This window comes from Pangasianodon hypophthalmus, chromosome 5 (genome assembly GCF_027358585.1).
Source record: "Pangasianodon hypophthalmus isolate fPanHyp1 chromosome 5, fPanHyp1.pri, whole genome shotgun sequence".
NCBI lineage: Eukaryota > Metazoa > Chordata > Actinopteri > Siluriformes > Pangasiidae > Pangasianodon > Pangasianodon hypophthalmus.
Window position 1 is genome coordinate 19,074,730 of NC_069714.1, and position 275,000 is coordinate 19,349,729.

Here is a 275,000-nt window from a genome sequence, read left to right on the forward strand (position 1 = left end):
TGTGTGTCAGTTTCAAAATGGCATAGGATAATAAAAGTGCAGTATGAGTACATTGGAAAAATGGCCCATTAATTAATAATCTAGAAAGTAGCTTTGACATTTTGTAAAGGTCATGAAAGATATCAGTATTGCATAGGGGTTCTGCTGAAAGTAATGCAACCTTCAGCTGAAGCTCACATGGTTTTTCCATATTAAACACGATCTCACCTCACTTATGCCACTTACACACCTATCATTAGTGAATAACCTACATTTAAGGATTGAAGTTCAGGATAATAAAACCCCACACATTTTCTTTGTTCACCTTGTTTTTTGGTTTTTTTTTTTTGTGGTGTTTTATTGGTGAAGTAAGCATGTACTTCACATAGATAGTTGTGAAGTCTATAGGTAACAGGTTCAGATTGCATTATTGCTGTAGATAAACACACTTAATTCCTGCCACTTTTCTTTCTGCCCCTCATATTCTTCTTTAATTTTCACCTTGTAATATACACTTAATTTGATGGGAGGGTGAACAGATCCTGAGAATATCACAGTAATGGCTTCTATCTTTTATAAAAGCGCTCGGTGGATCCTCTAAGGGTGAATTTAATTTTCTCGAGACTGAGGAGGAGTGGAAGAGGGGGGTGGAAAATTTCCAGACTAAAAGACATCTTCACCTAGCAAAGAGCACACCAACATGGATAGAGTCAAACTCGTACGGTTTACAGGAAGCAGGATCTGTAGACAGTCTGAAAAAGGACTGCTAACAGTAGACAAGTCTTCAGCTTAATATTAAGGAGTGTGGACAGTGTATTAAAAATGGATGCCAAATGCTTATCAGGCTTAATACAAAAGCCAAACCAAAACATGTGACAGATCTGCTGGTGTGAACAGTGGATATCTGACAGATATCTGCTGTCCTGGCCTTGCCCAGGTAAACCCTGTCAACTAATTAAAGATGCATTAAGATAAGACGGGAGCAACAGGAGGAAGCATTTGCTCTTTCCAGCACACTTGCCCGCCTGTCCTCCTCTAAACATTCCCCCAGCTCAGTTCCCTTTCTGTCTTGACTTTTTCAACCGCACGATGGTTCAATGAGGGTTTGGGTTGAATCCATAGCCTGGATATACATCATTAATCATACATGTTGGCAAATATACAGTATGTAGAGTCTGGTCAGCTTAAATAAGACATCATAAAAACCTTGCTTGGGCCAGCAGAGGGCGATAAATAGCCAACGTTGGAAAGTGCAAGGTCTGTTAACACAGCTTCTCCCAGTGCTAGAATTATTATTATTATTATTATTATTATTATTATTATTATTATTTTAAACTATTCTTATTTCTTATCTGATCTCTGCTCTAGCATACCTGATTAATCTCATGAAGAGTTTGCTAAGACTGAGTTTCATTAGTGACCACTGGTAAATAGTCAAATAATAAAATAATGATCATTACAAAAACAAACAAACAAACAAACAAACCGAAAAAAAAAGCATGCAAGATAGGAAAGCATGCATGGATGCTTGATTTGATCAGTGTATAGGTGGTAAAGGGTCGTGTCTGACATGTGCATCTGTCAAGTGCACTGTGCCCAGGAGGTCCAGCAGGTGATGCCATTTACTAGGTACTAAATACACGTGGCTCATTATGGACATGCGTTTGTTCTTAAGAGCAGCTCTATCATTATCCCAATAAAGTCTATGATATTAGGTATTGTCATTTCTGTTGTTCTTCTTATTAATATATGGCGTCTTGGTTTATACTATATAGCCGTGGTCATGCCAATAAAAAGGAACACAGAGAGAGAGAGAGAGAGAGAGAGAGAGAGAGAGAGAGAGAGAGAGTGACACAAGAATCCACCAATCAGCGATGGCTAAGTGAACCGCAGACTAGGCTGTAGCCTAAATAGCTCCGCACCTCCTACATAGGCGCACTCTCCTGTGTACACAATAATGGCTTGTACGCTCTACATAGTGCCCTAAAAGTGCAGCAGGAAGCAATTTGGATTTCGACTTGACTTTACTGTGGAACAAAACCCAAGCCTGCTTCATCGTCCTGACCTGCACACATCAGTGAAGAGAGAGCTGTGACCATCCATTCCACTTCAGTGCACAAGAAGAAGAAGAAGAAGGGGGGAAAAAAGGACCAAGATAGGTGATCAAGGGGTCATGGCTGGGTTTCTGGTGTGGTTTTGGAACGAGAGGTTTTGGCTGCCTCATAATGTGACCTGGGCCGACTTAAAAAACACTGAGGAGTCCACGTTCCCCCAGGCGGAGGATCTGTATGTGGCGTGTCCACTGGCCTTCTTCATCTTCATCATCCGACTCGTGTTTGAGAGGTACGAGCACAACATCCTCAGCAGAATACTGCCAAGATGTTAGACTGAAGGTCTCCTGGCCGCCCAGTGTTTCAGAGTAGTGAGCAGTGTGTGTGTGTGTGTGTGTGTGTGTGTGTGAGAGCAGTGAGCAGAATGGGACAGGTTCCTCTGTATTAGAAGACACAGTGGCACATGCAGACAATGACAGCAGTGAGATAAGACCTGGCCTGTTATCTCACATCTTCACAAGGTGTCTGAGAAAGAGCAGTTATCTCTGTATGAGAGGAAATTCTCTACACATTTAATGTGTGCACTCTCACAAATAAACCTACCAGACTCTACCTTCCAGGTTGCTATCCTGGTACCATCAAGGTGCATCTCTTGTATCTTAGGGATGTATTTTTTTTTTATACTTTTAAAGATGTATCTTTAAAGCTTTACTCTGAAATCTAATTAAAGGTGCACTACATGCATCCTTCCAGGGAAAAGATCTACACAGAAAGGTACAAAAGATGTCCCCTTGAACAGGCTTTCTCCAACTTTTTGCACCCAGGGACCCAATAACTGTAAAATTAATACCACAAACCCGTACCCTCTCCAACTATACAAAGATTAGGCTCATTATTCAAATGTGTACAGTAATATTCTGGCTATTTATTCAAGCCGTAGAACTTTCCACTAACAGGACACATTAGATTCAAGTTGACATTATTTATAGCTTGACTTGATTTTGAGTTATTGAGGCTTGGATGAAAGCTACTCCATTCAGATTGTTGTTGTTCTTCTTTCGGCTGCTCCCGTTAGGGGTCACTACAGCAGATCATTGGTCTAGATATTTGATTTGGCACAGATTTTATGCCGGATGCCCTTCCTGACACAACACTCCCAAAAAATTTTATCCAGGCTTGGGACAGGCACTGGGAGTGCGCTGTAGTGTGCAGTCCCAGTAGCTGGGGTCGGTTCCCTGGCCGGGAATCGAACCCGGGCCATGGCGATGAGAGCACGTGGCCTAACCACTAGTCCTCAAGAGTCCCAAACCCATTCCATTCAAGTAACCGGTACTAACTATATCAATTTGATAATGATAGGTGGTTATTTAGGCCTACACCACTGTAACTAAATAATAACAGACCCCCAGGCTGAGGGTTCCCGGACCCTACTTTAAGAACCACTGCCCTTAATGGGACTGCCCCAGTGACAAGGAAATGTACCGTTTTTTACAGCTTCATTTAGCTGGTCTTAGTGAAATTAGTATGTACTGCTTTCTGTGCTTTGTTGTGTTTTTCTTTTTCTACCAACCTTCAGCGTTGTCAGCGTTATTAGTCGGTTTTTTTTGTCTACAGGACGAGGAGCCTTAAGCCTTCCAGCAATATTTCTTTTACCATATCTGTGTTTACTCTGTAGCAGAGCATCAAAGTCGCCTCTGAGCGGCTGATTAAAGCTATACTTTATCTACAACTAAAGGGCGTGCACAAATGAAGATATTTATTTTCGATACTGGTTCATAAAGCAGTAGACCTTGCACTGACATCATCAAATAGCAATGAATATCTTTGTGTATAAATAATAGGTGTTCTATGGGACAGGTATGCGATGTGATGTATCACATTCTGTATTCTCTCTGATCGATCATTTGCTATAAAGTCTCCATGCTCTGACATGAATAACCTTATGCATCCTTCACCGTCAGCATGAAAGATACACACTGGGAGTTCCTTATCCACATACTTTTATTTGGATAGTAGCAAAATTAGCTTGTAGGGAAAAAGTATTAGATGAGTATCAGTATATCTCTCATGCATTTGTCCATACATCAGTTTTCACTGTGCAATGAAATTTCTCACTCATTGAGTTCTTGGTACAGACACATACTTTATGGTCATGCTTTGTTCGAGGCATCATCGTTTGGCCGCCCCCCATTCGCTGAGTCTCAGATCTCTCTATTTAAGCAGAGCACTAATATCACAATCCAGATTTTGCTTACCTACAAAACAGGACTTTCTTGTGAAATGAATGAACTTACATTAATTGAGGGAGAAGAAGTCCCAAGTTGATGTAATTCTTTCTGTAGACTTTTTTATACTGCAGCTCAGGCTTCAAGGTCTCAAAGGACCAGTTGATCAGGGAACTTCTGCTTAAGTCAGGGGTTCTTATACTTTTTTTTCTTTTTTCTTTTTCTTTTTTTTTTTTTAAAAAAGGAACCTCTTAAACTGTAAAATAAACTCCATTAACCCCCTTCGGTATAGATATATTTTATAACATAACTCACTATTCAGACATTGAGTTCATTATTTAAATGATATCAAACAATGATATTTAATAATATTCTGTCTATTTATTAGAAAAAAAAACCTTTTTATTCCTGAACTCTTTACCAGCAATGCACATTAGGCAGATAATTTAACATTATTTATAGACCTCCTTATTCCTAAGTTAAAGCCATTCAATTCAAGTGACCAGTTGAACAGGTTAATAATTATAAGAGCTGAATAATAAATAGGGCTCCACTGTGACAAAATAAAAACAAAAAATCACGGACGACCTGGCTGTGCTTCATAGACCCCCTTCCCTGGGCTCCACTCTAAGAACCACTGGCTTATTTCTCAGGGTTTGATTCAACTTGTTAAAAGTCTTTTATAGTCCAAATACACGACTGTGGAAAAAGTACTAGGTGTGGGTAGGTTCTGTTATTCTTATCCATCCCTCCCACTCTTCTCTCTCAAATTTTCTCTGATCTCACATGTGGCCACCTGCAGCTCAAATATCCTCACATTTTTTCCTGAACGGGTAAGTTGGAGTGACGAAACAGACGCGTGTGTATTCCCAGTGCAGACTCATACACTGTGCAGTTGTGCGGCATTATAAATAACACCACCCACTGATTTCCAAACACAGATTAATCGTAGCGCAAGTATAAAAAGATCTTTAATGGCACATGTCCACATTACAGTATGTTTGTGTTCTGCATTGTGTGCTTTTTTTTTTTTTTTTCACTCAAACTGTTTAAAATACTTTTCTGAATTAATTTTATGAGTCTGTGTAGACATATAAGTATGATTTATAGCATATACTTCTGTATTGAATGGTTTGTGAGATTGTTAGCAGCTACTTCCTCAATGTCTGGTTTCTGAAGTGCTTCATACTGCCATACTTGGTTACGTTCTTTCTCTTTACAAGGAGGAAAATTTTTTCCATTGTATTTGTGAGACGTAAGTAGGACCAGATATTCCCTCACTGTGAATGGAAAAATGTCATCCTCCTTGCAAAGATAGCGGGGCCTTTAAATTCACTGCAGGTAGTTTGCAGTAATGTTGAGTTTAATATTGGGGCAATTCCTGCTGTTTGTAAATAAAGAATTTCACACCAGGAACAATACTAACACAGATCTTCCTCCGAAATGACCAGACGTCTGTTGCTATGTAATAAAAATGCTTTAAAAAAGCTCCCCAAAAGCATAACAATATTGTCTTTTTGTTGTCAGGTTCATTGCGAGACCATGTGCTCTGGGACTGAAAATCCAAGCGAATGGACCTCGGAAGGCTCAAGCAAATGCCATTTTGGAGAAGGTCTTCACTGCTATCACCATGGTACGCAGAGTTTCTCTTTCACCATAGCCAGTGTCATTGCATTTTAGGGTCGTCCTTCTGTCTCTTGAAAAAGGCAACAAAAGTTATCCCCTTAATCATCCATGTTAGTATGTAGTTATTCGTTATGAAGCATATAACAATACATTGTGCCTCATATATCAATTGTGTGTGTAATAATTCCCAGCAGAGTTACAAAAGTTTCTGTATCGCTGATTTTCTTCGTAGTCACATGCATATGTTGATGAATTTCAATCAATCATAAATTACCAAGCGCATTTGCTGGGTAATCGACCATAAATTACCAAGCACAGCTGATTTACGTTCAGTGATGCCCACAAAACTCCATAAAAGGCAACACTCACAGAGCTGAAAATATCTAAATGAAGAGTAAACGGCAAAACAGCACCTCCTGAGTGCGCCATGTTCACTAAATCTTCCAGTAATGCAGCTCAGCCATTGCAGACAAACCCTGCTTTCTTTAATAGGGGGCCATTTCATTTGTCCTAATTGAACGGTGGGTCTTATTTCATCTATGTGTTCATTTGTGTTCATTTATGGATTTCTTTTGGATCGCTTTCTTTCAAGTCATTAATCTGAAAGTTCCACAAAACTTTGTGTGTGCAGTTGAAATAAATAAGCTATTTAATCCTGACAGTGTAATCCATATACACATTTGTAATAACTCATGCTTATTATATGATTTCAAGCCTATCAGTGAAACTTCGTTACAGAGTCTTCTTATATGTAAATTTAGGATACAGACTTTTTCATTAATTTTTCATAAATACCTGCAGAAATGATATACGAATAAATTTGTTTATATTCTGCTTGATAAATGAGGCCCATTGTTTAAGTACAAACAAGACATTCTTTATTAAAAGGAATGACTTCACATTCGTGTGGGGTTTATTAAGAAGTCCCATGTTGACATAATTCTTTCTGTAGCTTTTTTATACTCCAATCCAGGGTTCAAAGTCTCAAAGGACCAGCTGATCACCGAACTGTTGCATAATGGATTTTATTATTCTTTTTCAGGGATTGCTTTGAGCTAACTCTTGTTAAAATGCAAGTCTTTTGGTGCTATAAATAAACATCTGTTTGACTAGTGAAAAAAGTGCTAGGGTTTGTTAATCTTCGATCCATCCTTCCCCATCGTTCTGAACTTGTTATCTCTTTAAAAACAATGCTACTAGTGTGTTGTTGAGCACAAGATTAACCCCTTAAACACCCACTTCACTGAATTATTCACTAACTACAGTGAAACGGATAGGAAAAGTATGTAGTTATAGAGTACAAGTTTGAGGGAAAGTAACCTTGTATCAGACACACACTACACACTGTAAATAAAAACCTGATGAGTGATGCATACATAAGATGTAGATGATATCCCCAGTTTGTACTCAGGTAATCTTACTATGAGATGAATGAAAACTTGATATCAGCCAAAAAAAATTCTGCAGAATGACTTAGTATAAAAATATAGGCCTGAGTATGAATTTGTAAGACGAGGGCTGATTCCAGTGCAGCGACTCACTACCTCAGCCGAGTGTCTATTTCTAGGTGACTGTTTTGTCTGGAAATTGAGGCCAGGTTAATGTTCACTGTTTTATGCCCCATTTTGGCTGCACACAATACACATTCACTCGGAGCCTTGACTGTTGATGGAGGAAGAAACACGCGTGAACTTTGATAAATCACTTTAGCGTTTTTATTCTTATGATCTTATAAGCATCTCCATTTACCGTTCCTGCATTTGATTAGGTCAGTAGTGAGTATTATCCTTCCACAAATCCAGAGTGAAGGTAGAAGGGAGTGAGCGTGACATGCCCAGGTCTATCAGTGCCAGCTTCTGCTGATGTCTGAGCACTATTTTTGGCATACCAATGAAAAAAGGTTTCTTGACAAATGTTCAGCTTAATGAGCATAGACTTGGCCAGCATTAGCAGAGATCAGACAATCAGACAGCTCGTCACTGTAGGAGCAGAGGAAATGTAGAACAGCCTCAGGGCTGCTCATTCTAACAGATTAGCTATTTGCTAATTGAATATATGAACGGGGTGTAATGGCAGTCTAGACTTGTACTGTAATGTGCAGGGGTGGAAAGAGTACAAAACACTTGAGTACTCTGAGTGCTGAAGCGTGTGTCACGTAAATAACGCCTATCCTCTGTTGCATCGCTCACTACAAAGTTCCAAACTGCCTCAGGAAGCAATATCAGCACAAGAACTGTGCATCAGGAGCTTCATGAAATGGGTTTCCATGGCCGAGCAGCTGCACAAAAGCCTAAGATCACTATGTGTAATGCCAAGCGTCAGCTGGAGTGGTGGAAAGCACATTGCCACTGGACTCTGAAGCAGTGGAAACATGTTCTCTGGAGTGATGAAACGCACTTCATTAACTGGCAGTCTGATGGATGAATCTGAGTTTGGAGGATGCCAGGAGAACACTACCTACCAGAACGCATGGTGCCAGCTGTAAAGTTTGCAGGAGGAGGGATGATGATCTGCGGCTGTTTTTCAGGGTTCAGGTCCCTTAGTTCCATCTAATGTTAATGTAATGTTAATGTTAATGCTACAGCATACAAAGACATTTTAGACTATTGTATGCGTTGTGTCAGCATTTTAGACAATTGTACGCTTTGTGGCAACAGTTTAGGGAAGGCCATTTCCTGTTCCTGTTCCAGCATGACAATGCCCTTGTGTATAAAGTGAGGTCCATAAAGACATTGTTTGTTGAGGTTTGTATAGAGGAACTCTAGTGACCTGCCCAGAGCCCTGACCTCAGCCTCACTAAACACCTTTGGGATGAATTGGAACATTGATTGCTAGCCAGGCCTTCTCTTCGAACATCAGTGCCTAACCTCACAAATGCTCTTTTCCCTGAATGGACACAAATTCCCACAGACACACTCCAAAATCTTGTAGAAAGCCTGCCCAGAAGAGTGGAGACTGTTATACTGGCAAAGGGGGGCAACTCCAGATTAATGCCCATGGTTCTGGAATGCGATGTCCAACAAGCTCATATAGGTGTGATGGTCAGGTGTCCAGATACTTTTGACCATATAGTGTATGTCCGAATAATGTTTTATAAATTCAAGGCCTTAATAAGTATTAAATGTGTTAAAGTTGAATTAAATTTGAGGATTTTTAGGTTGTTATCCTGAGTTTATTATAGCAAGCAACCATGTGACAGCTTTTCTTGTGTCATTTTGCCACACAAAGCCTTAATTCTGATGATGAGCAATGTTAAAATTGAGATTTATGTCAGTGTTATGTAATTATGACTCAGTGAAATGTCAACATCGACTGGCTCCAGTAAACTCCTCAGACCAATCCTAAATAGCAGGATGTCTGATGCTTTGCAATTCTGCACTCTCATGGGGTCATTCGCATAAGACCAGCATTTGCCACCAGCTGTCAAGTTAACAAACACCGAGACATGTCAGTATGGGGAAATTCACCAAAAATGGCAGGAGAACAGAGTGTGTCAGTGACTCAGAAGCCTACTGCATACTCTGCTGTGAACCTTTTTTTAAAAACACACCTTGATGGTGTGACTTCTGCAGGAGATGGTGTGATTTTTTTTTTCTTGCTGTACAATAAACACAAGCAGACAATTTTCTTAGGTTTTTCTGCATTTGTATTGTATTTAGTGTGTTTGGTGTTGGTACATCGCTACAGCAGATTTGGTCAAATGTTTAAATTACATTTCAGGTGACACTAAAACAGTTTGGGTTTTTATAAGTATTAAATTTATAGATACCTGCAGACACCCACTCAGATACCTGTGTGATATTTACTGTACTTTTAAAATGAAAATGCATCATTTAAAACAATATTATGGACTTCATAATAAGTTGTGCCTTAGTTAATTAGTCCATTGCTAACATTGGCTTTGTTTTGTGTGTGTGCGTGTGTGTGTATGTGTGTGTGTATGTGGTGTGTGTGTGTGTGTGTGTATATGTGTATATATATATATATATATATATATATATATATATATATATATATATATATATATATTACACACACACACATACACACACACACATATATATACAGTACTGTGCAAAAGTCTTAGGCACATGCAAAGAAATGCTGTAGAGCAAAGATGCCTTCAAAAATAATGAAATTAAATGTTTCTACATTTAAAAAAATACTATAAAGAGCAGTAAACAGTAATAAATGAAACATTTAGTGAACATGAAGTCAATACTTGGTGTGATGATCCTTCGCTAAAAATAGTAGTCTCAGATAAAGTTTGTGCAGTTTTATAAGGAAATGAGCTGTAAGTGTTACTGAGCATCTTGCAGAAGCAGCCTCAGTTCTTCTGGAGACTTTGACTGTCACACTTGCTTCTTATTTTTGCAGCAAAACCCAGCAGCCTTCATTATGTTTTTTTGGCTGAAAAGTGTCTCTTATGTAATATGCTGCTTTCTTTACTGACATACAACCATTTTTCAGTAACATTTAATTTTGTGCTGGAAAACTAATGTTTGGAAATCTAAAAAGTTTTTGTACTCAATCAATAATGTAGAAGTCATAAAATAAAAATCTCTAAGAAAGTTTGTACTAAAAAAAAATAGGGTGCCTAAGACTTTTGCACAGTACTGTGTGTGTGTGTGTGTATGTGTATATATATATATATATATATATATCACACACACACGCATATACATATATATACACACGCATACAGACTGTGTCATTGTTAATGTGTCAGGTTATGAGGTTTAATCAAAACTAAGCCCAGCCGGTTGAGGCTAGTACACAGCATTGTTCTGAATGGTTCTGTTGTGCTGCTCAGTGTCTGACGTGTATTGTTTTGTCTCTCAGCATCCTGATGAGAAGAGGTTAGAGGGCTTATCAAAGCAGCTGGACTGGGACGTGAGGACAATCCAGCGCTGGTTTCGACAGAGACGCAATCAAGAGAAACCGAGCACTCTGACCCGCTTCTGTGAGAGCATGTAAGACTCGTCACAGCATTTTTTTTGAACCTGTGTAAATAGAAATGTAGCCAGCTGAGTCACTACCAGCATGTTTTTTTTTTTTTTAAACTGAAGCTGATTTGCTGTACTGTAATCCAAATGTTTTTATATGTATTTTTTGTTAAGACAAACTACACTGACTGTGTATGGCTCAGTAGGAAGAGAGAAAAGTGTATTAAACCTCACAGCTGCTTGTTTAACTCTCTCTAGGAGTGCTAGGAAAACAAGACAAGGTTTACACTCTGATGACTTTGCTTTGCCTTCACAGTAATGAAGCAGTGGGACATTGTGTTGTTTCTCTTGATATCTTTTAGTTATGTTGCAAAATGCAATTCTTTGTGTTCCCCTTCCCCGTCACGTGTATATTGCTCTTCCCAAATCATAAAACACTTGGGGGTGTGCTGCTATGGAAAAATAATCAACAGCAGTGTGGTGTGATGCGGTCTAATTACTGTTACCATTCTGAAGTTGCTTATTTTCCTATAGCAGTACATCCTGAGGTGTTTTAATCCTCTTACACTAAAACAATTTGTCAACAATTACAATTTTTTCATTCATTTGTTAAAGAACTTATCCACTTGCTGTTATGTTTAATGTTGTGTAGCATCCATGAAAAAAGTTAGTTCCTGTTATCACTTATGTTCTAGCAGCTGTAAACAGTCATCCACTCATCAGCCTCTTTTCTCTCTTGAAGTTAAGACAAAAAAAAACACAAAAAACACTTATCATTTTTTATTGAGAAATACAAAATCCTACGGAGACTCCTTCCATAAATATTATATAAATGTCTCTTTTCAGAAAGCTTCAACATATCAGCGTTTTTTCGTTTTTCTTTGTTAAATAACAGCGCTTTTTAATTTGTTACCAGTTTTAGATTCTGTAAAGCATCCACCATCAACATCCCTGTGAATTAACTGTAACTGAAACAAATAAGCAGATGAATATAAACCTGTGATTTGAATTACAGCTAGCACTACTCTCAGAGCTGTGCTGTTATAGAAAACTAATCATCTTCTGATCAGTCGGATTAGAGAATTAAACAGCGCTGTGCATATCACGTTTGCTGTTTTTGCAACTGAAACAGCTGCTGTCCCTGCAGATGCTGCTGAAATGTCAGCAGTGTTACTACCTTGCACGCTGCCTGACTGGACTTTAAAACCAGCATACTGAAAAGTACTCTTAGGTCTGACTTGCTCATACTTCTCAAACAGCGTATATGGCTGTATTGAAAACAGTTAAGGCATCAGGCTTGGACATAATTTCCATGTAATTATTTCTTTGTCTGCTGGATGTTTGTGTGGTAAGTTGCCAAATTGCTTTCTACTGCATTTCCTCTTTTTATAACAGTAACCGAGGCAAAGTGATGGACACATTGAGGCCAGAGACAGTTGATTAGGCAAACAGGGCATACAGTTCTTCATTATCCTGCCTGCTGCATTCTCTGTCTATGGTGAATTCTCTCTCCGTCCGTAGCACTCTTCCATTCTGCCTCTGTGCTTTAGCTACTTTTTCAGATAAATACTGTCAAATAAAGAGATTTTTTAAAATGCATAGAACAGTTTCTTAATTGTGAGAAAACAGGACTGCTTTTGAATGTAATTTTTAGGAAAATTACGTCTTAAAATTTCACTCGGCAGGAAATTGGAGGTCTTAAGAGCTATCCTTATAATCTTCAGTATGAGCTCTTAATTCACTCAGCACAAGTCTTCACTTGTTCTTCGCTGAGGTGATTGTGAAACAGCTAAATTGCTGCACGTAACTACATGTTCACTGCCTCCATAATTCAGCCATTTTGTATACGTCAAAATACAATAACACCAAGTTTATTGTACCAAGTTAGGTGCAGCTACTGTACAGGTGCTATCAATACTGGCATTGATAAATGGTGTGCTTTTACCACAGTGGAGCTGAATACTCTGATTCAAGGATGTTAATGTTGTTTTAATTTTATATAACAACATGGAAAGTTGTTCCAGCTCCAAAAATTTATATTCATGCACTTGCTCTAATGTTATCGGTTCTATACTAAAAACTTTCACAGGGACTTGCATAGCAGATGCTTCATATAAGTGGACTAAAAAACATGACTGTTGATATGAAATGATAGCATTCTGTGGAGAGATGTTTATTTAGCACCTTTGCAAGGAGTCTCCAGTATGAGTGCTTTGTAACAGTCAGCGTTAAAGCTGTAACATTCAGCGTTAAAGCTTTCTCTTTCTGAGAATGTCTTCAGCACAGAAGGCTTTGTAGTTTCTCAGTAAGGCGTCAAGTTGCATTTTTTTTTTCTCATTAACTTCAAGAGAGGAAAAAAGACAGAGGCTGGTGTAGGAACAATTGCTTATAGCGGCTATAATGTAAGCGACAAGAACTAACTTGTGTTGCTCATGTTCCACAACATGTAACGTAACTATAAAAAAGATAAAGCCTGTCATTTTTTTAATAAATATATATTTTTTTGCCTTTTTTGAGGTATAAAAGGAGTAAAACTCTTACCAATAACAGCATGCCCCAAACTCCACCTGGGAACATCACCCCACCCCACTGATTATTTTCCTGAAACAGAACACCCAGTCATGCGTTATTCCTTTCATAGCAACAGATTGGCTACACCTAGAAAATGCACCTGTATGGTAGATATACCTGGAAAAAAAATGACCAATGAGAATAGATATGAGGTAGGTGTACCTAATAAACTGGCAACTCAGTGTGTATGTACTCATAAGAATTGCCGTGTCCCCCCTCACTATGATTCTCACACCTTCTTGTACGACAGAGTGAGTGCTGAAGTGAGATTGGATTTCTCAACGCCTACAGAGCACAAGGAATAATCGAAGTCGTCATAGAAACACCATATGACTTTAGCATTCCACAGTGTGCGTGGTCAGTGTCAGATTTTTGACAGAGTGGAGAAGAACAGCCATAAATCTTATTTCTACTCATATTTGCATTTTCCATTCAAATAATGTGCCGGTGAGACTAGCAGAGGTGTTTACATATCTGCATCCATGTTGGCGTTACTGTTTATTTTACTTCTAGTCATGTTTTAAGCACAGAGTGTTTCAGCTCCGTAACCAGTAATCATATATTAATAGCCCTGATTGGACAGCACTTCAAACCCTCTCTCTCTCTCTCTCTCTTTTTCTCTCTCTCTCTCTCTCTCTCTCTCTCTCACTCTCACTTTCCCTCATACTGTTTGACTAACCTGTTGCCAAGCAACTGCCTTGACCTATCATTAAGTAAATGCTCATTTGTTTTTACAGTTAATCAAGATTGAGCTTCAAATAGAAGCATTTTAACCGACTTTTTCTTTTTTTTTTAAAGGAACAGCTGCCCTTTTCATGTTGAAATGCCAGGATTGATTTTTCCTTTTTCTTGACAAGAGCAGACTGAACTTAAAACCCATTACACATGGCCTTTCTCACTGGTGAATCCTCATTGCTTCAGTAAAAAGGCTTAACCTGCTATGTACTGGGAGGCCATGTGAAGCAGTAGAGCACAGATAGCATCTTAAATAAGAATGGGAGATTTCTGGGCGACAGTACCAGTCATGCAGTAACACCATGTGAGCTCTTGCAGTTCCTCAGCAGGAGACAGGACGTCCTCTAGCATGGCCCGAATCTGTGAATTAGATTCACGGCTGCATCCTCATTTTCTCTGCTTCTATCACATCATACAAGGTCCAACTTGAATCAGATGGTTTGAATCTGAAGGCTCTGCTTTCCTACATGCTAAAGCATGCTAATTCAAGGACAAGATATAGTTTTGCTCTTTTCGTGCTTGGTATTCTGTTTCTAGGAATCAGACAGGTAATTGCAGGGCACCTGAACCTTTTCGTCACTGCTAAGCAGTGAAGAGTCATACTGATTCACTTTATTATGGCCATCCGTTTATTATGAGGATAGAAAATTATGCCTTTTTACTGTATTGTTCACATAGTAGCTGTGTATTTCAAGGCTACCATTATTTGCATTGCTGTGTAATGCATGAAAAAGATGGTAAAACAATAAAAATATCATAAAACGGCACACTTTATTACTTTTTTCTATGAATTATATACATACTCTATCATAGGGGTGGGCGATATTACAAATATATCATCAAAGGCACTTCTAATATACACAATATGTATCACGATATATATATATAGACTTGCTCACAAACTACAGGCAATACAGTAGAGTTGCAGTTAAAAAAAATCCTGTTCAGTGATATATAATGCTTAAGCATGGATTTTAGTTTTTATATTTAAATATTTTTATTTATAAAAAATAATAAGTAAACACTGAAAAAGAGAAAAATAATAAAAGTTGTGTCAACAAAAAATCTATTATAATTTATTATAATTTTTATAATTTAAAAAAATCTAAAAACATACAATAGTATCAGGGATATCTCTGAAAAATATTGTGACATAATTTATCACAATATTATATCATCATATTGCCCTGCTCTACTATATCATGAAAATCTAGGAAGCAGTTTAACAATATACAGTATATATCAGCAGTCAGTTCTCGAAGTTGATGTTTGCAAGCAGGAAATGGGCAAGCGTGAAGATCTGAGCAACTTTGACAAGGGCCAAATTGTGATGGCTAGGTGACTGGGTCAGAGCATCTCCAAAATGGCAGGTCTTGTGGGGTGTTGACGGCACATTGATGCGCATGTGAAGGCTATCTGGTCCGATCCTACAGAAGAGCTTCTGTAGCACAAACTGCTGAAAAAGCTAATGCTGGCTATGACAGAAAGCTGTCAGAACACACAGTGCATCACATCTTGCTGTGTATGGGGCTGCGTAGCTGCAGACCGGTCAGAGTGCCCATGCTGACCCCTGTTCACCACCGAAAGCGCCTACAATGGGCACGTGAGCATAAGAACTGGGCACGTGAGCATCAGAACTGGACCATGGAGCACTGGAGGAAGGTGGCCTGGTCTGATGAATCACGTTTTCTTTTACATCATGTGGGTGGTCCAGTGCACGTGTGTCGCTTACCTGGGGAAGAGATGGCACCAGGATGCACTATGGGAAGAAGACAATCCGGTGGAGGCAGTGAGATGCTCTGGGCAATGTTCTGCTGGGAAACTTTGGGTCCTGGCATTCATGTGGATGTTACTTTGACACGTACCACCTACCTAAACATTCTTGCAGACCAAGTACCCCTTCATGGCAACGGTATTCCCTAATGGCAGTGGCATCTTTCAGCAGGATAATGCTCCCTGCCACACTGCAAAAACTGTCCAAGAATGGTTTGAGGAACATGACAAAGCGTTCAAGATGTTGACCTGGCCTCCAAATTCTCCAGATCTCAATCCGATCAAGCATCTGTGGGATGTGGAATGTTATGGCTGATATTATGGCCGTAGTCACATTCCTTGCTGTTATGTTCAGGAAAAAAGGAGTCAGGTTATTACTAACATCAAACATGAATGCTGTGCATCATGTTTAAAACCACAGCGGATGATTACAGAGCATAATTTAGCTCCAGGGAGCACTTCAGTCTGTCCTGCGGGCCTGATTGGCTGCAGGGCTGATGGGCTTTGATTGTGACGTCTCCTCCGTAGCAGAGTGTAGTCAGAGAGATGACTGATCACAGGGGAAAAGGGATCCAGTTTGAGTTGTATGTAGAGTAAAGAGGAACCAAAGGAAACGGTTTATACAGAATGTGAAGGAATCATACAATAGCGTCCTGTCATTTTACAATTTAGTAAAGATTAGGCACTTAATGCTGAATGTAATCTGCTTTATTTTGATGTGTTGCACAATCCTATCCCAGAACTTCAGATTTACTGTGCCTGTTCTGAGGTGAAATTGTGCAATCATGCAAAATAAACATTAAAAAGCAATCACATTGATAATACCGGCATTCCTGCTTATGATTAATGCTTGTTTGGTATGTCTTTCACAGGTGGAGGTTCACCTTTTACCTGTACATATTTACCTATGGGGTGCGGTATCTTAAAAAGGTAAGAGAGCTAGTAAACTCAAAAAGAAAAGAATGGCAAAGTAGACATGTCTCCTTCTTATGTGTACAGTGGTGAATCTAAAGGACACACACATTTCTGTTAATCATGCTGTAAGCCAGTGTGTATGGTGTGGTTAGGGATTCTTCACATGTCTCAGCTTCCTGGGAATTTTCCAGTAATGGTTAACACTGGGAGTTTAAACAGATTGACCTGAAATTTCTTCATCTTTAGTTCAGTGTTTTGTGGGGCAGTGACAAAAATAATGGGCAACAAAAACAAAAATTGTGCTTGCATTTTAGCTGATTAAATTATGGCATAATTAAAAAAAAACTGCAGGTACCTAACATGCTAGTGCAGGCATGTAAAAGTGAAGATGGGAGCAATACAGCACAAAGGGAAAAAATACAACAGTTTATATTAAGCCTGAACAATACGTGCTTGCATGTGGACTATGTACCTCTAAAGTCATTCCTTTTACAGTCAATTAACATTTATAAGCAACAGATTTTTGGCACTGCTGTTTTACTTAAAGGTTAAATAACTGTAGTTCACTTGAATTGTGAACAGATGTGCTGTGTCTCCATTGCCCTCTTTCATGATTTATCTCTTCTGACAACATGGCATGGCTATTTAGATTTACAGTCCCCTCTGAAAGTATTGGAACGGCAAGGCCAGTTCTATTTTTTTTTCTTCTTTCTATAGTTTTGCTATACCCTGAAGACATTTGGGTTTGAGATCAAAAGATGTATTTGAGATGACAGATCAGAATTTCAGCTTTCATTTCCTGATATATACATCTAGATGCGTTAAACAACTTGGCACCTTTTGTCCGAGACCACCCAATTTTTATATGAGCAAAAGTATTGGAACAGATAGTCGTAAAGTAAATAACACTTACTGTTTGGTTGAGTGTCACTTGCTTGCAGTGACTGCATCAAGCCAGCAACCCACCAACATCACCAAACTGTTGCATTCTTCTTTTGTTGGTTTTTGTTGTTAGTTTTGAGGCTTTCTCCCTTCAGTTTCTCCCTTCAGTCTCCTCTTCAGGAGGTGATTGACTTGGCCATTCTAAAGCCTTCCACTTTTCCCCTTGATGAAGTCCTTTGTTGTGTTGGCAGTGTGTTTGGCTCATTGTCTTAATGCATGATGAAGTTTCTCCTAAATAGATTGGATGCATTTCTCTGTAAATTGGCAGACAGAATGTTTCTGCAAACTTCTGAAACTCATTGTGTTACTACCATCATGAGTTACATCATCAGTAAAGATTAATGAGCCCATTCCAGAAGCAGCCATGCAAGCCCAAGCCATGTCACTACCTCCACCATGCTTGACACACAAGCTCGTATATTCCGGATCATGAGCAGATCCTTTCTTTCTCCACACTTTGGCCTTTCGATCACTTTGGTAGATCTTAGTTTCAGAGCTTTTGTGGCTCATCTCTGTATTTCTTTGTGAATTGCAATCTGGCCTTCCAATTCTTAGTTCTTACTGATGAGTGGTTTGCTATATTTCTGCTTCTTTCAAGTCTTCTTCAAACGGTGGCTTGTGACACCTTCATTCCTGCCCTGTGAAGGTTGTTGGTGATGTCACTGACTGTTGTTTCTAGGTTTTTCTTAACAACTCTCATGTTTGTCAGCAACTGCTGTTTTTCTTGGCCAACATGTTCAATGTCTGGTTGTTAGTACACCAGTGTTTTCTTTCTTTTTCAGGATATTCCAAATTGTTGTATTGGCTATGCCCAATGCTTGTGGAATGGCTCTGATAGATTTTCCCTCTTTTCTCAGCTTCAAAATGATTTGCTTTTCTCCCATAGACAGCTCTCTGGTCTTCATGTTGGTTTATCCTTTTAACAACAAATGCAGTCTTCACAGGCGAAACCCAGGGCTCAAACCAAGAGTAGAAATACAGTGCTATTAATTGTTTAAACAATAAATCAAACAGAGCACGCCTGGGCAACAAGAAACTCTTGTCAGTCACGTATTTCAATATTTTTGATTACTTGAACAAATGGGTGGGTTCAAACAAAAGGTGCCATGTTCTGAGTTGTTTAACACATCTAGATGTAAATATCAAGAAATGTAAGCTGAAATTCTGATCTATCATCTCATTTTTATCTTTTGATCTCAAACCCAAATTTCTTCCGTGTATAGCAAAAAAAAAAAAAAAAAAGAATTGGCCTAGATGTTCCAATACTTTTGACGAGGACTGTAGATTTTGTGCATGTGAACATATGTGAATACATATATGCAAACAAATAAATATGTAAGGAATAAAACACAAAAATAATCAGTGAAGAGGTAGTGTATTTCAAAGCCAAGTTGCACTCTGAAGTTTTTCTATCACAAGTATTTTATTCCTTTTATACCACAGCAATTTTCCAAGGCTAAGAACTTTTTATTTTATTAAGAATGACACATCTTACTTTTGATCCATCTATACTTACATTTAATGTTATGGAACATCTGCGAAAGTTAGTTCCTGTTATCAATGCCGTTATAACAGCTATAAACAGTCAGTCACTCACCTCTCTTTTTATTCCTCTCTTCAAGTTGAAGTTAATACAAAAAAAAAAATCTAGCTTGTCATGTTATCGCAAAACACAAAGTACTCTATCCTGAAGACATTCTTGTGGTGGAAAACTTAAAAGAAAAGCTTTACCTGTGTTACAAAGTACTGAAACTGGAGAGTCTTTCAATAAATGTCTCCAAGCTTCACCATATCAATGATTACACGTTTTTATATGTGTGAAATAGCATGTAATGCGAGTGCCCACCCTACAAGTCCCTGTGAATTAGTTTAGTGTAGAAACAATAACATATTAGAAGGATTAATATAATCCTGTCATTTTCATTACAGCCTACACTATTGTCAGAGCTGCTGTTACAGAAAATTACCACCTTCACACCAATCGCCTTCTCACCAATCAGATTGGAGATTTCAACAGTGTTGTGGTATGAATAATGTTAAAACAGGGAGGAATGAATCTGAATGTTGTTTGTATCATACATAAAAATTACAGGAAGATTAAAAGTCTGCCCTACCTGTTTTTTTTTTTTTGTTTTTTTTTTTAACCTTGGGTTTTTCTACACTCAACACATATTAACCAAGCTGGACCGTAATACACTATATGGCCAAAGGTTTATGGACACATGACTGTCACACCCATGCATGAGTCTTCCCCAAACTTTTGCCACAAAGTTGGAAGCACACAATTGTCTAGAATGTCTTGATATTTCCCTTCACTGCAACTAAGAGCAAAAATGTATATATGTGTAAATAAAGACATGGTTTTTATGTCTTTAGTGGCATACACAGATTCATGACCTCAACCCCACCGAACATCTTTGGGATGACCTGGAATGCTGATTGTGCCCCAGGCCTTCTTGCCTGACGTCAGTGCCCAGTCTCACTAATGCTCTTGTGGCTGAATGAGCACAAATCCCCACAGCCACGTTCCAAAATCTAGTGGAAAGTCTTCCCAGAAGAGTGGAGGTTATTATAGGAACAGCGAGGAGACCAGCTCCATATTAATGCCCCTGGTTTTTGAATGGGATTTTCAAAAACACATATGTATGTGATGGTCAGGTGTCAACATCCTTTTGGCCATATAATGTAGTTTAAACAGGGAGACGTACCTAATAACAGTCTGCTTAGTTTACTATTTACGTTGAATGTTTTCTTAAATATATTAATATATCTAAAATATGAGAAAACATCTGTCTTTTGGTCATTTAAGAGACTAACATAGGAGAATACCAGGTCACTTGACTTCTGAGTAAAGAGTGCTGTGAAATGGGTGCATTTGGCACTCAGAAATAAAAGCCTTTTAATTTCAAATGCTCATTAAGTGTGTATATATGGTATAACTGAAAGTGGTGGTGAGTTTCAGTGAAATGCATTTAATATTGGTCGTTTGTTTGTCTTACTAAAATTATTAGGCTTGACTAACATTTGACTAAAGGTTGTGACTTGTCTAAAAGCTATGAACGTCATGGAGAAAGAAATTTACAAACATAAGAAGTGATGAGAGAGCAGTTGGAGATTTTATTCGAGTTTGGATCGAGCTGTGAAACAGCTGTCATAAACTCTCTCCAACAAGACTTGCTCTCTGAAAGCTACTATGTATTATTCAACACTGTATCCATAATGCAGGGATTTTCTCTGTAAGCAAATACATAGCACAGAACCTTCACAGCTGTCATTGTTTAGCTAGGGCTGACTTTTACACATAATGAATTGAAGAAGATTTTATAACGCTAGAATCATGCCTGTTAATTAGGTCATGAGTATTGACGGATGTGCTAAAAATTAAGCATGAAATGGGAACAGTGTTTTGCGTAATTGAATTTGCTGGCAGTGACTGGACGGTTTTCTGACTGATAAGTGTGTGTAATCATTTTTTTACTGGCATGATGAAAAACTAGATGGAATGAAGTTGTTCACGTTGGCTGGCCAGCAGCTCTCCCATCGGAGTTATTAATAGTAGCATGGGGTGAAATAGAACAGACATACACTCAATAGCGCACTTGGGAGTGTGTGTAACTCAGCAGTCAGCAGCCGGCCCATAGTGCTTCATCACAGCGGGAAGTGCGGGATACAAGATGCTTCTGGAAGGCAGCAGCCTGCAAAATATTGACCAAAATAGCATATTGTTGGTCACATTATTGCATTGCAATCTCTTAAAAACACCTGGCAAAACTATTTTTGTCAACGAATGCGTATAATTTATTGCTTTTTTGCATCATATTAATGCTACAACCTATCAGAAAAAAACAGAGGAGCCTCTATGATCGGTCACGATACTCACACAACGTGACAAAAGACATTTGTTGTTAGAGGCTTATTTGCATTTTGCAGGCTTCTGTGCTCTCACTATTGCAAAGCCTAATATTGGGACAAAGATGAATAGGTGATGTATGGTGCAGCCCTGTAGGACAGTGCAGAAAATGATTATTAGTGTTACTATAAGTGTTGTTTTATCACCAAATTTAGCAGGGACACTTGCCAAGCTTCAGCTGAACACAACTTTTGCTTACTTTTTTTCCCCCCCAGAATTTCTTTCCTAAGGAGCAAGTTACAGTTACACAGTGTCAAAAACCTACACCATTAGCCAGCAGTTAACATTCTTCACACAAGTGTTCATGACATTTGTTCATTTCATTAGGCTATGCGTCAGTAAAGATCTGTGTCAAGTATACATCACTAATACTTGTGCTCAATTATGTTGCACTAGCAGCATTTCTTCTTGACTGTCTAGTTATTTATATTTTGATTATATGCAGTCATATTTTAAAAGATCATATTATCATCATCACAGTTCCTGTGCATTTGTTTTTAGACTCCCTGGCTGTGGAACACTAGAGAATGCTGGTACAACTACCCATATCAGGTACTCTGTTTTCATGACTGAATTTTCACACTACTTACACTGTTTTACATGTGTTTGCTTTTTGCCTTTGCATTGTCATAACATTGCAATTCACGGTGGGTTTTCTTTAATAGATTTTGTGGTACTAATGCCACAGTTTGGAAAGCATAGTTTTGAATAAACACTGTGTGTTTTATTCAGTTGCTTTAAATAAGGAATAAAACATGTCAGGATATGTTGTTATAGGAAAATAATTAATGACGGTAGTGTTTTGGTGTGTTATCATGCCAAAGTTGATTGTTTTCCAACAACAGCCCATCCCAAATTATTTTATTCCTTTAATACCACTACAATTTGCCACCATTCGCAATTTCTTATTGATTAAAGAATGATGTACTTTTTATCAGTTTGTAGTTGCATTTAATGTTGTGGAACATATTTGAAACATATTCCTGTTATTGCTTATGTTTAAACAGCGATAACAGTCGTTATCTCACCAACCTTCATTTTTTTTTATCTCTACTAAAGTTAATAAGATACAGATACATTTATTAAGATATGCAAAAAAAACTTACGCTGGAGACTCCTTCCAAAAACGCTAAATAAATGTTCACAGAAAACTTCATTATCAAGAGTTGCACACATTTTTAATCTGATTATGTATAACATCTGCTGTACAGGTACCTGTCTAAGCTGTTGCTAGAGAAACAATAATGTATTAGAGCACACATTAATATAAACCTCTAATTTGCCTTGCAGCCTGAAATACTTTCCGAGCTGCTGTTGTAGAAAATGATGCAGTGTAGAATTCAGCAGCACTGTGGTATAAAGAGTATTAGCATATCATTTGAGTTTGGTCTCTCTTGTCGCTGGATTAACTTCAGGGATAATGCTAGTTCAGTGGTTCAATAACCAGATGGTGATGATTTTTTAACCCTAAGGACTTTTGGCTTTATAACCCACAAATGCTCATATTCTTCTCACTTTTTTTTTTCATGTTAGATGAATAAAAACGTTTACCTTATTTCCACAGGCTCTAACAGTGGATCTGCATTATTACTACATTTTGGAGTTGTCGTTCTACCTATCTCTGCTCTTCTCCCAGTTCACAGACATCAGGAGGAAGGTATGAAGCTGGATCTTCCCCTCTTAAATCTCCTGAATACACCCGCAAGTGTCACAGCTACACACCATTCCTGGCTTCACTGTAGTTATGGAATAATTCATATTAGTTACCAAATAATATGACTTAAGGGATTAAAGAGGCTAGGGTGAAATAAAAGCAAAAGTGTCAGTGTATAAGCTAGCAGCTGTCTCGTTTGGACTAGTCATGTGGATTTATGTGGTTGTACTTTTTTGTTTGGAACTATCTGATATGATAGGTCAGTGTCTCACTATTTCTTCTTCATAGTTTTGAATGGCTGTCTGATCTTTGGTTCAGTTCCTCTCCTCCACTGACTCATGCTGTCATGTAAAAGTCATCAGAACAAAAGCATTATTAATGAGCACAGACTTGGCTCTCTTTTTAGCACTTCTGTAATAAATGAGTGCTACATTTTCTCTCGGGTTGGTCAAAATGATTGTGCCTGTGGGTATGACATACTACTTATTGTATGGCTTTAATTCATGCTGAGTGCTTAGGGAGACAGATAAGAAATAATGTGTGTGTGTGTGTGTGTGTGTGTGTGTTGGGTGGGTGGGGGAGCTAATCCTAGATCCCTGTTTTGTGTGGTGATATTACTAGTATAATGAAACACTGTGTAACTGTCAAAAGAGTTTGTTTAGCATGTTTGGTATTTGGAGGAAACAGTACCAGTACTTCATAACAGACTTGAACTTTGAAATCACAAATGCAGCTTCCTGTCTTTACTTGTGTGTATACTATATGGCCAAAAGTATATGCTTGTTGAACATCCCTTTGCAAAACCATGGACATACAGAGTTAGTTCACCCTTCTCTGCTGTAACAGCCTCCACTTTTCTGGGAAGGCTTTCCACTAGATTTTGGAGCATTACTCTAGGAACTTCTGATCATTCAGCCACAAGAGCATTAGTAAGGTCATCCCAAAGGTGTTCAATGGGGTTAACATCAGGGCTCTGTGCAGGCCACTCATTTTCTTCCACATCAATGTTGACTAACCATGTCTTTATGGAGCTCGCTTTGTGCACAGAGGAGTTGTCATGCTAGAATGTTTGGGCCCCTTAGTTCCAATCACGGGACATCTTAAAGCTACAGTACACAAAGACATTCCAGACAATTGTGTGCTTATAAACGTTTTGGCAACATTTTGTGGGAGGCTCATGTATGGGTGTGATGGTCAAGTGTCTGCATATTTCTAGCCATATAGTGTATATATAACAGTTTGCCCCACATCATTCTTATAATGTCATTGATGGGACATTGTGATATACATACATATATATATATATGTGTGTATGTGTGTGTGTGTGTGTGTGTGTGTGTGTATATATATATATATATATATATATATATATATATATATATATATATATATATATATATATATATGCATTGTTCAACCCTAATAGTTTCATTGTCAGGCTATGGATGGATATTAGATTTTAGCGCCCTGTCTTTTATCAAAACCAGCCGTCTCTCTCTCTCTCTCTCTCTCTCTCTCTCTCTGTCACCAGTCCTTGTCTATCACTAGTGCCTTTTAAGCAGACTAATGTAGAATCAGGCCTACACCTGTTCTTATATAGACACCTAATTTGACCAGCTGTCACCTGATCATGTTCCAATTAATGCACGTTACTTTCTCATGTGTTAAATGTGTTCATAACTGAGAACACGCATAGCAGAGGGGTACATGATACATGCTATGGATGCACACAACAGTAACATTTTCCTTTTCTTGATGTATCGGTTATACTAGCTGCTCTAACTGGTTCCCCATGATTATGTCTGTAGTGGGTTAACAGGCCTTCAGTTGACTAAAAATACATCATAAATCCAGGGTTTATTTTTAAACAGGCATAAAAGTTGTTCTCTATCATGAGATTTCAAGGCACTCACAGTGTACTTGTGAAAGTTTTTAATCCGATGTTTCTGGATAAAGATACAGATGAGGTGCACTCCCTGAAGAAATTATTATTATTATTTTATTTAACCTTGATTTAAACAGGTAAAATCTCGTCAATGATGCAATACAGTTAGCTTTACATCCTAAAAGTAGTGGAGGAAAACAGTTATATACAGCGGCATTTACCAATGAAGCCAGCTTCCATATCTTTTAAAACTGATTTAGATTCTCCCAGTGAAACCAATTCAGCTAGATTAAGGTCCTTCTGTACACATAGCAGAGGAGCTTATACAGCTGTGCTAACTGATTATAATGTATTACACGTGCCCAAAGGCTCTATTTATACAAAACATGTACATTTCTAAAAGAAATTAAATATTGATATAAACACATTTTGGCAGTTTAATGCCGAACAGTGGTGATAGTTCCAGCATGCTTATTATTAATATTATTCAGAAGATTTTGTGTTATCTAAACACTGCCGAAGGAAGAAACCATTTTGCTTGCCTTTTATTTAGCTTAAAGTAGTAACATGTTTTAAACCAATGAATTGTTTTTTCTTGTTTTTTTGTTTTCATGCCAAAAATCTACTGGGTCCTTTACTTTACAAATCTAGTTATTGACTTTAGGGCTGCACAGTCTACATGGGCTAGTAGGATATTTGCATTTGCTTATTTGGCTCATGCTTTTATCCAAAGCACCTGAGACAGGTTACAACTGAGCAAACAGGTCCCTGCAAATATCATTCCCATTTTTTCTGTTAATACAAGCTCAAATACACCTGCTTCAAATGGCATTGTTGAGCTAGATAATTTCATTTTTTTAAATAAACAATTTCTGGTGCAAATCATGCGGACTTTGAGACACATGACCTAAGGGTTGTGTGCTAAGGAATAAAGTGATTGTGGTTGTACATTGTTCAGCTACACTGTGAACATTGTGTTCATTTTTATAGACTGCAGTAACTCATACACATCAGCAAATATTTCTGACAGTACTCGATGTAGTTTGAGGTATATAGTTATGATGTGGACCTATATTTACTGAAAAAAATAAAGTTAAATTATTCTGGATAAATTTAACAAAGCAAATGTCACACAACAAAATTTCTAATTTCTTATCTGCTCAGCTACATTTGGAGAAAAAAAAAAAATAAAATGTAAAGCTTTCACTAAACTATGCATGCTGCTGAATCAGTAAGACTTATTATATTACTACTGGCCTGCATGCTGGTCTCAGGCAGTCTGTTAAGTAATTGGACAGTTACAATTTGTGTTGCTTTCATTCTGTATTCTTATATATTGGATATCAAAATGAGACAACGTCTGTAAAGCGACCAGGAGTCTACATCACGGCCAACAGTGGGACGTAAATACCCACAAATTAAACTGTCATTCAACACTTGAATCTCATTGTTTCATTTCAAATCCAATCTGCTGGAATAATGAGACAAAAATTGTAACACTACGAAGTAATTGCTTATAGACTGCACTGTATTTAACCCCTCGATCTCTTTATCCCATTCTTATCTCCCTCGCTTTCTGCTCTACAGTGCCATCCTGTTCCTCACCCTTTTCCTCATATCTCAAATCTCTTTGTTGATCATTGGCATGTTGTCTGTATCTTTTTTTTGTTGTTTTTCTTTCTCCTTTCAGTATTTTTCTTGCACAAACTCCATCGTGCGCTGAAGAGCTGCTGTGCCCCCCTGCCTACTCCAGTATGTTCCCTCCTGTCTGTATGCCATGCTTCCATTCTGTTTCACACCACTGCTCTTCTTCATCACCTTCATCTTCATCCGACTCCTGTTCAGCTGGCTGTTGTCCTGCTGAGCCACTGCAGTCCTATGAGTCACCAGGAGAGCATGCAGTACATCACCTCTGAGCAGCTTTCAGGAATAGGATTGCTGTTCTGAACTTAGCCAAAGCATTGGCCTAGTGTCGTAAAGCCGCTGGTAGTTTCTTAGCAGTTCCTTAGCAGAAAAATGTGTTGGTGGACAAATTGCGGAGATGAGGATTGAACATTATTACTCTCAGCAGTAAAAATTCACAGTGGGGTAAGTTATATGTAACAGCCAGTGTAGTATTTAACCTCTTTTTTTCTTTTTTTTTTTTTTTTTTTCCATCTTCTAGTTATTGACTTTTGGGCTGCACATTACTACCTCATTTAATTGGATTTGATTTGAGCAACAAAAGAAACTTAGAGAAATTGTTCAGCAAAAAAAAAAAATCCATTTGACACAATATTCCCCTTAACTAAATTTCAGTGTGGACCTTTATCAAATGAATAATGAGTTTTCCAATTATTCCAGTACTAACCATAGAAATTTGTATATTTCTATTTCTATATTTATATAGTATGCTTTTAGATTTAGTAACACTGCCTGGTGTTACACTTTTTTTTATGAGTAATATTCAGTTTGATTTTTAGTGATCCCTAAACCCAAAACAAAGCTATGCAGAAGATATTTAGAGAGGAAAGAGACAGAACTGTCTACAGTGCCTATAATGAGCATCTCTGGGAAGAATTAGATTGAAAGGTTTGAGAAGGGAAAGTGTCCAGCCAGCTCCAAGAACTTTTTTTTAAATCCTGCAAGGGTCATTGCTGAGCATCTCTGAGGAATTACTGGAAAAACTGACTGTTTATTTGAAGAAAGTGTATGCAGCAGTTGCAGTCGCTAAGGGAGCTTTACTTATTTAGTCATTAATATCTTAGTTATAGAAAAACAACCATGAAAAGCTCAGTGTCTCAACACTTTTTATGGGCAGTTTATGTTGTATTAGATCAGTGTTTAAAAGCATCTTCAGTGTGATGTAGATATGTGTTGATAAATGGTATAATTGTGAGTTTCACTGATTCATTGAGTTTATTTTCGCAGGACTGTCTGCTCATGTTTATGCACCATGTTGCCACCGTCTCTCTGATCATGTTATCTTATGTGAATAACATGGCTCGGGTGGGCACGCTCGTCCTGTGCCTCCACGATGCTTCAGATGTGCTGCTGGAGGTAAGAATGTGTAATGTTTACTAATGCTATCCTGAGGTCAGTTTCAGGGTTTTATAATGCTGTCTATTACCATAACCGATAACTGTGTCCTTCTTAAAGCCTAAAGGCAGGTCCAGGACCTGTTTCAGGAAATTATAATAAAATGTGTACACTTGAAAGTTTATTCAATGTATGCATTTTATAAGTGCTATCATTAGCCATTTTATTTATACATATACAATTACTGACTGTAGCCCATCTGTTGCTATTTCCTGTTTATCGTTGGAAACTGACCATCGCAGGACCACCTCTGACTAGGTATTATTTGTCTCAGCCCAGCAGTGACACTGACATGGTAGTGGCATTGTGGTTTGCGTGGTCTGATATACTTGTATCAGCACCACACAAGTTACTAGCCTACAGTTACTATTTCTGTGTCTGTGATAATTATCTTATAGCACTTCGCCAATGTTCAGCTTCTGAACCCCAACGCTGTTACTTTTGGTTTTTGGTTGGTAGACTGCTCTCACAGTTGTGCATAGCAACAGATGGTCAATGTTCAATAATTGTACACCTCCAAAGTGCATCTACATGACGGCTGAGCCTGATAAAATGTCCAATGTAAATACAAGTTGGTGTACCTAATAATTGCCCCAGTACAACTCTTTGTATATAGTTGTTGTAAAAGTTGCTGAGAAACAGGATGCATTGAATGACACTACTACAAAGCGCTTCAGAAGCTTTAGGATATATGAAAGGTTTATATGATGTAATAAATTGTGCATAAATATCATACACATATTTTGTTTGTTTGTTTGTTTTCAGGCTGCCAAAATGGCTAACTATGCCAAGTATCAGAGGCTTTGCAATGTCCTGTTCATCATGTTTGCACTGGTGTTCATCAGCTCCAGACTGGGCTTATATCCCGTCTGGTAAGAAAATTTGTTCCATCCATCTCTCTCTCACCCACCTCTGTGTGAGCTTTGATTTAAAATAAAAGTTAAAATAAAATAGCCAAAAGGTTTCCTTTGGCTTATCATGGTTAGGGTTAGGTTTAGGCATAGCATTAATTAACTGCATTAGTAACTATGTCAGTGGAAGATCTTCACAAGGACAGTAAAATAAAGTGTGTGTGTGTGTGTGTGTATATTAAGATGGCTACTGAATGACAGCGTATTGTCTGACAGCAGATGAAGTGTTTTGACAGTAGACTAGTTGATAATCCACATGGTAGTGTCTACCCACTTCTCCATTCAAATAAAAGATTCAGCAGCAACAGAGCAACAGATGTGCAAGTTACAGCTGACCTGTTGAATACAGATTTCTACACACCGTTCTAGATACTTTATCATCTGTGCAGTTTTCCAGCAATATATTAATTACATGTAGACGCAATATATTAATTACATTATATTAAACATACACTAGCAGCTGTGCGAGGTGGTCTCTCATCACATGTGTGCCTCTTGGCCCTGTTTGTAACAATACCTATGTATGTTTTTAGGACCTTGGTGAAGGAACAATTTGAGAAGACATTATTTTGTAATACTGCTTTGTTAAAATGTAATTTATGAAGTTACTCTAAGTCAAAGGTAGCCATGATACTGAACTTTAGAAGCAGTTTTAGCATTGGGTTTGTGTTTGCCTGTATGCCTGGAAACCCTAATCTTAGAACTACTTCTATTAGTTTAAACTCAGAGTTAGAACTCTTGTATAATTAATCTTTCCTCCTGTAATGTGTTCTGCTTGTTGTCATGTGGCATCACTTCCTGTTCTCCCTGGTCTGATTTCAGATTGGTCAGATAGCTGAGTGTTGCACATGATCTCCAGCCTCATTGTGCCAGATTACCTATTACATTTCTCACTGGCTGCTGCGCTTAGCCACTTACATTAGTTGATTTATTAATTTTTTAGAAACGCGCAGTCACTCTTGGCTGCCTTCAAGGGGACATTTTTTGGGTCGGTGAGCGCCATCTGTTGGGAGTATGTCTTTGACCAAGAAGTCTGAATGACGCGTTACTTTCTACTTTTTCCCTTAGGATTTAGGCACATCTGAATTGTTGCCAAGTGACAGTTACTATGGCTACAGCATAGATCTTTATCAAAGGAAAATGTAAGAGAGAGAGAGAGGTTATTAGGAGCATTGCTCATGTTTTTCTTTGTAGTAGCGGCAATGTACCGCTGTTCTTGCATGCTTAAAAATGGTCTGAAAGCAACAATGCAGGACCTTGACTTGCTTGACTTAAACATGGGTATGTGACTGGAATGCTTATGTAGAACAGTCAGCCTTTATTTACTGTGTGTGAACTATGTGTCAGATGTTCATGCAAAATATGACAGTTTATCATCCATGCCAGTTGATAAAATGTGAAGATACTGAAGCATATTGTAATATATTGCTTTAATTGAAGCTAATATTTTGATTCTTCTTGCAAATGGTACATATCTGGATCTGCACTGATCCAATTTATTCCTAGGCCTTTAAGTGGACTAGGAGAATGAAACCTTGTTACCCTGAACCCAACACTGTTGAGTTGGCCAGTTTCTGAGAAATCAGAAAATATTCTTTTGTGTTCTGTTGTCATGGCTTTTCTTTCTGGAAGCCTGTTTAACTGTGCTGAGACGTCACTGTCTCTGATCTGTCAAACATCCAACTGCCGACTTATTCAGACATTAAACACAGTCAATGTCTTTTGGGTGCTGTTACTTCAGTCCTGTTGACACTGAAGGCTTCTCCAGCTCAAGGAATGGCACTTTTTTATGAGTCCAGTCTCAGTGATTTACCAGATTTACCACAGAGCAACATCTCATTTCTCATGGATTGTGTTAGAGAAGGATGGCACACTGGAAAGAGTGCAAGGTATTTGAAAGTTTACAGAATTGCCTTATAGTGTAGATTCCCTTTATGGCTTTTGCAGGGTGTAGGCTACTGCATACAAATCTATTATTTATTCATATTTCTTCGTTCTGTTTTTGATTTCAGTGCTACTCAGGATTGTGCTTTTGTTTCATTAATGTGGCTTGTATTACTAATGTTTTGTTAGGATGTCTGGTATATTGACAGTGTTGGCTTTAGTGTGAATGGCAGTGGATCATGTCTGCATTATTTAGGATCCTTGTCTGAGTTCAGGTTCCCAAATGCAGCATCATGTTAAAGATCATCTTAGTATCAGAGAAGGTTTAATGGGATATTCAAAGTACTGTCAGACTTTCTGTTTGTGTATTAAGGATTTAGTGAATTCACCTTCTTTGAAAGCCAAAAGAACATCTCAGGCATCAGAGTTTCAATGCACATGTGTGAGTATTGAGTTATGAAACAGTGATTATGTAAGCAGGAGGCGCAGTAGTGTTGGTGCCTCACTGCTTCAGGGTCCGGTGTTCGATCCTGAGCTTGCTTACATTCCTGGGCAAAAAAAAAACAGCCGAAATGTTAAGGTTTTAATAGTTTTAACAACAAATTATTGGTCAGAAAATGAGCGAGAATTAAACAAATGCGCTCCTGAGAGCTCCTGTGCCACCATTTGCTCGTTTTGCTGCAGTGAACTGTTTGAGGAAAAGCTAGAAACAGGGAAATTCACTTATATAGTCTTCTTGTACATGATAATGACCAAAATGTTCGATGTAAAATTCGAACTAACACGTCTGGGTGTACAAAACTTTCCAAAAATATCTACACCTTTTTTTTTTTCTTTAAAAGATTAGACATTATTTGGTTATCTGCCACACCTGATGCAGCCCATCAAGAGCTACAAGGCTTAAACATTTAAAGAAATCAGAGGGAAAAACTCTCCCATTATAACTTCCTTTATCTATGTGTTTAATTCTTGCTCACTTCCTGACCAATGATTTGTTGTTAAGACCATATAAAAAAAAAAAACTTCATATTTTGCCATTTTGGGCTTGGCCCATTTTGTTTGCCCAGGAGTGTACTGTGTGTGAAGTTTCTCATGTTCTCTCCTGGATTTCCTCCTATCTGCCAGAAATATGCTGGTAGGTGTACTGACTGCTGTAGGTGTAAATGAGTGTGTGTCAGTGGACTGACGTCCTATCCAAGGTGAATCCATGCCTTACCCAGTGTTTCTGGGATCCTGATCCAACAGTGACCATGAGCAGAATAAAGTAGTTACTGAATATGGATAGATGAATAAATGAATGAATGTAACTGTGATGATGTGAATGTTATTCAGTGTTTTTTTTCTCTTTTTGTGTCTACCTGAACACAGGATTTTGAACACCACTCTGTTTGAGAGCTGGGAGATTGTGGGGCCGTACCCATCTTGGTGGGTATTTAACGGGCTGCTGGTGCTGCTGCAGGGTTTACACATTTTCTGGTCCTATCTCATAGTGAAAATAGCCTGCAAAGCCATCTCCAAAGGCAAGGTAAGAGAAGTCAGCCTACACACATTAACATCACTCATGATTTGTTCTGCATGCCCAAACAATACCTGCTCTCATTGTATCTAATATCTAATTTCTTGCTGGTTATCACATCTATGCTTCATTGATTTATTTACTGGGAAAAATCAGTTAATCAGAATCAGTTACAAACAAAACATGGCTTATATGATAAAGAAATCTTCTACACATGCATGTTTAACCTCTGCTAAGTTCATCTGCTCTTGCTTTTCACGGCTTCTCTTTAAGTGTCATGTCTCTGTTCTCTTTGCTAATCCTGCATTGCCTCAGGTGGGAAAGTGGAATCCTTTACATGTAAGTATGTGCAGAAATGGTACATCAAATCAAACGTATTGCTGTGATATAATAAACAGCTTTCATCATTTAATTCGTCCAAATTATCTATCAGATCCATTTTATTTACTAGTTCATTTATATTTGATATTTGCCTCACATGACGTGGTGTTTATCAGCACCTTTTGTGATATCATGTCAATCAAGTAACTTGTAATCACGGAAATTTTATTCATAAGATCCACTATGTTGACTTTTAATCTGACCAGTTAATATGCAGCATGGTTGTATACTAAGGCCAGGCTTGTTCATATGAAGCTCTACAGGTTTTAAATTCATGGAAGATACATTATATGTCCAAAACTGTCCAGACACTATTGTATACTCACTGGCCCCTTTATTGGGAACACCTGTAAATTTGCTTATTCACGCAAATATTCATGCAGTGCACAATAGTCTCCCACAGAATGGTGTGAAAAACAAAAAACATCCAGGAAGTGGCAGTTCTGTGGGCAGAAACACCTTGTTGATGAGAGAAATCAGAGGAGAATGGCCAGACTTGTTCGGACTGACAGGAAGCACTCTTTACAACCGTGGTGAGCAGAAAAGAACACACAACATATCGAATGTTGAGGTGGATGGGTTACAACAGCAGAAGACCACATCAGCTTCCACTCCTGTCATCCATGAAGAGGAATCTGAGGCTACACTGGGGTCAGGTTCATTAAAAAACAGTTGAAGGTTGAAAGCTTTTCCAACTCCAGGCGATGGGTCACTGGATGTTTTTTATTTTTTGCACCATTCTGTGTAAACTGTAGAGACTGTTGTGTGAAAATCCCAGAGAATAGCTGTTTATGAAATATTCAAACCAGCCCATCTGGCACCAACAACCAAGTCACTCAGATCACATTTTTCCACACTCTGATGTTTGAACATCAACATTAACTGATGCTCTTGACCTGTATCTGCGTGATTTTATGCAATGTGATGCTGCCACGTGATTGGATAATTGGATAATTAAATGAATGTGCGGATGTAGAGATGTCCCTAATAAAGTGGTTGGTGAGTGTATAATCACAACACATTTACAAAATGTAACCTATCTCTCTATAAGGCTTCTAGCAGCTTAACCATCTTAGATAGCATTTTAGGATAGCGAATAGGAAATGTTCTTTTTTCCCCCACTAGATTCTATCTGAAAGCAGTGTGTTTGATGCCACTTCTCTTTCCTAGGTGTCAAAGGATGACCGCAGTGACATCGAGTCAAGTTCTGACGAAGAGGAAGTGGCGCCATCTGCTCACAAACACCACACTAACGGAACCAATGGGTCTCATGGCACTAATGGTTTCCTGTCATCTGCGTGTCATGATGAACACTAAGCGTTGAGCATCATTTCTGCCCGCTGCAGCCTGCTTGTTAGTCTGTACAGTACTCATGCGTGTCAAACCAACAACGTCACCCATCTGGACCTGGAAGATCTTAATGCAGAAGAACGTGAATGCAGTTGCATTTCACTATGATTCAGTACAATGATTTTGTTCCTGTTCCTTGTACCTGTTTTACTTTTCTTATCTCAGATCATTTATAGGCACTTGGTCGAATATCAAATCACTGCTCCTTCTTCTATCTCTAGCTCACTCTTCTTTTGAATGAATGAAAGCATCTCTCGTATCATGCTAGCATGCTGCTGTGGTCATGTAGTTTGGTGTCAGTGGGAGCGGCTGTTTTCTTGAGGTAACATCGACGTATTTATTTATTTTTTATATCTATATATAGATTGCAAAATTGTGGTTGAGACTTTATTTTCTATTTCTTATAGTAATTTACTGTCAGTGTTTGGAGATGGCACACTATTTAAAGTTCAGTCACCGTTTCAGGTTTCAGCAAGGCAACAGCTTTTACATACAAGGTGTTTCGCTTTAAATCATTTATCGCAATCTCTGATGAGGTAACTGCTGTCCGATACGCTCACCTATAAAATGGATGACGTGCATTATACAACTGAGCGACACCACTTGCTATATTTGCACTAGTGAACTGTAAAATGGGAATTCTCTAACTGTATTATGTGCTCATGTGTTTTGTTAGAAATTCTGCCATATTGTCCTTCACCTTAAATCAAGTATGGACCTGTACTTAAAACAGTGGACATCTTATAATAGACTTTCTTTGTGTGATTTCTACATTGTGTCAAAGAATTGTAGAACAACTCTGAATGCATTATTTAATTGACTTTCAAGGACCTGAATCATATTGCCCTTTGTCCTTGATTATAATGTGATTCTCCAGCTGGGTTTACATGAACCGTGTAATGTGTTATACTGTAGGTAGTAGCCACAGTTGCATGACAGTTTCCACAGTATTAATATCAAATTCCATGAATCAGAATATATTTATCATTAGGCAAATTATGTCCCCTTTAAATGACCCTATTTTAACAACAACAACAACAACAACAACAAAAGCTCCGTTACAATTACGTTATATAGTGAATCAAGTTAAGACACTGGTACACCATCACACACACCTTTCGCACGTCTCCAAAAGCCTGAACAACACACAGTGATATTATGTTTCTGCTTCTTCGGCTTTGAATGATATCTTCTCATTGTCCCATTGTCCTGTTCTTGGTATGATGTAACACTTATTCTTTACTGAGCTAAGTGGATGACTCATTAAAATGCCTTTGAAATCAGGGTAAAACTCTCGCTTTTCTTCCGTGAGCAAGCTGTGGAGAAGAGAGGAAGCTAATTATCTCTTGCTAAGCTAATTGTCTCTATGCTGATGCTGAATTCTGGGCTTTAAACTAAATGTCAGGGGTAAAAAAAAAAAAATAAAAAAATTTTAAAGCTTCTGCTCTCTGCCTTTGAAACAGAGCTAATGAAACAAGTTTTCAGGCATTTAGAATAAACACAGCAGCCAAAATTATTTAGTTATTATATTTTTATTTTGTCTTTCCAGATTGATATTGTATAAAGTTATATAGAGTTTTTTTCTATTTCAAGTTGCACATTTTATTAGATATTTTTTCGTCTTCTGTTACATATGTTTATTTGGCTCCTTTGCTTATGTGTATCTGTGATTAACTCTGTGTGTTAACATTTGTAAGCATCTTTGGGTGATTGAAAACGTGTTATGAAAAAAATGTATTTATTATTATTATTATTTTATGTACACTATATGCCCAAAAGTTTGTGAACACTACCATCACACCCATATGTACTTTTGTGAACATCCCATTCCCCCTTTGCTATTACAATAACCTCCACTCTTTTAGGAAGGCTTTCCACTAGATTTTGAATCATGGCTGTGAGAATTTGTGCTCATTCAGCCACAACAGCATTAGTGAGGTCAGGCACTGATGTCAGGTGAGAAGGCCTGGGGCACAATCAGCATTCCAGTTCATCCCAAAAGTGTTCAGTGAGGTTAAGGTCAGGTTTCTGTGCAGGCCAGTCGAGTTCTCCCACTTCAGCATTGACAAACCATGTCTTTATGGACCTGAGTTTGTGCACAGGGGCATTATCATGCCGGAACAGGTTTGTGCCCCTTAGTTCCAGTGAAGGGAAATTGTAATGCTACAGCATACAGAGACATCCTGTACAATTGTGTGATTCCAACATTGTGGCAACAGTTTGGGGAAGAACCACATATGAGTTTGATGGTCAGGTGTCAACAAACTTTTGGCCATAAAGTGTATATGTATGCATTGTGGCATATGAGCAGTATATGATAAGAAAATTCATATAGTGTTACCATTATCCTGAAAAGGTTAATACAGTACTCGTGAAGCTTATTTAAATTACACCTGGAGGAGCACAGCGGTGCAGTGGGAAGTGTTGCCACCTCGTTTCTCCAGCATCCCACTTCAATCCCAAGCTCAGGTTACTGTGCATACGCATGTTCTCCTTGTGTCCTTGTAGGTTTCCTCTGGGTTCACAGATTGGCTATGCTAAATTTCCCCATAGGTGTGAATGAGTGTGTAAATGTGTGTGTGCATGCATGAGGTGACCCGCTGTAGACTGGTGTCCCATTCTGGGTGAATTCTCCCACCTCACACCCAGGGTTCTCGGGATAGACTCCGGATTCACCACGACCCTTACAAGGATAATACTGAAAATATATAAGTGAATAAATTACAAGTGATAGATTATGAGATCTAATAACTTATTATTAAGAGTATTACTCTAGTGACAAGCATAATGTAGTTTTTTTCTAAGAATGTATAGTCATAAAATAAGGAAAAATTATTTTCAGATTATTTCAACATATTTGAAAGATACAAGTTTTTAAAATCAGACGGCTTACTGTTTTAAAGAGCAAACATACAGGGAAAAGGAGTGACGCTTGAACGGTTATTGTACAGTTCCATATCTAGTGTATGCATACTGTATGTGAAAGACTGAATGAAACCTCGGTGGCGTAGTAGTTTTGTATTAAGTAAGGCCACCCAGGTAATTTCCTCACACGTGCTTTAAGAGAGGAAAATGGTCAAAGTGCAAACCTAACAGCCAGCCAGTGTGAAGATGAAGGAGCCGCTGAGCACCTGCACCGTGAGTGTTCTTAGCTATTTTCAATTACACACAACATAGAAAAAAAAAAAAACACAAAACTATTGGACTTGTTTTGATTGCTGTTTGAAATCATACCCATTTGAACACTTTGAGTATATAAAGTGCTTTTTCGATTTCCTTTGTTAGTAGTTCATGTTATCACTAAATCACGTGTTACAGTACAACCTGCTCTACCAGGACCTCAAGAGATTCTCAAAAAATGGAGAACATTTCTGCAAAGAACTTATAACAGTATTCCAGCAAAGGTAATAGTCTATTTAGGCACTTTGACTCCCTTGGGTGATTTCTTTATTTCTTTATATTTGCAATAAAAGCCTGAACTTTTGATGCATTTGGTCATAAAGTGCAAAGTGAAGTGAAAATCGCCTCTCCCTTAAGAGACAGTCTTGCACTTTGAAGTCAGTGCTCGTGGGTTGAATTTTAATTATAGCTGCAGTTATTCTTTTACCCATTGCCTGAGTTGATGTCCTTGGAGAGGAGCTTTTGTATCTCAAGATCTTTTAGTGTTTAGCTGTTTAAACTGGTGTAGGCCCATCCTGGAGGGTCAAATGAGTGTAATTAAAAACTTAATGATGGAGGAAAGACATTGTTAGTGTTGTATAGCTATTTAATAACCTGGTTCAACATGTAAGAGACATGTTGCTACAGTATATCACATTGCCCTGAGACATGCAGAACAGAGACAGGGTATCAGTATCACCTTGCGACTGCTCTGTATGCTTTCAGGGGTCACCTACTAACTGTGTAGTTATGATAAATATTTGCTTTATGCTGCAAGTTATGTGTCTACAGATAAGTGTGCTTCTATAAATACAGATCTGAGCTGGAAATCAGCTATGCTAAAAGGCTGCAGAAACTCGCTGGAAAACTCATCAGTGTGTCCAAAACGATGACTAGCAAGTGAGTGTGTTCTTATTCTTCACAAGCCTGCATTATGGTGCTCAAGAAAAGCTAATCCTCAGGGAATTTTGTCATTTTTAGATTTAGAGTATGTCATGTTCTTTAAAAAAAATCTTACTTTCTCTAAAGCTCAACGTATAATGCATGGTCCCTTGTATCAAACGAGATGTTCTCAACAGCAGATGCACACAGGTAAAATATAACAGCAGTAAATGTCTGTAATTAAATGGTTTGGAGTTTATACACATGTAATGCTAGACTAAGTTTATTTTCAGAGCACTAGGGCAAGGTCTTCAACAAGATGCTGTTGTGGAAATTCATCAAATGCTGGATGAACACACCAAGAGGAAGAGACCAGTGTGTGACACCCACACACCCACACACACACATTGCTAAGCCTACCCTTATAGAAAAATTGCATATGTTTAACGTTTTTCATGTGTTTATTTGAGCAATATGTGATTATAGGTGAAAAATAAGAATACGTAAAAAACATAATCATGCAAAAAAAATTATATGTGGGGGAAAATTAGAAAAGACCCCACATGCACTACATATGAAATGTCTACATGGGAAAATGTGTAAAATTCACACATGAGGCTTGTAAAGTTTTTCTACAAGGGCACCCCTATTTATTAAACTCCTTACATTATTTAATGACATGTTACCACAAGATCAAGCAATACACTGTGTCAGAAACAAGTGATCTCAGTAACATAATGTCTATTTGAGTGCAGCTGGAAAATGCAATTGAAAAATCAAGGAAACTTGTTGTGACCAACTGGAATGAACAGCTAAAGGTAAGATCGTATATAAAGATTACTTTTTTTTTTAAAACTAAAAATTTTTTTTCTAAAAACAGCTAATCTGAGACCTAAAATTGGGCACAACGCTTTATGTGCTGCAAAGCTTGAAATAAAAGCAGCATTATTGACACTGCAGTACAAGTAATGTAATCATTTTTTAATAAACCTTGGGTTGTTTGGCAACAGTGCATGCGTGATATACTGTAATAGACTGCACTTGGGAAGAAAAGCTGTTACTGGATATAGAACATTCTGGCTTCACAGCATTTCATTTTCACAGTTTCATAAAACATTTGATTAATGAGAATGACTGAGCAACCTTTTAAAAACTTCATCCAGTTTTATAAGAGATATATGTTTTCTTGACAACCAGGTGCTCGTTTGCTTTCAGCGGCAGAACATATGCTTCTTCCCACAGGCAAAGAAAAAGCTGACTGGTTTAACCAAAGAGCATGAGGCACTCTTTAGCTTTGTGGAAAAGAACAAACACATCTGCACAGAGAAAGAGAAACAGAAGGTACAGTGCTGGAATTCTTACATTGCCATTTCAGACACTATTTATATGGAAATACTGAACAACAAACAAAGTTTATTTATGTTGATAACAAACTTACAATCCGTTATACCACAGCAGTGTTGAATTCTCAAATCTGATTGGTCAGCAAGTCAATTTAAGTTCATTCTTGTTCTAACAGGTTTTCATTTCTGTAGTAACAACTCACACAGAAACTTGTATGACGAACACTCCACATAAGAAGAAACTTATGAGAACAAAACTGATTTAAAAACATGCAATTATTGATAGGGTGAAATTTTCTGTATAGAGACATTTGTTTAGTATTTTTGGAAGGAGTCTCCAGTGTCAGCACTCTGTTACAGATAGAGGTAAAGCTGTTTCTTCAAAATGGAGGCCTTTGTACTTTCTTGTTAACAGACAAACTGCTTTTTTTGTCTTATTTCTAACTTCAAAACAAAACGAAAATGAGAGGCTGGTGAGGGAACAGCTGTTTATAACTGCTATACCGTAATCATTAACAGGAGCTAACCTGTTTTACAGATGTTCCACATAATTAAATGTTGAAAAAACTATAAACGATTACGAAGTAATAAATAAAAAATGCTAGTATTGACAAATTACTGAGAAGAGAAATAAAACATTTCAGGATGTGCTGCTGTTGGAAATTAATCAATGCTGTTGTGCTAACAGTAACTCTGCTTCATGTCAAGGCACATCATACCACCTATAGTGGTAGCATAGTCTTTGATTATTTTCCTATTACAGTATGCCTCTTCATGTTTTAATTCTTACTTAAGAACTAGTTATCATCATTACATGAATTCTGAGTGAATATATCCCTGGAGAGCATAATCTAGGCATTCTAAGGCCATATTTCTACAAAAATAAGATATCTGTAATCTTCTAAAAATATGACGTAATCATGGTTTCACAATGTTCTTAGTGCCCTGCCCCAAAACAATTACACAGACAGAAAAATTGCATTGATGTTCCTATATATATATATATACTTTTATATAAATTCATATATATATATATTATACTTTTTTTTAAAATTGTGGGAACATTAACACAAATGTTTCCGTAATATTAATTTTGCAAGTTTGTAAATGTTAAGAAAAATGTGGAGGATTTGACAGATGAACATTTTAGAAACCCATTAACTGGATCATTACTACATATTTGTTCTTATTTAAACTGGGAGTGTGTTACTTTTATTTGCTTGTGTTCAGATGCTTAACAGATTGAGTAAATCAGCAGAGCTTCAAGTCAAAGTTGATGAGGACTACTTCAGTATGAACATGGACAGCGGTCAGATTAGACTGAAGTGGGAGAACACACTTAAAAGCTGCTACCAGGTCATCACTTATTAATCAGTTATATTGAGAAGACTGTTTAATGGCTGCTGCAGATTATTTGACTGAGCAAGTCATTTATTTCAGATTGTCCAGGAAATTGAGAAGCAAAGAATAGAGACTCTGAGCAACGCTGTGAATAAATACAATCTCCACATGTGCAGCTACAGCCAAGCCCTTCTTCACGTGAGTCAGGGTTATAAGACATACCTTATTTCTGATTAATAATTACACAAGTGTAATATCTCACCCTTTCTAGCACCCTTCCCTTGCTAATGCAACCATAAAGATAAAGACCCCAGGACTCCTATTCACAATATGCTCATTGTGAACATTCTTTCAACACACTTAATATTTGTTTAACTTTATAGTATATAGTTGTAGAAGTGTAATGATTTATAATGTCACTTTCCAGTTTCATGCAGAATTGGATGAGTTCGCTTTTGTGTCTGGTTTCTCTCAAGGTTTCTTCCTAGCCACTGTCACCTCTGGCTTGCTCATTAATGATCGTAATCTACATCTAGTTTCTATAAAGTTGCTTTGTGACCATGTCTATTGTTAAAATGCTATACAATTACTATAAACCTAATTGAATTTGATGTCATTAAAGTTAAGTGTAAAGGTTTAATAAAATGCACTTATCTGTGTACCTGATTTGCATGACCGAACTTATAGAAACATTTAGTAAATACACTATGTGGCCAAAAGTTTGCAGACACCTGACCATAACATTCATACAGCATGTGCTTGTTGAACATCCCATTCCAGATTTAGTCCCAATTTGCTTTTATCCTCCACTCCTCTGGGAAGGCTTTCCACTACATTTTGGAGCATGGCTGTGGGGATTTACCCATTGAGCCACAAGAGCATTAGTGAGGTCAGGTACTGATGTTGGGTGAGGAGGCCTGGGAGGCAGCCACCGTTCCAGTTCATGCCAAAGGTGTTCAGTGAGGTTGAGGTACAGGGCTCTGTGCAGGCCACTCGAGTTCTACCAGTCCAACCTTGGAAAAACATGACTTGTTGCACAGGGGCATTGTCATGGTGGAACAGGTTTGTGCCCCTTAGTTCCAGTGAAGGGAAATTGTAATATTATAGCCTCCAAAGACATTCTATACAATTGTGTGCTTCCAAATTTGTGGCACCAGTTTGGGGAAGAACCACATATAGGTGTGATGGTCAGGTGTCCGCAAACTTTTGGCTATATAGATCATAAAGCTAGTACTGGGATGTTAATTAATGAAAAAAGGATTGCTTTATGGTTTTATGGAAGAAAAAATCAATAAATTGTGGTGCTCTCTAGAGTCAGGAGCAGATTGAGGAGGCCATCAGGAGACTGGATGTGGAGAAAGACATTCAAACTTATGTGGAAAACACCTGTGTTACAGCAGATGATAACAAGGCTGAATTCCTCATCGCTGATTACTTTGTAAGAAATTTCACTACAAATATGCATATCATTCCTGTACAGAATACTGTAATACATAATTGCATATTGGAATATCAGGGTTGTAACTGTGAGTGGAGTTGGACATAAACCCTGAAGTGAATGTTATTCCTGTATATGAAATAATGATTATGGTCTTTTATTCAATAATACATTGTGGACTATGTGTATCTGCATCGCAGGAGGAAGATGGAAAGACAGTAATGGAAAAAGAAAGACGAAGAGATACACTGAAGGCGAAACTCCAGCGACTACAGGAATGCATTCTTAAAACCAGGAAAGAGAAAGAAGGTGCTTTTTTAATTTTAGGCTTAAACATTCTAGGTTTACTTAGGAAATAAAGATTAAACAAAGTTGAAATGGGAATCTTCCTACTAGCATATGTTTTACATATTTTCCATCTCAAATCTCAAATATTAGCTTTAAGTAATGCTTCACTAAGTGGCCATCTGTTTAAAACTTATTTTAAAAATGTTTCACCATTAAATTTCAGGGCTGGAGAATATGGTGGGACTAGACATTGAAAATATCTCACACACGAGTAAAAAAAACCTGGAGGAACAAGAGCAGCTGCTTGAAGAGGTATTATTAGAATAATACTCCACATTTTACGTTCATGTTAAACAATATAACAGCAATTATCACTGGGTTTGTGATTGTTTGTAGTCCATTTTAAAACTGGACCTTTTGGAGGCCACGTACTGTAAACTGAACCAATCCATGATGGACTTAGAGGGGAAACCGAAACCATCCCATCGTTTCAATGACAGCATCACAAAATTTAAAGAAAAGGTAGAGTGTACACAAATCTATATACTTTGATGTCTCAAATGTCTCATCTATAAGGATTAGTATTTAATATGTATTTACATTCATTTTATTCAATCAGGAAGTTGAACACAGCATAGCTAAACTGCCTCGTCCAGTTCGGATCAAAAAGACGCCATTCAGATCACGTCAGTCTTTTAGGTCTTCAGTCATTTTTAAAGCTCCTGTGAAAAATGGTGTAGACCGTCAGGACTCTGTTCCCTCTATAGAGGCCAGCGATGGATCAGCAAAACACACACACAAGCACAAGTCTGGGATTAATGGAGCATCATCAAGGTCTCAGGAGGAAACCAGGGAATGTAAGGATCCCCTTAAGTGATCTCCTACTTTGTAATAGTTTCCATGGTTTAAATGATGTTTTTATGTATATTTGGATCCCATTTAGCTTTAAGAAGATTTTTTTTCTATTTTTCACCAACTGTTATACCAAATGTAGCACTAGATACAAGACGTAATTCAGTGTAGTTGCATTTTTACTGCGTTTTGATAGTATTTAGAAGTAGAATCTTTATTTCCTCTTACTATTATAAAAATTCTTTTCTTTACATTTTGGTGCATATTGTCAGTAAAGAATATAAACTAGTAATATCTACACTATGTCAAAGATCAAGTTAATGTGCAAGGCTTACATGGTGATTCCCTCCTCCAGGTGCTGAGTTGTGCAGTGTAGGTAAATGTAAAGCTTTATATGACTTCTCCTCAAAGAAAAAGGACGAGTTAAACATGAAAGAAGGTAAATTTACAGCTACTAAAGACACCTGCTTCATTATAGACTGGGTGTTTATGTGCATACTGTACTAAATTATTATTATTATTTTTTTCAATATTCTATAAGGAGATCTTCTCGACATCCTTCGAAAGGACAACAGTGGATGGTGGTATGGAGAACTGAACGGAAAGAGAGGTCACTTTCCCTATAATTATGTTGAAGAGTTGCCTGTTTTGAAAATGGCAAAGTCTTCTGATGCTTAAATCATGAGAATATGAGGTTTCATTATTTACCAGAGAACTTGATGGTAGTGTACGATACTGTAATGAGTAGTGTTTTAGGTAGAAGCATCAAGTTCCTTTAGATTATTTATTACTTTTTAAATGTGATGTAGGGAACATTTGTTGACTATTGAGACTTTTGATAATTGGTACCAGCACAATGCATAAAATCATGCAGATACAGGTCAAGAGCTTCAGTTAATGTTCACATCAAACATCAGAATGTGGAAAATAAGATCTCAGTGACTGCTGCATGGTTGTTAGTGCCAGGCTGGTATCTGTATTTCAGAAACTGCTGATTTCCTGGAATTTTACACAGTTTGGTGTGAAAAACAACTGAGCAGCAGTTCTGCAGGTGAAAACACCTTGTTGATGAGAGGAGAATGGGCAGACTGGTTTCAGTTGACAGGAAGTCTACACTAACTCAAATACTCCAACCAGCTTGTCTGGCACTAACAACCACGCCACAGTCACTGAGATCAGCTTTTTCCTCATTCTGATGTTTGATGTGAACGTTAACTGAAGCTCTTGACTTGTATCCGTGTGATTTTGTCCACTGCTCTGCTTCCACATGATCGACTGATTGGATAATTGCATGAATGTGCAGGGGTGTGTGGCGGTCTGGGAAAACCCACTGGATGTAGTTGTGGCTGAATTCTGAGAAACAGCCAAAAATGTTTTGACCAAAATATTGTTTTTGATGTTGACATCTCTATTTTAAGAAAACATAAATATTACCAAAACAACATAATTTCAATACTACACTCATCACATTGGTTACTGACATTAAGGATTATGCTGTCCAAATCAACAGCAATAATAATAATAGTAATAAAAATAAAAACATCTTTCAGTCATACACTATCAGAAGAAAAAGTCTACATAGGTACAGGTACCATTAAAAGCACAAAATTGGACCTTAAAATCCAATTATATACATTAAATGCATTTTAACGATGCACTACATACCATTTACACCATACGTACAGGTATGAGACACTACTGAGGATCTTTTTTGTCCTGAGATTGTCTGGGAACAGCTTACTGAATAATATTTCATTTATAATTTGCAAACAATGTTTGATTTCATTGGGATTGCTAAATGATTATAATAACTTTTCATCTAGCTCATTTATATCAATTCTATATTGTTTATTAGCTGCATACTTTGTGACTGTGTGAAAATGAATTACTCTTGGTGCTTGCAAAAATTAGTGACAAGCAGCTTTTGCTCTGTGTAATTCACTCACCACTTTTTTACCTGTGCATAATGAATAAAACAGTCCATTATGACCCGACATTTTTTTTGTATTTTATTATGTACAATAGTTCAAAAAGAAATTATATACAAGGATAACAATAAGAATGTTAAAGTACAATACTAATAAAAGAAGCACACAGTCATTACTGGCTACTGATGAGTTTTGCCAGTAAAAGCCCAACTGTATTGTAGCTTCTTAACAGTTAAAAATGTACAGGACTGAGCTTATCATTAATATCTGTATGAAGTCAGGCAGTCTTTGGAGGATTGTGTAGTGCCACAAACTCTTTCCTGACATTAGCCAGAAAGGCAGAGAGGTTGTTGGTCTCCTGCAGTCGACGCTCCAGATGATCCATCTGAGCCAGGGGAGGATCACAGGAGACGACTGAAAGAGAAAAATCATATATTTGATAAATCCTGTTTTGCTTTGCATACAGTCGTCATGTTTTATTCTGGGTTACAACCATTTTGTTATTTCAAATGACCAAACTTTTTTTTTTTTTTTTAATGGCATTTGGCAGACACCCTTATCCAGAGCGACTTACAATAATCTCATTTATACAACTGAGCAGTTGAGGGTTAAGGGCCTTACTCAAGGGCCCAGCAGTGGCATCTTGGTGGTGCTGGGATTTGAACTCTCAACCTTCCGATCAGAAGTCCAACGTCTTAACCACTGACTAACTGAATGTGGATACATCATTACTTTTAACTAACATTTCTCAAACCTGTCTTCAGGTGCCCCAAGATGGTCCATATTTATGCTCTCTCCTGGCTCCTAAAAGACCTGAACTAGTTATTCAGTGTTTTGCACTGGTGTGATTAGTATCACAAGCTGTGAGCAGGTTTGGGAAACGTTGCATTGACAAAAGCCACATGTGTAATGTTCTAAACTGTAACTTGTGAGTCACTGTGGTCTGTTCATTTATTCCCTGTTCCCCATGTTCCTTTATTATTCTACAGGGCTGCAAAAACTAATCAACAAAATTTCAATAATAAAAATACTTGGCAAAGAATTTCATTATTCATTATCAGTTATTTGCTTTGTGTTATCAAGCCTGCATCACTTCACACAACAAGTAACAAAGCTACTGGAATGAATTAGCTTAAAAGTAGCTAAATTACTTTTATTAACATATACAGTATATAATTTTAATATGTGTTGTGTTTCAAGTCATCAAGTAATATTGTTTTGAACTTAAATGTAACTAACCTTAGTTAAGAGTTTTGTAGTAGTATTAGTTGATTTAAACACTGCAAAGAAATACTTTAAATACTTTTTTGTATTTAGTATATTAATTATTATATTTAAAAAAAAAAAAAAGGATAATCAACTGTCAGAATATTCAGTAATTGCAGCTCAATCCATGTCTATGTCCATCTGCTTTTTTTTTTTTTTAATGTTGGTCTTTACAGATGGATAACTAGTCTAACCTGTCAATTTATTTGCTTAGCTTTACTAAAAAGTGCTCTTATTATTCATAAAAACATATCTGTATCATCTTTCAGTTGTGAACAGTAACAATCCTTCAAGTGACTGGCACCTGATCTCCAGGTGGATAAACTATTATTTCTGCTTATGCACACAAGCCTCAGTGTTATTCCAAATACACACATAAAGCACAATGGCAGAGTGATGAATCTTCACCCAGGAGCAGAAATATACCACAGTTCTGCACACTGACACATTGACAGCCCTGCGTGGAACTATAAAATGCTCAGGGGGTAAAATAGTGGGCATCAGCTTTTCATGCACCTCAGGCGTTTCAGATTAAGCTTTTGTGCATGCTAGTAAAGTAACTGCATTGACTTACTTTGGTACACGCCATCCACATTAATCCTTAAAAGAAAAGTGTAGGCACTTTGTGGATTCTTGTGGTTGATGTTTCTGAAGATGAATTGCAGCTTCTCACCTTCACACACACACATATTCATACTAATTATATTTTGCCACTTTTGTACAATCAGTTATCAGTAATAATAAATGATATCATCCAGGTAAAAGATTTTCATAACCATTAAATATGTAGAAACTGAAAAGGTTTACCTTGGATTTTTCTGATCTCGAGGCTTAGCCGTTCCTGGAAGATCTCTTTAATTTTGTTCAAGTTCTTTAGCCGGTCCTTGTTGGCTTTGTTTTGTGAGTGAATCACTTAATTTTTTTTTTTAAGTGGAAAACATGAAAGCAAAAACATTACTTGAGTAATGACTGTTGAACACTGACCAGAGAGTGTAACATTCAGAAATGTTTGTGTGTGTGTGTGTGTGTGTGTGTGTGTGTGTGTGTACAAGCAGATTTCATACATTCTCTGTTCTTGGCCTGTTCCTGCTTCAGCTTCTCAATCTTCTGAATAAGGAGTTCTTTATGGCTTTCTTTGTCCTGGATCGATCCCAAGATTTCCGGTCGTTCTCCATTTCTCTCCCTCATGATGGAATTCTGACGTTTCAGCTCTTAAAATGGAAAATAACATTTCCACAGATTGGTACCTTCCACTTAACAAAACAGATTCCACATCAGATTGAAACGCAAGTGCTAAAGTGAGCACGCACCTTCTGTATAAGCCTGTATGGTCTCAAACATGGTCTCGTCTTCCCGGCACTTTTTCGAGCATGTATCTATAGAACAAAAGATTCATGTCAGTGTGATTTAATGTCACAATAACCTCTAGTTTGTACAATTACAGTGTTGCAGGCTGAAAGTCTTGCTGTCTCTTTATGGACACTTCAGCTAATTCAGAACTCAGCAGCCTGCAGTATTACAAGGAAAAGAAAGGCAGAGCATATCACTCCAGGCTTATTAAAGCTACAATTACTGCCTATTAAGTTATGCATTGAATACAATGTCCTGCTTGAAACGTTTAAAGCTTTAAATCATTTCACTCCGAGGTATCGTGCAGATCTGAGAGCACTTCACTCAGCTCAGCTGATAGTAGATCATTTTCATCACTCCTGAATTTGGGAATAATGTCCCAGAGAACAAAATCTCGCTATAGCATTTTTTTTCCATACGATCTATTATCTTGTTAGGCACACTTTTCATGATTTGTAGTCATTCTGTAGCTTCATATTGAAATATAATCACTAATTAGGTTGCGAATGTTTTAGCATAAATATTTAAACTTTTAATCTTTTACTCATTTTGTACTCAAATTAAAAGACAAACAACATAAAGTGTGTTAGTAAGGTGTTGTGCCACGAAAAGCCCCCAGAAGAGCTTCAATGCACATTGGGAGAGATTCTACAAGTCTCTAGACCTGCACTGGAAGAATGAACACAAATCTTTCCTCAGTTAGTGTTTTGATGATGGTGGTGGAGAGCGCTGTCTAACACCTCGCTTCCAAATCTCCAACAGGTTCACTTGGGTTGAGATCTGGTGACTGTGAAGGCCATAGATTATGATTTACACCTTTTTCATACTCATCAAAGCAATCAGTGAGCCCTCATGCCTTGTGGATGGGGACACTGTCATGCTGGAAGAGACCACTCCCACCAGGACAGAAGCAGGAAAGGAGGAGGAAAGAAACAAAAGTGATCAGTCAGAAGAACTCTATTGATCTGTAGTGAAGTGGACCCAAACCATGCAGAGAAATGCCCCCACAGCATAACAGAGGTTTTTGTGTGAATGCATGTAAGAGGTCAGACCCAGTGTCTTACCCAGAACAGACTTCATGTACTGTTTGTGCGCCTGGCAGAACTCCACTGTAGCCTCGTTCAGCATTTCACCCATTGCCTGGGACAACAGTTTAGTCCTGATTTCCTCCAGCTTGCTGCTGAACTTTTCCCCGACGTCAAGATCTTTGATGGATGCCATTTACACCTTGAAAGAATCGAAATTTAACAGTTGTATTAGCTACAAGAGTTCTTCAGTTACCCTATCAAAAGTGTTGTCTTTTCCTCGCACTCAAATTCGGACAAGTCCCGCCCCCCTGTGCCAGGATTGGTTTGTTGTTCATACAAAAAAAGCAATACGACGAATGGATAGTCTGAGCATGAAACAGTAGCCAATCCGAGCGCAGAGGCGGGATGCTATTAGCCAATCAGAGCGTGACTTTGTAGCAAACACAGATGGGAGAGAAAAAAACTTCTAACGGAAAAGCTAGATGGCTAACTTAGCTAGATAACGAACTCCAAGATCACACAGTGCAGCTCTAACTTTTTTTTCAGCTGACATCGTTGCACAGATTGTAGCTGTCAAACGATTTGAAGTCCAGCACACAGGACTGAAGGATGTAACAGTTCATACCTGTTTACAATCCGAACCGATATTACCGCGTCCTATTTCAAAAAGAGGCGCCCGGAAGTCAACGCAATCAGGAAGTGACGTTATGTCACGTATGGGAAGAAATAAAATTGAAAAACTTATATTATATTATTTATTAAATTTAAGAAATATAATAATCATTAACAAATTTAATCATTATATATAATAATTATTTAGTGTTATAAATATTATAATTTTAATTATAATTAAATCTGTGTGTGAGTGAGAGAGAGAGAGAGAGAGAGAGTGAGTGTGTGTGAGAGAGAGAGAGAGAGAGAGTGAGTGTGTGAGAGTGTGAGGGTGAGTGTGATATTTAGCCAATTTGTCAACAACTTTCTTCTCGTTTTTTCGAAGTTAAATAGATTTTTTGTGTTGTGAACATTCAGTTAGAAAGGTCGAGAAGTAAAATACACCTCGTTTTACTTCGTAAAAACGTTTTGGTATTCATTTTTCTACCATAACAAACTCTCAGTGATATGCCCATGATAGCACACAGATACAGTGTGTGTTTTACACAGTTATGTATATGTTGTGTTGATATTTATTGGTATACGTTATAAACGTAGCTGTAATGGCAGGCTGAGCCCCAGCGGCTCCTACACGCTGCTGCCACCTAGAGGAGTTACTCCGCCATGACACGCCATTAAAAAAGCACCATTTCAATGAGGTGTGTGTGTATGTATTGTATGCCCTGCACTGCATAGTCTTGCCTACAGCTTCTCATTTTTAAATTGAATTGCACAAAATTGCATATTACGTATAAAAATAGCATGCAGGAAAGCAGTATAACTTACCCTGAAACCCCTGTAGTACACACACCCTGTGCCTCTTCGCCATGCTAGGACTGATTTTAGCATTACAGTGTACTTATGTACTTTATTTAAATGACTACATAATTGTATGTGAGGTTATTTTTAGTGCTCTGAATGCAATCATATTCAGCAGAACAGAATTAAACTTATATTAAAGTTCGGATTTTCTATCTCTGTGCATATCTTGAGGATATGCCTCTGGAGGCACACACAGCAGAGGGGACGGTGTCAGATCACTTCAGCCTCTTGGATGCCTCTGTAGTAATTAGGGGTTAAGGGCCTTGATCAAGGCTCCAAGGATAGTAGGCCAGAGCATCGGCTCCGGGATATTTCCCGTAAAACCCCAGCCGGCCTTGGGACATGAACTCATGGGTGGAAGATCTTAACCACTGAGCTATAATTTCTGTGTCTTATACATATTTGGTCAAATCACCACTTTTTAATTAACCAGTTATTTGCTATTTGCTTTGAAATATCACTGTTCTCTAACTGTGAATGTACTAAAAAGTTTGTTTTATTAAATTAATTCAGTATAAAGTTTATTCTTGTAAATGTATTATCCCACTAATAGTTTAAGTCTCTATTTATGCACTCGTCATTGCTGCAACATCAGCATCAGTTGCTCATTGCTGCAATACCAGGTCTGGAGCTTTATGGATAAAAAAAAATGGATGGAAATGTGCAGAAAATTATTAATCAGTTTTCTAGAGAGCAGTAAAACAAGTTTCCATCAATCCTTTAGATAACTGAATTCCAAACTGTGATCTTAACAAGCATAAGAAATTTAGGCTTAAAAGTAGATGTGAATATAGAAGCTACATTTGAAGATGTAAAGATCTCAGCATTGACGTTTGATACACTTGACAAAATTACTGTAAAATCTATCAGTGTTGCAGAGCTTTATTCACCTTATTTACATTTATTTATCATATTAGGTGAAAGTTGTTGTTTTTTTTTTTTCAAGAAATGAACATTGTGCTGAAAATGGAAAATCGCTTCCAAGTGTAATATACAGATACTGAGAAAAAAAATCTGAATATCTTTCATTATGTGGAGGTTTGAGCAGAATTTAGCAGGTAAATAATGTTTCCTGCTATTTTCCAGACACTAAAAACTAAAATTAAATCTCTTTTTTTTTTTTTAAATCTGAGAGTAGTTTAGGATGTTTCGGTTAGTAAATATGAAAATAAACTCATGACTGAAGTTTATCATTAGCAATGAGCCTATGACAGCGATTTCATAAATTCAGATAGATGAGATGTGAGTGCGTGTAACATACCTCATAGCATAGCTCATATTTTGCTACACTGAATAAGTATTGGCAGATGCTTCTAGTTTACCATCGGTTGCATATTTTACACATTTTGCATCTTCATTCTGCTCTGCTGACAAAAGTCAGAAAACAGAAATTTATGCTCACACAATTACCTGTGTGTTTTTATTGTAATTTATTGTCTTTTTGGTATTTATTGTCTGTTTTTGCAAATCTGTAATTTTTTTTTGTATCATTTATTGTTGATTTGCACACACACACACACACACACACACACACACACACACACACAGCTGCACTGAAACCAAATTCCACCAACATGCTTGCATGGCAGTAAAGAATCTTAAATTATAGACAGCAGAGTCACTACTGTTTTGACTGAGTATTCATGGATACACTGGTCAAAGGCCAGAAAGGTTCTGAGGTCAATGGCATCCCATTGCATGATGGGTAGTGATTCACTGGAATGTTGTGAGTTACAGCAGGTTACATTTTAAGCTTACATAGCACCGAACTGCACCTGAACAGCTGTTGGTGGCCCTAGACTTAACTACACACTTTTATAACTTTCCTATTGGTTTCATTGTAGTTACTGAATAATACTGAGAAGTTACACAATAATATGTATTGATGAATAACTTCATAATAAGCCGTAGGTTTATGGGGTTAATTCTTTTCTTGGTGTGATCTTAGAAATCTAATAAGTACATCTCTGTTTTCATAGAGGTTTAAAATATATATATATATATATATATATATGTATATATATATATATATATATATATATATATATATATATATATATATATATATATATATTTGTGAGACCATATATTTACAGGGTATTTATAGGTGGGTGTTTGTTTTTTGTGATATTTTTTGCAATTTTTGCCTTTCAAGCATTATTCTATCAGTAAATGTCCAGATCTGATAACATACTTAAGCAGTTCATTTAAATTCATTTATCCATTCATTCATCTTAAGTAGGTGCTTTATCCTTGTCAAGGTCGTTGTGGATCTATGGGCTATATTGAGAACACTGGGTGCGATGCAGGACTAGGAAAGGAAACCCATGCTTACAGAGAGAACAATGTGAAACTCCACATAGACAGTTGGACTGATCCAGGGTCTCTGTTGCTTGGAGGCAGTAACACTCATTTCAGTTCATTTAAAAAAAAAAATAAAATATAGAGTCAATAAAGACAAACATATCTCAAACACTACTCTAGAATGCAACAGTCACTGACTTTTAAAAAAGTATAAGCGTTGTCAACTTCTTTCCAATGAATACTGTAGCTAAAAAAAGAACAGTGACAGTAATAAAGTGTTCAGAGGATCAGTGGCGTGTGTGTTTGAACAGTAATTGTGCTAAAACTGTAAACACAACATTTACAGAAAGTCCCTTCATCAAAAGCTCACTGTTTGACACATCAAACATGCACAAATCTCTGCGATGTTCTGTGTGTTTGGCACTCATTAAACAAAGTATGTTTAATAGAAGCACTGGTGTGGAAGTTCACTCACAAACTTGTCATCCACCAGCTGCAGATCATCACCGCTCTAATGGACAGCTATAATAAACATATTTAAATACCGTGATGGCAGACACACATGGGTGGCCACCATTAGGCCTGTCAGTGCTTTACAACTGGAAACTTTTAACAGGTGTGTGAGAGTGTATGTGTGGTCAGCCATAGAATTGATTACGCTGAAGGATTATCACAAAGACACTTAACACTTTGTGCTAAATCCTCAGCAAGGAGACATGAACAGCTTCCATCTGTTTATCAGCTGCATTGCTGCAGGTGTGTGTTAAATGATAAGTCATCCTAACTGGTTGTCCAGCTTTGAAAAAGAGTGGGCAGAGGAACAGCAATCACAGCAAAACTACTGCCAATAAACCAGGAAACATATCAAAAATTCACATGTAATGAGTTACTAAATATCTCATCGTTAAGAAATTTTGATACAATAATTACAAGTATTACAGGGCAAATTGTGTTTTATTTAGATGCTGCAGTCAGACACTGCTTCTTCCTGTTTACCATCAAATCACTCATCACCAGTTTAATTTCAACTGATTTCAAAATGTTTTTACTAGTTTTAAAGCTGAGACACTGTTCCAAATTGAAATGAACATTAAAAAAGAAAGGAAAAACACAAATAAAGTGGAGAAGCAGCCGTTTGTTTTTATGCTTCTAAAATCAAGATACTATTTCTTTATATTAGACAGGCCCATCAAAACCCTTTTTTAAATTAATATATATTTTACAGTATATTTTAAAAAATTTACAGCAATGCTATTAGGTTAATTGATTATTTTATTTTAATATTTTTACTGTCCTTATTTTCCATGTACTTGTTTTTACTTTTGTATTCAGTCCAAAAGTCTTTTATTCATGTTTCACTGATTTATTTAATGTCGTATTCTTTAAATTTCTAATTGTTCTTCCCATTTTTCATGTTTTTACTCATACCACACAACATGCATTTAAAAAAAATAAAAAGTTATCATGCTATACTGATATAGTATATACTCTCAAATTATTTGACACAAAATCACTTACATTGTAAATATAATAAAGCTTAAAGTTTAAATCCTAACAAAAGTAAAACAGTCATGTCTTTATATGTAAACATTTCCATCCATCCATTTAAAAATACTGCTTATCCTACCCAGGGTCGCAGGGAAACCTGGAGCCTATCCCAGGAACTCAGGGCACACCCTGGACAGGGTGCCAATCCATCGCAGAGCACAATCGCACACAATTTGGAAATGCCAATCAGCCTACAACACATGTCTTTGGATTGGGGAGGAAACCAGAGTACCCAGAGGAAACCCCTGAAGCACGGGGAGAACATGCAAACACTGCATACACAGGGTGGAGGTGAGAAACAAACCCCCAGCTCCAGAAATGCAAGGCAAACATGCTAACCACTAAACCACCATGCCCCCGTAAACATGTCCAGTTTCAAAAAAAATAATTTTCAAACCCAATTCCAACCTGTTACACAATCTGATATGTTTTATTTGATATCCCATCCACCAGTGTTGCTGGTATTGGCCAGATGCTGATACTGGGTATCAGATCGATACACTGTACACTGTAGGTAAAAGATATATACTAAATGTACAAAAGGTACAAAAGCTTGAGAGTCCCATCCTGTACAATATATTTTCTGAGAATGTGAATAAAATGTATTTTATTCTAACTGTAATGAACTTTTTCATCCTTATGGTGGCAGTGTTGGCATTACTACTTTACCTCTCTCTCTCTCTCTCTCTCTCTCTCTCTCTCTCACACACACACACACACACACACACACTGACACACACACGCCACAATTAAAGCATGTTCAGTTCACTTTGATTTGTTCTTACTACATCTCCTTGCTGCAGACATGTGCAGGACATCTGCTGTTAGGCTCTGGTTCTATACTCAAGTCTGTAATTAAGCACACCACATCAGTCACAGTCCCTCTGCAGGATCCCAGCCCTGAGCACTGAGCTCACTCCATAACTGCAAAGGTCAAACTACATTAAAGGCTTCATGCACTCAGTACCTCTAGTCATGACCTCATTAACATCTTCTAGAAATCCCCTGTACAAATGCCTTCTCCTGAGGTGACGAGGCCAAGTGCCTCAATTACTTTAATAAGAACAAGGCTCTGTAGTGTTCAGTGCTTCCCATTGTTTTTCTGTGTATCACAGACAAAGCACTGATTATAACCTTTGTAAATATGAGCTGGAAATGAAGCTCTATTCTATCTCTTTTTTCTCTTATTCATCCTCACATGCTGATCATACAGAATCACAATGAATTTAATTTGAAAAAAGGCACCACCGTTCCCGGTGACGTCATGCGGCTGGCGGGGAGTGGGAGGAGCCACGCGTGTTCACTTCTAGGACTGTTCGATTCCAAAAAAAAGCTGGAGTCGACTCCCATTCTAACGCCAGGTGTTGGGAATCGAGGGAGTCGATTCAAAGAGTCGAATCCACATATCATTTTCTCATTTTAAAAAGTAAAACACAGGACAGTAAATTAAATAAACAGTGCCATACTACTTAAGTACATAATATATTATTTTCTCTAATAGTTAGAGTGACAAGAGATTGACACATTTACTACAATTTTTTGCGGCATAACGAACAACTGCCATTTTAAGGCGTTTGAAAGCTAGTCAAGCTAATCTACCTAGACTCCTTCACTAGCATTACTGTAGCAAACACAATTCCCGAGCTATCGTTTGGTTCCCCTTCGGTAATTTTGGGAACATTTCATAATTGTGGTTTTATTTTGGTTAATAAAGTCAGCACTGTACACAAACACAAAACGCTCTAGTAACTTTAAACCACAACGTTCATACTGACAAGGAACATTTACCAAAGGTTGCCTTCAGGTGCTATTTTAAACTAAAAAATAACCTTCTGGGAACATTCCAGTAACGTTCTCTAATGGGCTCACAGCAGGAGGTCCTCCAGATAGGTATTATTTTTTTATTGCTGATTGTAAAGTTCTCTTATAGCCTCGGGAAGTTCGCCAAAGGTTGTTTTTATGTTTTTTATTTTAAATTTTTTTGTAACTACAAACTAACGTTTCAAGAACCAAAAACAAACGTTTCCAGAACGTTCTGAGAACCCATAACTGTTAGCTGAGTTATGGGTGAGTGGTGACCGGTTGCTGTGGATAAATGCTAATGTACTAATTTTACATTTTACTGTATTTTCCGAAGTAAAACACTAACAAACAGCTGCTGTTTGTGGTGTGAGGGATGTGCTAGTCTAACTGACAGAAAGCGGAATTTCGTACATGCTCATCTTTTCATGTTAAACGCGAATCAATTTGAATCAATTTGACCGCGTGGAATCGACTCCAACTCGTTTGTGTTGACTCTTTTCATTTTCCAGCGCTGAAGTTGGGAGAGTCGACTCTTAGAGGGACTGACTCCCAGCCCTGAGAATTAACGCGGAGAGGTAGCGCGCTTGGGAAACTTTTTCTCTGCCGGATAATTCATACACAAAACAGGTATTTATTAAAGTTATAAACGTCTAGAATATATTTACCAACGAGTTGCTGTGAGTGTTTTGGACTTCAGGAATAAGTTGTGTAGTTTGGATAAAACGCTGTGCTAATGTAGTTGTTGATTTTATGATGCGAAAATGTAACTAGCTTGCTAACTTAGTTAGGACAGCAGGAATGTGCCGGGACTTGTCTCTTAACAGGGAAGTGTGTGTTCACTGTGGGAAGTGTGTGTGTGTTTAAATTAGCCATGATGTGTGGTTTCCAACGGTTTACTTAGTGTATGTCAAAACTTTACAGTGATTAACTTATTAGCCACAGAGAACTCTTTTTGACAGGTTAAAGTTCATCAGGGTTTTTTTTAAACCTCCACTGGACACAATCCAGCCACTTTCTGTCTTAAGTCTTAAATAAAAAGTCAGGTTTGTGTGCTTAGTTTTTTAGTTTTCATGAATTTCTACCTCCACTTTCTCTACCAGTGAGACGCTGAGCTTGATTTTAGTGGCGTCTCTGGATACCTGGGTAGCTTTGGATGTAAATAAACATTTTGGATGTTTGTTTACGAGGTTAAATGTAAACCTAACCTTTAAAGAGTCTCTATGTTGTTCAAAACATTCGTCTCTTATTTCTAGCAGCATTTGTCTCTTATTTCTAGCAGCATAGAAACTATTCCCTTAACCTGACAAGTATCACAAACCAGGTAGCAGGAACTGTGTGGATTTAAAGAAAAAAAAAAAATGAAAAAGCTGAAACTGTGTATGAAGTTGAGATGTGTAAGTGTGCAGTGTGTAGTTTACAGTACACTCCTGGGCAAAAAAAGAAACGAAAAAAAGGGCCAAGCCCAAAATGGCAAAATATTAAGATTTTTTTAAATGGTCTTAACAACAAAATTGGTCAGGAAATGAGGAAGAATTAAACACGTAGATAAAGGAAGTTATTATGGGAGAGCTTTTCCCTCTGCATCAGATGTGGCAGATAACCAAATAATGACTAATCTTTTAAGAAAAAAAAAAGATAGAAGATATTTTTGGAAATTTTTGTACACCCAGACATGTTAGTTTGAATTTTACATCAAACATTTTAGTCATTATCATGATTTTACCTTTGTGTACAAGAAGGCTATATAAGTGAGTTTCCCTGTTTCTGGTTTTTCCCCAAACAAACAGTTCACTGCAGCAAAAGTAAACCAGCAAATGGTGGCACAGAAGCTCTCAGGAGTGCATTTGTTTAATTCTTCCTAATTTTCTGACCAATGATTTGTTGTTAAGGCCATTAAAAGGTCTATATTTGCCATTTTGGGCATTTTTTTTGCCCAGGAGTGTACACTGCTGAGCTTCGTTATGGAGGAGGGAACGGAGCGGTCACCATGAGACAAGTTGGATGGCTTTAACAGGAGCTCTGGTAGTTTGAAAAGTTTGAAAGCTCACCAGCCCACTGAATCTTTTCCACATGGATCTGAGTGATTAGGGCTGTGTGTGTGTGTGTGTGTGTGTGTGTGTGTGGTGTTGACTTAAGGCACTCCTCTTCACTGTGCAATGCAACTTATCATTACAGAACGGACCTGATTTAGTAGAGTTTCTTGTGTTAGTCAGATTTAGTAGGCTTGAGCACTATGAGCTCACACCCATGGGGGTCCACAAATAGCTTAAAATCTATTTTTGCATCAATCGGTTCATTTTCCTTCATTGTCTTTATTAAATGCACTTTTGCTGTTCAATAAACATAGATTTTTATATTTTATATTATCTTGTATCAACTGTTTTGGAGCTTTGCTAACAAAACTTAAGCTTACTTAATATCATTGAATGACGCTGGACACTACACATAAACAGATTAAACGTGTGTAATTGGCAATATAGTGACATTTTCTGTGAGAAGACGTTTATTTAACATTTTAGTCTCAAGTATCAGCACTTTGTAACTGTCAGAGATAAAGCTGTAACTAATTTTCAGACACTGGAAGGTTTTCAGAAGTGTTATTAATTCAAGAGAGAGAGGGAGAAAAAAGTTAGACTGATGGTGAAATGACTGTTTATAGCCGTTATATCCCAAGTGATGACAGGAACTTGTTTGGTGGATGTTCTGCAATGTTGAACATAACTGTAAGGGATGTTGTGTCTTTCTTTAAATAATAAAAAATGCTAGGGTTGGCAAATTGTTGTGATATACGAGGAATACTTTGTGACATGCTGTTATTGGAAAACGGTCAGCCTTGGGGTGACTCATCACACAACTATATTGTGTTTTGTTCCTCACTTATCACACATCCCTACTCACATAACTCTGTTTGTGGAGTTTTTTCGGTTATGCATATGGTTGAGTTTATTTAATACTTAGTGCTGTTATTACTCCTGGTACAGTTGTTTTGAAAATTATTTCATATCCATGACATTACACATTTGAGGACACTACATAATGATGGGTCTTTAAACCTTGCTGTTACACACGAAAAATTCATTTTTGTCCCATAGAGTCATTGAGTCTGAGCTATTTTCTTCAACTTAAGTGGTTCCCATGGCCAGTTGGCAAATAACAGGTGCTGGCATTGAGCACATGTTGTTGATTTTGAAGGAAGAGAACAGGGGCACTGACCTGACAGTTAGAGCCACTACAGTATGTCCATTGTGTGGCAGATGAGTCCGTTTTTAAATCCGGATAAGACAGCCTTCATGGTTGAGTGATAATTTGTTGAGAATGACAGTAATACCATTTGAAATATATGAAGTTTTGAAAGCACTGCATGATGGATTTTAGAGCTGATATCTTCATCCTGCTTATTTTTTTTAGATGACTCTAGCCATTACTGACAGACTTATACTAGCGCCGTATGATAATTAGATTGAAACAAATACAGCACAATTGCTATGCCCAGGTAGAGCCACTTTGCCTAAAGCAGCCCAAATGGCCATAAGAATGAAACGTAATGACTGAGTTCTTTGGCTCATTCACTAGCACAAATAAAATGGGGTTTGTGTTTGTCAATGGACTCATAGATCACAAGCAGGGCATTTTTATGATGCCTTGGTTGTCCTGGTGACTCTGGTGGCCTGTAGAGAACAGCAGGATTAATAACACAGCCTGTGGTTGGAACTGGTGAGTGTGCTGTTTTCAAAAGCCATGCTGTGTGAGGTTCGGTAATAATATAAGGGTGCATCCAGAATTCAGTGCCACAACATTTATCACTGCTAAACCCTGTAGTTAGGCCTGGATCTGTGACTCCAGTTGACATGATCTGTAAACTATTTGCATTGCGTTGTCTTAACCATTCCTTAATGAATAAAGAATAACATTCAGTGATTTGGTGTTGTGTGCATGGACAAGGAAATTTCAGATTCTGATAGAAGACATCATTGATAGTATTGTAATGGATAGTAACTGGACCATCATGGATGATGTATGAAATGCCAAATCTGACCTGATAGCTCATATTCAAAATTTAGTTTTCCTAATGTTTATAATGGATGGCATTAGATAGTTATTGATACCAGTCATGGTCCAGATCTGAAGGTTTGTGTTCATTTTGAAAGGTCACTCAGCTGCTCATTGACACTGTGATATCTGCAGATCTTGACCTGTGAGCCTGTTCCCAAGCAGGGTTATCTAATGCCTGTCTATATCGGGTTTTGGTTATCAGGTGAGATCAGCACTTTGAGTTCATTCCTTTTCACCGCATGTCATTGGAACAAGCATGAGTCAGGAAAGTTTGGCATTTCTGGCTAAACTTTACTCATTTGACTTGAGGTTAAATGAAAGTACTGAACGGAGTAATGGAGTGTACAGTATAATAAGTGAGAGCTAGAAGGATTTCTGCTCAGTCAGTTAATGTTTAACTGTAATCAAATAGCAGGAAGCTCCCGTGTTTGGAGGTCTAGTTTTCTTTACATTCTCCGTGTTTAGTGTTTTATTTCTTTCTTTTGCAGGTCCAAGCATGTGGTGTACTTGTTTTTGTTACAGTGTTTTTTTCTTCTTAATGCTAAAGTGCCACAGGGAGCAAAGATTGTAAGGTACCAAATTTGACAGAAAGGTGCAGTACTGCCTCTCCTACTCAGGCAAGCAGGGACACCCTCAGATGTTCCTTTCATTATTTTATTTTCTTTTTCAATCACTGCCAATAAGTTCACTCTGCCACACCCTGTTGAGTGCAATGTAGGACAGTTTATGATTATTTTCAAACACTTTCTCTTTGCCCTGATTGGCAAATTTATTGATCTACATTACACAGATGTCGAAGCTGATATCTGCTTTGTTTGGCAATGGATAGTTAACTTTTTGTGATAGCTGTACCAGAAAAAAAGTGAGGCTTCACATCGCCTGCTGCGGTTTGTATGTTGGAGTTTGACTGTACTGTCATGTCAAGTTGACCCTGTTTCCACAGCCTTAGGTCTAACGGCAAATCACGAGAAAACGTGTCTCAACTCAGACTCGCTACCTCACTGAGATAACGAAAATGACACTCCCTTCAACAGACCTGTTCCTTTTGCTCCTTCTCATATCTTCTGTTTGACTTTGTTGTAATGAAACCTCTCCCAAAATCATGTTATAAATGAATGACTTCATTATCTGCTCTGAACATCTAATGGGTGAAATTATAGTTTAGGTGAGTACAAATCAGTGTTTGTGACTCAGATCTTTCTCTTTGATGATTAACGCAGCTACCAAATCTGGCATTGGGATAATTGAGTAACAATTTTGGACATTTATTTTTAAACACGTCCCACTGATGGCTCAAATCTGTGTAATTGTTTTAGGTTAGCTTCTGTAATATGCAGTTTCATTTACGCCTGTTTTATTCTGTGAGATTTCAGCAGATTATTACTTGTTACACTGTACAAGATGATCCAGAAACATCTTGGTCAAATTCTATAACAAACTGTGCACTAACGTGTTCTCCATGTCAGATTATACGATGAGGATTTTCTAATGACAGACTTGCGATTAAACAAAGATATTTTGTTCTGCTTACATAATCAACCATGTAATGCGGACTTGACAGATTGCATAAACAATCCCTTGGTGTAGTAGTAACAATGTTGTATCTAGAGAGTTTAGAGCAGTTCGTAAAAGAGGACAACATGGAACGATCATTCTTCAGAGTGAGCTTGGGGATATTTTTTTGTCCATTAGGATGCATGACATCTTTGTAGAGGGAACAGGCATCCTGACTTGTAACATTATATAAATTGTTAAAGATTGTTTGCGCTATCATAAATATAGCTGTCCCTTGAGATGTCCCTCCCCCAATTTTCCTCAATTTGGTCATCTGTCACTTCCAAACCACCAGCCAACCTCTTCCACATACATGAGTTCACAGACACCCAAGATTGGCTCGTGTTGCTGTGATTGACAGGGGAAGGACAGAGTATGCCATCTTTCCCACCCAGAGTGCACAGCCAATTTTGCTCTCTTGGCTCCTGGCCATGAACGGATGTAACATTGTAGGGAACTAAGCTCGCGATCTCCCGATGAGAGGGCGAACGCTTTCTCTTGTGTCACTCGCAAGCTTTGTTGCTGGTTTTTAGATGAGTATGATAGCGGTCACTCAGCTGCCATGACACTCATCTGTCAGAAATCTTTTAATAAATGATTAATGTTGTTGAGTCACAACCAAAGAATTCTTTTACGACATGCAATATTTGTCTGCCGAATATAAACCCAGGCTTTAATCATAGTGTAATCTTTTCAGATGGGTGTTGGATATCATCCACATTAAAAAGATAATGTGCATAATCAGAAGGAAAAAAAAAAAAAAAAGGTTTGGCTGGTAAATTAGACATGAGCACTCAGGACATAGCAGTCAGGACATAGCCTGTGCTGAGGACATCTAATTAACATCAGTTGAAAACACACGAGATTGCTCAGATCCAGACCAATGCTTTGTGGATACATTTTCCTTTCCAGCTAAATTAGACACAGCCCTTAACACACCACAGACAACTCAGCAATCTATTAAAACTGCCTGACTGTAAAATACACTGTTTGACTAATCACTTGTCTCTCCAGGGAACATAATGATGTCATTCTACTGAGTTCAGTCTAACATGACTCAAAGGGTGTTCTTCTGATCTCTTTCTCTGAGTAGAAAACAAAACACTCACCATATTACTTGGTCATCTACAGGGTGTCCCAAAAGCCTCCATACATAGGGGACTATGTGTGCCAGCACCTCGGTTGTGCCTTCATCAGTGGATGTTCGTGGATGTCCACGTCTTGGTTGGTCCGCAACACTTCCAGTCTTTTTGAATTTGTTAATAAGTTTGGCAACAGTGTCGTGTGTGATGAGAATAATTTCAGTATGTTCTTCTTTTGTCAAAGGCATTCTTGAAGGCTCTCTGAAAAAACAATATAATGTAAACTAAGTATGAAAAATTTTGCAAGACATTTTGCTAAAAAACGTTAATTTCCGATTTGTATGGAGACTTTTGGGACACTCTATATTTAACTGAACCGAAAATTTAAAAGGTAACATTAATCACATAAAACAACAAAAACACAGTAATTCATGCAGTTTCTGTTAACATTGCTGGGCCACAAAACGGAATAATGTATACAAGTTAAATAAATGAAAATAAAATCTTTGATTTTAATATCTATAAGACTCATCCTTAAAAATGAGCACACATTTGGGAAAAGAGTACAATCTTATTTAACAACGTTACTTAATGTTACTCTGTTTTTGGTTCAGCAAAGTTGGCCGAAACATGAAATACAAACAAAAGAAACAGTACATTAATTTCATTTCACATGATTTTAAACATCCTCACCATTTCTTGCTTTTGTTTCTGAGCACTGTGACTCTCGCAAAGTTTTACTTGTACATATTAATAAAGCATAGCACTGCTTTGATAACTTTAAGTAATTCTGAAATTGTGTTAACGTTAAATTCAAATTTGTTTTTATTGCAGCTTGCATGAAGGTTTCATATTCTCGCTGAATGCCTCTGAAAGCCAGCCAGTGTGTGGCATCCATTTCTATGGTAATAGTCAATGACTTGAGTCAACGTACATAAATCTAGAGAGATTTGACACCCGAGAACTTCAGCCGAGCTCATGATGAATGTGCAATGTGATTGACATATGATTCTGATCGGCATGTTCAGACATACAGACAGTGTTGCATTTCAATACCTCAAGTGAAAGTGACCTAAATCACGATTGAAAATTCAGTGTGACTTGTTCACACTGTCATTAAACAGACAGATCTGTTTCACATATAAGCAGAAAGACTGGCCTGCAGCGTGAATGTAGCCTTAGTTTGTGTCAGCACAGAAGAATGCGAGGCTAGATTTACAGGATGGAGAGCCCAATAGAAGAGCACTGCTGATATATTCTGATGTGTGTAAGCTTGATTTTGTAGCCTGATGATGATAAGAGTGGGTATGATTTAACTAAGCATTGTGGTGCTCAAGTTTTCTTTTTCCTTGTTCAAACATACTAACTGGCCACTTGAATAGTACTATCTATACGCCTGGAATTGGAAAAAAACTTTTTTTTTTTTTTTTTTTTTCTCCCCGCCCCCAATCATCAACTGCCCAGTTTTAGTGTGCCTGTGCCCTCTGTAGCCTCAGATACATGTTCTTGGCTGACAGGAGTGGAACTTGATGTGGTCTTCTGCCGTTGTAGCCCATACACCTTGAATTTCAGTGTGCTGTGCTTTCTGAGATGCTTTTCTGCTCACTACGGTTGTAAAGAGTGGTTATTTGGTTTAACTTAGCCTTTCTGTCAGCTCGAGCCAGTCTGGCTGTCCCAACAGATCAGCAGTTTCTGAAATGCTTAAACCATACCATCTAGCACCAACAAACATGCCACTGTCAACGTCACCAAAATCACATTTTTTTCTCCATTCTGATGTGTAATGTTCACACTACACATCTTTCCTTTCATATCAGTGGAAACTGTGAAACACCACCCTTTCAGTCCATTGTTCTGTAGTTGCTCATTTCCCGTTTCAAGGTGAAGAATTCATGCTCTCCTGCATTCACCTATTATTTAGAAAGACATTTATAATGGAATAAAAATTAGCGATGTCCATTAACTTGCCCTTATTTATTTGGCAAATATTCCGAATTAATTCATTAAAGGTCAACAGCCTGTTTAGTTTTTGTCACCGTTGTTTAAACATGTTCTACTTTCAGTGCAGAAAAGGGTCACAGATCTTTGTGTTTGGTTTTGTGGTTGTCATGACAACTTCTCCCGATCCTTAAGAATCATTCATGTAGAATAGGTCTGATGAAAAGAAGCAGTGGTTAAGCGAGGGAGAGAGCAAATAAGGAAAGCTAAACTGGAGAAGCCAAGCTGAGGTTTGCTTCGTTTCCTATTGTTCAAGTTCTGAACACACACACACACACAGAATGTGTGAGTGGTACAAATACCGGAGGCTATCGACTAAACAATGCCACGTCCGCTTAATCGGCACTTCCCTGCTTCTCAGATGCTACACATGTCTGCGTTTAACGCTTTAAGCTGAGCTCTTAAGCTTATGGACAAGCGAGTAACTCTGCATGGAATCTGAATCTAGAATCTGAATTTGATAAGACATTTTTAAACTTGACAGACATGTTGTTATGCAAGATTATTGCAGATTGTGATACATTGCATGTGTGTTTGCTGCTCTGTTTCTGTGATCTACCCACTCCATCTGCATATGGAGATGGACTCCATCTGATGGTGCTTTCTCTGTGCCATGCTGCTTCTGAAGAAATAAAACATTTTCAAAGACACAGCATTCCCAGGGATGCTCTTTCAGTTAGATAATACACACAGCTCAAATGGCAATAGAGGCTTTGAGGCAGCATGTCTGCTATCAGCACACAAGGGATAAACTTCCTCTGTTGCGCTCAGACTATCTGCTTTGAGATTCTGTTTGTTTTCTGTTGAAGTTCTCTGTTTCTTTTCTCCATTTTGTGTCTTCTTCTTTTTTTTTTTTTTTGATGCTGGTCTCTGTACAGCGTCTTTGTTGACACAGATACACATGTTGTTTTAATTAAGTTTCAGGGTCACATACGGTGGCAGTGAGAGTTAAGAAGGGATTAATTCTTCTTGCTCTCACTCTCTGTAGTTGAATCTGAGTCTGTTCACCTTGTGACTTTATATACTTTGCTTTAGTATGCACACTATTCTTCCAATCCTTTTTTTCTGTCTGTGTCCTCACATGGATGGACTGCATACTGCATGGTCCACAAAAAAATCTGTAGTTCTTTTATTTCTGGATGAAAACACACATGAAGTTTGGTTTGTATGCATTTTAGACAAAGTGACCAGCTCCTCATTCGTGTGCTTATATTCTTTAAGCAGGATTACACAAGCATAGTTGACCACACACCATTTATTATCTACCTGTCAACAGATTTAGGATCTCCGATGCGAAGTTAATGCAGAGAAAAATATCTATTCTATTGCAAGTTGTTTTGCTGTGCTGAAACGTGAGTTCGCTTTGTAAAGTCTGTATGAAGTCTGTAAAGTGAGAACATTACTCCCCTTGACCCATGTTAAATCCTTTACAGTGGGGAGAGAGAGAGTGAGAGCGTTAACAGTATGTTAAGCAGAAAAGCTCCAACAGTTTCTACTTCTAATTTTCTTTTTTTTTTTTTTTTTTATAATTGTGCCTGCTGGCTGAGAGATCTGAAAATCATTCATTACAACAGAACAAGAAGCTACAGTAACCTAATTAAAGAAATACATTTACAAGCAATTTGCTAATGATGGACATGTGAAAGTAGAGAAGAGTTTAGAATTGTAAATATGACTCATGGTTATAATCAGTTTCACATCAAACTGACCATGCTGTTCTATTTTTGTAGCAAGGAAAATGCACACTTACCGTCAACTCATTTAGTTGTTTGTTTAGGAGATTTATCCATGGGAACTGCTGTGAGTTCTTCAATACTGTATGAATGCTTGGCATTTCCTGTTCTTTTCTTGGGCTAAATGCTGTTCTGACAGTGTTCTGATGGAGAGGATAAAAGACTGGAAACTTGCCAACGCACTCAACCCTAGGCTTGTGTGTAACTGTTCATGTTATTGGCAGTCTACTTAAAATGTTCAGAAAGAAAACCTATAAAGTGTTTGCAGTGTTATCTAGGATACCTCCGCCAAAGGTTTAAGGAAAGGGTCAAGTAGTCTAGTGCTTTTTTCTCAACTCCAACACAGTACACCTTCATGACTACATGGAACAGAATGAGGAGAAGTAGGCTCATGTAACCTTCCAAAAACTGAACAGTCCTTCACATTATAGAGACTTTACCACAGAGCAGGTGAATTCTCTGATTGGTCAGATGATGTTGATTAATTTTCTGCAACAACATGATTTGCACAGTAGCTCTAGCTGCAAGCTTTATATTAATGCACACATTCTAATCTTATTGTTTCTATAGTCACAGCTTACATATTGAAATGTGTTGCAAACCTTGCAACTAAATGGCTTTAAAAACGTGTGCAATCTTTGATATGGCGAAGGTTTCGGTGGGAAGATGTTTAGATGTTTATTTTTGGAAGTCTGCAGTGTCAGTGATTTGAGAGGTGAAGCTGTAAGTGTAAGGTGAGTGTAAAGCGAAAGTCTTTAGGGCTTTCAGGTTTATCAGTAACACGACAAACTGCATTTTTTTTTGTTTTATTAACTTCTAGAGAGAGAAAAAGGTGCCGTTCTAGGACAAGAATCAGCAGTAACTCTGCTTCGCATTACACAGCAGCATGTCCTGCCATTTTTTTTATTCCTTACTTATAAAGTAATATTGTGTAACTGTAGAGAGTATAAAATATGTAGATATGTACATAACTGACTGTAAGGATGTGAGTGCAGACCAGAAGATGATAACTTTTCTATGCAGTGCAGCTGAAAATACTGATTTTGGCCTATTTGCTGGGTGGAAGTGCACGAAAGGGTCTTGCATAATGCTAGTTTATGTAATTTATTTTTTTAAGATGCAGTGTTTATGGTGTGTGTTCTTGATGCGAGAGAAACTTTCTCATTTGTTTTCACTATTCAAAGCGTTGTCTGCTGTGTTGCAGTTTAGAATGTGATGCAACTGCTCAGGGTGGGGTTATAGATAGCGAGGATGGATGGGGAGGTTTGCTCAGTTTCTGTAAAACGTTGAGATTGTGTTGTCTTTTTGGCTAGGCGGACAGTGCTGAAGGTCTGGGAAAGGTACTCTGTTACGCACACCTGACTTGTTTGTGATGAAGCCGACCACTGATGTTTCACCAGCAAACCTGATGTCACTGAAGCTGTGCTTTGCAGCAATTTGTGGACGAATATTGCATTCCACATAACTCTGGAGTGGGCCTGTATATATGAGTGATCTTTAAACTTCATGATATATTTACCTTTTCCAAACAGTGTGCTGTATGATGATTTTTTTTTTTTTTTAGTCAGTAGTCAAAAATTGTGAATTCCACTCTTGAGTTAAACGCAGCATAAGGACAAAGCCCATGGGGACCCTGCTGGTCACTGGTGTGGTGGTACTAGAAATGGTGTCACTAATCCTGACTGACCGACGGGTTGACTCATACCTGCTGGTGTTCTTCCTTGTAGCGTTCTGTGCTTCAAACCCATGACTTAAAGTTGAGATGTGAGATGAAGGTATTGGGGTGGTAACAGCTACGTACTCACTGGTGTAAGCAGCTGAGGATGTTGTATACGCCTCCATGCTGGTGGAGAGACCATTGGCAGCAGCCTCTGTGCTAGGGCTGGGTGATATTACAGTATATCAGTACTAAGGTAAATCGTGACAGTATGCTTTTCTGAGATACCATGATATCTTTTCAAACATGTTTAAGAGGATTTTTTAAAAATAACTTTAATTACAAAGTGACTGGTAGCAGCTGATGTGGTGTTAAAATGTTGTACTTAATCACTAAAGCTGTAAAATAATTTAAAATTGTAAATAAATTTTATGGATCTTTTTTCTCTTTTAAGTGTTAAATATTTATTTGTTTGTTTATAAAAAAAATTATTTATATTTTTGTAGATATTAAATAAAGTATCTTTTTTAAATTGTAAATGCAACAGTACTGTTTTGCTGAGAGTTATTTAGCAAACCTAAATATCATATTATTTTGTCATATCGCTCAGACCTACTCCATGCCCAAATTCTTGTCACTGCTCAAAACAGTCCTGAAGTGCTGAGATGGCCTCCTCATGTCAGGTTCTTGTCTGAACAGTGGTGTCTATGCTAGAATAAACTGAAATCTGAATGTAGTCCAAGTAGCTGTGATGTGGTAGGTGCACTGTAAGACATTTCAACCTGAGTAAACTCAACTGGAAGATAACCTTTGTTTCAACTCAAAGTCAAGTCAAGACAATGACTCAGTCAAGACAATGGATTACTTTAATTTTTGAAACCTTATAAACTTGAGTTCGATATCCAAAACCTGTCATGACAATTGGAGTTAAAGAGAAGAAATAAGTTCACATGACCTAATGGGGCTATCTTGTTTTACGGTGTGCAGCCTTGTGTTCGCTGTGGATGTTGGTGTAAACAAGATCCACTGCACGATTTTAAAATGACATGTTGATAGAATTTCTCAGTTGACATGTGATTTGCATGGATCAAATCAGCAACAAAAAAAAAATGGTCCAGGTACGTGGTTTGAAAGTTTGCTCATGGCCATGTGCAGTATATCTAGTATTAATTGTTAGCAGTGTGAGGAGTGAACAGAGTGACACAGAGCATGGCAGTAGGTACTGTAGGTAGTATGACTGAGTCCACACACACACACACACACACACACACACACACATTGCTCTTATCATATCTTATCTGAGAGCATCATTTAACTGAATGATATTTTACAATATATGATTGCCCTAGGATTGGGAAATGCTGCTTTAATCAGTTTCCAACTTTAAAGTCATTTGTTTCTGAGCACCATTAACGGAGGTTTATTATCTGAGTAATTCAGTAAATCGTAGACTTCCTGCAGTGTGCTGGTTAGTTCCTGATGTGTTTGGGACACGGGTGTGAAAAAGTGTTGCTTGGTCTTTCCACATCCTAATACAGAAGGTCTATTGTGTTCATCAGTTGGACTGTTGTTACGCTGGGTATTTTAAATAACTACCATAAACATATTCCTTTACTGGTAATTTTAAAGTGAATATAAAACATTTTTACACTGCTCTCTAAATCATTAATTACTGGCAGTCATTGATGTGGTGAATAAAATTGAAATAGTGCAAAGGAATTAATGGCTGAAACATCTTACCATGTTTATGGCATCTGAATTGGGATATTTTAGAGCAGTTCATGATTTTTTTTTTTTATCCATGGGACTGTCCAGAGTATTTTTTTTTTTTTTTCACATATACATTAAGCTTTTCAGCATGAGGTTTTTGCAGGTAATAATATTAGGTCAAACTGTACACCTACTGTAATATTCTCTTTCTTTTTCTGTGGATGTTTTTCCATTATTCCTGATTTGAATCTACATACTTTTAGCCATATAGTGTATGTAGACACCTGACTATCACAATCATATGTGCTTTTTGAACATCTGATTCTGGTGTTAGTCCCTCTTTGCTGTTATAATAACCTTCACTTTTCTGGGAGGACTTTCTACTAGGTTTTGGAGCATGACTATGGGGATTTGTTCCCATTCTGCCACAAGAGCATTAGTGAAGTCAGGCACAGATGTTGGGCAAGGAGGCTTAGGACGCAGTCAGTGTTCTGATTCATCCCAAAGGTGTTTAATTGAGGTCAAGGTATGCAGGCGTATTCCAGTTCTTCCACACCAACTTTAGCAAATCTTTCTGAAGCTTGCTTTGTGCACAGGGGCATTGTCATGCTGCAAAATGCTTGGGGCTCTTCCAGTGAAGGGAAATCTTAATGTTACAACATACAAAGACATTCTATACAATTGTGTGATTCCAACTTTGTGGCAATGGTTTGGGAAAGGCCCACGTGTGGGTGTGATGATCAGGTGTCCACATACTTTTGGCTGTATAGTGTAATTTTGATCCATGCAGATCTTCTCAAATTAAGGAGCGAATTTTGCATCCTTGGTGTTAAAAGATTATGACGGAATACTCAAAAACAAAGGAAACCTATAGAAAACTTTGAAACTGGAATAAAAAAATAAATAAATAACAGCCTTGAGTTCAGAAACCATGGCCACAAAAGGGTACTTATAAAACAGACATTTGAACCTCCCAGTGTTACCTGCCTTCTAAAATTACACAACGCAGATTTTCAGGGTTGTCTCACTAGCGTGACGAGGTTGTTTGTGTCAGATAGACCAGCATAAAGATGTGTTTTAACAGTGTGAGAATGAAAAAAGCCCATGACCGTGCCTGATGTCACGGTGCAGCGTCTCCATCTAACCCCCAGCCTTTTTGTAAAATATGTCAGGAATGGAACATTACTTTTGTCCAAAGTCAGAAATGATCACTGTTTGATTGCAATACATTGTCTTTTATTTGTGTGTAATTATGTGACCCACTATCACTAGTAGGAGACCTGTGTGGGATTTTGAGTGACTGTAACCATACACTTCAGTCCACTCCCTACCTTGATGTCCCCAAACAGACCTGTTGCCCAGATGGAGCTCAACCTGTTAGACAGGCTTACTTAATTAATGCACATTTTATAATGGGTTTGCTCCCATGAATGAATCTTTTGAGCTCTTTCTAAGAAAGAGCAGGCATATTGTGCAGAAATGTTAATATAATCATGACAAAGCTCAGGTTCATGCACACAGCATCAGTTTGATGTGGAATGCTGAGAATCTGACAGCTTGTTTTCCGGCATAACAGAAAAGCGGCATGGAGCGGTCCAATCTAAATATTGGAGCATTCTTTCCTGGATTCTGAGTGTCTGTAGGAAATATCCCAGAAATGTATCCTATGAGGAATAATCTGAAAGCACTGCATGAATGTCATCATCATTATGAGTCCTATGTAGATGATATTGTTGAAGTGAATCCTGAACTCATAATTGTTTTGTTTTGTTCACAGGGTCACAGTATGTTTAAGGCAGTGCTAAAAATGAACAGAGACGGAGGGAAGGGGAGCAAAAAGGAGACAGGTATGTCCAGTGAATGTAAAATAGATGGTGGGTTTCGGGCATCTGTCATGTACTTTCTTGATATCTCCTTTTTCTGTGACATTTGGTGTGGGGTTGTTTGAAGTTTAAGGTGTTATTCGGAAACATTCACATGAACAAAAAAAATCTGAGCAATTTCTGTTTTGCCTCAACCTGAGGCTAATTTTCTGAGCTTAGATATACTTAATTCAGGAGTCAATATTTGTCTGGCAATCTGACCAATAAGGCCAGTCTTATGTGCATGAATAAAACCTAGTGTTGGGCTAAATAGTAATGCCAGTAGTAATGCTGCATTCCGCTTACCTCGGAAGTAGGAGTTCGGAATTATTTTGTGCGTTTGAACTACAAAGTGGGGAAAAAACATGGATGCATCCATGCATCCAAATAGGAATTCCGAGTTTAGATGTCACTTCCTTTGGTTTTTCCTAGTCGGAGTTACAGCCTTTAGTCGAATGCAGCATAATCTTGTAATTTTAGTCCAAGCTTAGTAGTAAAGGATTGAGAGCCGGACTGTTTGCTGGCCATGTCATTGAGCTGATATCTCTTTCCTGAAGAAAAGCTTTAACACACTTTGTTCTGTGGCAAGATGCATTATCATCCTGAAAAATGACTTCATCACTGAACCCATTTTCTGTTGATGGAATGAGCCAAGTGTCCAAAATTTCAATGTACACCTTTGCATTGACTGAGGTAATGATTGCCGTCTACACTCATCCTTTACCTGACATGCAACCACATATCATAAGTGAGTGGAGAATTTGTTCTCTGCAGGCAGTCGTCTTAATAAATTTTATTAGAGTGGCACCAGACAAAAGTTCAAGCATCATCTTTGGCCAATGCAGTTTCGTGATTCATCACTGAATATCACTTTCATCCAATCATCCACACTCCATTATTGCTAACCTTGTTTTATTCTGTTTAGGTGTTAGTGCTGGTTTTCGTTTGACTTTTCTATATGTAAATCCAATTTCATTCAGCTGTTTTCTTACAGCTGACTCCTGTTTCTGCCCGTTTGTTTTTCATTTGTTTTGTTGTGCATTTTCTGTTTTCAAGGCATATTGCTTTGAGTTTTCTATCCCAACGCTTTGACGTCTTCCTTGGTCTACCCGTATGTTTTCCTTTTATAACCTACACGTTTTGTTTATACTTGCACCAACTTTGAGACATAGCTGACTGGGAACAACCATCTTTTGACACACTCCATGTTAATTCCCTTCCTATCAGGAACTATAAGGAGTTTTATAATCCTTTTTGTTTTTTCAATTGACAGCTCTCTTGTTGGGACCATGTTTCCTTTCAATCAGCCAAGTCCATCAGCTTGTTAACGTCTGTAAGCACTCTCTTTTAACTGCCGCCTAATTTGCGTTTTTAGACTTGTTCCAGTATTTGTTTTAGAAATGCAAATCACAGAGTGATTCCATAGTTTTTTTCCTCTACTTGATCCGGAAAAATATGCCATTAATTAAAGTAATTTAATTTAATTTGTTTCACAAAGGCAGAATGTTCAGCTAGTAAACAAAATTTGTGTTGTCATGTCTGTGATTGGTTTATTTGCTACGAAGTAAAAAACCTGGGTGAACATCCTCTGAATGTGGTGAGTCCATAATTTTTCCCAGGGGTTGTATTAGAATAAAAATATACTTAATTGTAAACATCGGTGTGAATGTCACAGTTACGGGGTACCAAGTAAAACAGTAAAACGTTTGCTCCTTTGTAATCTCAAAGCATGCTGTTATGTATGCAGGTGCCTATCTACATCACAGGTGGCTCTGTGCATCTTAGAGTACAATAAATCCAGCTCACAGACTCTAAAATACAGCACAGAGAATATACCTATCACATCTCATAGCTTCTAATGTGTGCATTTTAATTACCTGATCTTTGTTTTCCATGTATTTTATTATCTAATCTGTGTATTTTGTGGATGACATACTCTGGCCATGTAGAACTGAGTTTCGTATATAAAAATATAGAGAAACAATCACTCAGCTCCTGTTATTCACTAGCCAGCTATCATGAGTCCTCTAGCTAAACATCACAACTGTGTAATGAAATTCTAAAACAAGGATAAATTAGCTGGCTGCTACATTCTTGCTCATTCTTTTCTTGCACAGTGTCGGACTTATTTCGTGCCTGAAGTTGGTGTGTGATGACATTTGTTATATCTGAGGTATAATAACCTTCTAAGTAATATTCTTATAAAACACCATTATCTTTGTGATAATTTTCAAAACACTGCAATCCAAAATGTATTCTGGAGTCTTTACAATTCTACCATGTTCCTTCTTGCCAAGGATATAAAAGTAACAGGGCCGATACGTATAGACCTTAATCTGTAGCTGGTTTGAGGAAACACCTCACTTGGATGTATTACTGGAGTGTGAAGCCTGCACTGTTATAGAGAAAAACCTGTGTTCAGGTGCGCATGGGTGGAAAGGCTTGTTACTGTATTTGATCTGTCACTGAAATCACTGAAAGGGTTTGAAACTTCATTTAATTCTCATACTAAAAGTGATGAGTGGCATGTAGGTGTAACATGTTTTTCTTCTTATTCACTTTATAACTGACATTGTACTTCAGATCTGATCAGTATTAAACAGTGAAAGAGACATGAGACTAGTCAGGCAAAGAAATCAAATTTTTGTTGATCCCCGATGTGGTTGTTTGGTTTGAAAATGCAATAATGAATGCAAAATGTCTGAATGAAGCTGTAGAGCTGGATAGGTGAAATTTTAGTCGGGTTTACTTTAAAGACATTCATTTAAAAACATTGGGTCACATTTAGCAGGTTTATTTAATAGTAAACTTTAAGAGGCTGGTTTGAGCAATAAGATATTTGTATGAAAAACCTCACTGAGTATAACGTTACTATTGTAGTGCTTTCAGTAGTGCTTCTCTCAGCCAGAATATTTCAAGCTTTAACATGTCAGCAGTGAACTCATCGCTAATAAGAACAAGGTTTGTCTGGTCTTCCCAGACAGCCTCTAGTTCCAGTGCCTGTTAATACTCATATAACCTTTTTTTTTGTGGTACAGCATGTGTATGACTAAAACAGAAACCAGACCTAGAGTTGTACATCTCTGTTCTGACCTGACTGACTCAGCATTCTCCAAGACTGGCTGAATATTTGCTTAAGCTGGTTTCAGCATAATGCTAATTATAGAACTGTAAAAGTCTGTAATTTTACGCCTCTGTTTTGTTCTCTGACTAGTCATAACAAACCGGCGTCCATGTCTGAAATCCCAGTGAAGAAACTGCCTGAAGATGGACAGGTTAAATCACAGATTATGTGTACTTGTTACTGGAACCATCTGGAGCATGAGGCCCTGGATTTTAGCCCAGGCTGTAGATATAACCATCACATCCCATTCTATTCCCCTTCTCTATCCTGTCTCTGCTCTTTTTCTTTCTCATCCTTCATGGGGTCAGTTAACTCTGGCCTGCAGTTGCTTTGAAGTGGTTTGGCAAATCCTTACTGTGACGTGATGATATGGTCTTCCTCTTGAGAGTTTCTGTCATAAATGGTACTGAGACATGCGTAGCTAATACAAGATCAGAGAGTTTGAGGCCAAATATTGTCAAGGAGGAGCATTAACATTTTGATCATTTCTCATTTAAAAGCTGGGAATTGTAGACGTGTATGCTAATCTGTTCACCAAATTCTGTAATACAAAACATTGCCGTGTTATTGTCCTGGTCTTCTCTCTTACTCTCTCTCCTCCTTCAGAAGACGTTAGGAGCATGACAGGAAAACAGTAAGGTAATCAAATTTCATACACGTCACAGAGGACTGAGGACTTACAGTAACATGCTGCCCATGAAAAATGCACAGGACCTTCTGTTGAATGTCATTGTTTTCCAACTAAGCCTACAACCAGGACGCCCTGATCCACCATCTGGTACAATGCAGATTGCAGATTAATATGTAATGAATAAAAAAAAATGACAGGTCATTACAGGAAAATAATCAGAGACATGGTGGTGTGATGTTAAGTTGATTTTCCTATAACTGTTATTCCAATGTGTTTTATTTATCTTATACCACAGCAATTTGCCAATTGTTCGATTTTTTATTTATTAAAGACTAACACATTGTATCTGTTGTAGTTACATTTGTTGTTGTGGAACATCTGCAGATCGTTAGTTCCTGTTCTCACTTATATTGAAGCTATAAATAGTCACTCCCTCATCAGCCTCTCTTTTGTCTCTCTTGAAGTTGTTAAGATTAAAAATACACCTTGCCATTCTACAGAGAAATCTGTAGGTCGGGCACTGATGTTGCACAAGAAGACCTCGTGCGAAGTCGGCGTTCCAGTTCATCCCAAAGGTTTTCAGTGGGGTTGAGGTCAGGGCTTTGTGCGGGTCACTTGAGTTCTTCCTCTCAAACCTTGGCAAACCATGTCTTTATGGACCTCACTTTTCATGCAGGGGCATTGCCATGCTAGAACAAGTTTGGGGCCCCTTAGTTTCAGTGAAGGGAAATTGTAATACTACAGCATAAAGACATTCTAGACAATAGTGTGCTTCCAACTTTGTGGTAACAGTTTGGGGAAGACTCACATATGGGATGGTCAGGTTTTCACAAGATTTTTGCCATATAGTCTATTTTGCCCACTTTGCTTACTGTGAGTTTTGAGTCTCTGGACTAATAATAACAAAAAATCTCTTCTAAGATGATATAGATGCATGCACACTCAGGCTTCTGTGTTTACTGTGTCTCTTATAATCTGGATTAATAGAGCACATTGGTTGAATTTAATATATATTGATTCTAACCATCTTCTTTTCTTGTCATGGCCATGATACTGACTGCTACCATGAAGTGAATTAAAGGAGCCTATTCCTGATAAGAAGAAAATTACAGGAAAAGCTTTGACCATGGTATAATGGTACACTAGCAGAGTATATATTGCTTATTGGACTCAAGCACTGTGCTGTAAGGAGTTTTTATTAGATTCATGGAAACTCTGCTTTTTCGCCAGGGACCACAGCCATCATCGTGTCTAAAGCAGCTCCAGAGCACAGAGACACCACAGCATTCCCTGACTGCTAATTCATCTTCTTTATTTAATCACTTTTAATCTGTTTGTTTATGCACATGCACATAAGAATATATTTGATTGTGAGCAGGCCCACAGGTATGTGAGGATCCCTGGTGTGTGTGTGTGTGTTTAGCTTTTTCTTTGTTGTATTTACACACTGTTGGAATGGGTTAGGAGCAGATCCAATTCAGTGGCAGCTTCACGGTGCTGGGAGCCATGCAGGAGTTCCAGGCATTGCTACGTGCCATTACTGTGGATTTCTTTAAAAGGTAAATCGTGTTGAGGATTAAAAAAAATCTGTCATACAAGTCTAGTAGGAAGGTCATGGTATAAGAGAACTGAGTACTTTCTGCTCCATGGCCAAGACTTGCTTTGGAAAGTTCACATCCAAACATGACTTTGACATTTAAATGCGAAGCCTTCTGCCAGATCAATTTCTGTGTGTGGCATTTTGCAGGCCCAAGTTCTACATCCTGTTAAAATCAACACTTCTGCACTATGCTAACAAAAATGATTCCTGTTGTTGTCACTATGTGCCGAGAGATTGCTGTAGATGTCCTATGCACTCAATTGCCAGATTTTTAGTATTCCTAACTCATACCGAAATTCATGTTTCATGTATTTTATCAGGTTTACCTACTTTAGATGTGCTGTATCACTTTCTTTCCACAGAACTAGTGAAATCTTTGGATGACTGACTGTTCTTTCAAACCAGCAGCGATATTGAGCTGCTTAAAATCCCCGGCAACACTGTTGCACCTGATACACACATATCAGTTCCAAACACACTAACGTTTCACTGCTGTGTCAGTGTCAGTGCCATTGCTGTGCTGAGAATGATGTACCACCCAAATTATATCTGGTATGGTGTTTTCTTTCCACTGATGGCAGGAGTATGGGGACAAATTGTGGGTTGCAGGCAGTAATTGTACACCCATAGGAGTGACCCTGTATAGTAGGGTGCAGCTGGGTGTATTTGTGTGTTTGCTTTGGTGTAAAATTTGCACTGAAAAGGAAACCTCAAGTGATCTATAAAGTATTAGAGGTTAAAGGTATGCTGCTCTAGCCTTTTTCTGGCCTTAAAATGTAACGTTTTCTTTGCTAAGACTTCAGGCTCCTTGAATTCTCTTGGAGGTCTGGCTGACAGTAAACAGATGTGACTGATTGTCTTAAGGTGAATTTAGTGTAGCTTGTTATGCTGTAATCTTTAGGGAGTGTCTCTGCCTGCCTCCCACTACCAGAACAGTCATTAATGCTGTGCGTAGGAGTGTCATGGCCAAGCACACTTACTCTTTCACTCTTTCTCCTTACCTGCTTTTCAGCCCCTCTGTCTTTATTTTCAACTCTTTCTCATTAATTCACATGGGCAAACACTGCAACACTTCGACTACTAGAACTAGGGTTCCACAAAATGCTATACTGACCTGAATGAGTGCTTGATTACTCTTTGTTTTTCATTCCTTTTACTGTACAGAATGACTTTATTACCATTGTTGTGACTATGCTGCAAACCTTTCCTTTCATCTTGTGCAGTAAGATGTCTCATGATAGAGGTCTAAAGTCATGTCTCTTTCAGTTTAACGCTCATGCACATGGTTATTTGAGTGTAATCTGAAGTAACTCTGGCTTTTGAGGTTAACCAGTGAACTGTGCTCCTACAGTTTTAGGCTTATTAACAGCATTGATTTTACTGTGAAGTCCTGTTAAGCATTAGAGCAATCACAGTGTCTTTAATGAAAGTGACTGTTAACACTGAAAACTGTCAGTTATTGACCTGCACTTAAATATAGAAATATAAAAATACAAACTAAACAGGTATTTCCTTTGATGACTGTGAGTTCTGTGACTTGTTATCATTGTAAAAAATTTATATTTTTATTGAGTAGTGATTGAGAGTTTTTTGTTTGTTACCTCTAGAAGTCATATTAAAGTATATTCAATGGGACAGGAGCAAGAAAACATTTGAAGGTCTGTGTGAATGCCAGTGCTATCAGCACAGTCAGTCACAGTTGTTCTCTGAAGTGGAGCTGCTTTTTGCACAAAGTATTCCTTAGTTAAATTATTATTATTATTATTATAACCAGACTTTTGCTAAAAAAAAAATGTTACCATTATATTCATCAAGCCATTTCTGGTTAACTCATTCTTGCTTAAAAGATGCTTAAAGTACTTTTTGTATGTAGAGATAAAAGACAGGTTAAAACTTGATTATTTGTGCTTCATTGCATTACAAGTCATTGGGTGTAATTATTGTCTGTAATTCTAATATTGGCTTAATAATAATAATAATAATAATAATAATAATAATAAACATTTCTCATTCTCATTTCTCTTCCCAAATAATATATCAGTCACTGGTATATCAAACACACCTAATTCTCTTTTTTATAGGCTTGCCGCGCACGACTTTGCTTTTACCGTTAAGCTCTAAACCTTTTCACAGTTCTTTTAAACTCGTTCAGATCCTTTGTATATTGTGTACATATACCATGTGCTAAATATAAGAATGTTGCCAAACCAACAAAGTCTACACTAAGAAGCCAGCTCGCTGTTGATTCAGCTGTGTGTATGTTTAGCTGCTGGAGTGTTTCTCAGCAGTATCTCCATGCAACAGGACATGAAAGATATCTCATAGGGTGACTTATCACCAGATATAAGCAAGAATGAAATTCTCCTTTTTCTTTGATGTTTTCAGGTTGATGGACATTTTTGCAGCAGTTGTGATCTAGAATGCTGGCATGTTAATTAAAAAATATAGAAATGCAGCCATACTGTACAGTTGGGGTCATAAGTTTGCGTACGCCTTAGCAGAATCTGCAAAATGTTAATAATTAAAAAAAAAACATGAGGGATCATAAAAATTACATTTTGTTTTTTTAGTACTGCCCTGAATAAGCTCTTTCACATAGCAGATGTTTACATATAGTTCACGAGACACAGTAATAAATGAATTAACACAAATGAGCCAGTTCAAATGTTTACATAAGCTTGATACTTAATACTGTGTGTTGTTACCTAGATGATCAACAACTCTTTTTATGTTTTGTGATAGTTGTTCACTCGTCCTTTGTTTGTCTTGAGCAGTTAAACTGCCAACTGTTCTTCAGAAAAATCCTCCAGGTCCTGCACATTCTTTGGTTTTCCAGCACCTTCATACTTAACCCCTTTCCAACAGTGTCTGTGACGTTGAGATCCATCTTTCACACTGAGGACCATTGAGCGGCTCATACACAACCATTACATAAGGTGCAAACATTCATTGATTCTTAATAAGGCAACACAATACATTAAGAGCCAGGGAGGTGTAAACATTTGAACATAATAATAACAATTTACACCGAACATCATCTTCAAAATTTTACCCCCCCCCTGGCTCTTAATGTAGTGTGTTCCTCTTTTTTTAATTATTAATATTTTGCAGATTCTGAAAGGCATATGTAAACTTATGACCCCAACTGGACGTATCAGTCAGAAGGCAGTCTAAAGAATAATAAATGAAATGAGATGTAATGCTTGTTTCATACTGAAATACAATTGTAATTTTTGCAATGTGGCAGGAAGTCTGATTAATATTGTACAGGTTAGCAAGTTTTATAGATCTCATTCTGATCTAAAACACAGTGCAATGTAACTGTTTGTGCTACAACCATTTGGTGAAATATTAAACAGTGAATGAAAACCAAGCCATCCCAGAGGCTTAATTTTTTCTGGTTCGCTTTCTCCCTCGCAGCTTTTTCCATTCCCGCCACTGTCTCCTCCTTCCTGGTCAACTGAGTCTGAAAACAGAGCTGTTGGTTTGAATCCTATTTAACTGTGTGTAGCCAAGTTAGCACTAATTACAGGGTTCTTGTGCTTCAGAGAAGAGCAAATAAAAATGGAAACCAATGACCATTTCTGGATTTTTCCTAGGGGATTTATGTAGCACACTATTAGATTTTAAATTTGATCACTGCTGATCGCAAATTAATGGGACAAATCTACATTTAATGCTGGCATATTAAAACAGCCTCTTCCACTTCAGGATGCATCAAGGTGACTTTCAGGGATGGTTAGCTCAGACCCCTGTGCATACGCACTTCCTTGTGCCTGTTTTCACACAAACTTTTGACCACCACAACACAATTATCATTTCAGGGCAATATATAGTCACAGGACTCAAAAAAGTTAACAGAAATTATTAAAGTGTTTTGTGTGTGATCTTGCATGTATGCTGAACAGCTTTGGAAATATCTGTGGTTGCACATCTGCCATGTCAGTCAAATTGCTTCTTTCTATAAACATACACTATACAACACAAAGCTTGTGGACACCTGACACACACCCATATGTGGTTCTTCCCCAAACTGTTGCCACAAAGGTGGAAGCCTTTGTCTAGGATGTCTTTGTATGCTGTAGCATTACAATTTCCCTTCACTGGAGCTAAGGGGCCCAAATGTGTTCTGGCATGACAGTGCCCCTGTGCACAAAGTGAACTCCATAAAGATATGGTTTGCCATGACTGGAGTAGAAGACCAGAGCCCTGACCTCAATCCCACTGAACGCCTTTGGGATGAACTGGAACACTGACGGCACCCCAGGCCTCCTCAACCCGACCTCACTGCCTGACTTCACTAGTGCTCTTGTAGCTGAATGGACAGATCCCTACAGCCATGCCCCAAAATCTAGTGGAAAGCCTTCCCGGAAGAGTGGAGGATTTTATAACAGTGAAGGGGACTAAATCTGGAATGGAAAGTTCAAAAATCCCAGGAATGTAATTGTCAGGTGTAATAGTACTTATTCTGTATAATTGCAGGCTAGTTAAAACCTCTTGACACGTATGGCCTACAGTACTTACAGTGGTGCTTGAAAGTTTGTGAATCCTTCAGACTTTTTTCTATATATCAGATTTTCACACAAATCTTAAAAGATAACCCAATTAAACAAATGAGAAAAAAATATTATACTTGCTCATTTATTTATTGAGGAAAATATTCAACCAATAACCAATATTACATATTTGTGAGTGGCAAAAGTATGTTAACCTCTAGGATCAGCAATTAATTTGAAGGTGAAATTAGAGTCATCGATGGGATAACGATCAGGTGTGAGTGAACGCCCTGATTTATTTAAAGAACAGGTATCTATCAAAGTCTGATCTTCAAAACACGCTTGTGGAAGTGTATGATGGCACGAACAAAGGAGATTTCTGAGGACCTCATAAAAAGATTTGCTGAAGCTCATCAGGCTGGAAAAGGTAACAAAACTATCTAAAGAGTTCAGGCTCCACCAATCAGTCAGACAGATTGTGAACAAATGGAGGAAGTTCAAGACCATCATTATCCTCCCGAGGAGTGGTCGACCAACAAAATCACTCCAAGAACAAGACGTGTAATAGTCTGCAAAGTTACAAGGAACCCAGGGTAACATCTAAACAACTAAAGGCCTCTCTCACATTGGCTAATGTTAATGTTCATGAGCCCACCATCAGGAGAAAACTGAACAACAATGGTGTGCATGGCAGGGTTGCAAGGAGAAAGCCACTATTCTCCAAAAAGAACATTGCTTCCCATCTGTAGTTTGTTAAAGATCATGTGTAGAAGCCAGAAGGCCATTGGAAAAAATGTTTTTGTGGATAGATGAGACCAAAATAGAACTTTTTGGTTTAAATGAGAAAGGAAAACACTGCATTCCAGCATAAGAACCTTATTCCATTGGTGAAACATGATGGTGGTAGTATCATGGTTTGGGCCTGTTTTGCTGCATCTGTGCCAGGACGGCTTGCCATTATTGATGGAACAATGAATTCTGAATTATACCAGCGAATTCTAAAGGAAAATGTCAGGACATCTGTCTATGAACTAAGTCTCAAGAGAAAGTGGATCATGCAGCAAGACAACGACCCTAAGCACACAAGTCATTCTACCAAAGAATGATTAAAGAAGAATAAAGTTAATGTTGTGGAATGGCCAAGTCAAAGTCCTGACCTTAATCCAATAGAAATGTTGTGGAAGGACCTAAAGCAAGCAGTTCATGTGAGGAAACCCACCAACATCCCAGAATTGGAGCTGTTCTGTAATGAGGAATGGACTAAAATTCCTCCAAGCCGATGTCCAGGACTGATCAACAGTTACTGGAAATACCCACAGAACTGTTCATCCACAGAACTGTCTCTCACTCAGTGTTTTTTGTTTTTTGCACCATTCTGTGTAAACTCTAGAGACTGTTGTGTGTGTGAAATTCCCAGATCATCAGCAGTTTCTGAAATACTCAAACCAGCATGTTTGGTACTAATAAGTATGCCACAGTCAAAGTCACACTTTTTCCCCGTTCTGATGTTCTGATGTAACCGAAGCTCTTTGCCTCTATCTGCCTGATTTTTATGCATTACGCTGCTGCCACATGATTGGCTGATTAGATAACTGCATGGATGTACTGGTGTTCCTAATAAAGTGGATGGTGAATGCATGTGTCAGTCTCTAGAGAAGAAAATTCCTTCTCTTTTATCAGACAGACAGCTTAAAGGTCACCTGGGTTGACAAAAAAAATGCTTGGGTCTTTGTTATTAAATTGATTGAAATTGATGTCCTGAATTGTGGAACCCTTACATAATGGAAATATCATCTTGTCTAATGATCTAATTATATTTTCTGGCTTTTAAACCCAAGCTTTTCACCAACATCTCTTGCAGTGATTTCCTTCTTCAGCACTTGTTTTCACTTTTACTTTGAGTTGAGATTATATCATTCACAGACAGTTGAAACAAACAGAAACACACTCTGAGGTGGTGTGGTCTAGCAGTCAGCCTTTCACAGTGGTGCATGGGAAGTAAAGAGCCATACATGTAACATTCCTTGTTTTGTGTTTGTAAAAAATGTTTTCTAAGTTTGACCACAGTGACTTGGCTCTCTGATACATTTCATCTGCCATGTTCTGCAGCTGTCCTTATCAAATCACTATTTCACACTGAATTTGGTATTTTTATTCCTGATGCTCTGTGGGAGATGCCAACTTTTTTCTCTGCCCTTTAATATTTGTTTCTCTATTGTCAAATATTTGCTCTTTCAATGTGTGTTTTCTGTCTGGTGGTTGAGCGCACACACACACACACACACACACAGACACACACAGGCACACAGTCTTTTATGGGGGAAAAAAAACAAACTCAAGCCACCGTCTCGCAAAGGGGTGTCTGTCTTTTCCTTGTTTCAGTAATCCTTACCACAGTGTGTATTTTTATATAGCGATATTTAACAGCTTTCCTGAAGGAAGAATATGTCTTGACCTTGTTTAAAGTAGTAGTTCTATGGTTGTCCACAAATCTCACTTACTCCAGCACACTTACTTCTACTGGTCCCAAGGGTGGAATTTGCAAATGGCATCATTAAATATGCCTGATGCCTGAACACCTAGCAGCATAACATGAGCTGGCGGTGGCACAGTGTTTAAGGCTGGTCTACTGATCGGAAGGTTCCAGTCCTAGCCCTGCCAGTCTACCATATTTGGGCCCTCGAGCAAGGCCCTAGCTAGTTAGCTAAAACACAAGTTCTCTGTTACGCACAACCCCATGGTAAATTTGACCCTAGATAGCTAGTAAAATGACACAGATTGGTGGCTGACATACACAGACAGGTGATGATGTAACTGAGTTTGAAGTATGAAAATGCAAAGAAAATACCACACTCAACTATATACCCACTTACTGGCATTAATTTTGTGTTTAGCTAAAACATCTTTGCAACTGGGCAATGATGAAGATTCCACAATGACAATAAATGAGGATTATTCATGCCAGTTTGGTCCCTACTGCCCTGACACAGCATTGACTGTGAATTACTATTACAGGACTGTCAGGGCAATATTATATTATAGAGCATCATATTATATATTTTTGTCCCCTGACTAAATAACTAAAGTTTTTATTTTTATGTTTATTATGCTTTCTGGTTGTTTGTACTTCCATCTGTCCCTGTGTCCAACCAAGATTCGCGTTAGTGCAATATCTCAAGAACTCAAGAAGTGGCTGAATGTTTGTAGGATTTATGTGGAATTATCATTGCAACCTGATTAGATTCTGAGGCTCAAGGTCAAATGTCTGAAATAGTGTTTCTTCAATAGCTTCCTTTCTGTTTGAAGATCCATGCTAGTGTCGAGTTCTGCTTGAAGATATTTAAAAACAAAATCATATGAACTATAGCTGTAATGAAATTAAATACTTTAAGACATAACTCTAGTCTGTTTTAGCACACAAAAGATCCCTCATATTTACTTTCTCCCTATGGTACTTTATACTATAATGACCTAATATTATTTTCTTAATCAGTGTCTGTAGAGTCAGATGAACAGTTGATGCCGAGGCTTGCTGATGAAGTGAAAGGAGAAAACCCGATAATATCTGATTCCAGTCAGTATGTAGTGCTGCTATTTCTTAATTTAAAACTGGATCTAAGTACCGCTCCTTGTTACAACAGGGTTCATGATTGGTGTAGAAGTCGTTGACTGACTCAAGGTCAACTTGCATGTCTTTGTAGCCTAACCACTGGGTGTTGTTAAGTTCTCTAGTCTCGAGTTGGCCAATGGGCAGCCAGAGTTGTTACTTGTAGAGCAAACACTGGTGTCCATCACCTTGGAAACGCCTATGTAGTGAAAGCAAGGGCAAATAAAGGCTACGTAAGAGCTGGCTGATGGGAACCAAATGATGTCATTCCCTGAGTCAAAGTCCTCCAGAACAGTAGTGTTATCTTGGTTCAGCGCTGCCGTGGGAAGTTGAACTATGTACTGTGAAGAGATAAGAACAAGGTGCCAGTGTTGTTAGACTTCACTGTAATGAATTTAGTGATATGTATGAATGGGTTTGGTCTGTTCATTGAGCATTTCTCTGAAGGTAATAGATTGTGTGAACAAAAACTTCCAGTTAATTGGAATCGTCGTGCTATTAAAAGCGACTAGGAATAAGTCTTTGATAAGTTTTTGTTTTAAATATGTATTCACAACATACCACGTAGCAGTACCTGTTATTTGTCAGGCTGTCTGAACACCTGTGGCTTATTCAGAGTCTTATCAGGGGAGCACAGAACTCCATTCACAGAAATCACAGCTTTTTATGTGGCACTTTAATAGTTAGGTTATCTTCTTTGTTAAAAAGGTGGGTGCTTAAGTGAAATCCAGTAATACACAGAAATAAATGCAAACTCATTCACAACTAGGGGCAATTTAGCATAGCCAGTCCATGTACCAGCATGTTTTTGGGAGGTGGGAGGAAACCGGAGAACCCCGGAGGAAATCCGCAGGGGCATGGGGGAGAACATGTAGCACTCCCCACACAGACAGTAACCCGAGGTCACGATTGAACCAGAAACCCACAGAGCCGACTGAACAGGGATGCATATTCCAGTCTGCATTAAATTATTATTACAAGAGTCATATAAAAATTAATAGCCTACATCATGTTCTCATCTTATTTCATACTCTACATGCATATGCAGAGATTTAAAAAAAAATAACCCACAATATAAAACTTATGTAAATTTACAACCTGAATGTATTATGTGCAACTTTTATTAAACATATTGAATTGCACTTTGGTGTGAAAGGAAATATTATGCATCTGATTGATTCTGGTCAATCTCATTGCACAAGCTTTGTATTTGTGAATAGATTTTGCTGTTACATTATGGGGCGACACAGGTGCCATGCCCTCAAATTACCAATTTCAGCTGAATTTATTGAATGTATCAGTTGAAAGTATTTGTTACTGCTGATTAGTGTAGAAATTGTTTTACTATGGCTTCACCATGACACAGTTCGCAATCTGAGAAAAGTGACCCTCTTTGAATTCTCTGTTTTCTGAGGGAAAACCCTGATAGGATAACACCTAAGGAAATGTGCTTTTGACCTACAGTCCTGTTGCAGTGGGTTCAGAAGTCCATTCCAGTGGTACACATTTGCTAAGGAATTTTTGGCCTCACTATGGAGTTTAATTTGCTTGGCGGTATGTTTTCAGCAGGATGCCTCTTAAGCCGACTTTCATTCAACATTTAAATTAGAATTCAAGGGCAAAAGTCACATCCAACATCAGGCTTCTGGTCAGTTCTCAGTGTCAGTTAACACTCAGCAGGAATCCGTGTGTTACAATGTGTGACTGGTGTGTTGTAATCAAATGCGTTAATTACTTTAGGAACTGTGACTCATGTAGTACACTGGCAGAAGAACAAATGCTGTGTCCCAATTAATTACAGATTGCATTGTACAAGAAAAAAATGAGAAATGAGTTGATGGAAATCGTAGCGAATGATCATCTCTAACAGGGATACAGTGTGATTGTGTTTTACATGTACACGTATAGAAGTGTGGCCACTGAGTTGTATTCTGTGTTGCTTTTCCCCAGCTCACTAGAAAAGAATTTATGCTCTTTATGCTTTCAAGCCTGGTCTCCATCTCAGCTTTTAAGGCATGGTCAAAGTTAACGATCCCCATTTTTTCTCATTTTGCTCTGCTCTCTTAAAGAGGAGAGGTATAACACTCTACAGCCATCTTCCTTCTAATGTGATTCTGTTCCAGGGAATAAACTATTGCGAATATTGGTGACGTATCTTCCCTGTTAATTATTGAATAAAGGAAATAGTGTGAAACTTGTGACTGGTATTTCCCTTTCATGTGCATCACCACACAAATATAATCATATGCAAACAACATCAGCATTTAAAAGTTGTTGAAGTAAATAAGAAATGTAGTTGTAGATGGGAATCTGAGTTTGAGGTGCTGCTGTCTGTCGTAGTCGCATCTATTTACACATTCAGTGAGCCTCAGCCAAGACTTCCTATTGTCCACTGTGAGCTGTTGTTCCTGTGACCCTCCCTGGCCTATACACTGAACTCTTGTTTAATGGCCTGTTCTAATGCCAGTCAAAATCTGTCATTAACCTATGACCTGTCTAGGGTCTTCCTGAAAATCCAGCCCCGTGTGGAAATAACATCACACACAGTGTGCATTGACCAACCACTGGCCTCTGCAGGAAGCAGGAAGTGACCTCTCAGGCTTACAGAAAGCACATTCAAAGGTTAACATCAAAAACAGAACATGTTAAGATATTGCCTTCCTCTGGTAGAATTGGTACTCTAAGTAAAGCTGCATTGTTTACCAGAAACACAAATTTCTTACTCACTAGCTGGCTAAATAACTTTTTTTTTGTTTGTGAGAACAGGTTTATTAACGATTTGAACACATTGAAACGCTTTGCAGTGGATCTCCAGGAGTGTACTTGAGAATCAGTGTTAACTTTTCAAAATGGATTCTCTTAAAAGGTGTTTTTGGTCTAAATGAGATGTTTTATTTACATCCAGATCTACATCCAGATCACCAGCAGGACAGTTTTGTTGCATGTTGCCGTCAGGATTTGAAACACTCGTCAAATTAATTAAAAAAATGGTTACAATATCCTATGAGTTTATGTTATGTATTTTTTTATACATTATATTTCAAATGATTTGTTAGCACTTACAGAAAAGCATCAGGCTGTGTAAATTCAGAATAAAGTGTGTATAATCAGTGTGTCACCTTCTATTTACCCAGCCAGGTTGAATTGAGTCACTTGTGCTCTTTTTGTAGCCGTTAGACAGGTGAATGTTTGATCATGGATTAAGCCCTCTAAATGTGGTTTAAGTCACCACAACAAAGAAAACTTGCACACACATTATTTTAAGCTTTGCAGATACCTGAGGAGATCTAATGTTTATATTAATAAATGTAATAAGTAAATATATTGTAAAGGTGGTTGCTTTAATTAAAATAAGATTTGGATACATTTTCACCCTAGAACTACCATCTAGTGTTATATTAAGTGCTCTTTTGCATTTCCTTTTGGTCTCCTTTCCTTTCCAGTGAGTTATACATGGCTGAGCCTAGACATCTTTGTGGTCCAAGCTCTTTTCCCAGACCAGCAGCAATCAAGCCTTTCTAATGAGGAATGGGAAATGTCATGGCTCTTGGCCTCCCCTGTCTTTGTTCCCGCAAGACTACTGGGAAAGACATGCCTCTCTTCACTGAAGTACAACCACATCATCCAGTAGTCTACAGCATGCGGCTAATAGTGATTGACTCATTTGTCCCCATCAGGGATCTTCAGCAGAAAACTGCTAGGCCTTAATCCTAACTGGAAAAGCAGCGTAATGGAGAGGCATTAATACCCAAAAAACAGCAGGCTGCTAAAGCTGTCAGTACTAAATCTTACTTACTTTCTGTATACTGCTGAGTCCGCTGAATCTATATTCTGGAAATAGAGTGAGTTAGTGGTTGTGGAAGTGAAAACATCTGTATTAAGTGCTTATAAAGTTATTCAGGATTAAAGAAAACATTAAGAAATGGCTAATTTAAAAAGCCAAGTTCCAGACATTTCCCTAATGTGTGCTAAGTGTAAAATAGGACAAGATACTTTAGAACATCAATTCTGGACACACTCAAAACTCTGTAGGTTTGTGGAATCTGTTTTTATTATTTCTTCTTCTTCTTCTTCTTCTTCTTCTTTTTTTTTTTTTTTTGACAGAGGCTGCTTTCTCAATCTGTTAGTAGATACATTCTTATTTGAATACCACTCACACTGAATAAACATAAGGGGAAGACATCTCTCTTTTTGTTTAGCTTGTTAGGCTGTTTGTTTAGCTTGTTGGTTTTTGCCTTTGGCTTTAAATTGTTATGGACTTTTTTAAATTTAATGCTTGACTTATTGTCTCAGGTGATTGCTGTCAGTGTAGAAACCATTTAAACGTGACAAAATGATGGAGAAATGAGAGGGAGAGAAAAACACCTGCCTCTCCAACCTTAGAAGAATTCAGTTTCTGTATTTTCATTCTCTCTGTCATTCAGTCCCTGTATGAACAAGGTCATTTATTAGAATCAGTGTTTTTTTTCCCCTTTGAATATGTCTTCCCTGTGTTATGTGCAAAAGGATGTACATATCCTTTTGAGGATATTTCAGCAAAAGCACACATCTTGAGTGGGCTTTTGATGAAATCTTGCCTGATGCATTTTGTAGAGGTTTACACAGACACACACACACACACAGATATGTATATATATGAAAGGGTTTAACAATAAGCATGTTATACAGTATGTGCTTATGAGGCTGTATGAAAGAGGCAGTATCAGATGTCTCATTTTGGGAAATAAGCCTTAGGTCTCAGCTCGGTTAGTAAAGACAGGTTAAGCACAGTATTCACTTACCGACTGTATATTGAATTTCATGTTTCTATGCCCTCTGTCATTCCTCTTCTGTCTGAACTTGTTTTCTCTGGGGAATTGGATGCTGTAGTGTGGCAGCGTAGAAACGTTATATTTTTACAGATTTTTGTAGAAACTTTTGCTATCTGAGTAATCTATTGTTTAGGGCAACTAGTGTGCCTTTGCTGCAGGAGGATCAACTGCTCTTGTGTTCATTCATTTATAAATATTGCCATAATTGTTAAACACTGTTTGGATATAGAATGAGAATCTAGTTACATGAATATCCCTTTACAGTTGTGTGTGTGTGTGTGTGTGTGTGTGTGTGTGTCCGTGTATAGAACAGTAGGGCGTAATTGTAACTGAGTTCAAAGTTAGTTTCATGCTGTGTAATCCAAGCACATATAACTCTAAAACTCACACAGCTCTGGTAACTCTCTCTCTCTTTTCCCCTTCCTCATGATGAGTGTGGGATCTTTTGTCGGTGTGTCTCTCGACTCTCTGTAGTGGATATGAGCAACTCTTTGGGGTGCAGTCTAGCAGCAGAATCTCCCACTGCTGCACTGTCCTGTACTCGGCCTGCTTTGTGCCTCTGACAAAGCAATCTGCATTCATTATTCCTCTCTTCTATACTCATCTGTCAAATTAACTGACAGGAACCTAATAGAAATTAGAATACACACAATCTCGGCTCCCTCTACAAGCATGCATGATTTTACATGTCTCAAGTCTATGCAGCTTGCATGTGGGTTTCCCTTGCTCACATGCTAATTAATCTTTTCATGTTTGGAAAGTGTGCATGCATAGCTGATGCAAATCATAGGCTCAGTTCATGAGATTAGAGGCTTGTCCATCATGAATAAGCCTCCTATAACTTATAGTATTATAGGTTATTATTATAAGTTGGCTTACCAACTCATTCACCAAAAAATAACCCATGGCTCTCTAAAGTTTTTTCCTTTTAAAAGCAGTCATGATTTCTCCTCTCCAAACCAAAGCTCCTTTAATTCAGCCAGTGATTAATTTTGGTCATTAAATGGATATCTCTACAGAACACGATCAGCTCTTAGTTCCGGAGAATTTGGGTTCTTTGGCAGTGGTCACACTGTCTAGAAATGGAAATGGATGGAGTGAGTCTATAATCATTTTCATATCCTCAGGCTGCAGTGTGTTATTAGCAGACACTGGTTTCCACTGCCTCAGCAGCACTGAAATTGCAGTTGTGTTCTGGGCTGGGCCGCTCCACGCCATCAGAGCAAGAATAGAACTGCTGCAGTTCCTGTACGCTGCGCTACACTTTTGCCCTTTTATGTTCAATTTTTACTTCCAGCAGTTTACTGTGCCATATTTTCATGTTATTGCAGCATTCTTCTCTCTCTCTCGCTCTCTCTCTCGCTCTCATGCTGCTTTTCCTCATTCTGTCTCTATCGCTCTCTCTTTTTCTTTATGTCTCTCTCTGTCTCACTCTTTCTTGCTGTTTCTGTCTTTCTTTTGGTTGTCTATCTCTGTCTCTCTTTCTCCCTCTGTCTGTCTCTCTTTGTCACTCTCTCTCTTTGTCTTTCTGTCTCTCTCTGTCACTGTCTGTCTTGGTCTCTCTCTTTTCTCTGTCTCTCTCCGTCTGTATCTCTGTCTTGTTCTCTCTTTCTGTCTTTCCCTGTCTATATCTCAGACTCTCTATTGCTCTCTGTCTGTTGTCTCTCTTTCTGTCTCTCTCTCTCTCTTCCCCCCATGTGTGGTTGGACTATGTCGGTAGGGTAGCTTTGGTGTACACACACGCTACTGCCATCTCTTGATTTTCAGGTTGTAGTTCAAAACGAAAAATGAAGTGAGATCTCTTTTATACACCAGGGCTCACATTTCCCTTTTTCTGTAGTGGATTGATTTTTATAATTTTGATATACATAATTTAACTCTGTTTACCCAGCCAATTGACATCCTAATTGACATTAGGATGCAGCTTTATTGGGAATATTTGCTGTGTGCTCTGTGGTCATGTTTTTGTAGAGGTCATAAGGGTCAGTGCCTTGTGACCCCATCAAAAGGTTCATCGGCGCCAGAGCAGGTCTGTTGTCTGACCGAGGTGATACTTGAAGCACAACTGTTTCCTGTTTGCTGGCATTCTTTAACATTATGAGTCTATATTTCAACACATCTGCTCAGACAAAGGTTTTCTTCATTTGTACAATTTTTTAAATTTTTTTTTTACTATTTTACAATTCAGTAGAATTCTAAAATATTCTATTTTTCAGTAGAATAATGAAAACATTAACATTATGAAATAACATGTGGAATTATGTAGTGACCAAGAAACGTGTTCTACAAATCAAAACTTTTTTTATATTCCTATACAAAATAGAAATATATCAAGGCCTTTCTTGAAGTCCTCCTTAGTTCTAAATTAAAACAAAAAAAAAATTTAAATATACATTTTGAGTCTAAATTGTTCCTATTCAGTCAGTTTTGGAAAGTTCATACTGTGTAAGGCTGATGTGTAGTTGGAGCAGAAGATTGCATAGTGCAATAGAGCTAATGCTTATGTTTGCGTATCTGAATTTCTCATCAGTTCTCCCAGCCAGAGAGGAGACAGGGAGCGTGCTAAACTCATTTACTGAGCAGAGGCCTACTGTAACTCAGAGAGACTGTTAAAGGATGCAGACATCAGGCCTGCAATGACCAGCAGAAAGATGTCGGCCTACAAGGCATTAAATCATCATCTTGGAGTTTTGTTGAATATGCCAAAGGGTACTGAGGACTGGAGCTCTTATGTTTCTATTTTTCAGTGACTCGTGCACAAGCAGTATGCTGCCCTGGTAATCAGTATGAGCTTAACCCCGAGGTCTGTTTACACCAGACACCAAGGAAACAAGTTCACACAGATATGCCAACACTGTTTGGTTTCATATCGGACACTACAGTGTGTGCTTTTGTATTAGATCTTCTGATTTAATAGACGTTAAAAAGATTTTTTACTACATAAAAGTATGCTGTCAGTCCTGATGGGCCTAAATCATGATCATGCAGCTGTGCTGTCAGACTGTATTAAGCTGGTTTTCACTATTTAGGAGAGAGGCTTTTCTGAGCCAGGCAGGTGGTCATCTACATGCTTTCAGAGCAGAGCAGAGTGGAGTGTGTGTGTTGTCAAAAGCTCAGTAAGATGTCTGACAGTACAGGGCGTTCAGTTGTTTATAAGGATGTGATGATTTACGCAGCCATTAGGAATGTATACAGACTTTTTGACTCCCAGGCTAGTGGTGCTGTGATGTGAATACTCTTCTCCTACTTTATAGAAAGAAAAAAAAAAAAAGACAGACGTCTAAAGACTTAATCAATAATTGCAGTTACTAGAATTATGTGAGGGCTTGTCCACATGGAAATGTACATTACATTATGAACGAATGCCTGCAGATACACTGTGTATGTCTTTGTTTTTCCCAATTAGGTCGGTTAGCGCTTCACTAGCCAGCTCTCCCCTATCACACTAAAGCTAAAGCTTCCTCTGAGACACATGAAGTGCATCTTTTTGAAATGCTGTTCATGCTGCTGCACAGGGTAGTTTAACACACTTAGAGAAAAGCACTGTAAACCCTCTTCTGCATACATGAGCATACACACGCCTGCAACTGGCTAGTGTCGCACCGATTAACAGGGGAGAGAGTAACACCATCCCTCCCACTCAGAAACTCCTAGCTAATGATAGCTGTGGCATCGTCAGAATTCAAACTGCGTGTTTCTTGAGATAAAATTCACAAGAGAAATATGTCTAGATTCCTCTTGAATTGAAAAGTAATGAATTATTAAACATTTGGCTGTTTACTGTTTCCTGACCTGCTGTGTGTCATTGCATCTTCTGTTCGTGCACAGGAGAGCTGACTAGAGAAACTGTTTGCTTTACTGAAAATTTCAAAGCCATACAGAGATTTATATTTTCTTTTAAGCAAATTTTGCAATCAGCTGGTAAGTTAGGATGCAGTACTGTGGTTGTGCGGGGCTGAAGTCTGACACCTGTGTTGTGTAGATATTTTGCACTTTAACCTCATATTCACTCTCTGATTTCATATCCAATGCTATCACTGTCTAATTAATTATGGATTTCACTGAAACCAGTATTTTAGTTGAAACAAATCATTTAAGCCTCTGAGATGTTCAGCTTGCCTTTTCATAAATGGGAAACGGCATGCCTTTTTAATGATTTAAAAAAAAAATTATTTAGGAATGTGCTCAGTTAATACCAGTGTTGAAAGCATGTCAGACACATTACATAAATGTTGTGTGCAGTCGTCATTTTCAAAAGGCAGTCAGGATAATTACAATATAGGTTTCAACCTGTTGAGCTCTGAATCACTAATGTCAGCACATAAGCTCTATATGTTTTCATCAGTTATAATTGAGACTTCGTTATCTGTATTGTTGATTTGTTTGGTTTTCTTATCATTGCGTGAGGAAAATTAATTCAAATGTCAGCAACTACTTAACTGACCACACTGTCTTATATTTTTTTTTGAAGAGCTGTGTGTTCACAGCTCCATGAAGCATGTGTGCGCAGTCAGATGGATTATTTATGTGCCATGTGACTAGCAGAGTTCCTCTTATTTTGTCAGACTGACACGCTAACTGCTGACTCTGTTTTTCCTCTTGTTTTCTTGTGCCAGTCGGGGAGCCACACTTCCTTGGTGCACAGAGGAGAGGACAGGGAGGTGGGGTGCAGGATCCTAGCACTGCCATTGCTTGCCCTCCTGATGATGGGTTGCTGTCACTGTCTAAAGCTGTGTCCGTGTCACTGCCATCCTCACCCCTGTTGCCCCGACAGAACTACATGATGCCTTCACGCTCCTGCAAGAAATCTCCAGGTAAGTTCTCTCTTTAAATTGATTTCTGAAGTGGCTCAGTAGCTCTGAGTAGATCAATGTTCTGTTATTAATCTGTCTGGATTCACACAACAAATAACTAAACAAACTAAAAAGCAAAAGAAGATGGCTGAAGGGATTATACACCTGTACTCATTCAGATGGTTAGAAATACAGGAAGGAAATATGTAAACCCGAGCATAGAGAACACAGATCTGCCAGTAAATAAATTATTAGATAATTGTATAAATAACATATAAAAATGTTTAAAGCATTTTTTGTTGCATCCAATTTTACTCTTTGTTGCATCCAGATTTCTCTTTTTGTTCTTTAGGCCATATATCCAGAACATATCATATTTCTACAGCGCTACGGTTGAGTGCTTTGGCTCAGTTTAGCAGCTCACATCTACAGAAAATGCATGATTGATTCACTTCCTGCACTTGGGTCAATTCAGAGTCTTACTAATGTTCGTTTGGAACAGGATGGAGACAGCTTCACTCAGATGGTTTCAGACCGGTTGTTTTGGTCCACACCTGAGTGCGATTGCTGTTTTCTCACCTGCTTCAACGAAACACACCGATGGGAAAAACACACTAGAGTTCGATTCAGGCTAAGCACTGCATATCTGAAATGTGGTTAACTGAAACCTCTCAGAGAATCCTACTGAAAAGCCAAATAGATTGTAAAGAGAATTGATCCTAGACTTCATATTAATTTGAAAAGTCACATGATTTGAAGGAACTTCATCTAACCAGTTTCAGTGATGATAATACCAGAGTGGGAGTAGAAACCTCTTGCTGTTGTGATAGTGGAACAGTGGAGCTGTTATTGTGAGTGGTAACGGCCCGCTGCAGATAAAGAGGTCATTGAGTGAAAATGCTCCGGGCATTTGCTGGACACATGGTGACCTTTATGGATCAATAGGACTAGGAAGGACAGAGGACAGGAAGAAAGACAGACAGAGAGGAAAAAAAGAGACGTGGAAACACTAATTGAGCTCTCTGATCAAATAACTGTGTTTGAACGTGACAGCATTAGGGATGTAAATGAATATGAATATTCAGAATGAACAGATAATGTTTTCTAAACAGATACAAATACACATGAATAAAATATGCACTCTTTCTTTCTTTCTTTTTTTTTTTTTTTTTTGCCTGCCAGAAAGGTTCACAGGACATCTGGTTACTTTCATGCAGGTGTTGAGTGAGCAGTCAGATATGAAGCTCGCAGGACAAACAAAGGCCGCGTTCTTTAAAAACCTACATTCGTTCATTGTTAGTAACTGCCTGGCTACTAGGTGGTTTGTACTTTGGGGAAATAGCAGCAACTGAATTCGTTAGAAAATACTGAAGGCAGGTACAAACAGAAAAATAACTGCACCGGTGGGATTATACCAGTTCTGCACACGTCTATGGTTGAGACACGTCTATGGTTGAGACCAATTATGAGCTTGAGTGAGGAGAGAGAGATAAACAGATACAGATGTGGATGTTTGGAGTACTGTTCAGATACAGATACGGATATTTGGGGCTCTACACGGATACAGATGCGGATATTTGGGGCTCTACACAGATACAGATGCAGATATTTGGGGCTCTACACGGATACAGATGCGGATATTTGGGGCACTACACAGATACGGATATTTGGAGCTCTGATCACATACAGATGCGGATATTTGGGGCACTACACAGATACAGATATTTGGAGCTCTGATCAAATACAGATACAGATATTTGGGGAACTAAACAGATATAGATACGGATATTTGGAGCTCTGATCACATACAGATGCGGATATTTGGGGCACTACACAGATACAGATATTTGGGGAACTAAACAGATATAGATACGGATATTTGGAGCTCTGATCAGATACAGATGCGGATATTTGGGGCACTACACAGATACAGATATTTGGGGAACTAAACAGATATAGATATGGATTTTTGGAGCACTGATTAGATACAGATATTTGGGATACTACACGGATACAGATAGTGGCATTTTGTGTTACATCCCTAGAGAGCATGTATGTTGCATGTTTATATGTATTGTGTGTGTGTGTGTATCTGATCAGTGTGTTTAGTTTTGTATCTTCTGATGTTAAGCACAAGTCGTCAGCAGCTGTACCCATCCAACCATGGCCTGCCACTAGACTTGTTTGTGGGAGGTTTTGCAGGATGTGTTACATGCTCACTTTGGCTACACGTTCACATCTGGGGCTCATGTGTGTTAGATCAACACTTCTCTTTGAGAACATCTGAATGCTTTGAGCTTTCCGCAAGCATAGTGTGACATGCCCAGACTGTTAAGCTCTTGGCCTTCCACACATATATTTGAGTCTGTCGTTGATTAATGAAAGCTACATTTCTCGAATGAGAACCGTTTGATAGTAACTCTGGTACTTCTACGTACCTCACGTTTCAATTTGAGTTTGATTCCGAGTTCCATGAGGCAATTATAAAGCAATTTTTAAAGCATCTTGATGCAGCTTGATTTTTGATTTCTTTCTTGTGTTATGTTTTTTTTTTCACAACGTGCTGCTTTCAAAGCAATACAATTTTTATCCACCATGAAAAACTATGATTAATATATTTTATCATTTATTTTTCGTGAACTTTCAAACGTTTGTTACTACTGACATGTAAAACCTTGACATTAATGCTTTCAATAGAGCCCTTCAAGAGAGATTTGCAGTGCAACTAAGAAATAAATTTCCTCTTATTCATTAGTCTTCTCTCTTACAGTCTTCCAACTCATATCATATTTCTTCTAAGTATCTTATCCAGGAGTTTTAGCTATGACAGCTGGAGTTTTATACACAATAAACACAGTTAATAACATAATACACAGTTAATAAACATTCCAAGACATTTCGAATACAAGTATTGATGTTTTTCCTGACACATTTCTAGGTGTGTGGGTGTGTGTGTATGTCTGTGAGAGAGAGAGAGAGACAGGAAGAGAGAGGGAGAGAGACACTCAGTAGGAGTGACTGTGTTTAATGTGTTGTGATTGTGTGCCGTCGTATTTAGTGTTTGTGAGGTTTTGTGTGCGTCTTCGCAGTGAGCTATTGAAAGTGGACGGGGGGAGAAACTTACCTCCAGTTAGACACACACACACACAATCACACACACACACACACACACACACACACACAGACCAGTCCATGTGTTCTTAGAAATGAAAGAGAAGCATGTCAGAGCTGGTTAGTTCAGCTGTAATGTCTATAAAACTTGATCAAGACAATCTAATCAGCTTGTCCAAAGCAGAGCAGAGAGTGAAAGGACTGTATCAGAGAAATTCCTCCCAGCATCTATTTACTCCCTGATTTGTGTGCGTGGGTGAAATGGTTTCCTTTCTTTCTGTTCATTTCCGCAGTCCAGCGTCTCAGTACAAGCCTTTGGATGTTTTGTGACAACCTCTTTTAATCTGCACCATTTGAAGCAATGTGGAGTAGCGGCTCTAATTAAACACACATGCAGTGCCTGTGACACATGCTCTCCAGCAGCACAGAACTCTCCGATGTTTCACAGCTCTGGGTATCTTTAATTAATTGGCTTACTAGGTTAGCAAAATCCCATTGAATAGAATGAAGAGAATCCCAAATGCTGGTTAACGCCACAGTGCCCCCCTCTGGTGAATCAGGATCATTATTCTCATACTCAGGTCTGAGATGCTTAACAACTTCTAAGAGGCTAAACTTCTTTTAAGAGGCTGTTTTAGGGTTTCATGTATATATCGAAGTAGAGAGTATATCACTGCAAACCTCAGAGAATATCATAATACATAATAGGAGTGTAACGATCAGAAGATTATAGATCAATTCATTGTTTTAAAGGGCAAGGATAGAAATTAATCAAGGCAAAAATAATAAATCATTTTTTTTTATTTTAAATTGATAATTATCAGAAAAATTAATTCATATTTTTAAATGGCTGTATAAATAGGAGCAAGGTGGTTTGCCCATAACGCTGATACTTAAAATAGTTCTTCTCTACATAACCAGTATTCCCAAATTAATATTATGCTTAGCCCAGATTCTGAACAAAGCTGGTCACATATCCATCAGAGGCTACTCAATAGAATTGGACATTTATCTTCAGATACAAGTTATATCAGAGGTTTTGATATGAAAAATCAGTTTGATATAAATGAAAAGGAGAGAGAGGAAACTGTTTATAGTTTTTTTTTTTTTTTTTTTTTTTAACACGAGTGATAACGGGAACTAACTTGTTTTGCAGATGTTCCACAACATGAAATGTAACTATTAATGGATAAAATATACAACATATCATACTTTAATAAATTTAAATATGTTAATGTTGGCAAATCGCTGTGGTATAAGAGCAATAAAACACTTCATGTGCAGTTTTTGGAAAAGAATCGTCTTATAATAAAGGCTGCCTCACACCGTTGTGCTGCTGATTACTTTCCTAAAATCACATGCCCCAGTATGTTTATTCATTACATATAGTGCGTTTGACAGAACCTGGTGGCACAGGGAGAGATCTGGTCAGCCCTTCTGTATACTGTAGCATGGCTCGGTTTAAAACAAATTGAAGCTGAACTATGATTATGAGTCCCTAAGAGAAACAAGTCTATTTTTAAGCAATTTCTGCCTGGCTGGCTTTCTTCATTCAGACCCATCTCACATCCATTAAACCACTTGGTATGTTATTTGTGTTTTCTGACTCATTTTGAGCCAACTTTGTATTCAGAGAACACAGTGAAATGCAAGAGCAAGCAGCTTTTTTAAGAGCAGAATAACAGACGTGACCATTAACGACAGGCCAGAGTTAGAGAAGACTGAAACGTGCTTCTGCTAAGAAGTCTCCAACTGGCATTACAGATTTACATAATGTACATGCACAAGTAAGACAGAAACTTATATCCAACCCACTCGAACTGCATGGTTCCTTCGGGGTGATTAGATGGTATATTAGGATGCAGTTCAGGGACGGGGTGGTTTGTGTCTTACAGAGACTGAATAAATCATGGAACAGCTCTAAACTGGTTCTCAGTTGTAGTCATGCTTATGAGTCTTTTCTGTGACAAAAGTGAGCTTTCAACTTAAGAGGCCATGTCCTTCTAAATCCTTTATTTGACACACTGGACAGAAGAGTGATATTTTTCAGTGATAGGGGAAAGGAGAAAGCAGAGTATTGTCACAGCCTGCTCTCTTTCTGTGGCTTTTGTGGATCATACAGAGGATTGTGTGTCTGGGGAGAGAGCTGGAAATGTGAAGAAGTCATAGAGTCCATGTTGAAGAATGCTGCATCTCTTCTTAAAGTTCTCTTTAAGCATCTGATTCATTATTCATTCTCCCATGTTGTAATTCTGTAACTGTACTGACTCTCAGGATAGCTGCTCTTTTACACACGCAGTCAGAAGGTGTCTGATTAGGTGTGTGTGTGTGTGTGTGTGTGTGTGTGTCTTTGACACCTCTTAAATGCCTGCTATTCTACAGTTAAGCATGGGAAATGTGTCAGAGAGGTGGCTGCAGGTGTGAAATTCCTCACACAGATGCTGGTATGCATTTAGCCGCAGGTGAGAATTTGTAACGAATGAACATGTTAACACACACTTTTGCCACTCTCTTGGTTGAATATCAGATGGCCTTTTGTAATAAAATAATTTTGTAATAAAAAAGGAAGCTGGTTGTTCTTTGCTGTGTTTGTTTCTGCTTCTGGAGATGGTGTTGTTTTTATCAAGTCAAGTCAAGTCAAGTCAAGAGGCTTTTATTGTCATTTCAACTATATATAGCTGACGCAGTACACAGTGAAATGAGACAACGTTTCTCCAGAATCTTGGTGCTACATAAAACAACATGGTCACCTCACACAACATAGAGTTACAAAACACAGAGCTGAGGACTAGACTAAGACCTAGCCACATAAAGTGCATCGTGTGCAACCTAGTGCAAACAGTGCAAAACAAAACATTGCAGAACAGACAACACGAGACAGTGCAGGACAAGTACTGTACAGGACAAGTACACAAACACGAAATAGCAGCAACTTGTAACCTACTGTATATATATCTATATACAGTGCAATGTGCAAATTTACAAGTATTAAAGTGGCAGTGCCAGTGATGTGCAAAAAGAACCGAGCAGAGCAGCAGTAGCAGTGGTGGAATGTACAATGTAAACAGTAGAACAAGCCAAATTGTTTGTAATAACTTAATGAATGTATGATGTTGAATGAGTGTGTGTGTGTGTTTTTTATTTTCTCCCAGAAAGAAATATTTATATATTTAAAGTTATATATAATACTATATGCTATCAGGGGTTGTCAACTGGTAGACTGCGGTCCAGATGTGAACTCAGCAAAGTATTTCAGTGGACTGAACTGAACGCATTAAAAAAATACTACAGCAGAGCCAAGAAATGTATAAAAACTGGCCGCAGTGCAGTGACTCTAAACATGAACCAGGACGTAGCAGTTGTCTCCATTTAGTCATGTTAGCTATGTAAGAATGTCAGTTTATGTAACTGGACCTTTGCAATTTTGAATACCACAAGTTGAATACCACTGAAATGTATAGTATACGGTACTATAGTACAACCTGTCTATACTCAACCCTGTGTGATGTGTCTACTGTCCTGAATGGTATTTATATTCCCTTAAAGTCTCGTCTCATCATTCTGTTATATATTTCAAAGCAAATTAATTCCGCGCTGCTATGAATAATTAAGGAACTAATAGGAAAGACATGTAGTTACAAGAGCGAGGAAGTGTTAATCTGGATCTGCCATTTGGTCCTGGGAAATTAAGTGAAAGTGTGAAGTGATGTGCGCCCAAGAATGGTGACCCATACTCGGAATTTGTGCTCTGCATTTAACCCATCCAAGTGCACACACACAGTAGTGAACACACACACACACCGTGAACACACACCCGGAGCAGTGGGCAGCCTTTTTTGCTGCGGCGCCCGGGGAGCAGTTGGGGGTTCGGTGCCTTGCTCAAGGGTCTCACCTCAGTCTTGATATTGAGGGTGGAAGAGAGCGATGGTCATTCACTCCCCCACCTACCCCACCTTAAGGGCAGAGTTATACTTCAGCAATGATGCAGGTAAGATGTTGAGACACAGAGATGGAGATTTATGTGAGAGACAGAGATTTATATGTAAGTGTAGCTCACAAAAGTTTGGAGAGACACCAACGTGCATCAAGCTAACACTGAATGATTGATCCAGGTAGTATATCTACTGGGATTGGCATGAGATCCAAACAATACTCAACCCAAACCAGTAACACAAAATGCAACAATTGAAGGATCAGTTAGCAGATAGTGTACTTATGACCCATCTTCAAAACATTACAAAAACCATGAATTATTTGATGGATGTAATGAATATCTTGGGCAAAAATCCAGAAGTTTGCATGAATAAAGGCAATGCCTGACATGTATGGCCACGAATAACCCTTTTAGCACATTGTAAACACCTAAAGCAGGGGTGGGTCAACTGGCAGCTGGCAACAGATCCTCTGTTGCAGATTATCCAGTCACATGGATTTATGTAAATTATTTAGCTTAAGGCAGCTCATCAGATGGGAGACATTTTTTGATCAATGTTTTCACAAAGTTACATTTTATTTACCCATGGTGGTCTGCTTTCAACTGATATCATGGCTTGTTGATGTCGAGAATGTTTAAAGAAGAATGGACAGAGATGTATGTGTTTATTCTCCCTGTCATATTCAAAACAAATGTCTCATCTGTTCAGAGTCTGTGGCACTGGCTGTGAAGCTCCACTGTGAAACAAAGCCACTTCAAATTGTCTTATTAATAGCCATAAACTAATCATTGCAGTTTAAATATTAAAAGGTGACTGTTGTCACCATTCAGTCATGTTAGTTACGTATCCAGATGTTTGTAACCAAGGAATTTTATACAAATGGACTTGACAAAATTTTATTTCAGTACCCATGGGCATGTGTTCATTTGTGTTGCTCTTCATGGCATGGCTCCATAGAGGGCAGTGCACCTCAGACTGACTTTATAGACATTTACACACACTGTGTCTCCTGCAGCAGACCCTACAGCTCAGCTGTCACCCTCCAGTCTTCCAACAGTGAGGATTATAGGATTACAGCACAGCTGACACACACATTATTGTCAAGTCACGTATATTTGTGCATTAATGTTAGAGAGAAAGAAAGAGCAAGGTATGCTATGATACAGTAAGCTTTACATCTGTCTAATCTCTTTATTAGAACAAGGTTTACCCACACAGTCAGATTATAGAGAGACAAATCGCTCTGTGCCTGGTTCTGACACTACACACTCCCACAGTGCTAAAAGGTCCCCTTACTACTAACTTCGTTTTTTTCTTCATGACTTTATTTGGCCACGTCTTCAGTTCTGGGGTTTTCCGTGGTTCTTAACAATAAGCAGTGGAAAACGGAGCACTTTACGGGCATTTAAGTGATCTGTCTGAGATTTACAAGCTTGTACACGCAGCGGTTTTGGGCTGAATTGTTGGCAAAATCTATTAACTTTGACTGATTCAACATGACAAAACCAATAAGCCTGTAACTGATTCAGCATGACAAAAGCCTTTTGGCTTTGTAAAATGTTAAGTGTTCGCTAGTGTTCTCTTGCCAAGATTCAATGGCTCTCTTGTAACTGAGCATTTGTGTGTGTGAGAGAGAGAGAGACAGTTTGCAGAGAAATATTGGAAAGAGAGAGAAAAATCAGGAGAAGCAAAGCATAAAATTAATATTAAAAGACCACTCTGACACACAGTCTCTCACACATTCTAGGCAAATTGCAGTGGCTTCTTGCATAGTTTACGTTCCCAGAGTTATGTTTATGTGTGTGTGTGTGACGGGGAGATTCCAGTCTCCACGTAATCAGCCTCACTATCAGTGTGACCGGTCTGTGTGTGTGTGTGCGAGAAGGAGAGGGAACTCTGCCAAGCCTGGCCCACAAGTCAATTTGATGCCTTGTCAAAAGTTTTACCCAGCTTTCCGTGAGGCGTCTCACTGAATCCTGATCAGTCCTCACCCTCTTTCCTCTTCTCTTGTCTTCTCTGCATGACCAGGACCCCTCAGGAAACCTAAATATGTGGAGAGTCCTCGAGTTCCAGGAGACAGCATCTCATCTGCACTGAGAAAAGATGGTGAGTGTGTTTGAGTTGATTTTTGAACATGTGACTGATTGTGTAATCATGTATCCAATTCATAGTGACATAGTGAGCATGGTCTTTATATATTATGCCTTATGTATACTGGGTGTGAAAAGTTAATCAGTTTGTGTGCCAGGGATGCTTTTGGCACCACTTTCAAATGTCTATTCTGTGGTTTGTTTTTGTTTTGTATTTTTATGTTATCAGTGTTGATCTATAGGGCTGGGTGATATAATGGTATGATATTGATACCATGATAAATTACTTTATTGTGATATCGCACAATATGCTCAGTATTTCTAAACCACTGAAAGACTGTTACATCAGCTGGACAGTAATGAGTAGCTAGTTGGACATTATAATAAATGATACACTAATAATTAAATAAAAACATTATTGAATTTGTTTTGCTGGTTTTGATGGCACTCTGTAAACAAATATAAATATTGTGATACTTACTGTGGATTGTAGAAATGTGAAATATCACATTGGTTGTGTGTTTTACCACAGCACTGATTAATTCTCAAATCCGATCAGTCAGAATGTGTTGATTCATTTTCTATTACAGCAACTCTGATAGTAGTATAATTCAAATCACGTGTTTATGTTAATGTGCTCATTCTCATAGATTATTGGTTCTAGGGACTTTTTGGAGGATACTCCACCTAATCCAAGCCTAATAAATAGATTTACAAACAAGCTGTTTAAGACGTTTAATAAAGAAACATGTATAATCATTGATTTGGTGGAGATTTCTGTAAGGAGATATTTCTTTAACATTTAAGGGAGGAGTCTCAGGTGTCAGCGCTTTGTAACTATCAGTTGTCCACAAGTCATGACAAAGAACTTGGTGCTTTCCAGTTTTTCTGTCACATGAGAAGCTGCATATATTTTTTTTTTTGTCTTATCAACTTTGAGAGCAAGAAAAAGAGAGGCTAGTGAATGGACTATTTTCATTTGCTATGATATTAAACAGGAACTTTTCAGACATTTCATGACATTAAGTACACTGATAAAATGTATGTCATCTTTAATTAATTAATTAATTAATGTAATTGTCAGTAAATTGCTGTGGTATAAGAGGAATAAAACACACCAGTATGTGTTGTTAGAGGGAAATAACCAGCTTCAGGGTGGTGACAGCATGTCCTGGTGTGTTTTATTCTGTACATATCGCCCACTCCTACTGATGCAAGTGCAGATTAGTTTCTTGACTTTTTTTTGTTGTTCTGGTTTCTCTACACAGTCTGAACTGTGTTAATATTAAACAGGCTTGTGTGTGTGTGTGTGTGTGTGTGTGTGCGTGCGCGCATGCGTACGTGTGTGTGTGTGTGTGTGTGTGTGTGTGTGTGTGTGTGATTGCATCCTGTGGTGGTTGTTCTACATGAAATTGCTTTTGCATGTTCCAGTGTTATTTAGTGTGAATGTAGTTGGACATTTTGTTTGTATTCGTACATGGGTAATTGCATTTAAATAATTAGAATTGAGTATAAAGTATGGTTTCTGAGAGTGTGTGTGGGGATGTAATTGTCTGTGTGCCTCCTTGTGCATGCCCCTTTATTATGTTTATTATGTTCTCTAGAGCAGGGTGTAGCTCAGAGAGGTTAAATGGAAAGCTGTGTTATGTTTAGCAAAGCCAATGAGAGGTGTTCAGCTCTCCATGGCTCCCTGTGTCTATATTAAGTGTGTGAGTGGGTCTTGGTAAGGGCAGCGCTGGGAGTTCATATATCATCGATAACGACGGATCAGCACAGAAACAGTTTTCCCACAGTCACACATCTGATGGCTAATGACCTGTTTAGGAGTTGTATTACAGATGCAGAGTGATGAAGTGCAATCGTTATTTCCAAACAATGGAAATGTTGAGGTTTAAGTGTATGGTAAAAAAATGTGCATTTGTGTGTTGCTGTGTTAGTGTGTGAAAGACAGCTGTGAAGTGCGATTTTGCTGTCTGCATTTTGGGAAGTGTTTTCGGCAAGGAGGCGCCAGTGGAGTGTCAGTCTGTGCCAGCTCCATCACTGGCACGGCCATATCATACCGCTGACATGATGTCAGCACCTCAGGGCAGTTGAGGTGGTTGATCAGTGAACTGTGTGTCATCTGAGAGTGTGCTACAGTGTGTGTGTGTGTGTGTGTGTGTCTGGAATGCATTTGGACTATGAGAGTAGTTGCGGGCCTGGTCAGTGATTTTTAGCATGGCTGAATATAGAGTACCCTGCTATATTTTGCTGCGTTCCTTCCATTTCTGCCACACCCTTCTTGCTCTCTGTTTGCCCTCACACATTGAAGATATGTGAGACAGGCACGCACATTCACACGCACATTCACACAGACATACATACACAACTGCCAACATGTTTACATGGGAGGTCTCTCATGCTGTTTTAACCCTGTGTGTGATTCAGATTGCATCTGCAAAGGCCCCTGGTTACAGTTTCACGCTCAAACAAAAGCAGCCCTTCACATAACATTAAGGGAGTGTACTTTCTAACAAACACACACACATATAATTCACTTGATCTACTTAAAAAGGAAGGTTACAGTTTGCATGCATCTTTTGAAGTAATCCCAGTTTAGTTGCTATACAACTAGTACTAGTACACTCTTGACTAAATAATTCTGAACCAAATTACATGCAAATATATAGGTGCTGAGAAACCGTCACACAGAGAGCAGTTCTGTGAGCATTGAGACACGCTTCATTTCTGCTTGCTTGCCAGGGTCTACACTTTGCTCACAAGTCAAGTTAATTAAGGCAAAAGAACCATAGCTTAAAGTTAAAAAAAAATAAATAAAAAAAAATAAAAAAATCTTTGTAATCTTTATTTGATTAGTATTCTGACAATATGTGTTTAAATATAGTGTTTTTTTGTTGTTTTTTTACCATCACTTCTGCCATTATTATTATTATCGTTATTATTATTGCTATGTGTTTGCTTTGTGGAAATATAAAAATAAAAGGTAAAGCAATGTAAAAAAAAATATATGATGGCCTTCACCCGGTTTAATTTTCGTTTCTGGCATTTTGCCCAGGTTTGAAATCTTTCTGTTCTGCAGGCACAGCAATCCATCCACAGCAAAACAAGTAGAACTCGATGCCAACAGGGATGCCTCTGCCACCAACAAGTCTATTTCTTTTTGTTATTAATTTGTATGCCTGAAATCCCATTAAAATATACTTCAAACAGGAAGTAAGCTATTGAAGAAAAACTTTTTCAGACATTTGACCTTGCTGTGACTTTGACCCTGATTGGATCAAGTCCAGAATCGAATCAGTTCATCTGCTGGTTACAGTGATCATTCCATACAGATCCTACTAACATTCAACTACTCGTTCTTGAGATATTGCGTTAACAAGAATCTCACAAGTGACGTACAGATGCACACACATGGCATAAATGTAATGACCCACCTAGTGGTGGAGGCATAAAAAGAATTTAGAACTTGGCTGAACTAAACAAACTCAGTGTAATTTTTTTTCCATTTTTTAATGCTGAATGTCTTTCGTTAATTTAAACTTTATTTACCGATCATGTAGAAAGTATTTTCAGCATTCCTGCACATGTTGAAGGGAACTCTGAGAGAGAGAAAGAGAGAGAGAGAGAGAGAGAGGGGTAATGAAGTAACTGCCATGGTGTGTGAGGGTGCCGTATACCTGCAACACAGTGAGAGGATCTGGTGCTGCAGTTAAAGTTAGACAGCGTCAGGGAAAAGCAGCCCAACGGCATTCCGAAGACCTCCCTGCTGTTCCCAGGAATCATCACCACTCATCACTGACTCGGCCGACTCCTCACGCTTCATCTCCAGCACCTGCTATTACTGAAGGAATTCTTAGCCTGAAGAACTAACAATGTGGAATAAGTTTACATAGCTCAGTAATAGCATTCAATAATGCCCTATTAGGCTTAGTGTAAATATTCAGTAATGAAGGCTAATTTCCTGAGCTGGTTTGGTGGGATGCCAGACGCCCAGGTGTTTAACTACTAACTGAAAGAGCTGTAGACCTTCATTCCCTTCATCATTAGGAAGCTGGCACTTGGTTACAGAGGAATACAGTTATATACAGAGGCAAGCCGTGAGACTGTGGAGCCTTTATGAGTATAATCCTGACCAACTTTCAATCCCATATATATACAGTGGGGTCAAAAAGTCTGAGGATACTAGTGAAAATGCTTCTATTTTGCATTCTTTTCTAATTTAATATAACAATTTTCATTACAAATTATATTATTGAAGACAACTTGAATGAAAAGTAGAATGTTTGAAATATTTGCATGAATTTCAGAATTGTTTAGTATTTGGTACGTCCCCTTTTTGCTTTAATGACAGTGTGCACTCGAGCTGGTATGGACCCCACAAGTTTGTGCAAAACCTTATGATCCATTTTAGATTGGAGTGTCATCTGAAAACATATACCTTTCCTATTATTATCAGTGTAGTTATTGAATAATCCATAATTACTGAATATTATGATTTATGAATGACTACTTTTAAATGGGGTGATCATCATGGAGTCATTTTTACCCTTAAGTCATTTATTATCTCCACTGCTTCCCACTGTCCTGTATTATCTGTTCCCCCATATTTTTAGTTACTTTTTTATTTTGACTTTGTAATGGTAAGTCCTCATAAGCTTGGCAGTACTATGTCTCAATTATTTAGCACAAAATCATGAATGGCCCCTTTAGAGGGGTCTTGAGATGTCACTGTGCATTAGAGGCTTTTTACACCTGGATAAGACAGCACACACACATGCACAGCTTCAAGGGGCAGTTAGCTACCTACTGGCATGTTTTTGGAAGGTGAACACAGACAGTAACCCAAGCTCAGGATCAAACCCTGGACCTGTGAGATGGCAATGCTACCCGCTGTGCCACCCTGCTGTTCTTTGATCATGCACTTTTCTCATCAAGAGGAGCCCAAGGTCTACATTGCTGGATATGCGAGACTTGTCTAAGACATGCTGGAGGACGGTGCCCTGTCCGAGAGAGACACACAGATGCGTCCCTTACAAAACTGGGGGACCAATGTGGTGGTACATGGGTGTGTGGCCCCCTCATTTAAGATCAGAACACATCAACCAGCTAGACTTGTGGGCGTTCCAGCTGGCCCACGAGTTCTCCTTACCAGTTACTTCACCACATTGAATTCTGTGAACTTAAAATGATCCATCTTTTCGATGCTCCAGTGTCCTTACTGCTTTACCTTATGTTATAGCTCTGCCTCTGATTTTATGGTCAGTGTATTTCGTAACAGCAGAGTCAAGCAACAAAAATACTAGTGCCAGGTAGCGAACTAACAGCAGATGCTTTATCCTAACTGTACTTATCCATGCAGTGCCAGATCCTGTTGTCAGACATTCTAGGCTAGTATTCTGTTGCCTTCTTCTGCTCTGAAGACATCCACTGTAAACCATTGTCCCTATTTAGCTTTCATAGATTCAGTTTAAGTTCATTCAGTCAAACTGCTTCAGAAAAGTGTTGGATACTTGATATCTTCATTTTGGCCCCTTGATGGTTGAGATGATCTATGAGCAATGAATAAGTTCTTATGCTAGAAGGTCTATCAGAGAGCAATTGTTGGGTGCTTGAACCCTTATAGCCCTCGATTACTCAGCTACATGTTTGGATTGTTTTCTGCTTCACTTTTAGATCGCATTGGATAAAAGCATATACAAGTTTAAATCTGTATACATAAAGGCTACAGCATATTTATGACTTGCTGTATTTCTGTAGAATCAGCCACTATCGTGTCTCTGTGGGGGTCTTCTGCCAACACAAATATTTTGCCTAATCTATTAGCAGGTTATGCTCAGACTTTGCTATACATTAGCTACTGGAACAGCTCTGTTCCTTGTCACATGAATCAAGAGATATCTGAGAGATTTAGATTCATCTTCTCTCATCTCTCCCTCTGGCAGCCTCCAGGAGACCCAAGTGTTGTTTTAGGTTTTATATATCAGGTGCTCACATACCACTATCAACAAATGATAATGGTATGTGAGCGTCTGACATATAAAACCTAAAATAACATCAGCATTCAAAGTAAAAAAAAAAAAAAAATGAGGGTTACTTCAGGATGTGTCAATTATAGTTATTTTTTATTGCTCACACATTCAACACATTAAATGAGTAGATGTGCATGAATTTGTAGTGGTAAAGATTAAAAAAGCAAAGTAGTTATCATCTTCTTATAATCAGTATTAGTATGTACAAATATTAGTATTCCAAAGAGTTTACAGTGGATATAAAAAGTCTACACACTCCTGTTAAAATGGCAGGTTTTTGTGAAGTAAAAGAATGACACTAAGATAAATCATGTCAGATCTTTTATCACCTCTAATGTAAAATCGCAAAGTATATAAATAAACTGAAAAACAATCAAACTTTTTTAGGGAAAAAAAGAAAAATAAAAAACTTACAATAACCTAGTTGCATGTGTGTGCACATCCCTAAACTAATACTTAGTTGAGGCACCTTTTGATTTTAATACACCGCTCAGTCTTTTTGTGTAAGAGTCTATCAGAGTGGCACATCTTGACATGGCAATATTTTCCCACTCTTTCTTGCAATAACATTCTAGATCCATCAAATTGTGAGCGCATCTCCTGTGCACAGCCTGCTTCAGGTCACCCCACTGATTTTTAGTTGGATTCAGGTCTGGGCTCTGGCTAGGCCATTTGAAAACTGATCTTCTTTTGGTTAAGCCATTTCTTGGTTGATTTGGATGTATGCTTTGGCTTATGCTGAAAGGTGAAATTCCTTTTCATCTTCAGCTTAGTAGGAGACACCTGAATGTTTTGCACTAAAAATAGACTGGAATTTTTAGCTATTCATGATTCCTTCCATGCTGATAAAAGCCCCAGTTCTGGCTGAAGAAAAGCAGCCCTAAAGCATAATGCTGCCACCACCATGCTTCACCGTGGGTATGGTGTTCTTTTGGTCCTGCGCTTTATTTATTTATTTATTTATTTATTTATTGCACCAAACATACCTTTTATAATTATGGAATTTTGCCACGTGGTTTGGGGTGATTTAGTTGAGCTTGGATGTTTTTTGTGAGAAAGGGCTTCTGTCTAGCCACCCAATAGGCCAGACATGTGAGGAATATGAGAGATTGTTGTCACATGCAGAGAGTAATCAGTACTTGTCAGATATTCCTACAGCTCCTTTAATGTTGCTGTAGGTCTCTTGGCAGCCTCCCTGGTAAGATTTTGTCTTGTCCTTTTATAAATTTTGGAGGGACGTCCTGTTCTTCGTAGTGTCACTGTGGTGCTCCATTTTCTCTATTTGTTGATGATGGCCTTCAGCTAATGTTTTGGGAATTCTTTAATACCCCTCTCCTGATCGATACCTTTCAACAACTCAGATACCGTACATGCTTTGTAAGTTTTTGCGGACCATGGCTTCAGCAGTCAGATGAAACCAAAAAGATATGAAGAAAATCCTACAGAAACAGCTGGTCTTTATTTGGGGTTAATCAGAATAACTTAATTGATGACAGCTATAATTACTTTAAACATGAGACCGAATGTGATTTGTGTGTTTATTTTTACTATTTTTTCCCCCAAAATGTTTCTGATTGTTTTTCACTTAATTTTTATATTTTGTGATTCCACAATGAGGGTCGAAAAAGTTCTGACATTTTTTATCTTGGTTTCGTTTTTTTTACCTCACAAAAACGTGTCATTTTAACAGGGGTGTGTGGAATTTTAATATCCATTATATATTACCTACTGTAAGTGCATTACTGTGGGGTGCACAGTCAAACGTAGTGGGTAGCCAAAGCTGCAGGGGTTACGGCCTGAGATCTTTAACGGGTCCCTGTCTTCTCAGTGCTAACACACACAAGTGGAATGCATCTGAGGAACTGAGAGCAATTCCCTTTGGAGGCATGGAATAGCATTATACAAGGAATGGTTGGGCGTGTAGGTGTGTGGTGGGTGTTTGTGCTGTGCAGTTTATTAAAGAGTTTAGGTTCATGTAAATTATTTAATATACAGAAATGAAATGTACACATATATAATCGATCAACCCAAACATAGCGAGGCAATGAGAGGTTATAGCTTCCTGTTTAGCATCCGATCAGGTTCATTCATTTGTTGTTCTTCAGTGACTGCTTTATCCTGGTCAGAGTCACAGCGGATCTGGAGCATGTTCCAGGAACCCTGGGAGTGAAGCAGGAAAACACTCTGGATGGGACGCCCGTCCATTGCCGGGCATCATGTGCACACATTCATTCACGCACTCATTCACATACAGGAGCAATTAGTCCACTTAATGCCATGTTTTTGGGAGGAGGGAGAATACTGGAGAACCTGGAAGGAATCCATGTGGATAAAGGGAGAACATGCAAAACTTCGCTTGCACAGTAACCTGTGTCCTGGATCAAACCAGGGACCTTGGAGCTATGAGGCTGCAATCAGACAACGTGAATGCCTGAATCATTACAGTTCAGTGTTAAAACAACACAAATTCAAAAATCAAGTATATCAACTATGCTGTAATCAGAATCACATACAATTCCACCTCCAGACTTTGTGTTGCAGCTTATAGATAAATCTGATGTTTGTGCAGAGTGATGCCAAACTACAGAAGGGTAACAAATGTGAAAACAAGTGTCTGCCTCTTCCAGGGTGACTCAGCCCCCAGTAACAGTGCATAAGGGCTCACTAAATGCTTTGATGAATATCAAAAATTATGCAAATCATATGCTATGGCATTCATAGTCACCAGATCCCAATCAAATTGAGCACTTATGGGAGAGTTTGGAGAGAGGTGTTAGACTGCACTCTGCACCACCATCGTCCAAACACCAACTGAGGGAATATCTGTGGGAAAAATGGTGTTCATCTCTTCAGTACAGTTCCAGAGACATGTATCTATGCCAATGTGCATTGTAGCTGTTCTGGCAGCTGGCCCACCTCCTTACTAAGATGCTGCACTGGTTTTCCTTTAATTTGTCACCAGTCTGGATTTCCTGAGAAAGAAAGTAGTTCAACCTTCGCTTACTATGAAGATGGCTTCTGCTGGTTTTGAGCCATGCAGTGCACTTTTGTCCACTTTTATGAACAACAGTGTGTCATACAGAAATTTCATAAGCAAGTCTTTTCGAGAGAGAGAGTGTGTGTGTGTGTGTGTGTGTGTGTGTGTGTGTGTGTATATGTCAGTGTGAGTAGTCTGTCTTTGAGCATGACTGAATGAGTCACTGGCTCAAGGCTGGCAAATGAGAACATCTTTTGTTCTGCTTTGAAGAGAGATAGAATTTCATTGACACTTGGGCCGTGCATTCTTTGAGACATGGAACGTGTGTGTTTGTGTGTGTGTGTGTGTTTGTGTGTATGAGAACAAGTGACATGCAACAGTTGTCTGATATGTATCCCTGTGGTCTGGGTTTTGTATCCCTCTAAAAGTCTGTTTTAGTCAATTGCTGTAATTATCTCAACCTCCCAATGTTTTTGTCAATCCACCTCCCACTTTTTTCTCTCTTTTACTCTTTCTCTCTCTCTCTCTCTCTCTCTCTCTATTTTCACTATTTCTGTTTCCTGTCATTTTTTCATTCATCTTTGCTGCTGGTAGCCCACATTTCGCTAAAAAGCTTTCAGTAAAATGCGGCACGCCAGTCAGAGGCTCTGTTCCAGATGCAAACTCATCTCCAGCTCCGTGTGGAATAGTGCATCTGTTCATCAGTCCTCACACACAAACACACTCAGGGACACTTGTGCATAAGTTGCTGTGATCTGGAATATGTCAGTGTGTTCTAGTCTCTTCAGAGCAGATCGCGTGTGTGTGTTAGTGAGGCAAGTGTGGATTGCCTGGATTGTGTGATTAGTTTTTTGGTGGGAAAGTGAATGATGAGAGGATGGGCACAAGAGAGGAATGAGAGTAGAGAAGTGTGTTTACCGTGCTGAATTAATTTGCCTCATCCCTTCAGCAGGTTCTCATTTCCGCAGCCCCAGCTTCTCATCTCTCTAGAATCAGGATTATATACCTGCACAGCTGTGGCCAGAGACGGGGGGTGAGGGAGAATGAAAAGGGAAAAGGAGAAGAGAGAGTGGAGTTAGATTTAATAAAAGTTAGAAGGGTATATTAAGAGAAGGCAATGATGGGACATGAAAGATTTAAGGTTTAGTATGTACATATGAATGAACGATTGAGGATGAAGGAAAAAAAAAACAGAAGCCTTGGTTCATGGAGTATAGAGTACAGAAAAGCTTCTGCTCTTTAATATGTGTGACGTTATTGGGAGTAGGCTGGAGATGATTGACTATACTATTGGGAATCGCAGATAGACTCCATCTATCGCAATGGCTATCAGTTTGGATGATTTAAATGTCTGTCAGAATAAACGTGGTGCCCGCAGCTATAAGATCAACAAAAATAAATTGTGTTGTATCTCCTAATGTGTGTTTCCTTTTAGCCTGTTTTGGAGTCATATATGAACCTTAATAGCCTGTCTGACTTCGGAGCAGAGCAACAAAACATTTTACACAGATGCATCACAGCTTCCTTTGTCCATGCCTGCCAAGCAGATAAAGTCATGCTGGCCTTCCAAGCATGGAACGTCTTCATTCTGAATCATGAACGGAGCTTAAATTAATAAAATGGAACAGTGTTGTGTTTATCAGGGCTTCTACACTATGTAAGTATCTTTGCTGCTGTTCAACACATGCAGGCACACTTTACATAAATTTATTTCACTTTTATAATGAGAGTAATAACCTGTTAGGTTTATTTACAGTCTTGACTTCAGCATTACTGACCTTGTTAATGGGTAAATAATGCAAAAAAACTAAATGCGAGCAACTAGCAGCTACAGCTGTCTTGTAACAAGCTTCCAATTTTTTTTTTTATTTTTTAAAATTTTTTTACTGGACTGATATAATGGGTACATCACACATATTGCGTTTGTCAGGCTACATCCCTCCTTTTTTCCTCAGAGTCTCTGCAGCAATGGACGATACTGTCATTAATCAACTATAGGTAGGTGGCACGGTGGTATATTGCTCATAATCTCACAAACCTAGTCCAGGAGTGAATTGTTAGCAGAGGGCTAGATAAGCTTGTGCTCAGTTTATTTGGAAAATAATAGTCTTCGACTTGTGTAGCTCATTTAAGAACTTCATTTGCTGAAAATATCAAATGAAAAACCCATATCATCAACCATCTTATCTTTTTCTTCAGCTGCGCCAATTTGTGTTAAACATGGCAACAATATAAAGCATTGAATTCGCTCTTCATTCTTTTTTGTTGTTAGTTACCAAGAAGCCAATGGCATAGCAGAAAGCTGATAAAACCTGTGCAGTCTACAAAAACAAATCTCTTTAGTGGAGCAGGCAGTGTACAGAAAGCCTTGAGGCAGTAGACAGCTCTGATAAACAGAGCTATTTTCGCTAAGTAGCGCATCTTTGTGATGTAGGAGACATACTAGCAGCAAATTAGACCAACCACAGCACTGATATCTCACTCTCCTTTCTATACAATCTCTTTCATTCTGTTGTCTAATTACAGTTGCTGCCAGCGTGTTTTGTGACTTCCCTAGAGTGTTTCTACCCTCCAGTGGACCAGAATGACAACTGGGCATCCATCATAGCATTTGTGCTTTAGTATATATTTTTCTCGGCTCATAAGAAGGATCCCAAACGTGGGGATTTACGTCTAGAGCTGAGATTTCCCGCTCTCCTCTCTCCTCCACTCCACAGCACCCGGTCCATTTACTATGGCAGCTGTAAGCTTCACATCCTCTGAGCACAAGCAGGAAAGATGAAATGCTGCATTCATCAAGTGTTCATTAAAGCAGTTGGTGTGTTTTAGAAAGTAAACCCAGCTCCTAATGAATGCCAGCCGGCTTGCTTTCTCACGCACAAGTGCACGCTGGCGCATAAATAGGACAGTGATAAGACAGTCTTGCAGAGCCAGTGTGCTCATACACTCCACTTCATCACACACATACTTCTTTTGCGCTGTAAGAGAAAGAACTTTAACAGCCTGTAAACCAGCAAGGCTGTAGATAATGATGTTTTTGTCTCGTCCATCTTAGCATTCTTTCCTTCTCATGGCTTCATTTTCCCATCCGATGCCATGCAGAAGATTGTAACAGTAATGGATGTGTGAGCAGAAGGAGATCATTTTAAGTATGAGAACGACACCAACTAAAACTCTATGTGCCGCCAGTCATTTTCCACCTGGCTGCCTCCACTGTTTTATCCTGCTGCCTGCAACTAGAAGTCAAGCTAAGTTTGATTTTACAGAGGATGTAGCTGGCTGCTGCTATAAGTAGCTGCCAGATGTTGGCTACATTTCATACATGCATGAGATGATCATTTTTTACTCACTCATTGCGTTGATACATCAGCTGTTTGTTTAACCTTTTACAATAGTAGATGCACTCACAGCAATTGTTTAGCATCTTCAAACAAAATACAATAATTTCTATCAAATCGAGTGTATTTGTAATGGTTCAGTGAACCTGATGTTTTTGACATTACACTAAAACACTCTTTATCTGAGCTAAAACACTTTTCTTCATTTATTCATCTTTAGTTAGTGCTTCATCCTGGTCAGGGTAGCGATGGATCCATAGCCTAATTACATAACTCGTCATTTCTGACTAGGAAAAACCAAAGAAATCGTCTTCTCAACCAAGAATTTCTACTCAGGAAAACGGGACTGTCTCCTCGACACCGAGTTCAACAAGCCACTCGCAGCACCAGCAGTAAACAAAACAGCACTTTAAATGAGTTATGCTTTATATGCAATTATTTGCATTAGATCAATCAACATTCAGATATATTCACTTAAATCTATAATACTGACTGTACAGTTCTCTGTTTCGAGAATTCATCACTCATCGCAGTTAGCTGGCTAGATTGTTATTAACAAAAGACGAACATGGAAGGTTTTATGTCTCACTTTGTAGCTTGAATGCACGAAGGTCGAAAATGACGGTACGTTGAACGCAGCCTTACCCAAGCTGAGGAAAGAACCGGGGTCCCTGGGGCTGTGAGAAAGCAATGCCACTCTGATCTAAAACTTGAATCTGTGTTTTAAGACTTCAAGACAAAGCTAGATCCCTTTAATAGTGGATGGAATAGGTTTGTGTATGTTCATCAGAAGCGGAGGTTGACTTTTTCTGGACTGTTCTTGAAGTTCTGAACATTGCTGTTTGAGGAAAAACACATAAAACCTCCAATTAGAGTACGCTGTGGGCTGACTTTTCGCATTATTGTGCTTGTATTGGCATTGGAGCTCAGTGTGAGAGGGATTTGCAGTGGTTATGTGTTAATTAAGGTTAATTTGCTCAAGATAATGACCCTAAATTAGACAGTCAGTTGCTCAATGGGACTGCAGGATAGTGTTGCTTTTAATGGCTTGCCCTCATCATGCCCTGATTGACTGGAGAATTTTCACACATTGACTGTTTTGGCCTTGATTAGATCATGATTAAGGGAAGTATTATGACAACTGTATCTCTGTAAAAGAATGTGTTATGTAGAAGTGTCATGTTTGGATGTGAGCACTGATTTAAGTTTGGCTTCAGATAATGTCAGAGTCAACACCAGGGCTTTCACACTTCTGTTAAGGATTTGATATGACTGTTAAACTGTCAGGTTTTATGTATGTCCTCGAGCCTGGAATGCATCAGCCATTTTGTGTGCAAGTAGTGTGTGAAAAGCTCTGAGCATGCTGAACATCCAGCCAGAGATTCATGCAAATTGGCTCATTATTATTGAAAACCTTCAGAGCAACTGCAAAAAGGACATCATGTTGATATCATAACATAACAATTACATAATACACAGCGATGCCAAGTAAATATATCTCATGATCTCTGATGGTAACATGCCACATTCATGCATATGATTTCACAGACTAGTTGTGAGAGTGATCTTTCATACTAACAGGCTATGTTATGTAGTATCAAATTTTCACATAGGGCGTAGAATTGATTCTTCACCTAAAATTCCACCTGCTTCTTCGTACAGCTTTGCAGTTAGGGTGCTGAGTAACTGAATGCTGATTGGCTTTGATTAGCTAGTTATGTTTAATATGCATATTAGTTTTGATTGTATTCATTATGCTGCTAATAAATACCACAGCTGTCAGTGAAAGCAAGTAGCTGGCTGAATGCAGCTTTCACAACAACCAGAGATTTAATTTAGGGTTCCGAATGTTCTTTCTAAACACTATAACTTTTTACACCAAGCAGTTAAGCCTGTGAGCTTTAAAACTATTGTCTTAGAGGGAAAAGTATCTGTATGCGTGTGTGCGTATCAGTCCCTCACAGGCCAGTCCACTACCATGATGTCACTCCTCTGTCATTATCTCTGGAGCAGTGCTTGTACCTGGTCATTAAAGTATGCACATGAGGACAGAAACACACTGTGATCTCTATACAGAGAATTCATTAGCTATACAGAAGTTTCATTAGCGTTCCCCTTACAGTATTTATCTTTAAATAAGTGTGAATTGTGTTTTTGGCTGACACGACAGTCAGTGTCAGGTTTGGTGTTTGTCACTGCCTATCTCAACAGGTCTTGACAAGTGTGCACTGAGTCTGTGAGTCTGGATGTGGTTAGAAACTTGAAACAGGCGCTCATAGATATAGGTGGGTGCTGTCTAAAATGCTAAATGCACTAGATGTTGGAGCGTGGCTGTGGGGATTTGCCCATTCAGCCACAAGAGCATTAGTGAGGTCAGGCACTGATGTTGGCTGAGGAGGCCTGGTGTGGAGTCGGCGTTCCGGTTCATCCCAAAAGTGTTCAGTGGGTTTGAGGTCAGGGCTCTGTGCAGGCCACTCAAGTTTTTCCATTCCAGCTTTAGCAAGCCATGTATTTATGGTGCTCGCTTTGTGCACAGGGGCACCGTCATGCTGGAGCATGTTTGGGCCCCTTAGTCCCAGTGAAGGGAAATTGTAATGCTACAGCATACAGAGACATTCTAGACAATTATGTGCTTCCAACTTTGTGGCAACAGTTTGGGGAAGAATCACATATGGGTGTGATGGTTGGGTGTCCACATACTTTTGGCCCTATAGTGTAACTAGAGTAAAAAGGTTCTCAAGAATTTGATGTTATGTGGGGTTTAAACTTCTCAGCGGGTGCTTTTACACATATTTTTGTCCATTTCAGAGTCAATTTGATACTTGTGGTTTATTTGCTATTTGCTTTGCTTTGATTTCACACTGTGCAATAATTAAATGAACCAAAAAAAATAAACATTAGCTGAGGGGTGTGAACTTGTAAAACTCTTTACTTCATTGCTCAGTAATACAGATAGAAGGTATACAGACCTTTGCCAAGTGTATGTAGAAATCACAAAACTCACCTGAGCAAGGTAAATAAATAAGGTAAGCAAAATAAATAAATGATGGTATAAAACATTTTTTTTTACATACAGGGTGTCCCAAAAGTCTACATGCATGGGGAAATTAACACTTTTTTGTAACTTGTTACTTTATTTGCAAATTATCCTCTACATGATTGTTCTTTCTTTGTAAACACACACGGAGTCGTCTCTCCCAGGTTTGTCTGCCAGTGTGCGATGTGCTTGCCATGTTTCCTGTTAAAGTTCATCGCAACCTTGCGACAGCTTCCCGATCCAGCCATGAGAATGATTTCAATATGCTCTTCTTTTCTCAAAGGCATTCTTGAAGGCTATCTGAAAATAAATAAATAAATAGGTGTGTGTATATTGTAAATATATACCTCTGTATGTATGTATGTATGTATGTATGTATATGTATATGTATATGTATGTATATATATATATATATATATATATATATATATATATATATATATATATATATATAGTTTAAGTATGAAAAATTGGAAGAAATTTTGCTAAAAGTGTTAATATCCCCTATGTATGGATAGACATCCTGTAGAATCCAGCATTTATATTCTCTTTGTCAGTCCAAACGAAAAGAGCACATCTATTTTCCATTCTCAGTTTAGCAACTCACAACCCATAATACACAGCATTTTTGGTTCACTTTCTTGCAGCTGAGTTGATTCAGGAGCAAAACACTTTCTCACTGCAGTTGAACTGTGCTGAAGTTCACTCTGAACCTGACAGAGATCACCCTGAGATGCTTTTAGACCAGTTGTTTTGGTCCACATCTGAATGCAATTGCTGTGTTGAGGAACCTCACTATGGTTTGATTAAAATGGACTAAACACTGCATATATGAAGGCACCCAAATCTAAAACCTACTTTGTATTATTTCTTACTGTCAAATTCCACTTGAAAAAAAGTGTGTTGGTCTTAAAATTTGAGATAAAAATTGTCCCCCATTTCTTCAAACCTTTTGTATAATTGTAAGTGGTAATAGACTCGCAGCATTGAGCAAGCCTGTCTTCTCGGCATTCATTTCTGTATTGTTTCATAAAGTCTCCCTCTGAAACAGCTTTACATTGTTAGCTGTTAGCTTAAAAACTAGCTTGAACTGATGTCATGTTTAATAAACATGACTGTCATGTTTAGTTAGTCTGTTTTAGAAGAATATCTTGCTTTCATTGTGTTTTGCATACTTGGCTGTCCTACCCTGCTTTATCAGACAGTCAGATGTCTTCATGTTGATAATGCCTACACAGTGTGAATTTACACCAAGCACCAACAGAGACATCATACCTGTTGAATAAAAAGTCCAGGTTTGGCGAGCCTTTCAGTGACAGTGTAACCTAGTGTGTATATGATGACAGCAGGAAAATGAAATTGCCCAGGGGTCAGCAAAATATTTAAAACTAATGAATCAATTTCAACTCACCTTGCAGGGCCAGACAGCTCAATCCCTTACAGAATCCTTAATGAGATTTGTTTGCTTGCTTCTCAGCAACTCCATGGCCAATGTTAATTTAGATGCTAGGACGTGTTACGATATCTTTTTTTAAATCCACATAGAATCAAGCATTTCCAGACCAGAGCATCAAGGCTGGAAATGTTAATGTAGTACATATGAAGTAATGAAACGCAGATTGGAATATGAAATGAATTTAGCAGGACCTGGAAAGGGGTGTCCTGCCACATACTCATCAGTGTTTATTAAAACTGAAGTCTAATTTCATGTCAATTATTGTGTGTGAAGCCCTTTTCTGTAAAGTCATAAGTGTGTTTCAGGTGATCAGGTGTGTTGGTTAACCCCACAGTGCGCGCACAGGCACTTTCAGAGGACACTGCCAGTACCAGGCTAAGTATGTTTCATCAACCATGATTGAGATATTCTGGTTCTTGATGCTGACTGGCTTCGAAGCCATTTTGAATTCTCAGTGGTTGTCCTTTCACAAATGTGTTCTGAATTGGAGCTAGCATTGGAGGCATCATCACAGAGAAATGACAATGAATATATTGGATACATATAATGTCAAATGTAATCATGCAACCCTTGTACCTTTAAATGCGCTGGTCTATCTAAAAGTAATGTATGAGACATAGTTCTTTTTATGGTAACTTTAATTTTTCTACAATTTAATACACAGAATTGTCTCTTTATTTATATGCATAGGAGATCAAAAATAAACAAAAAATGGATATGTTGAGAACCATTTATGGTAGAGGAGGTGGATTGAGACCAAACACTCAGCTTACGTAGGTAAAGATTGCGTGTTGGTCTTGGCATATGAACTTTTTATACATCTTCATGGTGGGGTAGCGTTGTGTCACAGCTCCAGGGTCCCAAGTTCAATCCTGAGCTCAGGTTCTTCTCTGTGCAAGTTGTCCCCATGTCAGTGTGGCTTTCCTGCGGTTTCTCTGGTTTCCTTCCCAAAACAAGCTGGAAGATGGCTACTCCAAATTGCCCCTGGGTGTGAATGAGTGTGTGTGTGTGTGTGTGTGTGTGTGTGTGTGTCCAGGCTCCAGATTCACTGTAGCCCTGACCTGTATAAAGCAATTACTGATGATAAATGAATTAATGAGAGAATGAATGATTTTTTTTTGGGTGCTCATAGATTCTGTAGCCTGTACATGCGCATGGATTATGGATGAAACTTAAGTTTTTGATACTTGTTATATACTTGAAATAGCTCTCAGCTTATAGGGAAATAAATTTTCCAACAATTCTGCATATTATTTATTTATTCAGCCCATTGCTCCTGCTTAGCTTTTCTCTACGGGTAGTCAAAAAACATTTGTTAACTGCTTGTTGCCGTAGTAACAGGTGGTTGTCTTGTACTGAACAGGCGGGGAGGAATCTGCGATTCCGAGTAAGCTATTGAGCGAGAGAGAGAGAGAGAGAGAGAGAGAGAGAGAGAGAGAGTCTGTACTGCATGCCAATGAGAAATTGCAATGCAGGTTTCACTATAGTGTAGCATCGCTTTATTGTACAGTAAAGGGCCAAAATTAAATTGACATTTTTAAAACGCTTGCTGATTATGGTGATTCCAGTAGTTTAATTAAGGTTGTGAAATTGCAGGGTGGATATGGACGAGAAGGGCTCTTTTCCATGGATGTTTATGTGCATAATTTCTGAACAGCAATGATGAGAGTAATGAGATTGTTCAGTTACTCCTCCCAGCTATTTTACACACAATCAAACCCCTCTTGTTGTGTATCACACTGAGTGCACGCTTTTCAGAGCTGAGAGCTAGCAGCAACAGCATGTCCCTGCTAACTCATTCCCTCTGTATTCCTCAATGAAGAGATAAAGATGTGATATATAATAGACATCTACATATTAATAATTGATCTCTTGGTCTTTTGGTATTTTGTATGCAGGTGGTGTTTTTATTTGTGCTTCTTGCTACCAGGTATTGGTGTGATTGTGTATTAAGTTGACATGTATGGCTGCTTTGGATTGTAGAAGGGGGTGTAAGGTAATTTGATGGTCTGTCAGTGGTTTTAATATGTGAGCTGGAGAGGGGGATGTGATGGCGGTGGGTTTGTTTGTGTGTCTGTGGTAGACGATGATGACTGAATACTTTCATCACTCCTCTATAAAGGTTCTTGTAGTGTTGCAGTGTAGTGAGATAAAGGATCAACATATTTGCTAGGGAATTACTCTAATTTGCCATCCAGGTGTGTGTGTGTGTGTGTGTGTGTGTGTGTGTGTGTGTGTGTGTGTGACTTGCACTGAATGCATTTGTACTGTATGTACTGATTTTTTTTAAAAACCTTTTTATTTGTTTCTCATTTTCCTTGGACCTAATGTTGAAATAAAATGTGGTGTTCATATAATTTGTTAAACATAATTTGGCTCTACTGTTTTAGCAGAAAAACTAAATATCATGAAGCATGTTGTCCTTTAAGAATTGTAATATCATATTTTTGCCATCCAACTTAAGATGATCTCCTGTGCCTGCTTCTCAGCTGTTGATGTTTGATCTAAATATGGACTCCTACAGTATAAACAGCTCATTTCAATCATGCACACATTTGCAGTCACACATGTTTGGGAAATCCTTAACAAGCTCAGATGTAGAACGATGGTGCATAACATTCATACTTGTGTGATGACAAATGAACGGCGCTGAGGGCCATCTTCACATTAATATTCTCTTCCTGCCTTGAAGAGCTTAGACTGCAAACAGGCAAACAGTGCACTCACACTGGAGACCTCAACACTGCCTTGTGCATCCTCAATGAGGTGTGTGTGGTGTGTGTAGGCATGTTTTTTTATATTTTGGTGGGGACCAAATGTTTGTGATAAAAGTGTTTAAAAAAAAAACAAAACAGCAAATTTCATTTTTAAAAAATCAAAAAGAGCCAAAATGATTCCTTTTGGTTGCTGAGGTATAGGTCAGGATTGGATTTAGGTGTAGTTAGCATTAATAGTTATGTCAGTGCAAGGTCCTCACAAGGATAGTAAGACAGACCAGATGTGTGTGTGTGTGTGTGTGTGTGTGTGTGTGGTGTACAATGACACTTGTCACTCCAGCTTACAGCACACTCAGTTGTTGTGGAGAAACACTATACAGAAACATAGCAAATCCGTTCCTGCGTGGGAAACTAATGTCTTCCCCCCTCTCTCTCTCTCTTCTGCCTGTCTTTCTGTCTGTCTCTCTGCCCTTCACGTTCTGTATGTCCCTCTTTGCCCTTCTCTCTCCCTCCCTTCTCTTTTTCTGTCTGTGTTTCAGAGCCAACCGTTCCTGGCTCCTCCCCCGCCACTCAGGAGTTGATGACACGCTTGGGCTTCTTGCTGGGTGAAGGCATCCCGGGCTCTACACGCATACCTATGGACGAGAAGAATGAAAAGAAGGTATTTCATTTTCCTACTGCAGCTGATGCTGGAGAATAGAGAGAGAGAAAGGGAGAGTGGGGTAATGGGGTATGAAGGACAAGGCTGCATAAGGATTCTGTATGTATGTATATAAAGGCTGCAGAATAAGGATATATATATATGTGTGTGTGTGTATGTGTGTGTGTGTGTGTGTATGTAGCAAATCCTTATATATATATATATATATATATATATATATATATATACACATAGCCAGAAACAACACCAGAGGAAGATGAGACGAAGAGGAGATGATCAGTGGAGCTGGATTATAGACTCACTGGAGTGCTTATGTGCATAGTACGAGCATGTGCTTGTGTTTACATTGTGTTTAAAGTGGAATAGAGGACTTGTACATGAGTGCATGTTCGTGATTTGTGTTGATTTGTATTCAGCTGTGTAGTTCAGTGTTTCTTCAGTGATCTGTGGTCTCTGATGAACTGAAGCGTGTGTAAAGGAAATAGAGTGCATGTTATGAAGGCTCCTGCTTATATCCGACTGGGAGATAATTAGACTGTAACTGTGAGGAAGAAGCAGTGAAGCTTTTATATCTATTGCTTGTGGATTCTGTTTGGACTCACTACATCTTAAATGGCTGGAAGGCTTTTGGTGACTATTTTTAAATGTTATTAATTCTATTTGCTTAAAGGGAATTTTGGGAAATGGGAGCGCTGATAAAACCATCTACATTTGGGAAATATAAGATTAAGACTTTGAGCAAAGTTTTTGTCATTGTGTGTGACCGTGAATATGCAACTGGGCAATAGTTATTTTAATCAGTACTGATATTGTATTTATTTTATTGATGTTATTTCTGAAAATGTGCTTTTTTCTGTATTTCCTTTCCTCTATCCATTGACCAAAGAGAGGAAGTGGGGCTTATTGCACACACTTTATATTTAAAGTGCAGTCTCTGTTTGCACTGTGTTTTTTTTTTTTTCCCATAAAATTGATCTAAATTTAAAATCAGTGTTTGTTTTTGTTTGTTTAATTTCATTTGTTCAGTTGTCCAGTTTATTTAATTGGATATGTAAAAACTGTGCCTTTACTTTTTCAAGTTCCTACTTTCTAATTGTGTTGCTCCCATCTCATTTTTTTTTTTTTAAATCTATTTTCTATTTTACTCATGTAACATTTCCTAATTTTCTCACTTGACAACACTCATATGACAATGAGGGGGTGTGTCCAAACCTCTGCAGGCATTTGATTGGTCCAGGGGGTTTGGGTGTGACACTGATAGTTAATGCAGACTAGAGCTTTTGAAAGTTTCAGAGTCAAGCACATTGTATCAGCGAGCTGCTGCTGATGAGGATGTACTTTGACAGCGTCTAGATTACATCATGCTCTCATCAATGCCAACTTTATTTAAGGATGAAACCTCAAATATTTTCAAAATAGTTTTCAGCCAGTTTCAAAATATCATGACGAGATAAAGTTTGCCTCTCTAATTCTAGCTCTAAAGGGACAGGCTGGGAAATGATCTGCTGACATACTTTTGAAATGGATATTCAGGCTGTTTCCTCACAATACATTTAAATTCACTTGTCATAACTTTTTCACACGTTTTAGGGCTAGAATAGTAATCTAACTGTATTTTACTAAAGTATTTTTCCAAAATATTTATCTTACATCTCTTGGAGGTCTTGTGTGTCCAAGACTATTCAGAAGATGAATTTAATGGAAATCTTTGCATCGTTCTTGGTTTCCGGATGAGGAAAATGTAAATCTGCAAGACAGAATTTCATGTTTATTTAGTTGTGGGTATCTCATTGATAATCTGGTTCATGGCATAAATATTATAACAATTCAGTTTAAGTAAGAAACTTTATTGGCAAGCTTCACGTATGGTGACACGCTGTAGTTAATATATCTGTTCATTTAAATCGGCCAACAGCTGACTTTGTTATTGAGTCTTATTAAGGTATGAAAAGGGATCAGGAAAAGCGCTATCACGAGAAGTAAAACAGAAATGATCGTAATTTATCAGAGCTGGAGCTGCGTAAGAAATACAGACACAAGAAAACTGATAAAGAGTGGAAGAAAAACTTCTGGAGATACACAAAAACCTGTACCAGCAGGGACTTGAAAGGTCCTCGGAGGCAGACATCACTGTTAATATCTTAGCACACACTTCTGACCACTTGTGATAATGAAGCGACATCTGCAAACCCTGTCTAGTTGATTTCAGAAGGGTGTGTAAACTTTTGCACTCAACTGTTACATATATATATATATATATATATATATATATATATATATATATATATATATATATATATATATATGCGCATACACATATACACACATATAATACACATACACATACAGTTCTGTGCAAGTTTTTGACACCCTAGCTTTCTTAGTACAAGTTTTGTTATAAATATTTATTTTATGAATTCCACATTATTGATTCAGTACAAAAACATTTTATATTTCCAAACATTACTTTTCCAAAAAAAAAATAATGTTACAGAAAAATGTTTGTATGTCATTAAAGAAAGCAACATATTACCTAAGAGACCACTTCTCAGACAAAAAACAAAATGAAGGCTCCTTGGTTTTGCTGCAAAAATAAGATGCAAATGCAACAGTCAAACTCTCCAGAAGAGCTGTGGCTTGTTTAGTTTATTGCTTTTTACTGCACATTGTAGTATTTTTCTTATAAGTAGAATAATTTCATTATTTTTTTGAAGTCATCTTTACTTTACAGCTTATCTTCGCATGTGCATAAGACTGTGTGTGTTGGTATGTGTATGTATGTATGTATGTATGTATGTATATTTTATATATATATATAAAACACACAGTAGAGTAAAATAGAGGATAAAAACTATTTGCATCCACTTTCCATTTGTTAAATGAAATTTTAGTGCATGTACATGCAATCTTAATTCAGGTATTAAAAATTTTCATCAGTGTGAATAATAAGCAAAGTATAATAATGAATAAAATTTGTTGTGCAATAAACCACCTCATTTGATCAGGTGATTTTTTGAATCAGGCGCCAGTTTAGCAGATTTTTGCAGAAGGAGCTGACATGATCACATGCTGCTGAATAATTGGAAGAGCAGCAGAAAGTAGAATCAAGACAGATTGGGTTTCAAAGCTTTGTGGTGGTTTTAACTTAGAGCAGTTTTGTCCTTGGTTTGTTTTGGTACAGATGAATAATGTGGTGAGTGATCTTACTCCAAACACGTGTCTCTGTGTGACTAATGAGAAGCTGATTTATTTGCTGAAACAGTGGATGCGGCTGGATCTGTTTGGAGTGTGAGAAAAGCTGAACTTGAAATGAACTCTCAGCACTCGCCTCAAAAGGGAATCTGTTGATCGGCATGCAGTTTATTGGTTCAAGGCTTTGATATTTATCTTCAAGCTTAATTTTGTAGACCATTCCTCTGTAGTCGTAAAGTCATTTATCTCTCCCTCTCTCCTCTCTCTCTCAGTATTATCAGAAAGCTGAAAAAGATACCAGCGTTTACATGATCAGATTTAATAGTGTGTGTACATAAAACATCAAAGCTTAAAAGCCTCTGTCTGTCTGTGTGTGTGTGTGTGTGTGTGTGTGCATGTGTATGTAGTGCTCAGTGAATCAGGGGGTGAGTCCTTGCTCCACTCTGACCAGTAGTACAGCGTCTGCATGTACAGACAGCCCATGCTCCACTCTGAACAGCAGCTCCACTCGTCCCAATGCCAGCCAACGCAGCCCCAGCGGCACAATCACCAGCCCCAGCTCCACGCTAGAGAGCAAGGACAGCGGCATTATAGGTAAAACACACACACACACACATAACCACTCTCACTCACTCACTCACACACACACACACACACACACACGCTGTTATTCTTTCAAACACTGCAGCTCTGCAGCACCATTATCAGCTCTCAGCTTCATTCAAGAATGTTACACACACATACACACGCAGTTCTCCCGGCAACTGTCGCTGTGGCAGGTCCCAGCTACATTCACAAATTCTATTAGTACACTCTGACATTCACACACTGTATATGAGGCATTATTGTTCTTTGGCGTAGTTATTGTATTACACAGCGGTATTGGATCAGTCTTTTATTAGCTGTGTATTGTTGTTGAGAGACGGTGATGGAGATCATCTATGCTACTTCTTTTGAAAATCATTTTCTGAATGGTGCATCACTGACTGAAAGATTTGATGTATAGTTTTTTCTTCTCTTTTCTTTCTAGCAGCTGAAATGTTAGAGCTGCTGTCAGATATCTGCAAGCTATGTGTGATGCTTTCATGTGGCTACTCTCGTTGCTTGGTGGACTAGAAAATTTAATCCAAAAGTAATATCAGATTTGGTATGAAGTATTTTACATTTAAAGGATTTTTCCCAGTATGTATGTGGACGAATATTTATAGAGATCTATTGCTAGAACAATTCAATTCAATTTCAATTCAGTTTTATTTGTATAGTGCTTTTTGTCACAAAGCAGCTTTATAGAAAAATATAAATTCAGGATATAAATTTTAAATTTATACATTTATCCCTAATGGACAAGCCAGAGGCGACGGTGGCAAGGAAAAACTCCCTGAGATGATGTGAGGAAGAAACCTTGAGAGAAACCGGACTTAAAAGGGAACCCATCCTCATCTGGATGACACCGGATAGTGCAACTATAAAAAATTCCCTTCTATAGCTGTGTACTACATGGTCAAAAATGCAATTGTGTAACCAGGAAATTCATCATAGTTTTCACATGAATTCTTTTCACTGATGCAGACCTGAGTGCAAAACTGTTTGGGGCCGTTGCAGTCCTAAAGCTATCATAGCAATTGCAGTCCAAAGCCATCTTTATGGTTTCTAAGTGATACCATCCACAGTAATCTCATGTATCTTTAAGCTGTCCATATGGGGCTATCCTCAGCAGCAGTGAGTGGTTTCCATGAGGTGAGAACTCCAACCAGAAGCAGGGCATCAGGCTGGATCAGGCAGGTCCGGAGAGCAGAAGGGGTCAGCGTCACTGGTGTCTCAGGAGTAGCATGTGTAGCTTGAGAGAGAGAGAGAAACACAGATTATTAGGTGTTCTTATTGTCATGTTTGTAATGGTTAAGGACAATGTATATTGTGTGCACAGTGCAAGCAGGGACATAAAGTGGCCAGCCACTCCACCGTCAACTAACCTGAGTAAACGCGTAAGTGTGAGGGAGGCATCCAAACAGCATCCAAACATCCAAGTTCACCACAACACTCTATGCCGATGAACCCTCCAGATCTGCTCCTTTACCTAATAAAAGCTATTCACAAAAGCTTGACTAAACAAATATGTTTTCAGCCTAGACTTAAACACTGAGACTGTGTCTGAGTCCCGAACACTAATAGGAAGGCTGTTCCATAACTGTGGGGCTTTGTAATGAAAGCTCTACCCTCACTATTTGAGGTACCAAAAAACAGCCTGCACCTTTTGATTGAAGTAGGCGTGACAGATCGTAAAAGACAAGAAGTGCTCAGGTACTGCGGTGCGAGACCATTCAGTGCTTTATAGGTCAATAGTAGTATTTTATAGAACAGGACTGTGTGTGTGTGTCATCATTTTTTTTTAAGCTAGACACTAGAATTGTGCATCATAAGTTTAGATTGTAGTCACATTTTTTTTCTTGTGCACACATATACACCTTTAAAATGAATAAAAATGTTCATACTGGGTATTGTTTCCATAAATAGGTTGTATAGTCACACTGATGGTCAAATCTAAATGAACAATTTTCCTGTTTTTCACATCTGGCAAGTGACAAAAGATGTTTCTACTAATAACCACCAAGACTAAATTGCTACTATTCTAGTTTACCACTTACTGCTTTAGCAATAATGACAATAATGTTACAGTTGTGCAATGAGAAATCAATAAAGCATTAATTAAATCTGCGTAGAGTGAGAGACATTATGAGAGAGAGAAAGGGTTGATAATGTCTTAATGCTGTTTCTGAAAGTGAGAGGAGATGGTGGTTGGAATATTTTTTTCTTTGCTAGGTGATAAAGGTTTTTTTTTTTTTTTTTTGGGCTCAGTAATGAAAAGCTGAACTCCAGCATCTTCTGCTCTCTGATACCAAAGATTAAAGTTTCCCCTCAGAGTGGATGATTCTACATAGCAGTAAGAATTCTTCTCAAGTACTGCACACTTATTATTTATTAGGAAGGGTCTTTATTTGGGCTGTATTTGTGCGGAGCGTGGAAACGCACTTCTATGCAAATGTCTATGGAATATTCGCTTAGACAAAAGATGCCATCAATTTGCATTTATGTAATATTTAACTGTCTCTTAAATTCTAATTAATGAACATACATGTCACATTTGTAAATCTATCACATTTTAAAAGATTCATTAATACAGAATTTCTTTCCTCTTACAAGCCTTCCGCTTCTTATGTTTTATTCGACGGCACGATTTTATGATGTCCGTAACAAGTGACGCAATATGTGTTTGAAGTAGGAAATCTTCAATATCCTTTTACAAATCAGAAAGGCTGATGTAGAGAAAGAAAGATAGAGATAGAGTGTAAGACAGGAAATGATTGCTCCCTGTGGTTATATCACTGCTTTTTTGGCAGGTCTGTGTTTTCTAGCTTTTTAGGCAATCTGAGACAAGAGGAAAGGATAACAGGATTTATTATTATGTTCTTCCTTTTTCATGATGGCTTCTAGTACAGGTTTGCACTGTTTTGATAAATGGTGAATGAAAGGTAATTTGAAATAATTGCATGCACAACTGCACTGGGTTTTAATTTGAGTGTGTTCTTTGGTTTGTGTGATCCTGAATGTCACATTGTCATTTCACCTCATTGTGGTTTATGATGCATAAATCCTAGCATTGTTGATTCACACATTTAATATGTTTTATGTACCCCGCACTTGCTGTAGTTTTTGAGATAACTGAATGCATTATTTGAAAGCACCAAGGTAGGATATAGTATAATTACTGAGTCTGTTGGTTATGTTTGTAACTGTATACTTGCTGGGGCAGCGAGAATCACCAGGATGCCATCATGTGGCCCTGCACACATGCAAATGCTGCGAGTGAGCAAGTGATATATGACACAATATTCGCAATGAATGCCATTGTTATGCATCCATTTTTCTATAGAACCTTCTTTTTGAGTTCCTACTGGGTTAGGGCTGGTTCAGAATGATGTCATACATGGGATATAAAAAGTCTACACACTCCTGTTCAAATGGCAGGTTTTTGTGAAATAAAAGAATGACATCTTTAATGTAAAATTGCTAAATATACAAATAAAGTGAAAAACAATCAGAAACCTTTTTAGGGAAAAAAGGAAGGATAAAAAACTTGTTGCGTAAGTGTACACTCCCATAAATACTTTTTTGAAGCACTTTTATTACACCACTCAGTCTTTTTGGGCAAGAGCCCATCAGTGTGATGCATCTAGACTTGGCAATATTTTCCCACTCTTTCTTGCAAAAACATTCTAGATCCATCATTCTAGATTTTGCAGGGTTGATTTGCACACCTCTGGCAAAGTGGATTGTGCTAAACACACTGTAGGTGCATAGAGTAATTCCAACAAGATGTCTTCAAATGTTAAGAAGAAAAGAGTTTTTTTTATCTTATTTAGCAATTTCTTTATCCATTTTCAATTCCATCTTTTCATTTTCTTTCCAAATACAAGCAGAAATACCAAGCTTTTTAGGACTAACTTTACTGAATTGCAAACTGCACCACTTATGTACTCTTTACTGTGCAGCTACGATCACCAGCTCCTCTGAGAATGACGGGTCAAGTCTGGAGTGGAGTAAGGAAGGCAGTGTGAGAATTCCTGGGCATCATGCGCTGGCACCGCCCACCATGCGCACAGAAACCTGCTCTCCTGTGGCCGAGGAAGAAGTGCCCACTTCCTACACAGCGGTCTCTGGGGCCATCAGGAATGCAGCCACAGCAACAACAGGGTCTGTGGCGTCCGGGTTTAATGCTGAGGGACCAGTCCACTATCCAACACAGAACTCCTCTAGCCTTATGATGCCCAGACCCAACTCAGTGGCAGGTAGAGTATGAAGCTTTCATTTTTATTGTCTGTTCCCTTCTTAGCTATTAACACTGCCTGTCTTTGTGCAATACCATATTAATGATATGCAGAGTGGTGCTGCTTGTGTGTTTTGTACGTTGCTCTGTACACTGGGTATTTACTTTCCAAGTCTGTTGATTCTGTGATTTGACTTGTGAAACTTTTGTGAGGAATTATTAAACTGGGTCACAGCAGATAGAGAGCTAACTGATTCACGGGGGAGGTCAGAAACTCGTGATTAATATTGATGTCTCCTTTATAATGTTGTGAACGTCTTGTGACCTGTGATGGATCGACACTGGTGTTGGTGATCTTAATTGAGACTTGAGGCTCGAAAGAGTTCAGAGTCAGATAGAAGAAGAAAAGACCCTTCAAGGTTTAGGAGCCTTAGCGAGTTTATATCCAAGTAACTCTGGTGGATTGTGGTGTATTCTTGACTGTGTGTGTCAGAGAGATTTGGAGAAATGAGGCTTGACTCATTCTTTCTAGGATATACTGGGCACCTGTGTTAGTTTTTGTGTTTCGCTAACAGAGCCACACAGACTTTTGCTGAAATACATGTAATCTTGGTAGGACTCTGTGGGTTTTATTTCTCTGATGCTTAGCTGCCTGCAAATATACCACAAGTGAAAGAGACAAGTGAAAATAGCATACACAGTCTCACATACTGGTCTGGCCCCAGTACCAAAATGCTGCTGTTCTGAAACTATGAAGTGGTGATTTTTGTTTGCTATGACAATACATTAAGCAACCTGTTATTTACATTACTGTCATTAAAATAAAACATGTGACAGTGCAGCGATTTTAAAGTGTATTGTTGTTTAAAAAGAAAGAAAGAAAGAAAGAAAGAAAAATAGTGAAATGAAATATTGCAACCATCACTCAGTGGTTTAAGGAAGGAAAATATTAACTGAATAGCTAATGCAAATGGCAAATAGCTCAGCAAAATTTTCTTTGAGCAGCTGCACACTAAGAAGCCAGTGCAACTTGTAAATCTTTTCCCTATTTGCACCAGTTTAAAAGAGACCTTATTTTTCGTTTTAAATAAAGACAGCACTAGTGAAAAAGATGGAAAGGAGGTATGATGTACTCTGCAGGGTTACCCTGAGAGAGAGAGAGAGAGAGAGAGAGAGAGAGAGAGAGAGAGAGAAGGTGTTCAGTGCAGGTTGCTACTACAGTCCTGTGGTAGATATGATCAGTGATGATATTACTGTACTGGAACATCTTCCTGTTATAGAGTCTGCGTGGTGGTAATTAATTAATGGAGACAATTAAGATTGATTGGGTGTCCTGTGTGTTTGCGTCTGTTTGTGCTTGTGTGTTAGACTGAGGGAAAGAGTGTTCATGTGAGTGTATTTATATGAGTGTTTACTGACTCACACTTACTTCACACGCTGTTTGTCTTTAGTGAAGAAAGCATTAATCTTTACTGTGCGTTTCACAGATTCATAACCCACGCTGCACTGCTTCTGAACTGCAGACTCTGCTTCATCAACATACTCACTCACACTGACAGCTTTCTCTCTCTCTCTCTCTCTCTCTCTCTCTCTCTCTCTCTCTCAGACATTAACACCTATCTCAATTTCACTCACTCATTTTACACACACAAAAACATCTCCCTATCTCTCTCTGGCTCACTCTGGGACGCACACACACACACACAGACACACACAAACACAACCCCACACACATAATCTAACTCTGAGGCCACAAAATAATAGCCTTGTCCTCTGAGCCGTATCACCAAGTGAGGTGTCTCTGCCTCAGGTCCTGACCGGATGATGTCACATTTGGAGGCAGGAGAGTCACACCTCTGTTTTTTGTTTTGTTTTGTTTTGTTTTTTTAAATGGGTGACTTCTGTGCCCTTCAAGAAAAATATGGGATGGGAAGACAAACATGGCTTCATTACTGAGAATGCGGAGAGATTGGTCTTAAACATGGAAGATATGGCACTTCTGAAAGATTTGGCATGGCTTCTAAATATACAGTTTGCACAAAAATGTGATGCATACATGATCAGCTTTTTAAAAGCTCTGACCAAATGTATGAACAGGATGCTTTAACTCTGGATGTAATATAGTATAATATAGGGCACTTTTTGTACCTTTTTATACCATTGCAATTTGACACCAAATACAATGTTTAATTTATTAATGAACGACATGTCATGTATTTTAATGGTTTATAAATAAGCTTTAATGCTGTAGAATGTCCGAGAGACAAGTTGGTTCCTGTTATTTCATTATAGGCATGATAAACACTGTCTCTCTCTTTCTCTTTCTCTTTCTCTCAAAAACGCTTATCAGGTTACTGATAAACTGGAGAGCATAAACTCTTCAGTCCCGAAAACTGTCCTGTGCTGAGAAACTTTTCAAAGCACAGTGACTGTCACAAAGCATTGACTTCTCCACATCAACGATAATGTGTTTTTCTTTGATAAATAGCATGTTCTTTTTTAAATCCATTTATTATTAGAATAGATTTAGTCCTAGATTATGTGGAGCTTCCAACATACAAATCCCTGTCAATGAACTTATTAGAATGAGCGCATTAATTAATAAATCTATCATTTATGTTACAGCCAGAACTACAGTCCGAGCCTTGTGGTTATTAAAAAATGATGCACAGAATGAGAATTCAACCACACCGTGGTATAATACATTTTATTTTGGGTTCTAGATGTTTATTACAGAATAGTGAGACGCTTAAATACAGGAGAAGGAAGCAGCTTTGGTTTGTTTAAGGTATGTTTTAAACCAGAACTGTTTAGAGTGATGAAATGTCACTGTTTTTACTTTGATCAAGGGCTAATCAGGCTGTCAGCCTTTAAAGTCAGCACTGTAACATACCACGTTGTCTTGCTCCTTATATACAGTGCATGCTTAGTTCACTGAAGCTGATCATTGAGTGAGAGTGTGAGAGCGATGGGCTGCAGTGTGTAACAGAGAGAGACCGTTTGTTCAGTCACACACATGGCCTCATACAACTACACTGAAATTCATGTGAGGTTTCACACTCACTTTCTCTCTGTAGTTTCAGTCTGGCACCCTTGCCATTTAAACCATTTGTGCATGTCGGCGCTGCCAGCATGAGCAGAATTGTTCTAAAGGGGGAAAAAAATGATTTTGATTAATGACATGACCGCATCAGTGGCATCCTGAAAAGCAGCACAGTGGCTTTTTAATGGCCAGTTGGATTAATTACCTCAAAATGGTACCTGACTTTCCTAGAACTAAATATTCTCACAAGGCATTCCTCACAATGATGTAAATTGAAGTGAGTGGAATGGTTTAATATATTTATTGACTATTGACTTTGTGAAATGCAAAGTTGTTTTGTTTAGGTAGCATTAATTTGGTAATTTGATTCTATTATATAATAAATGTTGCTTGAAAAGCTGCATAATTGCTGGACTGAGCTTTTAGACTGAAATCTACTGTACCCTCAACACAGAGCAGCAGCTGGTCTTAAGTAAGTTTAAAAAAAACAACCAAAAAAAAAACAGGACCATATTTTCTTTAGCTGCACCTGTCAGTCAGCCATCTTACCACTGTTGCTCTGTGTTTAAACAAACAAATAAAAGTGTATTTATATTCAGGAGAGTGACAGAGTTCTTCCTGCAGTTTTTCTACATGGTAATATTTTTGCTGAAAAGATATTCATGTTGAAAAAAAGATATCATCTAACGTTGGGGAGAGAGAGAGAGAGAGAAGGAAGGAAGGAGAAGGTGCTTGGGGTGGTATGAGTGTGTGAGCGAGGTAAAGCAGCAGAGGGCAGATTGAGTTTAGTTTTGAGTGTTTAATCAGTCTAGCAGACACTCAGAGAGCTGTATAATGGATTCTGGACAACAACAGCGCAAAAGCTGGGAATGATACTCAGGTACACACTAGGGGTGTTACAGTTCGAAATGGTCATGGTAGGATTACCTTGTCTAATATCAAAAAATATCATGGCTTCACGGTATTAATTAAATTTTTAAAAACGCACAAGCCGGTGGTGATAGTTAAAGGTTCATAGTGTATATAACAGAAGCCAAAAGGAAATTAAAAAAATCAAATCCCTTAATCGTTCTGGTTTCTTAGAAACATATGATTTTTCCATAAAATCTTTTACATTGTCAGTATTTATCATGTTGCCATTATAAGATGAAAGAGAGAGTTGCTACGAGGAAGCTATGGCAAAAAAGAATAAATAAATAAATAGATTGCATAGACTGTTGTTTTGTTTAGTTCTGTTGTGGTGCTCTGTGTGTTTGAAAGCTGTTGTGTCCGGTAAAGTTATAAACATGTGAGGAGTGGCAGCAGTGTACTACGCTACGCAGTGTGACGTGTTTACAGCAGTAGCAGATCACAGAGGGTTTTCTGTGCAGTCCATGTTACTCTAGTATGATTTAGGGCAGAGTTCAGAGGGAGGGATTGTGAGGTACTTGGAGAGTCACAGCCAGACACACAAGGGTTGAGAACCACTGATGTAAGGTAAAAATTGAACACGTAAACAGTAATAGATGGATTTTGTATGGAATTTTGAAAAAGTCCAGCAGTGAGGTAGTCGTCCAATTATACACTGTGACTAACCATGACACCCTAACAACCCTAGTACACACGTACTCTTCTATTACTGTCTATATGAGGATTTGTCGTGGACTTGTGTATTGCTGCCATACATACACCTAACCCCAGTAACCATAAATGAATTGCATGCTCTTTTACATTTGTAAATGAAAACTCATTTTTGTACTATGTGCTAACAAAATGTCTCGATAATGTTGGGACCTTCACAAACTAAATACATACGTCTATATCCTCCATTTATAAATCGGCAAATGAATAAAAAAGAGACCACACACACACACAGACACACACACAGCACCCCCAGTCTGCCAGAGGGGCTTCTGTTCTCCCTTTATGACAAATTCATTTGTTAGATTTTGATTGCATGCTGAATGGCCGTTAAGCCTCCCTTTTATATCTCTAAGTGTGTTATCTCACAGTAGGACATGTCTGCAGCACTCTTCTCTGCGTAACCCTTCTTGAATGCCAATCATTTTCATCATCGGCCTGAAACTGTATGCTTGAGTTTCAGTGAAGGGAATGCAGGGCCAGCAGCATACAGACAGATATTATAGCCCTTTTCCACCCAGAGAACTGTAGCGAAAAAGAGATTACATTACATTTTGCAGTCATTCATTTGACAGATGCTTTTATTCAAAGTGAATTACAAATCAGGAAGTTTCCATTCCATGCATATACCTGAGCAGTTCCAAATTTCCGGCTTTCTCAGTACAGTAGCATGAAATAATCAGTGGAATGTTGCTTTTTTCCTGCTCTTCCCAGGCGTTATTTATTTATAGAAAAATAATTAAATTGGTGGACTTTCTTAAGCTGTTTATTCCATTTTATCAAGCAGTCATTAATGGCATAAAGCCAATTACTCAGCATGATTTTTAAAAATAATTTCATGTTCATTTGAGCTTGTAATTGGCTACAGGGATTTGGTGATTTGTGTTTTTGCTGGAATAACTGGGGAAAAAAAAGAAAACGGAAACCCTGACAGAAGCATACATGAATATTCCCCAAGAACACCACACTGTGATACATGCTATAGGGTTTCACAGCTTCACTGATCATTTAGATGTTTTAGGAATTACTTCATTAGATATGCTTTTAAAATGGACTGATAACTGCCAAGGCCGGTTCCTATTATATCAATATCTGATGACTGTACTGGAGTTGCAGTGCTGGAGCCCATCTCTTCTCTTCACGCAATATTGTATGGATGTGATACGGTGAGGGTCAAGACAGACTTTTCCCAAACCTGTTTCCCACAGATCTCAAATATAAAGTATACTTTTAGTGTAAGGATTTGTGTCTTGTCACCTCCTCTCTGTGTCTCTCTCTGTCTCTCTTTTATCATCTTATTCTCATTGTTGACTATAATTGTATCTTCACATCAAAATAATATTGACATAATTATTGGGGTTGTTTCTGCATTTATTTCGCTTTTCTTCCAGTGAATTTCTGTTAATGTTTCAGTTTCATTAATGTTCTTTAAATCTACACTGTTGCATGCAATTCCTGGACACATGACTGCTCAAGATTACTTCGATCAAAGATTTGTCTCAAATAAATAAACATTCCCTATGATTGGACTTTTAATAATGTTAATTTAGCAGACAACAGAGTAGGGCAGAGTGGATGTATTCTAGGTGAAACATTAAATTTAAGGTGTTCAAGTTAAAAAAAAAAAAAAAAAACATGCAAGAATAAAATCCACCAATGGGGGAAAAAAAAAAGATCTTTCAGTAATGCCGCTTAGTAGAGTCCATATTTTCCAATATTCAGTTTTCAAGCTAGTCTTACATTGAGTAGGACATTAGGTGTTTCAGAGGATTATTTTAATAGTAATCACAGGACTTGTGTGCCTAGCGTTTCTGCAGGAATCAAGCCAGGTGAACGGCTGTCTCTTATGAGCTTTTCGTGCTTTGCTTTCCACACTGTGTCATTAAAACCTGCTCACTGTGGATTTGCTGCTAGTCTGAAAGTCAATAGTCAATAGCAGTTCTTCGATTTAAGACAAGAACGGAAAATAAAACGTGATATTTTTTTTTTTAATGAGACAAAATATGCTTGGGTGCTTCCCAGAGTATCACTTTTGTGTGGGAAACACTGGACTTTGTGGGTGCAGGTTTTGCACCCATCACTCACACACACACACACACACACACACACACACCAAAAAGTAGTGGATTCATACATGAAAGATGCTCTAATAATCATCCCACTGTGGGAAGAACTTCAGCAGTCAGAAGAGTAAGTGAATTGGTTAGAGGCTTTCCTCTCACCACTGCTGCAGCTGCAGACGATGATCAATGAGGCAGGAATGATGGAGAGAATTAAAGAGTGAGAAAGAAAGATGGAAGAATGACTGAAATTCGTAAGAAACGGTTGTTGTTATGTTACCTGATAGAGCTGTTTTCTTAGATACTAGCATTGGTGCCATAATAAATAAACTGAATAAAGACCATAAATGAAATGTACACAATTTATTTTATTAGAGATTAATGAAAGATGCTCCGATCATGTCTTCACCCAATTGATATATAAAACATTGTAGAGCCTCTCTTTCATTTATTTATTTATGTGCTTGCTTGCCTGACTGTCTACCGATGTAGTGGATTTAGGTGTGGGCAGTATGACAAAAATATCATAGCATGATACAGTTTTATGATGCACAATATGCGTCATGATATATAGGTTTAGTAACAAACTACCAGCAAACCAGTAGTGCTGGTAATTAAAAAAATCTTTACAAATATAAATGACTTTAAATTGAAAAGGATACAAACAATGCATTCTAATAATTTCAGTAACTGCTAATAATAAATATTTTCAAATCAGCTGCAATATGTCGGAAAAGTGTATTGTGACACAATTTATCATGATATCGATATTGCATTGTCACATCGCACAGCCCAAAGTTGATGATATGACAGTTTGACTACACACCATTTTTCTCTCTTGGGAGTGGCGTGTTTATTGCGGTCCCAGCTAAAATAGCAAACATGCCATAGAACAAGAAGTTCTGCTGTTTATACAGATAAATTGTGAGTTGAGGGTGAAATCATAGGTGTTGTAGTTAAAAGGAAAATTTCTTTGTCTGTCTCTTCTACCTCTGTGTGTTTTGTTTTTTTGTGTGTAGTGTTGCTGTGAGCTGTCAAAACTGGGATGTATGTATCTGAGCGTGTCTGGCAGAAGGCAGTTACAGTGCCACAGGCTTGTTTGGGCTTCAGATACACTGTCACCGTGCAGTGTTCTTCATGTTCTTCTGAAAGTTATTGGACTTGCCGTCATCAGACTGTGGAGTCTGAGACACAAGTTAAAAAGAACTGCCTGAATATGAATGACTAAGTCATGATGCTCTGAAGGGAAACAGTGGCATTTAGCGTGTTTTTCAAATGTTCATGAATTGTGCTATTAGATACACTGAATAGTACAGTGTTGAGTAAGTGATGTGGAAAAGAGCTTACATTTGCATTTTTGAGATTATCATTATGGTATATTGTCATCAATTGTACAAAGACACTATGTGGCCAAAGGTAAAGGACACATGACCATCACATGCATACCAGATTTAGTCCCCCTTTGCTGATATGCTAACCTCCACTTTTCTAGGAAGACCACTAGATTTTGGAGCGTGGCTGTGGGGATCTTCCCATTCAGCCACAAGAGCATTAGTGAGGTCAGGCACTGATAGCCCGGCGAGCAGTCAGCGTTCCAGTTCATCCCAATGGTCTTCAGTGGGGTTCAGGGCTCTGTGCAGGCCACTCGAGTTCTTCCACTCCAACCTTAACACATCATGTCTTCATGGACCTCACTTTGTGCACAGGGGCATTGTCATGCTGGAACAGGTTTTGGCAGCAACAGTTTGAGGTAGAACCACATATGGATGTGATGATCAGGTGTCCATATACTTTCTGCCCTATAGTGTAACTAGCTTCGTTTCCTTTTAAGGATGGGGATTTGTGACAAATATTGTGGTCTTCAGAAATGCCATAGCTGTAATAAAAAGTATGCCATTTTCAAACTGTATGCATCAAACTGCACCAGTGTATAATTGTATACATGAACTTCCTGGATAAAGAATTAGTCGCATCCACTGAAAGCAGCACTTTATTATGCAATGTCTATAGGTTGAGCAGCAGGAACGAATGTAAAAATGAATTCTGTGGTTGCCTTGTGTTCTGCTTCATGTCTAAGCAGAACACAACTTTGACACATTCCAGGAGGACAAGGGTGCAGAGAGTGTGAATTATTTGACAAGCATGATGGAACACTGAGACACTCCGACTGGTCTACAAAAATCACAGGATGATCAGTCCCATAGAAAACCTGTGGAATTGCACAGTCACTGGAAGAGCGGACTAAAGTGTAAAGGAAGCATCTCGGGACACTGGTAGAATTGTGAACTGAGAGGATTGTTATATCTTGTAAGAGCTAAAGTATTAGAAATGAAATGATGCACATGGCAATTGCTATTACTCCTAGTAGTATGCAGTTCCGTATAGAACCCAGTCATGTGACTACCTCTCAGTCAAATTCCATTTCCTCAGATGAATACTTTGTTAGACTTTGCTACATTTACTGAGTACAAACTACAACATTATGAAAAGTACAAGGCATTTTTAGACACAATGTTAAACCTATAAAAATCAGCTTTTATTTTAAAATATCTTCAGAAAACTGTGTTTCTTGGTGGGATGCAGTACCACAAAGATCGCTCTTGGTAATTTAACCTGAGCAGTATATCATCTGTATATTGTACTGGAAATATTTGTTATTTATTTTGATGGGGGTTTATTGTTTGTAGAATATATAATGTCATATCTTGCACAACTCTTATTTTCATTCACTCATCTTCAGTCACAGTTTTACTGAGTGCCTAAAGCTACTAGCTAGCAGTTGTTGGAGAAAATCATGATTCTTGGATGCGATCCATGAGTATGAATAGCAATATATGATTGATTAGTGGAGATCAGTGGTCCCTCTTCATGGCAACAAGCCATTGGTTACTGTATTCAGAGTTGAAATAGTAGAACAATTCAGAACAAATGAATGAATGAATGGAATTAAAAAATATAAAAGTTAATATATATATATGTTTTTCAGGACTGTTCACATTTGTAAAACTATGACCCATTGCTAGTACCCTTGTTAACTGGAAGATCAGATACAGCTCTTGCAGGTTGTTGGCTTTGCAGTCAGTGCTGACAGACAGAGTGGTGTAGTTACTCTATGGAGCTGATCATTGGCCAGTTGTGTGCTAAGCCAGGTTTAACCTGAGAGCAATCATCCTCAGGACCTGAGGGACATCTCTACCCTGCTGTGCACCACGTGTACAAACGTTATACGTTCAAACCTGTGTGTGTGTGAGTGAGAGTGAGAGAGGTTAGAGGTAGGCTTGTAGGGCATTGGCATTTCTCTTGCTCCCTCCCTCTCCTTCCCTCTCTCCCTCTCCCTCTCTCCCTCTCCCTCTCTCTCTCTCTCTCTCTCTCTGTGGTTCCACCCCCATTTGCTTTCGTCTTGCATCAGAGAATCACCTCTCTCTCACTTTTCTCTTTTTTCCTTTTAATTCATTCTCTTGTGCTGTTTAATCTCACCTCTCTCCCACCCTATTTTGAGTTGGACTCATCTCAAGCTTTCTTTTCTTTGTTTCTGTTTCTTTTTTTCCCACTGTGTTTATTATTCAGTCAATTCCCCCATTTATATATGTTTTGTTCTATCTCTATTCCCTCTTTCCCTTCCTCCACCCCTTTCTTTCTCCGGGAGGATCATTGATTAATTCCTCTCCAGCTACTCAGCTCAGAGCGTAGTCACTCGCTTGGTTGACAGAGGTCCCTCCACATCTCTCTTCTTTCCCCACCCTCACTGTGAGCTGTTGCATTAGGTCTCACATCTTTAATGCCAGATACTATTTCTCTCTCTCTTTCTCTCTCCCTCTCTCTCTCTCTCTCTCTCTCCCTCTCTCTCTCTGTGTCTCTCCCGCTCTCTGTGCTGAATCTTCAGTAGCGACTCTTGCTCTCGCTGCAGCTTCAGTCACCAGTTGAATGCGAGAGGGTGAGTGTGTGTGAGTAGATATGGAGGATTTGGAGCAGCGAGGTGGAGGGTTGGCATGTCTGCCCTGCTGTTAAGAATGAAGATGCTCTCCACACCTCCTCCGTGTTTGTGTTTGGGGAACAGACCCTTTCCTCCATGCTGGTCTGTATGACCGGCTTCACTCTGTAAGTATGCACTGTTCCAGTGTGTTCGGGCTCTGTACAGGGAATTAGCAGTGTGGGAAGCGAAGGGAGTTTGCTGTGGGAGAGTTACTGGATTAAAATGTAGCTGAGCAAAAGCACAGTAACTCAGAGTGCTTTTTGCGCTCTGATTAAAAACTGTACCCTGTGATTGTGTATTGTGTATAGTACTTTTTTTAATGGCTGTTTGAGAACTATTACTGAATCATCATACTCATTTTTAATTTTTCTGCTGTCTTTCATGCTCATTATCTCCGATCTCTCATTAGTTAATTTCTGCATGACCTCTTCATGGAGGTCATTCCAGCTCAAAACAGCATTGTTTTGTTTTTTATTTCATTAAAGAATTGATTTATTTAGCAGGAAATGCGTGCATGTGTATGTATACATGTTTCTGCATGTGTGCTCTGACTGACATGGCTCTTTGCACAGTTAGTGGGTTGCTGCGTCTGTCATCATCTCCAAGAGTGGCATTTTCTATGATGTAATTTCCCCCCTCCCCCAGGTTTGCCACTTTCATTAGTTAAATGGTTTACCAGCTCTAATGCATATCTTCTGCTCTTTGGGTCTTTTTGGCATCTGCAGGTTTCTATATGTAGATGATGGTCACAGAGTGTGTACTTTATCATGTCAGTTCTGAGTGTGTTAGCCAGGTAGTGTGCCATGGTGTGCTAGCTATTTAGCACTGTTATTTTGTGCTGCTTTGATTTAGTCTTGAACCTCTGCTTTAGAGTTATTGAGATGGGTGAGGGCCAGCTGAGTAAGATGACTTACTTAGGCTCATTGATTGCCCAAAATTTGACTACTAATTTGAAGTCTCTGTAATTACTGAGTATTGTCTTTATTGTGCACTACACTATTTCCATTGTGTTCTCATGAACCTTTAAGATGGGATTATAAAGGGTTTGCTTTAATTACTGACTCATAATTCAACTTCCACAAAGTTTTGGCATTTACAGTACAGAATCCTTGTCATTTATCAAGGTTTATTGATTCCCTGATGAATTTCCTTCTCAATAATAGATTTTCTAATTAATGCTTGGCATTACTATGGCAGTAGAGCCAGGCTATGCTGTAGGCCTTGTTCCATTAGAAAGATACAAAACCAGGTCATCTACATCAAGGAGCCATCTTTGAGCTGTTTAAACTGACTAGAGATTTTACACTGTGGTGGTCCAAACACAGCAGCCCTTTCTCATTCTGCTGTCCTGAGAAGTTATATTTCAGTTTTATTGGCCAAGTATGAGCATATAAGGAATATAACTCCAGTTTTTGGTAGCTCTCATAGCCATACACACAGTCTATAAAGTAACAACAATGTAAACAACAAACACCAGCAACTTCGACATCAGGTTGGTGAAGTAACTCTTAACATGGCAAGAATGAGTGCAAATTGGAAAATACAATAAATACGAATAATAAATAAATGTATGAGATAAATGTTTTAACATGTATTGCACAGATGCTGTTCAGTCAGTGTATATAGATACTTATATTGTACACTAGAGGAAAGAAAAAAAATCAGCTGTTTTGGTGATCGCAGTGATATATTATTAAAGATTAAGAATGTGTTTAAGGTCATGACTGTTCTATTTTTATTTGTTAATTTGTTACCAGTATGCCACACGTTCTTGTTTGAATGAATTACTTCATGTTTTGCTACCTGTGCATTTTCAGTAAGTTTCTAAAATAATAATTTGTGCCAGATAGAATCAAAAGCTTTTTTTCCAACCCATTGCAAATATTTCCTTTTTATTTTGTAAGCGTAGAGGGTATTTAGCGTGTAAATAAGATCAGCAGTATAGTAATTTGGTAAGAATTTCATTTGAAACATTAAGCTAATCAAGACCTTCATGAAGTCTAGATTTCCCCCCAAGTTACAATTCTGTTACTTTACCTTGTCTAATATCTGCTAAGCTAAAATAGATAAATTAGTTTTTGTTCCTACATTCAGATCTCACAGATATTCACATTTTTCCTGGGTCTGGAAAGGCGCGTCTGTCTTAAACATTAAACATTTCTTTAACAGTACAGGCTACGGGATGTATATGTATATAGCAGTGAGTGATGTATCTTTCTTTGAAGAAATTAAAGACATTTCCATTTTCTAAATACAATATTTTCCAACGTATAGCTGAATATGTCTAATTTTGTAGAAAGTGTGTGGCAGTCTCGCACAGCACCATTTTTCTTGTTAGGTGATAGAAATATGAAAAGATATTTCATTTCATAACAGCATCAGGGAGCAATAAAATGTTCTTTTATTCAGCATGTCCTGGGCCACATAGAGGGATAGAAAATGTAATATTGTCTTTTTTTGTGAAGTTTGTGCAGATGTACTACAGTAATTGTTTGATTTCCCAATCTCTGTAGAGTTTGTGGATGTTCTTCTGGTGTCCACATGGTTCCGAGAACTGCTCTGGGAGGGTGACTAGGCCATTGCTAGTGCACTTTCCCACCTTTGGGGAAGGGGTGTGATGGTCTAGTATGTGGTGCATGGTATGCAGTGTTAATGTACGGTTACAATACACTACACTGTGCTGTTCTGGGGATCCTACCAGACGTGTTCATGACTTCAAGTTCTCTTTCTGTGCTCCATTGCTGTATAAAAATGCTTCAAGTGTGGCACATCTCAGTATTTTTATACAGGGTTCTGGATCCCTATAGCTCCCTCTTCAGCACCTGTCAGTTCTGCCAGTTCCTTTCTCATAGTGTTTTTCATTTGCTATTTCACTTCAGTGCCTCTCTGTCCTGTAGCATTTTCTCTGTCCCTTGAGTGCTTGAACTGACACCTTCAGAGGAGATTTGATCCCTGAGAAAGCCTGATAGTGTTGCTAGTAATGTAGAATATGCAAGCTCAGTTTTACTAGCTTCACATCCATTAGGGTGATGTTTTCTAATCTCCACTAGTTCAGGCAAGGGTTTACAAGACAGAGCAATCTAACCCCATTTGTAAAGCTGGGAAAAGACACTTCACCCTTTAAAAAAATAAATAAATAAAAATGAAGCCTCAGTATCTTGCATCATTACTGTGCCTTTTCATCAGGAGTTCTGAAAAAAAATATATATTTGATAGCACTTACAGATCACTTGTTTTGCTATATGCTAAAATCTTTTCAATATTGCTAAATGGTAACATTGATGCTTGGTATAGAATAGCAGACTTGTTTATGGTTTGCTTTTTGTTTTTCTTTTTTGAATTATTGACATTGTTGTTGATCATCTGAATGACTGAATTCTCTCTTTTTCTCTATCTCTCTTCTAAATTTAGCTACCAGTTCTACTAAACTGGAAGACCTGAGCTATCTTGATGAACAGCGTAACACACCACTGCGCACCTCCATACGCATGCCGTGGCACAACACTGGAGGAAGGCCACCCTATGACAAAGGTACCCTCATTCCCCCTCTTCCAGCCTTTCACACAAATCCGATTAAGCAAATTAGCAGCCCTGGATAAGCCAACTCCCTGCAAGAGGTTGCCTCACACTTACCATCACTTAAAAAAAAAACAACTATATATTCTTCCAGAGATTCTGCAATTACAATGCAGTCTCAATGTAGGATCAAGAGAAATGGAGCTGTTTCTTCCAGCAATCAAGATAAAATGGCAGCAGAATATTCCAGCACCTGTTGATTGCATTTGAGCCATGAGTCAAGTCTTTTTAATTTGATAGAAGGAAATGACTTTTTTTCTATGAGTACCCTAAATGAGATGGCCAATTCAAGTTTAGTGCACTGACTGCAGGCAATACAATCAACTAGAAATAAAAATTGAGTATTTCATCACATCACATAGTTGAATTTAATCCTGCCATTGTGCTCAGAGAGTGGTAGGATGCCGTTGGCGGAAACATTTTCTGGAAGGTCAGAGTCTGCATGTTGCACATGACGTTGAGTTTGTGCTGGGGAAGTTCACTGCATCAATAATGCAAGTTTAAATCACTGAACACTCGCATACCTTTCAAACTAGCCCTTTTTTTTCCTTCTCCTTTCCTCCATGTAGAGCAAAAGGGGATATATACACACTGAACACAGTACACATGAAGATTTTGCAACAGGCTATGTTTGTTTTTTTTTTAGCTTTCCCCAGACCATGCAAACGTTCTAATGGCTGACTTTACAAATAAACCTTTGCTCATCACACCCCCATTTAAGCCAGTGGCAGCCCAGGTAGAGTTTCACTAGTTTCCACACTTTAACTTTCTGTGTGTGTGTGTGTGCGCATGCGTGCAAATAAGCCCTTTAAAACACGTACAGTGGTGGAAAAAAATCATACATTTATTAGCGGCAATAAAAGCTCTAGTGTGCTGATCAGTCCTGTGTTTTGGAAATTACAATAGTCCGGACACATTCTGCTTGTCCCTGGAGCCCAGGCAGTGGTTTGCCTTCCCCTTATGTATATCCCCATGTGCTTTATTCAGATTGTGTTCCTGTATGTGTGCTAGACAGAGAAAGTAATAACTTTTCAGTATGGATTCAGCCAGATTCTGTAAATGACTGTGTCATTGGAAAGGATGAATAAAAGGCCCAGTGCTGAGAGTGGATGATAATACACTCTCTTCTGCAGTCTTTTCCACTCAGAGCAGCCCTGCCTCAGGCACACTGCACCTAGCCTGCTCTTTCATCCTGAGAAGGTGAGAGAAGAGGGAGAAGAGGGAGACCGCTACTGAGAGAGGAGAGTGACAGAGAGAAGAGTGCAGGAGTGGCATAGAGATGTGCATGCATTAAAAAAGCTTTGAGGAGATGAGAGAGTTAAAAAGAGGGAGGGAAAGAGGAAAAGAAGTGGAGAGTGGAGAGTCATAGTTCTTTGGAGGGACACACACACACACACACGCACACACCTCAGTTTCTGAGCTGTCAAGTTGTCCTGCAAATGAATATTTCTATTCTATTCGATTCAATTTAAGCTGTGAGTAGACTAAACCCATAAGAGCAGGTGAAAGTGTATGATGTTCTTCTTAGATCTTGATTTCAGTCCCTGTCTTGGCACAGGGACTGAAATCTAGATCTAAGTCCCTGTCTTGGCACGGATATATGATTTATCTGTCTTGTAGAAGCTTAATTTATCTGACAGCATTTGAGTTTTATATTTCTTGGCGATGGTTAACATGTTAATGTTTGGTAATATCAAATCAGCTTCTTGTACGATTTGGCATACGTACACAGGCAGTGTGTACAGACAGAGCTAGACAGCACTGCCCTATTCAGTAACACCAGCGTTTGTCTTAAGGATAGATGTACAGTAAATCTGTCTTAGACCTTCTCACTGCCTTTGCTTCTCTGGTTAATTATTCAGCAGCTCTGACAGTAGCATGAATAAAATGATCAGTTTATGAATGAGTTTATTTTCATTGTTCAGCTTTAGAGCATGTATGATTATTTATAAGTGAGATGAGTATCTTAAACATCACTATATTCAAAGGAGGCTTATCAGACACACCTGTTACCAGATTGGAACTAATATGCAGGTGTCATTTGTGTTGTTGCTTTTTTTTTTTTTTTTTTAAAGGCAGAATTGTAATTACTTTTCAGATTCTCTGCTCAGTAATTGCCTGACTTGTGTGTACTTGTGTTTGTGTGTACTCATCCCACAGCACGCTTCGCTCCATATAAGCCTGCGGATATCATGCTAAAGCCTCTTCTGTTTGAGGTTCCGAGCATCACTACGGATTCAGTGTTTGTGGGTCGGGATTGGCTGTTTCAGCAGCTAGAAGATGTGCTGATCGGCAGCCAATCAGGAGAGAGTTGTGGGGCCACAGTGGTGGGTAATGTGGGCTTTGGTAAGACGGCCATCATCTCCCGCCTGGTGGCCCTCAGCTGCCATGGAGGCCGTATGAGACAGATCGCCTCCAACAGTCCTCACGCATCTCCAAAAAGTGAGTACTGCTGTATGTGCCGGTGTAAGGTGGAGACTGCAGTGCAGTGTATGCTATATGAGCTTAACATGACAAACACAGTCTGGGTGACTTTCACAATTCAGTATATATAATGTAGCATTGTTATTTGCATTGCTTGTCAGGTCAAATAAACGCTCCCATACTATAGGTGGTAGTACATTTAAAAGCAGATTTATTGATGTGTATTTTGTGTTCCTGCTTGGTTACAGTGTACATGTGTATTAACTTGCGATTGATTTACATGTGCAGGTGGGAATCAGAGTTCAGAGTTGCCCCTCAGCCAGCCCCCACAGGTCACTCCTCCCTCCACCAGCACCAACACCCTGCAGTCCAGCAGCTGCCCCAGTACACCTGAGCTTCGCCGGCACAGAGAGGAGGCTGTGAAGCGGCTGGCTGCCAAGGTAAACTCCTCCAGTAAAACACTGGCTGCAGCTGAAGGCTGTGTGAGTGTGTGAATGTGTGTGTGTTGCTTGTTTGTGTTCGCTTCATTTAGTCTCACCAGCTTATAAAAGAAAAATGCATTACAGTTAACCTTCAAGGTGACTTGTATTGTGTTGTGGTTTTGAAAATAGTTTTGAAACACCCATATATACAACAGTGTCCAGAGACTATGAGGATGGATACCGTAGGTTCAGTTGTACTTACAGTCCAGTACACATAAAAACTGACAACTCTAAGACAGTGAATAAATAGTATATCTGTGTTATTCTGGTTCTGTGTGAGCACAGCAGGTAGTGTTGCCTCCAGGTTCTCCGGTTCAGTCCTGAACTCGGGTTACTGTCTATTCTGAGTTTCACATATCCTCTCCATGTCTGTGTGGATTTCCTCTGGGTTCTCCAGTTTCCTCCCAAAAACACACTAATAGGTCAGTTGGCACTCTCAACTGCACCGTGGTGTGAAAAGTCTGTGCATGGTGCCCTGTGATGGACTGGCATCCCATCCAAGGTGAATTCCCCCTGACAGCCAGCGCTCCCTGGATAGGCTCCATAACCTCCACAACCACTGTAACCCAGGTCACGATCAAGTGCTTTCCGCTTAAGATAAATGAACGATTCCCCAGTTTGAGTAATGAGTATTAATAGTGTGATACTTCTACATACACTTTGCTCTACAATTACAGGCAGCACAATCATGACATTGGACATTATGGGTTTTAAATAAAGTTCACACCGTATAGAAAGTGTTATCTGAGTAAGTTAGGTTTCTCTAACGTGTAAGTTGGGAAAAACTAGATACAACACAAAAATGCAGCAGAACGGATGTGGTCACATTTTATGCGTGCAAGTCACAAAGCTGGTGTGGATTAAAATGTTTTCAAATGGAAGCGTATCTGTTCCATGGTAGACACAAGACCAAAAATGCTTTAGAAATGCTTTTAATGTGAATTGGCCTTTAGCTAATTTATCCCATTATAGTGAGTGAATGAGTGGCAGCTCACCTAAGCCTACCTACATTCAGTGATGCTATAATGAAGCATACCAGGTATGCTCTATAGGTAAGAGATGAAAACAGGCTTTACATAAGCCATCCACTGAATGATGTCTCAGTGAGTGTGATCTTAAATGTAGACATGTGATGTGAAGTCTGACACTTCACAAAAAGTTAATCTCTTATGGGTTATGTAGTGACTGTTACTGTTATAGCTTGTGGACTATATGTGCGCTATCCATCTTTTTTTTCTTTTTTAAAGTAATGTTAGTGCAGTAAAATGTAATATATTATATAAAAGTTACACACCACTGTGTTCATTTTATTTAAAATGCAATTTAGTAGTGTAGCAAAAATGAGGAAAATATGAGACTGGAATTATTAAGAGATGAGCGTCAAACACTTGAGTGGGAACCAAATGCAGTTTGTGTTTGTCACGTCACATAAAATTGAGATCATTTTTATTCAAATGTCATTTGTCACCCTGTTTTGGTGCCGCTTGTTGCTGTCATCAGAATTTCAATTCTGTATTGCAAACTTGTGTAGGAATTGAAAGGTCACCTGTAGCGTGCCAGAGTGTGCAGGGGAAGAAGGGATGTTTGGTTTGCAAGTCTGCAGCGTAATGAAGTTTTCTCTCTCATCTCTGCATAAGATGATGCTTAGCTGAACATCCCCACACCCCATTTAGTGTGATGCTTTGCCGCAGGTCTGCCTCTTATTCTGAGGTTCAGAGATGAGAAGAGCGGCAGAGATTATCTAATTGTGTATGATTAGTGAATGGTGTAATGAATGTATGGTCGGTCTGTCTTTATGTTCCCAAACCTACCTTCCTGCCTTCCTAATTGCCGTCTAGTTTTAATTATACTAAATCAATAGTGGCTTACTACAGTAAAATTCATACATTCTGTGTGTAGGTGCGGCTATGTGTACGTACATAATTCCAGCATTTTTTGTACGCACACAAATGCACATGCACTCACAGGTAAGCATGGAGTGTGTGAAAAGTTGCATGATGGTTTGAAAGGGTCAGGGTGAGATCAGACAGCTGTGTCTCATTTCTGTACTCTTGCTCTTTCCTAAGTCGTTCAAGCTCGGTTAAAGCCAATTAAAACCTGAATAGACGCACATTCACCTCCGTTTGCCCTGCTGCCCTGCATTTTTCCTCTTTTGTGAAGTGTGTATATGCGTGTTTGTGCATGTGTATGTATATGTTTGCATATGTTTGATTTTATGAGTTATATAAGAACATTGCATATGCTTTCATCAAAACGATATCCTTGTTTATAACGCAACACAATTCAGAATTGGAATTAATTAATAATGCTTATTACTGATGTATTTAACTTAAACATGCATACATTATGTCAAGAAAATTTTATTTTTCTTTTTTCCTTTCTTTGAATCGTTGTGTGGCTTGTAGAAGAGAAGGGTCACATAGAAGAGCGGAAGTCTTAGTGTTGTTATTGATTTCCGAATTCCTGGAAAAATTACAAGTATTATTTCTGGTCGAGACAAAAATAGACTATTTTACCAGTTTGCAAGTGTGCAGTTACACCAAGTGTGTGTTTGCAGCTGTTAGAAATTTGGCAACCATCATTCACTAGCAGAAGTACAGGATATATAATCTGTGTCTCCAAGTGGGGACCTGCAGTCGCTTATGTGTTGCCATGGCAATTGGTTGGCAAGGTGGTCATTTGGTCTAAGGTACATAATTGTGCTCACAGGAGCAATGAAGAAACCGACTAACCTGAGAACAGAGAGGGTGCTACCTCAAAGCTGCACATAAATCACTGATTATTTACTAACCAATTAAAATATTATCTCTCATTAATGCCTAGAACAGTCATCATGATGCACATTTCGGTCTCCGTAAATCAAAAAGGAATATGCAGGCAGTGTTTCTTTTCTAACATTTGTTGACAGTGATAGTCATGAATTTGTTTTTGATGTTGTAGAGCGCTGCTATTGTACATGAGATTCAGCCCAGTGCTTCTCCAGCTCATGCATCACCACCTCATGCATCACCACCTGACAGTTTCATTTCACTTATTCTCTGTGGTTACCTGAGGCTGATCTCACCTATGCTACACTTCCAGTTCTGTCCATAAACTTATGTGATTCAGGGCAAGTCAGGACAGGAAATGTTTTGATTCAATCCTTGGTTGAGTCTCATTGATAAAAGTTGCACCTTAAAGGATTGCATAACACCAGATGTCATGGCCCATAAATACACCTCATCACTCGGCTATATTCGGATCAGGATTACAGCCATGTTGGCTCAGACGGTCTTCAGTTTGACCCCAGCTGGAGTTCTGCACCTTCCACTCTACTGTACACAACTACATAAAACTACTCTAGTTCAGTTGAGATTTGTTGAGTCTGGCAGTGGAAACTAGGCTTACCCAAGGCTTACTGAGCCACCTGCTCTGACAGCTTAGATTCAAAACTTTCACTCCCATTTGAGTCATTTAAAAACCTCGAACTCCATCAGCACATACAGCCAGCTACTGCTCATTTTAGACACATGTAAACTCTACCTTGCTTACTAGTCATCATAACTAATAATGGTGTTACATCCCATGATTTTTTCCCCAAAACCTTTTTAAATATATTATTATATAAATATGATTAACAGTTGGAGGAAGTAATACTGACACTAGGTGGAGGAGGAGATTTGTGAAAGCCAGTGCAAAAAAGTACAGGTGTGTGTTCAGAGCTGAATCAGATGGCTGCTGAGAATGACCTCGGGATCTACAGTTAATCCCAGTGAAGAGGGAACTGCTGCTGCTGAGATAGTTGGAAGAGACAGAGAAGTGTGACAAAGATGGAGCAGCATATTAAGTCTAGCTGTATTACAGAAGGTAAAGAAAGTGTTTTTAAATCTGATGTATACTTGCTCACATAAAATCTTAATCTTCCTATTTGACACAAGACAAATGTAGGTGTATTTATTTGTTTTCCTTTCTTTTTACCTCTCACCTCATTTCTAATTCATGCCGTGCAGACATCTGCTTCCTGAGCTTCCGTCTCTCACAGGGCATATGAGCCATTCTGTTCTGGTTATTGCCAAGCGTTGATGGTAGCAAAGGGCATTTGTTGGTTTACGGGTGACTTTGGATCAAATCATGAATATGCATTTTTTTGCTAGAGGATTTGTTTTTACAGAGTTCTCGGAAGTAGGCAGAATTAGCACTAACATCTGTGAGGGGTTGATAACATAATGACAAATAAATGGTAGGTGCTGCATTAGAGTATAGTGCCTTAGCATGAGCAACAAAAAGCACCTAAGGTACTGGATAGAATTCATTTTCAGTGAAAGAGTGTAATGGTGAGCTGCTTCCACTGAGGCTGTCAGAGAAAACAGGGACAATTTGAGTTATTTAACTAATCAATTAACAAATGAAACATAAAATAAATCTTTCTCTTTAGTGAAAATGCAGAAGTAAAAGAAACTTAAAATGAATGGTCTCCATATACCCATACGTTACGAGGTGACAGGCTGAAAAGGTTTTCTCTTGAGGTGAAAATTGAGCCATTCTTATTAATCCTGTCTAAATGGAAAATACAGCCATCTGTCAAACAGGGATTTCACTAATAAATCTCAAAAATTGAGAAGCACCTATGAAAGGTGCCTTGAAGGGCTCTGCTGACCTGCATTTTATTTATTTGTTTATTTATTTACTTATTTATTTGTTTTGGCCGAGTTCTTCAGACGGGTTTTTTTTTTTTTTTTTTGATGAACTCTGTTCTAAAGACATCTCTTTGCCAATGTCTCTTCTACTTTGTCTGTTCATTTAGATGATTAAAAATCTAATAGAAGAGAGATCGTCATTGAATGTTCTGAAACTCTCTTTTAAAAATGATTCTGTGGGATGCTCCCAACTACTGAGTAAAATTGTTGCTTTCTTCAGAGAGTGTTGTGAAACCACGGCATTATGAAAGATGCAGTGATCTTCATGTACATCATAAGCACCATGGGCAGATATACACAGGATGATGAGACCTGGAATATAACTAGAAGTTATTTACTATTAAATCTCTCTCTCTGTCTGTCTCTCTCTCTCTCTCTCTCTCTCTCTCTCTCTTTCTCTAGGTGGTGGCTTACCATTACTGCCAGGCTGATAACACCTACACCTGTCTAGTGCCTGAGTTTGTACACAGTGTGGCTGCCCTAATGTGCAGAGCACACCAACTTACGGCCTACAGGGAGCTGCTGCTGAAAGAACCCCATCTGCAGAGCATGCTCAGTCTGCGCTCTTGCGTGCAGGACCCGATGGCTGCTTTCCGCAGGGGTGTGTTGGAGCCACTCATTAACCTGCGCAAAGGTACTTAATCCAGAATTATTGCCCTTCCCTCCCATAATCAATAGTTGTGCTGTTGTATTACTATTATCTTCCTGTACCACTGTGTTGTACGAATTCTATCCTAACATATTTAAGAGGTCTGGTTTTGCAATCAGTGATTTTAATGTGCATTTAGTATTAGATTTTTTTTAGTCTCATGATGAAGGCAGTGCCTCCAGCTAGGAGACTAGTCAGTGTGATTTGCTTTAGTCCAGTTATTATTGATAGAAATGTATGCTCTCTTGAGCCACACAGCATTAGTAATAATTTGCTGTTCAATCTACATGTTATTCAAAAAGGGAATAAAAGAATAAGACAGCTCCTAATGATAAGACCTTACTTAATAATGGTAACTAAGGCAACCAAAATCTTTTCTTATAAAACTGCTCTCTCTCTCTGAAAGGAAATGATGACTGGACAGACTAAGTTGTTGAGCTGTCCATACTGACCACTTAGAATCACTGTTATTTACTGAGCCTGCTGAGAACTGACATATTTGTTAGCTTTTTAAAGCAACAGGCAGCACACTCATTTCAGGATCACTATGGTTTATTGAACACAGGGGTCCAGTCTTTTCTTTCAGTTTTACATTTAAATCAATGAGGTATTGTGGAAGGTCAGGTCTGAGACATTAATAGAAAAACCCCCTGTTTATATAATTGAAAAGGAAAGACTGAGAATCAATATGGTGGCAGCAGGCAAGGGTACAGAGCTGCCACTAACAGGAGCTGCTCCATCTCCCTTACACATATTATTGAAACAAATGGCTCAATATAATTCTAGCTGAAATGGGGGAAATGTTGATTTGTCCACATCATTCAATTAAAAACTTCACATCGTTTGTGGAATTGGCCAGAGCCATTCGTTGAACCTTATTTGTTAAGGAATATTAAAGAAAAGAGGCATTCACTAGCACACTCACACACACTGGCCTTGATCTGTCCCTCAGTAAAGAATTATTTTTCCGCCTTGTGTAAATTCAGTCTGCTTGAGCAGGGGAAAGTGCTCAGATCATCATGTTGGTTTGTAATGAATTTTTAAATGCCCTCTTCATCTGTCTGCATGAACCGAAGGCAGAATTGAGCCATGGCACCCTTACCCTTATACTAAGTTAAACACACTGCAATGGATTTGAATGTGTTTTCTTTTCACATTTAAATTCTGTTTGTTCATGTTCATATTTGAACAGGCAATTCATGCAAAATTACTATTTTGACTTTTCAAAGTCTTATTCAAACAATATCTGAATATTTAAATTGGTGCATATAAAATAACATGTATGCACAAATGATTAACCCTTTATCTGCTGCAGTGTGCATGGACACGCAGTGTATTAGGCGGTACAATGCTGTTTCAGCGACGTTTTAAACTTGCTGCAGCTGATGTGTGCCATCACATTCCACTTTTAAAGTAAATTTGAAATTTGACCTGGGTTGCTACTTAACACTAAAACCTCATCCACTGAGACAAATCACTGTATGAGATGTGGCAAGAAGTGTCTGTTTGTACAGAGATGGAGGAGCAATATCTTCATTTTGAGGCACCGAATAGTTTACAATTTGTCCTGACACTGGGCTTAAGTACTACACGCTGAAGTGTTAGCAGTGAGACAATACACTATGGTACACTGATGAGGGAGGTCTTATGTCCTTAAGTATATTTTTCCATCTGGGGAAAAAACTGATTGTTGAATATCTTCCAGACTTTCAGGTAATCCACAGTGAGCATGCCTTTATGAGCTAAGAGCAAATGCTCTTAACCTGCAGGCGGCCAAACACCTGACTGGTGGCATGCTTTCCTACAACTATACGAGACATGCAACTCTTGTGAGGACACTGGTTTATTTTTCTGTATTTACTTTCTTAATCAGAAAAGAAGATTCCAGAAGAGGATTACATAATCCTGATCGATGGGCTTAATGAGGCAGAGTTTCACAAACCAGACTATGGTGACACAGTGGCATCCTTCATTACCAAGAGTATCTCAAAGTTCCCCATCTGGCTCAAACTTATTGTCACTGTGCGGTCCAGCCTACAGGTAAAACAACCTCAGTATAGCCTTTGTTAGTAGACTTATTATAAGAAACCACATTCTGCCTCACAAAACAAGTTATCATGTGTTTTTTGACAGATTACTATACTTGATTTATCATACCTTTATTGTATATTATAGCATGGATTGTGTTGTATTTTATGAGAATGTTCATATATACTTTGCTATATGAGCTACTGTCCTTTAAACTGTTATGATGGCAGGACATCTCAGTATGTCAGGAGTTTACTTGTTTAGTTTGCACTGATCCAGGAAAGCCGGTAGTGTAGGTTAATGATGTGACACAGGTTTTTCATTGAGACAAGAATGGGATTATGAGTAGAGGAAGAAGAAGGCATGGGACCTGTAAATGATGGGTAAAAGATCTTTGGTATACGTGTTGGTGGTTGGGTTCATTGCTGACAGAGCGATCTTTGCAGTGAGTAGCTCCACTGATCAAAAGCCAGTCTGCAAGTGAGATCTGATTGCTTTCAATGTACATATGCCCCTCTGATGAAACACTCATCACTGCTCAACCACATTCACGTCAATATTGGGTTTAATTGAGAAGTTGAATCAGGAAAAACACAATCTGACTGGCCCAACAGACATGGATCATACGCTAAAGTGCTTCTATAGATGCACTGGTTTCAGGAAAGTGATTCTTTTGATAGAAATTGAGTGGTTGGATGGGGATGTTGCATGGGCCACTTACACTGATGTGGATTAATTGCATACTGTATGTATTGGTTACATATTCATTATTCAGTTAGGATGTCTGCCAACCACATAAATAAGAAGGTATTTTTAAAGGCTAAATTTTCAGCTGAAAGTTGAATAGTATTGCTTTGCTTCATGTAAGGATTATAATGTCTCTGTGTATTATCTGGCACAAATTCTAAACGTCATGTTGTCAGTTTCCTTCTCTGAGAGCTTACATCTTCCATGTTTTTGGCCTTCAACAACCTGTAATTTTCATTTTCTATTCAGTTCATCATTCATATTACATTGGCAGTTAGGCGTAATGGTGTACTGTTAGCGAGAAGATAATAATTTGATACCTGCCAATGTGCTTTCTGTCCGGGTTTACAATCAATTTTCTACCAGTAACATTGCTGTTAACTGCACTGAGAGAATTTGTCAGACTCTGCAGGCTCAGTAGCACACAACAGACATAAAGAAATCTTAGTCATTTACCTGTCTGCCTTGTAGTCTACCTTTTTTACCTACCAAGTTAAAAGAATAATTATTGTGCAGTGACTAATTGAAATAAGTGAAACATTGACCGTATGAACGTATGATTTAAAAAAAAAAAAAAAAAACCCTCAAAGGAGCCAGCATGCTTCAAATCTTACTTGTTTTTTCTATTGCATAGAAACATGCAAACGGTTGTTTGCTTAACTCCAGCTGACCTCCAGGCATGAATAATCAGTTCTCAGTGCTATAGTAACTATAGCAGAGCTGTACTGATTCTTTAACTGGTGTTAACATATTCTGTGCTACTGTTGAATGAATCTCAATCTCCAATCTGCATGATTGGAAATAGTTTGTGGAGGTGAATGAATATGTCTTCATTTGAATTGCAAATTTAAATTGATTTCTAAATTCAATGCATGGAATGTAATCTCTGCAGTAAGGTCTTTTCAAAATGTAGTCATTTGTGGAAAAAACAGAACAGGACAGAAAGAATAAATTGTACAGTATTAATGTCCATGAGACTTTTCATCTACAGGAAGCCATACTGTTGACTGGTTGTGTTGATAGCATATATACATACATACACACAAAAAAGGATACAGAAAACAGACACGATAGGTTGACTACATAACATAAACATGGAAAAATCCCCAAACCCCTTCAGAACAGATGGAAATCCTGCCAGATAGTGTAATTTATTAAAGACCTTCTCTGTGAAAAATGAAAAGATGGCTGTGATGATGAAATGATGAAATATTGTGTGTGGTGGTTGGGAGGTTTTGGGGAGTGATGAGGGAATTTAAACCTGTTTAAGTGCCAGCCTGCTCACTTGTGAGTCCCCTGCTGATCTGTCAGCGCACATGTTCAGAACGTTTGGTGATGATACCATTTATGAGAAGGCCAGAGTATCTGCTTTTCCTGCTTTCAGTCACTTAGTTGCTGCTGAAAATCTGCTTAAATGTGGCCATGTCAGATTGTGCACGGATTCCCTTGTTAGTTGAGTTAATCTCTCCGGAAAGGTTAGCGAAGTGATGGTTCTACAAATGATCTGTAACTTAAAAACACCCACAGATGACCCACTCGCATTTCACCAGTCTTCTGCCTTTAATGTTATTTACCGTGCCATATAAGACTGTCGAATATGTACAAGGTTCACAATATATCAAAGAATGAAGAAGTACAGTGTTCTGTTGTAGTGCAGTTCTGTTAGCATTGCATTTGTTGTCTGCTTCCATAGGTCATCTGAGGTCGTAGAGAAAGTTTTATGGTTTTATAAAACTTTTGAACTCGTTTATATTTTCCAATCAGTATCTGAGTGAACAGTAAGCACAAACAATTTTACCTCTGCGCCCTGGTGTTATGTATTATTCACTATGTTTGTCTCTCACACTGCAGTGGCTCATCTGATTATGTTTATATCTCAACCACAGTGTTTTTCTTTCTAAAAGCATGGTCAACTGTTGTGAGGCCTTTCAAAATGTGAGGTGGTATAGTGCAAATGAATGTGTATATGACAGCAACATCCTTGTGTGTAGGAGTGTATTCTGTATGCCTGTTCAGAGTGTAATGTGTGTGTGTCCCTGTAGAGTCCAGCTCTCTCAAGTCTGTCACTTCTTAATCCTTTGTTTGCAGAAGAGAGAGAGAGAGAGAGAGAGAGAGACTGTTTGTGTGTGCGTGTTTGTGTGTGCATACGTGTGTGTGTGTGTGTGTGTGTGTGTGTGTGTTCACAGTGGTCCGATATCTCCTGCTCTGTTCTGACCTTCTGTAGATAAATCACCCAGAGGACATCAATACTATAGCGCAAGAGAAAGGAAGAGGCTTTTAACACCACCTGCTTGTGTGTGTGAACCCTAACAGCCACCTCACAATCATCCTCACAAAAATGATGTTTTTACAAATTTTATGAGAAAATCATAATTTTCTTTTGGTTACTGAGATGAAGGTCAGGGTTAGGTGTAGGTCCTCACAAAGATGAATGAAAACTCTTCCTCTTTGTGTTTCCAAAGGAGATCACCAGTTTGCTTCCCTTCAGCAAGATCAGTCTGGACGATTTCACAGATAACAAGGAGATCAGCTCAGACTTGAATGCCTACATCCAGCACCGTGTGAATAGCAGCCGTGACGTCCTCAACAACGTCTCTCTGAACGGAAAGGCCGACCCTGTCACTGTGTCCAAACTGAGCTCGCACCTCATCTCCCGCAGCCAGGGCTCGTATCTTTACCTGAAGCTCACACTAGACCTCTTTGAGAGGGGGCATTTGGTCATCAAGAGCTCCAGCTACAAAGTGGTGCCCATCTCTTTGTCTGAGATCTACCTACTGCAATGCAACATGAAGTTCAGGAGCAACTCTGCATTTGAGCGTGCCATACCCATCCTCAACATTGCCCTGGCCTCTCTCCACCCACTGACGGATGAGCAGCTCTTTCAGGCCTTGAATGCCAGTGCAGTGCGAGGAGAATTGCAGTGGGATGATTTCCAGCAGCGTATGGACACACTCTCTGCGTTCCTGATTAAACGGCGGGATAAGACGCGTATGTTCTGCCACCCATCTTTCAGAGAGTGGCTTGTGTGGAGGGCTGATGGGGAGAGCTCCGAGTTCCTCTGTGACCCCAGGTAAGATGCTGACATGCCCTAAAGTAAGAGGTTTGAGTTAGTATTGAAGGGCAGTTGTCCTGTGTTCTGATTGTGTGTTTTTTTTTTGTTTTTGTTTTTTTAAATAAATGTGAAAATGCCACTAAATGTTGACTAAATGACAAGAAATGCCACTCAGATCAAGCTGCAAGATGAGATAATCTTCCTCATGGCGTCTATCCAACCAGCATGAGTTAGTTTGAGAGAGTGAGAGGGCTTAAGGATGACCAGCAGTGCTGAAATAAGTATCTGTAAAATATTATATGCAGGAGTGATGACCAGCTTCAGGAACCATCTCACAGCTTTCATCTAAAATGTTTGCACTTCAAAGGTTATGGCTTATCACAAATTTGCAGATTTTGCCTTGTAAAATGGGTGCCTATGGGCCATTTATAAGGCACTTAATCTAGGCACTTAATGTGTCAAGTCTGTAAGGATCTGTGTCGTATTGGAATGGAATGTGTTAAGGATGAACTGAAATTGAATTCAAATAGAAAAGTCAATCTTGGAAAACAATAATGAATTATCTTTAACTCTCATTTTCCATTTAGCATCCTGGAAATCCCAGATCCTTCTTAAAAATTCACAAAACATAGTTAACGTTGCTTAATTAATTTTTTTTTTTTTTTTTAACTTTCTTTAACTGTAAGAAAACATGATTTTGCCTTGGTGATGTTTCAGAAGTCCTTTACCAAAAATTATACACAAGTTCTGTTTGTGGTCTATGTCTGTTCGTAATGTGCAACGCACACCACTTTGTCCACTTCAAAGATTTTCCATCTACTGGGTTTTAAGTTACTCAAAAGAAAGGGAGAAAATGGAGTGGGAAAAACAGTTAACATTTAAAGTAAACAGAAGTAAATGCAACTTACTTTGCTCACCTGACAGATTTTTAGCAGTTAGAAACAGTAAGAATAATGACATGGCTGTGGGTATTTGTCAGTTGGTTAAATTATATTTTGGATTCTGTTCTGTGTGTAGAAGATGAGTTTTCAAACGCACTATGCTTGTAGTGATTTATCAGAATTGGTTAGAAAAAACATTAAATATGAACACTCTTGATTAATGTATACTCTTAGCTCCTGTTTGTTCTGTTACCATCACCAAGCCCCATGTTAACATTATATACCTGTGCCATACAGTATATTTTTTAATTCTTCGAACAATATGAGCAGTTAACTATGTCTTCATGAAACCAGAAACCAGAGAAAGTTGAAGCTTTGATTAGCTTTGATTATACTTTGCATGCTCTCTGTTGGTAAACAATAAGCTGATCTGTAGTGAAGCTACTGATTCCACAGTTCTTAAAAGGTTCTTTATAGGGTTATGTCCTCTTGTAACTACTGTCTGCCAGCTTAATCTCCATGTTAATCAGCCTGACAGCCTTGCTTGCCAACATTCTGACTTTCTCATCAAATGACTTGGCAAGTTTGGAATCTCCGTGAAAGGGCAGTTATTTCTAAAGGCACTGGCAGAGCACTTTGGTGGTGATAAAAGGCAAAAATCAAGATGCAGTCTTGGTTTTATTACAGGAATATGGACTATAAATATGTAGTCACTACCCTGCAAGAGGATATGGGGAAATAAGAGCTGGTTTCTCTCTTGAATGTGCCTGTGTGAAATAGCAGGCTGCAGCAGAGCCCACCTGTCTGCTTACAGCACCTCTTAATCACAATCTTAATTAAGCTGCAATCATGGCACTTAAAGTTTACTGTGGGCTTTGGTTTTTATGAATGTTTATATGTAGGGGTCATCTGATCTATAATAAAAATGCCTAATATAAAAAGTTCTTTAAGGTATCGAACAATATTTTGACTGTGAAATTCATAGCATATAAATTACATTATTTTAATTGTTTTATTTTTTTAATGTTCGATTTTTTGAACCCTTGCTCTGTGTTCTGTGGATGGTGAAATGGAAGCATAGAAATGTTTCGTCAGCGGGCAGAGGTGATCGGTCAAAAGAGCTTTGTATAGAACTTGCACAGATTCTTCTTTCTGAGGGGAAAAGTGGACCCCCATCGCTCTACAGGTTAAGCTTTCAGGCCTGACCTGTTCTCTTGGTGTGCATGACACAGGCACTCACCCACTTGTTGAGAATATGCAGAAGGATGACTTGTCTGAACATATCACTTTTTTCCATCTGTCTACACCTGTATCTGGTTTTGCACCACTGAACTCTCAAATGTGCATTCATCTTGTAATACAATCTTTATGTACTACTGTAATATCCCTCTGTGTAATTGTGGATGCACTGTTCTTGCTGATGGTCTGATCATGTCCTACATGTTATTTATACACATATATATATATATATATATATATATATATATATATATATATATATATATATATATTGCGTGTGTGTGTGTGTGTATGTATATATATATATATATATATATATATATATATATATATATATATATAAAAATATAAATATAAATGCTTAATCGGATGGAGATCTGGGGAATTCGGAGGCCAAGTCAGCACCTTGAACTCTGTTTCATGTTCCTCAAACCATTCCTGAACAATTTTTGCAGTATGGAAGGGAGCATTATCCTGCTGAAAGAGGCCACTGCCATTAGGGAATACCATTGCCATGAAGGGGTACTTGGTATGCAACAATGTTTAGGTAGGTGGTACGTGTCAAAGTAACATCCACATGAATGCCAGGACCCAAAGTTTCCCAGCAGAACATTGCCCAGAGCATCTCACTGCCTTCTTCCCATAGTGCATCCTGGTGCCATCTCTTCCCTAGGTAAGCAACGCACATGCCCCTGGCCGTCCACAAGGTGTAAAAGAAAACGTGATTCATCAGACCAGGCCACCTTCCTCCATTGCGCCATGGTCCAGTTCTTATGCTCACGTGCCCATTGTAGGTGCTATCGGTGGTGAACAGGTGTCAGCATGGGCACTCTGACCGGTCTGCAGCTACACAGCCCCATACACAGCAAGCTGCGATGCACTGTGTGTTCTAACAGCTTTCTGTCATAGCCAGCATTAGTTTTTTTGTACTACAGTAGCTCTTCTGTGGGATTGAACCAGATGAGCTAGCCTTCGCTCTCCAAATGCATCAGTGAGCCTTGGGTGCCCATGACCCTGTCGCCAGTTCCCCCGGTTATCCTTCCTTGGACCACTTTTGGTAGGTACTAATCACTGGGAACACCCCACAAGACCTGCCGTTTTAGAGATGCTCTGACCCACTCGTCTAGCTGTCGCAATTTGGCCCTTGTCAAAGTTGCTCAGATCCTTACATTTTTCTTTCTTCCAACACATCAACTTCGGGAGGTTGATTTTTTGATATTGTGATATTTGGCTGTGTGCTGTGACTTGTGTGGATTTGTGATAAAGCTTTACTAAGCAGGTCATTATAGTGTGATATAGATAGGCTTGCTTATTTCAGCTGCCTCCATGTGGTGTAGATAAAGATGAGAACTGTCTCTAATGGTGCTGCCTAATTGTTATTCTATCCCTCCCCTCTCCTGCTCTGGTTGGTGTGGATCTCTGAGCATTCTGATTGGACAGTGTGCGTCCTCACTGCACCAGCTGTGAGACTGACAAATGAAGGCTGGTGACTCACCTCCTCTTAGCACATACCCTTCCCCATAGTGATACGGACACTCCGTTCTCATCCCATATCAGTCTTCCTGTTTCTCTCTCTCTCTCTCTCTCTCTCTTCTCTCCTGTCCTTCTCTCTCATTATTAAATGGAAAAATCCATTCCATGCTTTGGCTTTGACACAGAGAGACTTGAGAAAAAAGGTCCTGCCACTTCAGCTTGTTATTTCTTCACTTAAACAGAAAGAGAGCACAGACTAATACTTTATTTATTGAAGGAGATGTTGAGCTGATCAAAGCCAACTGTATTCATGCATGGCCTTTTAATGAAGTTTCCTGTTAATGAATACCAGTCAGAGTCTGAGCCAAGAAGGGGAACATGAGGACACCTCCTCTGTGCTTCCCTCCTGGGCATGCACGTCTTCCTTAGACGAGACAAGTCTGGAAATACCAGCATGTGTGTGTGTGTGCGTGTGCGCATCATGATGACAAAATCATTTCTCTCTAATGATTTAACTGTTAATAGCTTGTCAAGCCATGTTTTTTGTTTAACTCTGTTTATTTTGATTCGGAATCAGTTTTCCATCCTTCTATTAATAATCTGCTTTATTGTTAATTGTTGTTCATTATTGTTGAAGTTTATTGGATCTGTGTCCCCTTAGGAGTGGCCATGCCCTGATGGCATTCATGTTATCCAGGCAGGAGGGCAAGCTGAACAGGCAGCAGACAATGGAGCTGGGACATCATATTCTAAAAGCACACATATTCAAGGTAACTTAATATATCCTAAAAGCATACTTCTTTTAGGTAGCTGCCATCTTCAGCTGCAAAGACATATGTAGTCCTGTCATTGATTTAAGGGTGTACATCATAATGGCTAACAACATAATGGCTAAAATTGTAATGTTTTTGCTCAGTATTGAAATCATGTAGGCCAATTTAGGCTTTAAAATTAAGTTTTACTGCATTTTATTATTTAATTACTTAAGCATACTTTGCTACTTCCTGTTGGACATTTGCTCATGGTATTTTGAAAGGTTTATGGCTGTTTATTAATACACTGTGTGTGTGTGTGTGTGTGTGTGTGTGTGGAGTGCATCTATATGGGGGGAAAATGACTCTGTAATGATAAAAGCATGTGACCATTTTAACATTGTGAGGACATTTGGCTGGTCTTAATGAGGAAGAGCTTTTGCAAAAACTTAAAGAGCCAAAAGATTTACTTTACTTTAGCTATGTTAATGCACAAGTCAGTGGAAATACCCCGTTACAAGAGTCTGGGTGTTTGGCTGTGTACGCATGGATGCACCTGTTAAATGTGTATTTTCTCCACAGGGTCAGAGTAAGAAGACCGGAGTATCATCCAGCGTTCTGCAGGGTTTATGGATTAGCTACAGCACTGACAGCCTGTCTGCTGCTCTGGCTTCCCTAAGAAACCTATACACACCTAATGTCAAGGTCAGCACACACATGCAGTTACATACAAAAGAAGATACACTAAAAAAAAATAGCTGCCTCACAAGAGGAGTTAGAATTGATCTTTTGCCTTTTGCAACTTTAATGCAGCTTAGGCCACCAAGCATGAATAATTTTCTGCATGATATTTCTCACTGGTAAATGTAAGCATGTAAAAGAAAGACAGCTTTTATAATGACATATACTAGCACAGCAGAGTAAAATTCTGTTTCTTTACAATTTCTAGCTTGTTAGGAAGCTGCAGTCAGACCACAGGGTCAGCTGTGATATAGCACCCTTGTAGCCAGGATGGTTAAAAGCTTTGCTCAAAGACCCAATTGAGACAATTTGTGGTGAGATTTGAACTCATAACCTCAGCAGTACAACCTTTTTACTACCGATCCTGCTGTTACACTATTCTCTGTCCTGCTGCTGTTCACATTGGTTTCTAGTCATACACTGCTGTGACTATACAACTGTACAACTATGTTTAGCTCCTTTTCATCCATGCCATATAATCAGTCCACTACTGTTCTTTTGCCCTGTATAGTTAGCATGCACTGTCCTGTGTATTTATAATCTTTTTTGCAACTTGGTGCGTGTGTTTTCAAGTGGTTTTGGTCTGAAAAAGATGACGATGTGAGAAAGCCTTTATATATATATATATATATATATATATATATATATATATATATATATATATATATATGTTTTCTTTTTTATCATCAATGACAAGAAGATTATTTAGTGGTAGTGACAGCAAATGAAAAACTGAACACTTAACATGCACTTAACATTACCACTTAACTCACTTCATAATTACAATATTTCCAACTTGAAAGCAGCATTACTGTCCTGTGTGTTTATTGTAGCCTATATTTTGCACTCATCTCACATGTTGCTTATTACATTTGATGTATTACTGTATTGTGTGTCACACCATGAAGCAATTACATTTCATTCCAGTGTATACAAGTTATACATTGCTCATTAGGGATAAATTCATACATTCAGAATTTATATTCTGAGTATATTTTTCTGTAACTCTGCTTTTTGACAATGTCTGCTGTTAAAAGCGCTATACAAATAGAACTGAATTGAATTGAGTTATTGGAACAAGAAACAATTTGTTCTTTACTGGAAAATTGCATGTAGTAGTCCATTGTTCTTTGTTTGTGAACAAGAACCTCACAACTGTCCAGATACTGGAGATCTTGGATTGGTGTTTTTCAGTTATCCCAGTTTTCATTTATCCAGATCTCTGTCAAACTGTCTGGAGCTGTAATATTATATAAGCTTTAGGTCATTTCACCACTCTACCAAATGGTCTTCACAGTTCATATGAGTGGTGGGAAATTGCTAAGACAGGGATTTGTAGGTTCCCATTACAATACAATTTTTTGTAGGTCATAAAATAAAATCACTAACAATAATGATTTTAAATAAATGATTAGGAATTGAAGTGAATTATGATATAACCGTGTTCTGATGGTAAAGTTGGTGGTATAATCTGAAGTTATGAATGGTTTGCTGTGGAGTTTCTTTCCTCACTCAGCTTCTACATATTCCCACCCAGAATGAGACTACACACTTTCCTCCTGTTTCCCTCCTCTGATACGTTATCATTTCTGCAGCAAACTTGCTCTGGGGAAAAATGTTGAAGACCTCAAGATACTCCTGAGCCCTTTAAATTAGTGATAATTAAGGCATATTAATTATGGGGCTGGATAAATAGTTTTATGATACATTCTGCTGATTTTGTGTGCAAACCCACTGTGTTTCTGTACTATGAAATGCCATCCTTAGTGTTGCAGGGGAAGTAAGAGCAGAATTGATGAAAATTAGCTCAAGGCAAAAATGATCTCATCATGCACTGTCATTGGTAGCACCGGTTTTCTTTTTTAGGAGGGAAAACAGTCTGAAAGACTCATTTCTCAAGAAGACAGTATTACAAAGCATATTTACTTTCTCCTCACACACTCCCATTTCCCCATTCTGTCCTCTCTCTCAAATAGTCTCTCTCTTTCTCTTTGCTTTAACTCATCTCCCACTGTTTTTGACTCTCACTGAGCCCCATGTCCATCACTAATTGTTAGTATAATGTCTATTGAATTTGCTTATCAAAAGGAAGAATGGTGCCTGATTAAAGCCTGCTCCAGATTATTCCACTGTGTGCCGAAGTGCCATTGTGATTAGCATGCTTTGCTAATCAGCAGGTTGTGTTTGAGAGCTCCAGGCACAGGTTGAGGTGTTGTTTCAGAGCGGAAGGAAAGTAATTGTTCTGAAAGACTGAAAAGCAAAGCCACCATGCCATAAACAATCTCTGCCACTCTGGATCTTTTGTGCTAAGGCAGAGTCACTTTAATGATGCACTTTAAAATTCAGTTTCATGAATGGATTCAACTTTCCAGCTATTGTGCGTGTAGTATGTGTCTTTGTATTCTTGCTATGAAGAGTGAAGATTTCACTTTGCATTGTGGAATCTGACATACAGTACTGTGCAAAAAGTCTTAGGCATATGCAAAGAAATGCTGTAGAGCAAAGATGCCTTCAAAAATAATGAAACTAAATGTTTCTACATTTAAAAAAATACTATAAAGAGCAGTAAACAGTAATAAATGAAACAAAGTCAATATTTGATGTGACGATCCATCAAAAAAAAATAGTAGTCTCAGATAAAGTTTGTGCAGTTTTATAAATAAATGAGCTGTAAGTTTTACTGAGCATCTTGCGGAAGCAGACACAGTTCTTCTGGAGACTTTGACTGTCACACTTGCTTCTTATTTTTGCAGCAAAACCCAGCAGCCTTCATTATGTTTTTTGTCTGAAAAGTGTCTCTTATGTAATATGCTACTTTCTTTACTGACATACAAACATTTTTCTGTAACATTTAATTTTGTGCTGGAAAAATAATCTTTGGAAATCCTAAATATTTTTGTACTGAATCAGTAATGTAGAAGTCATAAAATAAAAATCTATAACAACGTTTGTACTAAAAAAAAAAAAATAGGGTGCCTAAGACTTTTGCACAGTACTGTATACTAGTAAAAATATTATATAGTATTTTCCAGAATAACACAATATATTTCTGAACTGTTTCTGTTGCCTTACTTGTTTGATCTCTGCTAGCAGTTATTATAATGAGTAGAGCTATGGTGGTCTTTTGTATTGAAGTTGAACCTGTGTAGTAATCATGTCACGTATGTGTGCAGGTGAGCCGTTTGCTGATGTTGGGTGGTGCGAACGTGAACTACCGTACAGAAGTGCTGAACAATGCGCCAGTGCTGTGTGTGCAGGCACACCTGGGTCATCATGAGATGGTGGCCCTACTGCTGGAGTTTGGAGCTAGTGTGGACGTGGCATCCGAGAGCAGCATTAGTGCACTCAGTTATGCTGCTGCATCAGGACACCTGAGCCTGGTCAGTCAGCTGTGCAAGAGAGGAGCCAAGGCAAGTTTGATGAAATCAAATGAAATGATGGAAATGATGCAGATCATTATTTGTAAATCAATAGATATGTTTGCATGCATGCATAATCAGAAATTCTGTAAATTGTAAAAAGTGTACATTGTGTGGGGCCAGTCTAGATAAAATTTCTACCACTTTGACCAAGGTGAATGATTCATTTGTTAGTCGACATTTAAATGCAGCTTTCACAGAATATATGTATACCACAGGTGTTTGAGTTGTGATGAACACTATCCAACATAGCAAGTGCAAAAAAAAAAAACAGTTCTGTGAGGGAGAAATGGTCACATTCCATATGCAGAATGCTGCAGAACATAAATTTTTTATGTTCTTTTCAATAAAGACATTTTTAGGACAACTTGCTGACATTACTTAAGACTTGATGGAAACACAAGTTAGGCAATTTAAAAAACAGCTAATGACGGCTAACGGTGACATTGACTGAATGCTGCACATGTGCATAAATGTGCTTCAGATTCCATGTAATGTGCATGCAAATGGAACTATTCAGCAGATAGCCATGTTTTGAATACATGCAAACAGTTGATTTGGAGCCTGCAGTCAAATGAATTTATTCAGAATTCCAGATGAAAACTTTGCTTGCCTATATATATGGGTTTGTTAATACTTTTATTAAAGCATACTTTAATGAAAGCTGTTTTTGACTGGTGTATTATTGCTTATTATCATCAGGTGGATCATGTGGATAAGAATGGACAGAGTGCTCTGGTGCATGCAGCTCTGAGGGGCCATCTGGATATCATCCAGTACCTTCTGGAGCAGAGGTGGAGCAGAGAGGAGCAGCAACATGAGCTCAGCTTAAAGAGCAAAGCCCTTCAGCAAGCACTGATAGCTGCATCCAGTATGGGACACACACAGGTCAGCTAACACACACACAAACAGACATCAAGATGGGACACAGACATACCCTGATATAGTGATTACTGCTAAAACACACACATAAAATGTACCTATGTAGTATGGACAGTTTCCCATACTCTCTATACTGAGCAATTACCTCTCCACTGCTGAACTCCACTCTAATACACATTTTAGTGATACAGTTGCCATGGGAGATTAGCCATGGCAACAGGCCACTGAGACTGCAGTGTGATAGATGTAAGACCATGCTTTATATTTTATCCTCTTTATGAAGGAGGTACGGCTCAACACATGGATGAAGGAAAGCGACAGAGGTTAGACAGTGAGGGAGAAGACAAAGGAACATGGGGTAAAAAAGTTCAAAAATGTTTTGGGAGTGAGAACCAAATAGAACATTTGTGTAATAAAGAGACAGAGAGAGTGTAATGGGAAGTAAGTTGAGGGAGAAAGTATGTGTGTATGAGAAATAGAGATAATGTGTAATGGATAAAGACCGAATAAGTGAATGGAAGTGATACTGTGTATAAATTTTATACACAGTATTTTAGGAAGAGTGTTTGATCAGGTCACAGGCAGATGAGTGTTTGGGTCTTAGTAAGGTTGAGAGAGCACTTCACTGAAGTACCTCACCTCCAATTTCTCCGCCATTTTTATTAATGCATCACCTCAGAGAGAATCTAACCCTCTGTGGCATCTCTGTATTGATCACCCGAAGACTTTTTTTCTCCAATATAGCTCTCTCACCTGCCCTTCTCCTGTTGCCTGAAGCTATACTGCTGTTATATAAATAATTGCTTATGTTGCTTATTCCCTTTGTTTATACTGAAATTGTTTAATCAAGCCAGGTTTCTTGTTTGGTAGGTGGTGAGAGAGTTACTGGTGCTTGATAATGAGGTGGTCGTGCAGATTGATGCTCATGATACACTATGGGGAGAAACAGGTATGTTTTGCTTTAATACCTGTCTCTGCATGTAATTACATCTTCCTCTTTTTCTTGCTCTTCCTCTAAATCTCCCTCATATTCTAGGATAACCTCCATTTACCTGTACTCACATTTAATATCACCTGGATGAAAGCACTATCCTTTCGTCATCATTTTTAGCTCAAATCATTATGTCCATAAACACAACTGTCACTCAACATTTGGTACAAAATGTTTGTTTTTTTGTTTGTTTTTTTTTTTTGTTCTGTTTCCTTGGAAATGGACGGCTCTTGGCCCATGTTCATTGAACATACCTAGCATGTACTGGTGTTTGGCTGAATGGTTTTGGCAAGTTTAAACTGTGCAAACGGTTACTTCTATAAGGAAGTGATTAAACACCCATTATGTTGCCTTCATTTTCTTAATGTATTATCCTGTTGTTTTTATTCTGTGTTCTACATTATAGAAAATAGACCATACCACTATATAGCTTTGAAGCCAGAATCATCAAATGTAACAAGTCTTCTGTTTTTGATTGCACATTTTCGTATATGGACTTATTTTGACACAGTGTAGAACAGTGACAGTAAGGCATGAGAGATAAAAGGCTGGAGGTCACCATAGGGGGTTCGTGTCCCTGTAGGCACTGGGGAAAGCTGAAGGTAGGGTTCAGAAAAAGGACTGAATGGCAGGTAGCAAATAAAAGCCTTCCTATTGTTCCCTGGTGACTCAGCTGCTTATTTGAGCCTCTCTTCTGTGCCACTTTGCCTAAAGTCTCAGAGACAAACCACACCTTCTCACATTCACATACACTGCAGAGTAATTATCTACTTACAGTCATGGGGAAAAGAAAGTACATCTCCTTCATTTCTTCACTCACTGAGCACTTTAAAGGGAACACTATACTAATACATTATACTATCATAAACAGGGTAGGACCTCCCTTTGCTCTCAAAACGTGCTCAGTTCTTTGTGGCATGGATTCCGCAAGATGTCGTAAACATTACTTTGAGATTCTGGTCCATTTTGACATGATTGCATCACTCAATTCTTGTAGATTTTTCAGGTGCACTTTCATGCTGCTAATCGCCCGTTCTACCACATCCCAAAGGACTGGATTCAGATCCGGTGCCTGGGAAGGCCACTGAAGAACATTGAACTCATTGACTTTTGCGTTGTGACATGGTGCATTATCATGCTGGACGTAGCCATTAGAAGATGGATAAGTTGTGGCCATGAAGGGGTGTACATGGTCAGCAACAATACTCAGATAGGCTATGGCATTCAAGCAATGATTGATTGATATTAAGAGTTTCAAAGTGTGTCAAGAAAACTTTCCCCACACCATTACACCACCTCTACCAGCCTGGATTGTTGACAGAAGGCAGGTTGAGTCCAAGGATTCATGCTGTTGGTGCCAAAATCTGACCCTACCATCTGTGTGCCTCAGCGGAAGTGAAGATTCATCAGGCCAGGCAACTTTTTTCCAGTCTTTAACTGTCCAGTTTTGGTGAGCTTGTGCCCGCTGCAGCCTCAGCTTTCTGTTCTTGGCTGACAAAAGTGGAACCTGATGTGGTCATCTGCTGTTGTATCCCATCTGCTTCAAGGTTTGATGTGTTGTGCATTCTGAGATGCTTTTCTGCTCACTACAATTGTACAGAGTGGTTATCTGAGTTGCTGTAGCCTTTCTGTCAGCTCGAACCAGTCTGGCCGTTCTCCTTTGACCTGTCAACAACAAGGCATTTTTGTCCGCAGAACTGCCACTCACTGGATGTTTTTTCTTTATTGCACCATTCTGAATAAACACTAGAGACTGTTTTGTGGGAAAATCCCAGGAGAGTAGCAGTCATAGAAATACTCAAACCAGCCCGTCTGGCACCACCAATCATGTCACAGTCAAAATCACTGAGATCACATTTTTTCTCCATTCTGATGGTTGATGGGCCCGTATCTGCATGATTTTATGCATAGTTGACTTGGCCATTTCAACACCTTGATTTTTTTTTTCTGCTTTAGACATTCAACTGTTGATTTAATGGTGTGCTTGGGATCATTGTCCTGTTGTATGACCCAGTGTCAGCCAAGCTTAATCTGCTGGATGGCCTCACACTTGTCTCAAGAATATTCTAATATAAAGGGGAGCTCATCGTTGTCTCAATGACTGCAAGTTTCCCAGGTCTTGTGGCTGCAAAACAAACCCAAGTCATCACCCCTCCTCCACCATGCTTGACAGTTGGTTACAGTTTTGCTGTCAGTCACAGTCGAGCTGGGGTAAGCCCAGGTCTCAGTGTTTAGTACACATATATACCCCAGCTGCTCCTGGACTTTGTGCAGTTCATCTTTGCTAAACTCTAGTGACTATTCTATATGACAGCAGGACAAGAACAATGCTCTTTCTGTGTTCATCCCTCAATTACAGCACACTGTCCCACTACCAAAACACATTAAGATATAGGTCAGTTTATCATCAAATATTTAGTAGCTTATAAATGTGGAGATTTTTTATTGCATAATTTGGCTGAAACCTATGTGCCTTCTGTGAATAAAAAAATTATTGAAGTTTGGAAAGCTGAAGAATGTATACCACTGTCTTAAAATGCTTATTATTGATTCTTTAAAACACAATCAATTGAAATATGTTGTTGATCTAAATCCATTAATGCTTTCTATCAATTTTATCTTCTTAACCAAGCAGGCAAGTCTAAATGTCTAGAATGTTTATCATTTATTTCTCCTCTTGACTCACAATGCAGACAAAATCAGAAGTGCATTAATATGAAGAATAATGCTTTGCATAGTGTCTAAATGTTAAGTTTCTTTTTAGCAGATGAGTATATTGGGGCATAGTGTTCTGGGTTGCATTGACCTGTTTCCAAAGAGATGCTCAGTCATGACTCTTTACAAACAGGATTGCAAATGGCTTTATCTTCTTGTAGTCATTTAAAGAAATGTCATGCATCTTTTATATTGTTTTTGTCTAATATAACTTAATCCTGATTATAACTATATATTTAAAACCATCCTTTCATAGGACATAAAATTATACCATGGAGTTTAATGCTCTAAGTGTCATTAGTTAGAATGTGATTTGTAGCCCGCGGGGTTTACCAGCATAAATAATTTCCTGTTCCATGCAAGGTTAAGTTAGAAAAAGATATACAGGTGAGAGGGTAGAAACAAGGTAGTCTTAACATGAAAGGGTCAGATGTTAATGCCATGAGGGGCTACGATATGAAATGATACGATCAATCACCCGAGACTTATGGTTAAATGGTACACTTCAGAGTAATGCACTTGAAAAGACCTGGACCTGCAGAGATGCAAGAGAGAGAGAGAACAAATGAATGACTATCACTCTCCCAGCTCTCCTAAGGTTTTTGATGGATTTGCTGGACTGACTCACACTGGCAGAGAGATCTGTTATCATTTGCCCACACATCGATTTCCATCTTTGTCACAGCGTCACTTAACCTTTCGAGGGGTTGACAACACGTTTTTGCTCTTCATTTTATTCCATTCTCAAGTTTTGATGGGTAAAACTATAGAGAGTGAGAGCTGTTTTTTGGGGCATCGCTATTAGACCACTTTGAAACTCAGCTTACAGCATGACTTAGTTTGGGATCTCCAGCAGTAGTTTTAAGTAGATAATAGTAAAATCACTTGTATAATTGCCATAGTCATTTGTCTGAGTGCCAAATGCTTCGCCAGTGTATAGTTGTCTTCAGTCAAGAACTGAACAGCACTATTCATATGTTATACTTTTTGCATAATCATGAATCACAGTTCTGTTCTTGTATTAGCCTATATAAAGATTGAAAGCTGTCCCCAGTGAAACAGGGGTTGTGAATAAAATTTTAAAAACTAAAAAAAGGGACAAAGAATGAATCCTGACATGCCAACTGCCTCCTGAGAAAATAAGTGTCATTCCCAGGTTTGGCATGTTGTCTGAACCCTGCTGTATCTATTCCCTTCTCCTTAGCGGCTGTATCCTAGACAACCCAATCACATCCAACATTCTGTGTCACAGGCACATGCAGTTTCATAGCAGGCCTGAGTGTTCCAGACAGCTCCACTCTCAGACATGGAGCGAAAAATCTCACCTCAATTAACGCATTAGCCTCTCATAGCTACAGCTTGATAGTGAAATTCTAGAAAGTTATCCTTCTGGTTAATGCTTTAAATAAGGACTTTACATATCTTAGCAAATTTTGATTCTTAAAAATCTACCAGCACTGCTTACTGACTCTATTTCTTGTTGCTTTCGGGTGTCTGGTAGTCACTTTTACTTGGGTTGTACAGGGGTTTCACTTTCTTTAAACACTGTATAATTATATCTGTATTTGGTTTTGCAGCTCTGACAGCAGCAGCAGGCCGAGGGAAGATGGATGTCTGTAGATACCTGTTGGAACAGAGGGCACAGGTTCAGCAGGTGAACAGAAGAGGAATGTGCGCACTCTTTTGTGCAGTGAGACAGGGTCACTGGCAGGTGAGACATACACATGCACACATTCGTACATACAAAAAGGCCCGTTGTGCTTTTTAAATCTTACACATGGAGATATTGAGCATGTATTTTCTTATTTAATCAAAAGTTCAGAATAATAATAATAAAAATACTACTAGTAATTGCATGACTGTTGCATTAAACAACCAGGAAAGACTGAATGAAAATAAGATGGAAACAAAATAGAAAAAGTGGGGGGAAAAGACAAAGACAAGTCCTCATCCTTTTACCACTGCATTACATTTCATATCATCTACTTGTATCAAACTGTGTAATTTCAGATGAATTATTTGTCTTTTAATCTTGTTATTGTCTTCCTGAAGAAATATTTTATTTACTGCATCTGGCAATGCTGAAATGTGGCAGTTAGATAACTGCGGGGAACCTGGAAAGTAATTCAGTTATATCACCAGTGTAGCCTTTTAAAACATTCTCTGTGTTCCCTATTTTTCCCCCTCAAGGTAAAAGTAAATGCATAGCACTGTAAATGTAAATCTCCTTAACACAGACCGGTGAGCAAAGAAAATGCATAATAGTACTATGTGATGTATAGTTTACAGTTTATGCTAAATATGTAGCATGTGTGAATAGCTGAATTAATTAACAGCTTAATGGCTAAATGTGGTTGATGGATGTGGTAATACTATTTACATGTATGTCTAGTGAAAAATATGAGTGAAATTTGCATACAAGTAATCTAATGCCAAAGTAAGAAAGGCTATTAGCAGTAACTGTGACATGTTTGTATGTATATGTATTAGTGTATTAGTGTAATAGCTGCTAAACACCCACCTGTCTATGCTGCTTTATTTAACTATAAATTCTTTAACACTACATGTTGTATGAGAATTTAGGTTCCCCGGGGCTTCAAGTGTAGCCATCACAGCAAGTTCGGCATTACTTGGCAATAGTCCATATAGAGCAGGCATACCAATAACGCTTCCTCTATCTCTGTGTATTAGGTTGCAGATGTGTTGTTGCAACATGGTGCAGATGTGAACGGGAGTGATAAGCAGGGTCGCACATTATTGATGGTGGCAGCATGTGAGGGTCATCTCAGCACTGTGGACTTCCTCATCTCTAAAGGTGAATGACCTAACCTAGCATCATTAAAGTTTTAAAGTTCGGGAGTTACAGAGGAGCTGCTTACCTGTGTACTGTCATTTTAATCACATTAAATAAGCAAGAATTGCAGAACAGTACAATACCAATGTGGTGTGTAGAGTCTCATTTTTACAGATTTATTGACTTTAAATTCAGTTACTTTAAGTAAATCAGTATCTTTTGAATATACACTGTGCAGTGTCCTTTTAAACACTGTAGTTGTAGTTGTTGCTGCTGCTTTAATGGCAAAATATTTTCCAGGTGCATCTTTAACATCAGTGGATAAGGAGGGGTTAACACCTCTCAGCTGGGCATGCCTGAAAGGACATAAGAATGTGGTTCAGTTCCTGGTGGAGAAGGGTGCAGTTATAGACCACTCGGACAAGAACGGACGCACTCCTCTCGACTTGGCTGCTTTCTATGGAGACGCAGAGATTGTGAGTTATCTGAAACAAAGAAGCCTATTATTCAGAATAGTTGAGTAAGATACAATCTGACTTGTTTTTCGTTAGATAGCACCAAGTTTGTAAACTACGACTAAACTCTAATTTTCGCTATATAGTACATGATATTTTTGTTCAATTTAAGTGAGGTACACGTGAATTGGTCATCTGAAGACACAAAGGCTGAGGTAGGCTCAGTAAATAGTAACTGAGGGGAAAGCTATTTATAGTTCCCTTTGACAGTTGATACTCATGAAATAAGGTTATTTCACAAGGTCAGGTCAAGGAAGTCTGCTCCTACATTAACAAGATTGTGATTCCTGTGATTAAGTGTTTTGTGTGTGCGTGTGTGTGTGTGTGTAGGTACAATATCTGGTGGAGAGAGGAGCTGTGATTGAGCATGTGGACTACAGTGGCATGCGGCCACTCGATCGGGCGATAGGCTGCAGAAACACTTCAGTGGTGGTCACTTTACTCAAGAAAGGGGCCAAACTAGGTGAGTTTAACCATATAATAAAATGCACTCAACCATGTGAGGAGAATCTACTGGATTGTAGTTTCCACAGTTCTGAATATTCTTCCCCAAAACAATGTATAGATAGTATTCCAAAATATTGTTATAATTTACATATTAAAAAATACAGAACCAGTGTCTCATAAACATGCATATTTTTTCATGTTGCACTAATGTAAAATAAGGGATAAATGGAAAATATATTGTCAGACAGAAAAGCCTGCATATAGTTCTAAATTCTGTTGTCTGTGCCATGATGAATGGCTCATGTATTATTGTCACTGAGAAAAACATGTAGCTCATGAATAAATTCCCACAAATACGATAATGTGGTAAGAAGGATTGCAAAGGGTTCTTTCTTTCTCTCTGTCTCTCTCTCTGTCTCTCTCTCTTTCTCTCTCTCGCTCTCTCTGTCTGTCTGTCTCACACACATATAAGCCACAGTGACCATTTACGACAGCCTCACAGCCATTGTGTTAAGCAGCACGGGATCTATTACGACACTCCATCAGAATACCAGTACTACAATACCAGATTTATGACTCCCATTCATGCACTCCGCCCTCATAAACCTCAGTATATAAATGACAATCAATAAGATAATATGGTAATAAACTGCCTCCTCACACAGATGGAGCCTGGCATTTAGATACACACAGGGTGTGAAAGGGAGACAGTTTCTGCTATTTTTCTTCACATTTCTTTGCATGTATTTGTGCTGTCTAGTGGTGTTGGGTTGAGAATAGTCCACCATGCAAATAACAAATAATATCTGTAAAGTAGTGGATAGCTTTCTGCTGATGGACAGAATAGCGAGTGAATCAGATGTGATACAATAAGCGATTATACTTAAAAAGTTACCTGTATGAAAGCTGAAATGACCGTTCAGATTAATTAATAAACTGGACATTCAGTGTGTATATGTATATACTGTGTGTGTGTGTGTGTGTGTGTGTGTGTGTGTGTGAGCGGGCATATATATATGTATGTATATGTATATATACAGTTAGGTCCAGAAGTATGTGATCGAAGTGTAGACTTTCAGCTTTATTTTAAGAGGTTCCACATAAATATGGCATTTACCATTTAGGAATTACAGCCATTTAAAGCACTTCCATTTTCAGGGGCTCAAAGGTATTTGGACACTTGACTGACAAGAAGTTAACTGACCAGGTGTGGTCCATTCCCTTGTTACTTCAAGATAAATGAAGCAGATAAAAGGTCTGGATATCATGTATTGAGTTGGCATTTGGCAGCTGTTCGACTGGAGCTACCAAAATGAAGTCCAAAGAGATCTCAATGCAAGTGAAGAAGGCCATCATTAGACTGAAAAAAACAACATAAATCTATGAGAGATAGCAAAAACCTTCAGCAGAAGACAACTAAAGTGGATGATCGCAGAATCCTTTCCTTGGTGAAGAAAAACCCCTTCACAACATCAACAGAAGTCAAGAATATTCTGGAGAAGGTAGGCGTATCATTGTCAAAATCTACAATCAAGAGACACCTTCATGAATGTAAATACAGAGGGTTTACAACAAGGTGCAAACCACTGGTAACATTCAAGAACAGGAAAGCCAGATTAGACTTTGCCACAAAACATCTAAAAAAGCCTCCCATGTTCTGGAATAAGATTCTTTGGACTGATGAAACCAAGAATAACTTGTACCAGAATGATGGGAAGAGAAGAGTATGGCGAAAGAAAGGAACAGCTCATGATCCAAAGTATACCACATCATGTGTCAAACATGGTGGAGGCAGTGTCATGACATGGGCATGTATGGCTGCCAATGGAACGGGCTAACTGGCGTTTATTGATGATGTGACTGCTGACAGAAGTAGCAAGATGAATTCTGAGGTGTATAGGGCTACACTCTCTGCTCACATTCAGCCAAATGCTACAAAACTGATAGGACGCCACTTCACAGTGCAGGTGGATAATGACCCTAAACATACTGCGAAAGCAACTCAAGATTTTTTGAAGGCAAAGAAATGGAATATTCTTCAATGGCCAAGTCGCCTGATCTCAACCAAAGAGAGCATGCTTTTCACTTACTGAAGACAAGACTGAAGGCAGAAAGTCCCACAAACAAGCAGCAACTGAAGGTGGCTGCAGTGAAGGCCTGGCAAAGCATCTCCAGGGAGGAAACTCAGAATTTGAGTTTTGAGAACATGGGCTCCAGACTTCAGGCAGTCATTGACTGCAAAGGATTTTCATCCAAGTATTAAATTTTTGGTTATATTTACAGTTATGTCACTTTGTCCAAATACCTTTGAGCCCCTGAAAATGGAGCTACTTTGTTGAAAATGGCTCTAAATGGTAAATGCCATATTTATGTGGAACCTCTTAAAATAAAGCTGAAAGTCTACACTTCGATCACATCTTGATTGTTTTATTTCAAATCCATTGTGGTGGTGTATAAAGGCAAAGTCACAAAAACTGTCATTGTCCAAATACTTCCGGACCTGTGTGTGTGTGTGTGTGTGTGTGTGTGTGTGTGTGTGTGTGTGTCTACTACTTTGATCTCTCTTTGATCAAAATCACCTTCGATTCTCTCTCTGTTGCACTAAGTAAGAAATTTCTGTCTTTGCTTGTCTTTTACTTCTACCTTATTTCACTCTTTTCTCTCCCTTAACTGCTTTCAATAAAACTGTCATAAGGCTACAGAACGTCTCCTTATGATCGAACAGGTACAGTCTTTAGGTAACTTTACTGTGATACTGATACAGAGTAAAGTTTTTCATCTATTTTGTACTTGGAGGTTTAGGTAAGTAACCTGTTTCTCTCCCTCCCTGTGTAATGTAGGTAATGCAGCATGGGCAATGGCCACATCAAAGCCTGACATCCTCATCATTCTACTACAGAAACTCATGGAAGAGGGCAATCTGCTCTACAAGGTAAGGGCTAAAATGAATAATCCAGGTCAGGGGTGAAAATAAGGCTCAAAGAGAGCCTGTAGATGTATGACTATTTAAGTTATATGAAATGTGTCTGGCAACATAAATTTTTTTTTAAAAAATCACTCTAACTGTAAGAATGTTATTATTCATTTAACTGGCTAGTGTTTTTGCAAAATCCTTTGAAAAAGTTGTTTCTCTTACATATCAGCTATAAATAAAAAAAAGGTTTGTGTGTTAAACCTAATGCTTGAGTGAAAGCCTCAGGTGCTTAGTTGTATCCAGAAATTTTGAACTCTAATACAGAGCAAATTCAATGTATTGTTTTAACGCCAAATCTCCGCTCCTACTCTTATCTCTTGAGCACTTATTAAAATGAAAATGACAATTTATTATCTTCAATTAACTTATCAAATTTTGCCCTCTAATCCATGAAAATGTGGTTTGAAAAATACCTGATAAGAATCATTTAATAAGAACAGAGGATGATTGGAGTAAAATGAAAAGAAGATGAAGTGTGTGTATGTGTGGTACACTGATTGCTGTGTGACATTTAAGAGATTGAGTTTTGTGTCAGAGAGAGGGAACAATTCTGAATCGAGTGATTGATGCAGGGTGAGTGTGTGAGCTGCTCTGTATGACTGATGAGTATCTGATTGCTCTTTCTTCTTGCTCTTTCTGTTCTTCCTTCTATTCCTCACCTGGCTACCCATACACCCATTTTTTTATTTTACTTTTCTGTTCTCATCCAACTGCTCACCCCCTCTCTCTCTCTCTCTCTCTCTCTCTCTCTCTCTCTCTCAGAGAGGGAAGATGAAGGAGGCTGCTCAGAGGTATCAGTATGCACTGAGGAAGTTTCCCAGAGAAGGCTTTGGTGAAGAGCTGAAGGCGTTTAGAGAGCTGCGCGTCTCTCTATTCCTCAACCTCTCACGCTGTCGTAGGAAAACTAATGTAAGCATCAGTACTAAATATGCCTGTACTCCTGTCTGAGGTTTTGGGAAGATGATAGGATATTACAGGTACTGTGTAATGACAAATTACATGATTTTATAGTTATTGTACTGCAGAACTCTATGGTTCTGGGATACTTAAACAATAGTTATTCAACCTTTCTGATTAAAATACAATGAAAATCTGAGTGTTGCTTGAAAGTTTGTGAACCCTTTAGAATTTTCATAAATATGACCTAAAACAACATCAGATTCTAAAAGTCCTAGATGTAGACAAAGAGAACCCAATTAAACAAATGAGACAAAAATACTACAACTTGGTCATTTATTGAGGAAAATGATCCAATATTGCATATCTGTGAGTGGCAAATGTACACTATATTACCAAAAGTATTCGGTCACCTGCCTTGATGCACATATGAACTTAAGTGCCATCCCATTCCTAACCCATAGGGTTCAATATAATGTTGGTCCACCTTTTGCAGCTATTACAGCTTCAACTCTTCTGGGAAGGCTGTCCACAAGGTTGAGGAGTGTGTTTATAGGAATTTTTGGCCATTCTTCCAAAAGCGCATTGGTGAGGTCACACACTGATGTTGGTCGAGAAGGCCTGGCTCTCAGTCTTCACTCTAATTCATCCCAAAGGTGTTCTATCGGGTTCAGGTCAGGACTCTGTGCAAGCCAGTCAAGTTCATCCACACCAGACTCTGTCATCCATGTCTTTATGGACCTTGCTTTGTGCACTGGTGCACAGTCATGTTGGAAGAGGAAGGGGCCCGCTCCAAACTGTTCCCACAAGATTGGGTGCATGGAATTGTCCAAAATGTTTTGGTATCCTGAAGCATTCAAAGTTCCTTTCACTGGAACTAAGGGGCCAAGCCCAACTCCTGAAAAACAACCCCACACCATAATTCCTCCTCCACCAAATTTCACACTCGGCACAATGCAGTCCGAAATGTACCGTTCTCCTGGCAACCTCCAAACCCAGACTCGTCCATCAGATTGCCAGATGGAAAAGCGTGATTCGTCACTCCAGAGAACGCGTCTCCACTGCTCTAGAGTCCAGTGGCGGCGTGCTTTACACCACTGCATCCGACGCTTTGCATTGCACTTGGTGATGTGTTGCTTGGATGCAGCTGCTCGGCCATGGAAACCCATTCCATGAAGCTCTCTGCGTACTGTACTTGGGCTAATCTGAAGGTCACATGAAGTTTGGAGCTCTGTAGCAATTGACTGTGAAGAAAGTCGACGACCTCTTTGCACTATGCGCTTCAGCATCCGCTGACCCCTCTCCGTCAGTTTACGTGGCCTACCACTTCGTGGCTGAGTTGCTGTTGTTCCCAAATTCTTCCATTTTGTTATGATAAAGCTGACAGTTGACTGTGGAATATTTAGGAGCGAGGAAATTTCACGACTGGATTTGTTGCACAGGTGGCATCCTATGACAGTTCCACGCTGGAATTCACTGAGCTCCTGAGAGCGGCCCATTCTTTCACAAATGTTTGTAAAAACAGTCTGCATGCCTAAGTGCTTGATTTTATACACCTGTGGCCAGGCCAAGTGATTAGGACACCTGATTCTGATCATTTGGATGGGTGACCGAATACTTTTGGTAATATAGTGTATGTGTACCTCTAAGATTAGCAGTTAGTTTGAAGGTGAAATTAGATGATGTCAGATTTTGAAGGTGAAATTAGATGATGTCAGAAGTCAGATGTTTTCAATCAATGGGATGATGATCAGTTGTGAGTGAGCACCCTGTTGCATTTAAAGAAGAGGGATCTATCAAAGTCTGATCTTCACAACACGTTTGTGGAAGTGTATAATGGCACGAACAAAGGAGATTTCTGTGGACCTCAGAAAAAGAGTCATTGATACTCATCAGGCTGGAAAAGGTTACAAACCATCTCAATCTTCCATCTACAAATAGAGGAAGTTCAAGACCGTTGTTACCCTCCCCAGGAGTGGCTGACGAACAAAGATCACTCCAAGAGCAAATCATGTAATAGTCAGTGAGGTCACAAAGGAACCCAGGTAACTTCTAAGCAACTAAAGGCCTCTCTCACATTGGCTAATGTTAATGTTCATGAGTCCACCATCAGGAGGACACTGAACAACAATGGTGTGCATAGCAGGGTTGCAAAGAGAAAGCCAATGCTCTCCAAAAAGAACACTGCTGCCTGTCTGCAGTTTGCTAAAGATCATGTGGAGAAGCCAGAAGGCCATTGGAAAAATAGTTTTTGGATGGATGAGACAAAATTAGAACTTTTTGGTTTAAATGAGAAGTGTTATGTTTGGAGAAAGGAAAACACTGCATTCCAGCATAAGACCATTATCCCATCTGTGAAACATCGTGGTGGTAGTATCATTGTTTGGAACCGTTTTGCTGCATCTGTGCCAGGACGGCTTGCTATCATTGATGGAACAATGAATTCTGAATTATACCAGCAAAGGGGGCAGTCGTGGGGGCAGTCGTGGCCTAATGGATAGAGAGTCGGACTTGCAACCCGAAGGTGAACCTGAAGGTTGTGGGTTCGAGTCTCGGGTCCGGCAGGGATTGTAGGTGGGGGAGTGAATGACCATCGCTCTCTCCCACCCTCAATACCACGACTGAGGTGAGACCCTTGAGCAAGGCACTGAACCCCCAAACTGCTCCTGGGCGCCGCAGCAAAAAAGGTTGCCCACTGCTCCGGGTGTGTGTTCACGGTGTGTGTGTGTGTGTGTTCACTACTGTGTGTGTGCACTTGTATGGGTTAAATGCAGAGCACAAATTTCGAGTATGGGTCACCATACTTGGCCACAAGTCATTTCACTTCACTTCAAATTCTAAAGGAAACTGTCAGGACATCAGTCCATGAACTGATTCTGAAGAGAAAGTGGGTCATGCAGCAAGGCAATTACCCTAAGAATGGTTAAAGAAGAATAAATTTTATAATAAATAATATGTGTTTTGGAATGGCCAAGTCAAAGTCCTGACCTTAATCAAATAGAAATGTTGTGGAAGGACCTGAAGCAAGCAGTTCATGTGAGGAAACCCACCAACACCCCCCAAAATTGAAGCTGTTCTGTAATGAGGAATGGACTAAAATTCCTCCAAGCCGATGTCCAGGACGGATCAACAGTTACCGGAAATGTTTAGTTGCAGTTATTGCTGCACAAGGGGGTGACACCAGATACTGAAAGCAAAGGTTCACATACTTTTACCACTCACAGATATGTAATATTGGATCATTTTCCTCAATAAATAAATGACCAAGTATAATATTTTTGTCTCATTTGTTTAACTGGGTTCTCTTTATTTACTTTTAGGACTTTTACTGTGAAAATCTGATGATGTGTTAGATCGTGTTTATGCAGAAACATAGAAAATTCTAAAGGGTTCACAAACTTTCAAGCACCACTGTACATCTGTAGATGCACTGAAATAAAAATTTGTGGCCCAATACTGTGTGAAACGGTGTCTCACACCGTTTCACACAGTATTTGGTTTAAATTGTACTCTTTAATGTAAACCAGTCAGTAAGTGTCTGGCACTTATTGCTTGCATCTATTTTGGAATGTGAAAAGCATAACTAATAAAAGCCAGAAATTTGTATATTTTTGTCACATATTAATGTAATCTGCAAATTAAAATTGCTTTTTATTATTTCTATTCAGATTGTGTTTTCAATATCAGTAGTAAACTGTTAAGTAAATTTTGTTTTAAATATATTTAAATAAATTAATTATTAATATATTTACTATGGCAACACAGCATGTTTGTTCCTTCCTACAGAGATAGACAACACAGCATAAGCAGCTCAAAATTAGAAGCTTTTTACTATGCTAAATGTGGAAGGTCTTCACTGCATTGTTTGAAGCCCCTGGGCTCTGTCTTTCATGCAGGACTTTGGCCTGGCTGAGGAATTTGCTACAAAGGCACTGGAGCTGAAGCCCAAGTCTTATGAAGCGTACTATGCTCGAGCTCGAGCCAAGAGGAGCAGCAGGTACAAAAAGCCAACTTTCTCTACAGGCTATAAATACAGTCTAGACTATAAAAAACTTAGAAACCTAAGTTAACCATGATAGCACTCTTCTTTTTCTCTTCTGTTTTCCTGTAACTTGTACTCCTTGCACACTTTAAATCTCTCAATATTTCCTTTGTCACTTCTGCTTATAGGCAGTTTACTGCAGCATTAGCTGACCTACATGAAGCAACCAAGCTCTGCCCAAATAATCGCGAGATTCGCCGACTCCTGGCCCGAGTAGAGGATGAGTGTAAACAAGTGCAGCGTGCACAAAATAAACAGGGAGTGATGAGCCAGTCCACCGTCTCTCAAGACTCTGACCATGAGCATGAAGAAGGGGAGGAAGAGGAAGATGTAACAGAGAACAGCTTAAGTAGGGAGCTTCATGAAGAGGAGGAGTCCTCTAAGATGGACACAAGAACTGAAGCCTGGTCCCAAAGCTTCTACTCATTTAACCGGACACTGCCAGAGTCGAGCTCTCCTCCTCCTCATAGGCAGAGCCAGCGGCAACAGCAGCGAGAACCTCTAACACACAAGAGCCTGATTCTACAGCCCACTAAACAAGCCCAGATTGTCAAAACCAACCAGCACCTGAGCTCCACATGCCCAGCAGGCACTAAGACCCAGTCACAGAACCATGGCTCCTCCAGTCCAATCCCTAGCCGCCACATGTTGAAAACAGGGCCAGGCATCGACATCAGCCCTCTGTCGCCCCCTAGTGAAGTGGACAGGTGTCCTCTTTCTGCCACAGCTCACCATGACAGTGAAGGGGTCCTACTGTCTGACGCGTTAGTGTCTTGTAGCTCAAGCAGGGCTACAGAGAGACTCCTGGCCCACTCAGTGAGCTCCTTAGAGGGCCTGGCTCTGTCAGCAGGACAAGGAGCTCAGGGGCAAGAGCTGAGGAAGGAGTCTGTTCAGGGAGCAGGATCAGGCTCTGGATCTCAGCCAGGCAGCATGAGAGTGTCGAGCTCCACCAGCAGCCTGGCATCCAGCAGCAGCCTGTCAGACAGTGGTAAGATGCATGGGCCAGATGTTCGCACCAAAACCAGCATGGACAAAAGCAAGCATGCCAACCAAGAGTACAAACCCCGACCTTTCATGGGTGTTATGGACAAAACGGCCCGCTTTCAGCAGCATCACCAACAGCAGGGCCAGCAGCCAGTGTCCCGCGCCTGGCAGAGTCACTCAGACAGCCACAGCATGTCCTCAGCAGGAGTGAACAGTGAGCTAGCCTTTGTCAAACCAGGCAGCACTTACCCTGAGCAGCTTAAATCCTCCTCTCAGGGTGTTGCTTTAGGGAGTCTGCACAATGGCAGTCTGCACTGTACACCATTCAGTGACAAGTTCTGTCAGGCCGCCACCTCTTACAAAGAGCCAAAGCCAGCCGTGGCCATGGCACATTCCTACACGGACAACAAGCCGAAACATCCCAACTTAAGCCGAGATAATCCTGCCATTCATGTAGCTTCAATGAAACCAAAGCGATCCTTTATTGAATCCAACGTATAAAGCCCATTCATAATACAAACAGTAATCCATTGCTCTTCGCTCTTTCATTTACTCTTTCATTCTCTTTTCATTACACTCCCTCTCTCTCTCACACACACACACAAACACAGCAAACATCTTCATTAATTAAAGGGATTTTTTTAATCATCTTTTTTTTTTACACTGTATTAGGCCTTACAACTAAATCCTATTTAAGTTTTACTTTAAAAAAAAAAAAAAGAAAAAGAAAAAAGAATAATGATTTTTTTTGTACAATTTTTTTTTTATATCCTGTAAGGCCAAAAGTATGTGCTAATGGGCTGCTGTCGTATCATACTTCAGCCACACTGGAAACAAACCACTGCAAAGGGATGCACATAAACCCACACAGCACTTTACAAACCATTACTGCAAATCTGTCAAGTGCTCATAATATACACAATAGGGTTATCTGTGGACATTATGTCACTGGTGCTGAAACATAATGAATAAAATGTGGCGATTAATTACTGAAAAAAGAATAGAAGAGGTCAATAATGAGTAGACAGTTTAACCACTAGTGCAGTGCATCTTTGAACCTGTGTGAGAATAGCAGTTTATTTGTCATGCTCTAACTCGCCTCTTTGAGCTAATCAGATTGAAGCCTCTTATGAGCTGAAGTAGGTGTGTTACAGGTTGAGGAAACACTACACTCTGCTCCAGGACTGGATCTGACAAATGGCTTTTAGCTTTGTAAATAATACTTGTATTTTTCAAACCCTTTATTTTATGTAAAAGTTTGTCATTGTATTTGACTCATTGGAAAATTGTCTGTGTTAAGTTTGTGTGTTATTTTATGCACATTTTTTCAGTTGAGATGTTGAGGTTATTGAAAATAGACCCCTGTTTGTATGTTTGTATGCTACATATAAATCTGCCCTATAATGTTAAAAGTTAAACTCCTACATGCTTGTTGTTATTTTGCTGTCTGAGATAATTTATTTACAGCACCTATGGCTTGGTAATTGTAAAAGCAATATATTTTATATAGTTATTTTTGCACAGCTGCTAAAATATTTCAATAAGAAGATCTATGGAGATGACCTGGGTTGAGGTGCATGTGACAGTACCATTTTTAATAAAGAGGAAATGCAGTATAAAATGAGAGTAATTAGGCTTGGGGGTAGGAAATTATATTTTAATAAGTATTTTATTTGCAATTGTTGCCATGTTTCAGTAATGTGAATTGTATTATTCTTTACATGTTGTATAGACGCATTACTGCCATTATTCAACAGGAAATAATAAATCTAACTGATAGACAGCCAGGCTGCATCACTGTCATTCTGTTCGGCCCAAGATTTAGCACAATTTAGTAACATTTACTTTACTTACTACCGTTTTATAAATTGAGAAGTGGGGGCAGTCGGGAGGGGAGTGATTGTCCATGTACAGTTCCCTCCGAAAGTATTGGAATGGCAAGGCCAATTCTAATGTTTTTGCTATACACTGAAGACATTTCGGTTTGAGATCAAGAGATGAATTAGACAATAGATCAGAATTTCAGCTTTCTTTTCCTGATTTTTACAACTTAAATGTGTTAAACAACTTGAAAAATTTGTGGGTTCAAACAAAAGATGCCATTTTCTTAGAGGCGTTTCTTGGCCAGGTTTGCCCTGTTAGATTCAGTGTTTAACCAGTTATTAGCTCTGAATGTCTACTCTTGGCTTGAGCCCTGGGTTTCACCTGTGAAGACTGCATTTGTTGTATTAAAAAAAAATAAATAAATAAACCAAAGAGAAGACCAGAGAGCTGTCCATGGGAGGAAAGCAAGCCAATTTGGAGCTGAGAGAGGAGGGAAAATCAATCAGCTCTATCGCACAAACATTAGTCATAGCCAATACAACTTAGCATGTCCTGAAAATGAAAAACCACTGGTGTACTACCAATCAGACATTGAACAGGACAGGTCAAGCAAAGGAAAACAACAGCACTTGATGACAGAAAAATTGTGAGAGCTGTGAACAAAACCCAAAAACAACAGTCAGTGACATCATCAACAACCTCCAGAGGGCAGGAGTAAAGGTGTCATTTACATTTACGTTTGTGGCATTTGGCAGATGCCGTTATTGGACTTTAAAAATACACAGTAAACTCACAATATGCCACAAATAAGAATAAAAGAATAAAAATATACTTAGAAATAGCGATTCCTGTACATATTAACTGTATGTAATATAGGTTGACAGGCTTAAAACTGTACATTAGACATGTGTGATGAGCAGTTGTGATAGTGTGTATATAAAAATGTACAGTAGTCAAGTGAAGTGGCAGTGCATGTGTAAGAATATGTAATGAACTTATTTATGTAAAAAGTGTTGTACAAAAATTGTTGTGCATTATTTTAAAAGTGCTAATTTAAGTACTCCATGAAGAGGTTGGTTGTCATTTGAAGACTGTCAGTAACTCAGCTGTTTGGACATCTAGGGCTAGTTCATTCCACCACTTAGGTGCCAGAACAGAGAAGCGTCTTGATGCATGCCTTCCTTGTACCCTGAGAGATGGTGAGACCAGTCGAGCAGTGCTAGAGGATCGGAGGGAGCGTGGTGCAGTGTGGGGTGTGATAAATGCTTCAAGGTAGGTGGGTACTGGCCTGTTTTTGGCTTTGTAGGCAAGTATAAGTGTTATAGCGGGCAGCTATAGGAAGCCAATGGAGGGAGCGTAGCAATAGTGTGGTGTGGAAGAACTTAGGAAGATTGAAAACATTCTGAATCAGTTGCAGAGGTCGAATGGCACTCAGTGGCAGACCTGCCAGGAGCAAACTGCAGTTGTCCAGTCTCTAAATGACAATCAGACATTGAACAGGTCAAGCAAAGGAAAACTACAGCAGTTGATGACACAAAAATTGTGAGAGTTGTGAACAAAACCTAAAAACAAGTCAGTGACATCACCAACAACCTCCAGAGGGCAGGGGTGAAGGTATCATTTACATTTACATTTGTGGCCTGTGTGGATAGAAATGGACTAATCCTTCTGAAGTTGTAAAGTAGAAATCAACATGAGTGTGTCAGATTAGCAGTGTGAGAGGAAAAGAACAGTTGACTGTCCATGGTTACCCCAAGGTTGCATGGAGTGACAGAAGGTGAGATCTGAGAGTTGTTCAGGGAGATCACAAGATCCTGACGTAGGGATGAATCACCTGGGATGAACAGCAGTTCAGTTTTGCTGGGATTAATTTTCAGCTGATGAGCTTCCAAGCAGAAACATGAGTGTCTGAGGGAGGAAAGGAGAGGGCAAGTTGAGTGTCATCCACATAGCAGTGATATGAAAACCCATGTGAGGATATGACTTCACCAAGAGATCAAGTATAGAGGGAGAACAGAAGAGGACCAAGTACTAAGCCTTGTGGTTGACTCTGTCAAACGCTGCTGACACAGCGTCGAGGAGGATGAGGACTGATGAAAGTTTGGTTGATCTAGCAGCATGGAGCTTCTCAGAGATGACCACAATGGTCGTTTCAGTGGAATGTGCCACTTTGAAGCTGGACTGGTTAGGATCTTGGAGGTTGTTCTGTGAGAGATAGAGAGACAGTTGATTGTAGATGGTGTGTACGAGGATCACAATTGACCACAATTGACTATTCAAATATAGAGGCCATACCACAAGATGCAAACCACATATCAGCAGTAAGAATCGGAATCCCAGATTGGGTTTCACAAAGAAATGCAGAGATGAGCCACAAATGTTCTGTAACCAAGATTAACCTCTACCAAAGTGATGGAAAGGCCAAAGTGTGGAGAAAGTAAGGATCTGCTCATGATCCAAAACATATGAGCTCATCGGCCAAGCACAGTGGAGGTAGTGTCATGGCATGGGCTTGCACAGCTGCTTCTGGATCGGGCTCACTAATCAGGAACACATGATGGTAGCAGCAGAATGAATTCAGAAGTCTGAAACATCCTGCCAATTTACAGAGAAACACTTCCAGTCTAATTGGGAGGAACTTCATCATGCAGCAAGACAATGACCCAAAACACAGTGTCAACAAAACAAAGGACTTCTTCAGGGTAAAAAAGTGGAAGGTTTTAGACTGGCCAAGTCAATCACCAGACCTTAACCCAATTGAGCATGCATTTCACCTCCTGAAGAGGAGACTGAAGGGAGAAACCCCCAAAACTAACAACAGTTGGAAGAAGCTGAGGTACAAGAAGCTGAAACCTGGAAAAGCATCACAAAGAAGAATGTAAGATTTGGTGATGTCAGTGGGTTGTCAGCTTGATGCAGTTACTACAAGCCATATTACAATATTAATTTATAATATAATTAATATCATATCATTTATAATTAATATTGACTATCTGTTCCTATACTTTTGCTCACCTAGAAATTGGGTGGTCTGCCACCAAAGGTGCCATGTTCTAAGTTGTTTAACACATCTAGATGTAAATATCATGAAATGAAAACTGAAATTCTGATCTATTGTCTCATATTCATCTTTTGATCTCAAACAAAAATTGTCTTCAGGGCATAGCAAAAAATCAGCTGATGGAACATGTAGAGAACATGGTAAATATTGCATTTTTCACTATATGGTACATAATGTTAACTCTTCTCTGAGTTTATTGGTTAGTTGCTTCCTAAGTATACATATAATGCCATTTAATCTTGGGCTTTCCCAAGAGTCAGTGTTGGACAAACAGACCAAAGAATAATCTTTGTTGTTAATTATTGTCTCAATAAGAATATATCAGTAAAACTCCTGAAAGATTAGATGAGGACTCACCTAGGACTCAATTTTATAAAAACTGTCCTGGAAACATCCTAACCACGAGGGATTTAAAATGAACACAGTTGAAATCAGTGAGTAACTCTACAGAACCCCAAGATCACTTAGTAAGTTGTGTGGGAAGTAATGATGGTGCTGCAGAGCAGGAAGTTTATCACAGCTGGATCAGCACTGCCAGTCATTCTAGTCTTCTCAGTTACCTCTCTCCTAGAAGTAGCCGGAAAAAAAGTACATAGAAAATACAACAGCTACACAAGCACTGAAAATGTCTGTGATTTTTGCTGAGGGCCAAGCATCAAAGTCAGAAATGTTCTACTCTAAGAGCACAAATGTATAGAGGACGGCATGTGATCTTCCTTCAAAAGCATTTTGTTTAGAGCTGAAGATCTGCATTGTGGCTTTTAGTATAAAGGAAAAATGAGCACAAACTAGCAGAAAAGAAGCTGGATGGGTCATTTAGCTCTCTCTTCTATCTTACTGTAGTTTGGTACTAAAAGTTGGAGTCATGCTGGGAGCTGAACTGCTCAAACAGCAGTTATTTTAGAAACATCCTTTTTGGCCACCAGTGTCTTTGAAACTGATATTTTCATTTTTGTTTTTTGTACCTTTTTAGGCTGCTATACAGGAAATGTCAGCATTTATTCATGTTTTCATGAGACCTGGTTTTGACCAAAATCATGATCTTCACTCACACAAATTTTTCAATCATGATCTTCACTCAGATATTTTTAACATGCATTTAGATATGCTTTTGGTAATATTGTTTGCATAAACATTTAGAAATGTAGATAAAGAATAAATGAATTGGCCACTTTTGTTTAATGAAAAACTATTAGACGGGGAGATCCCAAAGACAGGGGCCAGAACTGTGCAGGGACATGAGCAATTTAACACTAACACCCACTAACCTGCAGCCATAATGAACTGTTTCTGACCTGCTGCACAGAGGAACCCCTCTGGGACACCAACATCAGAAACTACAGCTCAGTGATCTTCGATTTAGCTACCTCAAAATCTCAGTAATTCTACAGGCAAAGCGAACGATATGATTACATTTCAATACCAAAGCTGCCAGTCTGAGAGAATCATTTCTGGAAAATGTATTTTGCATTATGAAAAACACAGCAAAGTCTGTAACTAGAAAAAAAAGATTAATAGCTGTTTGACTTATGCGTGAACAGAAATGAATGCCATTGTGAACAGTGCTTCATTGCCTTTGCAGTCTTATCTGTTAATAAAATACTTCATCACTTCAAATCAAGCTTCTTAAATTTCATGGCCAGACAGACAGACAGCTCGTTTCTGTAGCATTTCCAGCATAAGTGAAGATTAATGTAATAAGACTGAATCTGTATCCATTATGCCTCACAGATAAATCAGGAAAGTACTTCAATTTGTGTGATTGTGTGTTTGTGAATGTGTTTCACTCCACTGAGGTCCTCTGAATGAGAATCGCACAATCCATGATTAGTTTGCTTTGGGGAAAAAAGTACAAAGCTCTGAGTTCCTAAATATTGCATTTTCAGACACTGAACTACAGACACAGAGTTTATAACAACAGCAGCACTGATTTCCCTCCACAGACATCAGGTACAGGGAAAGTACCTATAATACCTATGTGTAATGACTCGGTTATGAACCCGGAAAATAACAGGCATGCAGCAAAGCGGGTAATTGCTACTATGCAGATATAATATACAGGTATAAAGATATAGTAATGCTCCCCTGAGGTAGAAACAATGTAAATGTACCCACAGCTCTAACAGTTCCTTAAGGTCCAACTGTCTTTAAAAATACACTACATTCATTTTGCCAAGTAACTAAAGTTTAAAAAAAAAAAGCACACACTTGAGGGTACCATTACAGTGACAAGCATTTATATCCTGAAATTTATACACTGAAAATCCTGCATTTTATTCGTTTTTTTTATGAGTGATCTAAGCTTTTAAGCTCTCGTTGAAGGATCCAGACAGGTATTAAAGACTATATTACTGGGTGTACTTTAAAAAAATGGAAAGAGGAAACTGTAAAATACTACTAATGAACATTTCTATTTGTAAATTGGAAATGATTTTTTGGAAATGATTTTTATCATCATTCTGAGCAATGTCTCAGAATTAATCTTTCAGCAATAAATTCTGTACACAGTGTTAAATCTCTCGGAGGCTCTCTAATCACAGCTGAACACAACAGTGTCAGAAGCTCTCATATTTGTATTTAGGTGTCATCCCATGAACAGAATTTTTCAACTATTGTCTAGTTTTCAGTTCACACAAACAAGGCTCCAGAGTTTATGCTTGCTCATATGCAAAGAAGCCATGATGTGTCTAAAGTACAGTGGAAGAAAGCATTTAGTCTCTTCACACATCTGTTAGGTTATTTGATTGTAAATTATGGGCGAAGCCTCATTTAGCTTTTGTGAATACATTAGATCCCATTTCTAGCTAAAGCATACAATCTAAAAGCTGCCAGTAAACTGCCTTTAGCCTTCATGAGTGAGCTTCAGCCAGCTGAGGCTTCTGAGTGTTAAACAGAAATCAGGCAGTATTGTAGAGTAGCTGCAATCTGTGCCATGTGGAGAGATTGGTGTATTCATGATGGAAGGTTGTGTATTAGAAGCAGCAGAAATAACCGTGTATTATGATGGGGTGATGCAGAATGTTTTTTTGAGCATTACATTTCCATAAAGATTTTGTCAAATTACGTTCAATCGATTATGTTTTCTTGGTATTCTGCAAGCGTTTGTATAAGTGCATCCAATCTCTCTTGCTGTAGCCATGGTTCCACTTTTCTCCAAACAGAAAGTGCTCTTTAAAAGAGCCTAAACAATCAGAACTTCCTGCTTTTCTCAATACAAAACATTACCCTACCACATCTCATCTCTCTTTCTTGGCCCTGACAACTGCCCTTAGAGGTCAGAAGCTTCTTCACAGGAGAGGCTTAATAGCATTTCACTCTCCTGTAAATCTCTCTTCATTCTTACTCTTCCACACTGACTTTCTTATCAGCACTGTCCTGTCCTTGTCAGAGCCATGCCTATAAAAGGAAAATAACTTAGCAGGACTATGAGAGTAGGCTCTCAGATTTGCCTCTGCTTCAGTCAGTCACTCTGTGTATCTCAGTCTGTCTCAGTCATGAGTGACTGTAGACCTCAGTAACAACCAGGCCTTGTATTTCTCTCTACCCTCTTCCTCTTTTCTGTATGTCTCTGGCTGCCTCTGAGTTTGTCCTAGAGTCTACTTTCACTACAGACATTTCACATACATGCAAGAGCAAAAGATAAATTTATCAGATCTGACTGGTCAGAAGGTGTTTATTCATTTTCATTAACAGCAGCTCTGATAATAGTTCTGGCTGCAAGAAAATACACAGGTTTATATTAATGCACTTGCTCTGATAGGTTTCCATTTCTATAGTAACCCTTTCACAGAGACTTAAGCTAATTTAAGCCTATAATGAACATTATTATTTAACAAACGTAATTATTGATATGGCACAGCTTTCTGTGAGGAGATATTTATTTAATATTTTTGGAAGGAGTCTCCAGTGTCCAGTGTCTCCAGTAAGAAGTACAGCTATTCCTATCATTTTTCCACCACATGAAAGTCATCAGCACAGAGGACGTTAACATTCTGCCGTGGCCAACTTAAAGAGAAAGTGACAGAAACATTTTTTCCAGCTGCTATAACAAACAACTTGTTTAGAAATGTCCCACAACGTTAAATGTAATTATAAACAGATAAAAAGTACGATGTTCAATAATAAACAAAATTTGTTAGCAGTAGCAAATTACTTGGTATAAGATAAGAGCAATAAAACACTTTGGGGCGTGATGTTCTGTAACTCCACTGCTGATTATTTTCCAACAACAGCATGCCTATTCCTGTATTTATTCCTTACTTAATAGATCGGTTAGGGAAATATTATTCAACATATCAAACATGAATACAAGCTGGTTTTTAGATCAGAACTGCTCCCTGAGTGTGTGAAATGCATTAATTCATCCTCTTCATCTTCACCATGTCACATCACACAAATTAGTTTAGTTTTAACACAAAATGGGTATAAAAAGGGGTGAGGTAAAAAAAAAAAAAAGAGTGTTTTAACTCCAGTATACATCAATAGTTTATAGCTCCCAGTAATATTCAGTGCATGTCACTACTCTTCTCTCCAATAAACTCTTTAGGCTGAGCTCTGTGGTCGGTCTGCACTGGCACAAACTCAGTAAAATGTTTATTTGTCAGAGCCTGAGGGTAATGAGAGGCTGTGTATGGATGCTGCCTGGGTACAGGAAGGCTTTTTTCATTGTACATGTGGGGAAACAGCTCTCCTGGCACCAGTGCCAGCCCTGTCTTACAACCAGACTCCTGTGCCATCTGTCAGCATGGCAGTGACATCTAACTGCAGGGCACCGTGTGGCTGATCAACACAGCTCTGGGTCTCTCTCTCTCTCTCTCTCTCTCTCTCTCTCTCTCTCTCACACACACACACACACACCATTAATGAGAATTAATGAGCTCCACGCTGAATTTGGTCAGTATTACAAATGATAATCCTGACCTGTTCACTAATGTGCAGATAATATGATGCGTGCTAAGTGTTACAGGTGAAAAGCTCGTCTGGAACTCACTGAGATAATAACAAACTAGAACATGTCTGTTCACACTGGGCGGTGAGGTATCGTAGATTATTGGATTATTGGATTGAAATATGACAGTGTAGTAGGGGGTTACATTTAGGGGATCAAGATCTGCCACCAGTCATTTAGGTTAACACCAAGCTTATGTGATGAGCAAGGTACTACGGTTTGAAGGAAATGTAATTCACAGCATGACATAAAATGAGAATTGCAATGATGATATAATGCAATTTTACTTTGCTTCCAAAAGGATTTAAAAATCCTACATTGTAGACATTATTATTTTGTAATGATAAAACAATTCACAGCTCACGTCATCACCAATCCTCCAGAGCTCAGGCAGTTTTATATCTGCAGAGGGGTGAGAGGGGGACATGTAATAATAAAAACAGCATGATAAAAACAGAGAGAAAGAATGAGTGGGAACAGTGAAGAGGTCACATAAGGGTCAGCTGTTTGGATCACAGCAGGAGAAAGTGTTAAGCAGGACACTCAGAGAAAGCAATCACCTCTCATGCTGTGTTACACAGTAAACGACAGCTCCCTCATTCTGCAGAGAACACACACATTTACAATAGCGTCCTAAGGACCAGGGCTGTCTTTCATATTTACTTTACTTTTTGCCTACTAATGGTAGAAGAATCATCTACATCTAACCTGTGACAATTATGATAATATAAGTGATGAAGTCTATTGCTTGGCATGCAACATGATCAGTCAATTCACATGAGAAACACACACAGGTGACAGAAACTAGCATAAGACATCTTTTTAAAGACAATGTAACGAGTAACAGATAAATGGACTGTTGGCTGACACAGCCTCCTAGTGGCCAGAAAGTGCAATGACTAGAACTAATGTTCTCAAAGCAAATAACAGGAATATCTTAAGCGTGTGTGTGTGTGTGTGTGTGTGTGTGTGTGTGTGTGTGTGAGTGCGTGGTTGGGTGGGGGGAGGAGGGGGCTGGTTTGCGTGGAAGAACTCAAGTGGCCTCAAACCCACTGAACACCTTGATGAATTGGAACACCAAATGAACCCCAGGCCTTCTCGCCCAACATCAGTACCTGACCTCACTAATGCTCTTGTCGCTGAATGAGTGCAAATCCCCACAGCCACAGTACAAAATCTAGTGGAAAACCTTCCCAGATAAGTTGAGGTTATTATAACAGTGAAAGGGGACTAAATATGGAACAGGATGTTCACAAAGCATGTACGAGTATGATGGCCAGGTGTGTATAAACTTTTGGCCATATAGTGTATCCCGAATGAGCAACCCATAGGTGATATTGGCAAAGAAAAACTCCCTGAAACAACATGAGAAAGAAACCTTATAAGGAGCCAGACTCAAAAGGAAGAGACCATATAGTTGGGTTATAAATTACAGTATACAGGTGTAGAAGAGTAAAGGCAAACAGTATTAGTGTGTGTTGAAAGGATGTTCAGTATGAGCATATTGTAAGTAAGGGTGCTGGGGTGAATGAGATTATCTATTTCAGCAAAGGACACCTGAAGTCACCACAGCTTTTCAAACAGCTGTTCGTGCAGTATCTTTGGACAGTGGATCTTGTTTGGAGGAGAGCTTTATTCTTAATACATGAGCTAATAAGAGGCTCAATCTACCCCCCCAATAGAGCAGGGCTAATACGCCCAGATACTGATGGCAACATGCTTATTTTTAATAATGGTGGCTTTTCACCTGATGACTGAATCAGTCTATGGGAGAGCTCTACATAGGCGTGCTGCAGAGACTAATAAAACCCATCAGCACAAGCAAGTCAGGAAAATTTCATCCACATACTTCACGCTACAGTGCTGCCAACTTCTCCAAAAAACCCCCCCGAAAAAACAAAAAACAATATCACAACACTCCTGCAACTGACTTATTTACCCCTCTGTGTGTTTATATGTGTAGGTTTGTCTAAAACAAAAGCCTCCCTGGGAGATTCTCAAGAGGAAGTGACCTGGGACGCACTTCCTAGCCACTCATGACTGTTACCATGGCAACAGAGAGGCAGGACAGAAACACACCAGCATAAGAAAACAGCTTCAGACTGAACAAGAAGCCGTCATACTTTTATAACACTTCAAGGATAAATGGATTGGAAAAGAAACATTGAAACACAGCAATGTTCATTCACATGTTCATTCAGTCCTCACTCAAAAAAGGCATCTCAGTGGGATGGTGTGATACAGCCCAACGCAATGCGGATTATTTTCCAATAACAAAACATCTCTATATGTTTTATTCCTACAAAATGCAATTTAGCAACAATTACATTTTTTTTTACAATGTATTAATGAACAACACATACTTTTTAACCATTTATTGTTACATGTAATATAATGTCTGCTAGACAGGTTCATTTGTGTTATCACTTATGTTATAGAAGCTATATACAGTCCAGTGGTTCCATCACCAGTATCTCTTTTTTCTCTTATTTGAAGTTAACCAAGAAATCGAAAAGTGGAAAGTGCAAACTCAGTCCTGAAGACTTTCCCATGGCAGAAAGCGTACTGACCACTACAAAGTGCTGATACTGGAGACTCCTTCCGTAAATGTTACTTTAATGTTCTCTAACAGAAAAATTCACCATATCAGTGATTATAGGTTCTCCTTTGTTAAATAACAACACGTTTTGTTAATCAGTTTACTAGGCTTAGATTATGATTGTGCATCGACAACACATGTGAATGAGCTGTTACTATTAGACCAAGCACATTAATGCATCTACTGTCTGCTGTTAGAGAAAGTTAATCAATACCTCCAGATTGAAGAATTCATCAGCGCTGTGGCACAATGATAAATAATGGTTATTATTTAGTTATCGAACAGAATTACCGTACAATAATTAAAAAGAAAAATAAATTATCATTGTCAATTTTTGTAATTAGAACTTTTATGAGTTCGAATAGCATGCGTGCACTTCTGGTATGAAAAACGGACAGTGCAATCAGTGTGCTGACTGAGACTGGTGTGTGTGGAGGCTGTGAGTAATGGTGTTCAGCATGCCACAGCAGACTCGACTATGAAGCAGGATGGATAGTGATTTGGTGAGACTGTATGAGCTCAAGTTCATGTATATCTGGAGTGCAACAGGTTGACTGGATTAATGTAAGATCAGATGATGTTAAATCAAATTAGGCTTGATTTAGTTTGTTCCTCAGGCCAGAACAGAATCTGCCCACTGTACACAGCACAGTGTGTGGGTTGTTTGGAAGGGGCACCTGCTGTTGCATGCAGGGAAATCATCCATATTCTCAGCTGGCTGTCCTGCCCACCAGAAGGCAATCAAAATCTTGTCACCTGGCTGTCTAAAATGTAAGCGTGCACACACATGCATGCACGCATGCACATGCGCACACACACACACAAATACACACTATTTTAAGAACTATACCTTTTCTATTAGACAAGAAATGGGTAACAGAGTTTTGGGGCATACACCAAAAAATGTAGGATAGTATATCTGAAATACATACAGGGAACTCAACATATAATGCCTGATAGGTGTACAAAAATTTTACAACATCTTGTCTAGACTGCCTCATTTTTACAGGTTAGGCCACGTCTCCTGACTAAGACAGGTAAACAGAGCATTACAATAGCTCAGGTGCTATAATATAAATGCATAATTAATTTTAAAATTAATGTCCTTAAATGGCAAGCCACTTATTTCCTTATTAATATGCCTTAATTGTAAAAACAGAACTGAAAGAGGTTTTTTAACATTTTAGCAGAGATAATCAATTCATTAATTAAAAAGTTTTAAGGTTTGATCTCAGAAGACCAAGAAATGACTACAGCTTCCTAGAGATATATTAAGCACCTGCAATAAGGAAATCTATTTTATCCTCATTCAATTTGAGAAAGTTATGAGACATCTAATTCTTAATCTCTGCTAGGCAGCCGATTAGATTGACTAATTTACCATAATCAGTTGTTTTGATTTCATTTTACAGAAAGGTAAAACAATAATCTGTGTATCATCAGCCTTATGCTGATGTAAAAAGGGATCATATTAAAGGAAAATGAAATGGGCCCAAAATACATGCTTGAAATATCCCACAGCTGAAAACAAGTAATTGGCCAGTTAGAGATGTGTGAATAAATGGGGGTCGAAAACTTGTGGGAGCGCAGAGTCTGTGCGTCACACATTCTCCTCAGACGTGTTTCTCTCAACACACAGTGCTGTATCGCAGCAAATCTGTTTAACTGCTTTTCCCATAGTGTTACATCAAGCAGCTTGTAAAGAGTTAAATGCATTTTTGTCTGAGTAACAGAGATACATGCTACATCAGTCATTAAAATATTTAACAAGTTGGACTATTTCTAGCAAATGCAGTGGACCTGTCTCATATAGAAATCGGGGGAAAAACATTTCCTTATATTTCAAGAAAGGAATTGCATTATGATAAGATTTCATAATCCACATATTAAAATGTGATGACAATATCATTTTTATGAAAATGCGAAGCAACCAGTAAAAAAAAAATATCTGAAATAGAGTGAAACAAAAAATTAAAGCAAAAACATAACACTCATCCAGTGTGTTACAAAGGCCTGTTTTTCACACTCTCTATTTCCCTCTCTCCTCAATCAGCCCAGAAATAAACACACACACACACACACACACACACACACCAGACTACAGCAGGAAGAAGCCTTGTTAATCTATTCAAAATGTATAGGCAATTCTGTTATCATATCCTTCACAATGTTCACAACCCTATATAATGTATAGCTGAAGGTAAGTTCATTTTAAACTGCACTGCACTGGCATCTATCCCCATAAAAAATGATGGGGACGACAATGATGAAGCAAAAAAAATATTTTGATGCCATACATTTTGAGATGTAGTATGTTCAGTAGCCACTAGATGGTAGTGCAGTGATCCACACCCCACAGGCCTGTACTAGACACAGAGCAGGTAGAAGAAACTAGACTAGATTTAATTAGATGCTCATAATAAAGAATGAAAATAAAGAACCTAGTGTATCCTATCTGGTTATGTGGGATTAAAAAACTTATATAAGATGTTATGTCAAGTAAAAAAAAAAAAATTTGGACAACTCCCACTTTCACTGGCGTATGCAGTTAGCTTCTGATCTGGCAGACACAGGTCTTCATTGGGTTTGTTCAACTCTTTAACCATCTCTAGCACCAGCCACCTGAGTTGTAGTTTGTGCTCTCTTCTCATGCTTCAGACGCTCGTGTTCCTGAAGCCAGAGTTTACTGAAGAGAGTGGTGTGTATCCAGAGCAGTGGAAGTCATTAATATTCAACCCAGCACTTTGACTGGGAATTACTCAAGGAATGCATTTATGTTTTTATGCACAGTTCATACAGTTGATACGAAGAAACTAGAAATGAGAGACAGAGTGAGAGACTGACTGAGTGACAGACAAATGTCTGAGAAATGTGTAAAGGAATAAGACAAACTCTATTTTATCTTTCAGCACACAGAACAGTGTACTGCTCACACTGGCATTACACTCCTTAACAAACATGATGTAGAGCTTCCACAGGAAATCCTCACAATAAGCACTGTGTCTTCATTTCAGTCATTTTGACAAAATGTGGCACTCAACCAAGGCAGACATTAGACAGTGTTTTGATGGTAGAATCTCTCTACGAAGGTATGTTAAACTTGCTAGTGCTGCTTAGTTTCATGAGCTCGGAGCTCTGGTTTAAACCTACATGACTAAATGGAATCCAATTATAAAACAAATCATTTGCAAACAGTATAGCTAAAATGTTGAACAAAAACTTCAAAGTGCTGAATTGTACTTGGCACTATATACAGCTGAATACAAGATTGTGAAATACCAAGTCTTGACAATATACAGAATGTATAACAGTATTGCTATTGTATTGTATTGTTACAGTGTTGAAACACTGATTCCTTGGATATCTCCAATGTTTCTGCTGAAGTGCCATTCTGCACCAGACAGAAGCTGAATTGTACGTGATTGATTAGCATTTAAACCTGTTGCTTCAATTCTTGACATGTTTTTTGTTTATGAAATCCCTGTGGTTTATTAACAAGCATGTCAATAATGCAGGGGTCAGTGGAAGAGGTTTAGAGAGACAAAAGCAAGACAAGAACAATTCAGTTTATACTGAAATATGTAAATACTTGCTTTGAAAAAGTCTGTTAACTTGGTTGGCCAAGCATGGCAACTTCAGATTTTGAGTCTGTGTGTACCCAAGTGTAGTGAAGTGGAAAGACAGGATTTTGTCAAACACAGAAAGCCCCAGTCTGTGCTGTGATTAATACAGAACAGGTCTGCTTGTCATGTCTGAGAAAAATATTCTGGTGTACAAACCACAATCCCCCCACCCCCCACCCCACTCCACTCCACCCCACCCCACCCCCACCCCACTCCACTCCACCCCACTCCACTCCACTCCACCCGCTTTTCGGTCATTGTCTTGCTGCATGATGAAGTTTCTCCCAATTAGATTGGATGCATTTCCGTGTAAATTGGCAGACTGAATGTTTCTGTAGACTTCTGAATTTATTCTGCTGCTACCATCATGAGTTACATCATCAATAAAGATTAGTAATCCCGTTCCAGAAGCAGCCATGCAAGCCCAAGCCATGACACTACCTCCACTGTGCTTGACCAATGAACTCATATGTTTTGGATCATGAGCAGATCCTTTCTTTCTCAACACTCTGGCCCTTCGATCACTTTGGTAGAGGTTAATCTTGGTTCCACAACTTTTGTGGCTCATCTCTGTATTTCTTTGTGAACTCCAATCTGGCCTTCTGATTCTTACTGCTGATGAGTGGTTTGCATTTTGTAGTATGGTTTCTATATTTCTGCTCTTGAAGTCTTCTTCGAACTGTGGATTGTGACACCTTCACTTCTGCCTTGTGGAGGTAGTTGGTCATGTCACTGACTGTTGTTTTTGGGTTTTTCTTCACTGCACTCACAATGTTTCTCTCATCAACTGCTGTTGTTTATCTTGGCCAACGTGTTCCATGTCTGGTTGTTAGTACACCAGTGTTTTCTTTCATTTTCAGGATATTCCAAATTGTTGTATTGGCTATGCCCAGTGCTTGTGCAATGGCTTTGATTGATTTCCCCTCTTTTCACAGCTTCAAAATGGCTTGCTTTTCTCCCATTGACAGCTCTCTGGTCTTTCCAGGGCTCAAACCAAGAGTAGAAATTCAGAGCTACTAGTTGTTTAAAAATCAATCTAACAGGGCAAACCTGTCACATGTTCCAATATTTTTTGATCACTTGAACAAAGTGAGGATTAAAAAAAGGTGCCATGTTCTAAGTGGTTTAACATATCTAGGTATTCATTTTCATCTTTTGATTTCAAAGCCAAATGTCTTCAGAGTATAGCAAAACAAAAGAAGTTGCTTTGCTCTTCCAATACTTTCAAAGGGTACTATAGATCTCCTGCCACAGACTAAGCTCCAATTTGGAGATTTATTTTGGGTGTCTCACATCCTTCCACAGTGAGAGAGTCACAATGATAGTTATGAACATGGGTAAACTGGGAGAATGCAGGAGGTTTGTATTTAAATCTAGAAATGAATGATGTGTGCACTGACATCTGACTTATGAGGAATTTGATCACCTATTTTTTATTCTTCTTGAACATCCTTTTAAGAACTAAGCAGCCACATGCAGTTTATCTAAAGAAACATATTGCACACACTGAATGATTTCCAAATCACATGCATAACAGACCTGTGAATATGAGACTCATTCAAGCTTTTTGCCTTTTGGCTTCTTTATCAGCTTGTGCAAGAGCCCTTTTCCCTTTTTAATCCAGAGAAAACAGGAAGTGGAGGGTGAATGTTCATTTGCTCTTTGCCCAATATAATGTCCATAAGACTGACAAGTGGAAAAAGAAGCTTGCTGCTTTTGACCAGTGGGGGTATCTATGCTGATATAATTTGTTCTCTGATAAATATGAAGTCAGACACCATGTTGTTTTAAACTTCTGGTCATGCGACATCGCCTGACCGGTGAACGCACCTGGAGGAGAGCACTAACTGCCATATTCTGTATACATGACCTAATGGATAGCCAACCTTTCCACCCAAAGAGCAAGAATAATGCTCTCACAGACTCCTGGCCACAGATGGCAACAACATGCTTATTTTTAAAACTGGTTGCTTTTCACCTTTTAAGTGAATCACTTTATTGGAGAGCTCTACTGTGAATTATACAGGTGTGCAGCAGAGACTAATTAAACCCCTCAAAACTGCACATCCACACACCTTACTCTGCAGCACTGCCTATTTCTCAAGAAATAAAGAATATCACAGCACCCCTGTAACTGACTGTTACTTATCTCTATGTATGCATAGGTCTATCTGAGACAAGTGTCCTTGGAGAGTCTCAGCAGGAAGTGACATAAGATGCACATCACAGTCAGCCATGACTGTTACCATGGTAACAGAAAGGCAGGCCAGGGAATTATCTACATGGGAAGGCAGATCCAGAATGAACAGGATCATACCTTTATAATAGCATGGATATACACTTAAGTAAATATTATGTCATAAACATTCATACACAGAGACTGTTCATTCTGCCTTCCTGTGCTTCCTTGCTATGCCTCATCCCAACACATTTGCTCCAATTTCATGTTAGTGTTATGGTTCAGTGTAAAGCCTCAATGCTACTATGCAACAAAATATTTCAATGCTATGTGTTAACCCTTCTTTGCAGGCCTATGCATTAACTCTACACTATATGGCCAAAAGTGTGGACACGTGACCATGGCACCCATACATGTGCATGTTGAACATCCCATTCCAAAACCATGGGCCTTAATATGGAGTTATTCCTCCATTTGCTGCTATAAAATGCTTTCCACTACATTTTGGAATGTGGCTATGGGGATTTGTGTCCATTCAGACACCAGAGCATTAGTAAATTTGGGCACTGATGAAGTGGCATACAGTCTGCACAGTGGCATTGTCATGCTAGAACAGGTTTGGACTAGGTCCCTTAGATCCAGTGAAGAGAAATCTTAATGCTACAGCATACACACATTCTACATAATTCTGTGCTTCCAACTTTGTGGCAACAGTTTGGAGAAGGCCCACATATGGGTGTATGTTTTAACACTACTTTTCAATCCAACTTGGCTCTTTGTCCACAGTCGTTACAGGTTAGCGTCTCAACACATCCTGCACAAGACATACATTTGTGTGTTTATGGATTAAAGAAACTTGTTTACTCAAGTTGGGAAGTGCTTTAGAGAGCAAACTCAAGCTAAACCCAGCATTTAATAATCTGGCCATTTTAAGAGTGTTGAGATATACTACTATTTAACACTACCTTGCTTTAACACTGCTTTTCAAGCTTATGCCTCACACATACATTTTTGGTTTCAATACATCACCCCATGAAACAACTCTGTACTTCAAACTCTGCATGTCAGCATGATGGTGCAACACTCGGCTACTCTTTAACCCTTGTGTTATTCACTATTCAGCTATGGATGTACTGTTTAGGAGTCATACTGAAAAAAAAAACAAGGTTTAAGACTTCATCTAAAGCCTACATATAAATACAAGGCTTCTTCGTTTCCCATGTTTAACCCCCATTTCAGCGTTAGACTATAGGATTCAACACTAAACTCCAATGCTACGGTTAGAACTAGACTTCAATCCCACAATTTTATACAACGAATTAAATAATCAATCCCACACTTCAGTCCAATGCTTCAACACTACTCCAACCCTGTGCTTTAACCACATGCTTAAATTCACTGCCAAACTTCATGGTTATGCTTAAACCCTACCCACTGCATTTCAGTTATACACGGTCATCCCACACTTTAGCTCTATGCTCAGTGTGTACTGATTGTGCAGGTCCTTTTTCCCCTGTGTAGGATAAGTGGTACAAAAAATGGATGGATGGATGGATGGATTCATCTTCCACTGCAACTTGAAAAGCATTTTTAGATAGAGCAAGAGACATTTTAGAGACATTTCCCATTATATTTACCTGGAATCCTTCTTAGACCTGCAGTAATTCAAAATGGTGGACTTCAACCTTATTCAGAGTGTTGAATGATGCTTAATTATTCTTCCCTCAGTAACACATATTTTAGCTTTAGAGCTGTACGCCCATGTGATAGAGTGAACCATGATGATGGAAACATAGATTCAGTAGAGGAAGTTTTAGATTCCTTAATCTGTATTTTCTCATATACTAAACGCAGGTAGAAACTAAAACAGTGAAGGTAAATGTTTGAGGAGAATACACAGTCCAGGCAGTAGAACTGGTCTGAGAAGCTCACTGGAGTTGGATGTGTGGATCTGTCATTTTACCATGTCAGAGCAGGTTTGCCTCACAACATATTACTCTGTGTAGAAGACAGTAAAAATAATTATAAATTTTTATTCAGTACAATAGAAAAACCAAGAACCAGACAACCACTGAAACACTGATGCCAACAGTCTGTAGCAGTGATTATATATAAATTTAAAACATTCATTTTTCCAATTATACAGGTCCAGGGTCCTATATCAATCCCAGTAACTGTCTGTGTGGAGTTTCACATGTTCTCCTCATGTCTGTGTAGGTTACTTCTGGGTTCTCAGGTTTCCTTCCACCTCCCAAAAGCATGCTGGAAGGGGGACTGACTACCCTAAAAGTTTCCCTAGGTGTAAGAGTGTATGTGTGCATGGTGCAATGGAGTCAAATCCAGGGTGTATTCCCACCTTGCACCCAGTGTTACAGGTATAGGCTCTGGATCCTCTGGTTCCCCTGTGACACTGACCAGGATAAAGTGCTTACTGAAGATGAATGAATGAAATGAATTTATCCATTTACCTTCTGTAACTGTGTTATCATCATCTTAGACACAGTGGATCCAACAGCTATCCTGGGAACAAGGCAGGAATATAATGTCATTACAGGATGCAGAAAAAACTAGTTCATGACTTCATTACTTTTGGTTGGACTACTATAACCCTGGATGTTCCACTAGGTGCATCCAGTTAGTCCAGCCTTTAATGCAGCCTTTAATAGTGCTTTCATTTTCTAAGAAGTTCTCCAGCAATGAAATAGCCTTTCTTGTATGTTTAGGATATGGCAGCAGCCTCAGTCTTTAATTCGAGGCTTTAATTCCACATGAAGATGCAAATCTGGGAGTTATTAGACAAAAAACTTTGTGGTAAACCTGATGTTGATGCTGTTGTCCCACCTCTTGTATGTAATTATCAGGTTTGTTGATGGAGCCTCATAGGATGCTGATGTCTCAGGGAGTCCTTGTGCCGTATTCTGGTGCTACCATTAATTTATGCTGTCATCCCTAGGCCTGGAGGAGTCCCCACTTGCACAGTGACAACATTAGCGTATGTATGGTCTTGATGCTCTAATCAGCTCTCGTTCTTGCTTGTTCATCTTAGAATTATCTGCAGTTTTGATTTACCCATGCACTTCCCAAACTCTACCTATGCTTATAACTCATATTGCTGCTGCAGTGGATAACATCACCTCTACAGACTTGCACTTTCCAAAAACTGCTGCCATGACCTGTTTTATGTTCTTATCAAGACCCTTCTTAACCCACGCAGCCTAATTAGTACTTATTGCCTTTTCACTTGACAAATTATCAAAATCCTACTATCCAGTGTTGCCCAGAAGAGGATTTTTTTTCCCTCAAGGTTCCTTGGAGCCTGGAGCTACCTAGATCTATACCTGGATTTCTGTAAAGCTGCTTTGTTAGAATGTTTATTATTAAAAGTGTTACATCTCATGTATCAACATTATGCACCAACTTGAAACTCATACTTTAACTAAAATTCATTGCTATGCTTCAAATCTCATGTTTACACTTTAACATCATGATATGCCTTAATGCTATATTTTCACTCTATGCTCCGTACCTAAACATCAACACTATGCTTCAACCATACTTTACAACCCCACAGCTCAATACTATACCTCAACACTATGCATTATGCTAATTTTCAACTCTGTGTAGTCTGGCATTTCGATTTAGTCACAGTATGATCTCTTCTCCCTCTTTCTTATTTTCTTCATTAACTTAAGATTTTAAATTTATGCTACTTTAAAGACAACAGAAAAAATGGCAAAGAACATGTTTGCAAAATTGCACACACACATTGTTAGACATGGAGACACTATGTACACACACATCTAATAGTCTCTGTTCTTCAACGGTCAAAACATTTTTTTTGCGCTAATTCAGTTATACAGCAATACTGTGATGTGTTTCCTGGTACCATTAAAGCACCTAACAGTGTAAACATTTCTTTTTATATATATATGTATATATATATATATATATATTTTACTAAAAATGCTTTAATGCATTTTTAAAATGTTCTTCCTTTTCATAGAAAAAGAATACCAAATTAATTATAAATAATAAAAAAAATAAATACAATACATTCACTATAATAGTAAAGTTTATATTAAAAAAAAAAAAAAGAAAAACATCAAGTATATTTTTACAGAGTGGAAAGCTCTTTTGTCAGTCCCAGCTGTAGTTGATAAAAGTTCTGTAAAGAAACAGAATTTGTATTGCACTTGAAAAGACACCCTATATTATCTGAAACACTCTGGATTAACGTTATCATACTGCACCATTCAACATGAGGACTTGCTGAACTGCTTGCACTTTTGGCTCATGATCAAAACCAGTGAAGTGAGTGAGTAAAGGATAACTTTGAAGATGAAGGCTTGCTTGATCACAAATTTAAAGCAGCAGTAGTCATTTCTACTTTTCTGAGGATTTTCAGACAATTTTAGTTTATTTGTTTCAAGAGCTCAGTCCATCTCCGCTGAAAAAATCTTCTCATACTGTGTCCCGCACGTCCAATGTCAGAATTGTCCTCATTGAACTTTTCACAGTTCTCAAAAACCAAGTTAACATCAATGATGAAAGTCTCCAGATTCAGGTATCTGAAAATGAAAACACATGCCTAATTAAAATAGATCACTTTTGGAACTTCCAAGAATATGTCCAGTGTATAGTATCTGCTTCCCTACCAAACTTATTTTAGCAAAAGGCAAGACAAAAATACGAGTAAGTGAATTACAGCTGCTGAAGACAATACATCCTTCAAAAGTTAAATGTGTGTGGTGGTCTGAGAAAACCCACTGGGTGTCTCAATTCCTGAAATCTATCAAACAGCCCCAAAAAAAAAAAAAAAGAAAAAAAAAAGAAAAAGAAAAACACAAAAAAGCTGAAAAATCTGTTTTGGCCAAAATTGGGGTTTTCGGCAGGAAATGTCTTGCAAAGATCACGCTGGGTAAAGAGCCAGATTAAAAAAAGTCTAAAGATGTCTAAAGTCTTGCTAGCTAAATGCAATTTCCTCACAGAGTGAATGTCAATACTTGGTAAGTTTTTTTTTTTTTTGGATAGCTATGACCATAGTAAAATGGACATAAGCCTAAACAATTCTGCTTTTAATCAGATACTGGCAAATTTTCTCTTTTCACATGTGGACGTAATCAGATTTTAAAATGCTATAACCTTACTTGTGGATGAGATATGTAAAAGAGAAACACATTTCAGTTCCAGAAAACCTGTAGTTCTCAGACCTATATATAGAAGAAAATGTGAAAATCTTAAATGTGAAGGTTTTTCCCAGGCCACCACACACCTGTACTACGTTTCACATTTAGTAAAGCTTTTGTTTGTGGAGAGATACATACTGGCTGTTGGAAAGTTTCTCACGAATGGTGGAGAAGTCCATGGGTTTCTTGATGACTTTGCGGTATCCAGGGACTGATTTGGGATTGACAGGTGTCATAAACGGCCAGGCGTCCTGATGAGCTTGCAGCTCTGCCAAAAGCAATCTGCACAGTAATAATGCACACATGAACTAATTACTTAGACTAATAAATAAATAAAATCCAACCAGGATATGTAGATATGTTCTCAATTATAAAGAACATTATAAAGTAAGCAAGTAAATGTTATATATACAGAACTTATACTTATACTTATACAGTGCTATATATAAACAAAGACTTGATTATACATTAATATATATATATATATACATTAATATATATATATATATATATATATATATATATATATATATATATATATATATACATTAATATATATATATATATATATATATATATATATATATATATATATATATATATATATATATATATAGTATTATTATAATATATAGTATAATATACTATATATATATGTAGTAGCTGATATACTACACGTGTGTGTACACTTTGAGTGAAGTGTCTGATACCTGCAGAGCTCCAGGTCTTTACTGTTGTCTCGGGTTGTTTTAGAATTTGTAACTTGTGTTGCGCTCTCCTGCTTAGTGGTGTTGGTGCAAAGGTTGTCCTCCATTTTTCTCTTTCTTGTTTCCTTTCCTCCTTTCTTGGGTGTGCTGCTGGCACTGGTGCAGGCTGTGTCATTCTCCGAGCCCTCTCCTGTCACACAGGCTTTCTTACTGCGTTTGGCTCCAGACAGTTTTTCGCCTCCTCCACTGTTCCGACTGGCCTGCTTCTTACTCTTCTGAGGCGAGTCACTTGCCTGCAGAGAAAGTGTGAGGGGGGGAGATAGACAGTTATATTAAAGATATATGAAAGAAATAAAAAAACATCACAAGGTGCATAGGTGTCTTTTGGAAAGAAGAACACATTGCTGAAAACACGAAGTTTGTGGTTTAGGTCACCAGCAGCGAACAGTTTGTGTAACTCTGTGTGTAAATTGAACATCCTGTCATGCATCACATGAGGTCAAAATGTTTGAATTTTTTTTACTGTATATGTATTTTTTTGTTATTTTAATTCAAAGGACAGTTTCCCTAACCTTGGCTATGCAGGCAGGGCAGAACCAATCTCCCTCAGGTATAGTAGTGATTTGGGGATTATGGCAGTATGTGTGGCATCCTTTATCACAGCCATCACACAACAGCAGCAGCTCTTCATTGTCCCCCTTCTGGCATAACTGGCAGTACTGACACCAACACAACACAGCACTGACACTCAGCATTATCAGGGAACAAAGCACAGCTCCTCCTGCCTTTTCTCATTATAACTGTCATAATTGCTCTTATCTATACTTTAGATAGGAAAAAGTGCCAATTGGAATAAATTAATATTATTATTTATTCATAACTACTGTGGACTGTTCCAGTGTATATGTATCTTCCTCACCACTTTCATGATGGATCTCTCCCATGCAATACAACGCTGTAACTGCTGCAGGCAGAGTGAAAGCTGGGCACCACTACGCACTTCTTGCAGTGCTTTCCTCCATAGCTTCAACCCTGGGGCCAAGTCTTCTCCACCTCTGTATGAGAAAAGCAAACAGTTTAACACTCACTGGGCAAAGAGAACATCCACAGCCACACTTAATGCGAATTGCACTGCCCATAGAAAAGTTCCCAAAAGGAAAAGGCACTGATGTTAAAGTCCCATTTTAATGGGTAGATAAACACATTTGTCTTCTTTGGCTCCGATTTTTTTGGACAAATTTCAAATCTCTATTAGAGGCAGCAATTTTGTTTCTGTTTACGGGATGAGAGTTCCTTTAAATTTTGCCAAACATGACCGACTGACTTACTAGCTAAAATGCCAGCAAACACATATAAAGGTAAACATGCAACATTTTCTTACTACTGTATCATTATAATGTCATGATAATGATAAATGGTAATTATCACTCATTGTGGCCAAGAACCATGTATTTTTAAAGGAAAGGGCCACTTGACTGTCCAAAGATCAATCATTGGCCATTCATTACCTTTGTATTATAAACTTCTATCTCCCATTCATTTTTAAGCCAGATAAGCCTTATAATAAAGTCAATCATTGTATGTGTGGTGCTCTTCTCAAGGCAGAATGCCATGATTTTTTAATTCCAGGGAGTATATCCTGAATAGCTTGTTGTAGCCAAAATGTTCAAAAATGTTGTTTCTCTGTCAAAAATCTGGTTCACAAAGTACAGAGAGTCACTGAGTTTGTATATGGCAAACTGTTGATGGATGTGACCAACCAAGTTTACAATATACCAATGTGATGCAAGCAAATATAATGCACAAGTCATTCACAGTGCAAGTGCAAGCCATATATGCAGAGTAGTGAGAGGAGGTAAGGTGACAGATGGCAGGTGGAAAAAGGAAGAGCAGCCAGCATAAGTGACAGGATCTCACTGGAGAGAGAGACAGAGACAGAGAGAGAGAGAGAGAGAGAGAAAGCGCAAGCACACAAGCAAAGGAGTACAATGATGGAGGCAACTGAGATGCTGGATGACCTACCCATCACACTCAGCACTAGCTGTTGTCGCAGGAGCCGGTATGCTAACCATACCCCGGTTATCCAGAGTGATCTGGATGGTGGTGCTTAAGGGACTCTTCAGGTACCTTCTTTCGATGTTCCGCTCCAGCTCGAACAGGTGCGCCACTGCTATGTCCAGTGGATTATTGGCGTGTCGCACAATGTCTGTGCTTTCATTCTTGCCCACAGCCTTGTGCTCATAATAGAGCAGGTCTTCCCTCTCTGACTGTGGCTCTGTGGGCATCCATCCCTGATCAACAGAAAAGATAGGAAAATGTACCTATGCACCTAAGTGTCTATTTGAGGAATTGGTAGAAGCAGCAAAAAGACACTTACTTTGACCTGTAGGCTGGCGGAGGTGACTCTGCGCTCCAGCTCTTCCACCTGTTGCAGCACAGCAATGTCCATATCCATGGCGTGCTCCTCAACACACCATCTCTGCACCGTCTCCTCGCACACCTGGCTCTGCTCCAGCTCACGTACATCAATCACAGTAGCTATACACATACAAAGATGAAACACTGTAGTTAGTCTCTACAAATCGCCCAAAAATCTTTTTTTTTTTTTTTTTTTTTTAAACATAAGCTGTTTCATGGAGATGGAAACTAAATGATCATATCAGCTGTAAATTATTGAGTTAGCAGATTAGTTAAAGGAGCAGTTTGTAAGAATCTGCAGTTGGCAGGAAAACACTGACAAACACTCCAATCCCACCTAGCCACACACACCCCTTCTGTTGAAGCTATATACAGCTGTTGGGTTGCTGTTCAACAAAATGGGCAACGCTAATTAGAACTAATTTCTGCGTCAGAAAAATGTAAACAGAATAATCAAACTAGCCAGATGAAAATATTATTACTACAGGTCTAGAAACTCTTAAACATTACAATGTGCATCTCTAACTATCTGTGAGGTATAGAGTTTACCGTCTTTGTTCTTGGCACAGACTTGAGTGAGGTACTCCATGTATTTCTGGATTTGTTTCTGTAGGACTCTCTCTCTGATCCCACGAGGGTGACAGGCACTTACTATTTGGCTTAACTCTTCAGAGCTGGACACCTTCCACCACCCAGTGAGCATCTCTACAGTGTGTACATACAGTATGCGTTAAGCTAGCATTCAAAGCACAGAAGCAAAATCTTAAGCATTTACAGGAATATATGAATGCAGTAGTCAGTGTTGCTGTCCTACCTTGTGGAATAGGTAGTGGAGAGGGGAGGTCTTGGCTTTTGGCCACTTCTAGAGCAGGGGATTTCTCACCCGATGGTACTGGGGACTCACTCTTACTGATGGCCACACTGGGGGTCAGGAAGGGCATGGACAAGCCCTTGAAGGTCATATTTGGACTGATCACTTCAGGTTGCCAGAGAGGAAATGGCAGGCCCATCATGTGCTTCATCTGCAAATAAAAAGGATCTCTCTTAATTCTCATCCTGTCTCCTTTTTCTTTTGTTGCTGTCACTTTGTCATTTGCTTGTGCGAATGCAGGGTAAACAGTACACATACCTGAAGTCCTTCTATTAAAAAGTTACTGAGTGGTGCAGTAGCAGAGGGGCTGACAGAAGAGGTGATGTTCTGGCTGTTGCCGGAGGAGAAAGCGGAGGTGGACTGGGTTATACTGTTGCTGGTGGCAGGTGATGAGGCTTTGGCACTGCAGGATGATGGATTTGTAGAACTGGTTGTCAAAGAAAACTCATCGCATGGTGAACGTGGCAGCAGGCTGAACCAGTGAGCATGTTTCTCTGCCAGCGTACTATAGAGTTGGTCACTATGAAGATGATGTTGCCGACTGCCAACGTGGGCAGGGCTTAGTTGAAGAGTACTGACCTCAGATTTAGTTTCCCGGTTTAAGTTAGTAGAGGGGCTGTTGGGTATCATTGGTGAAGCATTTGTAGGTAAGTGGGAAACAGTGGAAATTACGCCTTGAGGATCACTGCAGGATTTCTTTGCGACCGCTAGCAGTTTGCTGAGTTTGGAAAAAGAACTTGGCTTCTGCAGGAACAGATTGAGCGAGCCATTCTCCTGCTGTACATCCAGACAGGAATTTTCATGCTTTGCCTGTGGACTGTCATAAGGTTTCTTAGCTGGTACCTCTGTGGGTTCCTCTTTCACTGAAATCCACTGAGCACTCTGCAACCTCTCAGACTCTTGCTGAAGCCCTTGAGGATCTGAAAAAACAAAGACAAAACTCCAGTCATCATATCACTTCATACATAGGGATCCACAATAGTTAGTGCTATACTAGCAAGTAATCTTAGTAATATTAATGCTATGGTACTGAATAAAATATTTCTATATTTTAATTGCCAGTGTGTGTTTTAGATGAAGTGACATTCGAAATAAATGTTATGTTATTCTTACCCTCTCTGCTCACTGTACTTTCAACAAACACCCCTCCGCACTGAGGAAGGGCCCAGTAGCGCCTCTTATAGCGATCCTGCCCTAGCATCATCGAATGCAGGGAATGGGAGGACTCAAACAGCTTACGGCGGATCAGAAGCTGTTGCTACAAAGAACAAGTGTTGCCATTAAAATTATGTATCTTTTACCAGCACCTCAAATGAATCCCACTAATAATAATAATAATAATAATAATAATAATACTTTTATTTGTTTATATGTGTTTACCTTGGCTAATTTCTCTATTTGTTTCTCTAGCTCTTCCACACTGGCTGTTGGATCCTCATCATCCTGAAAAAACCAAACAGCTATTCATATGAAACAGACAGCAGTCTAAAACAAGCCAATTATTATATAAATATTTGTAATGAAACCTTTGTTTAGATGGATGATGCCAGTTTTTTGACTCTCCATTTATTTTCAGAGCCAATTGTCTAATATGCACCTACATACCTCTTCCTCACATGTCTCAGTTTTCTTGCGTTTCTTTCCTCCATCTTCCTCTTCATCTTCGTCCTCCTCTCCTAGATCATTACTGTCATCATCCTCATCATCATCTTCCTCAATGCCTCCAACCTTTCTCTTGCGTTTGTGACCAGTGGTAGGTGTTCCCAATGCCTGGCTCTCTTCGCCTCCTACACTGCTATCACGCTTCCCAGTCCGTTTAGCATAGATGCTTCTCAGTCTACACACACAATTTTATCCTCATGACTTACATAAAATGACTGACAGTCATTTTACACTGAATCTATGTCATCAGTTAATCAAAACTAGATTATTCCTGTGTACTACTTACTTGCGAAGGCTACTCTCATTGACACATTTTTCTTTCCGTAGGTTTGTCATATGGTCAATACTTTTGTCAATTTCCCTGCCGAACAGAAGGAAAAAAAAAAGAATCAAATGTACCATCAGAGTAATTACGTTAATAAACTGTTTTTTTTTCTTTTCCCGGTATGTATGTGTGTGTGAGACGTTAAAGGGCTTACGCAACCACACTCCTGCTGCTGGCCAGCTCATTGACCAAGAAAGCCATCATGGAGGCTTTCTGAGGCGGGGTGTGGGCCTGAAAGCCTTTGGTCTTTAAACTCTCTACCAATGGTGAGAGCTCTGTCTGACTGCAGTGAGCGGCCATGTAGATCTGCAAAATCTCTGACATGTTCTCCCGGTTTATCTCCACACTGGAAACATGCTCACCAAGAGCTGTTTTAGCCTACCAAACAACAAACATAAAAGAATAGAGTGATTAAACTATACAGATAAAGTGATAATAGCTAAAAGTTTTTTTTCAAAGCTGTTTATGATAGCTTAGTGTCTTATGACGCATAGTTAAAGCACACTATAAAATTATATGGCAAAGTAAAAATTAAACTGATGGAAACAAAAAATGACACAGACAATAAAAACACAACAATGAATAAGAAAGTCTCTACACAACTGCTGCTTGGCTGATGTACCGTGGCAGTATCCATAGCATCCCTTACAGCATTTACTCAAATTATCTGTTTCCAACATTATCTGTCTTCCTGATTGCTTGCAGTCTGATGCTGAATTTGAGCAATGGTGTGGTTCCAGCTCATGATTTGGTAATTGAGTAATTTGAAGTAGACTAGGTAATCTCTATGTAAGGTTATATAAGTACCTCAGAGATAACTGATCAACTTCCTAATCCTCCAAATAATCAATCACCAGACGTATCTTCTCTATGGTTGAATATCGTCTCGGAGTTTCCTGATGGTACAGCAGCGTGATTTGTATAGCAGCGATATGGCTCCTAGCCTGACCTCTGAAGTGTCCGATCTAATCATGTATGACTTCGATGGGACCTGACATTGTCCTTACCTTCCCAGGGCTTACTTCCTTATATACTCCTGGACTCTTAATGCCCCTGCAGCTTTCTTTCCCCTGGCACTGCTCACCAGGTGCCCTGTGTTACTGCAGTAGGTACAAGAAACCACCTCCATCTTCTTGCACCCATGCACTTATGCCCTTATGCCATAGCATACTGCAAATTACACACTGTACTAAAAGGTTTGCTGCTATTCTGTTCCACAGGCCTAACAGTAAGATCTCTTTACACCAATTTCAATTTACATTCAATTACATTCACTTCTTCAGTGCTTCCATTCTATAGTGTGCTGGCCAATATGATTACACAGAATAACATCAGTTCTTTTGGCACTGTTGATGTGGGGGCACCATTTGAACTGAATCACATTTATGAGTGAAGGTTTGTGTGTGCACATGTTCCTCACCACTGATCCTGGTGGAAAGCCTGGATCACACACTGCAGCAGAGAGCAAGCCAATGACCAGATCCTGCAGCTGACCTGCACTGGGGCTTAGGTTGAGGAGTCCTGCCTGCATCATGTGAAGGGTGGGCAGCTTAGTGCTGCGGTCCAAATGCAGCACCTTCCCAAAGCAGCGCAGGAACTGCATCACCATCAGGCAGTCCCCAAAACAGCTATCCGGTAAAAGAAGACCTGGTAACCGCGACAGCTCAGGCAGAACCTACAGGAGATGATGAAAAGAAGATGAAGATTATTTTAATATATTATTAAATAATATTATTTTAAAAGGTACACCGACATGCTCAGAATCACCCACAATATGTGCAGCTTTCTGCTGATACACAGCTTGCTCTGCATCTTGCCCTCAAAAAGCAAATTAGCAACTATTGCCAGATTCAATTAACTTATATGTAGAGGTCATCTATTGAGCTGTAGTAGTTCTGTAGCCACTAGATGGCAATGCAGTCATCCAAATTCCACAGACCCATTTTGACTGTATTAGACATTGAGCATGTAATGTAATAGAGGATGCAAATGAAAAATCAAAACAGAAATCTCCAAGAAACAGATGGAGTCATAAAACATCCATACTGAGTTTTTAAAAATGCAGCTGGGGAGTGGGGAATGATGATGGCACAAAAATACCTTCTGATCTGATAGACACATGTCTTCATTGGGTTTGTTCAGCTCTTTAACCATCTCTAGTTCCAGCCGCCTGAGCTCCAGTTTGCGCTCTTTGTTTAGGCGTTTCTCATCTCTCTTCTCCTGCTTCAGGCGCTCTCGTTCCTGTAGCCAGAGTACACTAGAGTGAATAGCTTGTAGCCAGAAGTCACTACTATTCAACCTGACACTTTCACTGGAAATTACTCAAAGAATGCATTTATAATGCATTTCATATACTTTAGAAATGAGAGTCAAAGTGAAAGACTGATTGAGTGACAGACAGCTGTGAGGTAAAGGTGTAGGACAAGGGTTAATTGTATGTCATCTTTGCGCACACTTGAACAGAAAGTAAGGGAAATAGCTGCTCCTCATTTCCTATGTTGCTGAACAAATGTATGTTATTTTACAAACAAAAATGGTAATCATTGTGTAATTCCTGACACACCTCAGCTCTCTTCCGAGCCTCCATGACTTTTGTCAGCATCATGTGCTGCTTTCGTCTCTCCCGTTCCTACAACACCACAAACACACCACTTACCATAACACGCATGAACATAAATACATGTATGGCATAACCTTAGTAATAAAGTACAAAAACATAAATGAAAATGAAAACAAGGCAATTTAGATTAGCCCAAGCACAGGAAAGCTAAATCAAGTGTAACAAATGAAAAAGAATAAGGCAACAGGTAGATGCTTGACATACAGTGCAGTGTATGGAGGCAGTATTGCTAAGATGTATAAATAAAGCAAAAGTGCAAAGCCAGTACTCATCAGATCTTCAACATCTGACAGTAAAATGTAGAACCGTCTTTGGTTCAGACAAGTGTTATTCATTAAACTGAAGGTTTCTACATGCTGCCCTTTAGAGCACAGTAAGCTGCACAAGGGAGGGAGATGTGGGAGAATGCTTCACAATAAGTACTGTGTCCTTCCTCCCAGTTGTTTAACAAAATGCGTCACTCAAACAAGTCAGACATTAAACTGATTTGATAGACACGTATATGTCTACACGGATGTGTGAAACTTGTCAGTGCTGCATAATTTCATGAGCCCAGAGTAAAGCTAGGTTAAAACTGTATGATTTGTAAGTGGATGACAATTAAACAGACATTTTGGGGGGAGAAAAAAAACACCTAAAATAGTGATAATTAAAAGTGCAAGCCCTTATGGTACCTATCACATTTGGACAAATGTATTGACATTATTTTACCACAAAATTATTACAAAAACAAAAATCAGTGTTTTGGATGCCATGTTTTGAATGAATTACTGATCAGTGGAAATCATTATGTCTTGGTAATACCACTTGGTCACTCTGGAAGAGTATATACACTATTTCTCTCTCCCTGGCACAGCCAGAAAATGTACAGTGTGTAACATAATGACAGCCATGCAAAGGAAACGTAGGCATGACAGCAGCCTGCTTACGCATTACAATGGGCAACCACATCACAAATAAGTCACAACGTAGTGGGAGATGTACAAAAGTAAACATACCCATACCATTTCTAGTCTATGCCTCTCCAATTCCTGCCAGAAAGAGTTGGCAAAGAATTAAGAGAGAGAGACAAAATGACATTTAACCACCTTCATGAGCAGTTCCCAAAGTGGGCGGTACCCCAAATGCCACAAGAACGTTAAAAGAATGAACAGTGAAACATGGGAGATATCCAAGGGAGAGCCACAGAACAATGTTTTTGATTAAGTTGCCCTTTATAGCAGACAAAAGCTAAAAGACCTGTTAATGAATACCTGTTGCTTCAGAATGAATGCCTGTTGCCTGCGCAGTTCCTTCTCCTGAAGAAAGACAGTACAAACAACAGACATACAGACATACAGAGACACAGAGACACAGAAAGCATGGGGTCTGAGCAAGAGGTTTAAAGACAAAACCAAGACAATAATTTGGTTTCTATTTAAATATATAAAAACCTGTCTTGAAAAAGTCTGTTAACTTGGTTGGCCCAGTGTGACAGCTTCAGACTATGTGTGTGTGTGTGTGTGTGTGTGCGCGCCCAAGTGTAGTAAAATGGAAAGAGGGGAGTTACTCAAACATAGAGAGCCTCAGTCTGTGCTGTTATTAATTTAGAACAGGTCTGCTCGTCATATATGAGAAATATACCTGAAGCCACACAAGTATGGACCAACTGAGTTCATTACAACACACACATACACATGCACACACACGAGCACAAAAAACACATACAGAACACAGTATAATCACCGTCACCTTCATTCGTTTCTCAGCTTCTAGTGTTTTTGCATTGATGGCCTCCTCCTTCTTTCTCCTTTTTGCCTGAAATACAGAACAAGGAGTTTTATCCATCAAACTTAACAGCTGAAAGTAAGTGCTAGTCTGGCATCAGTGTTTGCTGTTTATTTTATGGCACATCTGATCATACAGATGGTACGTGTTTTTTTTTTTGTTTTTTTTTTAAACCTATACATTCTGAGACTACCTGACCCCACAGACCAACCATGGCACACCATTTTATTATTCAGTACTATTTACTGAGAGCTACAAAAAAAAAAAAAAAAAAAAAAAAAAAAAAAACAGACTTCGTCTGTAGTGAAAATTCATTGATGTGGATTTTTTTTTACCAACCATAAAGAAATGCATTATGAAAAAATATGCAGTCTCTATTTTTTGGGTAGAATGAATGGAATATACCACTGAAGCAGCAGAGGCACTTGTGTGTGTGTGGTTTTTTTTCCTGTCACACAAATATCTGATTGTACCCACCTTTCTCTAATGAACTTACCTGGTCTAATTCCCCAACCATAAAGAAACGCATTATGAAAGATGACAGCCTCTATTTTTGGATAGAATGCAATATACTACTGAGGTTTTCTTTTCAATGAACACAAGAAACAGACTACCAGCTGCAAAATTATGGTTACTCAAGACCAGAGCCAGGAGTGTTTAGACCATACACAGGAAAAAACATTTACCTGGTGATATAATAGCCAGTTTATTTGAAAGTAATGATGCAGGAACATTTAAAATGAAAGCACCATGTTTTTGGCTCCTGCTTATTAACATTAACCTCATATTACTTAATGTTTTCTGGAAGCCGCTTGATGTTTTAGCAATTTTACAGTCAAAGTAGTAAAATATGTAATAATATTAGCGTAGCAATATTGTGTTTTAAAAAGGTGTGTAAAATTTTTGCTACATTTAGTCCATCAGAGCAGTGAGAAAGATGAGCATACTTCAGCTGAATCTTCACTTTTTTTGGTTCATGTGTCATTATTAAAATGTATCAAATTCCTCATTTATAATTTAATTATTTTATTGTCACTGAAACAGAGAGATAATCACTAGATTACCTGATTATCCAAAAAAAGTCCACACATTAGTCAAGTATAAAAGCAATAGTTTGCTGCAGCCCTTCTACTAAGCCAGAGAACATGGTATGCTGATGTATGGTGAAATATTTATTTCATAATACGGTGTAAAATTTCCCAACTAGCAACGGCATTTTAATAGTTTAACAGCAATCTGAATTTTGTGGTTGAGGTTTTCCTGTTTTGTGTGGGTGAGGATACTGAACTCACCCTTTCTGTAGAATTGGCTGATTAATATTACAAACATACTCCAGGTCAGAAGTCAACCACTCTTTCAACCCATTAACTTGAACATGACAAAACACTTCGGGAGATTTAAAGAGAGGCGTAAGAGAGAAAGTATAATTAGGTTTAGATTTAAATATGTAATTGCATGCTTTACAAGTGGCTGTTAATGTAGCTTATCAAATGTGGCATCTTCACACTATGGGCAACAAAACTGCAGACATAATTCTGAGGTTGTTCAGTTTCCCTCAGCTGAATTCACTGGCTTTGGTCTAGAATAAATAGAGTTTATTTTACCATTCAGAGATTACTGATATTTTGAAGAATGAAACAAAACATGAAACAAAAACTAGTGAAAGAGCATTTTCTTTTAAAATCCCTCAACAATGGTATAGCCTTCTGTTATGTATAAAAAAAAAAAAAACACTCTGAAGAGTACAAGGTTAAAACTTTTATTAAAAGCAATATTTTAGTATTTTTGTTATTTTTATGTGTGTTTATAATATTTATAATGTATATAATAATATGATTAGTCTCTTTTGTGACATGCCATTATAATGCAGATCTGAATCATAATTCTGCTTCACTACCGATGTGTTTGTTTTTACCTCAAGTATCTGCTGAGCTCGAAGCTCCTTCTCGACACGAATTTGTTCAAGTCTCCTGACCTTCTCCTGTTAGGCAGTGATGAAGATTGAACATGGAAAAAAAAGAGAGTAAAAACAAGAACAAGCTCAGGTAGCTGATGTTGACTTTATTTAGGCCTCTAATGTTAATGCATTTTAAAACTGTTTAAAAAAAAAAAAAAAAAAAAACTGGTAATTTTTTTTATATACAGTAAAAATCTCAGAATGTGCATCCACACACCAAATAAAAACTCATTTGTTTGTTGTCCCCAAAATCATACTCAGAATAGAAATGAGGTCCCCACATTATTAGGCTGTATGTTGCTAGTGCAGGACAAGTGGAAATGTGGGGCTGCTTCTGAGAAGTGGCGTTGTGCATGTTGTGTGCATCAGTGTGGGGAAAAAAGCATGAATGAAGCCTCTACCTGCTGCTTTAGAATCTTCAGCTGCTCTTTCTGCTTGCGCTTCTCCTCTGCTGCCAGCAGGGCTGAAATCACACAACACATGCTTAGATCTAGTGCCTGTGACCCTAGATTTAGAGATTTAGAGATTTATTTTGACTGGGAGTTTTTGCTAAATCACACCCTGTCATAGTGAGAGCGTGAGTCACAACGATAGTTATGAACATGGGTAAACTGGGAGACAGCAGGAGGTTTGGATTTAAATCTAGAAATGAGTGACGTGTGCAGTGACATCTGACCCATGAAGGATCATCTGAATCTATCTGATCACTAAGAACTTAGCAGTGATACACCGATTTTAAAGCAAACATACTGTATACACTGAAAGATTTCTAAATTACATGCTCAGCAGACCTGTCAATACGAAATGCATCCAAGCTGTGCAGTGTATAATGGCTTTACCTTTTTGTCTTTTGGCCTCTTTAGCAGCTTGTGCAAGAGCCCTTTTTTCCAGCTTTCTCATCATCTTTATCTGAGCAGCCTGCCGTGCAATCTCTGACCCACAGAAAACAGGAAGTGGAGAGTGAATGTTCATTTGCTCTTTGGCCAACATAATGTCCAAAAGGATAACAAGTAGCAAAAAATACAGGAAGCATGCTGCTTTCGCCTAATGGGCTTAACAATATGTGTGTTTTCATGATACATCACTAATGGCTGTAATTGCACAAAATCCATCTTTATTTTACAAATTATAGTAGAGGATTTATAGAGCTCATATTACACACTACAGATACATATGTTATATTCCAAATATCCTGTCTTTGCAGCTTACAGCTTGAGTAAGTAGCCTTATTCTATCATGTTAAAAGAGCTCTAGAGGGAGCAGAATGCCATTCAGAATCCTGAGAGCAACTGAAGAAAGTGGACTCTTACCCTGTGCCTCCAGTTTCCGCTGTAGTTTAATCAACGCAGCATTAGCCACCTCAGTCTCACCCACACTAGGTGGTCGTCTTTTCCTTCGGTGAGAATGGAAGGGATCATCATGACGCTGGAGCTCCAGACTCTTAGGATGACCTCTATGTACCTCCATTGCCAAGATACAGGGAACAATCTCGTCCGCTTTCAGCAAGCACCACTGCAAACCCTGGAAATCAGCAGGACATAATCAGCCCACTAAACACAAATCACTCATCAACAACACTGTTTTCAGAACAATTCATTCTATAATTAATGATAGGGTACATAAATATATAACCCAAAACTAGTCTATCAGACATTCAAAAAGGTGTTTACATCACCACAGCAACAATTTAAAAAAAAAACAATGGAACTTGTCAAGCTTCTTGTCAAGTATCTTTAATTTTTTTCCCCCACCTGCATTCTGGATTGTATATTTTCCACTATCTATCTCTTCAACTCTGCAATTGTCAGACTGTTTGTGAGTAAGAACTAGTGGCTAATCCTACCACAGGAGGTGGAAATAATAGTGTTAATAAAGGCTGTTATATGGGAGGAAAAACCTGACCTTCTAGTGGCCTGTTCAGTTGTGGTTGTTTCATATTATTACAGAAAGCAGCGTTTCCTGTTCTGTTCTGCTATTTCAGACATTCTTTAAATTGTTGCATAAATCACTTTTAACTGTCAAAATTGTAAAAGTGTTCACACACACAAGATTACAACAGAATGTTTCCCATGCAGTCAGACCAAAGAATATTCCTCATTTACAATTAAGACTGAAATGACAGGCAATGAATATAAAATGAACAGGGAATCACCTCGGGTCCTTCTCGAGCTTCATAGAAGTTGCCAACCCTTATTTTAGCACTGAAGCTAAAATGGTCACGTGTGATCTCACTTATTCCATTTCTTGTTAAGTACTACAAATGTACAAGAGAGAGACAGCATAAGGAAAACCTTATCGAAGTACCTAACTTAGATACAGTTTGGTCATATACACTAGTATACACATAAATATTACATTATATAAATATAGATCCCATATCCAGTCTACAGAGGGTATTTTATCACAGTTTATACCACAGTGTTGTTGAAATCTCAAATTTGATTGGCCATAAAGTGTTGATTTATTTTCTATTACAGCAGCTCTAGTGTCAGCTGTAATTTAAATCACAGGTTTATATTAATGCATTCATTCTAATATGTTATCATTTCTATACTAACAGCTAATTCACAGGGCTCCACATAATCTAAGCCTAATAAATAAATAAAAAAGTGTTATTTAATAAAAGTAAAACATATAATCAATGATATGATGAAGGTTTCTGTGAGGAGTTGTTTTATTTAACATTTATGAAAGGAGTTCCTGGTGTCAGTGCTTTGTAATGGTCAGTATGTTTTCTGCAATGGGACAGGCTTCAAGACAGAGATCTTTATCTTATTAACTTAAAGACAAAGACGGAAAAAAAGAGAGGCTGTGGAGGGATTGACTGTTTATAGGTCATATAACATAACTGATACCGGGAAATAGCTTGTTTCCTAGAAATTCCACAACATTAAATACAATTAAATGTAAATATTAACAAATTGTTATGGTATAAGATGAATAAAACATTTCAGGATGTGCTATTACTCAAAAATAAAATTGGAACTTTCTTAAGATAAAGTGAGCTCAGAAACTGTAGATATTGGGATCCTGACAGAAACTGTAAACAAATCATTCTCCAGCAGGATGGATTCTTACCTTCATTACATCTGGGTACTGTTTGAGTTTTTTGCCACAGGGAGCATAGTAGGCCACTTCTCCCTGCACACGCCCACAGATATTCCTGATCCGGGTCTCTCTTTTCCACCTAGAAAGTAGTGATTTGGTTCAGAACTGTACCAGTAACACTACTCACACATGCATACACACTGACTAAGTAATCACTATAATTTGTCTTGTTCTACCTGCCTACACTGTCTTAGTGAAGGTGTCAGATTCACTCACTACAGAAGCCTGGCACAACTCAGAGCAGTTATTCAAATGAGGTGCAGCAGGCTTGGCCAGCTGTGAGTCACACACCGGAACACTCCAGAGACCTGTAGTCACTGTGTTTGAGTGCCAACAGACTCCATCATGGGAGGAAGCATGGATGGATGGGTGGAGGAAGGACAGAAGCCAGAAACAGTGGTGCTTTCTTCTTTTCTCCTCTGGACAGGTGCCATGGCTTTAGTCAAGCAAGTCTGAGCCTGACTTAAGTGGAGCATGGGCCGAGACTATACCCCCCCCCGCCCCCTTTGATCATTTTAGCGACCTTCTTTTACTGTGTGAGGCAATCGCTTTTTGATGCTAAGTGTATCTTTTGCCTGCATTACAGCTCTTTTACAGTGACCGGATCTCTTACCCGTGTTCAAGAGGCCTACGCAGTGCCTGCTCATCTGTCACTCTTCTTCTCTTTGCTGAAAGGGGAAAACAACCACCAGTAATTAGTGCTCAAAACTAACAAACAAATTATGTCCAAGTAATCTCTTTTCTTATGCTGGCATAATCTAATTTCATGTATTTCCAAGATTTTTTATGGTAAGTGTAAACATATCACAAGAAGTTAGGTTAAGATCTAAGATGAGTGTTTTTATGGCGACTCTAATGAAGGCTGTTTTGAGTGTATTATCTACCTGGGGGCGTGGCCACACACGATGAGCTTGGGGTGCTGTGATAGGTCAGAGCCCAAGATCTGTTCACAGTTTGCGAAGTCTTAGCAGGTTTATTGATTTGCAAGTTAAGTGAACTGGAGCTGTTGATCTTGCCAGTAGAAGGGTCTGTCAAAGAGGTTGGGCTTTTAGTGAGCTTAAGTGGCATGCTCTCTGTGTGACTCTCTGTGTCGGTATCCATTTCGTCATCTTCAATATCTTCCTCATCATTATCAGAGTCAGTATCCAGGTTACTGCCAGAGCCTATAGAGAATGAAAGTAAGCATAGGTTCATTATCACATGTGATAATTGATATTAATAGCAGATTACAAACAATATAGCTTCTACACACAAATTCACACTAGTGTGGCACATTTTAACTATACTAACCTGACAGACTGTCACTTAAATCTTCCTCTTCATCATCCTCATATTCCCCTGAATCATCTGAGTCTTTGCTGCTGGGAATGTTAGACTCCATTTCCCTGAACATTTTCCCCTGGAGCAGTGACCCTGTGTTTGCCCTATGGGACTGTCGCTGTGTGGAGACTCGGTCTGAGGCAGGAGGTCCAGAGGAAGACTGTCTGGCTCCAGTGCTCAGGTTGATGGGGGTGTTAAAGCAGGGACTGGTGGCTGCTAGTAAAGGCTTATCTGGGGTTTTAGAGCTGTCAGAGCGAGGTTTGGTAATAAGTGCCAAGGGAGCATCCTGCACAGTACTCTGAACAACTCCATTAAGATGGGGAGACTTCTTCAGCAGGGTGGAGGTGAGAAACAGGTTGGAGTGCTGGGGATTGGGGGATTTGAGCTTAGGACTACTCTGAGGTGATGGTGAGGAGGATGACATACTTATCTTCAGGGATTTATCTGCTTCTTGGTGTTCCTTTGCCTGTGGGGGCAAATGGTGTACATAAAAGATTTAATAACAGAACAAGCACTTTGATTAATTAATTTTATTAAATGGAAAGTATGGAAGCAGTATTGCAAAGAACATTCTTTTATTACAAATTTAATAGCATAACATAACTACAAATTTAATAAAATATCTACTGTTACTATAAAGCATGAGATTCTAATTTCTTGTGTGTTCCAAAATACATATTTTGGAAAAATGTAAAAATATTTTTATGTATTGTTTAATTTAATTTTTGCTCTTAAATTTTTTTTTTTATTTTTGGTTATTGCACTTAAGTTATATTTCCTTGCAAAAAAAAAAAAAGGATGAATGCATGATATCATGGTGCCATGTTCATTATGGTGTAATTATGAGACTTAAGATGCTAAGACAGGTAACGTTGCCACAACTACAATGCTACAATGATCTGCCATAACACACTCAGGGTGTCTGTATTCAAATAATGTTTATTTGTACTTAGTCTGAAGCAAGGAAAAAAACTACAGAATATTTTAAAAATCCACATTATGAAAGTGTATTTAAACAAACAGAATAGTATCGACATGGCAGATATGGCTATTAACCAGCAACATTATTTGCTGCTTTTCTAGCTAATTCTAGCCTTTTTCAACACCCTGTCTTGTGTGAGTGGTCCTATATTATTCAATGTATGTGTATGTTGAAAAGAGGTATGCTCGACATGGATCCATTATTCCTTTGAGTACCAGCATCTGTCTGCCATCACCACCCTCAGCACAAGCTGTATAAATACCACCTTCTTAATACTTCATATCTAAACAGCCTGCCACACAGGAGGCAGGTGTGACTCTCCTTGCCTGTGTTTTCAGTCAGTGAATTCATAATAAAATGCATTTCCTCATCCGTTCAGATTCCAATTTGTTTGCAATAGGGAAAATAATGATGGCAAGGATACAAGCATAGCTGATTAGAAACTAGCACGCAACTCTGCTGGCACAAGCAGGCCTACAACCTTCCCATTACGAAACCCTAGTATTTATGTCCTTTTCTTACCACAGTAGTCTGCTCTGGAATTACCATGGCTGGAGATCCACAACCCATATATTTCCTAGACTTACTGGGAAATTGTAGCTTGGTCACACAAATGCAAGGATTGTGGCTTCCAGCTCTAGTGGAGTTCTAACTTCATTGAGGGCCCAGAGGGGGTATAAAAACCTCAAGAGTACACAACCTGACCTAGGGTCTTTAAGAGCTAAGCCACAGGACTTCCTCTCCTTTGCTCAGGGGACTGTGCCACTGACCTCCTCCCAGGGGCTACTCTGCCACCCTTCCGAGTCAGCTCTAATCTGGCAACGAAATGCTGCTATATGGGAGTAAATCAATGAGGCCCTAAGGCAGGGCTTCATCCATTGGACAGTGTCTTCTGCATCAGCCAGCATCTTCTTTGTGGAAAAGAAAGATGGATATCTTTAACCCTGCACTATGAAATTCCACCACACCTTGCCCTGACAGACTAGAACAACTGCACCAAATGATTACAAAAATTGTATTATTACCTGAGAAGTGCATACAAACTCATGTATACCTGAGGTTGTCTTCCACTTGCCCCCTCATCTAAGAAATCTTACTTCTGCCTGCATGCCTGTCCCACATTTGTCTCAGACACATGTACATACACTGGCCTTTTCAAGGCTGCATGCCATAAACTGAGCGACTCTTAAGAATAAACTGAAAAACAATATAAATAAAACATGGTGTTATGGTAAGTTACACAGGAGGACCTTGGGGAATACACAGTCTGCTTAAACTTACACTCAGGTTGTGCATACATCATTATAATAAATATTGCCATTTGACTCAGTATCATTTCTCGTGTGCTGGTTCATTATAATTGTATATGCTGACTGATCTGCAATCCAGTGCTAGAAATGTCAAAGTGAGATGGATAAGTGTGTAAAGCAGTGAGAGAGAGGCAGTCTGTTACCTGCTTGTGCTGATTAAAGTCACTGATGTGCAGGAGGGACTTGTCTGGAGAACTCCTGGCTTTCATTAAGGATGAAGGTTTGGGTGAGGAGGTGATGTTGGAGGTGTTGGGAGAGGAGGAGAGAGATGTTGGCTTTGGACAGAGGGCAAGAGAAAGTGGTTTTGGAGATTCAGAGACAGAGCGATGCTTTGGAGATGAAGACACAGAGAGAGGTTTGGGAGAAGACGATAGTGAGGAAGGTTTGGAAGACAAAGTGAGACACAAAGGTTTGGACAAGGCATCTCGGTTGGGCTGTGGAAGGAGGGAGAAAGCGTTGGTGCTGCCTGCTACTCCTGTGGCCTGGATGACACTGGTGTGTTTGCTGTGCTCTTCTCTGGTTTCTGAGCTGTGGAAGAGTAATGGAGCTGCCTGGGATTGTGTTAGGTCCATAGAGCACATATCTGGTCTACTAGAAAAGCAACCTGTAGGTTGGTCCATCTGTGAGGAGTCCTGATGGGAAGAGGAAAGAAACGGGTCACACAAGATCCACCCAAGTACTACAATTGATGTCCGTCTCAAACACAATCCAGAGCATGCACACGCGCACACACACACACACGCACACACACGCGCACACACACGCGCACACACACGCGCACACACACGCGCACACACACGCGCACACACACACGCACACACACACGCACGCGCATGCACGCCTGACCTCTCGAACAGATCTGACTCGCCTAAAGGCCAATTAACACTAAGTGTTTTTAGTGGTTCAAGGAACAGGTGTGCTTTTGTTTTACCTATTGGTTCTATTCACACTAACTCTGTGGGTTGCAGATTTATAAAAGCACAGTCCCATCTATTAATTGGATGTGTGGGAAAAGCATAAAGGCCTTTGAAATCCATTCACTACAGCTTTATAAACATTGTAAATCTATTTCATAATTTATTTTATGATTGCACAGGCTGTAGCTACAGAGCAAAGTGTAATGATTCCCATTACTCAAAAATGGGGATAGGAATAAACACAAATATGCTACTGGCTCATTGGCTCCCTGTCACATTTTTGGTTGTATTTTTACAGTCAGTTTTCCTTAACTAACAATATTTACTGCATTAGTTAACACTCAAAAAAACATGAACTTCTGAACTACTAAACCAGAAGTAAGTTAATCCATGTATTGATTGATGTATGATTTTAATGTTAACAAAATACACTTGCACTGATTAATGTTTATTAAATCCAAGACTAAATGTAAGTTCATGTAAATTAGCAAAAAAATAAATGACAGAATATTACTAAATGCTGACAACTTATTTAACTCTGATCTCCAGGTGTAAATATTGGAACTTGCCTCAGTTCTTAAATTTGGCACATTTAAGTTCATGTTGGCAATTGTAGGCTTAATTTTAGTTACTGATGATATGAACACTGCTTAATGCACATGCTGATTATTTGACTTGGTTACTTGGATTATTGTTTAAAAAAACAACAATTAATGCAAGTGTTACTTTGTTGATTTTATTTATGGTGTATTATTGCTGACGTTTATGGTTTGTTTATGTTAACTAATGTATTAAGGTGGTAATGTCAGTTAAGAGAACTGTAATACAAAGTGTTATCACATCTTCCATATTCTGCTGACACTGATATGTACAATAGTTACTTTCCATCATAAAAGCGTAATGTGTTTTTGCTATTTTCTTGCCGGTAGTGGCTACAGAATGGAGCTGATCCACAGTGTGGTTTACACAGAAAGTCCCTTTATACTATGCACACATGTTGCTTATTTGTAGTGTCTGGCATGGATTCCAGGTAACATCTAATCACAGAACAGCAACCTACTCACATTTAATGACCTAAGACCATCGAAAAAGTTGCCAGTACAACAAAACATTTATCAATTTATCTAACTTATGCATTATTATGCATCAGTAATTTGGATGACACACCTTAACCGTCCTGCTCACTCTTTGTCCTCTCTGAGAGTCTGAGTCTATGCTGCATACACTCAGATCCTCATCATCATCTTCATTCTCCAGGTCGACAGAGCCCAAACTGCTGAGTGTGTCACTGGAGCTGTCAGAACTGGATCCTGATTGGCTATCACTGTTGCTGGAAATCTCTGGCACTGTCATACAGAGTTTCTGTCATGGAGAGAAGTGACATGACATATCATAGTCCACACATATACACGACTCATTTTCTCCCTTTCCGTACACACTTGTATCTCATCTATCAATCTCAACCATGCTTCCAGCAAACCTGTCAGAGTTCTCCTCCATAAATAGAATTACTTGCAGATTTTTTTGACCAGATCTGCCCAGAACAGTACCCAGAGCAGCACTAATGCTATTATATCAAAATATTTTATATACACACACTGCATATCTGATAGAGTATAATCATCAAACACAATGTATGTGTACATTCTTAAAAGACACACATTATTACACTGAAAATTTTTTTTTTTAATGATTCAGTTTTTGAACATTAACATGAGCATGTAGTTTTGTGGAATTAAAACAACATTTGCAGGAACTGAGATGATCATACCTCTTTTGTTTTGTGGCTGGTTTTTCCTTGGGCTTGATCTGTCTTGATCTTCTGCTTCCTGCTCCAGTTTGGAGGATTGGTGGCTGACTGTACGGTTTTGCAGTGGTTGAGGATGGTTTTGTTGGTCTTATTTTGAGGGTTCAGACCTGATTTGAGAGTACTGGTCTGTTCAGAGGTTGTATAAGCTGGTGAGGGTGAGGAGGAGGTAGAGCTTGCACCAGAGGAAGCAGATTTTGCTTTGCCATTGCCACTGACTGCACCATTCAACCCTTTATGATGGACAAATGCACATATGGACCACATGGATTACATCAATTTCACTACACTGTGCAATAAATCTCTAGATTTCTTATTGTCTTTATTCCACTAGGGGTAATACACTGTTTAAGCACTTCTGGTTTAGCATGCTATTTTTGCTTTGGGGTTAGAAACAGCTTAAAAACTCTGATGCTTTAAACAACAGCAATCACCAGGTAATTGCAGTCACCTGAATTCAAATTCGAGATACCCCAACTAAAAGCATTTCGCCACTGGTGGGAATGTAATTTATTTTATATCATGCTTGGACTAGAGGGGATTTATAAGCATGCTCACTGCTAAGAACATAACTGTCCCCATAACTGGTACAAGCAAAGCTGCAAAAATGTATACATCTTACTAAAAAAAAAAAGGATAAATAATCTTGAGACAGAAATGCCTAGACTCCAGGCTACCTTTAGCAGAGCTCAGTGTGCTCTTCTTGGGAGTGTGTGACTGGCTTAGTGATGGAGGTGTGAATAGAGGAGGCAGGCCCAGGAGAGGAGGAAAGAACGCAGCAGCTCCATGAAGTTGTGCATCGGACGCCCGCCACCAGTCTAAACAGGTTAGTAGTAGAGAAATTCTATTTGAGTTAACACAGAGACCAGACTAAGCAGTAACCTAGACAGAAAACCTGCACATTCCATCTACTTTTGTTGCAGGCCATTACTGGTGAGAATTGTAAACGTGAAACAGAAAACGCTTTTCATCTCAGAATAGTCAGTGCCATCAAAATGCTACCCAGCTGTGAAAACAACTTTCTTAAGCATCCACTTTAAGGCAAATAGCAAACTCAGACCAACTCAGAACAGAATCATAAAAAAAAAGCCAGGGACACACATTAAGGGAGCAGACAAACAAGAAGCAATAGATTAAAATTTTCAAAAGGACAGTTAAAGCAGAACAATACCCAATCCAATGAATTATAAACAAATGTGCTCTATGGAGTGAACCCTAAAATGTACAGGACCTCAATATTTCACAGGAATCATTTTTTCCTCATAGAGGAAAAAGTGCAGCATGTCACATTTAGAAAAGTTTGCAATTGTGTGCAAGGTGAGGTCAAAGAATTGCCTTGACCCCAGCAAGTTAGCCTGCAATAAATGTCAAGCCCTGAACACACCTCTCTGGCCTGATGGAACATACAGTAAAGGTGATGTATGTGGACCATGTGCCATATCCACACACAGTTAACAGGAAAAAATACAGAGGGGGAAGAAAAAAATATAACTATGACCAAATACTGCCTCATGGTTTTTATGTAAAATCATCCTGTGGCAGCTGACATGTAAAATGTTTCACTGAAGATTAAATACATTCATCCATTACTCATGGATCAAGAACCCAACACAAAAAAATAAGCAAGATTCTTAACATGGTAAGATTCTTAACATGGGTATGTTTGATGCACATAAATTAGACAATATGCTTAAAATGTCATATAAGCAGCCGAGTGAAAAAGTTTCTCACCTATTCTGGATATAAAAAGGAAAAAGAAAAGAGCCAAAAGAAAGAAACCAGAGTTGTCATGACTCATACTGTCTCCAGATTTGAGGAAAGCAATACATGGCACCTATAACAAATATGTCAACAAGAATGGCAAAGATTGTCCCAGCAATCTTGCAGCTACCAATGAAAGGGTATTAAATATTAAAACGGAGAGTAAAGGACAGGAAGAAAAAAAAGCAGTTTAAAAAAGCAGTTTAAAAAAGGCAATGGGTTACCATAAAAGTTAGTAGAGTTGGCAGAGCTATATCACATTCAGAAAAGAGCGCTTTTAAACTTATATTATTTTAAAATTGTGCATTATTAATAGTTAACCATAAAATATTTGGCCAATATGGTATAAATTAAATTTTTTTTGTTTTCTTACTTTAGTCCTCAGCATCTGAAACCTTTTGCACTCAACTGTATGGCAACATACCTGGAAACGTTCCAAGTTGTGGGTGGGACGCTAAGCTTCCCTGCAATCCCAAAATCCCCAGGCCTCTGAAATCAGAGCATCCAGACAGAGGAGCATACAGCCTGAATGCTGGATGGCTCAACATGGGGAAAGACGTTCTAAAACCTGGATCACTACCCAGCTGAAACAGACGTCCTGCAGAGAGAAAACAAAAGAGAACAAGAGACAGAGATTCGTATACTCCATAAATCACACCTAAAACAATGTGTGTACATTATTTATTAATTGTCTTTCCTTTCACACTATCTGGGCGAATTGATTAAAAGCTAAGATTGATAAAAGAGCGTTTAGTGTGTTAATCAGTAACACATATTGTGAACACTGAAGAAACCACATAAAATTTTTTTTTTAAAAATGAGGCACATGAATAACCAGTATAGCACCACTAGGATGGAAAAAGGTATGTATTCTGTATAAGAACCAATAAAAAAAAAACAGCACAGTTGCACACAGTTGCACTACAGACAACTACAATTGTCTGTATCCATGCATAAATATTGTGACAGTTGTTGCGAGTGAGGGTTTGAGCACTGAGTGAAATGACAGTTGACATTCTCAGCCATGCACATGCAGATCTGTACAAGACAGAGGACGAGGAGAACACAGCATAAGAGCAATTAGCAGAACAGTGTGCAACCATTTATTTGATTATTTATTCATTAATCATTCTACTGGGCAAGTTGACACTTTAATCATACACTATATGGCCAAAAGTATGTGGACACCTGACCTTGACACCCATATATGGGCATTTTAAACTGTTGCCACAATTGTCTAGAATGTGTATGCTGTAGCATTACAATTTCTCTTCACTGGAACTAAAGGGCCACAAACCTGTCCCAGCATGACAAGGCCCCCGTGCACAAAGCAAGCTCAATAAATACATGGTTAGCAAGGTTGGAGTGGAAGAAATCAAGTTACCCGCACAGAGCCCTGATCTCAACCCCAGTGAACACCTTTATAATGAACAGGAGTGCTGTCTTCGTGCCAGGTGCCTAAGCTCACTAATGCTCTTGTGGCTGAATTATAAGAGCAGTGAGGGGAGTGAATCTGGAATGGAATGTTCAGGCACATATGGCTGTGACAGTCACATGTCCACAAACTTTTGGCCATATAGTGTATATTTGGGGGAAAATATATATATATAAAAATAACCATACAAGAAAATGGAAAATGTGTTCAATCCCTAGATTTAACCAAAATCCCTTCAGGAGAAACAAAACAAAGACTCCCTGCGCTGAGCTGCCTTCATGCCAGGTTACATACACACCAGGAAAATATCCTCTTTTCTTTCTCATTCTGATGAGCTGCATATTTATTAGCCAGCTCTCCAAGGGCCTTGACGTCTGTAGCAGAGTAGACGAAGAGATGAGAATGCCGAGGAGGCCAACATCCATCTCCTCCTCTCCACAGTCTCCTCAGCATGCCACAATGACATCAGTAAATACCTTTTTAATATTAATGGCATCATTATCCATAGCCTCAGAACAATTAAATTCTAAGTTCCACATACACGACTATGGTTAGTGCTCTGAGTTCAGATACAGCAGCATCTCCAGTGAACAGAGGGCATCATTTGACCCCATCAAATAAAACCTATCAACACATTCGTCTATCATCATGTGGGCGACCTCACAAAGTCAGAAGAGGGTCAATTTTTGCTCATTTTTATCTCTTACCTACTTTAATCTGCTAATAACTCACAACACATGGGAATAATAAAAGATACCTGTATGGATGTAATCAGCATGAATTCAAACAGGTTTGACATCCTTTTATTAACTGCTGAGGCTTGTCATGAGAAAAAAGCAATTGTGGAAGAACTTAATAGCAATTGAACACATTAATAACAAAAGGACACACAGCCAGCACATACTATCTTCAGATGTAAAATTCCTCTATAATGTGCTCCTTAGGGAAGCACCCACCAGATAAATGAGTAGCAATCTCCATTATTTCTTCTGGTCTGACTTCAGAGGTGTCACTGATCTGTCTGCTTTAATCACCACCCTGCCTGGGTGAAAAAATTTTATCTCCCACACACATTCAGTGTGTATGCACAGAAATGTACAGAAAGACAGCTTCTTTCTGTTCTTATCATGAATAAATGTCAAATCACAGAATATTTGCATGATGTTTTTTAACTTGGGAAATCAAACAGCAAATTCATATACATATATGCAATAGTACTCGCCTACCCACTATACGATTGCTGCAGAGAGAAAAGCAGCTTCCCTTATTGTCTCTCTTTCTTTCTCTCCATGTGGTAAACAGGAGCTAAAGGTTGTCAGCAGTTGAGAGAAAAGAAGGAGAGGCTTTTTAATTGTTGGCATTCATTAAAGCAGCAGCTTCTCCTTTTGCATCCAAACTGTCAGAAATGTGTTAGCCGGGGCTGCTAGAGGCTTTCTCTCTCTGCTGTAATAGCACACACATCATTAACATAGTACAGTGCTTATGCTGTTCTTTTATTCCATGAGCAGTTTGTGTACAAAAATCAATCCTGCTCATGACAGATTTGCTTTGCTCTTACACAAAACCTATGAGCAAGCTTGCATTACACTGCTCTTGCACATATCCGCATTTTATGTTTGAAAAGTGTGTGCATGCACTCAAATTCATTCAACTTTCTCATATGTGCTTTGGGTTCAGGTTTCTTACACAGGAATTAGGCTATTGGCAGCAAAAGAACACTATATATACTCCTGCTGATCCTGCTTTGAAGTGTTGTATCTAAATAAACAACAGATTTTTAAAAGATTACTGGATCCAAAAATACCTTCCACGGACAGCAAATTGGTATCTTGGCATAAATACACACTGTCTAAACCAATAACCTTTACTGTGTAGTCAGTTTAATCCTGCACGAAGTTGAACATATGACTGCAAGTATGCTCAAAGTCCTTCTAATAAAGTCTATCCACTTGGCAGCCACCTTGGCAATACTCCTAGGCAGTTATTTTCGTTCATACAAGACCAAGCTCTTATCCACTTGATTGGAGAGAGAACCATAAACCAGAAACTGATCAACGGGATGATGTTTCAAACACTATTTGAAATGGCTATTAAAATCAGACAAAAAATGGTGTAAATTATGTGTGGTCATTTTTCAGGTTGCTCTGGCTACAGCATGTGTGTTTTGCCATAGCTAACTGAGAAAAATCTGGCATGCATCAGCATTTTACTCGAGGGATGGGACTTATGTATATGATGGCTGTAATGTAGTCGCCACAACAAGACCCCGCCAACCATTTTCACTCCAATTTGGTCAAAACAATAAAAAGCCACCAAAATTCTTCAACACCATTACTGTAATCACCATTATTTTCAAACTTTTATAATGAGCTACACATTCAGCAAGCTGCACTAATCTCTCATAGGGTTAGGAGCTGTTGTATGGAATTCTATATTATGGCTTATGCTATGGTGTGGCCTCTGCACCTCAAGACACAGCAACACTTCTGTGTTTGCCATTTCTTATAGTTAGTGTGCTCAGTGCTATGGGAACTCTTTACACAAATGTATATAGACTCGTGCCTTGTGTTTTTGTGTGTGTTCACATGTGCACATGCACCGGTCATGTTCTTACCACTATCGCTTGTTATGTTTGGTGATGAAGCTGGAGGAGGGGCAGAGGAGCTGATGGATGGCTGGGAGTGGGTGGAGGATGGTAATCTCTCTCCAGACTCCATGACTGCAAAACATTGCAAACAACAAATCAACACACATACATAGAGAAAATAATATATCAATAAATATATATACACTCACCATCCACTTTAATAAGAACACATTCAATAATAAGTACATTCATGCAGTTATCCAATCAGCCAGTCATGAGGCAGCAGCACAATGCATAAAGTCATGCAAATACAGGTCAAGAGCTTCAGTTAATGTTCACATCAAACATCAGAATGGGGAAAAAAGTGTGACCTCTGTGACTTTGACTGTGGCATATTGTTGGTGTCAGACGGGCTAGTTTGAATGTTTCAGAAACTGCTGATCTCCTGGGATTTTCACACACAATAGTCTCTAGAGTTTACACAGAATGGTGCGAAAAACAAAAAAACATTGAGCATGTGACAGTTCTGTGGGTGGAAATGCCGCGTTGATGACCGAGATCAGAGGAAAATGGCCTCAAATAACCACTCTTTCCAACTACAGTGAGCAGAAAAGCATCGCAGTAGGCAGAAAACATCAAACCTTGCGGTGGATGGGTTACAACAGCAGAAGACAACATCAGGTTCCACTCCTGTCAGCCAAGAACAGAAATCTGAGGCTAAAAACACACTGAAACTGAACATGTGAAGCCTGGAAAAAGACCAGGTGACTTTTTTTTTTTTTTTCCCCTAATCTTCATCTGTCTAGTTTGGGTGAGTCTGTGCCCATGATATCCTCAGATTTCTGTTCTTGGCTCACAGGAGTGCAACCTGATGTGGTCTTCTGCTGTTGTAGCCCATCCACCACAAGGTTCGATGTTTTGTGCATATTTAGATGCTTTTCTGCTCACTATGGTTGTAAAGAGTGAGTTACTGTAAGAGTTACTGTAAGAGTTACTATATCCTTGCTGGCAGCTTGAACCAATCTGGACATTTCCCTCTGACCTCTCCCACTTTTTCCCTATTCTGACCTTTGATGTGAACATTAACTGAAGCTCCTGTTCTGTATCTGACTGATCTGCATTGTGCTGCTGCCACATGATTGGCTGATTGGATAACTGCATAAATGAGCAGGTGTACAGGTGTTCATATTAAAGTGGATGGTGAGTGTATGTTAGTGTAAAGGCACCTACTGTTGAAATGTTTTCATTTGTTACATTTAAATGTCCAGTTAACAATTCACGGTATATGTGTGTGCGCAATTATGCCAAAACACTGCAAAAAAATAAATATAAAATGAAAATGAATATAAAGATTGCATGAAATTGCAATAATTTATATGTGCATTCAGTGTACAGTTTAGCGTGTACAAAGCTGGGTTTCATGAGCAGGCAAAGCGGAGATACATATACATGCACAGTAGTAGGTCTTGACAGCTGACAGTTAAGTGCAGAAGAAACACAGAGCAACACTAAAACAGCACACAGCACATCAAAGCCTGGCCCTTGCTCTCTCTCACGCACACGCACACCCACATATAACATAATTAGGAAGATGGACAGATATTACTCTGTGGAATATAAAATCAGGCATCTTTGCTCCTAATCAAACACACATGGATTGACGGTGTGTTATTATGCATTAAATAAACGTCTGTGTGTGCAGAACAACCAAATCGGCTGTTAAATCATTTGCACATTTTAATACATTGCAAATTATAATTGAGCAAGATGGTGACAAGCAGAGATGCTGACTGGCAGAAATCTGTGATTTGCTTAGTACTGCACATTTGAAGCCAACATTATGTTTTAGTTTTTTCCACATTCATCCACCTTTAAAAAAATTCCAGAGTAAAATTTTTTTTTTGTATTTAGAAAAAGAAAAAGAAAAATTTTTTTTTAAATCTCACTAATATGAAAAGTAGGCAAGTATTTCCCCAGATAGTTTGATTTAAATATGCTTATACGTATTTATAGCCTTTGAATAACTACTTACATGATTGTCACTAAAAAGTTGATTACACAGTTTTGATTCATACATTACAAAATAACTATAGCTTTTTTGTGTTTGTAAAATTGCAAGCGATATTAATTATTAAAATAATACCAGAGACAGGAATTAATTTGATTGGATCTGTGATGCATGATGTGAGAAAGGTCATTACATATCTACTATGAGATCGTAAATCCATATGATTTTGCAAATTAAACATATTTTCACTCTGACAGCTTAAACAATCTAATGCAGTTAGTCAAAATGCCAGCAAACTCATTAGTAGGGGTGGGTGATGTGACTACGTCATATCATATCATATCATTCTCAAACAAATTTTTGAATACACAATATGTATCATGATATATATGTTTGTGAACAATTTCCCAGCAATACAGTAGTGACACAATAATAAAAACTATAGTAAAGTATAATTTACTTAATTTCTACTAAAATAAATTTCTTTTTTTTAATTAAAGATAACATTTTTATTTATAAAAAAAACTAATAAAATATTTATAACATGAAAACAGTTTTAAAGATTGTACAAGAAATTTAAAGTAAGTACAAACTTTTAGCATCAAATCAGCTGCTTCCAGTCAGTCTGTAATTATATTTTACAAAAATTAAAATTGTAATTTAAAAATATTTAATAAAAAGACATCATGATATCCATGATCTTAGAAAGGTGTATGGTGACATAATTTATCATGATATTAATATTATATTGTCATATCGCCCAGAATTACTCATAAGAGACAAAAAAAAAAGATATAAACTGTCGATTAGACCAATAATCTTTGTCTCTCTGTCTCTCTATTTATTTTGCGTGTGTTTTGTCTGGGAGCGCGCTAACAGATGGCTGGTCATCAGCATGGAACATCAGTACTGAATCACACAAACTCACTTAACGCACACACACACACACACACACACACGCGCACGCACGCACGCACACGCACGCACACACACTGTTCAGTAACACAGAACAATAAATCCTTCTGAAAGTCAGAGTGCTCCTGGCCACTCTCTACATCACATAAGCACCTCAACCACAACACCGCTGTCTAAACCTAGCAATATGACCCAGTCTCCTAAACCATCGGTTTTACTGAGCACAAACTTCCAATCACACAGGTGGAAACAGACACAGCTATGGGAGGGATGGATGAAGGAAGGAAGAAGAAGAAGAAAAAAGACAGACACAGACAGGTGAAGGGAGCCGCCACCATCACAGCAGGCAGCAAACACTCAGGTGGGAAAATTGATAACACGCAATCCACAGAAGGAAAGAGAGGGAATGATACAGAGTGGTGAATTATTTGTGAAGGGTCTTCTTTCCTATTTGTCCCTGTGTCTTTGTGTATATGGATTGCGGTTCACAGTCAGCCATTAAAGGTGGGCAAAATGGCAGAAACACTTTTACAATATACAATATGCATCACTATATTTAGGCTGGCTGGTAAGGTTTCAGAGGAAAAAAAAAAAAACAATAAAAATCCTGGTTGATATATATCAGTGTTTCCCACACATATCACATATCAGATCCAGTATTACTGTAATTATTGATGATTGAAAAATGTTTAATTCCACACTCATTACATATATGAGAGAAATCTAACCTTTAATGGAAGTAAATTTATTCTAGGACTATTGGCACCTCTAGAAATTCTCACCACCAGTGGCAGTTATTCAAAGTTCATAAATCCACAGTCATATACATAACTAGTGTTTTGTTTCCAGTAGTGTTTTTTACTCTTGCAAAAACGCCACATTTTATTATAATAACACACTCATATTTTGAATTTTACAGACAATGTCATGATTGGCAGTGCTATACAATTTCCGTTTGCACCCATATGCTATAAGGCAGTTCCACCTCTGATTTGCTGTCATTGTGCTAGATTAACCTGTGACAAATTGAAGTAATCTGGATCAGTCATATGTCCAGAAATTGTATTCAGCGCCTCAGGTTGAATGAATTTTAATGAAGCTGGAACACCAATTTAACACAGAAATTCATAAGAACAAATGCTAAATAAATGCCCAAATAGTAAGTCCCATACTATGAAAATGAAGGAACAGAGAAATTAAATATGCTTTGCTCTGCTTTCCTGCCATAATAATGTCTTCCATCAGGATCAAACAGTAGTTAATCAGCTCCTCACGCCACCCAGGTCACTAGGCCACATGAGATGTGGAGAGATAAAAGAAGCTGAAGAGTGCTCTTTACAGAAAACAATTGCCTTCAGATCTGTGTAAAGGCAGAACCCAGAGTCTTCATCCAACATTAACAGTCTGATTTTCAGTATCGCCAAGGCACTAACGAAATCACATAATGGATGTGGGAGTTGAAACACATGGACATGCAGCACCTGAAAAGATATCTAATCAAGAGCTTCTGTTAAATAAATCCTGATGAATCTGTGTCAGATCTAAAGGCAGCTCGACCCTGAAACAAAGCAGCTTAATGTAAAATTTTAAAATTCAAACCATGCTTGGTTTAAGCATAATGACTACCTCCATGATGTGACACTGCCTTTTCGTTTAACTTACTTTAGATGGTTATAGTCTATGGGATTTTGATTATGTTATTTGTACATCATCTAATGCGGAGGAAGCTTATCAGTAGGACAGGAGGATTTCCACAAGGTTGACTTATAGTGCAGTTTAAGTACTTCACCATAAAACATCTCTTTACTTAGAAGTTTCATTAAAAGATGCAAGTATGTATGTGAGCAATGCACATAAGTTTTAGAGGCACAGAGAATAAATAAAGAGGTCAGAGTGTACAATAAGCTGTAGTAGGACAAAATCAAAAAAGAAAGCAAGGATAATAAGATAAAAGACTTATCTAAATATGTCCCAATGGTTTCTTTTACTGCACACATGCAGCATTAATGGTGTAGTGCATCAGCGAAAGTGTGCCATTTTGCACAATATTGGACTCAAATCAATTGCAAACTGTCAAAGTTGACTCTTAAGATCTCAATTACGGTCTTAGAAAAGTTTATAGGAACTTCCCTCAGTCTTAATTAGTTATTGTGTAAAAAACCAACCACAATGTAAGTGTATGATCGATTTTTCCATCTCTCAAGATCCTTGCTTTGTTACAGCCATGGATGGTACCTTAGAGATTTAATTTCAGATTTTAAACCGAGTTAAACAATTTCTTCTACACGATTTCTTATCAGTAAACATGGCAACCGTAGATTTCAAGTTAATACATTCAGCTATGAAATGCATTACTGCCATGAAGAAAGAGCTTGTTATGAGACAATAACAACTCATTACTGCTGTAAATGATACGAATGCTCATCTCTACCATCTTTTTTTTTTTTTAAATCCTAAATTGTTCCAGAAATTGCTTCTCTCTGTCTGTCGACATTGGCATGATGATCTGCTGCTGATAATAAAATACGAAGATGTAATATCCACATAAAGGCCATGAAACAAGAGCACAAACACTCAATTTCATTTTAATCAAAAGCCATAAACAGACAATGCTACATCTCGAAAGAAGTGAACAAACTCAATAATAATAATACGCTCCATGCTCCATACCTGGCTTGGTCAGCTATGTCAATACTGAGGTTTATCTGCACCATAAAGTGGAAAGGTATTGAACATGGAAGCTTGTTTCTAAATAAACAAGCCATGTTTGTGGCTGAGAGCTATGCTCCAGAACATGGTGCAGTGTGGCTTGAGATATGAACATACTCAGTTGAATGAAGGGAAATGACGGGTTAAAAAGTCTGAGAAAGAAAAATAAGGAGAGCAGTCCTCCTCCAGCCATCTGACTTTTGGCATGATGATATGCAAATGTACATGACATGCATTTTAAAAGGATGACAATAAGAGAAGACACTGCTGGAACAATAAAAAATTCAAAGAGCTTATGCCTGACATTAACTAGGTCCATGTTTCATTGCCATAGAAATAACGTAGGAATGTTTGTTACTTGGGGAGTGGTTATACTTTTAAACTGTACACATTCTTAGTTAATGTGGCTGGATTTCTAAATATGATTTCTATTTAGGATCAAATAGGATTTCTAAATATGAAGTGAAGTGACTTGTGGCCAAGTGTGGTGACCCATACTTGGAATTTGTGCTCTGCATTTAACCCAAATCCAAGTGCACACACACAGTAGTGAACACACACACACAACCTTTTTTGCTGCGGCGCCCGGGGAGCAGCTGGGGGTTCGGTGCCTTGCTCAAGGGTCTCACCTCAGTGGTGGCATTGAGGGTGGGAGAGAGCGCTGGTCATTCACTCCCCCACCTACAATCCCTGCCGGACCCGAGACTCGAACACACGACCTTCAGGTTCACCTTCGGGTTGCAAGTCCGACTCTCTATCCATTAGGCCGCAACTGCCTCTAAAACTGACAGCATTAAATGCCAAACAAAAATAATGCCTAGGTGATATTTTCCACTATTTAATACAATAACCTGACTGATCTTGAGTTAAATAAGGCCCAAAGGGTCTACAGCTTCTTCTTGGCGAACTAAAGGAGTTCTGCTTTTAACGCAGGTCCAGCTGGTTAATTAAAATGTTATTGAAGACAATGCACTTTTCTATATATGTATATATATAGAATTATATTGTCTTAGTATAAAGCCAAAATGATTTAAGACAGGCCAGTGGACATTGAAAGACTAAACATAGAAATATGCTGAAGAAGGAGAAATAAAACATCAGTGAAAGTCCCTTCTTGACATTAAGTCTGGTCTTTATACAAATACAAAACACACTGTGTCTTTATTCTTTCTGTTTGATCATCCATGAAATGGTGCCTAAAGATGGGTCACATGCACATCGTTATATTTAAATCACACAAGTGGATTGATAGGCATCTCTTTGTCAAAAAGTCCAACATTTCCCTAATTGCAAAATAGATATTACACAGTTGAAGTCACCACAAACATTTTGTTCAAAATAATAGCAAAAACACTGTCATTAGTCTAAAGCAACCCTTATCAACGAAGTTATGATACACCATGAAGGACAAAAGCAAACCAAGGTCCTATGTCTTGTTTCAGATATTTAGAACTGCATGTTCTCTACAGATTTGCAAAACTCAACCAACACAGTAGCATGTGGACATTATGTTAATAATGCCATAAGATCACCATCATGACTTGCATTTTAAAATTAAATTTTTATGATTCTTAACAGTCAAAATCACAAAGCTGAAAATGTACACTATATGGCCAAAAGTTTGCTGACATAACATTCATACAGCATGTGCTTGTTGAACATCCTATTCCAGATTTAGTCCCAATTTGCTGTTATCCTCCACTCCTCTGGGAAGGCTTTCCATTACATTTTGGAGCATGGCTGTGGGGATTTACCCATTGAGCCACAAGAGCATTAGTGAGGTCAGGTACTGATGTTGGGTGAGGAGGCCTGGGAGGCAGCCACCGTTCCAGTTCATGCCAAAGGTGTTCAGTGAGGTTGAAGTACAGGCCACTGTACTTGAGGGCTCTGAACAGGCCACGCGAGTTCTACCACTCCAAAACATGTCTTCATGTGATAATGACAATGTACACAGGGGCATTTTCATGGTGGAACAGGTTTGTGCCCCTTAGTTCCAGTGAAGGGAAATTGTAATATTATAGCATACAAAGACATTCTATACAATTGTGTGCTTCCAAATTTGTGGCACCAGTTTGGGGAAGAACCACATATAGGTGTGGTCAGGTGTCCGCAAACTTTTGGCTATATAGTGTATATTGGTAACAGCTGTAATGATGTAATGTAGATGATGAGCAAAAGAGCCTGATGTCACTGTGCACATAAATATGCTCTCTATATAAATTAGCTAGCATTCATTTTTCAGCCGGCAATTACATGAAATGGCATGTGACCTAAACATAACCCACACCCAAAATTTATTTCTGCATTAACGATTAGTGCAGCATTACTGCATTTTTCCTTTTTTCATAATATATTGAATGTGCATTCACAATAATGAGAACTTCAGCCCCAGAAGACAGTCTACATAATCAAAAATAATAATAAAAATAAATAGTACAGGAATTTTTCATTTGCATTTAGCAACACACTCCAATGCCAAGAAAAATAAATAGCCTGTCTAAAAAAAATCCCAAAAATATGATAGTGGGAAAATATGTGTCAAAATTTAAAATAAATAAATAAATAAATAAAATAATTTAATGTTCATTATAGTCACCCTCAAGGCTTAAACACATGTGTCTGCCCATGTCTTTCAACCTGAATGGGATTGACAGGACAACTCAAGAAAGCTGGTATTTTTGAACTTGCGCATGCACATAATTACTGCTATATAAACAATTAAACCAAGTACAGCTAATTCCAATAGTCTGTACGGTGATTGACATTTTAATTTAACATATTCTCAATTGGTCATGGACTACTGAAAAAACCTCAAACCTCATATTTTTTTCTGCTCACTGTGGAGTCGAATTAAAGTAACATATGCTCTTAATCTGCTTTTAATTTATACAGTGCCTCTCTCATCATTCTTTACAAAATCCATGAACTCATGATTGCTTTATAAAATCTATGAAAGAATTCAGAAATAACAGAGCTGAAACATAAATAAGGGCAATGTCAATAAAACAAACTAAACATAACAAACCTGAATCACACAAAGCATATTTGAATCAGAACAAATAGATGTGATCGACTAAAGGACAAATAAAGGGACAAAATAAAGAACAAACAACCAAAAACACCAAAACCATACACATTAGCACTGGATTTCAGAGGAAAATGAATTGGAATAGCACTGAGAGTAAAAAGATGTTATTTTAGTTCCACCTTAAAATTGAAAATAGGAGATCACAGAGACCTCTCTCGCTGTACCAGCTGAAGTCAAGCCTTATAATGAAATAATAAAAATAAAAATTTTCTAATTAGTAAAACCAGACATTTTACAATGAAGAGCTAAAAGTGAAATTAAAGAATAAATGTGGCACAGCAGCCCATTAAATTAAACTTGCTCTATCTACGCAGAATATTTCAACATTATTAATCTTTAACTCTAAGATTTAAAAAAAAAAATAAAAAATAACTAAATAAAAGAACTACAAGCTGACCTGAAGTGAATCCATGAAGACATCTTAATGCAACTTACAGTAATCACTGAATCACTACGAATGAAACATTCTCCCTTTTAGCTGGCATAACAGGGCAGACTTCATCTACTAAACAAGCATCAGTATTTGTAAAAGGTACATTTAGCCTATTTCATTTCAGGATACAGTATCTATTTTCTAGATATTGTTCAGGTAACATGAATGATGAACAGCTGAAACTCTGCCTTCTTTAGAATTACAGCGAGACACTTTAAAAGCACTAATTTATTTCTAGCAGGCGGTAATAGGACATTCCTGGCAGCCTACTGTAAAGAACAGAAAAGAAACCTGGACTACACTGAAACCTGCTGTACCTCAAGGATTCTAATATGTTTAGCTCTAACCCAGTCCACATCGCACAGAACAACATCTGGAAAGAACAGCCTTCAAATGTGACAAGACCACACACCTGCCAGAGACAGATGTTGGGTATAAATCAAATTGAACCTCTGCCATATCCTACAATCTTTGGTAGAACACAAGAGCATGAAATATGGTGATGCAGCAAGAGAAGATAAGCTAAATGATCAACATCTGGAAAAAAAAATAGCTCAATTTAAAAGAAAAACAAAGCTTTTCGTTCTGTCTTTACAAAATTCACATCATATCGCCAGATACAACTTTAACTGACTATTTCTACTTATTTCTGGCTGTAGTGTGACTAAGAAAGCCCTGAAGGTATAGAGACTTGTACAGCAGCAGGCATGCTGGGATTACTCAAATCACACAGGATAGCCATCACTCTTTATTTAGAGCCACTTCCTGTCTACCAATACATCATCTCCTTTGCATATTTATTCTCTCAATACTTATACTCAATACTACCTATACATGTTACATAGATCGCTCCTGCTAATTCTGCATTGAAAACCTTTTTTACACTTGGATGGGAAATTAGAACCAAGGCTTAATTTTTCTAGCAAAGTTTAAGCCTAAACACCACCAGGATTAACAAATACTTTCATATGAGAATGCCTAGTAACAGAAAAACAGGTACTGATTTTCACTACAATTCTTTGCTACTAAATAATCTCCTACAACAACTACTACTACTAAAATAAGCTACTAAATAAACGGCTCTTGACCGGCTTATATCCACATTTGATACCAGAGATATTGCGAATTCAAAGCAACAAACTGTTTTATTAATCATATATACTGGTACACTCAACCATCTTCCTTAAACAACATGCATTCATCAGTAAAGGACTGGAAAGCAGAGAGCTTCTTCCTCACGGATAATTAATCCTGACACTTTAATAGCTTTAATAATAAATTAAAAGAGCGATCACACAACATGAATGAGTATCACATGTTTTATTTGTTTATGTTACACCCAAACCTGGGCCAAATGCGGCCAATGAGTTACTGCTTATAACAGATAACACGTTATTTATTATTATTTTTTTTACTGTTCATTTAAACCAAGAAAGGAATTAATCCTTCTTTAATAGACTACAGCTTTCCAAGTGAAAATGTGGAAGATGAATATTACATAAATTATTTTCCCTATCATCTAGAGATCGCTAGTTCGAATCCAGACGATGCCACAGCCATCAGTGGCCGGAAGTCCAAAGGGGTCCGTGCTCTCAGGGAGGGTGGGAGGGATGGAATACTCTCTCCCCTATCAATCACAGCAACACTAGCAAATCATGGAAGTCTGCAAGCTCATGCATGTGGAAGGGGGAGAATTAGTGCTTTCCTCCGAGTGTGTTATGCTACCCTATGATGCACCACGAGCAGCAGTTCGAAAAAAGATGTGGTTGGCTGGCTTGACATCTCAGAGGAAGGAGGTTATAGCCTTCACCCTCCCGGATTGGTAGCTGTTGTATGATAGGGGAGATGTAACTGGTGGATAGGAATTGGCCAAGAAAAGTCCACAAAAAAAGATCATTCGTTCATTCATCTTCAGTAACAACTTTATCTAGGCCAGGGTCATGGTGGATCAGGAGCGTATCCCGGATGTGGGGCAGGAGTATAATACGTGTTACCATGCACACAGACATTCATAGCTAGGGACAATATTAAGTAGTCAATCCACCTTCTCTTGTTCTTGGGAGGTGGGAGGAAACTGGAGAACCTGGTGGAAACCCACATGGTCATAGAGAGAATGTGCAACTCTGCACAGGCAGTAACACAGTCTCAGGATTAGATCAGGGACACTGGAATCTTGAGGCGGCAACCTTACCCACTTCACCACCGTGACAACCCCCAATTAATGATTACACATCATATAAATCTTGTTTAAGGATCAAGTGAGTTAAGTCAAATTAATTATCTGAACTGTTACACAGTATAGGCAGAAAGCAAACCTTTCACAACAACTAGAATGAAAGAAGAGGTTCTAATCCAAAGAAATCACATTTGTAAGAGCCCAGTAAGAATTCAAACTAAAAAAAAAATTTCAATGACCCTTGATCACCAAAGTCTTGCAGGATGGCATGAAAAACAGAGTGACAAACATTTGTGTGCCTCTCATGCCAGACACACAGCAACAATATGTCTTTACATAAATCCTTCCAGACAGGTTCAACACCACAGAATGAGCAGGTGATGCTGACAAACACACAACACACGTAACAGGGATTTTCATGGAAATGGGAAACATGGACAATTATTTTAAAAGAACACCCCCAAAATGGTAGGTTTTGGGAATTCCAGGCATGAAATCACTACCACCTTGCATTCTGTGTGTGTAAACCTCTAGCATCAGTATGTCTGGAAAACGCCATTTTGATCCTTCCACATTCCTTGAAAACAATGCAGGCAGAGTAATTGATCAAAGTGCACAGGCAGAATCGTCACACGAGCAGTGGAAGGTCACAGGCTGCCAGCATAGAGGGTCGGTGGGGGGAGAAAACAGCAGCCGCATTCCCTGGCTGCCATTTTTCTTCCCTGACAAAGACTCCATCTGCCACTGAGCCATTTGCAGCCGGCAAGTCAGAATATCAATGATTTCCAACCAAGTGTGCCTTCACCTTGATGTCACCTCTATCAGTGCAAGGAAGAGCTGACGGCAGGGATATATTCTCTCTCACTCCCTCCCACTCCATCCAGCTAAGTGGCATTTACTCTGCTCCTTAAAAGGATGTCACTTTTATCAGCGCTGATATTACTGAAGCCATTTTTGGATGTGCTTTATTAAGAAAGGTGAATTTTGCTGTATATGATTCAGGTGCAGGCTGTGTGTGTGTAAAAGCATTATCTGTGTGCTGGACGTGGCCTTTGAGCATTTCAGCAGGTCTGAGGCCAGAGTCAGCATGGAGAGAAGAGGATGTCTCTGCGTTTGCATTGGGGGTGCAGACAGGCAGCTGGGCGTAACAACCAAACAACACTAAATTCAGTTTCCGTTCTCAACATCTGCACACCGAAAACACAGGAAAAAATATACAGGCACCTCTGAACTGGTCGGTCAAACTACACAACCCTCATACTGAGTCACAAGCCACAAACTACTCCTACACACAACTTTTTGATTCTTTTTTTTAAATATAGATAAAAAAAAATTTAATTTTTTTTTTTTTGTAAAAGCGGTTTAACTTGTGGGGACCAGCCACACACCCACACACACGCCTCTAACTTTCTTTATCAGATAACCCTGACACTGACATAGAATTACATCAAGCTCTACTGAGAAGTCATCCTGTTTCTTTCTGATTTATCTTGAGTAAATTAACATAAGGCTGCACAGCTGGGTGTCTTATTACCCAGTCTGTAATTAGTGCCCTGAAGTCTGCAGTCAAACCCTCAGTCCCACTCTTCACCAAAACAAAGCACTTATAAAAAAGGACCTGCACCAAGCTAAAGAGATTATCCAGAAGGCTCAGGAAAGTCCCTACTGCATCACAAAGCCTTTCAGATGCAACTACACTTCTTAGCACACTACGAACCAATGCAGTCCGGGCTCATGCAGTTTTTCCATGATCACTAGGACAACTACCCAACATAATCGAAACATGTTGCATAAGGTGGTCGAACATAGACTAGCCCCGTTGCTCCTACAGTGGAGTGTGAAGCCAAGGGTGTGTGAATTTATTACTACTGTCTTTAAAATAATGCCTGTTACACTAATGTGCTTCTAATAAGGTGATGTTTGTTTCTGTGCTATTTTAAATATTAAAACTAGTTTTGTTGGTAACATTCAAAACATTTTTAAAAAAAAGGGCAACTGGTTCGGGGATAAATAACTCTAATAAATAAATATAATCATACATTTTTGATAATGCGCTTAAATTTTCTTTAATACCTGGATCATACTCATAACAATAATCTGCATCATGGTTAATAAGAGGGTATGTGAAAGGTTAAAAACCACACTACCTACTAAACAAAGGCTACACAACGCTACACTGCACTCTCTCAGAGGTCATTTCTCTTTTGTGTAAGTCACAGTCTCATTAGACGCTAACAGGGATTGGGTTCACTGGAGCAGCAGGCTTGGAGTTACCCTCTACTCCGAGCTTGTCCAGAGAAAAGACAAAGAGAAAGAGAGAGAGAAAACCCCAGAGAGACTGAAAGAGAAAGAGATGAAAAGAAAGAAAGAGTGAGACATGGAGGATGGATGGAGAGTTGCGAGTACATGTTGGGAGGCCGTCCCCAAACAGACAGGAGTTTTCACAGGCAGCGTGTTATCGAGATGGATCACCGCTGGCTGTGTGTGGGTGGGTGTATGAATGCCACTGTACAAAACAGACAAGAACTATAAGACTTTACACCAGTGATGTCTGGCTCCAGTCACTTACATCATTCTGTCTTATTCCCCCCCCAAATGACTCAAACCATATACAACAGCACGCTTGAATTCTCAAATCTGATTGTTCAGAAGGAGTTGAGTTCCTATAACATGAGCTCTGTCAGTGCTTCCGTCTGTAAATCAAGTCACAGGTTGACATGAATATAATTTATTAATGTGCTTGTTCAAATACATTATCATTTCTATAGTAACAGCTCATTCACAGGGACTTGCATGGCAGATGCTAATCTAAAGCTAATAACAAAATTGATTTAAAAATGTGCTGTTATCTAACAAATTAAAAAACCTATAAAAAGAAGGAGTCTCGGGTGTCAGCAATCTGCAATGGTTTCCTCCTAGGGAGCATCTAAGGGACAAAGAAAACTTTGTGCTTTCCGCTTTCTCAGTAACATGACAAGCTGCATTTTGTCTTATTAACTTACAGAGAAAGAAAGAACGGCTGGGGAGTGGATGATTGTTTATAACTGCTATAAAGTAAGAGAGAACAGGAACTAATTTATTTCATGGATGTTACACAGCATTAAATGGAAGTATGAACTGATAAAAAGTGTTTTTTTTTTTTTTTTTTTTTTTAGTAAAAAAAATTAATTGTTGACAAATTGCTATAGTATAAGAAGAATACAGAAGAAAAACACTTTGGGATACACTAATCAACTAACAGTAACTTGCACCATGCCATTGTTGATTATTTTCCTGTAACAGTACACCTGGTCGTGTTTTCTTCCTTATGTAATGGGGTTAAATTCGGAGTTTAACAAGGGAAAACACTCATTTCTGCAGGACAGCGGGGTGGGTCTCCACAATCATCCACTGACACCTCTGTTTTATCCAAACATCACAATGACAAAGTGTACCTCTTCAGCACCTTGAACTGCCCTAAAAGCTTTATGGATGAAGAGACACTACCTCCCCCACATGACATCTTAGATGAAGAGAATCTACCAACTCCATGAACCATTACATCTCTGCCCAGAATGATATTACTGGAAAGGGAGAATGGGGGATGAGCTAGGTTCACTTTTAACAGCATTTAGTAGCATCCTGAAGATTAACTTGTATATCAGTCTAGAGAGAATTAATGTATCTTCTCACAGGGAGCAGTAGATGGAAGCCTATAACGAAAGTGTATGTGTGTGTGTGTGTGTGTGTGTGTGTGTGTGTGTGTGTGTGTGGAGTAGAAGAAAAGAGAGGAAATTAGGGGTGTCAAAAATAAGACAGAATGAAATGACAAAACCTGCTAAGCTGATGCAATACACTTTAAAAAGTGTGCCTGTCTGTTGCCACCTGCTGTTTTTGACCTTCTGGATGTGTTTTATTCTTTTCACACGTTCAGACAATATAATGTGTTTTGCATTAAAAGCACCATGCTCTGCCAATCTCATGAAGCTGCAGCTCAGATCAGTATAAGCACGAGTCATTTATAAATAGGCTCCTTTAGACAATGTCATCCACGTCACACACATGGACAAACAGCTGCCTTATTCTGTTTCCACTTTAGACTTTACACACTAGGATTTACCTTGAATAAAAGCGTTTACCTTCATGAGATAAAACAAGGATGTTTGAGCTGTAGCAAAGGTAAATTAGCCGAGATAATGACTATTCCTAACCAGGTACCTTTTTGCTTCCTCTGTCTATCTCGCCTTCTCTTTTCCCAAGCAGGAAGCTGCTATATTTACAACCACATTATATTACACATGACACTATGGCAGCAATCTGTTAATAAACCACGCGCAGTGTGTGGCACACACACACCTACAATACAGACAGACATGAAGATGCACACGTTCACACTAACATGGCTCAGTGAAACATTTAAGGCTGTACTACTAACTGAAAGCACCCAGAAGTATTTTATACAAAGGAGAAATAGCAAGTCTTTCCACAATACACGCACACACGCACGCACGCATGCGCACACACACCACTATCCTCCTGTCTGTGTTGAGCAGAGTGTGAACTTTGGTTACTGTGTGTGATAGACAGGTTACTCATGTGAGGCACAGTAGAAGTGCTGGGATCTTTCTAATGTCAGAGAGACTTCTCCATTCAGAACACTTCTGCTCCAGCAGTTTACGACAATAGATAGGTCAGGCTTAACCTACCGCTGATCTCTAAATTTGATCCAAACTCCAAATCCATAAAGAAATCATTCACCATTTTATTCTAAAAACACAGATGTCTCTTTAACCTTCTGTTGTCTCTCTCACTGTATTAACCCTCTCATGCATAGTGTCCACACTTGAGGCTGTTTTTAGGAAAATATAAGATATAAGCACGCCAATTCTTTTGAGCATTACTGTAATTTAATATAAATCATTATCCTGATTTCTGTTGCCATCTACCCTATTTGTCATTGCCAGTGCAGCATGTCTCTGGAATATCCTTGCAAACTTTGTACACAAATTCTACACTAAATCTTTGTACACAAAACTAAATTAATTATATGTTTGTGCCATTATTATTATTATTATTATTATTATTATTATTAAATTGTAATTGTTTTTACCTATGCCATTTACAATAGCCCTAACCTGTACAAATTGTATACATGTCAAGAATATTGCTATATTTTGTTCAAAAATGTCTTTAAATATTTCTATTCTGCATTAAAGGATTAATTACTGAATCAGCCATACAACTACTGCTGAAAGCTACAAAGTGCAAGACAGAAGTACTTTCAGATTCCGTCACCCAATTATTACCTTTCGGTTGGCTGCATTTAAATATAGTAAAGCTGTGCTGTCTTCTTCAAGTCCTAATCACACAAGTCAATATTAAAATAGTACAAAAACGGATTCTGTGAATTGCTGTGATGGCAGTGATGCATCACCTAGCAATTAAAGTGAACAAATCAAATAATTACAGTGTGGAAAAGAAAGAGAGCAATAAAAATACCCTCTAACAAGCAATATTAGCAAAAATTTTTATTATTAACCAGATGTTTCCTGTGTAGCACATGTGTTTTTAACAGTGGAGCACAAAATCAGCAGCAGTACACAAAAACACAGCGAGCAGACACTTACTGATTAATATGAAGTGAACTTCAGTACAGGGACATGAGTAATCCACAACCTGCAAACCACACACACACACACACACACACACACACACACACACACACACACATACATCAACATGATCATCTCATCTAGGTTATTCATTCATTTTCTTCCACCCTAAAGGAGTGAAAAGATCAAAGCATACCGAAATTAACCATATTCAAGTAAGAGAGATCTATTACTATAAATTCGGTATCTAGATGATAGTTAAGACAATAGGCTTGGTACAGTAGTACTAAGTACAAATATACAGTAACACATAAGACACAATAGATGTTCTGGTAATACATTCAGTACATTATTCATTGGAACTACTTTATTGTTAGAAGAGGGGAAACTTGGTTAATTCTCTCACTTACGATTATTAAAAGAGCACAATGCAATAATATTTGATCGGTGCCAGGGTTTTCTGGACACAGATCAAACCTGTTCCAAGATTAAAGCACATCTTCTGTGGTGAATACCCACTGAGAGAATAATTTTGTTTCTTTCTCAGCCTTTTCCAACTCTAGATGAGGCAGGAGGTTATCAGCACGACTGCCAGCTTGTCCTCCCCTTCTGACACATTCTGGTGAGCCAGCAGCTTTGCCTTATTTTCATTAAACGCAGATCCATCTGGGTGTGCTTCCGCACTGCTGGGGTGTATTTATACCCTCCTGTGAGCACCATTACACCTTATTTACACACACACAGACACTACGTATAGTAGCTGGAGGTATCACACAATGTGCTATTTGTTGTTGCACTAACAGTAATGCCTTAATTGTGACACTGCCTTTCTTTAGATCACACTGCTAATTAGAAACCTCACCCACAAACCTAATTTTATCAACTGCAAATCTATAATCAAATTCATAAATCTGCAGTTGTGCTTCTAACCTATATTTCATGTGTACAACCCTTGTATTACAACCACTCAGCTTTTGAAAAGATCGCATTACAATGATGAATCACAATTAATGTATTTACTTTCATCCGACATTTACAAATTACTGGTTACGATACCAAAGCACATAATTACAGCTGCAGGGCTTTGACTGAAACATCTCACAACATCGGTCTGCTTTGAGACACATAATCTCTTTTACTTAATGGTTTTTCTTTTTGAAATTCAGCAATATGTTGTTCTCTAGTCTCAATCCTTAATTACTGCAGGCTGCACATTAGGTCAGGATGCTCATAACACACAATAATAATAATAATAATAATAATAAAAAAAGCATGATTTGTTAAAAGGCTCATTTGCTCTACCAAGTGATAGCTGTCGACCCCGGGAAGCATTTAAAGCCTAATGTATCACTTCTGAAAAATCAGTGATGCTAGCACTCCCTTGCAGCCTGCTTTATTTAGGTCTAAATATGTGCCTTGTGTTGGAGAGCCACGCAAGCCTGGAGGTGCTCAGGAGATTTCCATCAAAGCACAACAACCAGCAGCAGCAGCACATCAATACCAGCTTCAATAAAGAACAGAGGAAACATCTCCCATTAAAATGCTCTCCTACATGACAGCCCTTTCCTGCCAGTTTACCACAGCCAGTTTACAGAGAGTGAGAATGAAATAATGCAGGAGTCTTATTTCTGTTCTGTTCTGTTCAGCCGTTTCAGTTTCGGTGCCATGGGGGGGAGCACAGAAGGTCACCACTAGGCCTCTGACTAAAAGGTCTTTGAAGTGTCACACAGGCAAAGACGGCTAATGTTACAGCCATGGGACTCTATGGATCATTTAAGGCAAAGGACCCCAACCCGGGTCCTGGAGTACTTTACATTTTAGCTTTTTTCCTGGTTTAACACACCTAATACAACTAATCAGATAATTAACAGTGGGGTGTTAGATTAGGGAAGAAAAAAAAAAAAAACTAAAATGTGTTCCAGGGGTACTCCAGGACCAGGGTTGAGAAAATGTGATTTAAGGGAAATGACAATGGTCCACAGGAATTACAACCACCAAAACAACTGTCTGTCGTTGTGTCCGTTCAAATATTTCATATGGTATATCTTGGTTGGAAAACAGTATGGAAAAAAAAATTGCCTTCATAAACATCCAGCGTTACTGGACATTTATCCAGGCCATTTATTTAGTCCTCTGTCCATCGATGGGTGGTGTAGAGGGTGTACAGCAAAACAGAAACTCCAGTCAGTCATTAAATGCCTAAAAACTTCATTAATATGTTACTGATAAACTGACAACTGTAGTGTACTACATTCTGCATATGGGCCAAGCACTTCTGCTCATTGCCTCACATTCAAGAACAGGCTTTCTTCATACCCTTCCTCACTTGTTTCATATTGCATTGAAGGAAAAAAAAAAAATCACTTGTCTGCAGCGGCAGCTGCAAACACAGCTAAAATGGAGACTCTCTGTGGCAGCAGTGACCAAATTTTAAATGCAGAGAGATCAATAAAAAAGACAGGGCCTGCTTGCAAAAGTGCAGGCGCTGTGTATGTGTGTGTGTGTGTGTGTGTGTTGGTTTATGATGAGATTCTGAGCTTCCAGTGAAAGCAGCTGTCCCTTGGCTATGAATATGCAAGACCTTACTCAACACACTGCTCTTTCTCCCTTTTCCCCCCCGTCAGCTCTTGTGAGTACAGCACACTCTTCTGCTCCAGGGTGCTAATGGAGGGTAGCAGGCAGGCAAACAGCCCAAACTACTGGCATTTCCAACATCACCCCCATTTACACAGTAGGAGGTCTTCAGTGCAGCAACCCTGCTTCAGCTCCCAAAACATCACAGCCAATCAAAAGGATAGATAGATAGATAGATAGATAGATAGGAATGATGAGAGATGAAAAGACAACAATGGAGAGAATAATCACCCCATTACATTTCTAATAAACCACCTCTCCATAAAACCTCTCCTGCTCAATCAGTCAGAAAGTGTCACCTATCTCTGACCTAGACATGAACGTATGCCAAATCTCTACTGATTACAAACATCAATTTAAAAAAATGATCAACAGTTAATTATTTACTTCTGGGCTTTGCCTAGCTTTGCACCACCCTGAACCTCCATTCTAAAAAGTGATGGCTCTGATTAATGAGAACATGCTTCCATAATTACTAGTGGGTTCAATTCATTTTTTAAAAATAAGCCTATCACCTTTTGTAATCCACCCCGTGGTGGAAGAAATGAGCAAGGACAATAAATAATATGACACACCACCGTCTGTCCAGATTCAGTTTATGATCCCAGATCTCAAGATGGCTATGACTCATTCATCAAAGCTCAGGATATCTATATAAAAACGATCACGTTTCCTTTTAAAAGGCCACACATATGGTCAAAGGTAATGCCTCAGGATCCAAATGAATTGTTTTCTCATTGCTAGTAATTGCCATTTATTACAAGGCAAACTTTGAGTGTGGTCTTGGTAACAAACATTGAGTAACTGCAAACATTCAAAACCTAGTAATGGCTGACCTGAACACGGTGGTAAACACACACTGCATTTTTTTTTCTGCTGACAAGCATTAGCTCTGATGTGGAACAAGTTATATTCCTCATTTAAAGAGGAATAGCCTCACAAAAGTGGTTCTCTATGTGTGGCATTCTGAGGTCACTGTGACCCTGGGACTGCACCATGCTCAAACGCCATGGTGTTATTTTTCATAATCTGAAATAACCCAGCACAGTCCTTGAATTTGCAGTAGAGCATTACTGTTTCCTTATTCTGAAAGCATTCTCAATAAAGACATTGTTGAATAAATATGAGGTAATGTGATGACCTTTCAAGCTGTGCATCATGTTGATTCTTCGGCATTTATAACACCCATCTGCACCACTGGCCTGTCAGGCTCTTTAGGTTGTGTAAATAATAAGCTAGATTCCAACATGAATCTTTATCATTGTGTATAAACTGATAGCCAATTACTTTTACTTAGTGCTGTTGGATTCTTCATTCTGACTGGTAAGAAAATGATTAATTTTCTATAACAGTAGCTCTGACAGTAATTCTAGCTGCAATTCAAATCACAGGTTTATATTAATGTGCTTCTTCAAATATGTTATCTTTTCTATAGTAACAACTAATTCACAGGGACTTGTGGCCACACCATACCACCTAAGGCTAATAATAAATGTTGTACTTTAATAAAGACGTATAAATTGCTCAGTTAGTGAAGGTTTCTGTGAGGAGATTTGTTTATTTAACATCTAGAAAAGGAGTCTCCAGTAACTGTTAGTACATCTTCTGTCTTTGCACTTTCACAATAACATGACAAGCTGTGTTTTTTTTAATCTGTGTTTTTTAAGCTGTGTTTTTTTTAGACTGTGAAGGAACAACAGCTTATAGCGGTTATAACGTAAGTGGTAACAGGAACTAACTTGTCTCACAGACGTTCAACAACATTAAATGAAACACAGACGTAATCACTGCTGAATTCCTGTGGCATAAGAGGAGTATAACACTTCAGCATGTGCGGTCATTGGAAAATAATCAACTTTGGGATAGTACCGGCTCTCCGCTTTGCAATACGCCACCCTGTCTTTGATTCTTTTCATATAACCACATGACCCATCGCGTTTAATTTTACTTATGAAAAGGGGAAAAACTACTTACTACTAGAGATGACATTTGTTTTCATGATGGTGTAGAAGAGCAGTGGTAAAAAGGTGTCACAGTGTGAAAGGAAATTGGCCTTGGTTGAACTGGCATTCTTTAAGCTGTATCCGACAGAACAAAACCATGCAAAGTCAACCCACTGTGAACTTTCAACTATACCTGTTTGTTGTTAATAAGTTCATATTGAGCGGAATGGTGAGATCAAAACCTCATTTGTCTGAAAAACTATTGCATAGTTTCCTTGAAAAACATCTCAACCACAAAACAAGCCCTGACAGCTCTACTCTTCTCTCCTTCACTCTCTACAGCTGAGGTACTACAACAAGTATATCAAGACCTTCTTTTGTGTTCAGCTGCTGTACCACAAAAAGCAACAATGGCCATTTGTTTGCACTACAAACTGAGAGAGTGAGTGTGTGTGCGTGTGCCTTAGTGAGGGAGCAAGCCTCGGAATAACAAAAAAAAAAAAAAGGCAGGGGGAGGTTGCAATTCATTTCCACTAATGGTTTCCAAGCATCTCCACAGAATCAAGCAGCTGTCAAGTGAATGCATCAGAGTGGCGAGCTGCATTTCCCAGAAGAGGCGAGCAGCACATCACAACGCTCAGCAGAACAGATGCTTCATTCCTTATATTAGCCTTTCCATACAAAACAAACAGCGAATAATAGAGCTGTGGATGTTGCCACAAAGTACATAACAACTCAGTCAAGAAAGATTCAGATTTAAATAAAACAGTAGTACATTCATTTACCACTGTAATTTATAGAGTTAGGTTGTGTCCGTAGAGCGGCATTCTGTGTAATGCGAGTTGTACAATTTGCTGAGGAGCACAAAGCCTCTGAGCTGTGTCCATTGATGAGAAATACCCTCTTCACCAGAGAAAGACCTAGGGCATTTACAACTCCAGCCTCTGTCACACGCAAGAATGCCTGTTAGTGCAGGCTGAAAAGACTCAGGGAAATTAAGCCTATTTCAAGGCTCAGTCTCAGCTGAGCCTACATATTACAATGTCGGCTTTAAAACGTATGAGACATTAAATCCTCTATTTTATAACTCAATAATTCAGTGAGCAATACATTCAAATATATTTAAGATTTAATTATTTATTAACTGATCTATTTATCCAGGTGATGCCCGTTCAGATCACGAGGAAACCAGGGCCAAGAAGTTATAAGCAGCAACAGACAGAACAAGTAAACGGCTTGTTGAAACATCTCTCCCCTCCTCCTACCCTCGTGGATGTCACAGTATCCATCTCCATTCGACCACGCCGTAATCACAACCTTGTTGGCCATGTAACACAGCCGATCACATATAACACACTTTGTACCTCAGACATAAGATCATGTACTAAGATTAAAATTAGAAAGTAGAGTAATCTTTGTAGTTCAAGAGTTAGTAGCATAAGTACTAGATAGTACGTCTACCGCTTAAGATGAGAATATAAATCCCTAAAAAGCTATTTTCATTCTAAAATCCTAAACACCTTCACAGTCATGCTAATGAGATTGAGGCATGAAGTTAGCACTATGAACTGTAATTTTTCTTTTTTTCCAATTAAAAAAAAATCTAAAACTTAAACTCTACGGTTGTGATGAGTTTAAATTAAGCAAAGGAACCACGAACAAATCAAAACTCAAATCAGCACAATATCCTTTAGCTTCTTTACAAGGTGCCATCACCTAACTTCTCTTCTGGGAAGGTTTAAAAGTGGAAAAGAAAAAAAAAAGAGGAAAACAAACAAACAAACAAACAAAAAAAAACCTAAACATGACTGTAAGTGTTACAAGCCAAGTAAGGTGAAAGGCTCATGGTGACAAAGCACTCAAAAGGGGTGGAGGAATAGTATCCGCAAATGGGGTTTACAATAAATGTTAAAAAAACAAACAAACAAAACAAACAAACAAACAAACGTTAACAAGCTCTGCATCTATAAATCCTTTCATTATCCAAATGCTGCTTTAAGAGCTGGATAAATAGCAGCTCATTTTTACTTGACAGATAGATAGATAGATAGATAGATAGATAGACACAGATAGATTTAAAACTCACATTTGTTAATAATGCACTGGCTAGTAAATATAAATACACAAAATTATGCTAAATGCATTTTGTTTCTGAACCCATAAGAGTTGCTGACAAATAAAAAAAAACAGCACGAAACTTCTAAAATAAATATTTTGTTTTTGTTCCCTCTACCTCTAAACACAACGACTTATTTCTTTCCCAGTTGTTAGCAGCCACATGAATGAAGTCTGGAGTTTAGACAAAAGAGGTCAGTCGCACTGGGGAGATTAGCCAGCCTTGTTAGCCTGCTCATTTCATTCCAAATTAAGCGCTCTGCTGCAAACAATTGAAATAAAACCACAGAAAGAGTTGAATAAGTTTCAGGAAAGGCTTGACTGGTTTACTGCCAGCTACCGGCTTTATCTTAAAGAAACTGAAAACAACAAGTCATCGTATTTGTTAACACTTTAGCCTGTTTTTGATTTTTATATGTGTGTGTTAGCATTAAGACCCTGCGAGCTAATCGGAGTAAGCGTTAAGTAAACAATCACTAAACAACGACAGCTGGAACACCAGCAGTTTATACACACTCAAACACACTGCGCTACCAAAGCTTGGTAGTGGAGGGGATATCTTTCTTTAAAAAAAAAAAGAATTGAAATGATTCTTTAAAAAATATATCTCTCTCAATATATATCTCTCACCTTTCTGTTTTCACCTTTAGGTCTCGGCTCTTGTGTTTAAACTGCAGCTTCCAGCGTCTTCATTCAGATCTGTGTTTCTTCCTGATTTAGAAAAAGCGACGCGCCAGTGAGCAGATGTCAGACTGTGGAGTGGAGCAGGGCTGTTGTCTCAGAGTGTGTGTGTGTGTGTGTGTGTGTGCGTGTGCGTGCGTGCAGATAAAAGAGAGACTCTTCACACTGTGTTCACTTCTGCTCCGTTTCAGCCAACGGCCGTGACGTCACGCTTTCCGTCTGAACGCCTGCATTTTATTCAAGATACAACTCCCAAACTTCCAGCATAACAGGTTACACGCTGTATCCTCTCTCCTATCTGCAAAGTCATGCCATTTAGTAAATACTGGCATTCATGAACAGAGCGAGCATTACTGCTCTACTCAGATGCCCATTGTTCCTATACAGATCATGAAAGAAAGGCTAATTGTTCATAATTCATAATAGATCAGTTTAATTATCAGGATGCAGCCTTGCTTTAACACTACCAGTTTTGAGCTTTTTGTCTTTTGGTTATTCCTATTTTCAAACTGCCTTCGTGCATTTTAAAAACCTGTTAGCCCACGCATTAGTCAGGTTAGGTTGATCTTTATTGCCATCTCATCTAGGTAATATAATGCTACCCACTGCCCAGAATCAACAGCAACCAAAAGAAAGCGGTTATGCCATGATTATGAATGTAGGACCTCTAGCAAAGTTGACAAATGTCAAGAAAAACAAGCAAAGATTGGCCAAGTAATCTGGCAGAGTTAAAACAGAAAAGTCTTGGAGAAGGTGGAGGTTAATATTACACCTCAGAGGAAAAAGCTACTCAGAGATTATGTTGCATTGGGGGCAGCAGTAAAAGCGAGAGTAAGTTATTAGAAAAATGTTTTTTTTTTCTTTATCACTTTCAGAATATTTGAAATTATTCAAATTCTATTATTTGAAATTATTCAAATCTATTCAGAAAATTGTACCAAAACAGTTTGCAATGCACCGAATCAGATTGAATGATCAGTTAATTATCCAAAGTCTTTTCAATTTGGAGTGATGACCGCAAGTAACATCTTTACAACAACTATGCTGTCGATTTTAAGTTGAACTCCAGAAGCTTAATAAATAGACAGCACCTATGCTGAATCTCCTACTCTTCACCTACACATATACATCAGTTATCACATTGTACTTTATTAATTAATGTTTTAAATTGTATGTTTTAAGGTGTTTGAAATTATAGTTTTGTTTTTTTTAACTTTATTAATAGCAACATACAACATAGGAACATATCTGAAATATAACACAGTACATGTCCTGTTGTTTTAAATTAAATTTCTTCATTTTTTTCTAAGCATATGCAAAATTTTGCACTCAACTGTACATGTAGCCTATTTGGTTGGACAAAATATTGTGCCCAGGATAATGAACATGTAATAGGTTACAGGGCTGCTGTACACCGCACTTCATATAGCACAAAATATGTATAACTCCTCTAATGTCTTGTGGGCAATGTTGTGTAAATTCACACTTCTTGTTTGTGGGGCATAAATTTCTCATCTGTTATGGATCTGGACTACCGATTGGAATGTTGACAGTTTAGATGCCAACACCTCCAACCTGCCAATGCTGGTTCTTTGAACAATGCCCTTAACACTCCACTGTTATGTGGCTGTACCCTGACCCCAACTTCCTTCCAAGCTGGAGTATGTAGAGAAAAGTATTTGTTATACTGTAAACATGTTTGAACGTCTTAAGACAAAAGGCTGTCTGTCAAGTTCAGTGTTTGAGAGAGATTTTTGTTATGCAAATGAAGACCAGAGACTTGGTGACCAGTTTTGAATCTGTGGTTTGGACAGGGCCAGGAGTGACAAGAGGTGAGTGAAGAGGTTGAGAATGGTGAAGTAGTACAAAGAAAATATCGAGATAGTCCACGGTCCAAGGCACGTAAACCGCTATGTTTTTAACCCCAAGGTGAAATGTAGAGGATGCATAAAACCTCTAGCTTAATGAGAAATGTGAAGTGCTTATAGGAATTCCTTTAATAGCTGCTTCAACACCACTGATTGGGAAGGATAATAATCCCTATGGCACAAATGTACAATGCTGCATCTTGATTAAACCTACCTTAAGCACATTAAAAATGCGCATCATGCTACATTGTATTTTTAAATGAAAAATGGCCAGTTGTAAATTACTGATGGTTTCCTATCACATAAGAGTCAGTTCCATGCAGAGAATAGCTGCCCTTGGTAATTGCATAGTGGAAGTCATTTAGAGACAAAGTCAGACCCTCCTGAATTAAAGATGCGTGAATATCCTTATTCAGCTTTTGGAATTTAAAGCAGGTTTCTGTGGCTGCTTGCTGTCTCGCAACCTCATTGATTTCCCCCATCTTCCATCCTCGTGAGCAAGGGGGGTCAGTTTTTGCATTTCTTTTAGAGATGCAGGAAGAGACAACACCGTCTGGCTCGATGCCGTCCGAGAGAGAAATGATTTGACACGTTTGTCACCCTAGCAGTGAGCTGCTGGGATTTTAATTGTATTGGAGAATCTTGATTAGCGAAGGCATGGGGGGGAACGAGCTCAAAGCAATGTCATTATCACAGAAGGCTTGCATACCAGGCTCTTATGCATGCCGTGGAAATGTCAGGCCCGCTCAGTCTTTTGTAGCATAATAAGTGCAAGTACAATGACTGCAAAGCAAGTATGTTGTGGGGGAAGGGCAAATAGCCTATTTACTTTAAAAAGCAGCTTTAAAAGAGTCTTGATTAAAAAGTATAATGAGACAGAAAGAAAGCATAAAGATGATTTCTCCCAGGACTGATGGAAAACAAATTAATGTGATGATTGATTTGCTTTTCATTTTTTTTTTTTTTTCTATTAGCCCACGGAGCATCCTGGAGTAATCAGCTGCCAGGCTTGTGCTTGCTGTTATTGATTTTCTCATAACACATTTAAAGAACACAAATTTTAACTATCCTTCATCTTACCTGATAATTTCACTGAAAGCCTGAGCTCTAGCACCTGGAGAAAATAACAGACAAAATTTCACTGGAATTTCATTTCTGTCTTTGATTAGGCCTTTTCCGTGCCCAGCTTGTCTTAAAAATGTTAATTACTTATTAAAGATCATTATCAATAAAGGCATTTCCCACACTGTGCTCAACCTACACCAAATATAATTCGTCATTACTTTGATTGTTTCTGTGGTTAAATATGATTATTTTAGATAGTTGTTCTATGACTGTAGTTGTGTAGTGAATACATTACTGTCATGTTTCACTATGTATTTCCCCTTAGACTGTGACAGCAAATATGCTTACTACAGGAACTGATGTATTCAAATATTCAAACATGGTATCCGTTGATGATGGTTTTGTATTTGTATTTATAAATAAGAAATGTCCTAAATTTCATCATTCCATATGCATATTAATATTTAATGGATGGTCTGAAAGTGGTGTGGTCATGATGAGACATCAGAGGAGTGCAGTGAGAGTTGTTGGAAGTGCACACACACACACACACACACACACGACCATGCCAGCACCGCTACTGAGCCTCTCACACAGCTGGACACAAAAGAGCCAGACACAAAAGAAATTAAAATTAAAGCAAACTGTAAAGGCCATAATAATTTAATGCTTTAATGTAATCCGCGTGGTATGATCATGAATTATTTTACTTAAAAGTGGCTTCTAGTGAAAAATAAATATTTATATTGTATTTTAAATAACAGGAATTAATAAATAACAGAGGTATTGCTAATATAAAATAGAGACTGATTAGGAAAATGTGTGCATTGAGTGAGAGCCAAGCAAAGTTATAGACAGTGGAAACTGATTTGTATTTAGCTCAGGTATGGGTCAATATTGTACACTTCTGGCAAAAAAGGATTCTTCAAGAGCTCTTCAATGTTCATTGGATAATTCATTTTCAATTTGTTCTTATCTTCCCAATAAATGGTTCTATTTGGAGCCCTTTATGAAACACTATTTTAGGGTTCTACATAGAACTTTTAGTGTACAATATACACTATATGGAAAATAATTTATGATGATTACACCCATATGTGGTTCTTCCCCAAATTATTGCCACAAAGTTGGAAGCACATAATTGTCTAGAATGTCTCTGTATGCTGTAGCATTACAATTTCCCTTCACTGGAACTAAGGGGCCCAAACGACAATGCGCCTGTGCACAAAGCGAGGTCCGTGAATACATAGTTTGCTAAAGTTGGAGTGGAAGAACTCAAGTGGCCTGCACAGAGATCTTACCTAAACCCCACTGAACACGGGAATGTGCACCAGGCCTTCTCATTGACATCAGTGCCTGAGCTCACTGTTGCTCTTGTGGCTGAATGGGCAAATCCCACATTCCAAAATATAGTAGAAAGCCTTCCCATAAGAGTGGAGGTTATTACAACAGCAAAGAGGGACTAAATCTGGAACGGGATATTCGACAAGCACATATGGGTATGAAGGTCAGGTGTCCACATACATGTTGCCATATATTGTATATAGTGCAAACAAAGATACATTTCTGTTCAAAATACATTTGTACAGTTTGTCTGCTGTTTGGTAAATCTTGCTTTTTCCAATATCTCTTTTTTATACATTGATTACTCACTGTCCACTTCATGACCTGTAGGCATTTAAAGCTCTGGAAGCTTAAAAATATCAATATCTGGGGTTTCACAGTAATTAGGCAGTGCAATGCCAGACATTTTTCTTTTTATCGAAAGTACATATTTTAGAGGTTTTCTCATGACAATACAGAAAAAATGTATTTGGTTAAAAAAGATGTTTTTTTGTCCTAAATGAGAACGGTTTTATACTGATGTGCTATTTTTTTACTTTCTGAGATGTTAATATACAGTATGCGACATTTAAACTTTTATACCATAGGACAGAAGAGTCTAACAGTCTACAACGCACCATCAGTTAATAATGACCTTTTCAGCTTGAAGTGATGGCCACAAGCTATAATCTTGCTATAATCACCATGATATCTAATTAACATATTTTCTCATAAGTCCAGAAGCTTAGTGAATAGCCAACACCTACTCTGAATCTACTTTTCACATACACATATCCTCATCCTCATGTTACTTTATTAATATATATTCTTTAAAGGGTATGTTTTAATATGATTTTAAATACATTGTAAAGGACAATGTATAGCAAATTATGTATACACATACATCATGTTACTGAAAATATAGTACAGAAAATGCAGTAAATTTTAGAACAGCATTACAGAAAGCCTGATTTAAAAACAACAACAACAACATATTCCTTGACATGTGGTGCAGATAAAAATAAACCAAAAAGAACATTTCTGGTCAGCTCTCACTTTGCTAGCTGCACTTCATCAAATAAACAAAGCTTCCATAATTGGGATGATGTTTGTCACAGGACAGGGGTCAGAGTTAGAGGCAGTCAGTGAGCAGAAAAAAGGACATGGATCCCTCATAAGAAACAGATAGCAGGAGGCTTCTGGGTGCACCTATGAAATAAAGAGAAAAGAGAGGGGAGCAAGTAACAAAGACACGACTGTTGGTTTGCAGTGTAATAAAACTTATATGCTTGTATGTCTTTGTTTTATAGATGTGTAATCATCACTATAGCACCTTTAGCCATATCGAAATCTAAAACGGGTTTAGTGAAAAAGCTGTTTAGGTGGAATTATTTAATCCAAGCATGCAAGACTATATATATATATATATATATATATATATATATATATATATATATATATATGTAATACTATACACATATGTGTATATATATGCTGCACATCACCAAACATTTGTTTTGCAAATTGGACTTTTATTTATATATATATTTATTTATATAAGTCCAATTTGTGAAACAAATGTATGGTGATGTGCAGCAGCAGCTATAATAGCCTATCTTGTGATCACGTTTCCATGCTAGCTGTCATGAGATGGCATGCTGTATTAATGCACACCACTGTCCATTTTAATTAGCAATTTCAGGTCAGCACTAACGCCTTTAGGCAGTGGCGAAGAGCAAGGATGTGTGAATGAGATCCCTTTCGTGTTATTTGATCAAAAATAGGCCATTACAAGAATAATCATAATGGTGACAAGCCTCGTGTGATGTATATTCCCCACAAACCATCCATCTTGAGGCGAACAGGCCACAGCAGGCGAGGGAGAGAGAGCAGACAGAGGAGAGATAAGACAAAAGCTGAAGGCTGTCAGAGAAAAAAAGCACCATGCCATGCAGGCCAGGGTAATTAGAATGAAAGCTAGGGCCATCATTCTCATGCATAGAAAGAGGAAGTTTTTTTTTTCAGTTATACCAAGAAGTCCATTAATTATGTTAATCAGCTCTACGCATGATAAGAAACATGCAATTTAAGAAAACCAATGTAAGAGCACAGTGCTAGGAAGACAGACAATTTGCTCATTTCTTAATCAGTACATATTAGCTATTGTCTAGTTCATAATTTTTATTATGAAATTAATGACACAAATGTGACATGTAAGAGTAAGGAAATGTAAATATGCTATACTGCACTCTGGACATTTTTTTTTTTTTGAAATGCTATGTATACTGCATCTGTGCAAGACTTGCATTTAATCAAGCTGACAACACTAGAGCAGGAAGCCTACTTCTGCATGATCATGCTTTTTCCAAACAGCACCGCCACTGTCTTTATCCAAGAGATTACTGTTTGCATGTTGGCTTGTAAAATAAAACTGCCAGCATGTAAAAAGAGGGTAGTTGCATTTCTCCCATTGTTATTTCAGTGCAGATTTGGTGTGGGGCTCCTCCCCTGTGGTCTGCCCCTCTCTTAGGCAGTAATTGTATTCCTTTCCAATAAAATAGGCTTTTGTTGCATTTGCACATCTCTTCTCTGTTGTCTGGACCTAAGAGGTTGCAACAGTCCCCCGATCCCTGGGAAAGTGACAAGAAAGAAAGGGGGTAAAATGTCACAGAGAATTCTTGCCTTCTGAGACATCTGTGCAGGAGAAACAGAGAATGAAAGGAAAAAAGTGGGGGAGGTTGGAGGGGGTACATTTCTTAACTTATAATAACCATTTACCTTAGCTCTAGATTGACACTGTAGAATCAGGAAGTCAAACCTCAGGAAGGCATGTGTGTGGTGTTGAGTGTTTGAGAAACAGTTTGGCCTTACAGCTGATGATTCTGCTGATGATTCACTCTGAGTGCAGATAAGACTGCAAGTGACTGTTGGAAAACACAAACATGCCATGACTGGGTTGCTATTTCAAAGAATAGGATTATGAGAAACTGTAGGACACAATGTTCCATGACTCTTGTTACTCAAAAACCCTGCCAACCTCAGACAGATATTCACATGTTACATAGAGGAGGAATGGTGGGAGTGTGTCTCTATAACTATGAAATGTCTCTTGGGGCACATCATACATTACTCATACATTACTTGTGTTCATCAGAGGAATTTATTTTTGGTTAGCACTGCATTTGAAGTGGCTTACATGCATACTTCCATAACCAGGTTTTTAAGATCCAGTTTCAGCTGCTCCAAAAGGCAGCTCAGATTGAGACAGGAAATATGTGTGTCATAACAACATCAGGCTGTTTCTGTGAACATGCTGACCTGCACTTAGCCTAGTGGACTTTGGAGCAGTGATTATAATGACCGAAAGTGGCTGTTGTTCATTACATTCTGCACTCAAGGCCTCGAGTCTCAACAGCCTGAAATTAATATACGCATGGCTAACCCTGTTTAAAAATCCAGCTTAGTCTGACCAGATAGCAACTGCCAAAACACAGGCTGATGGTCAAACCAGTTTTGCTAGCTGATAAATGCTGATAGGTGGAAACAACTTCTAAGTTACTGCTACTAATTCATCATCACGGACAGTGATACTTGTAAGAAAATAACACTACAGTAAGACAATTAGAAAATCATTGTCAAAACATTTGCTAATTAATTTAGTCAAGTAAGAAAGGAAGCTAGAAAATGGTCTTGACCATCAGGTATAGACCACGCTGGATTTTGCAGCAGGGAAGTCCATCCATCAATTTTCCATACCACTTATCCTACACAGGGTCACATAGGCGCCTGGAGCCTATCCCTGGGAACTGCACAAAGCAGGGGACACCCTGGATAGGGTCCCAACCCATGGCAGGGCACAATCGCACACACACTACGGACAATTTGGAAATGCCAATCAGCCTACAATACATGTCTTTGGACTATGGATTAAACCAGAGTACCCAGAGGGCCAAAGCACGGGGAAGAACATGCAAACTCTGCACACACAGGGAAGAAGCAAGTGTTCAAACCCCCAACCCTAGAGGTGCGAGGCAACAGTGTTAACCACTAAGCCCCAATGCCAGCAGGAAAAGTCACCAAAATAAACTACAATTAAGAAAACCCTAATTGTTAGTTTGAATGTGTTCAAAATGTGACGTTGTGAATGTTGCTCATGGGAGCCACATGCTAAATGAACTGACTCACTTGTATGATTTGTGTCATAGGGTAATCCGATCATTTGTAATGTAATACCTGAACTGCACTAATGGATTATAAAGGATTGTAAAAGGTAAAATTTGCTCTTATCTTTGTATGGTTATTGTCTGAGTAACCTACTTTTCACTGACCATGCCTGAGAAAAGTGGCAAAGCTCAGTGTATTTTACATGAGACACAGCGCACTCTAGTGGTCATAATATGACTTTACATTCTTAACAAACGAGTGACTATTGCCAAATAATGTAATTCCTACAATAAATGCTCACACCATGGCAGATTTGCCCCAGACTTTAAGCAAATAACTCAGAATCAGTTATTATTTGTTAAAAAATTCTAGAACACAGCAATAGGCATTTTTGACCAAGTATATAGTAAATATTGTCACAAGCTGAGTTCTATATTCATGAATAAAAATAAGAAGTAGTAAAGTCACAAGCTTTTAACTCAAGCAGACTCCTCACATAAAAATCTCACTCCATCCATGTACACAAGAAAAGTGAGGAATTTCACACTTGACAAAAAACAGCAACCATGGCTAACAGCATTACCAAATAATAATAATAATAATAATAATAATAATAATAATAATAATAATAATAATAATAAAAAATCAGACATTTACCTTGTCTTTTAAACAGCTAAGCATGCTGGGAATTAGTCAAAATTGTAAATCCCCATATTGACTCAATATTCACATGACATTTAATACAGAGAACACAATGTCACTCTCTATATTTAAAATGGAGTCAATAAAGGGGAAACAAGAGCAACAACTGTTTCCTGTACTCCTACATGAGGCATTGCTGATTGGAAATAATGGCATGTCTAATAATCATGCAGCTAAGTGCATGAAAATGTCCCCAATTTCGTAATATGAATTAGTTAAACTCATGTCTATAATAATTAATGCTGCCAATCAGTATGACTGCAGTTAGAATCTAAGGTATAATATTAGCTTTATCATTCCACAAGTACTCATTAATCATGAATAATGAAGTATTTACAGCACCCAAAGACTACAGCAACACTACAGACATGGACATTTTCAGTACTTTAGTTTCTGTGTGACTTCAGTGTAAATCCTAGCAAATGAGGTGAATGTAGGAAACAGAGGAAATAACATGCTCTGTCAGATCATGGCATGATGGAACGTTCTCATAACTAAAGCTCTTTGTGTGCAAGTTATATTGCTGTGTTTCAACTAAATGTATTAACCTCAAATTGTATGCTGTACTGCAAACACATACAAGAGTGAAAAAAAACTAATTTTTTTTTTGTATGCACAAAAACCAGACCATAATTAGTGTCTTACATTAAAATGACCTCTGACTTGTATAATACAGGAACAAAATTCCAACAAAGATAAATTCTGATTTTTATTAAACATCTCCAACATTAAGTTTTAAGTGACCTTCAATGCTGGTAATCAACAGGACTGCAGTGAAAGGCTAACAAAGTAGGGTGCACACATACGAAAAAGTATAATACCACTGTCTTAGATACAGGCATTAAATCTACCAGAACAAGGCTCATGAGTTTTTAATCCTTCCATCTTAAATGAATAATAATCTCAAAATATAGCTGCAAGCAGCGATGACGGGCCCAAGCACTACGGTGCCATCGCCACCCAGTGGGTGTGTGAAAACAATGCATAGTGAAGCGAATGCTGTAGAGTAATTTGTTTTACACTGATGTGTTACGTTAAGCTCAGGTCTAAGGCTTTACAACAACTTCCATGTCCAAACATATTTGGTGATATAATGCATGAAGAAGATAAGAGATATATGTTATCCTTATTAGCCATTAATTAATTGTAGTGAAATAATGTGTAATGGGCACGTGTATTTAAGGGGGTGAAACTTAGCCCCCATGAACAAACATACAACACCAATTTGATCTAAATCAGACAATTCGAGATACTCACACTCCGTTCGCAATTTAGCATCTTCAATGTCTTGGCATAATGTTGACCACGTTTGGTGACAATCACGTGAATCCCCTTGGAGGAGTATTTAAAAGTTCACCGCATGCACTTTTAACAAAATGGCCGACTTCCTGTTGGGCAGAGCTAATGATTGTCAGTGCGAAAGTTGTTTGGGTCAATGAGAACAATGTATGTACTCAGTTTCGTACATATACGTACAAGTATGTACGATATATACACCAAGTTTATGTAGCGTGCATACACACCCATGTGTTACCCTTTGCCCGGCCCTAATGGCCGACGACTCTGACGTGTGTGCCGAATTTTTGATTTTTGAGCATGTTAAGCGCCCCAAAAGCCCCCGAAACCTTACAGGAAAAAAAAAATGTAATAATAATAATTATAATAATCCTTAAGAAAATAATAGGGCCCTGCGCACTTTCAGTGTAATGAAAGTGCAATCAAAGTGCAATCCTGAATACAACAGTGACAATAATGCTCATTACACTATAAAGACTTGTATTTTTGCTGTGCTGATTACTTCATTCAAATTCCTTCCTAAGGAAGGAAATTCACTTTTAGATGTTAATTACATCACATTGCTAATATTACAAATGCAGCATACAAATTGCACAGGGGGAAAAAAAAAACAAGAAAATAAAAGAAATCCCTTCATCAAATCAGACAGATATTTTGTACAAAAACAGAGCATCTCCAAAACTCAGGGCTACTGAAGCTCAACATGTTAAAAATATACTTGAAAGCTCCAGGCCATTCTTTGCTCTGTTTGTAAAGAATAGCATCAAAAGTCTAAAATACTGGCACACTGTATTGTGAAAAGGAGGCATCCAGAAAGTGCAATGATCAAGAACAATATAAATTTGACTTCAACAAAATAGCTTTACAAATACATGGACAATTAGGACACTTGTAATCAAAAAGATTCGGGAAGGTGCTGTCATTATTTATGTAACATCTAGATGGAAAATCACTCCTGTTTCCCAAATAGTCACAAATATTTGAGTTCAAAATTTAGCAACCAAATGACTTCACTCCTCTGCTTTCTGTGATACATTAACCACAGCAGACAAACAATGGATCACTCAAATGGACCCAGAGCTATTCACTAACTGCACATTCACTTTAGTTAACTGGCATATACAAAGAGAACAGCTGATCGTGTAGTATGTAACTAGTCTTCCGTAGTGTCACTTTATTTCTAATGGGGTGTAACTGAAAACACAATGGCCCAATCATTAAGGCCCAAGACTCAGGGCTTTAGGAAGTTTCCGCGAGCTCTTCAGCTTCCACTAAGCATGTCTGATCAGCTGAGGGTGATCTAAAAGGAGGATGGTACTCGAAGGAGGGAAGCAACGATGAGCCAGAGCTGTTCCTTTGGTGGAAAAACCATATAACTGCAGACACTCCAAGAATAACAATCACGCTCAGAATGACTAGTGCCGAGAGGAGAGGACTGCCATCTGAACAAGGGACAAAACACAAACACGTTAAACCATATACAGCTAAGCTCAGGATATTCTGATGGGTGACAAATTAAAGGAAAAGCCATTAAAAATATCTTGGTAAGGTACTGGACCACCATAGTGGTGGACAGCACTGTCTAACACATCACAGAAAAAAACCCCACAGGTCATTTTCATACTCATCAAAGCATTCAGTGAGCTCTCATGCAGTGTGAATGGGGATAGAAATCAGGATAGAAATGTTTCATCATAGGATAAAGGTGATCACTCAGAAGAACTTTGTACTGTTTTGCAGTAACTCTTCTCTCTAAGAAGACAAGTGGACACAAACTAAGGCAGAAAAATGCCCTCCACAGTGCAAGTCATGGGTTTTTCAATTAATTTGTCACCTGTTTCTACGTTAAGATGAATCTGGGCAAAAAGGGCAACACCATACTTACTCTTCTTCCTGATTACAACAGGCTCTGCAAAAAAAAAAAAAAAAAAAAAAAAAAAAAAAATTACTGAAAATATCTTAAGGAAACAATGCAGTGTCATAATTTTCCATAATGTAGCTGTAGCTTACTCTGGGCTGCTTCACACACCACTCCATTCTCACGTTTCTCAGAGCAGCTGATGTTCTCCCACTTGCCAGTGGTGGAGTGCAGTGCCACACATTTGTCCATTACGGGTATGTCCCAATCAGCTGAGCCCCCTTCCACCCAATTCTTAAAGCTCACAACAGAGTCATCGCTCCATTTAAACTGATCATCTAACACAGACAGACAAAGAAAGATATATACAGATAGAGTGAGAAATCAATTAGCCGACGGCAATATAACCTGCAAAATGAACTCTTTGAGTGGGTTTATCAATCTGTTTACATTGTACATGTTTACTTTATCTAATTTGATAAGTCTTTAAGAAAAGCTTCCCTCAGATGAACAAATGCATTAATAAATTAAATTAAATAAAATGCTAATGCTGTATTTACATAATTACCTGATATCTCAGACATACACATGGAAATGTTTTGTGTGTGTGAATTACATGTTCTTCGAGTCTTTTGTTTGCCTGTACCTACAAAGTCTCTAAAAATAACAGGATGTTGATGTTGTGAAGCGAGAGGAAGCTGTATTATTCCCCGTTAGACAGCACAGCTGGAGGTGTTCTTATGCGGTGATGAATTCCCTACATTATTTTCTCACTGCTCTTTTGCATCATTAAAAAGTTTACAGATGCCTGAAAAGAAATTAATTTGTTTATGTATGTTTACTTTGAACTATGTTTTGTACTTAATTCACAGTTTTTCATTAAAATCCACCAGTCTATCAAAAATAATTTTCACAGTTTCTTTAAATATAAAGAAAAAAAAAAGAATGTGTCTGCCTGCTGAGTAACTGA

General features: G+C 38.6%; 6 protein-coding genes across 16 annotated transcripts in view; 3 read left to right on the top strand and 3 right to left on the bottom strand.

Annotated features, from left to right (window-relative positions):
• Positions 1–1,945: 1,945 nt before the first annotated feature.
• cers6 (ceramide synthase 6) lies at positions 1,946–39,195 on the top strand. Of its 2 annotated transcripts, XM_026912964.3 has the most exons (14): positions 1,946–2,322; positions 5,783–5,888; positions 10,724–10,854; positions 16,779–16,836; positions 22,175–22,225; positions 23,238–23,330; positions 28,123–28,251; positions 29,056–29,162; positions 32,454–32,610; positions 32,917–32,940; positions 34,153–37,470; positions 37,651–37,736; positions 38,308–38,391; positions 38,521–39,195. In XM_026912964.3, the coding sequence occupies exons 1-11, from the start codon at positions 2,153–2,155 to the stop codon at positions 34,297–34,299; spliced, it is 1,173 nt and encodes a 390-aa protein (XP_026768765.1). In that variant the 5' UTR covers positions 1,946–2,152; the 3' UTR covers positions 34,300–37,470; positions 37,651–37,736; positions 38,308–38,391; positions 38,521–39,195. The 2 variants fall into 2 exon arrangements, with proteins under 2 accessions (XP_026768765.1, XP_026768766.1); XM_026912965.3 differs by lacking the exon at positions 32,917–32,940 and having other exon boundaries at positions 1,948–2,322.
• On the top strand, positions 39,024–45,629 carry nostrin (nitric oxide synthase trafficking). The gene is made up of 11 exons (XM_026909754.3): positions 39,024–39,191; positions 39,616–39,714; positions 40,947–41,072; positions 41,157–41,255; positions 42,370–42,495; positions 42,696–42,804; positions 43,007–43,095; positions 43,180–43,305; positions 43,403–43,640; positions 43,991–44,074; positions 44,177–45,629. The coding sequence occupies exons 3-11, from the start codon at positions 40,947–40,949 to the stop codon at positions 44,311–44,313; spliced, it is 1,134 nt and encodes a 377-aa protein (XP_026765555.3). The 5' UTR covers positions 39,024–39,191; positions 39,616–39,714; the 3' UTR covers positions 44,314–45,629.
• A 16-nt stretch (positions 45,630–45,645) lies between these two features.
• Positions 45,646–49,940, bottom strand: spc25 (SPC25 component of NDC80 kinetochore complex). Of its 2 annotated transcripts, none has more exons than XM_026909992.3 (7): positions 49,743–49,862; positions 49,244–49,406; positions 48,140–48,205; positions 47,894–48,040; positions 47,637–47,741; positions 47,404–47,502; positions 45,646–45,977 (listed from the first exon to the last, which is right to left on the bottom strand). In XM_026909992.3, exons 2-7 carry the CDS (start codon positions 49,398–49,400, stop codon positions 45,841–45,843), a joined length of 711 nt encoding a protein of 236 aa, XP_026765793.1. In that variant the 5' UTR covers positions 49,401–49,406; positions 49,743–49,862; the 3' UTR covers positions 45,646–45,840. The 2 variants fall into 2 exon arrangements, with proteins under 2 accessions (XP_026765793.1, XP_026765782.1); XM_026909981.3 differs by having other exon boundaries at positions 45,648–45,977; positions 49,833–49,940.
• Positions 49,941–56,826: 6,886 nt separating this feature from the next.
• On the top strand, positions 56,827–188,274 carry tanc1b (tetratricopeptide repeat, ankyrin repeat and coiled-coil containing 1b). Of its 3 annotated transcripts, none has more exons than XM_026912153.3 (26): positions 56,827–56,962; positions 71,900–71,969; positions 94,870–95,067; positions 104,121–104,198; positions 124,276–124,397; positions 127,997–128,183; positions 132,137–132,433; positions 146,519–146,638; positions 148,844–149,125; positions 149,396–149,547; positions 154,668–154,899; positions 156,788–156,954; positions 160,152–160,759; positions 164,996–165,104; positions 165,669–165,791; positions 169,001–169,237; positions 169,949–170,134; positions 170,999–171,077; positions 175,412–175,545; positions 176,526–176,649; positions 176,929–177,104; positions 177,474–177,606; positions 180,431–180,522; positions 181,327–181,473; positions 185,358–185,458; positions 185,632–188,274. In XM_026912153.3, exons 2-26 carry the CDS (start codon positions 71,909–71,911, stop codon positions 186,986–186,988), a joined length of 5,502 nt encoding a protein of 1,833 aa, XP_026767954.1. In that variant the 5' UTR covers positions 56,827–56,962; positions 71,900–71,908; the 3' UTR covers positions 186,989–188,274. The 3 variants fall into 3 exon arrangements, with proteins under 3 accessions (XP_026767954.1, XP_053090514.1, XP_053090515.1); XM_053234539.1 differs by lacking the exon at positions 56,827–56,962 and adding an exon at positions 63,128–63,166; XM_053234540.1 differs by lacking the exons at positions 56,827–56,962; positions 71,900–71,969; positions 94,870–95,067; ... (2 more) ...; positions 127,997–128,183; positions 132,137–132,433 and adding an exon at positions 143,048–143,232.
• A 19,802-nt stretch (positions 188,275–208,076) lies between these two features.
• On the bottom strand, positions 208,077–261,898 carry LOC113526313 (bromodomain adjacent to zinc finger domain protein 2B). 6 transcript variants are annotated; one of them, XM_026913256.3, is made up of 38 exons: positions 261,704–261,897; positions 254,397–254,445; positions 237,489–237,593; positions 233,864–234,037; positions 232,356–232,496; positions 231,643–231,911; positions 231,039–231,233; positions 229,098–229,586; positions 226,633–227,128; positions 226,227–226,505; positions 225,956–226,010; positions 225,313–225,421; positions 224,387–224,488; positions 223,545–223,755; positions 223,074–223,166; positions 222,636–222,697; positions 222,193–222,258; positions 220,242–220,307; positions 219,764–219,808; positions 219,515–219,541; positions 218,454–218,519; positions 217,991–218,131; positions 217,311–217,565; positions 216,045–216,268; positions 215,852–215,926; positions 215,509–215,740; positions 215,284–215,346; positions 215,017–215,161; positions 214,162–214,823; positions 213,847–214,054; positions 213,582–213,737; positions 212,992–213,152; positions 212,637–212,905; positions 211,534–211,669; positions 211,187–211,333; positions 210,618–210,907; positions 210,046–210,189; positions 208,077–209,289 (listed from the first exon to the last, which is right to left on the bottom strand). In XM_026913256.3, exons 3-38 carry the CDS (start codon positions 237,589–237,591, stop codon positions 209,133–209,135), a joined length of 6,513 nt encoding a protein of 2,170 aa, XP_026769057.3. In that variant the 5' UTR covers positions 237,592–237,593; positions 254,397–254,445; positions 261,704–261,897; the 3' UTR covers positions 208,077–209,132. The 6 variants fall into 6 exon arrangements, with proteins under 6 accessions (XP_026769057.3, XP_026769054.3, XP_026769060.3 ...); XM_026913253.3 differs by having other exon boundaries at positions 219,509–219,541; XM_026913259.3 differs by lacking the exon at positions 211,187–211,333 and having other exon boundaries at positions 219,509–219,541; positions 261,704–261,898.
• Positions 261,899–271,572: 9,674 nt separating this feature from the next.
• cd302 (CD302 molecule) overlaps positions 271,573–275,000 on the bottom strand; it is a 6,076-nt gene continuing 2,648 nt past the window's right edge. The window contains exons 4-7 of one of the 2 annotated variants that reach the window (XM_053233873.1): positions 274,183–274,368; positions 274,058–274,081; positions 273,797–273,924; positions 273,474–273,614 (exon numbers count right to left, since the gene is read on the bottom strand). In XM_053233873.1, the coding sequence (XP_053089848.1) occupies positions 273,809–273,924; positions 274,058–274,081; positions 274,183–274,368 (326 nt within the window). In that variant the 3' untranslated portion in view covers positions 273,474–273,614; positions 273,797–273,808. Of the gene's footprint in view, positions 273,615–273,796; positions 273,925–274,057; positions 274,082–274,182; positions 274,369–275,000 lie in introns of both variants that reach the window. The other variant, XM_026912601.3, reaches the window with a different exon arrangement.

Bases quoted from the DNA above. Each gene is read 5' to 3' on its own strand.
- cers6 (XM_026912964.3), top strand. From the start codon at position 2,153: ATGGCTGGGTTTCTGGTGTGGTTTTGGAACGAGAGGTTTTGGCTGCCT. The intron at 16,837-22,174 runs GTAAGAGAGCTA...ATTTGTTTTTAG, and splicing joins GGGTGCGGTATCTTAAAAAG to ACTCCCTGGCTGTGGAACAC. The intron at 29,163-32,453 runs GTAAGAAAATTT...ACCTGAACACAG, and splicing joins CTGGGCTTATATCCCGTCTG to GATTTTGAACACCACTCTGT.
- nostrin (XM_026909754.3), top strand. From the start codon at position 40,947: ATGCTTAACAGATTGAGTAAATCAGCAGAGCTTCAAGTCAAAGTTGAT. The intron at 41,256-42,369 runs GTGAGTCAGGGT...GGTGCTCTCTAG, and splicing joins ACAGCCAAGCCCTTCTTCAC to AGTCAGGAGCAGATTGAGGA. The intron at 42,805-43,006 runs GTGCTTTTTTAA...ATTAAATTTCAG, and splicing joins AACCAGGAAAGAGAAAGAAG to GGCTGGAGAATATGGTGGGA.
- spc25 (XM_026909992.3), bottom strand. From the start codon at position 49,400: ATGGCATCCATCAAAGATCTTGACGTCGGGGAAAAGTTCAGCAGCAAG. The intron at 48,041-48,139 runs GTGCGTGCTCAC...TTCCATTTTAAG, and splicing joins CATACAGGCTTATACAGAAG to AGCTGAAACGTCAGAATTCC. The intron at 45,978-47,403 runs GTAAGTCAATGC...TTTCTCTTTCAG, and splicing joins TGTGGATGGCGTGTACCAAA to TCGTCTCCTGTGATCCTCCC.
- tanc1b (XM_053234539.1), top strand. From the start codon at position 63,143: ATGTTCGTGGATGTCCACGTCTTG. The intron at 149,548-154,667 runs GTAAACTCCTCC...CTCTTTCTCTAG, and splicing joins TGAAGCGGCTGGCTGCCAAG to GTGGTGGCTTACCATTACTG. The intron at 160,760-164,995 runs GTAAGATGCTGA...GTGTCCCCTTAG, and splicing joins GAGTTCCTCTGTGACCCCAG to GAGTGGCCATGCCCTGATGG.
- LOC113526313 (XM_026913254.3), bottom strand. From the start codon at position 237,591: ATGGAGTCTGGAGAGAGATTACCATCCTCCACCCACTCCCAGCCATCC. The intron at 234,038-237,488 runs GTAAGAACATGA...TTCTCTCTGCAG, and splicing joins AAACATAACAAGCGATAGTG to GACGTCTGTTTCAGCTGGGT. The intron at 215,347-215,508 runs GTATGTAGGTGC...TGGTTTTTTCAG, and splicing joins CTGAGACATGTGAGGAAGAG to GATGATGAGGATCCAACAGC.